General features: G+C 37.7%; 9 protein-coding genes and 1 long non-coding RNA gene across 21 annotated transcripts; 7 read left to right on the forward strand and 3 right to left on the reverse strand.

The window, feature by feature from the left end:
• Positions 1 to 830: 830 nt before the first annotated feature.
• On the forward strand, positions 831 to 7,110 carry si:dkey-19e4.5 (UBA_like_SF and PTH2 domain-containing protein). Of its 2 annotated transcripts, none has more exons than XM_046848663.1 (7): positions 831 to 1,089; positions 1,401 to 1,516; positions 2,535 to 2,606; positions 2,723 to 2,797; positions 2,887 to 2,984; positions 3,663 to 3,777; positions 5,751 to 7,110. In XM_046848663.1, exons 2-7 carry the CDS (start codon positions 1,409 to 1,411, stop codon positions 5,835 to 5,837), a joined length of 555 nt encoding a protein of 184 aa, XP_046704619.1. In that variant the 5' UTR covers positions 831 to 1,089; positions 1,401 to 1,408; the 3' UTR covers positions 5,838 to 7,110. The 2 variants fall into 2 exon arrangements, with proteins under 2 accessions (XP_046704619.1, XP_046704620.1); XM_046848664.1 differs by lacking the exon at positions 831 to 1,089 and adding an exon at positions 1,105 to 1,300.
• Positions 7,111 to 9,409: 2,299 nt separating this feature from the next.
• On the forward strand, positions 9,410 to 34,654 carry setd5 (SET domain containing 5). Of its 4 annotated transcripts, none has more exons than XM_046848658.1 (26): positions 9,410 to 9,834; positions 20,925 to 21,185; positions 21,491 to 21,593; positions 22,026 to 22,297; positions 22,618 to 22,676; positions 22,802 to 22,989; positions 23,097 to 23,135; positions 23,283 to 23,528; positions 23,612 to 23,760; positions 23,996 to 24,113; positions 24,248 to 24,357; positions 24,487 to 24,736; positions 24,964 to 25,008; positions 25,588 to 25,806; positions 25,890 to 26,234; positions 26,554 to 26,799; positions 26,949 to 27,060; positions 27,157 to 27,416; positions 28,926 to 28,982; positions 29,142 to 29,621; positions 30,233 to 30,325; positions 31,386 to 31,660; positions 31,744 to 31,889; positions 31,998 to 32,095; positions 32,230 to 32,858; positions 32,905 to 34,654. In XM_046848658.1, the coding sequence occupies exons 2-25, from the start codon at positions 21,115 to 21,117 to the stop codon at positions 32,803 to 32,805; spliced, it is 4,557 nt and encodes a 1,518-aa protein (XP_046704614.1). In that variant the 5' UTR covers positions 9,410 to 9,834; positions 20,925 to 21,114; the 3' UTR covers positions 32,806 to 32,858; positions 32,905 to 34,654. The 4 variants fall into 4 exon arrangements, with proteins under 4 accessions (XP_046704614.1, XP_046704615.1, XP_046704617.1 ...); XM_046848659.1 differs by having other exon boundaries at positions 22,056 to 22,297; XM_046848661.1 differs by lacking the exon at positions 30,233 to 30,325.
• Positions 34,655 to 42,166: 7,512 nt separating this feature from the next.
• On the reverse strand, positions 42,167 to 72,600 carry lhfpl4a (LHFPL tetraspan subfamily member 4a). Of its 3 annotated transcripts, none has more exons than XR_006928311.1 (5): positions 71,387 to 72,600; positions 54,921 to 55,157; positions 52,005 to 52,021; positions 47,848 to 47,954; positions 42,167 to 45,619 (listed from the first exon to the last, which is right to left on the reverse strand). XR_006928311.1 is itself a non-coding variant. In XM_046871396.1 (5 exons), exons 2-5 carry the CDS (start codon positions 71,790 to 71,792, stop codon positions 47,901 to 47,903), a joined length of 714 nt encoding a protein of 237 aa, XP_046727352.1. In that variant the 5' UTR covers positions 71,793 to 72,195; positions 72,335 to 72,600; the 3' UTR covers positions 46,792 to 47,900. The 3 variants fall into 3 exon arrangements, 2 of the variants coding, with proteins under 2 accessions (XP_046727352.1, XP_046727485.1); XM_046871396.1 differs by lacking the exon at positions 42,167 to 45,619 and having other exon boundaries at positions 46,792 to 47,954; positions 71,387 to 72,195; positions 72,335 to 72,600; XM_046871529.1 differs by lacking the exons at positions 42,167 to 45,619; positions 52,005 to 52,021 and having other exon boundaries at positions 46,792 to 47,954.
• A 2,967-nt stretch (positions 72,601 to 75,567) lies between these two features.
• On the forward strand, positions 75,568 to 92,445 carry mtmr14 (myotubularin related protein 14). Of its 2 annotated transcripts, XM_046871181.1 has the most exons (19): positions 75,568 to 75,951; positions 76,948 to 77,096; positions 80,310 to 80,418; positions 80,631 to 80,706; positions 81,147 to 81,207; positions 82,171 to 82,293; positions 82,587 to 82,660; positions 82,745 to 82,815; positions 83,320 to 83,394; positions 84,683 to 84,749; positions 84,902 to 84,987; positions 85,224 to 85,300; positions 86,577 to 86,613; positions 86,734 to 86,804; positions 87,621 to 87,673; positions 87,877 to 87,991; positions 88,121 to 88,297; positions 89,315 to 89,473; positions 90,203 to 92,445. In XM_046871181.1, exons 1-19 carry the CDS (start codon positions 75,832 to 75,834, stop codon positions 90,381 to 90,383), a joined length of 1,881 nt encoding a protein of 626 aa, XP_046727137.1. In that variant the 5' UTR covers positions 75,568 to 75,831; the 3' UTR covers positions 90,384 to 92,445. The 2 variants fall into 2 exon arrangements, with proteins under 2 accessions (XP_046727137.1, XP_046727223.1); XM_046871267.1 differs by lacking the exon at positions 89,315 to 89,473.
• A 518-nt stretch (positions 92,446 to 92,963) lies between these two features.
• Positions 92,964 to 181,122, forward strand: LOC124391659 (copine-9-like). Of its 5 annotated transcripts, XM_046858369.1 has the most exons (21): positions 92,964 to 93,370; positions 100,478 to 100,518; positions 117,600 to 117,646; positions 124,245 to 124,348; positions 130,993 to 131,032; positions 131,259 to 131,261; positions 132,898 to 132,974; positions 162,593 to 162,656; positions 166,066 to 166,169; positions 166,296 to 166,400; positions 167,985 to 168,026; positions 169,164 to 169,239; positions 169,498 to 169,551; positions 169,669 to 169,730; positions 172,706 to 172,752; positions 173,323 to 173,504; positions 175,604 to 175,731; positions 176,491 to 176,593; positions 176,924 to 176,981; positions 178,677 to 178,750; positions 180,438 to 181,122. In XM_046858369.1, exons 1-21 carry the CDS (start codon positions 93,294 to 93,296, stop codon positions 180,627 to 180,629), a joined length of 1,680 nt encoding a protein of 559 aa, XP_046714325.1. In that variant the 5' UTR covers positions 92,964 to 93,293; the 3' UTR covers positions 180,630 to 181,122. The 5 variants fall into 5 exon arrangements, with proteins under 5 accessions (XP_046714325.1, XP_046714342.1, XP_046714333.1 ...); XM_046858386.1 differs by lacking the exon at positions 169,498 to 169,551; XM_046858377.1 differs by lacking the exon at positions 167,985 to 168,026.
• Positions 181,123 to 181,269: 147 nt separating this feature from the next.
• Positions 181,270 to 183,914, reverse strand: LOC124391702. The gene is made up of 2 exons (XR_006927024.1): positions 181,879 to 183,914; positions 181,270 to 181,783 (listed from the first exon to the last, which is right to left on the reverse strand). It is a non-coding gene; the product is annotated as an uncharacterized LOC124391702 (long non-coding RNA).
• Positions 183,915 to 186,814: 2,900 nt separating this feature from the next.
• si:dkey-156n14.3 (zinc finger protein ZXDC) lies at positions 186,815 to 194,002 on the forward strand. The gene is made up of 9 exons (XM_046858356.1): positions 186,815 to 188,779; positions 189,012 to 189,164; positions 189,277 to 189,355; positions 189,884 to 190,014; positions 190,646 to 190,816; positions 191,076 to 191,908; positions 192,252 to 192,512; positions 192,600 to 192,701; positions 193,008 to 194,002. The coding sequence occupies exons 1-9, from the start codon at positions 186,931 to 186,933 to the stop codon at positions 193,092 to 193,094; spliced, it is 3,666 nt and encodes a 1,221-aa protein (XP_046714312.1). The 5' UTR covers positions 186,815 to 186,930; the 3' UTR covers positions 193,095 to 194,002.
• cfap100 (cilia and flagella associated protein 100) lies at positions 193,259 to 202,553 on the reverse strand. Its single transcript, XM_046858444.1, is given in 16 exon segments — positions 193,259 to 194,297; positions 194,406 to 194,499; positions 194,600 to 194,802; positions 195,161 to 195,293; positions 195,399 to 195,553; positions 196,444 to 196,477; positions 196,572 to 196,680; positions 197,223 to 197,241; positions 197,244 to 197,427; positions 198,005 to 198,085; positions 198,509 to 198,672; positions 198,771 to 198,838; positions 198,975 to 199,167; positions 200,873 to 200,976; positions 201,298 to 201,345; positions 202,408 to 202,553. Coding segments are annotated over 15 exon segments (1,683 nt in total). The 5' UTR covers positions 201,326 to 201,345; positions 202,408 to 202,553; the 3' UTR covers positions 193,259 to 194,183.
• A 7,055-nt stretch (positions 202,554 to 209,608) lies between these two features.
• On the forward strand, positions 209,609 to 217,417 carry LOC124391680 (Krueppel-like factor 15). Its single transcript, XM_046858419.1, has 3 exons — positions 209,609 to 209,773; positions 211,093 to 212,594; positions 216,367 to 217,417. Exons 2-3 carry the CDS (start codon positions 211,270 to 211,272, stop codon positions 216,533 to 216,535), a joined length of 1,494 nt encoding a protein of 497 aa, XP_046714375.1. The 5' UTR covers positions 209,609 to 209,773; positions 211,093 to 211,269; the 3' UTR covers positions 216,536 to 217,417.
• A 46,532-nt stretch (positions 217,418 to 263,949) lies between these two features.
• Positions 263,950 to 277,387, forward strand: aldh1l1 (aldehyde dehydrogenase 1 family, member L1). The gene is made up of 23 exons (XM_046855735.1): positions 263,950 to 264,066; positions 266,151 to 266,296; positions 267,087 to 267,321; positions 267,452 to 267,617; positions 267,972 to 268,073; positions 268,536 to 268,625; positions 268,839 to 268,976; positions 270,321 to 270,443; positions 270,825 to 270,916; positions 271,044 to 271,191; positions 271,313 to 271,432; positions 271,873 to 272,000; positions 272,156 to 272,306; positions 272,832 to 272,902; positions 273,022 to 273,127; positions 273,243 to 273,330; positions 274,232 to 274,325; positions 274,499 to 274,598; positions 274,725 to 274,823; positions 274,985 to 275,150; positions 276,388 to 276,493; positions 276,576 to 276,775; positions 276,886 to 277,387. Exons 2-23 carry the CDS (start codon positions 266,170 to 266,172, stop codon positions 276,939 to 276,941), a joined length of 2,706 nt encoding a protein of 901 aa, XP_046711691.1. The 5' UTR covers positions 263,950 to 264,066; positions 266,151 to 266,169; the 3' UTR covers positions 276,942 to 277,387.
• The last annotated feature ends 4,905 nt before the right edge of the window (positions 277,388 to 282,292 follow it).

The raw sequence follows: 282,292 nt of genomic DNA on the forward strand, positions 1-282,292 counted from the left end.
ATATTTGTTGTTAGATTTTATTTAGAAAGAAGCATGCAACTATCATATATTATTGGGCTCATCGTCTTTAGTGGTTTGTTCATAATTTGTCTACTGCAGTTAATTTATAAAAATGTGCTGAAAAAAATGCACCAAAATGCATTTCTAACAGCTTAAGGTCTATACTTTATACAACAAATATGGTTCAATTAAAAATGTTTATTTTGGAAACTGTGAAGTCTCAAAAGCACTTTAGTAATCAGTCAGATTTTCTGACTGATTACTAGAATTAACAAAGGATAATTTCGCTTGTTAGTGTATTTAAATATATATATTTTTTAAGGATCTGTACTTTATCAAAATATTTTAATTTGGACAAACCGTGGCTTCACTACATTTGAACGTGTTATCATACCGTCTACACCACAACTATAACCCAAGAGATCTCGCGAGAGTTTGATGGACGACGCGTTCTCGTACTGTGGACTTGTAACAGAAGGAGACTCCTGAAAGAGTTTGACGTAAAAGGGAATGGAGCACCAAACTGCATACATTATTCAAACCTAGTTTTTTACAGATCAGTAATTTTGAGTGATATTAACTCCATTCAGAAGCTCGAGTAAAAATATTAAAGAAGTGCTCAGACTGCAGTAACATTTATGCACTTACTTAAGTACAGGATTGATGGATTTCATTCACAAATGCTGGTTAATAAAATCTCTGAAGTGAAAAAAGCAACATCACTGTATATATATTTTTTTAATAATGTGTATTTAAGTTTAATTTTATAACTACATTTGTAAAAAATAAAAACAGTTAAAGGTTAAAGGAAAAAAAGCCTCGACTCTGACCCGGAAGTGATACTGACGCGCAAAAGTATGGCGTCTTTGGCAATACGCATTTGCGCACGGACCTAGCGTTGCTAGCAGAGTAAAATATTCATTCAAACTCTAAAGGATACTTAGACTAGTGTGTGCCACTGTGTGTTTTTGGAACGAGTAAATAATAAGCAGGAATAGTCGAATTAATAGGCGCAGTCCGGCAGTGAAGCGCGTGACGGTGCTGATTTTTGCTGAGAGTTGAGTGGGAGCGCGTGCGCTGCAGCGGCAGGTATGTAACTGAGGTTAGCGAACCGGGAAAAGAGACGAGTCTGCGCTCGTGCTCGTTCATGTGCAGCTCTTCAAGCGCTGAACTGTCTCGCGTGCAACATGCGTGTGTTGGGAAAATGATGAGAGAGAGACGTGGACAGTGTTTGCTGACGCTAAACAAGCGATTGACTGATTGATTAAGTGATTGATTGATTTGTGGTTGTACCAATCAGGTCCTCTTTCTAGTATTTGACTCTCATACTTTTACCCGTGATGCATGCCAGCCCACCAGACCAGCCCTTTAACTCCTAACCGTGTGTTTTGTCCACATAGGTGAAGTGATGGAGTCATCCGAGCAATGTCCTCAAGACTCAGCCCATCAGGAGGTGAACCCAGTGTTCCTCCAGCAGCTCAGGGAACTGGATATCCCCGAGGAGGCAGCCAGACAGGTCTGCATCAACCACTTGTCTGCCAATTCTTCACTACTGCAATAACTGTGGACTCTTTTAAAACTAGACAGCTTCCACAGCTGCTTAGAGTCTACACCGATCAGGCATAACTTTATGACCACCTGCCTAATATTGTGTTGGTCACACTTTTGCTAGCAAAACAGTCCTGATCCATCGTGCATTAACAGCATTAACCTCTTCAGTAACTTGAGCTACAGTAACTCGTCTGTTGGCTCGGACCACACGGGCCGGCCTTTGTTTCACCCGGGCATCGGCCCATTTTTCCTGCTTCGAAAATGTCAACTTTGAGGACAAATTATTCCCTTGCATCTCAAAATATCCCACCCGTTAACAGGTGCTGTTATGAAGAGATAATCAGCGTTATTCACTTCACTAGTCATAATGTTGTTATGGCAATGTTATGCCTGGTCGGTGTACATTTATTTATAATCAGATTATCTTCAGCTAGGATTGTGGTGAATCAGTATCCCATTTTGGGGACACACCCTGGAAGAGATACGAAACCATTTACAGAGCACCTTGCACACACACACACACACACACACACACACACACACACACACACACACACACAGTCATAAACGTAGGTGAAATATTACACAGGCCATCTAAACCTCCCCATTTCTGGAAGGGCACCCTGTAGAAACTTGGACACAGAGTATGTAGAGAAAATGCATATACAGTTAGTTACCTGAGCTCAGTATCAAACCAGGGATCTTGAATCTGTGAAAGTGCAATCAAAACGTTTAAATTCAGACAGAATTATAAAATAATTCAACTTAAAGCATGGGTGTGTCTTTTTTAAATTCTAGTACTATACAGTTTATAGTCAATGGCACATGCATTTTATATGTTATCCTCATATTATATTTGTACAAAATGAGAGTCCACATTTTGATACAAGAAAATACTGAATCTCTACTGCACTCTATATTTTTCATTGTTTAGTTCTTTTTTCATCGGACTCGTATTAGTGTATGATATCTGATTATTTCAGGCACTCCTACACACAAGGAATGTGTCGGCTGAGGAGGCGGCAATGTACTACTTCAACAAACTGGAAAATGAGGTTGATGATTACACACCTACAGTTCCATTTTAAAATAAAGCATGTAATAATGTAATAATGTAATAATTGCCTTGTGTTGCTGTTTCTGAGTCCCTTTGTATTGTCAATTGTCTCAGGAAGAAGGCGATGAAGATACGATGTTCAAGATGGTCTTTGTCGTGAACATGGAGCTGAACATGGGAGTGGGGAAGGTATATAACTATTAAAATGTTTGTCCAAACTGCTTAATGTACTGTGCAAAGTCAGATGAAGTCCTGAGATTTTTAGTGCACCCCTCTAGGTGGCGGCACAGGTGGGCCATGCAGCTGTGGCTCTGTTCCAGGCCATGCAGGAGAAGAATACTTGGAGAGAGATGGCCTGGAAATGGGACCATGCAGGGTGAGGCAGCATCAATCGATCTTTAGTAACTCTTGAAAGCCTGACAAACCACTTGTTAAAAATAGAAATAGAATGCTACCTGATCAGTCTTTCTGTTTTTATTAGTTAACTTGAAGACTTGAAGGAATTTTGGCCTTGTGTAAAGCTCAGGACAGTTTGAAATAACCATAATCATTGAACAGGAAGGATTTTCTTATTTGAAATAGTCATAAGATTTGTATACATCGTTTCCATCCTCCTATGAAAAGATGATTGAATGCTCTGTCGGAATGATGCAATATGCCATTCCTGGAATTAAAGATACTTAAATTATTCAGGTGAAACAAACAGAACTAATTATACCCTCGATCAAATAAAATTATCATTATTATGAATTATAACCAGTAAGATACAGAAGTTATCAAAACCAGAGAAAAGCAGACTTTGAGGGGTAATATAGAAAAGAGCCACAGTTCAAATAGGAGAAGGTCTTCATAAGACTACTACAATCCTAATAATATGTTGGCACAAGGCTGTAAATTTGGTAAAAGCTCCATACTAATCAAAATGCAGAACACCATTTTCACTATGAAGCATGGTGGTGGAAGTATCATCAATGTCATGGATAAAGAACACTATAATGTAGAATTTCACTTAGATTATCTATTTTATTCGTCCCTTGTGTTTTTATGCATTCAGATCTAAGAAGATTGTGCTACAGGGCACAAACACTGCACATCTCTTGGAGTTGCAGGCTCTCGCCATGAGTCTGAGCCTTCCTACAAAACTGATACAGGATGCCGGACTCACACAGGTAGAAACAATTTATCAGTGACCTATGGAAACAAAAATGTTGCACAGATGTGAGAAACAATGCTGAAGACACTGCTGTGCTGTATATTTTTCTTTCCCTTTGTTCTTGAATTAAAATGGCACCAATATTTTTTATTAGGACCACTATACTACTACTATTGCATATACATTACAACACAGATGAATTCATTTTGTTATGACATGATATAGCACCACTGGAGCAGGGAGGGGTTAAGGCCTTGAAACCCCAAAAACCTCTGCTCCACCCATGCTGGGTAAGGAATCTCTTTCCTCTGAAAACAGCCTCAATCCGTCGATTTCAATAAGATGCTGAAAACATTTTTTAGACATTCTGGTCCATGTTGTACATGACTGCATCATGCATTTGAAGTTAAAGTTAGATATTTCAGGTACACTTTCTTGCTATAGATATTTTATTCTACCACGCATATTACCATGCCAGAAGTATCCATTAGAAGTTGGCAAATGGTGACCATAAAGGGATGCACAGGGTCGGCAACAATAAATAATCCATGGCATTGAAGTAGTGAGTTATTTGTATTAACATATACAAAGTGTGTCAATAAAACACTCCCCACACCATTACACCACCTCTACCAGCCTGAACAGTTGACACAGTTGTTGACTCTCAGGAGTGTTAAAATTAATTGAGTGGCATGGAAATGGTTTGCTTCCTACCTGGATTGTCAGTTATGGCAGGTCACATGGAGGGAGTCGACTTCTACTCCGAAAAGTCTCTCTACTGGTGTCCCACAAGGCTCAGTACTTGGTCCTCTCCCTTTCCCCCTTTATACTCGCTCTCTTGGCAAAGTCCTATTCTCACCTGGGGTTTTCTTACCACTGCTCTGCTGATGACACTCAACTCATCAACTCCTTCCCTCCCTTAGATACCACAGCTTTTGTTTAGATCATAGATGAGTGCTCATCAGCTGAAACTCAATTCCAGCTAAACTGAACTTCTGGTCATTCCAGGTGATTCATTTCCAGGTCAGGATCTTAGAATATCTTAACACGACTCTCTGATCTCCCCTTCGGCCACTGCTTGCAAGCCCAGGGTAACCGAGGACAATCAACTGTGCTTCTCTTTACATGTTGCTAATCTGGCATGATCTTGTCTGTTTTGACTTTACAACATCAGAAGGATTCGACCATTTTTATCCACACAGGTTGCTTAGGTGCCTGTTCAGTCTGTCATTTCGAGACTGGACTACACCCTAGTGCTGCGCTCCCTCCACTGGCTTCTGGCTTATGAAGTAGCAGGCAAATGGACCAGCACCCTTTTACCTCAAAGCTTTCATCACTCCTCGCTCTGCACCATGCTGCCTCAGATGTTCTAGCACTGTTTGACTTGTCCCACCATCTCTCAGAGTAAGAGGTAGGTATTACATCAAAACGTTTTGTTTTGGCACCGAGGTGATAGAACGAACTTCCCCGAGATGTCCAGCTGAGTCACTGGCTATCTTTAAACGATTGGTGAAGACCTACCTTTTCCTGGAACAATTGAACTATCACTTATTTTCCCTGTTTGTCTTTATGTAAACAAAGTGTGCTATAATTCCACTAAAGAAAGTTCAGGCTGATGGTATCCTGAGTGTTTATTTATTTATTTTTTATTGATTGACACTTCAAAGCACTTTTGTACGTCGCTTCGGATAACGGCGTCTGTTAAATGCCGTAATCCAGCATCAGCGACCATGTCACAATGAAAATCACTGAGTCCTGTATCTGCTTGTTTTCCAGTGTTGCACTGCTGCCTCAAAATTGCCTGGTTAGATAATTGCATGAATGAGTAGGTGTATATGTGTTCCATATAAAGTGCTTGGTGAGTGTACATTTAACCCAATAATGATAAATGATTGAGTTGTTCAGCTGATGTGAAAAAACTGCATAATCACATTACTTTTTCAAGTCATTTAAGCATTATGTTTTAACCTCCAGTCTCCTGGTTTTTAGGTGGAGCCGGGTTCTAGCACTGTGCTGGGCATCATGGGAGAGGAAGAAATGGTCAATAATGTCACAGGCAGCCTGAAACTGCTTTGAGCATTGAAGAGAAGATGGAGTGGAACTACAGATGTGTATGGTGTCACTGTGTGTCCACAGGGGGGCGGAACAGTCCCACAGCAGCAAGGCTTGCTGCACAAAAAAAACCCACAGCATAATCTATGGCATTCACATACTTCTACTGTCACCCTTAAACACACACACACACACACACACACACACACACACACACACACACACACACAATAACAGTAATATTATCTGAAGTAGGAGGAGGGCTGCGCATGTGGGTGGTTGGCTGGATGTGTCAGTTCTGGTTGACTTAACGTTTTCAGTGTATATGCATTTATTCTCGGTTACGTAAGGGTCTTTTGATTTTATAAAAGAATGTGTGAAGCCACATAGAACATATCAGTAATTGATCAAATGGGTAGATGATGCCAACTTGTGTCCTGTTACATATAAAAAAATAAATATAGCCCTCAAGTTAGAATAGTGTTTTGGTGATTGTTGGACCAATTTAGTCATTGTAAAAGATTCAAATGAATCGTTAACACTACATGTAAAGCATCATCTCCAAATGTAAGTTTACCTGTAAACTCCTGAGTTTACTGATGACCTACAAAGGCACTTCCTTTGTTTGTGAGTTGTGCTGTTTGTCTAGAATTTTTATGTAAGTGAGACGATGGCCCCTTCCTACCGAGCCTTGTTACGTAGGCATATCACAAACTCATTACTAATAAAGAAGGTGGTGGGGAGAGAAAATGCAAAATCCCAAAGCCATACATTTATTGTTGAGTGCCATTGTTAACCATTTCTGTCACTTTTTGACTGTTATTTATTTATTTTTTTATGCATCTGCTTGTAGTCTACTATATGTCAGTTCTAGAACTAAAGCTGTAATTGCTATTTGCAATAATATAGGCATGCTATGTGTCTCAATTAAAATGTCACTGTAGTGTTACAGGATCAGAGCTTTGCACTAAGTCTGACAAATTAATTTCATATAAAACCCCCTGAAAATGAATAGTGTCCTGAATGTTTAATGTTACTTAAGATTTAGACCATAAGCCTAGACCATGTCGGTTTCACCCCAATACATTTAAAGCTGAAGTAATTGAATTTGTATTGACATATAGGTCAATAATAATCACAAGATATGATCGATTATTGGTGCTGGTTTTTTTTCCTCATGGATTTTGAATCATGCATAGGTTTCAAATAAATGATTTAGAGGGAAAAGTGCATATTTGGTTAGAGTTTGATTTGTGCCCTGTATCTGACTAATTCTAATACATCATCTCTGTTCTCAGTGTGTTCTCCGTGTCTATTTTTACACCACGTAAAAAAACTTGGCCACTAAAATGTAATTAAATGGCGGCCCTTGCAACATCATCTCACAACGTGACAGTCGCCATTACTGTAAGCGTATATAACTTACAGGCCGCCATTTTTTTTAAATACGCGCCTCGGTTTATCGGGGGTCAGTAAAAAGTCTCCCTCGATATGAAGAAATGCGACAGAATGTACAATGTACTGTGTTGCGAAATGTGTTGTCACGTAACATCTCGTGAGGAAACAATCGCGTTCATTATTAATTTTTTCCCCCTCCTTTCACACTTCCGGTGACTTAGCGTTCTGTCGGCCAGCTGTCACGTGACCTGAATTTGAGCACTGTGGAGCGGCGGTACAATAGGAGCATTGTATCGGGCGAGTCTCGGTCTGGGAAACGAGCGAACAGTCACGTGCTCGACCTGGTATTGGAGAGGGGAGGGGGGGTTGTGACCTGAGCGGGGACGAGGCGCCCTTTTGTGCTGACGTGGAAGTCTGTGATTGGTCAGATCGCTTCTTAAACTCATAACAACTCCCAGCTCAGGATACACGTCCTCCTGTGTCATGGAAAAACCAAATTCGCCAGGCTTTTATAATGATCGACTGGGTTTATCTATATGTGAAAACGAAATCGTTTCCCTTTATAACGCGTCTGTATTTGTATAGAGATGTGAGCATCCAGCCGTGAAGCTGCTTTTATGGCGGGCCTGGTGGAGCTCGGAGGTTACGTGCAGCTCTGCTCAGCCAACATGGCGGTTACTCCGGTCACGAGCTCTTCCTTTAAGGTGCGGTTCTACACCGCTTTCAATAAAGGAGTTCAACAGGAGCCAGCATTACCTGGCATTTTTTTTTCACAAGACGTTTTTCACAGCACAAATAAATAGGCGCTGTACTTTTTTTTTTTTTTTTTTTGAGAAATCCCCCCTGCTGGCAAAAAGCCCCGTATTGACCCTTGAATGACGTCACATGTTTAATATCCTTAATATAGTTAATCCCACATGATTACAGGATTACTGAGTAGAAATTCCCATCAAATTTAACAATTTATTATAAATCATCACCCGGTTTAGATTATGCAGAAGTTAAATGGATCTTTTCCACTTAAGTGTAAAATCATTCTTAATTCACATTTTTTGGGGGGATTCATGTAAGTAAAACGAGCCTGAATCATCAGATCAGATTGAGTACAGTACACGTCCTTCCTGCCTCGGTGTACCCGCATTTCTTCAGAAGTCACTGCAACAACTGACGTGAACGAAACTCTCGCAGCCAATCAATGCGCGCCTCTCGCACCACGTGACCCGAGACAGGAATACCAGTCCAATCGCATATTCTCCTGCGTCTCATTCATAGTGACAATTCACAGCCGTGTCTCGCTCCGAATCAAACACGTTCTCATGGTTGAAATATTGTGCAGGTTATACCGGTCGAGTGGGTTATTTCTTCACAATGGGCGCGCACACAAAAAAACCCAGACACGGATTAGAATCTGAAACTTTAATATATCCAAAAATGGTGTATGAATTCGAATCGATTTCTTTTTTGAAAGAACCAAAACCTGCTGCGTCTGAACGGAAAAGTTGTTGCCCTTGTATGAAGTGAACACAGGCAGTAAATGTATAGACAAGTCGATATCTATGTCCAATCCTATGCCAGGTCCAATAAAGACCGACACTTTATGTTCCATTCATAGCGGGGTTAAGGTGGGGCTGACCCTACCTCTAATGTCGTAGTCCCTGGTATGGGGGCCCCGGAGACCCCGTGCTATGGACAAACAGCTGCTATATGGCTAACCCAAGCTGAGGGTTATTCCCTTTAGCGCTGAATAGGCTTAGATTACAAAGAATACAAGAAAAAAGTATAATCCCTTAATGAAAGCAATTGCAAATTCCGCGTCGTGTGTAAATGTGATAACGTGACCACTGTTCCCATAATATCCTCAATTTTAACTTCTCTCGAGTATCCGTTTAAAGCTACCGAGTCTTTTCTCGTCGTCTGCGTTATATTCACTCCGTCCACCCTCTCACCGAGCGGTGCAGAAGCTGACTACGCTTTCCACCCCTCCCAAAAGCGAAGTCCTGCCCCGTCCTGATCAGCGAACACGTTTCACATCCCTCGTCCAATCACATTTTTGCGTTTGCTCGGTCAAAGAGATTGACAGCATTTCAGACCAATAGGATTTCAGCGGGCTGCACTCGGGCGCTGGGCACGCCCCGTTGTTGAGCCCCTGCTCGAGGCGCGCGGAAACCCCGTGTTATGGTTGTGTGTCAGTTTCGCTGGCAGCCGCGGTCGATGCCGGTGAGGAGGGGGATGGGCGCCACTGCAAATGTTCAGGACCTGAGCTAGAATCACAGCCTTGTAACACACAGAGCTGTACCTACCCCAAATAAATATCGACTATCATTATTATTAAACAACATTATAAATGGATGCAACCAGCCGGGATTCAAAATAACACTTGAAGGAAGTGCTATGACCCAATCAGAAAAGGGTATGAAACTTTCACTCAGTGCGTGAGGGACAGTGAGAAGTTTGGAAGGGACCCCGGGAGAGGGAGCTGCCTCTCGGCTTAAGGCTCGCAGGAAAAGCCGAGGTCATAAGAAGAGGCCTCGCAGTCTGATGCGTTTTGATGTTGGAATATTTATATACAGCCAGTTACCTCAATAGGATATTTAATCCGAACTGAGCTGGAATGAAGGACTGGGTAAGTGTACATGTTTTATTATGGGCATTTTACAGATATTAGCATGTTATGGATGACTAAAGGCAAAAGTTGCAGCATAACTTGGCAGCTCTCTAGCTAGCTATGCTAGCTTTCTATCTTACCTCACTGCGTGTGTGTGTATGTGTGTGTGTTAAAGATTTATAGAGTCTTCTGAGATGTTTGAGATGAACATTGACAATTTGTGGAATATCAGTGCAAACGTTTTTTTTTCAAAATAGACCCAATGTTTCAGGTCTCTCCAAGTTAGCCACTTAGCTAGTAGGCTAGTAAATTGTTGGTTACAGTCATATATTCACAATATTACGACCAGTTCCTCGTGCTGCGAGACCTGCATTTTTTCCACAGGAGCTGGCGATGTAAACATTTGCTGTTTGTAGTAATTATGCTCTTATTAGCCATTTTTTTGGATCGACACACCATGTTTACAACACCAGGCTCACTTGATGAACGGTGAAGTGTGTGTGTGTGTTATTACGGCGATATTGATCATTAAACGTGTATTTTTTTAATGATCCAGTAAAGTAGCTAGCTGTGAGACTGGGCAGTTTGGCTAGGTTAGCTGGATGGAGAATGCTGGCTCATTCTTTGCTCGAAGGACTCATGTGGATCAGCGTTGTAACACTTAATTTGGGCTGTGTTTTTTATTTTTATTTTTTGTTTTTTACCCCGTTTTTCGCCGCACCGTGGGCTTTGTAAAACGACAACCCTGAGCATATGGGTTGAGATTCTGGGTCATAGTTGATCCTCCACTGGTGTTTCCTCCTGATCATGGTTCATGTTCAAGGAGTTTGTAAGGCTGGTGAGATATTAACCTGAGCGTCCAGGTCAGGAGAAATACAGTACACACAACTGTATTTCCACTTGGGAGTCTTGGTGATGGGTTGAAACGTGTGGAGAAAAAGGTATTTCATGAAGCATGTGTGCGTTTTCCCCAAAGTGCTGCCTTATTTTGTTTTTATCACTCTTTTTAATATATATATATATATATATATATATATATATATATATATAGATAGATAGATAGATAGATAGATAGATATATTTCTGCCCCAAATTTGTGTTATCTCTTTTTAGGTTTTATTCGAACACTCATTTGTGGACATTTCGTTGTATTTGTTGCATAATCGTTTCCGGAAGTATTGATCATGTCGCCTTGGTGCTCGTGCCAGTGCTGGATCCGTGCACTCCTAACCCGTTTTCAGGTTGGCCTTTCTCAAGTTTTGGTGCTAGTTAAAGAGACTCGTAGGTTTTTTTTTTTCGGTGTGTTATGGTGAACTTTCTCTCTCTCTCTCTCTCTCTCGCCAACTCTTTGAAGGGTGACTTGCTTTTCTCAACCCCCCCCTTCCACCTCCCCCGTGAACCAACCCCCCAAGCTGTTCGGCGGCCATGAGAAATGGGTGGTATTTCTGAGGGGAGCTCGCGTTTCCTTTTTTAGCCTCCATTTTTATTTCAACAACAAGTGAGTCGAAGCGACAGGAGAGAGAGAGAGAGAGAGAGAGAGGAGGAGGAGGAGGAGGAGGGGGTCTGGCTGCAATGGCTGGCTAACGATTTGCTGCCGCTCTTTCCGTCCAGCGGGGAATTTCCCGTTTAATTATTACTTACATCCACATTTTTTTTTTTTCGCGAGTTTCAGGGAGAAAAAAATTAATAAATCGCCTTTCTGCTATTTGAAACGAATCCGTCGACCAAACACCGTGTTTTGTCTGAGAAAATCCTCGATCTAAACATTGGTATTAGTGTATTAAAAACATCACGTCGGGTTTTTCTTTTCCACTGGTGTAAAAACACACATACAGTATGTTAGCAGGAATCTCGCAGATAATAAATACACCCTCTAGATGGGTGAGTGGTTTCATGCCAGCCTGGCTACTAGCTACTTTATTAGCTCATTATCAGGACCCCTGCTTTCCTTGACCGTGAACAAAAAGGTGTCCAGAACAGTGCCTGAAATATATATTTTTTTGTTACTGTTACACAACCAAAATAACATGTCTCCCGAGCCCTGCAAACATCTGCACACCGCCATTGTAGTTAGACAGCACTTGAGAAGGGAGGATATTAGGGCATTAGACACTGGTCAAATACAGGAGCGAGGGTTTCCCATTTTCCTCTAACGCCTTGTTGGCAAATACAGTTGCGTTAAATTGGGAAGTGGTTCCACAATACGCTTGAGCGTGCCCCAAACAGCAGCAAGAGCTGAACAGTGTGTCATAGTAGAGTTAGCGTAAGTAGTGATATGAAGTGTAAATGGAAAATGTATACCGTAGTAGTGTCCACTGGTTATAACTGCTGTATGCTAACAGCCAGACTGTCTATTATTCAGTTTTGTGTGTGTGAGAGAGAGAGCGCATTCTAGACCATGCATTGTCTGAATACGTTTCTCTGTTATTTTAGTCTCTGTGCCTTTCTGGCCACCTTTAACTATGTGTAATTTGAGCTCCAAGCCACACTCACATACCTTATCTCAGTCAACCACAATGCTTTGTGAAGTTTCAAAAGATTAAGCAGTCGGAGCAAAAGCACAAACACGCTCACCACTAAGCAAATCAAGGCTCACCATTAAACTCGACTGTCTAAAAGAGCCCATTTTTTTTGTTGGTGTTTCTCACAAAATTTGTGTCTAGATTTGATTATTATTATTATTATTTTAAATGAACTCCCACACCCTGTCTATACAATTCTATAATAAACCCAGATGGGTCAATTTAACATGCATGTATTTTACACTAGCTCTGCTACTTTATTAAACAAATAGTTCAAACTACCAAGGTCATTCGGCTTTCAGGATAATGACCTCTTGTCGAAAGGGTATTTGGAGGCAGGTGTTCCCGTCAATAAAGGTTACAAACTTTTTTTTCCCAAAACGATTCACTTGGTAAGTTTTAATCATTTACACAGTACTTGGGTTATGATGGCAAACCAAAAGTGAAACATTTTTTAAAGTTTTTCAAAGGAAAAGGCTTTTGAATATTAACCATAGCTTAGATTTCTCTGAGTTTGTGTATCTGTTGTTGCCCCAAAAGTGGGCCTCATTTTTTTTTCCCCCTCTCTGCACTGAAACATGATGATCTGAAGGAATGTTCAGTGAGAGCAGACAGTTTTCAGTTCTTTCACATTCTCACTCCTATTCCCTTGTTCTCTCACTCGTTTCTGTTGCTTCTGCACACGTTTGTTTGCGTGCTTGAGCTGCTTCCTGTTATTTCTGTGAGACATTTCATTGCTATAATATAGACCAAAAGCTCATGAAATAGTAATATTGTACAGGATAAAAGAAGAAACATTTATTCAGTTTGATTGTTCACTACCTTTCAACTAACACTACTCGTGAATAATTTGAATGCTTAGTTGTCATTATGTTCAAAATAACACTGTTTCAATCCACATAAAACCGATCTTTTGAGGATGAATCTATAAATATGTTGTGAATGTGGGAAAACTTGCTCCAAATAAATGCACAACTGATCGTCATGTTATTCCAGATCGCAAAATGCACTGCACGACTCTTATCTGCATTAGGTATCTTGTGTTTGGCTCATGTTTGACTGCCTTGTGTAATATACAAGTGATGTGCATGAATGAATTTTTGTATGTTCATGTTGTGGAAAGAATTGTAGGAAATAATGTAAGGTCATGGGTTTGACATACAACGTAATTTTGTACCGTTTTTACCATTTCATTGTGAAGCTTCTGGGATGCAAAGAGAAAACGCTAAACATAAAACCAGCGTTTTCTTAGCTACCCCTATCAGTCTGTACTCAGCCTGTGTTTGAAACAAGGGCCACTTAAACACAGGATTTCTGCTCAGAGGATGGGGTGAGGGCTGGTTGTTTAGAGAGGAAAAGAGATGAGGGAAATCATAAGTAGATCCTTGATAACAGGATCCACAGAGCCCCTTTACTAATTATTTACACTTAAGCCTCTTATCATTTAAAAAAGAGCAGGACATGAAAGACTGTTTTCCAGTCTAATTGGGATGATTTGAGGCCAAATTAATTTTTTTTATATAAACAAACAAACAAAAAAAACAACAGGCTGTGTAAAGAAAAGGGTGAGTCAGATTCGTCATATGGTAGAGCATGTTTTTTTTATCGTCTTCATAAGCTTATATATGTTCAATACATTTTTTGGTTGTGGAGCTCAATAGCGAAATCTGAACATGTTTACAGCTGTGCCGTGCAGTACAATCGGGTTAAAACTTGGATGTGTGACGCCTGCCGCTCTGCTTTTCAGGATTGGAGCAGTTTCCGATTTTCTCAGCCAATCATAAGAGCCATGTCCTTAGATTGGACTCTGTGTGCACACATATGTTTCTGCTTTAAGGTTGGTGGGGGTGGTGTTTTCATGGCTGTGCTCCGCTGTGCAGTGAAGAGCGAACATATTTGAGAGGGTGGGAAAAGAAAATCATTGGACAGTTTGCATCCCTCATCCTCTTATTTGCCTTGGGTGCAGTCTAATGAACAGTAGGCTGAAATGGAAAATTCTGCCATCGTGGCTTAACAATTATCACAGAAGAAAAAAACAGTCACTTTATGTTTCTTTTATATTTTTCGATACTCTGTTTTGATTTCGCTGAAATAATGTTTGTTTTCCTAATTGTTTTGATATTCTTTTATTTCTTTGATTATAGTGAGCCAAGAGCCAAGCAGACAGTTCTTTTATTAGAGTAAATAGCCAGTCATTGTGCAAAACGTATTGACTTAAAGGGTGTTGTCATCACATGGAATGCGAACATGTTGAAAATCTTTTTAATTGTGTGCAGCTTAACTAATCTGTGAATGGTATTGAGCAAATGCCAGTGAGAGAACAATTTTATTACTCAATCGCAGTTGTGCTATTTAAGGTAATATGGACTTGTGTGTGTGTGTGTGTGTGTGTGTGTGTGTGTATAAAGGGGTTTAGGAAGGAGACTTGCTCATTGTTTCAATATTCTGTATCTTATAATAGCAATATGTTAGGAAAAATCTTACAATCATACAGTCTCTATGCTGACCAGAGTGTTGAAATCGTATTACCTTTGCCTGTTTTATTACTTTCTACTGTGTCAAACACGGAAACATTATTCATTGTTCCCCGAGGCAAAATGGCTGCCCAGATAGCAAGAAGCTTGTTTGTGTTTGAACAAGTCGGTGATGTGGAAAGACTGATGTCATCATTTGTGCTCAGGTGACTGTTTTGTGTTCGAACCGAGGAGGTTTGTAATTCTTAAGTTACTAATTGGTTTGAGAGAATGGGCAAAATGTTTGTCTTGTAGCTAGGGCCACTGAAAGGGGTCCAGAACAGTATTTCCCTTCTGGTTGTTTTTGTATTGTAGGGAAAAATAAACCTTAGCGTGGCGGACATTATATGGGTGCTGCGTGTTGACTGCCATGCAAGCAGCACCCCAGTGAACCGAATCTAATAGCATTAAAAAGAGTTAAATCACATTAGCGTGTTTTGTCTCTGGGGCAGGTGATCTCATTTAGTCATAAAAGTAACGTTAGTAACTCTATATGAACGTGCAGAAATCGAGCAGTGATGTAACAGACAATGTGCGTGTGCAGGAATTGAGTTTTTCTTGTTCCAAGAACCATAAGGACAGAGAAGGAGAGTGCAGACAGGGTAGGATGTTACAGTGGAATTTGGGGTAGGGGGTAGGGCTTGTCTGGTTTAGTGTGTGGGTTGTCTTGTTTCCATCCCCTTTCTGTGCAGGGAGAGATGATGTCATCCGTGTGTGTGTGTGTTAGGCTAGATATTAGAGCTAGGTTGTGCACTGTGTTTTTTTTTATTAGGGAATTTGATGTTTTAATGGTGCAGCTTGCCTGTATTACTGTAGTGTACTGCTGTCATTATTTATAGTGTTTCTCACTCTCCCATGTCTTTACTTGGCCAACATAAGGGGGGAAATATGTTATTATTTTGATAATGGCCCCACTTTTTTTTCCAAAAATGCCCATTTTCAAATTAGCAAATACCAGCAATTGCATTTGTACACATTTTGAGACATGGTTCAAATGTAATTACAAAATGGGTTTTTGGATTTTTGCTGTTAAGAGGAAAGTTCAAAAGCAAACCCCCACATTTAATGTCCAAACTAATACGTTCACATCCTTACACTAAAACTAAAACATTGTTGTCAACTCCATGTCAGTCCAAGCTGAGGGTCAAACATGTATGGAAAAATGCTTGGTAATTTAATTAGGAAGGGCAAGGACAACTTATATATGGAGATGTAAGAGCGAGAATAAAACAGAGAAAACATGACTATGACTACTTCCCCTACTACCCTACTATTGTAATGGTAGTGGTTCAGAGATTAAAGCTCTCGGCTACCGATTAGAACGTCGTGGGTTCAAGCCTGCTGCATTGTGGGGTGCTTAAGCATGAACCCCAACCCTCTTTTCTTTCAGGAGGTTGCATACAGGCTGTTCATTAGTTTATTTTTATTAACTCCTTTATTCTTGTAACTGTCCCAGTGGATCTGGAGCCTATCCTTCAGCACGCAAGGTGAGAGAGAGTTGGGATGGATGAGAATTGCCAGTTTAAAAGACAACCTATCCGCATTTATTAAAACTTCAAACAAAAAGCATGAAGATTTAGAAAGAGACGTTTCTGGTTGTCCCATGAATGCTGTTATGCTACAGTTTAGTAAACGAGTTTGTTCTAAATGTTCAGTTCAAAATATAAGTGAAACCTGACTACCATGAAAACCAGGTAATGGTTCACAGCCGGGGAAACGATGTTTAATGGGTTCTGGCTCAACAACAGGTTTACCAGGTTTAAATGAACACATTTATTAAGCACGTGTTCTATTTAAGCCTATACACCCTTGATGTATATGCAGCATGTGTTGCGGCTTCCAAAATGTGACCTTTACAACAGATGGGTGCAGTGTGTTGGATGCGAACATTGTCTGTTTTTTATCCTTGGATCGGAATGACACCAATCCAAATCTAATCCTGTTTACTTTGGAGCAAATGCTTATTAAACAGCAACAAGGAAGAACAAAAAAATGTCAGTTTTTGCATTAAAAGAGGAATTAGAACATTGATGCAGTGTGATATAAAGTTAAAAAGAAAGACCTGACTGGGGAAAACTGGGGACAACAATGAGCACTATGTTCTGTGAGTAAATATATTGGTGTTGGGAGAAACTAACATGTATAAATCTCTCTCTCTCTCTCTCTCTCTCTCTCTCTCTCTCTCTCTCTCTCTCTCTCTCTCTCTCTCTCTCTCTCTCTCTATATATATATATATATATATATATATATATATATATATATATATATATATATATATATATATATATATATATATATATAATCAATCTTGCTCTGTCATAAACAGGAGTTTATATTTGATATGGAACGAAACTTGTCACACATGTAGTTTTTGGATCAGGATGCTGATTTTAAACTGAAGCTGCTGCATGGTTTTTGACCAGTAAAAATATTTTCATCCAATCTTTCATGTAGTTTGCTGGTAATAAAAGCATGTGCAAAAATTGTAGCATTATTTACTTTTTGTCAAGTAGCAAATGTGAGCAGTGGTTGAACGAGGTGGAAATAGTTCCCTTTTTAATTGTATTTTTGTAAGAGCCCCAGTGTGGGGTCGATGATAATTTCCAGGTTTTAGACAACAAACAGGGGTTTAATAATGACCCCATTGGTTTTAATGGAATGAGACAAGTATAGGTTTCCTGCAAGTCTGTTTTGGATCAGTTTAATTGTTAAAGTTCATATGAAAAAGTTGTAACCTGTTTGTAAATATTTAACATTTAATTGTTGCAGGTTTTGGAGAAGTCTTTCATGTTACTTCTGGTTTTGCTTTATTTAAAAATTGGATGCAAGTACACAGAAAAAAACTCTCCAGGAAAAGTAATAGATTTTCCACGATTCTGCTTAGCCCTGTTTTATGTCCGCTTTGTCTTGCTGAAATTTGTCCAATGTAGGGACTTGAGACAGTTTTTAATCCTAATATGGTTACTTGTATTTAACTGTGTGCCAAAAATGCTGTTAATATCAGACACAAAATCTGCATATAATAGGGCGTAACTAAAAACATACAATGGCATCCACAAGCCCAGTGCAAACGTGTGTCCACTGAACCAAAAACCTTAGCAACCCATTTACTAGACTGTATTGCATGATTTAAGTGTATCGTAAAAAGGTAGCTGTTTTGAAACATAGGCATTGTCTCATTCCCAAAATGGCCTCTTGAGGTGTGTGTGTGTGTGTGTGTGTGTGTGTGTGTGTGTGTGTGTGTGTGTGTGTGTGTGTGTGTGTGTGTGTGTGTGTGTGTGTGTGTGTGTGTGTGTGTGTGTGTGTGTGTGTGTGTGTGCGTGTTAGGCAGGGGCTGACAGTAATCTGAAACTGGCTTTCAGGAGAGACTCTGTGTGAAACATGAAAATGAGATAGACATTAAGGCAGACAGAAGAGGTCGTTACATGGTTGTTACTTTTATACTCATTTGTATTTTGTCATTCAGCAATGCTTCATTTAGTTTCTTCAAATCTTGACGAGAACAATTTCTCCTCGTGAAGAAACAAAAAACACGTAGCCATTGTCTTTACATTCACATGATCTCACATTCTGTCTCTAAATAGATATTTAGAATTGCATGATGGGTAACTGGAGCTGGGGTAAGTGTGGCAGATTTCAAATCATTTAGCTGTTTCAAATTTGTTTTGCAGATTTTGTTTTTATAGGTATTGCTTATTCAGCATGTTTTCACAATGAGCTGTTGAGAAAGATTTTAATTCTTTGAACATTTTACGTTTTATATATAATATAATTTTAAACATGGAAACAATTCTTCTTCATTTGAATGTTAAGAGGAAGGAGCCTTCCTAAATATGTTTATCTCACTAAGATGTATGGAATAGCTTAGCAAATAAGTATTTTATTCATCTGTGTCGGTGCATCAGTTGAAATGGCAAACGTGTTTAAAAATCCACACCAGTAGCTGACATGCATCAGAAGTAGTCTAGCAGGAAATCATAAGAATATGGAGTGTTACTTTAAGTGAAAAATGTCACCCCAGGAACCCAGATAGGAATATTTGACTTCATTTTTAATCATTTGTTATAACTATCCTACTGTGCAACAAGGATTATATTTGGAAATTATGAACTTTTTTTTGGCCAGTAGTAAACAAAGGCTTTTCTTTTCCTCCAGAATTGAAAATGACGTATTCAGTTTTTACTGAAGAAACTATTTATAGTTTGTTTTACAAGATCCGACCTGTAAATCCAAGCTCAGGCTTGAGCAGTCACTGTAATGACAACTTGTTAGTGGTACTATTTGAACAGTTAAATGGTAGACTAAAAGACAAGTAGGGATGATCTTATTGGCTTCTATTTGAGGTTGTGTTCACTTCACACAGGCCTTGTCTACCGTATCTATGGACCGTTAGCAACTGTATCTATGGGGACATGTTTCTGAACACCATTCATGTGGCTGCTAAGATGTTTCCTGATTAGAGGTGAAAAATGTCTTCATCAAGTACAAACTTAAAGAGAGTTTGGGGCTGTAACTTTTGCATGAGTAATTGTTCCCTGAAGTTTATGGGTTATTGGTTTGAGTATAATGAGGTCATCATGCAGTGATTTTTGATTCTTTTTTTTTTTTATTGAGATAACAGATTCCTGATGTCATTTCACTGTTCTTATTAGCTTAAGCTCATTTTTTTTTATTTTTGTATATTGTATTGGCACTGTAGGAAATGTGTTCTTCAAAAGTTGTAAAAGTGATCTAGCACAAATTGTGACGACAGAGTTTTGACTGCTTGGACAATTCATGAATCCTGAATCCTACTCATTAAGATTTGGAGCATGTTGAAGTTTAAACCTCACTTTGACCAACAACCGTTCAAATGCATCATTCATGTATTGCCCCCTTCTGTATAGAAGAGATACTGCACCATTGTTTTTGCCCCTGTGTGTACATGTGTATTGTACCTGAATAACTGTGTGCATCTGTTTAGTTATGGTATTTGGTTTGTATTTCACATTAAACAATTGGCATTTTAATTGTTAGCTTTTATACTTACTTGTTTGTTTGTTTTCTGCGTTTTTTTCCACGTCAGTGTGTTCAGCATTTCATAAGTTACAAGGATACTGGATGTTTACATTTCTGTAGATTTAATTCTCAAATCCTCTACCCTGTTTGCTATCTGTCTCTTGACAGTTATTTAGTATTCCCTTTGTTTATGGGATCAGAATCACTTGTTTGAGGTGCCACTGTGAGCAAATGTGAGCAAATGTGTCTCGTGATCTGATCGTGTAAACAGAAGTCATATGTAATCAAGTACAAGCACCATATTTTAAAAGTGTGACAATCCAGGTTAAAATCTTTCTTGTATGGAGTCTTGTTACTTAAACATATGACTTAATTGAAGGCTATCCTCTAAATAATAACATGCATGTGGGAAGCTATTTAATTTAAGGCTGCAACAATTGATCAGCAACATTTAGACGATTCAGCAATAAAAATAGTTGGCAAAGAATTTCATTATTGATAAGTTATACAGTGTGATCAATGCCACATCATTTTACAAAAGATTGAGAATGCTTGATAACCGAGAAGGTGGATGAACCCTTGTTAACATTAGGTTTTGAATTAAAGAATAGAAACATATTCATTCACTCGGTGCCAAAGTGATTGAGAGAAGAATCACATGAGCTGAGGTTTGTATATAGTGACTTTAATGAATTAATTCACATTGAGGTTGATTGGAGTCAATCCCCAATAAGAAATAAATATGCTGCAGTAAAGCAGGCATTAAAAAAACAAGACACAAAGAAAAAAAATGAAATTAATACAGGTCAGGCTGCCTAAAACTGGGCAGCTGCATCTGAGACCATCTCTCATTACTCAAGACCACTGGTCTCACACACAGAAAAAGTGTTTGATAAAGTGTGTAGAACCAAAAAGAAAATGTACAAATGGTGACCTTTTATTAGTTTGTTACATTAGTTACATTATTGCCATGATGGTTGATCAATATTTATCAAACGATCTCTCAGTTGCCACCCCAATTTATTAGGGATATAGAACTACACTTGTAACTCAGACTGTGTTACTCATTCTCTAGGTCTCCTGATGTGTGTCAGGTGCTGTGAGTGGCATTGCAGCACGCCACCTCAGGAGTGGACTGTCTCTGCCATCCGGATTTCGTGATTCCCTCTTCCCTCCCCCCTCCTCTCCTTTCCCCCTGTCCCTCCATCCCTATTCCCCCCCCCTTCCCCCTTTCCCCCCTCCCTTGCGGCGCTGTGCTTGAAGTCATGAGCATAGCAATCGCACTGGGAGTCACCACACCTGAGACACCTTACACAGACATGGCCGCCGGATCAGAGTGAGTACTGCATCTGTTTTTGCAATCTTTTAAAAGACTTTAGCTGATTAGCAATTAGAAATTCAAATATATATCTACTTTGTTGCTAATAATGTGTATGGTTATGCAGAAACAGCAAACCATTATTGTTTGAAATAGAGTGGAAAGCCTCTTGCATGTTTATGTGCCATTGCCACCTAGTGGTCAGCTTTGCAAAGGTTTCCCAATTTTGTTGCTGATTTCAGCGTTTTATATTTTACTGTTCTTTATTAAACACCCCCCTTCCTGTTCTTCATTCTCCCTCTGTTCTTTATTCTCCCTCTCAGTCCTGAGTCAGTGGAAGCGAGTCCTGCAGTGAATGAGAAGACCTACTCAAACCACAGCTGTGGGAGTGCACAGAATCATGGATACCGGGGCCTGCCCTATGCTGTGAGTCGCTTCACTTGCATGGCATGTGTATAAGTGATAGTGAAGCAATAAGTAGATGTGTATTATGTGTAATCCAGCTTATAGTGTGTGCTATCCTTTAGCTTGTATTAAAAAAATATACAGACTGTTGTGTTTTCACGCTGATTGCAATTGTGTTTTCTGAAGCACTGTTTTATGATCCATTCAATAATTATAAGGCAATAAGCTCATTTTAATTACTTTTGAAACTCTGGAAATACTGCATAGTTTTTCCAGCCATGCTTATATACCATACTGCAACTACTAAATCTTGCATGATTTTTGAATGCCACCTTTTATTTTTCATTCCCACCTTCTTGCTTCCCCTTCTTCCTTCTTCTGTGTCTCTCTCTCTCTCTCTCTCTCTCTCTCTCTCTCTCTTTCTCTCTGATACCTGAACACCATTGTTTGAAGATGCAACAGTCTTCCATTGTGTGTTGTCAGGATCATAACTATGGAGCGCCACCCCCTCCTACCCCTCCTGCCTCCCCACTCTCCCAGACCATCATTCCCCGCCTGGAGCTCAATGGCGCTCTTGGCCGTCCCCGATCCCGTTTCCACACCAACGACCCTGACAACTCGGCCGACAGCGACAGCTCGTCGGAGGAAGAGGGTGCCGTGCCATCAGGCTGGTGCCAGTGCCGCCTGACGTCAGATCGCTACCTCATAAAATGCGAGAGCTGCAGGTAAGAGCAGTGAAGTGGTGATAATTGTCACCAAAAATATATGTAACAACCTGAGAAAACTCACCACATGAAATATAAAAATGGAAGATGAGGGCTTATATTGAATTTTATTGTTTGAAATGAGTGGACAAAAGCAATTTAGGTAAAAACCGAATTGTTTTTTGTTGTTTGCTATAACTCAAGTAAAGTGACACGCAACTAAGTTTATTCAGATAGCCATATATATTTGTTAACCATTATGGTGCACCAATTGGTGCAACTATTGCAATGCAGCTGTAGGCCTTACTAGTGTGTAGGTCTTACTAGTGTGTTGTGTACAGGGGTCTGGACAGGAGGAAAGGACTGGATGGCCAGCGCCGGAAAACAGACAATGTGTCAGGTGGGTAATGAGATGCACACACTTGCACAAGAAGTTGAAGTGTGGCAGTGTCAATATTTTGCAACTTTACTCTTCTAATGGTATGTTCAGTATGTGATTGTATGTGGAAATATTTGTCTTTATAGTAGGAGAAAGCAGTGCTACAGAGAGTGGAGATGAGGAGGTCTCAGCTGCTACAGTGTCATACACAGCCACTCAGCACACACCCACCAGCATCACCCTCACTGTTAACAGAGTCAAACGCAGCAAAGCCAAGAAGAGGAAGAAGAGCACGGAGAAAACACGAGCCGCCCCTAAAGCCAAGAAAGTCAAGGTATATACAAGCACATATGCATTACTGCTAACATTGGTGGGATTATCCAGTATTCTAAACCATATGTTATATGCTTACATTGATCTAAACTATGTATTATTCTACAGGCCTTTAGAGAAGGCTCTAGAAAATCCTTAAGGATGAAGGTGAGAACTTCATTCGGTAGTGTTTACCTGCTAACACATGCAAATGGCGCAATGTTTTTAAATTTTTTTAATTTGTAAATATTCTATCCAAAATGATTTGTAGAATGAAACATAAGTTTGCCATTTCTGTTTTTCCTCTTTAAATAGAACTCCACCAGTGAAGCGAGCGTGTTGGATGAGAACACGGCTGAAGGCTGGGAGACGCGTATTCGTCAGTGGACAGATCAGTATGAAGAGGCTCAGACCAATCAGTACAGTGCTGATGTTCAAACACTTCTCCAGCTCCATCACTCTGCCACCAAGAGCTCTCCAAACCCAGCAACCCTCGCTATGGACACCATCAACCGCACAGAGCTGGCCTGCAACAACACTGTGTTGAGCTCTCAGATGCAGGTACAGTCATTTTCATGGAGTAAAAAACAGATTTGCATGCACTAAACTAGTTTTAACAACCTAACATACATTTATATGTGTAGTTACAGCTGGGTCGTGTAACACGAGTGCAGAAACACAGGAAAATCCTGCGAGCAGCACGGGACCTGGAGCCTGACACACTCATCATTGAGTACAGAGGCAAAGTCATGCTCAAACAACAGTTTGAGGTCAATGGGCACTTCTTTAAAAAGTGAGTGAACTAAAATTTCAATGATAACCATATGCGTAATTGTTTCACTTGTAGGCATCGATGAAAATGATCACTTTTACTTAAACACTAATGTCTGTTTTTAAATGTTAAATGGTTTTTTTTAGCCTTTTAAATGGTTTACCATGTACAATTTAATAATGAGTTATATTTTTATTATAATTGACCTGGCTATTTTTTAAACAATTTAATGGCTGTGTGTTTGTGTGCATTTTAGGCCCTACCCTTTTGTCCTGTTCTACTCTAAGTTTAATGAGGTAGAAATGTGTGTAGACGCACGGACATTTGGCAATGATGCTCGCTTCATCCGGAGATCCTGTACACCCAATGCTGAGGTGAGTACATAGTTAAGGGGTGACATGCTAGACAGGTTTACTGATATAGAATGTTTTTAAAATATTATTTCTAGAAATATATAACTTGCTTAATAAAATTTTTCCTGACTAATTACTTTCTTATACACATTCAGGTGCGTCATATGATTGCAGAGGGGATGATTCACCTGTGTATTTACGCAGTTACTCAAATCTCCAAAGATTCCGAGGTCACAATTGGCTTTGATTACGAATTTAACAGCTGGTCAGTATGGAAAGTTTACAATATCCATTTCTTAAAATTTTTGCTATAGGTTGTATTTGGAATTTTGAAGTATTAAATTTAAGATAGACGGACACATTTGTATTAATACTTTCGTATCTCTTTTGCTAGTAACTACAAGGTGGACTGCGCATGCCATAAAGGCAATCAGAACTGTCCTGTGCAGAAGCATAATCAAAACCCATCTGAGGCGCTTCTACCCCCACCGCAGAACCCACTTCCTTCTCTGCCCGGGGCTGAGACTCGCAGAAGGCGGGCACGGCGAAAAGAGTTAGAGGGAAGTGGGGTAGTTGGGAGCGTGTCTGATGATAGCAATCAGCTCCTGGACGAACACGGGGACCATGGAACCAGTGAAGCAGAGGTAGGTGTCATGCTGATGTGATGAGATATAGACGTTTATCTTTCAGACCCTGATAACTTTAATAGCAATGTTTGCTTTTGGATTAAACTAATTCTATTGCTGCACAGACGAATATTTGATTTTGTTTGTGTAAAAAGTGATTTAAAAAAAATATATTGCCTTAATTGTCAGAAAGTGTCAACGAGTATATTGTATACTTTTTGAGATGATTTTCTTCGACTCTACAGGAGGGTCTGATAGACGGTGTGAAGCAAGAGGAGGGCCAAGATGAGGTAGATGAAACAGGAACACCCATTCCTAATAGTAGACGGGTAATGAGGCCAAAAAAGACTATGTAGGACACATTTTACCATGGGGAAACAAAAAAGAATTCTTACTAAAATTAATATAAAAAAATTGATACAATTTAAATCGAATTGTTAAAATCTTCATATCTTTTTATGGCCTAATTACCTTTTCCAGTATTTTTTGTTAATGTTCCTCCCCAAAAATCATCCAGAATACAATTTTCAGCAGCCTAGTGGATAAACAGCATTGCCACCTCACTCTGGTGCCGTCATGACTTTCGTGAATTTTGGAGTATCTGCATTCCTCCTGCCCTTTCAAATTATGTTGATTGGTGGATGAATGGATTTAACTAAATAGCCCCAATGTGTGAATGATGCCATTCAGGGCGTTTAGTCTTATTTCCTTCCTTCAGTAAATGTAATTTCTTTGTTTACTATATTAAGTACATTGCTTATTAAATTTGGCCAATTTAGTCTTGAATAGAAGAGGACTTTTGTTTTTGTTTTGTGTGTAGCTAATGTTTCTATGATTTAAATTATTTACCTGTCCAACCTCTACTGCAGTCTCGAGAAGACCGGAAATCAGAGGCCAACATGCATGTGTTTGAGAATTTGGAAAGGCGGAGGAAGCGTGTTTCTCAGTGTACAGAACGTACCGGGCTTGATGACCTCAAACAGGAAGGTCTGGGGCCTGAGGAAGGTGGAGCCTCCTCTCCCACTAACCCAGGTCAAAATGCAGGGTTGATTGGAGGAGTTAGCACACGTCGCACATCTTTTGCAACAGTGAGTTTATGCTCTTTTGCTATCTCTTCTGTTTTGCCCAATTTTATTTACTCATCGTTTTTCTCTTAATTTTTTTCTTTAAGGACCCAGTTGCAACGGCTGAGTCAGAAAAGCAAACTTCTGCAAATCTTGCTGCTCCGAAACCTCCCCCAGCACGTCCCAAACCACGGCCCAAAAGTCGCATTTCTCGCAATCGGGCGAGCTCTGCCCAGCGGGCACGCCGCCAGAGGCAGGCTCTTCTAGCACAACAGGCAGCAGAGGCCGGATCAGCAGGTGGGGAAGAGGGAGGCACCGCAGCTGGTACAGGTGAGCTGGGGCCTGGGGACGGAGCTCTGGGAATTGGACAGCTTCAGGATGGAGAAAGCTATGGAGTCTCATCCACAGCACTAAGCAGTAAGGCAGGCCTGAGATGTCCCAAAACAAAAAAGGTGTGGATTAAATTTTTAAGAACTATTTAAACTGTTCTGATTCTGGTCACTTCAAATGTCTTCAAAATTATAACCTATGAAATTAGACAACAGTTCACATTCGATCTCCATGCTCCATGCAAATTATGATATTAATTACTTATAATTAAATGACTTATAATACAGCTTGTTATGCACAAAGAAATTGTCACTGTTAAATAATCATAATGGTTGCTTTTTTTTTTTTTTTTAAAGTTATGAATCCTTTTATTTTTTAGTTTATTGATCTGTGTAATAATAATATGCTCTGTCCCCCCCCCTCCGCCCCACCCCTTTTCAGTATCTGGTGACGGAATGGCTAAATGACAAAGCCCCAGATCGTGTTGAGGAGCCGACAGAGCGGCCCCTGCGCATTACCACAGACCCCACTGTGCTGGCTACTACACTCAACATGCTGCCAGGCCTCTCACACTCATCCCTCATTTGTACCAACCCCAAACACTACATTCGCTTCGGCTCCCCATTCAACCCAGAGAGACGTCGCCGACCTCTTGTCGTTGATCCCGCTTACGGCTCCTGCAAGAAAGTTAGTGAGATTTTAGACAGAGGTTTCAGAAATCATAGTGTTTGCAAAATAATCTAAGCCTTTGGTGTATTGTTTCGTAGTTGAAAATGAATAGTATCCAACTGTCTTCTGCTACTGACTATAGAGTACTTTTTACTTCCATTTTGTAGAGGTGGATAAAGCAGGCACAGGATGAGAGCATGTCGTCCCTTTCCATGGAGGATGGAACAGAGTCCAACTCTTCACACCAAAGCAACAGCAGCAGCACCACCTCCAGATCTGGTAATTAAAACCAAAAAAACAAAGAGGTTTTGTTCATTAGATATTTTAAGAATCATATTGTGTCCAGTTTTACTGACTTCACTTTTCTTCTCTCAGAGTTACTGGCACCTTTTAAAAAGAGGAAGTCGAAGTATGCACCAGAAATGGTGCAACCCTCTGATCATTTGCTTCGACCTTTATCCCCCATCACACCTCCACTGCCATCTGAGCCCCCTGTGAGCTTGCTGCACCCTCTCCTCACTTCCTGCTCGCTGTATTTAGGAGCTGAGGAAGAGAGACAGAATGGTGGTGTGCCACCATACTCCCCACTCCCATCTCTTCCTGCCAGCCGGTGCAATACACCTCTACAGTTTGAGGTAAGAACACAAGAACATCTTTTCACAGGTATTTTCTGTTTCAGTTTGTGTGTTCAAAATTGAGTGAGTATGGCACAACACAGTTTTCACTTAATGTACTGTGTATATGTGTAAAATAAAAAAAATAAATAAAAAAATAAAAAAATTATATATATACACACACACACACCCACACACACACCCCTATATTGGAATATAAGTACAGTATGTGCTTTTTGAGCATCACATTCCACATTTAGTCCTAATTTGCTCTTATAATTCTTTCCACTCTTCTGGAAAGATTGTGAAGATTTGTGTTAATTCAGACACAGGGGTGTTGGTAATATCAGATACTGATGTACTGTAGGTGAGGTGAGGAGGCCTGGGGTGCAGTCAGCATTCACATTCATCCCAAAGGTGTTGTCATGCTAGAACAGGTTTGGGTCTACTGGTTCAAGTGAAGGGAAAATTTCATGCTACTACATCCAAAGTTTCCAAAGTACAAGTTTCCAAAGTTTGGGATAATTTCAAACTGAAACATCAAGAAAACACTGTACAGTTCGGTTACCTTTTTCAAAGTAATTTGAAGTGGCCGTATAGAGCAGGGAGTGGAGCAAGTTTTTAAAGGCGATAAATACACAGATATAGTGTGTGGAAAATTCCAAGCAGCTTTTCAAGAAAAACTACATTGCAATACTGTGCAAGATTTAATAAATAAACATATGAGTGAAAATAAAATAATGAGTTTCATTAAATTATTTTCCCATACCCTGCTCTACGCGCTCACTGCAGAGGGACTTTTTGAACGCACTATTTGTATTTTGATATAATGTGACAATTAAATGCACTAAATGGGTTTCGTTTTCACAGATATTCTCGTATTTTTCTTCAGCAATAATTATAATAATCATTAATAATTTTCTAAAAAGAGACAACAAATTACATGTTTCATTTTAAGAGGCCTGTTTTATTTTTCTCACTCTTATTTAGTATTGCTCTTTAATAAAGAAAAAGTACTTTGTATCCGATTGCTCGATTAATCGATGTAATAATCATTAGAATACTCAATTACTAAAATAATCGATAGCAGCAGCCCTACACACATATATATATATATATATATATATATATATATATATATATATATATATATATATATATATATAAAATGTGTGTTTTATGTATAATATTATATATACAATATATATAATGCAATATAATATATACAATACTACACACATTCATTTTATATATATATATATATATATATATAAATATATATATATATAAATATATATATACATTGACTAAGGTTTTCTTTTCTTCCCTTTCTCATACAAAGTTGTGTTGTCTTTTGTGATCATATATTCTATACAAAATTAGTAGCTAGTGATTTGGTTAATTAAAGACTGTACTGTTCTTTGTTAGAAAATCTGTTCTTGCTATGATCTCTGTGGTGTTAAGTAACTGTATTTTTTGTGACTGTAGCAGTAGAATGGAATAAATAATCAACTGTGCTCATCTCTATAGAATATCTCATCTCCTGAGGCATCTCCTGTACACAGACCAGAGTCTCTTTCTCCAGAGGTACGACAGACATTTGAGCCGTGTGTGTGTGTGTGTGTGTGTGTGTGTGTGTGTGTGTGTGTGTGTGTGTGTGTGTATGTATGTATGTATGGGTGTTGAATAGACCAAGTGAGTGACTCCTTTGTGTTCTTGTTTGACAACCTCTGTAACTCTCTCCAGCCCTGTTTGCGACCAGACTTTGATACACCACGGATCACCACCTTTCCTGAACTTTCCGTGACATCAGCTCTTGGCAGTCCAGCTCCCCCATCTGACGACTTTCCCCTGACTGGAGCAGAATCTCTGTCTGGCTCTGGAGATGGTGTGTGTCTCACACCAGCCCCTGTATCTAATGCCAGTGACTCCTCATTGGGCTCACGCCCAAATGAGGCACAGGTTCGAGAGCAGGTCTTTAGGACAGAGTTCAACCTCATCTACACCTGCTCTCCTCTCAATGCCAACCTGACCACTGGTCCTGTGACTGACAGAAGGCATTCCCAGTCAGAAGGCAGCTTTTCTCCTGCTGAATCCTACTTCAGTTCTGTGAGTGGCCAGGGCTTAATGACCGAGCCGGGGTCTGGTTCCTTTTCACCCTACCCTGAGCCTCAGTTTGGGAGTGGTACACCACCTCATACCAGCAACCCACCACAGAAGAAGAAGGCAAGTCATCCTAATTCCAATTGTCTTTTATGTAAAATTGTTTTTGATTATTTAACATATGAATTACATACAAATTTAAACGACACTGCATATGTCACCCTCTACTGAGTATTGAAGTACATTTAACAAGACTTATTTGTACTGGCTTTTTGCTACTCCACTGCTGCTGATCTCATTAAATTATGAAATTTGCAGTCTAAGACAATTTACTTGATATTAACATCAATAAAGAGCATTGAACGATTGCACATTGTACTGTCAGTTCAGAACCTTGCTGAATCCTGGCACAGATTGGCACAGATCATATTCCATATTAGTGACAGTGGAACTATTTAGGAAGAAGAAACCACAAATAAAGTTCTTCTTCATCTGAAGACAAATGAAATAAGTCATTTGTACTGACTAAGCTTAAAAAGACCAAAGCCTAGACAGATATTTCTTTGACACTGCATCAATCACAAAGTGATGTCTTGTCTCTGTGTGTGAGCACCAAATCAGGACACTTTTTCTCTCTTTCTCTCTCCCTGTTCCCATCATATCTTCTCTCGTTCCATTACATGTTCCTCAAAAACTATTGCAAAGTCTTTTCTTCTTCACTTTTTTCAAGGCAGAGGGCCATGGGAAGTGGCGTTAGTCAGCTGCCAGGCTTGCCTAGTTACCAGGCACTAACTGTAAGGCGTGAATTCAAGCCAGGGCAGAATATGGTGAATATTAAATACATGGCCTCCATCTAGAAGTGTGCATGTGGATATTGTTTGCATAAGCATACAGTACACCTTACCTGTACTGCCCAAAACCCGTTTAACACGCATAAAGCCATTACATATTGTTTCTTTTACAAACATAGCAACATGTGCATCATTTGTGTTAAAAATGTACTTGTGCACTCTAAGTTTTTATTCTAATTTTTATGATTTTTCTTTTTAATGTTTATTTTTGGTGATGCACTGAAATAAAAAAATAAAAACCGTGGCCTTACTGAAGTTCAGGACCGAAATGTATCATTTTCATTTATGTTGTATTTGCATAAAAACATTTTTGTAATGTTGCATAGATACATTTTATTGTTTGTTTATTTGTTTTTTCTCTATGGCACATATTTAAATAAAGCACAAAGGAACACGCAATACACAACTATTTTATTCACACCAATAAAACAAATGTACATGTCATTAGAGGTTTTGTCAGTTGCTAATGCAAATCTTTGTGCTGCTTATTGGATGTTGTTGGAAAATGAAATTTAAAATGCATTTTTAAACCTGTTCTTGCTTCAGTGGACTCTTGAAATGGTATAAAAAAAATGATGTAAATGGTTGTATTTTCACACATTTTGTTAATGATCATGAAAAATAGACATTTAACAGAAATTCAAATTTGTCTTAGAACATTTCGGTGCATCCCTACTGAGTATATGTTGATCATATATGCTGAGAATGTTCATAAATTTTGCCATTGTGCTTGTGTGAAACTAAACAAACAGGAGAAATGTTGCGTCCTGTGACATCCATTAAAAAAAAAAAAAGATTGTAAGCAGATTATTGTTGAATATAACAAAGTGCTGGTTAATACTGCATGTTCTACCATTCTCATTCTCATTTTCATCGAGTCTGTGGATGGTGCCATTGTTACATCCAGGATATTTTGGTCATTTATTGTGCATGTGCGTGTGTGACATGCAGTCCTCTGACTCAGATGTGGATGTTTATATAAAACTTGGTAACTTTTTTTATATTGTATTTATAATCAATAATTTTTATTTCTTAGGTATCTTTGCTGGAATATCGAAAAAGAAAACAGGGTACACGGGAACCTGAGCCCGTGTGCTCTGCTGGCGGCACCATTGGTACCCCTGTGCGCACTGGCTTGCTGTGCCAAACTGCTGAATCCCCCGTTGGGCCGCGCTCACTGCTGCAGCCACCCGCCTCCCCACACAGCTCCTTTTCTTCTCCAGCCCATCAGCCATTCCCACAAATAGAGGAGGTCAGTCCTCCTGATCTCAGCACCACCATAGGGAATCATTCACAGACACCGAGCCATTGGTAAGAATATCTGTACATTTACGACTCAAAATGTATATTTGTACTGTGAATAAAGATAAGTTGATGCAATGTTTGTGTTTTAGGATGGTGCCAACATCAGTGGAGAGATTAAGGGAAGGGCAAGGAGTTCTAGAGCGTGTTCTGAGGGGCAATATAAAGATGGACCGGATCCTTCAAAAGCCCGAAGGTGGACCTAATGAGCACGGTAGTAACCGAGATAAAGATATAGGTATAGAACCAAATCTTATTTTTTATTGCCTACAAATCTTGTTTATTGTGTGGATGTGCAGTTTTGTGTACATGTTAAATAGTTGTAATTGTGTGTTTGCACGGACAGATGGAATGGAAGAGGATAGATATGCTCTCCAGAGCTCAACTTTGGCTTCCCCAATGAGAAGTCCTCAAAGTTACAGCCCATCTGTACACCAACACCAGGTAGAACTGTTATTGGATGTTTTTACTTTGTACAGTTTCAGTACAGCATATACAATTTTTTGTTGTGTGTTATAAATGTTTACTTTCTATGTGCATGTGTTTTGGCCTTTTCTAAAATCTTTGGCATTGCCTAGGTGCAGCCCCATTTGGCAGAGTCTGATCTACATCTGGAAAACTCCACCTATCACCAGCAAAGTGGCTCTTCTCCTTTTCACCCCTCCTTCAGTTCCTCTCCTTCACCATCCTCTTCATCAGTAGTTCAGGGCTACCATCCTTCCCGACTGGGGACACCTGCTTCTCTAGCCCAAGATGTGCTCTCCTCCGGACCCCCTTCAGTGGACTCCAGGCATACAGGGGGCACTTTACACCATCCTAGTAGAACAGGAGGGATGGAACTGTCGCATCTCTACCCAGACAGCCATCTTAAAGCCAGCCTGTTAAACAACAGTCTTTCAGGGTCTATGAGTGTGTCCTCCAGAGGCCAGGGCCACTCGGACAGCTGCACTGCCATTAGCAGCCAGGCCTCTCACGCGTTCAGAACAACCCAGTCACCCACAGTGCGAAACCTAAAAGCAGGCAGCCCCAGTCCCTCAGTGCTGCAGGCCAGCAGGCTTCTCTCAGCCAGTGGAGCACAGCACTACCCACAGCGGCATTTACAGCAGCCCCCTATGCAGGGTTCAGGTGTTCGGACACATTCTGGGACCTACTAGAACTTTTTGTGTGTTTGTATTTGAGAGCATGTATGAGTGTGTGTGTGTGTGTGTGTGTGTGTGTGTGTGTGTGTGTGTGTGTGTGTGTGTGTGTGTGTGTGTGTGTGTGTGTGTGTGTGTTACCCTCCTCAACTAAACCTGTGGATAAGTACTGGGTTAGGGGAGGGTACTTGATGTACAGACATCAGAGGAGTATGGACTCAGCCTCTTGTAATGATCGCCTCTTACTTTCTTTATCTTTATTGTTTTTCTTTTTTTCTTTCACCAAAAATCCTGCATTTCTGCATTCTCTAAGTAGTCTGTCGTGGGTTTCATTATAAACCTGCAAGTCATTGAAAGTAATATAACCAGTAATGGGGGGGAGAGCAAGAGTTAAATCATATGTAACTTCAAATTTAACACTCGTGCTTAATTTACATTAGTAGGTAAAAAATTGAATCATACACCTATGCTGAAATAGATCAGTGCTGATACTCTGCAGCCAGGTTGAAATTGTTAGACCAGTTGGGACATTTGGTGCTCTTTTAATTCATTTTGCTCACTTGTTAAAATCAAGTCACTCTGCTATATCATTCACTGACAGCTGAATTTCTTCAAGCAAAAAGAGTTTCTTATATACCCATGTGAACGAATCTAGGTAAAATTCAATCACTTAGTCTCGCTTCTTCCTTATCATTCCATTTAGTCTGTCATCTGTCACTAGGTTTTTAGCTCCATCCCTTGGCATCCATTTTTCTTTTGTATAGACTCATTCTGTAATACTTGACAAACACAGATCTTATGGTGCTGCAGTTAGCTCAGTCTTTGTGTGAACTGACTTTAGGGTTGTCTGAAACCCAGTAACATGTCCATTAACAGTTTGTTCTAATGTATAGCTGTCATATGGGACTGGTTTTATTTTCATTTTTAAAACTGGGTTCTAGTAAATGTTGCTTTGGTTACTAGAAATGCACGGGACTATTTTGAAAAAGAAAAGAAAAAAAGTAAGCTGCAGAAATATTGTTTTTACTCCGTTATAGGATTTATTCCCCTCACAGTTGTTGAATCCTGCAGGATTTTTTTTATTTTCATATTGTTGAGAATTTATTTTTCTCTCCCTTTGACCAATCCTTGCATTCCATACACCACTCAAGGAAGGAGAAAGGGAGGTGTGGCTGGATGGTTTGATTAGGGCAAAAAAGACAAATAATGAAAAGTGGAAAAGATAGCTGCTGGGGTCTCATAAGTATTTTACATGCAAAGTGCTGCTTTCAGATGTCTTTTTTTTTTTTTTTTATACAGAATGCTGTACTTCTTTTGTCTGTCTGATATTCACAATTGGTGAGGTCACCCAGTTGTGCCATGATGACAGATTGGAACTGAATTTCAAAACAAATGCAATGGATGCCACTGTTGTATCTTGGGAACTGTAGTTTTTGTCTTGGATGTCTGTTGGGTGGACTCAAGATGGACTAAATCTACAGTGACCGAGAAATCAACTGAAACAACTTTTTGTTGGTTTGTTTTTTTCCCCCCTCCTCCCTCAGTTAAAGGACCTTGCAGGAGATGGGGTAATGAACAGGTTCATTTGATCAGCCTTTGAGATACATTTTGACCTTTGGCATTTTCTGCCAGAGTTCTTTCTCCCCATTTAGGAAAAGACTCAAGGGTACTCACTGATTAACATGAATGTTTTGTCTTTTCACAGAAGACTTCAAAAGAAAAAAAGATTTTATGACCAGAAATGACCAGCACCTTAATTACAAAGGAAAAAAAGTTAACAAGCAAGAAAACATTTATGTATGATCATGTGTACTTGCATAAATTGTGTTATATACTGTTCCAAGAAAATATAGTACACTAAATTTGCCGCATGATATTTTTTTTCTTTTGGGTTGGATTAACAGGTGAAAGTGTGGACGTTCCATCAAAAACTGCACATGTTTCAAACCTTTTATTTTTGACACAAGTTTGGACCCATCCCACTCCTTTAAAAGACAATAAGCAGAAGATATGTAATGTCTTTTGATAATAAAATAGTCATGACAATGTATTTCGTAAATGGCTGTAGTATTAAAATGGAACCTAATATGTCTACAGTGACGTAGTGAAGATCATCAGGGAGCTGAAACTACAAAAGATGGCTAGTGAAGGCTGTACAAATGTTAACTGATGTCTTCGTCTGATCCTGTTTCATTTTTTGATCGTTCCAATGACTTTTATTGAAGATTTCACCTGCGTAATTATCCTTTGTTCATTCGATTAGTTCACAGGAAGTCAGCTTAGTCATATTTTAATGAAAACTTTACACACAATGGTTAATGACTCAGTGTTTAAAATACTACATGAAAGTCTTCTAATTGAATTAACCCATTCTGCTACTAATTTCATTAAGACGCTGTATGTAATGAAGAAAATGTTATAGTACAATATGCTTCTTACACAACTGTCACACCTGAATGTAGATCACTAGGGAAAATGCAAATTAGCTCTACTGCTATTTTCCACACTGTATGAGTGGAGGCAGAGCTGAATCCAGCTGTAGGCCTGGCACTCTAGGGCTGAGTTTTTGCGATACACCACACGGTGCCACACGTCGACACTTCCTTGGCCAAGAGGTTGGTTTTGTGGGATTGGCAAAGATGGATGGAAAAGACTTTGTTACTTGATTGTCCTGATGATACATATTCAGTACACACTGTTTTGCAGCACAAGTGCCTAATGTTCAAGGCTTCAACTCTTAATGAATTTTATCTTCTTTACTTCAGCCCAGCCGTTCCTGCATTTAAATTTGTTTAATTTTTGGACAATATTTAAGATCTGACCATTCACAAGATTTTATGAAATGTTGATATGAAACTTTCATGAGAGACTTTTTAATTCTTTTCACTCATAATGCCGTTTGAATCGGTGCCACCAGTGTGAATTTGCTTCTGCTTTATTTTGACTTGGAGTAATGCAGCACAGCTGTCACACCTGTACAAACCAGAACAAGTTCCAAAGCTTCAGTGTGTATGTTCATACCACAATCAGCACCACAATGCTGCCAATCATGTTTCTACACCATGTCCACCTGTGAAGATCAGAACCTCTTATTTTCATGCTCAAAAAAAAAACTTCAACAGAACCACTAAGCAAATACAGAATCTCACAAAAGTGAGTAAACTCCTCACATTTCAGCAACCATTTATTATATGTTCTCAAGGGACAATATTATAAAAATGAAAATTGGATATATTTTAGATATCGTTTTGGTACTCCTCCCCAGTGTGTCACTACACATGCTGAAGACTCATAAGACCACAGGACATGGTTTCAGTAATTCATGCTCTTGGACAGGTTGTCTGATTGTGGGATTTCTTGTAAGCAAAAAAAAAAAAGAAGAGGCTTCCTTCAGGGACGATGGCCATGCAAATTGACTTGTACATTTTCTAAATATCTATATACTGTACATAGTTTAGTTTAATAATGTTGCATAGTTCAAGCTAGCTAGTTTGATAGGAGTAGCCTGATTTGACTACCAATCTCACAGTCGAATCTTCACAGAAGTGTTATGAAATTAGGATTATGCCATTTTTTGGTGATATGGGGTGCTGAATGTCTGATTTCATATATAACTAACAGTTTTCTGCCTCTCCCAATAGGTTAATATACAGCCCATTATGATAATGTTGTAATCATAATCCCCCCACAATGAATGAAGTCTCACCAACTTCAAGCAGCTTGCCTCTATGAATGCACAAACCTGGTTGGACACATCCAAAAAATACACCTCACCAAACAAAACACCTCAAAACAACCTCTAGTATTTGCGGCATGATTGGAAACATCTTTGAAAATCTTTTAACGCTGAGAGATATACGTGAAATTTTTCAGATTTCTAGACTAAGAATGCCACTGAGGAACCCTGAAATGATTGCCAGGTTCATAAACCAATCAGAGAAGACTTTTGTGACAGTGCATTATGTGACAATGCTAGACGTAGTCACTGGAAGATGGCAATTTGAGTCCATGTAGAAAATCTAAAAATCTGTAGCAATATTCAAATAGTCTGTAGTATTTAAGTGATAATTATTGGTATTAAAGGGCCCAAAGCAAACATTCCTCACACCACCTCTACCACCTCCACCAGCCTGATCTGTTGACAAAAAGCATCATAGATTCATGCTGTAGATGCCAAATATTGGTCTTCAGCAGAAATGGAGCCTTGTCAGACCAGGCTATGCTTTTCCAAGTTTTAAACTGTCCTGTACTGTTTAACCTGTACCTCCTGCAGCTTTTCCTTTCTTGACTGGCAGTAACAGTATCTACTGTGGTCCTCTGTTGTTCTTACCCATCTGCCTCAAGGATCAACAAATTGTGTATTCTGAGATGCTTTTCTGCTCAACACAAATAAACAGTGGCTAGCTGACTAGTGGCTAGGTTACTGTCGTCTTCCCTAAACGTGAACGTTATCAATATGATTTCCGTGCACTGCTGCCACAAAACTGTCTGGTTCTATAATCGTATGTGTAAGTAGGAGTATTGATGTTCCTAGTAATGTGGTCGGTGAGGGCATATCAAGTAGTATGAAGCTTGACCACTAGAGTGTGCTGTTGCCTCAGCCTGTTTGCCTAAATCTCAGCAATAACAATAAATAATATATCAGCAATGTGTCTTTGCTGGACACTGCAATAAGGTGAATAAAGCAAGGTGGAAACACAGACCTTGGATAGGACATTAGACACTCATTCCAACTATGTGCAATACTGATCTACTAATAGCTAATTTACCTACTATAATTTACCTACTAGTATAAACTAGTAACACAAGCTAGATTTACATGCAGTGGTGATCTGAACTGAACTGAACCGAAGTGTCTTCCTCCTTCCTAGTTTCATCAGCCTGTTTTGCATATGACAGTTTGTGTAGCGTGATCATGCTCATTGTGTCCTGTTAAGAATATCTTACCTGTGTAACGGTACATGGCAGCCTGTGTTCCCCTGGTGTTCCACATGAAACTAATATTCATGCAGACAATCTACACCAGCACATGTATAGTGGCCAGACTCTTCCCAGTTTTCATCCTGATCTTTTCCCACAAGTTTGATTCAAAGATATACCAATACCGAGCTTTGTGGAGAGAGTTAAGCCAGCTTCCCTGTATGTGACTGAAGCTAGAGATGGACCAGGCAGCAGGTGAGAAGCACTGCCACCAGGAATGAGTTAAAAAAAAAAGCCTAAAGTTGAAGCTGTGAACAGCTTTCTCTGAAAGTCCAGATGGTGAGTGTGGGATCTGTCACTGTCGGCACTTTCTCTGTGCCACTCTAGATGGGGGTTTTTATAAGCTCAGACACAGCTGGAAAAAGAAAGCTGGATATGTCTGTGAAAACATCTCTGCTTTCTTCCATCTTTTATCTTCTTTCCCACACTCCTCCTCTGCATTTCTTTCAGTTCTCATGCCTGCCTCCAGTATCCTACCTTACCATCCTCTGTTACCTCTCTCTGTGTTTGCTTCTGCCTTACCATGGTTCGGCTTCTGTGGTCTGACCACGTCTTTTGGCTGACTGAAAAGTTCCATTAAATGTTTAAACATTTTCCTCCCATTTTCACAGTGATCATACGCAAAAGCCATCTGGTGGAATATAGTGATGGAATCAGATTGGAAATGGCATGCCGGGAATGTTCTGGGATGGCATTCAGTTTGTTTGATGTTCATTTGACGATTTGGGTGGTTTTCTTCTGATCAACCACATCAAAGCACATAGCACCCAAGAAAACCTGAAAGCTTTATTAACATGGCGGTCCAGAAGAGAGTGATTTCGAGATGGGACAGCCTCTAATCAGATGTTTTCTCTCTCTGCTGGAATCCTCAATGTGGCAACATGTTCATGCCAGAGGAACTAAATTGGTTTACATAAACTGGGTTTTATATCTGTTGATATGAACAAAGCTAATATAGAGTAGATCTATGCTTTAGTGACCCTGTGAGGTGTAACGCTATCTCTTTAAGGTCTGCACTGTATGCAGATCATTTCTGATTATGTGTAACACTGGATACACATTTTATGGCCAAGTATATGCCTCTCACAATACACTAGATAAGTTGTTAATTCAAAAAAAACTGCACATGTGGAGTTTAGTACAAGTTCTTACTGAGAAGGGGCTAGTTATGTGTCACACAAAAGAAACATTTAAATAATAAAAAAAAAGAAACAGTCTAGTAAACGTAGACTAGCAATAACAATGTACAGTTAATTACTAGTTCATTATGTGCATTTACCTTGTAGCATTTTGTCAGATTATGTAGTTTGTACATTTATAGTGAATATTATATTTGGGTGGCGGCTCATTCTTAGTACAGCAGAAGGCAGCAAAGGAAAAAATACCTTTTGGGCTTTATTGTGTCTTTAATCTTCAGAGTTTAAAGTTCTGTATTATAGTATTATGTATGTAGTTTATATCATTTTCAGGTTATTCCATCTAACCAGCAGAGAGACAGCAGTGTTGCTTTGGGAAGGATGTATTCAGTACAGCCCTAATATTGCTTGATTATTCTAAACTGCTGTTGGAAGAATGTCAGTCGTTATAAAATCTTATTAGAGGTAATCCTGTGAGGTCTTTCCACTGATAGTGAGAGTAGAGAAAATTAAACAATTATTTTTTACCACAGAGCTACAGATGGCAGTGTAGGTGTATTGTGTGTATATATATATATATATATGTATATGTATATGTATATATATATATATATATATATATATATATATATATATATATATATATATATATATATATATGTGTGTATGTATATATGTATATACATATATACACACACACACACACACACACACACTTATTTCATCATCCCACTGGTCTGCTACATAATCCACCACGTGATCAACACACAACCGTTTATTACTTCAACCCGGGTTCCTGTTCCAAATAAAAAGCTTTGATATTTAACCTGCAGGTGAGCTGCTGGCTTCAGTCCACTCTTTTTCCTCAGTACTTTACCTGAGCAAGGTTTCAGTGCCAGGTGCCTGTGGGGTGGCATTCATAGTGAAAGTGAGGCTTTCCACAGCTTGTTTCTCAGCTGGCAGCACCAAAGATTCCTATTTAATGCCTGCTGGCTATTTGGCACATGCCCTGGTGCTTCCCAGTCTGTATTGGTTGGCTATTACCTCCACCCTTCTTTTTCGTTGGCTCTCCAGTTCTGCTTTCTATGCTTCATCTCCATCCCTACATTTTGCTGGAGCCGTTAACCAGCACTTCAGGAAGTAGCTCTCCACAGATGAGTGCAAGACTGGCCATCTGTTCATCTCTCTATCTCGCTCATACACACACACACACACCCTTTCTCTGTGTTCAATTTGTCCTGTTCCTCTCATGTGCCTTTTTCTCCCCTCTTCCATTTAAAAGGTTTTATTTGTTCATTTCATACTAGGTGCAGGTAGACTGAAAAAATAAATTCTGTAAAGCATCTGAAAGTAGTAGTAGTGGTGCTTGTAGGTTTGTACTACATTTTGTCAATATTCATAATAGCTGTATTACTCTATTACCAAGGACCACTAGTTTAAGCTATATAGAGTGAAAATAAATTATAATGCAAGGGCTAAATTGGGTCAAATAGGAAACAGCTGCAAAACAATCTAAACACCTTATCTTTTCTAATCTCTAATAACCTTTTTTAATAGTCAAGTCAAAGAATTGTTACGACCCCTTTTTGCATCCACATACATTAATCATATGACTTAATTTACAATAGGTATTTTTAAGTGGTATTATAGCCGAACTATTCAATCCTCTACATGAACAATAGCTTTAAATAATTAAAAGGCAATACATATTAACATCCTGTCCTACCCGCTTATAAATAGCTTGATGTCCTCAGTCTCCAGTTTGATGTTCTTGCTGTCATCTTGAAACATTCTGCTTTTAACAAGTTCTGACTTGTTTCGTGTTGCAATGCTTCGCAGAGACTTATGTCTATATAACACTGATCAACCCTGGAAAAGACAGGAAAAGGCAACTTTCAAAGCAATCGGATTAAGAGGATGGGAAAACGGTGCCGGATTGGACAACTTCAGGATACATTGCAAAGAGCTTCTCAATTATTATACCTTCCAGTCTGGGCATCCTCGACACACTCACACACACAAAGCCCAATCTCATCTGACATATCGTGCTGCACGCAGCCCCCAGCCATCTTTTTCTGCTGCTCTGCTACAGCTAAAAATAGCACATAAACACACACACACACACACACACACACACACACACACACACACAAACAAACACACAAACCCCCCTATTCTCACTGGGGTGAGTAGATGCACACAACGAGCCAAGACATGTTTCCGGAAGACTGTGCCTGGCATTGACTTGCTTTTACAAGAAGTTAAACTCAATTCTGGTGTGTCAGTGGATTGCAGCCTTGAACTCTGCCAAATATTAAGCAGGCAGATTTGCCTGATTCGGAAACTGCTATAAAAGGCAATCTGATATAGCTTGTTATTGAGAAGCAGGATGAATGATATAAATGGCTTTGTGCATCAAGCAGATTGTACAGTCTTCTCCAGCCCTTCTCTGCTTAAGAGAATATCTCAGTTAAGTTGTATTTTTGAATCTGATTGGTCAAACATGTGTTGGGTCAATATTTTTTAACTAGTGCCAGCTGTAACATAATGGCACCTTTATATTAATGCACTTCCTCTGATGTGGTAACATTCCTATAATAGCAAAGTATACACAGTCTGGTAAGGCAGGCTCTTCAAATGTAAAAGATTTCATTTCATAATGTAGGTGTAAGAATAGATGGCTTTATAGCTTCCTGGCACATGACAAGTTGAATTGATGAAGCAGTATAAAATTCATGAGAGAAAAACAAAAAATTCTGTGAGAGAATGATTATTAATAGCTGTTATAGCCAAGTAATACAATCAACAAACTTTTGCCCAAACAATAAACATCAAACTCTAGATGAATTAAAGTGTGTTTTGTTCCTCTGCAATAATTGAATAATCATTCCCCAACTGTTGTTATGTAAGAGCAATAAAACATATTCAGAAAATATCATTTGTACCAAAATTATTAATTAAGGTTGAAAATGGAAATGGAAATTGGAAAAGTGTACAGAGGGTTTGGGTTTATCTTGTTTTTCTTTTGTCAGAGTGTGTGTGTGTGTGTGTGTGTGTGTGTGAGAAAGAGGAAGAAAGAAAGAGAGAGAGAGAGAGAGAGAGAAAGAATGAGAGATTATACAGACTAAGCCATATCTCTCATTAGCTGATCAATGACGGATCCTGTGACATTTCCCACAATGCCCACCTCACATAAGCAGAGGAGTCTGACCTTGCAGAGCAAAAATTGAAGAAAAAGAGTTCTGACAGTTGCAAAAAGAATTTGATGTTTTAATTATCAAACATCCAAAACAGTGTAAAACACATTAGTTTGAATAATTACTACTTCTTGTTTGTCGTGCACACTTTCAGTGAGTCATGAAATCTGTCACTGTTTCATGGTTAATTAGAAAATGTAGTTAGTTACTGGTTAATCAGCTTCTCAAATTAAATATAGCTCTTAGCATTTCAACATATTCAGTTTTCACAGCAAAATAAACCTCCAACTCCGATTCAATTAATTTATTTCAGGTTTTTTTCTTTTAAAACAACACCAACAATGTATAAGTGGCGGTGACAATGTCAACCATTTTGCACTCCCCCTGTGATAACCTTGCAGTAACATTCACATAACATTTTTCATTTTATGAAGAGACATCGCAGCATCCCAGACAATATCCGATTAAAAACAACATTTACAACTAGAACAAAAAATATATAAAAAAGAAAGGCATTCAACACTTGCACAGGGGGAAATAAAATCCATACTTGGAAAAAGAAATCAGTCCTATCTGTCCACAGCTATTTGCTCAGTTTGGTTTGGCACATTTATTTCCAAGTAAAAGATTGTAGAGAAAGATACAAAATTATAAAAGAGCGAAAGAAAATGTAAAATGACAACAATTAATAGCAGATTAATAACTTTCCCATGATGAGTCGGTGGTGTTCTCCAATTTTGTACATAATGGTGAATTGCATGAAAGCATGTTTTTTTATCGGATACTGATAATGTGATCGTTATTGAGAGAGAGCAGCTGCAGTACTTCAGGGCTATGGTTAAGATGTGAAAACAAAAATGCATCACATCCTCAATCTTTCGTTTCAAATGACATATCTAACTCAATATTTGAGTCCTCATAGTTACACAGATGCAGAATTAATTGTCAGAAGAAGAAAAACTTCGGTGAATTATGGAAAAAACAACATTGTGTGTATAAACAGATTCAAAGCTCAGAAACCAGATTTTTAGTTATGAATAAGTAAAGAAATGCAGTTTTTCTTTATTATTTAGTCATATTTTCTCAAATCAGCTATTATCATTGTTCACTGATAAAAAAATAATAATTGTTTACTGCATGCTATTGGAAAAGCAATGTTCTGAGCATTGTAAATACTTTAATAATTTGAACTAGGTTTTAAAAATTAATGAACAATTCTTGTTTGCAGACCCCAAATGTTTTTGAAGCAGCACAGTCTGCAGCATAGTCTGCAGAATGAACAAAAAATAAGTTTCTATTTACCCTTTTACAGTGAATGGATGGAGTAAAGCTTTCTAAAAAGGTTTTCACAGGGCCCACAGATTTGTTTCTAGAGCTGAGTATGTGTGCCCCATTCCTTTACACAGGGTTATAATTCTCAAGTCATGCTATTATATTTACTTTTCTTGCTCTTATTTAATAATAGAATGGTCGGTGTCAGACACAATATGGCATACATACTTCAGTTTAAAGTATGACCTTTCACCTTGTGAAATTAAAATAACCCAAGTGTATTTTTGTATCCAATCTTTTCCTTTCCAAACCAGACAACATTCACTCCCACTACAGTAAAAAAAAACTCCTGAGGACAGTAAGCTGTTTTTCAGCGGTTCTCAGATCACATTGCGCGAGACCCCCTGTTCTGCAGTCTAGTGTTTTTACTGCTCCAATATGCCTGATTCAGCTACCTTAAAGCCAGGCACCACAGGCAAAAATGGTGGTTTTACTTTCAAAGAAAAGAAAAATGATACCTTTATAATAGATTCATTTTAAATTGTTTATAGCTGTGAAGCTTAAAAAAAAACCTCCAAATGAATCAGTTTGCTTAAAAAAGTAGTCTAATATATTGTCTCATTTGCATATTCGAAAACACTTTGTTAAGTAAATAAAAAGTAAAAAAAAAAAAAAAAAAGAGTAAATAAATAGCCTATTGGTCTGAGGTGTTTGGGCTTAATGGGTTTAATCAGGTAAGTGGAACACTTTAAACTATGCAGTTCAGGGATTTCCCAGGACTTTAGAATTATTTATGACCCCCAAATGCTTGGGAAAAAAAAGAAAAGATTTTTTACTTAAAAGGCATAAAATAAAACATGATCAAAACCACTACGTATGTTTGTTCATATATTATCAAGGAAACACACAGTTGCATTTATAAGTCTTCATGGATGATGAGAGAGCATGGACGTGTGAGGAAAAGGGAGAAGATGGACATGTAAGGACTTTGTGGCACTTAGCCATGTCTACAAGGGGATCATTGCTTCTGTTTCGCAGGCTTCAGTAAGAAAAAGTTCTGCTTGGACTGTACCACTCCCTTCTTTCCTTCCCATTCACAGATTGCATTCCCATCCCCTTCATCCCCTCTTCCTCCATAGTCAAGGGGCTGTGGGGCGTCTGATGCAGGTGTGATAGAAGGGAACGCTGATTGAGAAGGGGACAGGGATAAAGCACCATACGGAGGAATTCACATGTCACTCTTCAGCTTCATGTATCTTGAACGTGTCCAATCACAAAGCTGCACAGTGCTATCCAAACCCTCCCTCCAGTTTAGTGCAGTGTGTTTGTGTGTGTGTGTGTGTGTGTGTGTGTGTGTGTGTGTTGTCCTTTGAATGACCCAGGAAATGATTCCCAGCATCAGTGTAACACTTTCTTGTAAAGCGCAAGGAAAGTCTCTGTACAAGAAATTTTCTGCCCAGGGAGCACAAAAGGTGTTATATGTGCAAAGGTTTGTTTTGTGGGGAGGAGAAACAAGAAAATTACAGCTTTTTTAAAAACCAACACTGACCAGAGAACAAAAATGTAACCTTTAATGGCATTGTAAACACGTTTTGAATATAAACATCTACACTGTGCATTTAATTGCACAATTAGCCTCAGTAATTTAGATATCAGCACACAGCCCCATATAGGATCGCTACAATTGACAGGCCAGATTCAATACCGCAATGTCAGAAGCTTTATATCTGCTGTGTGTATATTTGCCATGCTTAATTAAGAATCTCAAAGCTTAGTCATGTTCTGGCAGTTCCGAAACCTAACGTCCAACACCACATCGGCCATACATATTTAACCACTGAAATTGCTCTTTCACACACATCACTGCATAGCTGTGCCCAAACCTGGCATTACATTGTTTTTTTCCTTCTTATGTTGAACAAAGTGACTTCAAACTTCAAGAATCTTTTCAAAGATTTACAGAAGTGAAACCCACAATTGCCTGAACTTAGACTCATGCAGAGCTTTGTATCTTTCAGTGATAAAAAAAGGTTAATTTACCTGGGGCTGATTGTAGCACATGATTTCTTCATTTGCAGAAGAGCACAAAATGTTTCTTAGCTGATGTGAGCTTCAAAGCTAACACTGATATAAATCTTCAGCTCACTTGTGTCGCTGTCAAAGACAAGCCTCATATGTAGACCCATCATGGTCAGCTATGTTGCAATGTTGTGCTGTAAGTTCTCACTGATGCTCAACTTGTTGGGTCTGAAAAATGGTGAAATACAACTTATCAGTGCTCCACTTTGTCGGGCCTGAGTAGAATGCAGCATGCAGGGCTTTTTGTCAAGACAAAATGTATGAAACAAACACACAAACAGAAATGAAATACAGTGCATCTAGAAAGCATTCACAGTGCTTCACTTTTTCCACATTTTGTTATGTTACAGCCTTATTCCAAAATGGATTACATTTATTATTTTCCTCAAAATTCTAAAAACATTACCCCATAATGACAACGTGAAAGAAGTTTGTTTGAAATCGTTGGAAAATGCATAAAAAATGTAATAAAATAAAACAATCACATGTACATAAGTATTCACAGCATTTGCTCAATACTTTTTCGAGTATGATGCTACAATTTTTTTGCACACCTATTTTGGCCAGTTTTTCCTATTCTTTTTTGCAGAACCTCTAAAGCTCAATCAGTTTGGAAGAAAGTGTCGGTGCACAGCAATTTTCATATCGCTCCAGAAATGTTAATGCTGGGCCACTCAAGGACATTCACACAGTCATCCCATAGTCACTCTATTGTTACCGTGGCTCTGTGCTTAGGGTCTTTATCCTGTTGGAAGATGAACCGTTACCCCTATCTGAGACCCCCCTGGGGGTTTCCATCGGGTTCTTAGTTACCTCCTTGACTAGGCCCTTCTCCCCCAAACGCTCAGTTTGGCACAGCGGCCCACTCTAGAAAGAGTCCTGGTGGTTCCAAACTTCTTCCCCCTACAGATGATGCCCATTCGGACCTTAAATGCTGCAGAAATTTTTCTGTACATTCACCCAGATATGTGCCTCGATACAATCATGTCTCTGAGGTTTACAGTCAATTCCATGGCTTGGTTTGTGCTCTGACATGCACTGTTACCCGTGGGACCTTATATAGACAGGTGTGTACCTTTCCAAATCATGTCCAATCAACTGAATTTACCACAAGTGGACTAAAATTATGTTATAGAAACATCTCAAGGATGATCGGTGAAAACAGGATGCACCTGAGCCTAATTTTGAGTGTAATGGCAAAGGCTGTGAATACTTATGAACCTGTGATTGTTTTATTTATTTATTTATTTGTTTATTTTAAATAAATTTACAAATAATGTCAAACAAACTTCTTTCACATTGTCATTATGAGGTATTGTTTTAAAAATTTTGAGGAAAATAATAAATTTTATCCATTTTGGAATAATGCTGTAACATAAAATGTGGAAAGAGTGAAGCACTGTGAATACTTTCTAGATGCACTGTATGTAACAGGAGTATAACAAACTGGATTAAGTAACTAGGAGTCAAATTATTATAACTCGAATGTGAAAATTGTTATTGTGTTTGTTATTGTGTTGTCCCTGCTGTTTTACAGAGGACAATTAAAGAAAAAGAAATGCTAAAGAAAGGTGAACAAGATTAAAACCAGTGATTATTTTTGAAAGGAAAGTTCCATGCCAAAATAAATGTGTAACCTTTCAATATTATATAGCCTGCTCATGGTTGGTAGCAATAAACTCTGAGAACAGGCAGTTCCCATCGCATTAACAGATAAATAAATGGTGAGAAATTTCATAAGTCCACTCCCTGTTGGAGTGAGAATATAGTTTGGGTCAATAAATGTATGTTGGTACCCTGTCTCCATAGAAATCTATTATTTACAAATGAACTACTTCTTTTCTCATACTAATCTCTGGTTGCTGACCATGTGTACAAAGACGGGAGTTCAAAATTTTCCAGGAAAAAAGTCGGTCTTCAAAATTACATCTTGTGCTATACAAAATGTTGCCCCTATTTTCTTTTATTAGATTTTTGGCTTGATGTTTTGATTAATCTGTGTCTTTAGTAGCACCCAAGCACTTATACATATGCATTAATTCATTATTAGAATGTATAGTTTTTTAAAGCTAGAAATAATTGCTTTTTCCCATTTTAGATAAAATATGTAAATTTGAACATAATACTGCTGTTGCAAGCATAATTATCACTGTAACATTGTAATCATAGTAGTAATATAGAATAGTAATACTGTGTAATGTTCATCACTTTCCCAGAGTTGTTGAATTTGTAAAGCTGATTTTTTTTTTTGGATTGATTTTTGTCTTGATTTTGAATTCCTTTTCAACAGGTGTATGTATTTAGAATAGGTTCTCTTGTTGAAGTGTGCTCCAGGCCAGTCCTATATTACAAAGAGCTGATCTTGCAGGTTCCTAACTGAGGTCAGAGACGCAGACCTGAGAGGACAAGGATAGAAGGAGACGGGGATGAAGAAGGAAGAGAAGTCTCTTTAATGGAACCGCTGGACTCCAAAACGAGGATCCTTTGAGTCACGGATCTCAATCTGTAAATAAAAACAGAAGAGACAGTGTGAGGCAAACTCCAGGAAGTAAGACCATATGGACCAAGATAGGCTTGTTGGGTCTGAGCAGTGTAAAGAGTCTACAGTGCAACAGAGGGAAAGAACATTAGGATGTTGTGCTGGTTTACATTTATGGAGTAGAGCTAGGGTGAGAGCAGAGTTGAAAAAGGGAAAAAGAAAGCAAGATTTAGCTAATTTAGGACAACAAGACATCCTCACACCAACTGACCTGCATAATTGTGTACAACAGTTTTGACTTGCCCTTACGCATGTTTATGTCTATGGCAAAAAATATCTCAAACAAAACTAAATGTAGAAGCTTCTCTTTGTCATCTAATCCTCTTTATCTAAATACTTAGAAGGTGTGTGTGAAAATGTATGTGCAAACGTAGAGTCAGTCTCTCCTCAAACATCTTTACTGAAAGAAGTGCTTGCAGTCATATGTTTTTATCTCTCAGTCCAACCTCAATCACTAACTAGTATCCACATACTTAGGAATATACAGTACATCAGCTCATATTAATTTGTTCCAAATTCAACAGCCCACCGGTTCTTACTGTCAGTTATTCTCCTCTCTCTCTCTCTCTCTCTCTCTCTCTCTCTCTCTCTCTCTCTCTCCCACACACACACCTTATCAACTCACAACCACAAATGCAAAGGCTTGGGTCTCCTCTTGATATTCAATCTCTTTCTTCCTCCCTCTTAAGTCAGTAAAAGTGATACTGAGATATGTCTGAGGAGTGTCATTTCTGTGGGCTGTAGTGCTGTCTACCACCATTTCAGGTAAATGCTTTTAAGCTAATACCAAATTTCTCTCTCTCTCTCTCTCTCTCTCTCTCTCTCTCTCTCTCTCTCTCGAACACAGTTCTTCCATTTATTGTCCATTACACCTTACACATGTCCCGAACCTCTCACCCAGCTAATACAATCCCCCTCTGTCTTAAGAGGAGACTTTGAGCATAGAAATATACCTTATCTTATCCCTCATTGTGATTATATATTTCAGTGGGCAGTAATACATAAAGACTCTATTGTTTCACATCAACAAAAAGAACGTTAAATAAAGGCCTTGTACAAGCTTTATACAATCCTAGCTGATGATGAAAATTGTGAGTATTTCCAGTATGACAGATTGCTTTTTGTCCTGAATCATCCTTCTCTCAAACGATACAACACACTATCAGATAATATTCGCAAACTGTGCTCACAACTCTTGAAAATTTTGGATGCTGCAGAGATTCTTCTGAACAAACATTGCTTTAAACCAAAACAAACATGCCAGACTCAGCTCGGGTGTCAGTGAGTGTTTTTCAAACAGTATATCAAATTCAGGCTTTCACTGTCAGTTAAGTCAGTACGTATCCCCCCGACACTACAGGAGGTTAAGTCGTACAAACTAAACAGGTTTAACCTTTGAATTTTAAATTGGTGCAGCAACAACTAGACTGGGGACAGTTAAGATTGGATTTTACACACCTGACATCATTGGATATTCAGTGTAAAATGAATAGTGATATCTAGTTTGTGACTTTTTGTTGTGTTTCATGTATGGTTCTACAGTCTTCCAGCATGGAATGCTGTATCCCTGTCTCCCCATGTTTGTCTCTTATGATCTAATGTCAAGACTTTCCATTTATAGTGTTGCTTTACTTAAATAGACATTTGAAAAGAAATGCTTTGAAACAGAGGTTGTATGTGTATTTGAAGTCCACAGGAACCAAGAAAATGTATGTTTAATTTTACTTTCTAAAGAGCAGAGGCCTGACAGAGCTTTATTGTTTATCTTGTTTACTAGATTTAGAAGCACTGCCCAGTTTTAATGAATACTGTTTTCACCACAACAAAATCAATCTGAGGAGGTTATAATGGCCTGCAGTAACACATAGGAAGATTACATAAACAAATAATCTGTCATAACACCATTATTGACCTACTTATGACGCCTGATGACACAAAGCTTGATGTCCCACTTGGCCCGGGCAATCCACTGCACCGGCAGACAATAAACAACCAAAGCATTTGCTCATATAAAGAAAAAAAGGTGAATGAGAAAGAGAAACATACGGTGGAACACTGTGATACCACCTGGTCCCTTTTTCATCTCCCCTCCCCTGCTCTGTGTGCTTATGGAGGCTTTGGGCGAGATGCCCAGGCTCAGCTTCTCTGCCTTGCACGCAATCATTAACATTTGGCCTGTGATGGACAGTCTAAATATTTTAATTACCCCAGTCTGGCTAAGGATTGGAGAGTGATGACTATTCCTACTTGGGATTCATTAAAGACATTTAGCTAATATTCACTCGGTCCATGGTGCAAATATCGGTGTCACTTCCTACTAAAGTTCTACAAAAAGCACTCTGTGCTCTCTAATGTTTCAGTTTTCTGAAATATTTAATGAGAGGCTCACCTATTTTGAAGAGTAATGGATTGAAAACTGTAAGCCCATAAAACCATATCAAGTGACCTTATGATCCTTATAGTGAGATTATTGCTTTTACTATAAATGTACTCTCTGTAAACTGTAGTGTTAACTCTATATTGTAAAGAAAAAACTTGTAACTTTTCTTGTGGAAAACACTTCCATATTTCTTCATTTTAATAATTTTGGAAAATGTTTCCAAACTGAAATAGTGTGCTAGCTAAGAGAAAGGCATATGTGCCTAAGCTTTATTTCACAGTCTTACAAATAAAAACCTGGGTTCAAAATAATGATTACTTAATGCTCTTTGTATCAGCCAATTCTGAAATGCAAATAATGCAAAAGGTCTTCCATTTTTCATGATTTTAAATGAAAATTAAACGTATATTTCGGGAATGGTCAACTCCTTACAATTAAGCAAAACTAATAACTAAGTGTGCATCCAGCTGGTGTCCTATGAGACGTGAAAACGTTACTATGAAAAAAAAAAAGATCATAGAAAAAAACGACAGCCACCAGCAATAAACCATAGGGAGAAACATGTTTTTGGCTAAAGCAGATTCAAGCTGCATGCTAGGACTGCATGCATATATCCAGAGAAGGGGAATATGGGTGATAAATTGATTAATTGGTTTTGATATTTTGTCTTACACCAGCCATTCGGTGTGTAGAGGTCAGGTGCAGTGGCTGCTGCGGAGAAAAGAGCACTATAAATCATACTAGTAAGACATGTATTCTAGACTAGATTTGTAACACTTTGCATGCTCTGCACGATGGAAACGTAGGTGTAGATCTTAAGATTCAGTTTCTCTTTTCATGAAAAAATAATGTTCTCTTGGTTTACTAGCTCGCTAGCCTAAACTGGTAAATTGGGTCAGCAAATATGTATTACATTAGAGAGGACCAGCAGATCGCTCTATCCTACTAGGACTGCTCACTATTTTTTGTCATTTCTTTTCAATAAATCATTTTGCAAGTTTGAATTTTTTTTTTTTTTATGACTACAACGCTAACAATCAGACATTTCTTCTGGCTCATGTACGCACCAGCAAAGCTTTTAAGCATGCCTTGTTCATGCAGCCTGTTTTCTGGTGATTAATCCAAATGTCATTTGTTCTATGCATTTACAGTATGTATTTGTTATCTAATTAAGCTACATATCTCCCCTTTTATTTCTCTGCTTTAAAGGTGAAAAGGTAAACACATGCTGATCTGCTTGGAACTTGACTGAATCTCTTCTCTGACCTGACATCTCAAGGTCTTCATATTTTCCAGGCATGTGCCACTCGAGGCTTCTGTAACAGTTCTCTGCTGCTTGTTTTTCTTGAACATGGTCCCTCTATTGTTTTAGCTTTGAATGCCATGCATCTGCCCTTCTGTAACCCTGAATCTCTATGGGTTGACTGAGTTATCTGGGTAAAAATCTCGATTTGTAAAATCACTGAGGATTTAGGTTTGGGAGCACTAACACACAAGCAGGGGTGAGCAATCTAAGCACTAACCCAGAGCATATATAATGCCAGGATACTACAGCACCACAACACTGAGATTTGGAGCACAATCACTGCATACAGCAACACAAGCACGGAAGCCACAGCAATGGAAAGACTTACCCTTGATACTGCAAAGTCTGTAAAGATAGAATAGAAATGGTTTGTTTAGTTTGGGCTGGTGTGCATCAAGGATACATCTGCACACTGTTGCCAAAATGAGTTGGTAAAGACTAAACAAACAAATCTTGCAAGGTAGTTCATTTGTTTCGTTTGTCTTCTACCATGCTAAAGTAAAGAAAAAAGGGCAATGTGTGCAGTGTAGCCTGTCACTACCATTCATAAATCACATGGAGTATGTCCAAGTAGTAGGAGTCTGCCTCCTATTGCCCAGTTACAATAGGATTTACAGTGCCAGTGGCATGCCATCCAAAGCCCTGGCTGCTATTGTAAATCAGCAGGATGTTTGAAGAGTAGGAGACCAAAGCCATTCACAACCTCCTTTTACATTCCGAAACATGGAAATCTGTCGAACACTAAGCAACACTTAAATAATGCACTCACAGCTGCAGTTTTAATTTGTATGCTTAAACATGATTTCTGAACAAGAAATAGTAAAGCCAACGTGTGCTGTGTGGTGGACAGCGAAGTGCCTTTTTGACATATATAATATGCAGTGAATAATTTATCTCCTGTGCTGTGCTGAACTTGTTGTCCAGGTTCACGCTAGGATTACTTAGAGATGTGAGTCACGTTCTGCAGTGGTAGGATTCCCTCCAGGTTCCCAAAAAATATATTGCATGATGTGCGCTCCTGTTCACTAACGCTATAGGCACATGACACGACTTAGCATGATGAAGGAGAAGAGTTTGGGGGGGCGATAATTTGTGCTCGGGGAGAAGGATTGCTCAATTCTGAATTTTGAAAAGGGAGTAAATGGTGAGCAGAGTGGATTAAAGCCAGAGAGAAGAAATAGAAACTAGGGGGTGCTTGGCAACCTGCCATGCGTTTTTTTTTATTGATGCTGCAAAGCAGATTCCCTGACTACCACAGATGCTAAGCACAAACACACATGTACACACACACACACACACACACAAAACTACCCCCTCTTCAATTCCCTCCACCTTTGGCGCTCCACCCCTCTTAAAAAAACCCTCATACCAAATTGAATTATCAGCTTGAGTGGGGTGTGATAATAATGTGTGTGTGTGTGTGTGTGTGTGTGTGTGTGTGTTTGTGTGTGTGTGAGTGTGTGTGTGAGTGTGTGTGTGAGTGAGAGAGAGAGAGAGAGAGAGAGAGAGAGAGAGAGAGAGAGAAAGAAAGAGAGAGAGAAAGACACAGCTGCAGAGTGCCCAGTCGCTGGGGAGAGAGCAGCAGCCCTTCTTATCCTGCCGGAATCAGACATGTAACCATGGCAACTTCCTCAATAGAATCAGGAGGCTATGAAGGTGGTTATTTTTTTCCCTCTCTTTTCCCCTTCCTTTATTTCTTTCTTTCTTTGTTTTTTTCTTTGAACAAAATTCTTGCTTAGCGCCCCCACTCATTCTTCTTTTCCCGTTCATGCACGTACTTTCAAGCTGCATTATTTTCTATCCAAGTTCTAATGATTCTTATCATAAATGATTTGCGAGAGTTACAGCGAACAGCGAACGCAAACCCCATTCCTTCCTCCATTGTGTGATTTGTTAGCATGACATAAAAGAGAATCTCGCAAGATAATGAAATCTGCTTGTCGCACAATAGCAGTATGGATCAGTCTACCACAGTGTTCTGGCTTAAGAGGGAAAGATGAAATATTTATGAACATGTGCCCTCTCATATGCTTTCATGAGGCAGTTCAGCTCCACCCCATACCCCCAACCTACTTCCAAACATCAGTCGGCAGAGAGGAGTAAACAAAATAAAATGGAGGCGGGAGGGAACAAGCTCCACCATCTCACCAATACCCATGTTAATGCAGCAGTCATTTTGTTTAAAACAGGGGTTTCCCTTCTCTGTTATACTTGCTGAAAAATTTAAGTGAAATTAGCTTTCTAGTTTCTGGTGGACTGCAATGGCAAGGTAAAGGAATGTCTTTTTTCTAATGGTTTCTAATTTTGTTGATGGTAATCAGTGCCTTACTGAAAGGTAGTATTTGATGGTATCTTGAAATGAAAACCTACAGGAATCTGTTGAAAAACCAAGACAATTATCATTACATGATGGAAACCAAATTTTCCTAACAAATTGTGCCTTTTATTTATTTTTTCTTTTGGCAAGATCTTAGAACCAGGTAAATGTATTATAATATTATATTATGCATATTATATATGCAGTAAACCAACTTGATAACAAGAGATTTACAGATCCCCTGCTAGTTTGATCAGCAAACATTTTGCCTTATTTTGCACAATGTGTAATATATCTTTTTATAGGTTATAGAATAACCCATAATGCAGGTTTTGTTATATTTAGAGTAAACAAATGTCCACTCACTCAACTGATTACAAGAGCAGCACAAATCTTGCCTGCTGTTTCTTAGACATCTTATTTGTTTTTGTCAGACTTGTCACTTGTAAAGTTTGTTGGCATGTGTGTTGAAACCCAGTGGACATCAGGCTTATTTATTGATCTGTTAATGTTCAGGTGGGGTGCTTTCTGTGTTTGATCTCTTTCCCCAATGTGGATTTTGGAAAACAAAAGCATGGTCTGTATTGTGAAATGGCTCTCAAAGATGTTAAGCATAATAAAATCGGAAGGTCGGGAGTTCAAGCCCCGGTATCGCCAAGCTGCCACTCTTGGGCCCTTGAGCAAGGCCCTTAACCCAATTTGCTTCAGGGGTGCCGTATCATGGCAGACCCTGCGCTCTAAACCCAGCTTTTAAACAAGCTGGGATATGCTAAGAATGAATTTCACTGTGCTGTAATGTATATGTTACAAATTAAGGCTATTCTATTCTATACTAAATTTTATATTGTCACTTTTCTCAGGTATTTTGATGTCTATTGATTTTTTCCCCCACTGTCTTCTCTGTGGTTATGGAATCAGAACACTCACCTTTATTGTCAGCCTTGACTTCATCTTGAAGGAAGTCGCTTTGGCGATTCCCGAGGACGAAGGCAAGGAAAGAGAGGATGAGTGCATCCAGGATGCCGATGATGGCTAGGATGTAGGCCCAGCGCACTGAGCAGTTCCCCAGCGTGTATTTTCCTGTCTCCTCACCACACAAGTCCTGAACCACCTCTGCATCCCAGCCAGCCGGGAATATTATACATCCGAACACCAGACACACAGCTACAGAGAGGAAAAGAGGCGTGTTATTAAGACCAGGTAAAAAGTTGTAACTGAAAGGGTGGATGAAAATACTAAATAATGTTGTATTAGTACTGAATTCCTAAAAGCTGAAATACTTATGTTCCTGGGTCCAAAAGAAGCCTGGTGCTTGGATTTACTTTACTGAGCAGCAATATGGTCAATTATCACATTTCTTTTTCAGTACATTTGAAAAATAGAAGGTTTCAAGGTTAGGAGGTAACAAAATCAAATAATGTGATAGCATGTGATATTTTCCTTTTTTCACTGCCTACATAAGAGTACAAGATCAGAGTTGTATTATTGCTCTCAGCACTACTCAATGTCATGGAGAACAAAGTGTGGGGTAAAGAAATGACACCTCAGCAGCGCTGACTCTAAAGCAGGAAGTCTTTCAGCCTGCAGCAATGAGTAATGACTCCTCCCATACACACACACACACACACACACACACACACACACACACACACACACACACAAATATCCACATCAGCAGAACAGCTTCTTTCAGCAGTGCTGCATGTGCATCATTCCATTTTAGAGAATTCTTTAGTCCATCTGCACACATATAAAATGGTTCTTGATGTTTGTGAATGTATTGCTGCTCACTATCACAATTACAAAATCAAAGAAACACCACTGCTTTTGAACATCAGATACTTAAGAATCTTTTAACTAAGAATCATTGTAATAAATTATGAGGGTATTACAACTAGGTTATAGTTGTATTACCCTGTATAGTTTAGAAAGCCCATTGCTGATGAGCTGTCTCCGGGCTAGGGTAATTATCCTAGGAACACCAGTTAAATGGTAGAATTACCAGTCTAGGATACCAGTCTATGGCACACTCCTTTTACACACTCATCCAGGCACACACTAATGACAATATAATACGGAATGCCAATCCTTCTACAGGCAGTGAAAGGATCCTGGAGAAAATTCACATGAACATTAAAAGGGGATATTCAACTCAATGACCTGATTTTTTTCTGATTTTCACCAGCTCCCAGGATCTTTGTGTTTATAAAGCTACACACTATGCCACCACAAAGTGAATATGCATCATATAAAAATAGAAATAAAAATGTTTCCAGTCTTCAAAACTCCTGAGATTGGGTGAGCCTGTGCCCGCTGTATTCTCAAATTTGTGTTTCTGTCTATCAGGACTTCTCCTGTTGTACTCCATGCGCCTTAATTTTCTCATATGTTTTGTACTCATATGTTTTATCAATCAGTGTGGCTGATTTAAATTCTTCTTTGACCTTTTGCAACTATATGGTTCTGTGTAATCTGCAGTTTGTAGTAAATCCCAGAAGATGCTTTTCTGCCCACCACGGTTATAAAGAGCGGTTATTTGAGTTACCATTGCCTTTCTGTCTGCTTAAAACAGTCTGGCCCTTCTACTCTGACCTCTCTCATCAACACAGCATTTCTAACCACAGACCTGCTGCACACTGGACTGGTGTTTTGCATCATTCTGTTCAAAGTCTAGAGGCTGCTGTAAATTATTAGCTTCTAAAATTCTCAAACCAGCCATTTTGTCACGACCACCATGACATTGTCAAAATCACTGTGATCACATTTTCCATACTCTTTTATTTGATGTGAACATTAACACATTAAATCGTTAACATTACAAAGGCGCGTGACCTTTATCTGCTTATGTGTATGAATTCTTGCGTGAATGAGAATGAGTATGTGTCCTTATTAAGATGAATATATAGACACACATTTACATGAGCATTCACACCTGGGGCAATCCAGTCAGTTCTATATTGCACCAGCACAAGGTTTTAGGAGGTGTGAAGAAACCCACACAGACTTATGGAGAACATGTGAGACTCCAGTCAGACAATAAGCCAAACTCAGTATCAAACCCAGAGGGAACCCTGGAGCAGAAACACTACCCACAGTACCACTGGACCAATTTGAAACATAAGAGGATTTAAATGTTCCTGCATTGTACTCACCGTGCTTGTCTGACAATGATTAAATGATTCACGTCTGTTGTTTAAAAATGTGTTCTTTCATAAGATTGTGGACAATTTATGCATACACACGCAGTTTATACGTACACACAGGCTCAATTATAATCCTTGTGAAGTAAAATTACCTTCACACTCCACAATCACGTGAAAATAAACCTGTCTACATGATTTATATATTTTGCATTAAAGGAGTATGCAGTGGAATGTTCAGAATGAGGATGTTAATTATTTCCTAAATGTCTCAGAGCTGTATCAACTACAAAATACAGATGAAGAAGTGCAGCAGACTGATAAAATGAGAGCCAGAAGGCAGACAAACCAAACTGGCTATTGTTGAAGCAGATTTACTTTTTTTTTTTTTTTTTTTTGCAATTGAGCACAATGCAATTTAACACTACTTTCAATAGCTAATCGGATTTTCTGCAGCTTCTTTGATGAATATTATCAGCCTTTGTAAGGGATTTGTAAAGAAAGATGCATAAAATATGTAGTTCTACTTGTAGCTTGGATAAAACAAGAAAAATACAACAGCTATCTTGACATCGTGGACGTCACAGCGCCTATTACAATTACTGAGGAAAAATAAGATCTAGTTAAGTTTTCGTTAAAAAAAAGATCCATGTTTATACAAAATGTTTCATCATACTGCTTTGCTTGTCTGCCAACCATGGGATGGAAACTATTCTCTGATATTTAAGATTTACTTGGAGTCCATATACTCTGAGCAAGTTATTCAGCAATACATAGATTGTTTTCCTGTTGATCGGCAGTTTGATTAAAGTGTTTGTGTAAGTTTTCTCTGTATTCTCTGGTTTTCTCTCCATACTCTCAAAAAAACATGATGGTAGGAGTTTCATGTATAACAATTTGCCCCTATGTGTGAATTTGTGTGAATTTGTGTGTGTGTGTGTGTGTGTGTGTGTGTGTGTGTGCGTGTGTGTGTGTGTGTTTTTGTGTTGTGCATTTTGCCCTAAAATAGACTGGCATCAGGGTATATTCATACCTTGTGAACATCATTCACTCGATAAAAAGGTTACTGAATATAAATGGATAAATGAATGAATGGCGCTAGAGTGCAGGCTGTCGGTTTTAGTTAGAGGGTATTATGTTCATATTGAACAGACCATATAAGGATTCTGGACCCTTTTATCTATTGTGATACAATTTTAGGAGATCTTTTTTTTTCACACTGAAGAAAACGAATATAAAATTGATCTTCCACTGAAAGTATGCTTAGCCTAGTGATACTGTAACATAGAGTTGAATCCAACAAATGAAACGGCCGGTGGCTCTCATTAACCACACATTGCCACTTTACTATGCATTTTAGAGCTTGCTAAATTGTATATGAAAAGTGGGGAGAGTGTTAATGATATGTGTATATGAAGCATACATCAAAAATCTTCCCAGGACTTACTAAACAAAGTCAGTTCATTTAATTAATCTGTCCAATTTCTTGTGGCTCACTGAACTCACTACACTATGTACTGCCAGTGATTCCCGCATGGTTTACTTAAAATAGATGCAAATGTGCTCAATGATGAGATTCTCTTTTTACCTGCATGGTCTGTGTTTAATTTCAGAACCAGTGTGCTTAGGTTTGGAAATTGGTTTTACTAGTCGAATATGAATGGAGTCTACTAGATTAGTAGTCTATTTTACTGGGTGTTGTATTGTCTTCTCTCTCTCTCTCTCTCTCTCTCTCTCGCTCTCTCTCTCTTTTTCTCTGGGCTATAACAGCCTGATCCTACGGTATAGCTATCTGTTTGAACAGAGTGAGGGTGCTTTCAAAGGCCCACAGAGACTGTTTCTGCCAGTGCCAAAAGCACAGTCCCAGGGAAATCACTCGATAGATGAGTCTCCTCTCATGCTGATGGCAGTGGAAAAGAAAAGCCAATAGCAATGAACTGCTTGTTCAGTGTGTATGAGTGTGTGGTAAAATGAATAATTCAAATTGTAATTTATTGCTGTGTGATTTTTTTTGCTCCTGGATTTTACTGCATGTGCAAACACAGATAGTTTTGCCTGCCATGGTGCAGAAAGAAATACCCAGTGAAGTGTCCTCTGTTTTTTTATCTTTTTTATTTATAATCACACATACAAAAACACACATGCATACACACAATATGCTTTATCATCAGCAAAATCAAAATGATAGAAAAAAGAAAAAGGAAAACTGCTCTTCTCTGCTTTGAACAAACTTTTCCAGCTCTCAAAGCTTTTTTTAAAATAAGGTATTTATTTCATAAATATTTCTCTGACATTCTTTGTGTTTAGTTTAGTTGTAGCAATTTAAGATTTAACTCATTAATAATTGCACTTAACTCTTGAACACTTAAAGCATGGCTCCTTTTGGGCTCTAAATATCTAGCAGCCATGTCTATAAGCCTCATCCAAACTTTTATATGAATATAACTGTATGTGTTCTAATATATTTTACATTAATGTGTATAACAAAACAGATTAATATAAATTTCATTAGCAAAACTGCTGAAACTTTTTAGCTCTTCTGCACACTGATAGAATGCATATTAAAATAGGGAGTAAAGTAGAGAGAGGAAACAGAGAAAACCACAGGGACTCATGAGTATTTATAAGGAATGTATTCACACAATTTTGATCCTGTGTGCTGTGTGTTTAAATCTTAGGTGATATTAATGTAAGGTAGTGTGTGTGTGTGTGTGTGTGTGTGTGTGTGTGTGTGTGTGTGTGTTCAACCTTCTGATTCTCTTTAGGCTTGTCTTTTGGCCTTAGGTTGAATTGCAGTGCTGAACTGATCCTGTTATTACTCTTTGAAGTCGTCATACATTTCTTCTCAATCTCCTTCCCCACAACCCCCTCGCTACATGCTCACACATTTACTCAGCTTCTGCGTCTCTCATCTATCCGTAATGCTCATTCTTTTACTTTGTTTTGTGCACCACAACAAACTCTATCCCTTAAATGTGTACCATTTGTACCATGTGTACTTTTGCTCGCTCACATATTATGCGAGTATACATTAGTGTAAAAAATTTACCATACATAATTAACCACAGATCGATAATTGAACTTTAATACAAACTAAAATGTCACCTCTATATAAAAATGGTCTAATTCCCTCTTTCTGTCTCTCTCAGTCATTTTCTTATTCCATCTCTTGCATAATGGTAATTCCTGTCTGTGGGGTGACAATGCTCTTATGTCACGATAAGCAGCTCGATCACACACACACACACACACACACACACACACACACACACACACACACACACACACACACTATTTGCTTGACACAGATATAATCTTGCTGTATTGTGTTAAGTGCATTAGGGTGGTTATGAATTTGCCTTTTTTGACTGGTGTCTGCAACAAATGTCACAAATCCAAATATGAGTAATAAGTCAGACAACTGTTGAAAGAATGTCAATGAATATGCTTAAATGAGATGTATAAGTGTGCATGTCTGTTTACTCTGTTTAAATAATATTAATAGTATGGTCTTGGAGCTTTGTCATTTAAACAGATACACAGCATGACGGAGTCATATCCTATTTGATATCTGCATTTCGATGTAACAAACATCCAATCTTAATACATTCCTACTGCTGGTGGGAATGTATGCCAGTGTACTGGCACTTCAGGCTTAATTTGTACCATTAATTCATAAAAATCAAAATGAAAAAACCTAATGGGGTTCAAGAGAGCTGTATTGGGCATCAGAGGCATGTATGAATAGAAAAAAATAGAATTAATGTAATATCTCAATATATCAATTAATATATAATATATGAATAATTTGGGTTTTCGTATACATTGGGATTATATAGGAAAAAGTATTCAAAAACCTACTGCTAACAATCTTAATACAGACTTGTATGAGAGAAACATCATAAACGTATACTTTATTGTAACCACCCAGGAATGCAAGTACACACAGTACACCAGTGTGGAGAGTTATTGATTTTCCTTCCCTGTCTTAAACCACCATCGAGTCCAGGAACGTTAATGTGTTGCAGTTCCGGGAGTGTTAATTAGCACCTTGATTGGTCAGAGTGGGAAATACAAGAAACAAGATCAGGTACTTAATACTGCTTTATTTCCTCACTGCCACATATCACTGTATCTAATAACCACACACGCTCACAAATACACACTTGTCATGCTTTACTTTTTTTTGTTAATTCTTTTCATTGTTAATTTTTGGGTGTACATGTAAAATTGTTATTTTTTTTGTGTGTGCGTATGTGTAGAAAGGAGATGGTGGGTGCAATTATAGATAAATGTCTCCACAAATAATAGAGCATGATGCAGATTTGTGGCTGCTGGTGAACACTGCTCCTGTACAGCCAGTGTGTGTGTGTGTGTGTTCATGTGTGTACAACTGCACGTGTGCGGATGGTGTGGCAAAAATGAATTCCGCAGTGAAGTGTGAAGGATCAGTCAATACAGCCAACTAGCTCTGAAAATCACGCAATCTTGTGCAAAGCGTGTGCGTGCATGTGTACACACACATCACATAAATCTCATGATATACAGGGTTGTGCAAAGATACACTAAAATATATCTTATAATAAAACACCAAATACCTTAACATACCTGAACTATAAAATACAGCAGCCACACCATGTATCAAAATAAACTACTGTATTTTTGTATAAAAATAAATAAATAAAATAAAATACTTTTACAAGGGAGCATGTATTTTTCTTCGCAAACCTTCCATCAATTGGCTTATTTGATCTCCTTCACCATTACACTGACTCAGTTGATTAAGTTAACAATGTTTGATAGCAACAGCTTTTCTCTGGCCGAGTCATGTAATAAATCTGACATATGCAACCAGTTAAAAATCAATATTCACATACATTTTCCTGTGATCTTCCAGATTAAGGTTGTTTTAAAGTAACCAGCAGTTTAATGTTTAGCAGTTTGCGAATGACTCATAATTGTGCTAATTTAGTTACTTGGTGTTTGGTAAAGAAGGGCTACTTTGTATCAGCAACACTGACTCACTGACAAACAAGTCATTCATAAGAAGACAACTGATGGCACCTGTATTCATAGCAACTAGTTTCTAACTAATTAATCTTTTGATTATTAATCATTAATATAATGTTTCAGGCAGTCATTCATGCCATGGTATGCAAAATCATAAACCTCTTAAACAGCTACTTTAATTAGGATACAATATTCGGCAATCAAATACATATTTATCAAACCTATTTAAAAGCTGGCAGCCTGCATGTTTCTTACCGTCACCACCATCTTCCATATAGAGCTGCTTTGATCTCAACAAGTCTGGGCAAACTATTGAGTAGGCACCAATCAGAGGCTGCATTTTTATGAGGTCATCATGTAGACTTCTTACACAGTATTATACAGTTTTTAAAACTACATATATACTGTATACTATTTTTCAATTTTAATTGTTTTTTTTCTGTAATAGATGCTATGTAGCGATTTGACATACTGGGATGACATAATTCATATGTAAACCAGTGACAATATGTTGAAATACATGTATCATAAATGTATTTCAAATACATTTATCATAAATGTATTTTAATACATGTATAATAAATACTGCCCAGTTATCCCTGATGACATGATATGTAATATATGTAAACCAGTGACAATGTCAAATCGCTAAATAGGATTTATTACAGAAAAAAATACATTTTAACTATTTTGCAAAATTAAAATTGTAAAATAGTGTGTGTGTGTATATATATATATATATATATATATATATATATATATATATATATATATATATATATATATGACATGCAATAAAGCAGAAATGAAGCAGAAGTGTTGGTGATTATGTTTCCGGGTTGCAGTTCTTTTGTGTGGATAACCTGCATCTGGACAAGGACACAAGCAGCAGTGGCAATAAATGCAAGCATAAGATTGAAGGACAACGAATGCTTCTGCTGCCAGACCCCTTTTGTGTGTACACACAGCACTAAATTTTGGTGTTTTAAAAAAGTATATCATTATGCAATACAGTAATCCACAATTTATCGTGCTTTATCGCTGTTACGTTTCAACACCGCAATAAACAGACGCCACCCCAAAAATGCTATTTTATGTATACAGTACAGTACTGTATTAATATTTTACTTCATTTTATAATTAATACTTATATTTTTATTAATACATTTACGATTCGAACCACGGTAAAGCGGGGGATTACTGCATATAGAAATTGTTCAAAAAGGAATTAATTCGTTAATTAGTTCATTTTTAATTAATGTTGAAAAACAATGTATAAAAAAAATACCTTCAATTATAAGATTGCACCAATGAAGTGATACTAACATTATTCATCTGGATGTACCTTTCTTGTTGCTGTTTGGTCTATACTGTACATGCAGCATGCTTCCCAGTGCCCCACAGAAATCACTGAAATCCCTTCTAGAAAAACATGAAATATGGGCTTATTCCTATTCTTGCGCATCTTGTTTGAACTCTTCTGTTTGCAGTGTGATTAATGTCACACTGACACATAAACCAAGAGACATCAACGCAATTTGCAATAAAATTGTAAAACTTGGGTTTTTAAACTTTTTTTTAATTTGTTAAGCAATATTTGCTAGGTCCTGGTATCTCCTGGTGCCTTCTAGGCTTCAATTCAGTACAGGGAATAAACAAATGAATACCATCCATTACTGCTAAAAATCAATACCTCCATGTTGTACACTGATTGACAATTTGATGCCTCAGAGACATGATCCATTATCTCGGTTGCAAGCATCCGCTAAGGAGACAAAGTCTGTTGCCCTCCTCGTTACAGAAATGCAAGGCAATCGCATTTTCTATGGAAGAAGGCGAGGTGATTAAAAATCTATAAGAGGCTGTTATGACTTAGGGCCAGCTGGAAACAAGCCGGGGAGAATTCTGTAAGCAGTGTTGCATGAACATGTGCACACACACACACACACACACACACACACACACACACACACACACACACACACACACACACACACACGCAAACACACTCTAGCTCTGAGTCATCCTATGAGACTACACTTATGTAGAATTTAGTTGAACCTAAAAGCTGAGTTTGACTGTGCACATGAAAGTAGCTGCTAATGTTTGATTGTGTGTGCTTTTGTGCACATGGCAGTCAGTGTGAATGTGTGTAAGTGCATTTATGCGTTAGAATATATAAAAAAAAATTAACTGCACTCAGAATTCATGCTAACATACGAGCTAAAATAGACACCATTAAATGTATCATGAGAAACAGGCAAACTGTAAGACTGGAATATGTAGCACATAATTGTGTGTGTGTTTGTGTATATTAAAATCTCACTGTTTCTGAGTCTAAGCAAAAGAACCTGGTTAAGCTGTGGGTAGCAGTAACACATAGCAGTAAATAGCAAATACTATGCTCAAAACCTGTTTTATACAATAAAGGAGGACAGTTTTAGCTTTTGCATTAGCAAACAAATACATGATCTGCAGCCTTGAATGTAAAATAATGAACAAATTAAGCAGAAAGAATTGAAAATGAACAGCAACTGAACAGATAGGTGTATAGAGGCATTAATATTTGCCATCATGTGCACATGTTCACATGAACTGCAGCTTAAATATATTTAATGGACAAAATCATTTACAATTTATGTCGTGTATATGTCTTTTGTGTGTGTGTGTGTGTGTGTGTGTGTGTGTGTGTGTGTGTGTGTGTGTGTATGCGTGTTTGAAGCTTTGTATCCAACTGGAATCCTAAAACAGGTCTCATCAATATGCAGAGTCAATACTCTAGTTGAGGGAAGCTGGTCTAATTCATACGTCCTTTGTGGTGTGCCTATTCAATGCATGCTTGGGCATTTAAAGAGTAGCTGATTTTGTTAAATAAGTTTTTGCAGCTTTGGAGTATCAGGCTTTTGGTACACATTTTGAATTTTACAGTGTAAGCCACTGTAGGGGCAAACAGTTCTGAGCTTTTCCTAATGAACACAGTGAAAAAAATCCACTTAAAAAAATATAATTCTTGTTTGCTTAAATAACCAAGCTCAGTGTTATTCACAGATTAGTTTAACTTTCATATAGTAAACTGGTTTGATATCCATGTGTGTTTAAAAAAACTAAAGCCTGAAAGACTGAAGATTTCTTTCTTTTTGCAGTTTCATCGCTTTTTTGTTTGTAATTTTTTCATGTTCCCAACTACTAACTTGCGCTCCCTTATTACAAGACAGCCATAAAATAGGAAAGGTAAAGAGTAAAATGTGCTTGTACTGTTGCAGTGGAGCTGTACTTAAGCAAGCCTCACCATTTCTTTTCCACATACATGTGCTCAGACATCTACAACTGGTTAGTATCAGTGGAGAAAGAGCATGCTGTAAACCCCCACCAGAGAGCGCGGCCAATGGATTGGCATGGTGTTGTTGGGATTTAAACTAAGAGCTTTTTTGTTGCTCCACTGATGAGCATCCTCTCATTTCTTGAATTATTGTTTCCATGATCATTTATTCTGCTTCTCTTTATTGCTTCATTTTAGCTTCTGCCTGTGAGGAGCAGAGGAAAGAATGCAAGGAAAGAACTTGCCACCAACAGAAATTTGATGAGGATGGATTTACCACTGAGTTTGATGAAATGTGAGGGTAACAGAATAAGAAGAGTGAGAAGAGGGGTGTGAGGGGTGAGAAGTGCAGTTGCAGTTTAGTATCAGAGAACTGATCAAACTATCAACACCACCAAAGCCAAACGCATTAAATCTACATCCAATCCCATTGCACACACTCCCACTCTCAGTACCCCTCCTCCGGCTGCATGAATGCTATTCATTTTAACTGCAAGACCTCTATGACACTGTTCAGATGCATTCAACGGTCTGTCATATGTACGCGGCTCTGTAGTCAGGCTTTCAGTTGGCAGGGTTTGTTCTATCTTTCTCATCCCTGTGAGATCCCTGCAGTGTGGAGCTCATCTGCTGCTGATACTATCTTTGCATGCAGCAGTGTGGAATTGGTTGAAGCTTACCGTCTGAAGGAACCAGGAGGATTATGGGTATGAAAGCTGGAAGATCTAAGTTAAGGGAAGAATCTCCACAGGACCTTCAATTAAGCTAAACTAATTCTAGAACCAATTTCAAAGAAGCAATCAAAAATAAATGAGTGTAATTTTCACTTGTACACTGGCTAATGATGCTGTTGATTCCTGTTCTATTTTTTTCATTGATTGTAAACTGATTAATTTACTCCCTTTAGCTCTCACAATCATCCAATCAAATAGTACAAGCCTCAGAGGAGGAGTCTTTAGGAGAATCAGGCTGCTGCTATCGTACCCTTGTGATAAATGTTTCAGTAAAAAGCTTTTGCAGTGTCCACCTTTCCTTCTGATTTTTAATCTCCAACTTACATTTGCAGCTCTTTATGCCTACAACTAACAATAATCTAGCTTTACACCTTCAATACAAGTGATTTTACGTTCTCTTTGAATTAACATTTAGCATTTGACATCTAACATTAGCACATAAGCATAAGCACATGATTTATTCAAAAACAGTTAAAAAATAAATACAAATGACTTAAAATTTTCTATCACTAATCAGTACTCTCTATATTCATTTGTTCAGAATTTCAGCACTTTGAAAGCTTAGAATTATACACTTATTAAATACCAAAAAATGCACATTCTGAGAATTATGTCATATAATTAATGATCTGTTACTTTTTCAGAACCAAACTGTACTACAACAACACTATCCCTGGTCTAGACAACTGTACACACACAGTACACACCATCCAACATTCAGTATGGGGAAAAACCTTTTTGGACACTTGACCATTTAAATCAGTATATGCAAAACTTATATGCACTTTTGACTCCTGACTGTCTTATTTGTGGTTTTATTTGAAGTGTTATTTCAATCGCTTATATGGTCAATGGATTTCTTCGTGGTATTTTTTTTTATCAGGGAAGGAAAAGGATCTTGGACTTAGCATCTGGTCGCTTTCAAAACCAGCTATGAAACTTTTTAGAGAAAGTGTCAGTGATGCAGTTTTTTCTTCCTCAGCCAGCAAATCTATCTCATCTGTGTTGAGATCAGGGCTTATAGCTGATCACTGTACACAGGGGTGTTACGCTCCATTTTTTTTTTTTAGTGAATCCCTCAGCCTGAATCCCAACCCACCCCTTCACTCCCTAAACAACACACACACACACACACACACACACACACACACACACACACACACACACACACACACACACACACACAATTCTTCTCAAATATATACATTCAACCCTCTAAAATGTATTATATTCTGTCTCTAGGAATACAAAATATTATTTTTTACATGTGACAAAGTTTTTACATTACTAATTGAAATCAATTAAATCTTTCTATAAGTGAAAAAAATGTAGCTGCGTGACTTGTGTTCAACCTGCCCAAGTTCTCCCACACCACCCCAATGCTGCGCTCCCTACTTTGGCTTTCGGTTGTTGCATGTATCAGATTCAAAACACTGATGCTTGCCTACAAAGCCAAAAATTAATCAGCAACTTTTAACCTCAGAGACCTCATCACTCAACTGGTGCCTCAAACCATAACGGGCAATGACAATAAAGTTTAATCTAAAAAAAATCATATTTGTAATGTTCATATATTTGAAAATATCAAATTTGTTTATCTGGCTTGAAGTGGATATGTTTATGTTCTTAAGAATGAAGGAAATCATTAGATTTTGTACTCTGCATCTTATACTGTAATGTATGTACATATGACAAATAAATGCTTCATTAATTCTTTCCTTCATTAATTTATTCTCAGTATCTGTTTTGTCCTGCTCAGTGTTGAGGTGGATACAGCCTGAAGAAAGGCAAAAAGGCCAAAATGGGATGCCAGTGTATCACAGGGCACCATGCACACATCCATGTACACATTCATTTACCCAAAAGGGAACTTTGGATTTACCAATCTTTTTACCACCATGGTTTTGGCACATGGGAGAAAAAGCACTGTGGAGGAAAAGCACATCACAACCCATGTTACTAAATAGGTTTTTGTAATTTTTTGTCATGTACCCTACTCTTTTGTAATCTCTGAAGCTGAATGAGAATGAGAGAGTGGGAGCAAACAAAGACAATTAAGTGGTTGTGGGAACACAGAATCACAAAAGTAGGCAAAGAATAAGCTAAAATTGCACATAACTGCTTTGAAGCCCCTTAAGGCACACATACCAACCCCCTGATATTAGCAGCACAAATGTTAACAGAATGTCATGTCTTTTATATTCAGGCCTTTTAAAAGTGAACGATTTTGCATAAATGACAATGTCTCTGTCACAAAGAAACAAACATGAGCACAGATGAGCAACGCATGAGTACTTAAAGTAGCAGGACAAGCAAACTGAACTGGGGTTACTAATGGGAAGGAAAACAACACACACACACACACACACACACACACACCTGCACAAATACAACCATGCCCATTGCCTAAAACACATCACCTTTCCTATCAGTTGTACACCATGAACATCATTTTGGAGAATGTGGATGGTAATGGAATTATGAGAAAGAAATAAGGAGAGAATGTTAGTTATACTATATATGGAAGAGAAAGAGAGAAAGAGAGAGAGAGAACGAGAGAGAGAGATGTTGTGATCCATTTAAAGGCCATGTTAATGGTCTCATTTCATAAACATCTCATTTTAAATAAACAATGACCTTTCTGAAGGGAAAAAGGCATTAGGGGACAAAGCATAAAGGTCATGTCGGAATGAAAGTGCAAGAGGAATTTGACCTGAAATGAGAAGAAGCAACAATCACACTATTTCATGACTCTGAATTTGCAGGTTTTTACTGCTGGTCTATTTGTACAAGGGTATGTAGACTACGAACTCTGAAATTCTTTAATTGCAAAATAGAACTGTACTACTCCCTCCATCCTGCACTGGATTTTAATCCATGTTGCCTTCTGAAGGACCAAAGTGTTATCAGGTATCAGGTAATGCATTTTGCACACTCAAAAATATTCGCACCCTAACACTTCTCTCAGGAAAATTGTTGCAATAGCAAATGTTTTGGTATTCACATGCTTGTTTTTGTTTGCACTGCAACAATACACACACAAAAAAAAAAAAAACAGAAGTTGAACTTAATAATATTGTTTACAGAACTCAAAAATTCACTGGGCAAAATTATTGGCACCATGTCAAAATAGTAAGAAATAATTGCTTTTTAAGCAAGTGATGCTCCTGTATTTTGTATTTTGACACACCTGTGGCAAGTAACATGTGTGGGCAATATAGCAATCACAATTGCAACCAGTTAAAATGGAGAAAAGTTGACTCAACCTTTGTGTTGTGTGTCAGACTGAGCATGGAAAAAGGAAAGAAGTGTAAAGAGTTGTCTGTGGATTTAAGTGAAAAAATTGTGGAAAAACATGGACAATCTCAAGGCTACAAGTCCTTCTCCAGAGATCCTAATGTTCCTGTGTCCATCATCATCAAGAGGTTTACAGCCCATGGCACTGTAGCTAACCTCCCTGCATGTGGACAGAAGAGCAAAATTAATAAAAAATTACAATGAAGGATTGTTTGAATGGTGGATAAAGAACCCAGATTAACTTCTAAACAAACTCAAGCTGATCTGCAGACACAGGATGCAACAGTGTCAGCTCCATCTATCCATCACCGTCTGAATGAAAAGAGACCTTATGGTGGGAGGACAATCCCATAATTTTGCCAAAACCTATGTGACAAAACCACAATCCTTCTGGGAGAATGTAGTGTGGACAGATGAGACAAAAGTAAAGCTTTTTGGTAAAGGACATCATGGCACTGTTTACAGAAAAATAAATGAGGCCTTCAAAGAAAAGAACACAGCCCCTACAATCAAACATGGTGGAGGTTTAAAAATGTTTTGGGGTTGCTTTGCCACTAGAGGTCCTGGGTCTTCCAGTAGGACAATGACCCAAACACACTTTAAAAAGCACTCAAAAATGGTTAAAAACATAGAGCTGGAGAGTCCTGATCTGAATCCCAAAATACAGGAGAGGTCTCAAAACAGCAGTTGGGAGAAGGCTTCCTTCAAATCTGAATGACCTGGAGCAGTTTGCAAAAGAAGAGTGATTCAAAATTTCAGTAGAGAGGTGTAAGAAACTAATTTATGCTTATAGGAAGAGATTGATTTCAGTTATTTTTACCAAAGGGGGTGCTACCTAATAATTAATTTGAGGGCGGCAATAATTTTGTCCAGTGAATTTTGTAGGTTCTGTGTGGAATTGTATCAGATTTTACTTTTCTTGTCTGTTTTTTTGCGTGTTCCACTGCAAACAACAAAACCAAATAAATAAACATGTGAGTACCAAAACATTTGCAACTGCAACAATTCTGAGAGAAGGGTTGCATTTTCTGACAGAATTACAAGGGTGCCGATATTTTTGGCCATGAGTGTATGTGTGTGTGCATTCATGTGTATTGAGGAGCTGTTCTTTTCTCTAACATTTGAAGCCATCAGAGAAAGTTTTATATACTGTTCTGTATAGTAGCACATTGCATCACTAACAGATTAAAGTAAATTATCTTAAAGAACTAATTAATTCCCACTGTTTTGCCATTAGCTGAAGGTGTGCAGAAGTTATTAGGAATTATTAGCACACGCTTCAACACATTTAACGTTCTGGCATTTAGTGTGTATGTACGTGTGATATGATGCACCTGGCTATAATTGCTGTAAGGTTTAACTAGCAAAAAAAAAAAACAAAAAAAAAAAAAAAAAAATAAAATTTTATATATATATATATATATATATATATATATATATATATATATATATATATATAACAACTAACCTTTAATCATTATGTGTAAATCCCCAAGAATAACAAGCACGCAGTAATAGAGTTGCTATATTACATATTAACATACAGCTCCTGTTCATTCATTATGGTATGCATAAATCAGCCTGTTGATGCAGTACTGCATGCATAAATTCTTTCAGTACTCAGCAGGCAAGGTTGATTTGCTGCATGGACAACAAATGACGATTTTAACAAGACAACACAACCATGGGGTTTATAAATGAATGTATCTAAGGTGCAGGATTTACATAAGATCAAATGTGGAAGAACAGGCCATTTACGAAATGATTAAACAAACCGTAGACACTTTTCACTCCAACAAGCATCAGATTGCAACCTAATCCACGCCAAGACATCGCTATATATACACATATAGATAAAGAAAAGCCTGTAAAGAAACAGAAAAGAGAACTCACCGCAGAGCAGCTGCATCCAGGCGCACGTCTTGTACACGGTGGCGGTGTTGCAGAAGAAGAAAAGCGCCATGCAGGCGATGCAGCTCAGGATAAGCACCATGGAGAGCAGCACGAAGAAAAAGGCGGCCTTGAAGGCGCCTGATGGCATGAAGCTTAAGTCGGAGAACGTGCCCCGGCAGCTGAGCTCGCGGTTCGAGCTTCCCTCCCCCATGCAGTAGTGGAAGAGGCCGAAGTAGCCAGCGTACGGCGTGTTCACGCTGTCGCCTATCCAGTAAGGCTGGAGAAACACCACCACGTTAATGATGGCGAAACAGATGGTAAAGATGGCCCACAGCACGCCGATGGCCCGCGAGTTTCGCATGTAGTTGTCGTGATAGATCTTGGAGGCTTCTTGCGAGGGCAGCATGATTTAATGTTTCTTGGTTTCTCTTTTTCTCGCTCCCTCTCTCCCTCTCTTTCTCTCTCTCTCTCTCTCTCTTACGCTCTCTTCTTTTACCACTCTGGATTTCCCACCTTTGATACGATCTCCCCAACGTCTATATCTCCCCCTATCTGCCCTGCTGGGTTCCCTCAAAAATGCGTATCCGGGGGCCGAAGACAAAACGACAAACCAGACAAGATCAGAATTACAGTCCAACTCCGATTCATCAACGTTGCTTTCTTGTATTTGTCCTACATCACACCCGATCGTCAGATTATTATGGGGAGTGTGATTCGATGCCCGGTAATGTGGGAAAATGAACAAAAAATGAAGTATATCCCAGTCCAATTCCTTTCTTCCTCCGCCGCGTTCCGTGCAAAAGAAGCAGCTAAAACGAAAGAAATCACATAGCAGAAAAAAAAAGAAAAAACAAGAAAAGAAAAGAAAAAGAGGACCTCAGTTATGAAGAACGACAAGCCGCTTGTATTTAGTCGGCGATCAGAGCAGTCGGTGTGCTGATGCTGTACCTGTATCCGCTTTGGCTCCCATTAGATCTGACGCTTCGCAAGATGCGGTGATTGAAAGCTGGCCGCAGACTTACACAGCATGGCAGCGCGCGCGCCAGGCGTCGCTCATTCTCACTCACACCAGATACCGACCTACAAACCGAAGGTGACGCCTGCGCGCGCGAGATATAACGACTCGAGAGGGCGACGAATGGCGCGATGTACACACAGAGGATGCCAGAAATCCGCTTTGGCGATGCTTTCCTCTTTCTCCTCCTCCTCCTCCTCCTCCACACACACACACACACACACACACACACACACACACACACACACACACACCGCTATTTCCCCGTTTTCCGTTGCCTCCTCCTACTCTTTCGACTGTGTCTCTCCACTGCGCGCTCACAGTCTCCGGGACGGCGCGCGCACTCTCGCGTTATCATATTGCAGAAACAAACGGTTGTTTTAGACGCTTCACATGAACAACTAGTTCATGTGCCTTTACTCTATTTAGATGACTCATTGCTTTTATTTGTGCGACTTTTCGAGTTATATGGGATTTCTTTCCAATCTGTTTTCACAAAAGTACAAAATTGTATAGAATATTTCTGCAGAATTACATTTCCCCCTTCCCTTGAACTAGGAAAAGCAAGCCTTCTGGAGCATGACAATGCACCTGCACACTATGCAAGTTCCATGAAGATATGGTTTATATGAGTTGGACTGAAAGATCTTGAGATCTTGGCCTGCTATAGTGCTCAAACTTCAATCCTGCTGAACACCTTTGAGAAGAATTGGACAGCACCCCAGGCCTCCTCACACCACCTACATCAGTACCCGACTTTACCCTTTAAGTGAGGACTAAAAGTGGAATGGATGTTCAAAAAGCAAATACGAATCTAATGATTGGGTGTCCACAAATTTTCCTCCATAGAGTGTATAGGTTTTTATATGCAATGCATTTATTGCAAATTGTGCTTTTAAAATCTGGCTTTCATTGCTGATGAATATTTGCTAAATATGTCAGTTAATTTGTGCTACAGTCGAACCATAAACATGTTACAATCTCACTTTCATAAGCTTGCTTAGACAGGCAGTGTCAAATGATACATTTTTCATGCATGTATGTATCCAGGCATGTAGCATGCTACAGTGACTGCCACATACACCATCAATGTACATATTAGGGCTTTTCACTTTGTGACTGTCTCTGTATTGCCTGAAGTCAAGTTTTAGGAACTGTGCAGTATACTGAAATTAGACATTGAAGATGTGCACACCACTGCCCCTTTTCATGGAAAAGCCCTGTCCCTCCATTAAACTGGAATTCATTTCCATCTTATCAAAAAGCAGGAGTGTAGCAATTTAGCTACTGTAGCAAGCACACCGATGAAAATATATTGAAGCAGTCCACTTAAAAATAGGCTATAAGCTGAAGTATAGGCTTTGGAGTCCATTTTTAAACATAGGAGAATGTAGATAAATCCAAGTTCGACCCCAGTACTTATGTTAGTGGAGTCTATTTGTAAAGGTAGAGTAGGAGAACCACTCACACAGGAAGATAATGAGACTCTTGGCAGTTCTTGTAGCTCATAGTTTTCAAAGCTTTTATGCAAATACCTTTAATGTTCACATGGTGTTCTATGTACAGAGGTCTGAAAGTGCACACCACTTAAAAGAGCTTTATATGATGTAGCCAATTTTTACTGAAAAACTATTTTAGACTCTTGGCTTTGCTGTGAGTTGAATCCTGTCTGGATAATTTTTTTAAATGTATGAGTTTATCTGCTGGATACAATGACCATACCATACTAGATCACTATCAATTTTACATTGTTACTGTATTTGTAGCAACTAGTTCCAGAGTGACGGTTCATCAACACTCCACAACACTCCTTCATTTACCTTTGTCACTTCTTCTCATTGCTTTCCTGCCAGCACCAAACTCCAAGGGTTGTCTTGAAGAAGACTTAATTTTATTGGACCACATCAATACTAGGACAATGAATCACACTTAGTATAAATAACTCAAGGGGCAGTGAAATCCCATTTTATACAATCAGTTCTTGGGTTCTCGCAGGAACTTATTATTGCAGCAGGGCTAATGGCTGCCTCTCATGGTACTTTTGTATTGCAGTTTTATCGACAGAAACAGGCCCAAATATCTTTTACATACATATGTGAAATACTTATACTATGTGAAATACTAATATGTGAAATACTTATAACCATACCCAGGCTATCGAAGGCAATGACATGCAAATATGAGTCTTAATATCTCAGTCTATTGGTGATTTTTATACAAATAGTCATGGCACATGCTTATTCTCTTTTTAGATCAGTTTGAATGGGATTGAGCAAGCCGAGGTGAGGCAGATCTTTCTGCACCTCATTGTGCCTTGTCTGGAATTACAGCCGAACTCTGTCAAATGTTGATTTTGACAAAATAATATTGGCTGAAATTTTAGAACTTCACATTTTATTGCATTTCTTATATATATATATATATATATATATATATATATATATATATATATATATATATATATATATATATATATAAAACAGGTGAGGCATTGCCCCATCACTGCCTCACCTGCCTCTCCTGATTTTCCTGACTGCAGGTCTCTGATATATACCAATTATTCAGTGCAGGAGTTTTGTATTTGTCTCTGTACGATTAATGCATTTGTATTTTGTTTAAATATCAACCTCATTGTTGTATGAATATAACCTGTGCTGGGCCAAGGCGTTGATAATCCGAGAGAAAGCGTGACGTGTGATTGGCCGTATGACGTAAAATATGAGGAAGTGCCGATCACGTGAGCGCCTCGGTTTCCTGTTTACTACTCACTGCCGTTGCATGACTGGATCTCGGATTGCACTGCTGAACAGCCGGACTTTTAACTGCAGGAGGTCAGAGTTACTTTCCTGTGGGATATTTGACCACAGTGACTATTCTGCCACGGAAAAACTAATGTGAATCGCTTGGCAGCATTGAGTTTCTAATTAGAAAATGAAGACGTGACATTGAAGAACGTGAGTAGGCCGGGAGTCCTCAGGATTTCCTAAGCGTGGCGTGGGTTATTCTCCCGGGTTTGAGGTGTGGGAATGTTCACGTGGAGAAAACATGAGTCGAGCTGAAGCGTCGTGCTCAAGCAAAGCCGCTGTACAAAGCCGCCGTCTAAACGAACATATTTGACAGTTTGCTAGCTTTGTGTGTGTGTGTGTGTGTGTGTGTGTGTGTGTGTGTGGGGGCTATCGGTCGCTGTCACTGAGAGTCTCTAGTTAACTAGCTCGCTCGGCTAGTTAACGGACCAGTAGTGTAGAGGAGGGTTCAGCTCGCCGGTACACTGAACTCTCGACGTCTCCCCGGCTCCGGCCCCCTAAAGCGGGCGGTGAGGAAGAAGCTGGCCGGGAAGGGATGGCCTGGAGGCGGCTCCCGGTCTCACGGAGCGGCGCTGTTTGAGGGTGGTCGAGTTCGCATCGAGCACGAGGCGACGGGCCGCGGCGCGATGATGGCCACCGGCAGCATGAGCGCTTTTGGGGCGACGGCGCGGAAGAGCGAGGACATAGCGGATCTGATCGACCTGTTTTCCAAGACTCAGTACAGAGCGAAGGAGGTTACCCCACAGGTAAGAACAAGGGTGTGCAAAAGCATCTGTACAGTCTGCATATCATTTACACACTTAATCTCAAGCAGAAGTCAAATCAACCTTGATTTATTTACAGAGAACCTTTAAAACGTCCAAACCCAAATTGCTTTCCAAATCAACCAGAGCACATGGACGAGTAAGGGATAAACATATACTATCACTGACACCAGATAGCTTAATCCAGAACATGATGATAGTCTATAGATAACACTTGCTATGGCATTTACACTCGTAACGACAAGTGTAAAAATATACACTGTCTGTAGATGACCCACTTAATACAAGCATCAAGATATATGCAGTCTAACACCCAATATACTATTTACACATTTGGTACCATCAGTCACAAGTGACACACATGACACGAGTCAACATTTCTCCTAGGGAAGAAAAGTGATGGTAATCATGTGGCCACTTTCATCACTGGCAAGGACATTAGGGTTTTACCATACACATCCACATAGTTCATTGAAAGTTTTGTTTGCACAAGCTTTAGTGTTTTACTAAGGAAATATCACACTGGGGCATCTCGTGATTTTTAGCTGGCAGTGGAAGCTCAGTGCTTAAGGCTCTGGGTTACTGAATGTCATAGGCTCTTGGGCCCTTGAGCAAGGCCCTTACCTCTCTGTGCTCCAGGAGCGCTGTATCATGGTAGACCCTGCGCTCTGACCTCATCTTCCGAGCAAGCTGGGATATACAAAGAAAAAACTTCACTGTGCTGTAATGTATATGTGACAAATAAAGGCTATTTTTATTCTTCTATCAATGTAAAAAACAATCCCACAAAAGTACATAAAACCGAGCTGATTTCAGGATGATCTCACACAAACAATACATTCTTCTTTACTACATATTCCTTCCTAAAACAAATATCATTTCTGTAGCTCTTAGATCTCAGTTTGTGTACTGTGTGCACATTTCCTACACTACAATGCCCAGAGTGTGTGCCGTGTTTAATCCTTGTGGTGTTCACAGGTGGAGAGAATAGAGAAGCGATGCTTGGAACTGTTCGGCCGTGATTACAAGTACAGTGTGATTCAGAACAGCAATGGCGAGGTGTGTGGTCACTACCCTAATCACATCGTTTACCTGGAGTATGAATGCAGTGAGCCCAATAAAGAAAGGTAAGAAAGCCTCAGACACTTAGATTATGTTGTGTATGTTGTTTATGTAATGAATGACACAAAAAATTTTTTTTTAATGTTTTTAAAATGTACTTTAGTTTGGTATTTTTTTGAAAGACATTATTGTATTTAGGAGTTCTTCTGATTTGGTTAATTGTGGTTGGTCATGGAAAATGTCGAGTGTGAATATAAGGTGCTTTAGTGCAGCAGTACCATAAATTTGCATGAACTGATATGTTGGCTGCAGTTTGTTGGCCTTTTTTGCAAATTGAACATTTCAAGCTGACAGCCAAGAATGTCTTATAGGTTCTTTCCAGTTTCTGTACTCTGGGGAATCCAGGGATGTCTGGCTTGCCATTTTTGGAAACACATTTCCAAATTTATAAACATGTACACTACCAGTCAAAAGGTCACTTTCTTCTTTTAGCGTTTTTTTTAAATTATTTTCATCACTGTACAACACTGAAGACATCCAAACTATTTAACAACATGTATAGAATTAAGTCGTGCAAAGTAGTCACGTTTCAATGACAGCTTGGAAACTCTTGGAATAGTTGTCTGTTTATAGGTTTGAATTTTCAAAAGTTAATTTGTGAGATTTTTCTTGTCATCTGAATGTGCTTTAGACCACTAGTTGTCTTGTGCAGAGTAAGGGTGGGTATAGAATCAATTCCATATTATCACAAGAAACACTCAGTTAAGTAATAAGAAAATATATTGTCAGTTATTACTTTAAGAAATGAAGGTCAGTCAATAAAAAACAAACTATCAAGAACTTTAAATGTATTCTCAAGTGCAGTCGCCAAAACCAATCAAATACTTTGATGAAACAGGTTCTCATGAGAACCGTCCCATGGAAAAAAGACCCACCTCTGCTGCAGAGGACACGTTTATTAGAATAAACACTCTCAGAAATAACCAATATACAATTCAAGTGGCAGACATGTATCTAATATCCACTGTTCAGAGGAGACTGCGTGAGTCAGGTTTTAAATTTCGACAAAGAAACCATTACTTTGGATAAACAGCAAGCAGAAAAATATCCTTGGGGCCAAGAAATACCAGGAATTGACATTTAGAGCAGAAACTGTCTATTTTGATCAGTCTAAATTTGAGGATTTTGGTTCTAACCACTATGTCTTTGTTTGACATAAAGAGGCTGTACGAATGGTTCCTGAATGTGTGGTGCCCAATGTGAAGCAAGGAGGAGTTATGGTGGTGTGGGGGTGCTTTGCTGATGATGATGTTGGTGACTTAGTCAAATATTGAGGGCATATTTAACCAGCATTGTTTCCACAGCCCTTTGCGGCGACGTGCCACCCCATCTGGATTTGTACTTAGTGGAACATCATTTGTATTTAAACAAGATGGTGACCCCAAACCTCTAGGTTACGCTAGAGCTATTTGTTCAAGAAGGCGCATGATTGAGTGCTACATCAGATGATCTTGCCTCCAAAATCTAAATCCAAATGAGATTCGTTTTGTGATCAGTTAAAAGAAAGAGTGTCAGAAAAGCAAGTACTCAACTTTGGGAAGATTGTTGGAAAACCATTATAGGTGACTAAGTGAGAGAATGTCAAGAGTGTGCAAAACTGTTATTAAAGCAAAATGGGGCTACTATGAAGAATCTAAAATATTAAACATATTCTGGGTTATTTAACATGGTTTTGTTCACTATTTATATTCCATATTTGTCATCATTTTATTGCCTTTAGTATTAATATACAATGTTAAAAAAACTACGAAAAAAAACATTGAATAAAAAGGTGTGTCCAAACCTCTGACTGGTCCTGTATATACATTAAATTATGCTAAACTTAGACCAAATTTGCCAAGAATATTCCGTAGACACTTTCACAACCTTTTACCGGACAGTTCTATGTGCTGCTATCAACAATCTAACCAGATAAACAAGTAAAATAATAATATTACTTATAATAAGGAGAAGGAAAGGTAGAATAAGAATAGACTCACTACACACCTTTAATAATAACAGAAAGTATTTCTAGGGTTGGGCGTGTTGGGATTTGTCACTTTCTCGTTCTCTCCTGGTGTTCTTTGTCTGACAAACTGTGTTGTATTCTCAGCATGGATTAATAAATAAAACATTTTTTTTTAACGGGATAGAATGTGCTTGGGTGCTTGTCAGTATGGCTAGGCACAGAGCCAAAATGCTACCTGTTTGAAGGAAACTTTGCTTCAGAATGATAGTGCCTTATTACTCTGTAATGTATACTTGCAGCATTACGTTGCTGTCATGTCATCCGTACTGTTGCTGCTTAGGAAAATAAAAAAACGCTCTTCGTGTATTGTCAGTGCTTGTGGGTTACTGTTTGTACTTGTACTTGTACAAAGATTATATGTTAAATGATATTGTTGTGTGCTTTTCTTTTATATGCACATTTCTAGAGGTAAAAAAAAATATATATATATATATATATATATATATATATATATATATATATATATATATAATTATTTATTCTGTAATGTTTTTCCTTCAGTGATTTTCTCCTTAGTTAAAATCAATAGTAGAAATCACTATTTAACATTTCTTGATTTCTTGCTCATTTAAACATAATGTAACTAAAGTAATAAATCATCATGTAATAAATAAAAACTTTAAGAGTTTTATGTCTAACTATATTTATATGATTTATATGATTCAGATCAATAAAGTAATGTTTATGTTTGTTAGCTACTTAATATTAGATATATAACACTATATATTATAGAATATTATCCAGCAAAAGTATGCTGCGAAAATGAACTGCATGGATTGTTTTGTGTTCCGGGGTATAGCACAATTAAATATTGCTGATTGGAATTTTATTTTTAAGAATCTGTTAACCATTAACATCCATAATAGAGGAAGGATTTATCATGTTTATAAATCATCATCATAAAGACTGTAAAGACTGGGGAATAAGTCTAGAATTATTATTTTATATAAGATTATAACTTTGTTTTTCTTTCTAAGAACATTTGAGGCATACTAAAAAGGTTGCCGACTGTTGACCTCCCTGTTGTTTGCTTGGCTTGGCTGCTGTCCAGGTGTTGCTTGTGCACATGGTCAGCGGGGTCAATCTAAGTGCACTGTAGATACTTTTCAAGTTCATTTCTCTTTATCATGTTTGTTTGTTTTGGGGTTTTTTGGATGAAAGGGTTTCATTCAACTAATGACTCTAACAAAATGCTTTCTCCTCTCTCTAGTTTTGAGAGTACAGTACAGATCAACAAGTTGCAGGATCTGGTGAACCGCAGTAAGATGGCAAGATGTAGAGGAAGATTCGTCTGTCCGGTTATCCTCTACAATGGCAAGGTACAACTACATGTTCCTGAAAGGAAATGTTTTAAAAAGAAAATGTTAGAAAATAACTATTTATTATAAACATGCTTAATTTACACTGGCTGAGCACACACACACACACACACACACACACACACACACACACACACACACACACACACACGTTGTCTTTTTGTATATCATTTATCTGTTGAGTGCAAATCTATATTTGTGCTCTGTTGTAGCATGTGTGCCGGTCATCCACTCTGGCAGGCTGGGGGGAATTGTATGGACGCACTGGTTACAATTACATCTTCTCAGGTACAGTATCGCTACACAAGTCTTCTCTCTGTGAGACCTCTGCAGTATGATCCATTTCATTTCTCACATCTTCCAGCTGCCTACTCTGTGCATTTCATCTAGTGCAAGAAACCCGACAAGACGCTGACTCTTCCTTTCCTTATCATAAAGTAATTACATGAGGAAAAAATCCAAAATGAAAATCTTAATCCAAATCTTTTCTAGTGGTCTGGTTTTATTGGGGTAATATGAGGTGTAGGTGGCAGTTAAAAGCAGTATGAAAATGAATCAGTCATTGAGAGATTTAAAGTTGAATTGTCTAAATATATCCATTATGTTAACAGTGCTTGAACATCACATGATGCACTGCTCTGTGAACAGCACTGTGTTAGGGAACTGAAACTGGTACTCACAAAGTCACAAGATTGAGATTTTGTGCTTCTTTTTTTTTCTTCCCACAGGGGGCTCTGATGACACATGGGCAGAATCTGAAGAAGTCCCAGAAGATGATTCCGCTGTCCGGTAGGAACACTAAACACACATTTCTTTTGATTGTACAGAAACGTTCAGTTCCTCGTTTTATTCACATCTGCCTTCACCTAAAGGGACCTATTTTTTATGTATATTTTTTATGAAGTTATACTTTTAACATGTAAAAACTTTAGACTTTAAATTTAGGGCGGTTAAACTGCATGTTTAACTGACTTTGCAATGAAACTACATATTGGGGATAGCTTGAATGTATTTATTTATTTGTTAAATAAACTAATTCTAAGTTTCTCTTTAATTCCTTCAGCTGCCATTTCCCAAGCACTCGCCCATCAGGCCAGAGCTCTCAACATGTGCTTACACGGGCTAATGTGCTTACGCTGATGCATGTAAATGCTGCCAGCCTCCTTGTAATGCTTTTGTTGTCACAGGGCAGTGTCACATTCAGAGTAAAGCGTATAAGATTTCTCAACAGACTGCAATTTGCCTGCAAATTCTGTGACTGATTCATTCAATGTCATCGTTGATAATCTCACATTTTTGAAAGGCATTGAAATTTTATAAATTTAATGTTTCTTAAATTTATTTATAAACTTCTCGAAGAGAAATTACCACAATTTTTAAATAATAAGTTAAATGTTAATGAAAGTTTTTCTTAGCTCATCATCATAATCATTTTGATTAGCTCTCGTACAATAGTGTGCAGGAACATTGTTTTATATACTGGTGCGAAAAATATATATATAAAAAAAGCTACCGAATATATATTTTGGATATCACATGCATATTATTGATATTAAGTATCAGAAGAAGGATACTGTTCTTTCTTGTTATCAGATGCACGACATGGCCTTTTCCCTTTGGACTTGTTTTCTGATTTGGCTTTTTTTTTGGTTTTCAGATATTTGATTTCCATTTAACTCTTTGTCCTTCTGTGTAAGTTTTTTTTATTATTACTATTTATTTATTGCCTTCATGTTTTATGCCTATGTGCAGAAATGGTGATTCACAGCTGTTTGATAAAGTGAGGGGTTCAGATATTAAGCTGCTGAAGTATCTGTCTGTGCGCTACATCTGTGACCTCATGGTGGAGAATAAGAAGGTCAAGTTTGGCCTCAAGTGAGTACAGTTCTAAGTGGATTCTCATGACCGCACATTGTCTCACACACACACACACACACACACACACACACACACACACACACACACACGACTCACTGACTTCAAATTGGAAGTTGTATATGTCTGAGTGGCTGTTTCATTCACAATCACCTTTGTTTTATCTCTACGAGAACATATGTAATGAATCTTAAGGGGAATATATATATATATATATATATATATATATATATATATATATATATATATATATATATATATATATATATATATATATATTTTTATGTCTTTAGTGTCACCTCCTCTGAGAAGGTAGACAAGGCGCAGCGGTATGCAGACTTTACCTTGCTCTCCGTGCCTTACCCAGGTACACGCCCTCTCTGTCTCCACATAAAGTTCTAACACGTGGTGTCGAGTAGAAACCATGTCAGATTTTGTGTTTTGATTTTAGGGTGTGAGTTCTTTAAGGACTACAAAGACAGAGACTACACAGCAGAGGGACTGGTTTTTAACTGGAATCAGGTACAGCCAGTCACGTTCCTTCAGTTTATTTAATTTATTGAAGTGGTCCCTAATCTGTTTGTATCATTGACCCATTTCATGGGGTGGGGGTTGGTGGGGTGGTGTCAGTGCAATAAAGAGCATCTAATTTTACTATTATAATATGTATAATAATACTATAATAATTATTAATTTAATTACATGTTTAATAAAAATTCAATGAACCAATGGGAGCTTATTTATTGATGCATTGGAAAAGAAATGGGACTGAAACAAGTGTAGGAAATTGGCATAGAAGAAGAAAAAAAAAATTCCTTGCAGACTGCAAAAGTCAATAACAAATAATTTTTTTTCTTCATTATTTTTATTCTTGCTCTGTGGCACGGTACCCAGCATTAGGCAACAAACTAACACAACACTAAGCAAGTCATTTTGTGTAAAGAATAACAGAAGTACAGACCACTTTTATAGTTTATGTATTGGGTTAGCAAATATGTTCATTGCCAGTATTTATTTTGCCCCCAGGACTTTGTGGATGCTCCCTTGACAATCCCTGCATGCTTCACAAAGAACCTGAACATTGACTGGAGTGAATATCAGGTGAACACACACATGCAAATGCGAAGGTTTTTCTGCACAATTCATTAAGTGCCACAATCCTATTGCATTCAAGCCTGTTTTCTCTGCAACACATCGACAACCTCTCCTCTCCTCTCCTCCTCCTCTCCTCTCCTCTCCTCCTCTCCTCTCCTCCTCCCTCCCTCCTCCCTCCCTCTCCTCCTCCCTCCTCCCTCCCTCTCCCTCCCTCCCTCCCCAAGCCCCATTTTCTTTTAAAAATCGTATTGCCCTCTGCTGGAAGATTATGAAATGACAATCACTAATTGATATCTGTGTTATTGCCACTTAGTTTAATGCTTCTGCAGAGAACCTTTGATTGCTGCAAGAAATGCTGCTTCTTCCCACATTTTACACATTAAATTTATCATTAAAGCTTAACAACAGAGCCAAACAAAAAGCCAGTGGGACACTTCCAGGACAGGAATTTATGCATTTCAAAAACTATGAATGACCCTTTTTTTTTTTTTTTTTTTTTTTTACATTTTTATTATATTTAAATTGTCTCACATGGGTAGTAGGTCTTAGACGATTTAGGGCCGTGCTAATTACCCTAACCTGACCTGTTTAGATTAGACTCTGAACCACCAAGGTGGACTTGGTTTAAAATTAAAAAGCAAAGAAATATTCATTCTCTAATACATTCTATTAACAAGACAGGAATAAAAAGCTTCACAAATGTATGCAGTTTGAACATGATGGTGCAGCTTCCAGTTGTATTTTCGATGGCATCGATTATGCCATGCTCTGACAGTCTATTCCAAGATTGAAGCTTTTATAGGAGGCAACTAATAATGGTTGAATCTGTTTATTTGTTCAACACTCAAGCACATTAATATAGGTGGCAAAAGGTATATGAAAATTAAGTGTGGCAGAGGTATTTTTGGAATTAAATTTGGCTTAATGGTACAGTGTACATGTTTCAGCGAATTAGCTACTGTTTAAATCATTTAAAACAGTTATGTAGCTTTATGTTGTTGTATGTAGCACCAGGGTTCTGGAGGAACGTTGTCTCATTTCACTGTGTACTGCGTCAACTATATAGGGTTGAAATGACAATAAAAGCTTCTTGACTTGAAAACTTAGTTGGTGAAAGTAGGCAATTTAGGGTGTACTTTGCAGTTTAGGGAGCAGCCTGGATTTCCCACTGAATGTGTTGCTTGGCTTTGAATTTGCATTTCTTCATATCCTCATTAATGGGGGAGAAGTGTATTGCATATACGAAGTATTCCATTTATTCACTTGCTGATGCCTGCCCTTCTGTTTCTCTCAGTCATGGGACCTGGTGCAACAGACGCAGAATTATCTGAAGCTGCTTCTGCACATTATCAACAGTGATGGTATTTACATAGAAACATTCACTATATCTTAAGCTATTTTACAGATAACTATCTGTTATGTGTACGTTTGTTCCGTGTGCAGAGAATACACTGTTTATCAAACGATAGTTTCACTAGAGAGGATTGTCACGTTAACTGTGTGTGTGTTGCAGATGAAAGTGGCTTATTGGTGCACTGTATATCAGGGTGGGACAGAACTCCACTCTTTGTGTCACTCCTCAGACTCTCACTGTGGGCTGTGAGTATTTATTTGTATAAATTCTTCTGTTCCTATCTTTGTGTCTCTCTCTCTCTCTCTCTCTCTCTCTCTCTCATTTTGACATGCTACTCTCTTTTCTGTGTGTAGTACGTGTATTTATTTTTCACTATGTCCCTATTTTATTTATTGTCTGTAGACATATTATTTGTTAGTTTTCAAATCAGTTTGTCAGTTTAAAATGCTAAGAAAATGTGATGGTGTTTAAAATGGCATAGGATGGTGCTGTTCATGCAAGCCTGGAACCAGCTGAGATACTATATCTGACCATCGCTTATGACTGGTTCCTCTTTGGGTAAGAGCTGCATTTTTGCTTCCTCATTTGCAAAATGTGGTGCTGATAAATGCAAGTGAAAATTAGTTGAGCTGAGTTTACAGTATTGGTAGGGAAACGGTGCATTCTTCGTGAACTGACATTTCATATACTGTAGCATTCATATTATGTGCTATCTACTTATTTGTTTGTTTATTCATTGATTAGTTGCAGTGAGTCATTACCAAGTTTAAAGTAGGCAAAAAAATCAATAGTCTTCAGACTCCAAGAACAGCAGAAATATAAAATAGTATTTTTTTTGATCACTGAGAAGTAATGAAGTAAATTTATTTTACCTTGATTATACCTTGACAAATTTGCTTTCAAAAAATAACAAGGCCATATGCAGATGGATCCTAACAAAAAAGCAAACACTGATGGAATTCTTTTAATGGTTTCTGTTACTGCTTTCATGCAGTTAGTGAAATCTGGTGATATACCATTATCTTCTAAGTTATATCTTTTTCTTTGTGACATTTAAACTTATTAAAACATAACCACTGATAGAGGGCCAGATAAAGAACAAATTCTTAATACAGTGCATCTGGAAAGTATTTACAGCACTTCACGTTTTCTACATTTTAATGGATTAAATTAATTAATTTCTTGAAAATTCTACTAGCAATACCCCATAATGACAACGTGAAAGAAGTTTCCCCAGATATGTGCCTCAATACGATCATGTCTCGGAGGTAACAGACAATTCCTTGAACTTTTTGGCTTGTTTTGTGCTCTGACATGCACTATTAACTGTGGGACATTCTATAGACAGGTGTTTACCTTTCCAAAACATGTCCAATCAACTAAATTTACCACAGGTGAACGCCACTTATGTTGTATCTCAAGGATGATCAGTGGAAACAGGATGCACCTGAGCTCAATTTTGAGTGTCATTACAAAGGCTGTAAAAACTTATGTGCATGTCATTGTTTTCGTTTTTTTATTTGTAATAAATTAGCATATATTTTAAGAATTTCTTTCACGTTGTCATTATGAGGTTATTGTCTGTCGAATTTTGAAGAAAATTAATTTAATTCATTTTGGAATAAGGCTCTAACTTAATGTGGAAAAAGTGAAGCGCTGTTAATACTTTCCAGATGCACTGTATACTAGTGGGAGTTGCACCCTTTCCCATGTGTACTGGTAGTTATATATTATCCCATATTGTATATACATCTATGTTACCAAAAATACCCCACTTTTTTTTTTAAACACCAGTTGATTGTTGTATTTTATTTTTTGTTGAATTTCACTGCAGTCACATGCTGCCTGATCGTCTCTCTAAAGGGGAGGAAGTAAGTCTGAACATCACTATAAACTACCATCATTTCTATTTTTTTATTCTTAATTTTAGAACATTCTGTTACTCAGAGATTTGATTCACAGTTTTTTATTTTTGTTTGTTTTTCTGGCAGATTTTCTTTTTTTGCTTCAATTTTTTGAAGCACATTGTGTCTGAGAATTTCTCAGTCATTAGGAAGCCGAGGTGAGTTTTTAACCCAGTGGTATGTTTTGCTTTTTAACAATTATATTTAATATCTTGACAATTATTATATGAGAAAATCATATTTTAATCTTAAATTTGTACAGTCAAATGCTAATTTAGGTGGCATGTGTGGAAATTAGGTCCTTTAATCAGGATGGAATCTGGACTCACCTATACTTATAAATAATATTAAATCTGACTTATTTCTGTTCATGAATAAAAAGCTATAAAAAGTGCTCACACAATTACCTGCAGGTGTGGTTAGAAAATAATTAAAAAAAATTACTCAATTATGGATTTAAACAGTTTAATAAAAATAAAGGGACATACTGTCCATTTTCATTCCTTTTCTAAATGAAATGGCAGAAAGTGCTTCTTTATTCATAGTTAACTTGGGGGGGGAAATCATTTAAAAAAATTAGCTTTTCTGAAATCTACTTCCCCCTCTCCATATACGTCTGTCCTCAGTTTTTTTTTTTTTTTTTTTTATCTTGGACTGCCCTGAATGTTTTTTTTCTTGTTGACTTTTTAGTAGTAGCGCAACAGCTGCATCAATTATAGAGCTGTTTATGTAACTGAGGTGTAAACTGGTATGGATGGATGTGTCCATCTGTTGCTGCATCATTCTGCACATTCAAATCTGTGCTTTTCCCCCTGTATCACTTAGGCTTAGTGTGTTTTTGTTTTAGTGACTTTGAGTACAGCTTTCTTTTATTTCCCCATATACTCCTTTCACTTGCTTTATGATTATTTGAGTTTTTGAGTTTCATATTTCATCACATTTTTTTCTTCATACACATCATCTTTTTTTTATAGGAGGAAAAACTCTCAGTTCGCTGATTTCACAGTGGATGACCTTTGCCAGCTACGTACGTCTAATTCCTTATTTAAGCCACTCACTACAGAGGGTTTTTACCCGAAAATTTCCTTTCATTTTTATTAAAAAAAGAAAGTCTTGGATCAAATTCTTGCTAGCATAGCGCATTGCGGAAAACTGTAGAAATTGCTTCAATTATTTGTTTTAAGTGGAATTACAAACCTTTAAACAAAATCCCTTCTTTGTTTCTCTCAGAGACCAGAGACAGAGGTAGTATGACCAGTTTGAGTAGCGATTTCTCATTAATCACTGAGGATACAGCTGCTCCCTCCAGTCTTTCTGCTGAGCCTGTGGACCTGATCTCTAGCGGGTATTAATACTTTTTATTTTTGTTTGCTTTCAGAATAGCCCGCTATGTCGACACCCCAGTTAATATGTTTTGAACGACCAAGGCCTCTACCAGTTTTGAATAATATTTATTTGTGTTTGCCTTTCACAGTAGGAAAGCTATGACCTCGTCTCCTCAGACCGTTCTTTGGAATCGCTCGGTCCCATTTGAGGAGCGACTACCTCATCCACTTGCAGAGGGCAGGACTTCCAGCTCTTCATCCTCCAACCAATCAGAGCATGGATTTATGCGTGCAGGCAGCAGCCCATTGGCTGTGCCAGAGAGGAGGTAAATTAATATGCCTGGATATGATGGTTGTCTTTTTTTTTTTTTTTTTAATGTATATTATCTGATAGATTTTGTATCAATTTGACAAATGTATGCAGCGGTGTGTTTGTTTTGACACTGTCCAATGGCTGCATCTAGTAAAATGCAGAGTGTATTGTTTGATGTTTATTAGTTTTTAAGCTTCGAAGTGACTAAGCGTTTTCCATGTCTGAGTACGAGGAAAATTGTTTAGACCTGGTACGAGCTTGGATCCCCTGGATGGTGGTGTGGTCTGCTTTGGCAACTTTCACCTATCACTGTTAGGACATCTTTTTGCCAGCAGAGGCCTCCACAACCTTAGGGGTTTGTGCAGGTGCACAACTGTAGTTTTTAATACATTTTTGTGGTCCATTCATCGTTGAGTAACCAAATAACCTGGTCAGATGATGGGTCGGCAAAGTGATTCTGGGGCAGTATGCTAGTTATTAAGGTGGTTTTGACCTGGAACTAAACACAGTTCAAGCTAAAATGTTCTATTGTTCAATACACATGTTGCTTATGGTGGTGCAGCTGGGAGCTTTCCTCACATCTTTGTTCAGTTAGGGGTACTGGGTACTCGGGTACCCATGTTCGCCTTACGTTTTTGCCTTGACTTATACATTAATTTTTTTCCTAATATATATATATATTTATAAAAAAAAAAATTCCAACAGTAAGATACATATGGATTTCTCTAAATAATAGACTTCTGACAACTTCTGGCTAAAATTTGGAGCCCTTTCACTCTTCTCATCGCCCTGCTAGTGCTCCAACCCTCATTTCCACCCCAGCATCCTTTCAACCTTTTTTTTTTTCTTATTTCCCCCTTCCTTATCTTTGTAATTATGGTTTTCTGCTCCATCTTTGATCCATCTGCTGCAGTTTAGCCCTTATCTCGCTCTCTTTCTTGTTTTGATGTTCCTTGGCAATCATGTGAGAGACTTAATTGCAAGTGAGGCCTTTTCTCTGTGTTTCTGTGCCTTTCTTTCTTTTTCTAAGGTCCATGGTGGAGTATGCTCGTTCGGGGTCTTCTATATCTACAGAGTATGGTAGCTGGCAGATTGTCTCAGGCTGTGGAAGCATCCATGATGCAGCTTCTCTCCCTTTGGAGTCACTCCGTCCCTTCAGCTTCCAAGATGAGGGGCCCAGCGGCCGCATGTGAGTCTCACATGCTTCCTCTGTCCTACCTCACCCTTCTTCTGTTGACCATTCCCTTTTTTTTTTTTCCTCCATTCTTTTACTTTCCTCCTTCTTATGGCCTAGCGATTCAGGGCTGAACGAGTGAGAGGGCTGCTGCAAAAACTGTCTTGCGTGTACAAGCTTTCATTTACAGTATGGGTGGTTTGATTCTTTCCAGGTGGAAAAAACGTGTTTTCATGTGCTCATGTTTTTGGGATTTCTAATGTATGAGCAGTGCATAAAGTAATATATCAAAGACATATATACATTTTTTAAATAATTAGCCTGTAGAATGAGGTAATGTAGAGAGCTCAAAGTGGAACGAGAAGACATGAACGAGCAGTTTCTCTCTCCATCTCTTGCTTATTTCTCTTGTTTTTTTTCCCTTTGAGCTACACTTTCCGCTCAGTCAGCCAGGCAAATTGAATGTGTCTCTTTAACAGGGCATGTAGTGTGTGTGCAAAGAACATCCATCCCTCTCTCCTCATGGTAGAATGCAGGGAGGACCGGGATGCACAAGAGATGCTTCCAGTTATTTGTTCATTACAAAATGCAATTTAACCACATTACCAGCTCTGTAATAAAACTCTCTTGATGGAAACAAGATTATAATGGCAAAGCAAACACTGCAGTTGGTTTCTCCCTTTAATTCACTTTAAAATTATGCTGCATCTCTCAATTTTTTGTTCCCTCCCCCTCTTTCTGTAGGTGTACATTTGTATCTGAGAGGCAGGCTCGACTGGAGGCAGTAAGAGAGTTGTTCCTGGGGGCTTACAGCTCCACGGTGGGGCTGAAGTCCTCTTTTCCAAGTCCATCCGGAGCCATCTCTGGTCTGCTGGAGCAGTTTGCCCGTGGTGTTGGCCTCCGAGGCACCAATACCATTGTCTGAACTCAGCTCCCACTTTTCATTCTGTCCTGTTTTCCTCAGTTATTTCTGACTATCCGTCTCGTGCTTTGGTAGCAGTGAATCACCAAGAGAATGTTTCCTGCTTCTGCTGGTCTCATTAGTCTGACAATTTATATCATTTTTATCTCTGAGCCCTCCATTTGATGTGATTCATCATCCCATGATCCAGGAACAAGTAGTCCATATTTATAATAATCTCTCTCTGAAATCAGTGTTCAAAAATCCCCATGCACCACGTTGCTCCTGTGCGTCATTACATGCAATTTCAAAATCAAAACTCAACTCATCTCATCTGCTACTTCTGTTTTATTGTTCGTTGCCCTCTGTTTCCCTTCACTATGTTCACACCATTCCATCATTACTTCAACGTGCCAAACTTAAATGCCGGGGTTACCTTTTATTTCTGTGTTGCTTTTAATAGTTTTTACATGCCGAATTTGACTGTTGAGGCACCTTTGGTAAATTTTTACTTTCTTTTCTTTTTTGTCTTTATTCTTTTTTTTTTATATGTTTATTGTAGTTTCCGCTTTTTATGTATGTTACATTTACATGGCATGATGATTGAGAGCCTGAGCATGAACATAACGAAGGGAAAAAGGGTTCTTTTAGCTCTTCCTATTGCTGTAGCTATATTGTTGCTACAAGAATATGTAGTGATGAACAAATTGTTTCAATATAGTTTCTATGTTGACCTCAAAAGCTTTACAGTTTTGGGGGCTACGAACCTATAAACATATTTTGTAAAATGAGTTTGAATTGATTTGTTCATGATTTTTGTCTTAAGATTTTTTTTAAACACGACCACAAAGCATTATAATATGAAGTGTAAATAACAAGTAAAAACTGCAGCATGTTTGAATCTGGGGAGAGTGTGAAAGAGGGATGATAATTTTCTTCTGAATTGGAAGGGTTTGTAGTTAATTCAACAGTGTATTTATGACACAGTTTGTCGCGATTGTTATTGTGAAGTGATTCTCTTACTCCTGGCTCTGCAATGCTTGTGTGCTGTTATACATCTGTGAAATATCGAAACAGCAGCCCCACGATGTACAATATAATGTCATTAGTTTTAGCTGCTCCAGGTCTTTGTTGTTGTTTTTTTTCATTGTTTTTTTTTTTTTTTAATAACTAATTGAATGATTTTGGTTTGGCCAGTGATGCTCAGATATTTGGCGGTGATTGGTTGCATGTTGAATATGAAATCAAGGCAGCACTTGAAATTTAACACTTGGGATTTTATGTTTTCAATGCCAAATGGTTTTGATGGCCTTTTTATTTTACCTCAGGACCACCACATGTTGTGCCTTCCTTTCTGCTATTATTGGGCTACATTTTAGGTGATTTCTACCTAGAATTGCGGTGTGTACCTTTACAAAATTTTAAACATGTTCATTTTTATTAATTTAAAGTCTTCAGTCTTGCTCCATTTGAATCTATTTGTCTCGGGACAGGCAGGATGCAAATCTGGACATGGTTTTGTTTTTTTAAGACTTATACTGCACCTCCACCTCTCCATGTTACTCAGTAACTAAATGGCAGAACTTTGTAATGATCAATGTGAAAGCTTTAGAGTGTCTCCGGTCACTCTGATTATTATGGATCTCTTTTTGCCTATAATGTTGCTCCAGATAAGTGAGTCCACACAAACATTTGTCACACTCAAAATAAATACCTGCCATTAAAACCACTATAGCAAATTTCAACAGCAATAGCAGTTAAGCACCTTGCATGACACGTTTTTCCCATTGCTTCGTTTATTTCGAAAGTATTTTCAGAATTCAGTTTTCACCAAGTTTAACCATTGGGTTATTTTTTTCACATTTGCATATTTACCTTTTATTGACCATCTTTTCCTTTAACTACAATTGAATGCAATTTTCTTTCACCCTCATTCTGTTCTGTTTATAGAGAGTGGTGCACTCTTTGTCTCTTTGTACAGTGTTGTTTTTGTTTGTTTTTATTTTCCTTAATATCTCATTATGGTGGCTGAGGAGATATGGGACAGATGCTCTTCCAGTGCAAATAAATGAAGAAATTAAAACTATGTTTGTCTGTTTTAATTCCGCTTTGTGAGCCACAATATTGTCTAATTAGATTTTTCCCACTAACATTATATATTGTATTACTTGGAAGATATTGAACAAAGATTTTTAGCTTAGCCCTTTGATTACATAGCTGGTTGAAATCAACAATGTAAGTGGTCCAGACAAGTGTGTCATTTTCTTTTTCAGAAATACAGCTGATCAAAAAATATATATTATAGTAAAAGAGCCAAAACTATCACATTTATTGACACAGAGACAAAGAGACAAGTTTAATGTCAATGACTGCAAAAAAAGTTAAATATAACTGTCTCTTTTGAAGCATCTTTTATTGGAAGGAATGTGAGAGGCGCACATGCTATCAAGACCTCACACACGTAACTTTGAGTGTCAAACGTTGAACTTTTTTTAGGTTCTGTCTCCACCTGCTGGCTGACCAAAAGAACAGCAGCAGTTACATCCTTTAAAAAACCTTAACCATAGGCGTACGATATGATAACTCTTTTGTAAGTCTGTTGATTTGTATGTGGGAGTTTCTAATGCTTTAATAAAGGCGCGCTGCATTTCACCTGAGTGAGTGTATTCTCGCTGTTCAGTGTGCGCCCTGAGTGAGTGTCTGCTTTGTTCCTCAGCCAGAGGAGACACATGGACGCTGTGGTGCGGGGCGGCGCGTCACTCAGGTAGCGCGTTCTTACACCCCGCGTTCCCCAGTCAAGTCGCAGTCCTGCCTGCATCACCGCCGCGTTCCCCTTCGTTACACTGAAACAGACCTATACACAGTGTCGGATGGAAAATTGAAAACTTTGGGATTTTGTTTTTGCAAATATCTTGAACATTCCCGAGTGTCACGATGGCCTCTATTGGGGACTTCGACCCGCTCCATTCTACGGTACCGGCAACTAAGATTGAAGTTACAGTCTCGTGCAGGTGAGTCCGCGCGTACACTGTGTTACAGGCAGCAGGACGATGGGCTCTACTTTAATGCGCTCTAACAGAGACATCGATCTATTGCATTTTGCCCCATCATTAATGAACTTAGTGAACTGAATGCGAATTTGCTCATGAACAGATTAATCTGGTTTGTCTGTGGGGATTATTGTATATTTATTGTGTACAGATGCTTGTGAAAGAGATGGTGTTTGTGTTGCAAGATTCGCCTTGGTGTAGGTGTATATGGGGGTGCGCCTGCTGTCCACGCCACGCGCTCACTCTATTCACACACACACACACACGTGTGTATGTGTTCAACACATTTATATTCCCCTAACAATTAACCATTGTGATAATTTCCTTTTTGGCTGTGAAGAACTTTTTGTTGTTGTTGTTGTTGCTAGATTTCAATGCATCTGGAAGGTTCTTCAAGTCAGTCCTTTCAGAACTGACCTAATACCATTCTTTATAGCTGTGGTGAGATCCTCAAGAATACACTTTTGTACCTTTACAAGAGAAAAGTATCATATATTCCTGAATACCGTGTATTGCCTGTCATGCACAGGCAATGAAAGTCCAATTACAGTATGTAATTTTCATGGTATACTATATATCTATGCTCCCAGGTGAAGGACCTAGAGAATGCTTCAAAGCTTAGAGAAGGCTGCATAAAGCATGCAAGCGCACACACACACACACACACACACACACACACACACACACACAGACACACACACATTTCCCTCCCATGAATGATTGGATTCAGCTAAGGCTGCTTGACAACAGGGCATCAGGTGTGTGTTTGTGTGCTTGGGTGTGCACGTGTGGCCGCCTGCCTATAGTGGAAAGTAATGTCCTCCTGTATGTTTTTTTTTTTTTTAACGTTTAAATCCACAGCGTCTCAGCCCTTTTTATTGTAAACACTGTACTAATACTGGTTAGAAGGACTCCTTTTCCTCTTAAAACAGCCTCAATTATTCATGGCAAGAATTCCAGGTGATATTAGAAGCAAACCTTTAAGATTCTGGTGCACGTTGGTCATGCAATTCATGCAGATTGTTCAGGTGTAATCTTATTCTGTGAATCTCACATTGTACAGTACCTCATCCCATAGGTGTTCTATTGGATTTGGAGCCGGGTGACTAGGAAGACCACTGAAGAACCGTGAACTCAGTGTCAGGTTCATGAAATGAGATTGAGAAGACTTTTGCTTTGTGATATAGTGCATTATCATGCTCAAATTAGCCATTAGAAGAAGAGAAATTGTGTTCATGAGGGGATGCATTTTCAAAATTCTGTGTTTCTCAGTCGAAATGGAGATTTATTCGATTTTTTCCAGTCTTCAACCATGAAACTGTTCCTACCACAGCCTTTACTTTTGTTACTGACTTGCTTTTGTAGTCAGTTCACCTCAAGGTTCAATGTGTTGTGCATTCTGCTTTTGCAGATGCTTTTCTGCTCAACTCAATTGTACAGAGTGAGTTACTGTAACCAGTTTGGCCATTCTCCACTGACCTCTACCTTACCAACAAGCCATTTTTCCATCTGCAGAACTGACGTTCAGTGGATGTTTTTTCTTTCTTGCACTATTCTGGGTAAACTCTACAGACTGTTGTGGGTAAAAATCCCAGGAGATCAGCAGTTATATAAAAACTCAAACCAGCCCGTCTGGCACCAGCAATCATGCTATGGGCAAAATCACTGACATCACATTTTTTCCATTCTTACATGAGTATTATTTGAAACTGCTGGCCCGTGTCTGACTGATTTTATGCATTTCACTGCTACTGCACAATTGGCTGATTAAATAATTGCATGAATGAGTTGGTGTACAGGTGTTCCTTTTAAAGTGCTCAGTGAGGGCACACATAAAGTAGTGCCAAAGCACAGTTACAGATTTCATCATGTCTCATGGGTATGGTAGGATTTTTCAAACATGTTTATCTATACAGACACACACACACATGCCTTAAAATCAGAAATGTATCCACTTTTAGCCAGTGGCAGGTTGTTGCACACCACTGTCAGATTTTTCATTCTGGGCAGATATCTATGTATTATTTTTTTCCATTTTCCCTGTGGAGTCTGCTTATGTTTCCTTGTTTTCAGGACAGATGTCATCCATCAGGTCCAGACAGATTTCCTATCTGTCATTCACCCTCAGAGGGATTAAGTTCCATTTCATTCAAGTTTGATGTGTGTATTATAAGAATAAGGAGTCTTGTTCATTTATATGCACATCAGCTCTTTGCAGGACATCTATCTAGTTCTTCTTTCACATTTTTATTACCATGTCAGATACTGCCCTTGTGTGATGTGAAAGTGAAGCAGCAAGAAATTGTATGAAACATCAAATGCCTAAGCCTTACAATAAATCAAAAAGCACAATGTCACAGTATCTCTAAAACTGAAAGGGTACATTAAAGGGATTCAGTTGTATCTGACTTTTTTCACTGTCTGCAGTCATTAAAATTGAACTTGTCTCTCCGTTGTGTCTCTCAATGAAAAAGTGTCTAGTTCTTTGCTGAATTTATTTTATTTTTATTATTTAATGTGAAAAAAAGAATGCATTTTTTTTATCATCTGGATATCTCAACATAAATCACAAAAACACTTGTCGGGTCTATGTATATTTTTTTATTTCCACCGGCTGTGTAATCAGAATGTGCACTAACCCCAGTGTCTGCGCAACAGATGGATCTTGGTCTCACGCATATGTTGCACAATTAAAATGAAATCAGACTATTTTGAGAGAGAGAAGGATGAGTGGATATTAGTCATTCTTTAAACAACTGTTAACAAGAACAACTTTAGGAAAATCCTTTGGCCTGGCATTGGCAGAACAAAGAGTACAATTTCAAAGATGGTCATGAATGTAACCAGAGGGGAAAGTCCATTGCATTGGAGAAGAAACAGTCTTTATTTGTCACATTAAGCACTGTAAAAGTTTTTTCTTTACACAGCCCAGTTGTTGTCTAATACAGGCTTCTAGTTGATTAACTATAATAATAATAATAATAATAATTTGTTACATTTATATAGCGCTTTTCTGCAGCACTCAAAGCGCTTTACATATGAAAGGGGGGATTCTCCTCAACCACCACCAATGTGCAGCATCCACCTGGATGATGCGACGGCAGCCATATTGCGCCAGAACGCCCACCACACACCAGCATATTAGTGGAGAGGAGATAGAGTGATGTAGCCAATTAATATGAGGGGATGATTAGTAGGCCAGCAGGCAAGTTTTTGGCCAGGATACCGGGGCACACCCCTACTCGTTTTCGAAAGACATCCTGGGATTTTTTAATGACCACAGAGAGTCAGGACCTCGGTTTAACGTCTCATCCGAAGGACGGTGCTTTTTTTTTTTTTTTTTAAACAGTATAGTGTCCCCGTCACTATACTGGGGTGTTGGGACCCACACAGACCACAGGGTGAGCACCCCCTGCTGGTCTCACTAACACCTCTACCAGCAGCAACCTGTTTTTTCCCAGGTGGGCTCCCATCCAAGTACTGGCCAGGCTCAAACCTGCTTAGCTTCAGTGGGCAAGCTGTCTTGGGCTACAGGGTGATATGGCTGCTGGTAAGACTATCTTAGGTCTTGTTTGTCGCATCTTCCTCTTTATGATGCGCCAAATGTTTTCTATGGGTGAAAGATCTGGACTGCAGGCTGGCCATTTCAGTACCCGGATCCTTCTTCTACACAGCCATGATGTTGTAATTGATACAGTATGTGGTCTGGCATTGTCTTGTTGGAAAATGCAAGGTCTTCCCTGAAAGAGATGAAGTCTGGATGGGAGCATATGTTGTTCTAGAACTTGGATATACCTTCCAGCATTGATGGTGTTTTTCCAGATGTGTAAGCTGCACATGCCACACGCACTCATGCAACCCCATACCATCAGAGATGCAGGCTTCTGAACTGAGCGCTGATAACAACTTGGGTTGTCCTTATCCTCTTTAGTCCGGATGACATGGCGTCCCAGTTTTCCAAAAAAAAAATTAAAATTTTGATTCGTCTGACCACAGAAAAGTTTTCCACTTTGCCACAGTCCATTTTAAATGAGCCTTGGCCCAGAGAAAACGCCTGCGCTTCTGGATCATGTGTAGATATGGCTTCTTTTTTGACCTATAGAGTTTTAGCCGGCAACGGCGAATGGCACGGTGGATTGTGTTCACCGACAATGTTTCCTGGAAGTATTCCTGAGCCCATCTTGTGATTTCCATTACTGTAGCATTCCTGTATGTGATGCAGTGCTGTCTAAGGGCCCGAAGATCATGGGCACCAGTATGGTTTTCTAGCCTTGACCCTTACGCACAGAGATTGGTCCAGATTCTCTGAATCTTTGGATGATATTATGCACTGTAGATGATGATAACTCCAAACTCTTTGCAATTTTTTTCAGAGAAACTCCTTTCTGATATTGCTCCACTATTTTTTGCCGCAGCATTGGGGAAATGCCACTCTGAGAGGCTCTTTTTATACCCAATCATGTTGCCAATTGACCTCATAAGTTGCAAATTGGTCCTCCAGCTGTTCCTTATATGTACATTTAACTTTTCCGGCCTCTTATTGCTACCTGTCCCAACTTTTTTGGAATGTGTAGCTCTCATGAAATCCAAAATGAGCCAATATTTAGCATGACATTTCAAAATGTCCCACTTTCTACATTTGATATGTTATCTATATTCTATTGTGAATAAAAAATAAGTTTGAGATTTGTAAATTATTGCATTCCTTTTTTATTTACAATTTGTACAGTTTCCCAACATTTTTGAAATCGGGTTTGTAAAAGTGTCACTTATTAATCTTATTAATTATATACATTAACACATTAGTAATATTTTGTTTTCAAATGGCCCAGTCTGTATTCTATGACATTATAAACAAATTAATTATTATCTATGTGTTTTAAATGTGATAGATGTGACACATATTTACTGTTTCAGTTGCTAGAGTATCATATATGTGTATCCTGTTTTTAATGCAGAGTGTCAGACCTTCATATACATGCACCATTATGATTCTGTATTTCACCCAGACACACTATTGCTTATCATTGTTTACTGATTAACATGGTAAATGGTTTCTTTTAGCTTTAATAAGCTGTAAAATCAGCTATGAGGTGAGGGGAAAGCTGGTTACGCTGAATATGCATGGGGCTTGGCTGCTGTGCCTCGGTTTTTTCATCCTAAAGCTCTATCCTTGTTTAAAGGAAATTACCTACAGGGATAGAACAACTCAAGACGTGTATATGTGGATGTTAAATAAAGATAAATTTAGATGATTGGGCTGTTGCCTAATCTTTGGGTTTGTCCTCCTTAAAAATAAAAGGTTGCATGATTCATTTATTTTTTTCCTCATGAAGCTACAAAAAATAAGGCATAGTCTTGGAATACAAAAAAATCTACAGACCCAGAAGGACAAGCATTTCTATACCACTTTACAATGTTTATGGTGCAAACAGAGACATTTCCACAGCATGTGGGATTCCTTAGTGGAGTTTGCTGAAATGTACCTCACAGGACATTGGAAGCAATGGATTCTTAATTGTTTGGCCTAAGTGCCAATCTTTAGACATAACCCAGCCTGGTGGAAACCTGTGCAGTGAGATATCGCACCGGGAATTCTCTCCGTACTGTGAGGCATGATGGTGGCAGAATCATGCAGGATTTTTTCAGTTTTTTTAGCAGCAGAAAGTTCAACAGAGTATTGATTGACATATTGTAATAAACCTGCTCTGTAATCCTCAGGATCTCAAGATTGGAGTAACGATTAATGCTACAAAAAGATAATCACCCAAAACATTCAGCAAAAGTTTCAAGACAAAACTGTGAATGTTGATTATAAATTGTCCCATTTAGTGTCTAAACTGGAACCAAACTGAACATCCAAGGAACTTATCAACCCAGAGATGCTTACAGAAATCTAGCAGAGATTAATGGAAAAAGACCCCAAAATTAAAGTGTTCCAACTTGGCATCATATCCAAGAAGACTGAAAGTCCCTAATCACCGCTAAGGTGGATTAGAGAGTCTAATATTTATTTATATATTTATATATGTATTTGTCTATTGATTTATTTCAACCTTGTCACAAATTGTTACTGGATTCACTGAGACCTTGAAAAGGATAAAGTGAAAAGAGAGTATATACACAGTACAAAATGTTATTATTATATAACAACTCATACTGACCTGGGAAGTCAACATGTTCTCATAATTGCACAAGAAACCTTAATTTACTGCTAGCATAAGATTCCATACCAGAGGTGGCAAATGTACACACATCCTTCACATATGTAGAAGTGCAGATACTCATGTTTTAAAAGACTCTGGTGAAAGTTGAAGTACTGACTACAATTTTGGGCACTGACATATACTTAAGTAAAAACTTGCCATTACTAATACCTGTTTTAGTGTAATGCTGGTACTGTAACTGGACCTCACATCATATTAATATGTTCTCAGTCATGTTTACATCGCTGACTCCCTCTGTCTCATCCACGTTAGCCATATTTCTTGTTGCCCTCTGGCTTTCTTATTGTTAGCTTTGTAAATTAGCCTACATCTGTGGTGTGTGAGAGCCAGGAAATGATACACCAGTGGTAAATTGAAAAAGCCGCACAATGAAAGCAGTGCGGAATGGGAGGAAAAACTATTGACATTTCACCAAATAGATTAAAACTGAAGTAACAAGTCTGGTTTGAAAATGTAAGTAGAAGGTACAGATATTTGTCTGAAAAATTTAATGAGTGAAAGTAAAAAATTGTCCGAAAAATAAATAACGAAGTAAAGTACTGATACAAGAAAAATCTACTTAAGTACAGTAGATTGTACTTTGTTACTTCCCACCTCTGTTCCATACCCACAATCACTGAACATAAATTTCCTTTTTGAAACTGAATTTGTTTCCTTTAAAATGTTCACACTGACAGTAAAGCTGCAGTGTTTTTACTGTTTGATTCAATTTTTTTCACTATTAGATTGTTTGTGAAAAGGTTATTTTAACGCATGAATGCATTAATAAAGCAGTGTCTAATGAAATGGTTTTAATTATTACATTGTGTAATATATATTTATTTCTTGTTCATTTGTGCAGGAGTCTACTGGACATGGACACTTTTTCGAAATCAGATCCTGGTAAGTGGATTATTTTGATCATTTCGTATGCAAGAAATTCTTCAAGGAAACTAAAGCACTCAGACCACTCATACAAGCACAGCTCATCATTAAGCGTTAATGCAGTTTTTGTTGTTCTGTGGTTGTGGCTTTTGGTTAAATGCCAAAGAAATGTCCTCCCTCTGTCAGGACAGCTAATTAGTAAGCATTTCTGCACAGCGTTATTGATATGTCTTTTTATTAGTGCTCAATACCAGCATCTCTCCGCATCCTGGCCAAGTTTATGTTTTGCTTTTACATTTAGGTAGGATAAATGTTCTGGAGGTATTCATGTAATGACCTGAAATTCACATTTCACATAGTAAAAAAAAAAACAATATACATGAGGATCTGACCCACTTGAGGACATACCAGATACGTGTTAGGTAATGACTAATGCACCTATGCCCTTGGAAAGGGGTAATAAGAAACCTTGGGAAGGTACTTGGTAATGCTGCTCTGGTATTTGGGATTTAGCTGCTGTACAGTTTGTGCATGATAATGCAGTTTTCACACTCACAGACATGTACATTTAAACTTGTATCTGACATATTAACATGTGATTTTTTGTGGAATTCAGAATGTTATGTTGAGGGCAATACATTGGTGTTGTGGACAACAATACTGCTTCACAGCTCTGTCTCGAGTACAGGTTACTCTGTGTGTCTAAATCTGTCCAGGTTTCTCCCATTGCCAAGTAATATAATATTAGTAATAATAATGACATATAAAAAAATAATATATTAATTAATAATAATCTGGGGAATATCACAATAACCTGGTTGTCCAGTTGTTTTTAAGAATGGGGGTATGCAACTTTTTACCATCGATGTTCAAACTCATGTTCGAGAGTAATTATTATGCACCAGTCATCAATGAAGTGATTCTGATTAACTAAAAAAAAAATGTATTCAGATTAATTCAAGATTGACTTGACTTCATTTTTCTTTCATCCTACTGCTGAAGTCATAGTTTTCAAAGACGTTATAAAGCCTGCATGAGATCTCCTTTTTGAAAGTTATCGATCGATAGAGGGATACAAAAGATTTTCCAAATGAGATATAAATGTTCCATGTAACACAGTGAAGGCCATCATCAGCAAGAGGAGAAAATGGGGCACAGGAGATTCCTTCACACTTTAGTAGCTGGGGCTTCAGTGTTTCAACAAAGTATCAGTTAAGGGATATGTGGATATTTGCAACCAGTTTATTTGATTTATTTGTCTAAAATTCTGAATATTGTTAGTTGCTTAATCACATTCAAATCAAAAAGATGTGATTTATCTAGGTTTCCTTTTTTACAACACAGAAACCTGCTGTTTTAATTGTGGGGTGTGTAAACTTTTTATTTCCATTGAAACGCCTGTTTAAATTGAAAAGGGCTTATTGTTAACTTTCATAATGAGCAGTATTACTAAATCATCTGAATTGTTTTCTGTACCTCAAGTTTGTAATTACTAGAGGTAGCCAAAATGTACATTTCAATAAATTATGTAAACTGTCTGTGCTTCTGTCTGTCCTTGAAGGAAGAATGAGGTTGAATGAAATTGAGGCTTATCAGCTGAATTATTAACTGATGAATAGGGATTGTGTAAATGCAGTTTCTGATATTTTTTTAATCACCTGGTGAAAGTGAAGTATTTTCCCCCAACAAGTCCAAACCCTGTCTTATCCGAAAGTTAATGTGCTAATAAGGTCTAAAATTGGAATATGGTGTAAAACATGTATGGCTTCATCGAACACCAAGTAGTATTTTAATGATGGTACTAAGAATAATGTCTCTACCAGGATAATGTGATCCTAGTTTTAAAACATGATTTTTCAGACTTAACAGATTTAGATATATTAACTGTTTGATATGAACCCGTAGACCTGTTTTTTAGTGTGCGGGTTTGCCTTGTTGTCAGAGGACCGCTGCTTATATGTGTAAGAAGCTGCCGTGTTTTCATAATGAAGAATTATAGAGTCATTTTTAGAGCTTTAGCTCTGTGTGGCCTGAGCCCAAAGCTGGCAAAGTGGATATGTGTGTGTGCTTGCTGTGTGTTATTACATTATGCTGAGAAGCATGGGTGCCCAGGGACTCTTGGCTTCTCCACCAATACAAAAGTAATTAAAGATTTCTCCACTTGGGCTGATAGGAGCCCAATTAGTCTTGCTCTTTCATCAGAGTTTCTGTGTGAACAGACTGTCTCCCTGAAAAACCTTTCTCAACGACAGCCTCCCACTCCTCCTTAATCATTATTAATGCTAATGCAATTATGGTTTTCTCTTTTCACTAAGTCATTTTTGTGTCTTTGACAAAAAATGATTACTTAATTTCAGAAAATTTTTATATTTAGATTTCTCCTGTCAGATCAAGTGTTATTCTATAATCTATTATGGAATATTTTGGTTGTGAATCATAGTTCCTCTTTTGATAATACTGTATTGTATTAAGATATAAAAGAATCGTGATTTTTTTTTGTGCTTTTTGCTGAAAACAAAACTTTATGTAATTTAAAAAGAAAGATACACTATATTAAGATATAGCTGTAGTAAATCGTTGGCATTGAACTGGGTACTGAGAAATTACCTCTATGTAAATATTCTTTCAGTTTTTTTTGTCATTTACTTGCAAATCAATTTTTTCTCTGATATGAATAGATTGCACCTCAGTCTTCCCTTCCCCATTTTTTTTTTTGCTTTAAAAAAAATCAAACAAACAAACAAAAAAGAAAAACCCTGTTTTGATTTGTTTAGTATGATTTTAATCCGTCTGACAAGTTTTTTTTAATGCGGCTTATTTATCACAATGGATACAAATGGATTTATTCATAAATTGTTTGTAGGAACATTTGCACAAGATATTTGCTTTAATGGAACTTCCTTTTGTTGTTTGAAAGTCATTTAATATTTTTAACACTGTAAGCTTTGCCCTTTATTTATTTTTTGTAGACGTTTCAAAAAATTCTGTAATAAGTGTTTCATTTGGTTTGGCTTCTTTAATGAGCTTTAATAAACCCAATTTAAAACAGAAAATGTATCCAAACCCATTTCTAAACCTGATTATATCAATATTAAACTCATAAACACATAATGAACCATATATTTATTTATGGTTATACAGTTCTGTGTTTGCAGCTCAGTGTTGAATGTTGCTTGTTTTGGCCATCTCCTGAATTTTCATTTATTTATGAATGACCCAAATATCTTCAATGTTCCAAAAATGTCAAGTTTATTTTAATAAGAATATTCTGACTGGAATAATCATTTCTGAATACTGTATACTTACAGTTAACACAGTATTAATTCTCTTGATTTTAATTCTCTTATCATATAAGAGAATCACTATACGATTTATAGACATTTTTATCCTTGAATTTATTAACAATTTGAGTAACGTATACTGTACAGCTGCATCTCATAATCTTGTGGGTTGCACCACACTCTGTTTATGTCCATTTAGTGACTTTATCAACTCAATAACTTTATATTTGATAATTATGTACAGTAATTCTTTACAGAAATCAACTGATAAATATTTCAGAGAAAAAATAAATGGCGTATACACATTGCCTTATCACATTAATATGCTTAAAGAAACCTGTAGACTTATTTCTTTGGCATCTATCATTGCACATCTCTATTTTAATAAGGCTGTAAACACAAATATGCACACACCAGAGATGGCAAAAGTACACATCTTTCACTCAACTAGAAGTACAAATACTTATATTTTAAAAGACCAGTTAAAGTTGGATTACTGACTACACTTTTTCAAGTAAAGTAAAAAACTTTGAACTCTGACATGTACTTAAGTAAAAAGTAGCCATTATTCCTATCTGTTTTAGTGTCACACTGGTAACTGGACCTCACATCATATTAATACAAAATAATTAACAACTTAATTATCTAATTAATGTATCCAGGCTGAACAACCACCATGTAGAACACAAGCAGAGTAAAGATAATGATGATCAGTAATGTCTCTGTTCTCAGTCATGTTTACATCACTGACTCCCTCTGTCTCATCCACATTAACCCCATACTTTGTGTTGCCTTCTGCTACACTTGTTGTTCACTTGAAAAAGCAACGCAATGACAAGAAATAGGTTGATGAACTGAAAATGGCACAGTAAGAAGGAAAACTATTGATCATTTTTGATCAGAGAGAGAGAAAGAGAGAGAGAGAGTATATAAATAGGATGAGATTAGCCCCTAGTTGGTATTAATTAGCAATCTTAAACTCACCTGTTTTTGTATTTAACACCTGATTCTGATAAATACAAGCGTCTTGATGACATCCCTGAAACCCCCCACACCACAAACACATAATTTAAATATTTTCAGATACATGAAATTTTGTAAAATCCATAATTTAACTTGGACATAATTAATAAATGAATTTCATTTTTGAAGCACTGTGCGCAATTTACACATACACACACACACACACACACACACACACACACACACACACACACACACACACATACATGCACACAGATTAGATTAGTGAATCTGCAGGGTTATGAATGTAACGTGTATGAGTGTGTGTGTGTGTGTGTATATCAGTGTGTGTTTGTGAGCATATGTGGGAGGAGGTAATGATCGGCCAAAGAGGATGTCCTGCACTTCAAACCATGATCACACTGAGTGTAAAGGAGAAACCATGTGAGTGTGCTTCTCTTTCATCTCTCACTGCCCTGTCTGCCTCTCTTTTCTCTTTCCATCCCTTCTTCCGGTATGAGACACACACTATGAAAAAGTGAGAATGTGTGTCTATAAAAAGGAGAAGACACACAATACTGAGAAATCTCAACTAGTACTTGCACATTTTACTTGTTTTTTAGATGCATTCGGTCGTTTGGGGCTCACTAGGGCACAGGAGAACAGTTTGCAATTTCCTTTTCTAATTCATGCACTCACAGCAAAAGAACATGTTTGACAATAAGTACTTATGACTTTAATAAGGGTGGGTGTATCAGTTTTGAGCAGTATAAAAAATAATGATCATGTGTGGCTATTATTCCAATTTTGTATTAAATAAGTATATTTCACAGTTACTTTTGATACATTGCCAAACTCTGACTATATCTCAGGTTCAGGTTTCCTCTAGGTGTGAGAGTCAGTATTGCTGTACCAGATGGTGGATGAGGAGGATATTTTGGATAGTTACAGAATAGAACTACATCAACAGTCACGTCTTTATTCTCTACTTTTATACTTCTTACTTTATACCTCATTTGTCTAAGGCAGTAGAGAAAGAGATTTGGGTTTTCTCAGTTATATAAGTGGTTTTTCACATGTCCCTTGAGCAAGCTGCATATCTGTGGAAAAAAATTTAATAAATCTTTATTGATCAAATACTAGCACATTTCACTAATTTAATATATTCATCCATGTGACTCTGGGATATGGGAGTTGATTCAAGATTTTCCTGCCCCTACAACTATAAAGAAGATTCTATGAAGTGCAGTACACAAACAAACTGCTTTTCATTTGTATCAGGCCACAGTGTAACTCCACTTGGACTCCATTGCCCACAGCTTACAGCTACTAATTGAGTACACCTGCTTCCAGTAACTCACACCTACACTCACAGTTTAAAAGAGACTCCAGTTCATTCAAACCTTTGTGAAGTATACGCTCTGTTGCCTTCATGGCTCTGTCTATACAAAGATAAACCTTAATCTATCCAGTGCTCTTTACATTACAATCCCACAATGTGCCACAATGGAAGCAAAATATTTATCAAAATGCACTCTTTAATGAAAACATTTACTTGTGTGTTGTGTTATGAAAATATTTTGTTGATTTTGTGTTTAAAATGAGTATTTTTTTTTAAATGGATTTTAATTATATAATTATTTCAAACAGTATATGTAGTGATATTGCACTACTATTGCACTTTCAGTACATTAGAAAAATACTGAAGCATCTTTACTTGAAATAGTTATCTGTTATTATTGTTTAGTTTTGAATCATATATTTAAACAAATATACTTCCAAAAGCATATTATATAATTCTAGCTTATTATATCAGTAATGCAACTGTCCATATTATAGTTTTCTTTAATGGAGGCGCAGTAGCTCAGTGGTTACTGCTCTGGATTACTGATTGGAAGGTCAGGGGTTCAAACCCAGGTATTGCTAAGCTGCCACACTTTGGTCCCTTGATTCTGTGCTCCAAGGGTGCTGACACACTGACCATATCTTCCTAACATCATTGGGATATGTGAAGAAAGAATTTCTTTCTTTTTTAGATGTAGGCAGTGCTGTTAGTCTTACTGTGTAATGCAATCAAAATGCTTCCATGGAAACGTCTTTTCCACATCTGAGCTGCTCGTTACCGTGAATAGTCAGACGTATATTAGACAGTCTTCTGTGTATATGAGGGATGCGACAGACAGGGACCATTCCATTACCGCTTGTAGTAATTGTACTGAATGCAGCCAGTGAATTTAGGGAGGCAATCAGTTACCTGGATAAGTGGAAGCTCGTAAGCATTATACTCCGTAATGAACCACAGACCCAGCAGGTGCAATAACATTAATGCAGGAATACTCACAATATTTGTAAGGGCACATTTGTAGTGCGTTACTTTATTAACAATTATTTAAAGGGACGCTCTAAAATCGAATGCACAGTACATAATTGTAGTAATTAGAAGGTATAGCAAGAGTTCCTTACACAGGTAGGCAAGAAAAAACAATTAATTTTAATGGTTTTACAACCTTTGTCTGGTTAAGACAAAAATGACTCATTTGGTTGCTGAAAGGGTCAGCTCCTATTAGTGAGCTGAACCAAATGAACTGAATGACTGAAAAACTGTAATTCCCTTCACTAGTCATGTTCATTTGTCTGAGCCAGTAGACTATACTATACTGGGTCATCTCAATTATGTTAACAGTGTTTAGGTCCCACTTAAAGCTGCAGATAAAGTTAGCCAAAAATATGAATGAATCTGTGTTGTGTATTGGTAAGTTGCTAATTCTGTTGGGGTCTTGATTCTGGGTTTTTGAGTGTTGAGGATGAGTTTGTTGTCATTACACCATGCGGTAGGCCAGGCCACTTCCTGATGGTAGGATGACTCGTCATTGATTGGGATGAATCATAAAGGTATCATGAGGACTATTTAAAAGGAAATCTGTTTTTTAAGCAAAAGAACAGAAGCAGGCGTAAACTCAGCACAGAGTGTGCCTGCACTGAGTAATAAGACTTGAGCACTTACATTTTGCACTTTCACAACCTGTTTGTTCATGGCTCAAATATACAAATATTGGGCAATGAAATTATAGGTTAACCTTCAAAAACAGCTGCCAGGGCTGTACTAATCACTGAGCTGAAATCCACAAAGAGTACGCAGGTGTAGTTGTTGGGAGATTCCAGATGTTGGAGAATATGTGCCAGATTGACAGTGTCTGCAGTGGATCTGTTGGATCAGTACCCAAAATGAAAACATTGGGCTCTAATACTAATACTTATATTATAAGGGCAACTTTAAGCACAATAAGGAACTATGTAATGCACAAGTCATGTCAAACTGGTTAAAAATGACAATGAGATTACCGTATGTTCAGGACTATAAGCCGCTACATTTTTCCCACGCTTTGAACCCCGCGGCTTAAACAATGAAGCGGCTAATTTATGGATTTTTCCTGGGTTTTTCCCGGTTTCACAAGATTCAAGCCAAGAAACTGAGCCCCATAACATTAGTCAATTAAATTGCAGAACGTGTTCAGGTGAACCAATGAAGTTCTTTATAATAAATCACGCTCCCACTGAATCGGGCCGCATCACATCATAAATATGGATGAGGTTCCTCTGACGTTTGACCTGCCGCTCACTCGGACTGGCAACAGGAAATGCGAATCATTCCTCACGATGAATACAACCGGGCATGAAAAGACGCACTTCACCTGTGTTCTGAGCTGCATGGCATCGGGAGAAAAGATTCACCGATGGTGATTTTTAAACGCACGGCGATGCCAAAAGAAAAACTCTTGAGAGAAATTGTTGTGAAAGGAAGGAGGAAGACAGTGAACAATGACTTTCTTGGTAGGCTACGGTTTAGATACAAGCCGTGTAACAGGCACTGTCTTTCATTAAAGCCTGTGTAAAATTCTTTAGTTTCAATGTAGGCACCTGCGGCTTATAGACAGGCGCGGTTTATGTATGTTCAAAATAAAAATCTTTGTCAAATTCAGTGGGTGCGGCTTCTATTTGGTTGCGCTTAATAGTCCAAAAATTACGGTAGTGTATCATCATGATTTTCCCTGTCACTAGATCCCTGTCACTAGATCTAAATCCATATATAGATGTGCAATAATTATACATTTCCAACATGTCTACATGCACCAGGATGTTTTCAACATCTTGTATAAGTGGTGCCTTGAAAAGCCTGTTTTAGAGCAAAGGGATGCCCACCAAGTATTACTAATAGAATATATAACATATAGTTCTGTTCAAAGATTTTAGGCAGGTGTGTAGATATGCTATAAATTAAGAATGCGTTTAAAAATATATATTTGAATTGTTTGTTTTTTATCAATTCACAAAATGATAAGTGAAGGAATAGAAGAAAAATCTATATCAAATCAATATTTTGTTTGACTACCCTTTGGCTTCAAACCAGCATCAATTCCTAATTTATACACTTTATAAACTTCTACAAAGTTAATGATTTTGTAGGATCAAAATCATGTGTATGATTGACCAATTAAACCAAGCGGGCTCTAATGCTCATCAATTACATATATAGATTAAAAAGCAGTCATTAACTGAAACAGAAACAGATGTATAGGAGGTTTAAAATTGGTTGAGGAACAACCAAACTCTGCTACTACGGTGAGGTTGTGGAGGACAGTTTCATGTTACAGGTCATACACCATGGCCAAACTAAACACAGCAACAATACACAATACACAATACACAATACTGCATTAGCAATGTCTCTCAAGGGTTAAATATTTTAAGGCTTTAAGAAATACTGTTCAATCTTGTTTGAAGAAGCACAAAAAATCGGGCAATGTTGAGGACTGTGTACACAGTGGACGGCCAAGGAAACTTGCAGCAAATTAAATACACATCATGCTTAGTTCCTTTTGACATCAGATGTCCAGCAGTTCCATCAGCAAAGAACCCCAGGTGGGACCCAGGTCTACCCATCTGCTGATTAGAGAAGTCTGGCCAGTAGTTGTATTCATAGAAGAATTGAGGCCAAAAAGCCATAACTCTAACATAGAAACAAGGCTAAGGGACTTAACTTTACAAGAAAACATAGGAACTGGGATGCAGAAAAAGGTGCTTGGGACTCATGAATCGTAAATGAAAATATTTGGCTGTAGCAGGAGACAGTTTGTTCGCTAAGTATCTGCAAGCAACAGTGAAGCATAGTTTTTTGTTTTTATTTTTAAGTTTGGGGCTGCGTTTCTGCAAATGGAGATGGAGATTTGGTCAGGATTTTTTAGTGTCCTCAATGCTGAGAAAAACAGGCAGATAATTATCCATGCCATACCATCATGGAGGCAAAGGCATCATACAGCCAATGTCATTAAAACTATCTTCAGTGTTGAGAAGAACAGAGAATCCTGGAGGTTATAAAGTTGTCTGATATAATATTTATGCCATATCACCCACTTCTAAATATTGGTATATTGTGAAGGTCAATATTTGTGCTGTTACTGGCAACTCTGCAAATCTCACTGGACAGGCTGTACTCTTTTCTTTTTGCTATATCCCTCCTTTCCACCCATTATTCATCTCTGTATTTATTAATTTACAATGGACCTGCTTATGATTTCTTTTGAAGAGATGGAGGGGAGTAGTGGGAGACTGAGTTATGGCGTTCACACTTGGTTGGGCCCCGCGGTGCCAGGCATTATGCTGAATGGGTTATTTGCAGTCTCAGACCCAGCTTTGATGTAGCATTGTGGTGATGAAAAAATGCACACACACAGAGCAGAAGGATATAAGATTAATGCAAAGGAAAATACTTTTTCAATGAATAATAAAAAAATATGTTTATAGGGCATATAATATTTTTATAAATCTTTTATAATAAACTGTGGTCTATGTATATCAGTATGCATGTCTAATTTGGTAATACTATTATACATTCCAGTGGCGGGCCATGCATTTGGTACCTGGGCTTTCAGTGGGGACTTACCCGACTTAATCCACCCCTTAAGACCACCACTATCACGTCGCAATTAAAGAAATCATCAATACTATACAAAAACGCATTATAACAACGCGTGGCATTACAGAGAGAGAGGAATTTCACATGTGAAAGGTGAATACCATTTTACTAAAGCATGAAACCCTGTTAAGACAACTCGAAACCTCTACACTACCACCACAACTGTGCACCTACATCATCTGGAGCAGTTCAAAATTAATATTTGTCTAATAACATGACGAAAACATTATAAATATAAATAAAATACAACCTACTCACCAGAGATGCAGACTCATAATTTGCACCGCTCCTCAGAGGCTGTAATCCAGTGGTACCGCTCGTATTCACTGGTCTGAAAGTGGTGAACAAACCCTTTCCCGGGCTGAGACAAACTAGCTAGCTTCGGGGTTGGGTGACCTTCTCACAATGTGTAGCTTTTCTTGAAAATTTATTTTTTAAGTATGTCTGAGACCAAATCAATTTCTCTTCCTCTGTAGGTGTAAAAAATGTCATCTCGGATGTATTCATGTGTGCAGCGCGCTACACACGTGTTTTGTCAGTCGAACTTGGTTGTAACGGTTTCCCTCTGACCAACCAATCAGAGGATGGAAAAATGCTGACGCTAGCTAGCTGGCCCTGTGAGGCGAATATAAAATCTAATTGGTTAAAGAAACAGAGCTTTTTTTTTTTTTTTGGTAAAAAGTGAGCAGAACAGCCTTTGAAGGCCCTGGGCAGATTAGATTGACATGGCAGCACATAAAGGCTGAAATCTGATTGGACAAAAAATCTAACATCCACATACACGTACTGGAAGCAGTGCAGCCAAGAGAAATGCTACGAAATGAAGAGAATAAACTGTTGGGAATAAATTAATACAATTTTATGGAACAAATTATATAATTTATTCTGTTAGTGAAGTCAGTGCTTCTGAAGGCTTTGCTGGCCCTGATCGCACACCACTGATACTCACTGTTAGCACACAAATTATAAAAATGTAAGTAAAATGAAATAAGATAAACATACAATATTGTACACTATTTCAAGTGCACTTGAAAGTATGTAAAAAAAAAAAAAAGTGAGTTAGTGCATGTCACCTATATTTATATATTATATTTAAGGTGGTGCAGCAGGAATCATTGACACCTCACAGCTCCAGCATCCCCAGATATTAAGCTCAGGTTACTGTTGTGGAGGAAAGTAAAGTGGGCCTACTCTGGGTTCTTCAGTTTCCTTTTTTAATCCATAATATGGGGTAGGAGAATTGACTGTGCTAAATTGCCTGTTGGTCTGTTTTCTGAAGCATGTCCTGTTATAGACTATATATTATTACACTTAAAAGTATACCAATTATTTTTGACACCTACGTTTTTTAAAGTGTACTTTGATACTAGCATTGCAGTATACTTTTATGCTTGCATTCTCCAACCTACTTGGCAGTTCTCAGCAAGAATACGACTAATAAAGACTAAAAGGGTAAAGTGTACCTCCTCAGAGACAACACAACCAGCCAACTGCATCTTTTTCCAAACCTCTGTTCATCCACTGCTGCAAAAATGAGCTTGGAGACACTTGCAATTGACTGGTATGGCTGTGATTGACAGGAAAGAGAGTAAAGTGTGCTATCCCTTCTATCCATGGAGCTTTTGGCCTTCCATTAATAAATATGATTTCAAGACAATAGTAAAATGTGCCAAATCAAACATGCGGATGGCCTGCTGTGGCGACCTCTAATGGGAGAAGCCGAAAGAAAGTAGTGTAAATACTTTTCTGTTGCTCCACTCAGGAGCCAAATATGGTAGCATTTAAAAAGTAAACTTGGCATAGTATTCTTTAGGTGCACTTAGAGATTTTCTTTTTAAATAAGCGGGGGAAATGTAGTGGACAAAAATCTAAGCTAAACACAGCATCGGCTCTCCTTACCCAGCATTTTCCCTGCTAATGTCCGGTCACTAGTCAACAAAATGGATGAACTGCGATAATGCATCACCAACAACAAGAAGATTTTGGATGCTAAAATCATTATTTTCACAGAAACATGGTTGAACAGCGGCGTTCCAAGCATTATTAAGTTCTCTGCGCAGTCAGGACTACAGAGGATTCCGGTAAGACCAGAGGTGGAGGTCTGTGCATTTATATAAACAAAATTTGTTGCACAAACTCTGTTTGGCACTGCTCACCTAACCTGGAAATTGGTAAAGTGTAGACCCTTCATCTGCCCAGAAAATTTACATAGGCTATAGTTAATGTTGTAGACATTCCACAAAATGCTAATGCCAAGCTTGCAATGAAAAACTACATGCAGCAATTAGCAGACAACAGATAACATATCCAGATGCTGCTTTTGTTTTTGTGGGTGACTTTAACCATGCCAAATTAAAGACACCCTTTCCAAGATTCCATCACCATGTTTCCTGGAACACCAGAGGAAAAAAAACTCTGGACCAGGTTTACACAAACATACCTGATGCCTACAAGCTACCCCCTCCCCCACATGGGACGGTTGATCTCCCCCAAGTATTCACCACTCATCGAAAGGTTGAAACCTACAGTGAAGATGATAAAATTGTGGCCATTGGAAGCAGACTCTGTACTTCAGGACCGGTTTTGACATACTGACTGGAACAGGTTTGCCACTCAGGTGACCTGTGGACATTTGAAAACTATGCTTCCTCCATATAGGATTATACAAACACCAGACTTGAAGCTATGCTTCTGCCATATTGGTCTATGTAAACACCACGATAGACAATGTTACCACACAGACACAGGTCACTTAGTACTCGAATCAGAAGCCCTGGATAAACAGAGAAGTATGCCTCTTACTGAAGGCCCGCAACACTGCCTTCAGATCTGGTGATGCACAAATGCAGCCAGGGCTAGGTGAGGCATTAAGATGGCCAGGCACTGCTACAAGTTAAGGATTGAGGAACATTTCTCCAACTGGAACACCCAGCGTATGTGACAGGGTATCCTGGCCATTCGTGACTGCAAGCCCATCAACCCCTCCCCCATCCACGATATCTCCATTCTTAATGAGCTAAATAACTTCTATGCTCACTTTAAAAGGGATAACCAGGAGTCAGCAACCAAAGCCGAGCTCCCTGTGGACCACCAGCCTCTTACACTCTCCCCAGGCGATGTCAGCCTGGTGCTGAGCAGGATCAATACACAGAAAACTGCAGGGCCTGACGGCATTCCTCGACAACATGTCCTCGAAGCATGTGCTAAAGAGCTGGTGGGGGTTCTAACGGATTTATTTAACCTGTCCCTAGCCCAAGCTATTGTGCCCACCTGCTTTTAGATCACTTCCATCATGCTAGTGCCAAAACACTACACCACAATATGCCTTAATTATTACCACCCAGTAGCACTCACCCGCCTCATTACCAAGTGCTTTGAGCAGGTGATCCTGGCACATCCCAATGTCTGTCTTCCCTCCACCCTAGACCCACACCAATTTGCCTAAAGCAAAAACAGAAGCAGAGATTCCATAGCACTGCACTCTGACCTCTTTCACCTGGACAATCAACACATGTATGGCAGAATGCTGTTCCTTGACTTTAGTTCAGCGTTCAACACTGTCATTCCCTCCAAGTCAGTCACCAAACTTGGAGACCTGGGCATTAGCACATCACTCTGCAACTGGCTACTTGACTTTCTGACCAACAGGCCCCAGTAGGTTTGGGCAGACCACCACTGCTCTTCCACCCTCATTCTTAGCACTGGAGTACCACAAGGCTTTGTGCTGAGTCCCTTTCTCTACTCCCTCTTCACCCACGATTACAATCCTGCATATGGTTCTAACATCATTATCAAGTTTGCAGATGGCACCACAGTAATATGACTCATCAAGAACAACGATAATTGTTAATCGATATTGTTCTCTCACAGAACAACCTCCATGAACCAAACCAGTCTGGGTTCAAAGCGGCACATTTCACAGAGACGGCCCTTTTGGCTGTTTCTGAGAAACTGCATGCTGCTCGATCAGCCAAGCTGTCATCTGTACTTATCTTCCTGGACCTTTCAGCAGCATTTGACACAGTCAACCACAAGACTCTCCTGGAAGGATGCTCATACCAGTAACATAAAGGGGATCCACATCTGCCATGTGCAGACTCACCACTGGTGTCCTACAAGGCTCGGTACTTGGTCCTCTCCTTTTCTCCCTCTATACCCACTCCATTGGTGAAGTCATATCCTCACATGGGTTTTCTTACCACTGCTATGCAGATGACACTCAACTCATCTTTTCCTTCCCTCTATCAGATACCACAGCTTCCGCTCGGATCTTGGCATGCTTGACAGACATATCTTCATGGATGAGTGCTCATCAACTAAAACTCAACCCCAGCAAAACAGAACTGCTGGTCATCCCAGCTGATTTATCTTCAGGTCAAGATCTCTGAATATCTCTTCATGACTCTCTGCTCTCCCCTTCAGCCACTGCTCGTAACCTTGGGGTAACTATGGACAGTCAACTGTCTTTCTCACATTTTGCTAATGTGGCTCGTTCCTGTCAATTTCTTCTCTACAACATTTTAAGGATTCAACCATTTCTGTCCACACAGGCTGTGCTTGTTCAGTCTTTTGTAATTTCAAGACTGGACTACTGCCACTCTTTGCTGTCAGGTCTTCCTCTGAACGCTATTCATCCACTGCAAATTATCCAAAACGTAGCTGCACGACTTGTGTTCAATCTGCCCAAATTCTCCCACACCACCCCACTGCTGCGCTCCCTTCACTGGCTTCCAGTAGCTGTACGTATCAGATTCAAAACACGGATGCTTGCCTACAAGGCCAAAAAATGGACCAGCACCATCTTACCTCAGAGACCTCATCACACCTCGCACTGCACAACGCTGTCTAAGATCCTCCAGCACTGCTTGACTGGTCCCGCCTTCTCTCAGAATGTGAGGTAAGTATACTTCAAGGCTCTTCTCTGTTCTGGCACCGAGGTGGTGGAATGAACTTCTACTAGTTCGTACAGCAGAGTCCCTGGCTATCTTCAAGCAACGGTTGAAGACCTACCTCTTCCTGAACACTTAAAATAGCACTTTCCAAGTTTGCTTTGTAGAATTCAAGAGTTATATTTATATTAAGTTTGTAATCTAGCATACCAATGTAGATTTATTCATTGCTAGAGACTCAAAGCACTTTTGTACGTCGCTCTGGACAAGGGCGTCTGCTAAATGCCGCAAATTTAAAGGATAAGTCAGCCTACAGAGAGGAGCTGAACCACCTGTCAGCATGGTGCACTAATAACAAACTGCTGCTCAACACCAAGAAAGCCAACACATCAATGGAGGAGTGGTAGACATCTAAGAGGACCTCTCCTTGACAAAAAACAGCTTTAGTCAAGAAGGCTCACCAGCGCCTCTGCTTCCTGAGGGCTCTAAAAAGGACCACTGCAGAGAAAAAAATGCATTGTGGGAACTTCACTCCCAAAGACTGTTGACACTTACAGGAAACGCTGTCTCAGGAAAGCATACAACATCACTAAAGACTTATCTCATCCTGCCCATAGAATGTTTGACCTCCCGCCCTCTGGAAGGTGCTACAGGAGCCTCAGGACCAAAACAAGCAGCTTTTCCTCTACAGCTGTTTCCATGCTGAATTGTGCACCCCAGTAGCATCACCTACCATCCACCCCTCACTACCACACCCCCATCCCAGACACTCATACTGAATACTATACACCGCATCACCTAACTATATGTTGCACTGTTAATGATACACTGTATACAAACTGTAAAACCCAAGATTGCAATTTAATAACTGTTGAATCTGTTGCTTACACTGTATATAATAGCCTTCTTTTACATTTGTGGTATTTAGCAGACGCCTTTGTCCAGAGTGATGTACAAAAGTGCTTTGAGTCTCTAGCAGTGAATAAATCTGCACTGGTACGCTAGATTACAAACTTAAGATAAATCAGACTGCAACTCTTGATTTTTACAAAGTAAACTTGGAATCAATTGAGTAAATAGATATACAAAGTCACACTTCTTTTGCACTCCAAATAATTTTGCACATTTATATACCTTCTCCTAAACAATGTATACGATATCTCCTTCATTGTATGTAATCCCCTCACTGTGTACTGTTTATTTATCTTCATATTGTTCATTTCATATTGTGCATTCATCAAGTCAAGTCAAGTCAGGTTTATTTGTATAGCGCTTTTCACAACAGACATTGTCTCAAAGCAGCTTTACACAAATCAACAGTTAAGGTGAATGGTGTGAATTTGTCCCTGATGAGCAAGCCGTGGCGAATGTGGCAAGGAAAAACTCCCTTAGATGTTATGAGGAAGAAACCTTGAGAGGAACCAGACTCAAAAGGGGAACCCATCCTCATTTTGGGTGACATCAAGAGTTTGATCATAAATCTTTCATCTGTGTTTATTTATGTGTATCATATATCATAGTCTTACCAACCTGTACATATGTAAATATTTTACACCGCAACCAATGCACTTCTGGTTAGATGCTAACTTTATTTTGTTGCCTTGTATCTAATCTAATCTAATCTAATCTAATCTAATCTAATCTGATTGAGTTATACAAAATGACATAACTTGGGTAAACTTTATACCAGTTATGATAATGATACAACTGGCCAGTTGTGCAAATTCTCTGTCTGTTATTACAAAAAACATTGTTATTACAAAAAACATTAACCAATGAGTTTGTGTGTAATATTTTACTGTGCTTTACTTTTTTGTTACTTGGTGCTTTACTCCTTAATTGTCTCACTTGTATGTAGGTGGAAAGAGTTTGAAAAGGTCAGATAGAAAATATTTGACTGCATTTAATTTGCAGTGACATTTCATTTCACATTGGCTTTTGAGCTCTTTAATCTCATGTTCTCACTCCCTGTCTTTTTTTTATCCTTCACAGTTGTCGTGTTGTACATACAAGGCATAGGGACAAAAGAATGGAGAGAGGTAAGTCTGACTCATTCATTTTTCTCAAGGTCATTTTACTTTAAACCTGTCAGAAATGTTACATCCTGTGTCTCTGGAAAAGAATGTATCAGGAGAAAAGTTCAAGTTCTTAATGGACAGAGGAAATGCTTTATGTTGGATTGAAAAATGTGAGTTTTTTCCATCAACCCATCTATGCTTTTTGGAGAATCGAAGAGGCTCCTTTTGATTGGAGATGCTATTTTTCTTCTAATCAGCCTCTATGTCACATTCGCACACACGTCAGGGTTCTTGCGTTTAATTTGCACTTTGTACAATAATCAAAGACTCTCTGTGGAGGAGCCTGCAGGGAATCAGTCAGTCTCAGTGAGTCTCAGTTACTACATCAGTATACAAGACCTCACTCTCATCAATATACTAATTGATTGAAGAGCCCTTCTACAACTGTCTATTTAAAGGCACAAACCTTCCAACTTGGTAGTGACTATGTTTTAAAGAACCTGTTCCATTCCACCAGGATCAGGCAAATTACAACAAAGTTAACATCAGGTTTTCATAATTGAGCTATATGGCTTACAAAAAATACACCATTGTTTCAACCTAATCTTTATCTATTGCATCTGTAGCATATCTGAACAGGGACCATGAACTGGTATTTTTTGTGTCAGTTAGAAAAGAAAACTTGCTTGATGGAAATTTACATATAATAATATTCCAACAATTGTTAGTTCATTAAATCAATGTTTCTTGTCAAAGATGTTAGTTAGGCACCACGTTAGCTTTTAAGTAAATAATTTGTGGTTGTGTGTTAACAACATACGCTTTGCATTTTCTTAGTCTATGCTTGATCACTCATGGATACCACAAAACCTTTCATATTGTACATTACAGTTGATGAATTAAAAAAGTGCTGGAGTATTGATTTAATTGTCTTACACTGTTGACATGAGAAGCACTAACTAGGAAGCTTTTCGTTGTATCCCTTCCTTGCTTTTTGCCGACTTCCTGGAAGAAATGGGGGAAAACACCATGAATAGACAGAAAATGCAATTACCAAATGAGACAACCCACCTTTTTACATGATCTGACACATGACAACATGACACTGAATAAAAAAAAAATTCTTATAATAAATCACATGTTTATCATTTACATTTTAAAGCATTTAATATTAATTGGTTTTATTGCAAGGATTTCATGTTATGATTTTATATTTTTGGTTACTGTAATTTGTTTATTAGGATAGGTGGAACATTTACACTGATTAGCCATAACTTTACCACTGGCAGATTATTTGAATAACATTGATGATCTTGGTGCTTCTTATCAAAGTCTCCTGTTAAGGGGTGGGAAATGTTAGGCAGCAAGTGAACAGTTAGTCCTTGAGTAGAATTAGGCAAGCAAAGGACCTGAGTGATTCAGACAAGAGCCAAATTGTGATGGCTAGGTCAGACCATCTCCAAAATGTTATGCAGTAGTAAGGACAATCAGAACCAGGGTCACTAAGTCCCTAAGGCTCATTGAGGCATGGAGCATGAAGGCAAACAAATCTAACTTGAGATTGTAGCACACATTGCTCACAAAGGTAATCCTGGACAAATGCAGACATCACTGCTTGCCAAAAGAGGCTCCAAAATAAGTATTTTCCGCGAACTGTACCATGGAGAAATGAAAAAAGTGGCCTGATGAATAATGTTTCCTTTTACGATACCAATTCCAAAAATGTTTGTACAATACAATAAAAACAGAATGCAATGAATCACAAATTTTGTAAACCCATTTTATTATATTCACAATAGGACATAGAAAACATACAAAATGTTTGAACTGCATACTGTACCATTTTAAGAAAAGAAAAAGGTAATTTTGAAATTGACTCTCCAAAACTCTCCAAAAAGTTGGAAGAAAGGCAACAAAAGGCTGAAAAAGTAAGTGAAACAAACAAGGAAAAGATAAAAGAACATTTTGCAACTAATTAGGTTATTTTGCAACAGGTCAGTAACATGATCGGGTATAAAAAGACCATTTTAGAATGTGTAAAGAATGTACAGGTTCACTAATTTGTGAAAAGATGCATCTACAAATGTTCCTCAACATAAAATTGCAAAGACTTTAAATATATTAGATTAGAATTAGATTAGATTAAACTTTATTGTCATTGTGCAAGGTGCATGTACAGTGCAATAAAATGCAGATCATTTCATATCATTATCTACAGTACATAATATCAATAAAAGATTCACAGAATCTGGGGAAATCTCTGTGTGCAATATTGGGTGTCCATGATCTTCAGACCTTCAGATGGCACTGCATTAAACACTCTTCGTCTTGTCTGGGTCAAAGATCGTGAAATGGTCTGTGGTAATGTGGAAAACAGTTCTGTTGTCCTTGGAATCAAAATTTAACTTAATAAATAATCAACCATGTGTGCAGCGTCCTCCGGACAAAAGAGGAGAGGGATCTTCTGGCTTGTTATTAGCACTCAGTTCAAAAGGCTGCATCTATGATGGTATGGGGTTGCTTTAGTCTTGATGGAATGAGCCATTTGCCCATCTGGAAAGGCACCATCAATGCTGAAAGATATATCCAGGTTTTAGAGCAGCATATGCTTCCACATCCTGACATATTTTTTAAGCAAGGCCTTGCATATTTCAGCAGGACAATGCTAAACCGCATACTGCATCTGTGACAACAGCATGGCTTCATAGCAGTTTGTCTTTCACCAACTTAAAATATTTGCTGCATCTTAAAATGAAAAATACGCCAAAGACTGTTAGACTGTGGTAAACATCGGCCTATCCCAACTTTTTAAGATGTGTTGCTCCCATCAATTTCCAAATTTAATATATTTTCTATGTTCTGTTGTGCATAAAATATAGGTTGATGAGATTTGCAAATCATTGCAACCTGTTTTTATTTAAATTTTACACAGCATCCCAGCTTTTTTGGAATTGGGGCTGTTCATCATTGGGATGGTTTGTACATGGCTTACCTTGGAAAAAAAAGGCACCAATATGCATAATGAGAAGAAGGCGAGTCGTTGTGCATTTTGCTGCTCTGGGCAATGTTCTGCTGGACAACACACATACACCACCTACCTGAGCATTGCTGCAGACCAAGTACATCCCTTCATGGCAAAATGATTCGCTAAAATCAGTGGTGAGGACCTGAAAACATTGGTCAGGAATGGTTTGAGGAAAACCACAAAGAGGTGTTGACTTTGCCTGAAACTTTTCCAGATCTCAATCCTATCAAACATCTGTGTGATGTGCTAGACAATCAAGTCCGATCCACTGAAACCCAAACTCACAACTAATGGGACTAAGAATCTGGGTATATCGGTAGGAGAATGCTGAGAATGGAAACGCCAGGAAGGAGGAAAAGAGGAAGGCCAAGGAGGAGGTTTATGGATGTGGTGAGGGAAGACATGGAGGAAGTTGTTTTGAAAGAGGCAGATGTCGAGGACAGAGTAGTGTGAAGACGGATGATCTGCTCTGACGACCCCTAACAGCAGCAGCCGAAAGAAGAAGTTAAAACATGTTTATACCTAACATCCACAAGATTTATTTTGGAAGAGACTTATTGAATGAAATTAGAGCTTGGCTTTGCTGCTAGATCAGAAAACTGCCAGTTGTCTCCTACACTGTGGATGCCAAAAAGAAGAACAGCTTGGACTGTCCCATATGTTTCTGTTACATGTTTTCTCAAAGTCCACAAGCCCTTAGGGCATGATGAGATATATACTGTGTGCGTGTGTGTGTGTGTGTGTGTGTGTGTGTATTTCTGTGTAGATTTAAAGGGTGCCTGGGCAGTTTTATTTAAGATACATACAAATTTATTTTACACACACACCCCCCTATTTTAGGTTACTACAATCAGATTTTTCCATTTAACCATTTTTGTAAAAACACTAAAACTTCAATCATTGTAGTTTTGGGCTGTTAACCAGATCCTTTTTTTTTTTTTAGGTCTACTATGATATGGAAGAAGGGTTGTAGAAATATTCAGAAAGTACCCTCACAGCTCAGAGAGATTGCATAAAATGTTCAAGAGCCTGGTAAAAAAAAAATTTTAGGCATGAATATAAAAAGCTTTTAATGTTAATTCCCAGTTGAAGTGTCTCGCTGCAGGCTCTTGAAGGCTTGTATCCAAAGTCCCATATGTCTGTTATTGACTGAGACACACCTGATACCTGACCACATTTTTATTTAAAGGCTGAGGGTTATAATAGTGACTTAGTAATATTACGTTCAGTGAATAATCATCCTTCAACAAATTGACAATTAAGAGCCATAACTGAGTTGGTATTTCCTATTTGTTAAACATATAGAGAATAATTCAGTCCTTTGTATTTAGTTGACTTCTTTTAGATAAAGTACAAGAAATTTTGTTTTAATAAGGCCATCAGTGTGTAAACAAAATGCATATGAGGTCATGGGCAAAGCAATAAAATAAAATTAATGGAAAATTTGTATAAAATACTTTGGTGGTCACTGGAGATTACACTGGGCCAAACAGCAACTGAGTTATAAACAGCATTTTTTACAAAATTAAAAATTTGTAATCCTTGTAAATTACACTTATGTCTGCAAAAACCAAGTGGCGCTTATTAACAGAAAAATATGAATTTCTTTCCTTTTTACAAATGTTCCCAATTTGTTTACTTTAGAGACGTGTATAAAGAGCTGATTTGGAAAATCATTTTTACAAGTGCATTCAATGTGTTTATACACTTAATCACCTTCACTTATTCCCTCTTGAATGCTGTACGCAATCAGATGATTATGTTTCTTTGAGACAGGCATAAATTTGCTTTTAGTTCTCTCTCTCTTTGCTTTTGACTATCGTGTATGCCACACACACACACACACACACACACACACACACACACACACACACACACACAAAACAAACAGCACACAAATGGGCAAGGCTAGGATTTATTTATGATGATGCGAAGAAGGTTACAAACCCATTAAGAGGGTGGCATGTGTGATTCATGTGGGGTGTGTTCATACATAGCAAACACATAATTAATATATATTAACCATCTAATCAAGTTTCTCGCTTAAATTGCAGTTAACTGGATTAAATGAAACCAGTAGCCAGCAGAAAACATTTTGTTTTCAATAATACTTAAGATAGTTAAGAACTGAGCCAAAGGGTCAAATTTGTTACAGTGGTGAATATTGTGACATTATTCAGCTTATTATATTTACTATATAATTGAGTCTATTTGATCAGTCACTTGCATTTGACAGGTTTCGACCAAAATCTAGTTTTTCTGTTGGTGTGAATTTCAGAAATGAACATTTTATCATAGAACACCTTATTATTAAACCAAACGAGTTAACAATAAAACACCTCATACAAAAAAAGTGCTTTGTGATGAATCCATAAAACTCTCACACACATCACTTCACATGTCATTTCCTGTAACGTTGACTTGTTTTTGCACATGACCTCTTCAAAAATGAAGTGAATCAACTGACCTGTGTTTTTATATGTGGATTGCATAATCTGTTCCTATAAAATTGCTGTAAAAGTAAACGTGTTAAGGAGGTTTTTGTTATACTGGTACTTGGAAGTGGCACACACATGCATGCACACATTATAATTCTTGAGTCTTTGTAACTTGAGTGTCCTCTGAATAAGACATGATGAATCAGTCAGTATTAATAGCTCTTGAGACAATGAAATACATTCAGTGGCTGCGCAGGTACCTTTAACTCTCAACGGAAGCCTCACAGTTTCTTTCCAGTGGTAACTGTCACAGAAAGGTGGCCTGCTGAGAGACCCTGCCTCTGTCTGCTAGGATTTACTCAGCGGGAGGTTTAGGAGATGATTTTTTGCAGGGGCAGGCAGACCAGAGAGGGGTGCATCGTAAGAAGGGGTTTAACAAGAAAGACTATTGTGAAAGAAAGCTTCTTCGAGAGCATTCTCTTTTTTTTTCATCGGCTGACTGTAAATCCCATTTCAGTAAAATCAATGAGAAAATGAAGAAATACAGAAGGTATACATTGTTTACCAGTCAAAAAAGATCAATGCTCATGATATCTTCTTTTTTATTATTTTTTACTTTTGCATTTGCACTTTCATATGAGCATATACAGTAGACCATTGCAAATACATTAAGAATTACAAATATGATTGTTAATAAATGTAATAATATTGTAATAGAAAATATCTTTGAAACTATTTGATATTATTAGCACATCCATTGAACTTAATAGGCCAAATATTTATTTAAATTAGCTAAAATAGAGATAAACAATAGCTTATGGCCTTATTGCAGATAGACAATATTGCCTAAATGAAAGCTGGCACTGTAATTTCCTGTTAGACCATGGTGCAAGGAATTTGACTGAGTGTTTTTGAGGCTGTCAGGGATTTAGGTGTTCCAAGGTATAGCAAACGATCGATAGCTCATCTTTGCCTCTTAAAGAGCAGGAAGCCCACTGTTTAATGGGAATCTGAGTTTAGGGGCTTAAAGTTACTATGGTGACTTAAAGTAAGATTTTGAGATGTTTGTGGGAGAATAATTCAGGATTTTTTTTACAACCTAATACGATATATCCGACTCATTATTTCTTATCCAGTTGAACTTCCTCTTTCTCAGTATGGCAGAACGGAGGTAATTGACAACACGCTGAATCCAGACTTCGTGCGGAAATTTGTTCTGGATTTCTTCTTTGAGGAGAAGCAGAATCTTCGGTTTGATGTGTAAGTACAGATTTATGTCTCTTCTGTATGATAAGTAGTTTTGTATAGCTATTTTATGTCATTGATACACATATAATCATAGTCAGTAAAAACAGTAGTTTTTAATCCAATACATTATTCTTAAAAAGACTCAGTTTGAAACATCAGATCCCGTGTCTTCTCCACTTTCTCTTTCTCTCTCTCTCTCTCTCTCTCTCTCTCTCTCTCTCTCTCTCTCTCTCTCTCTCTCTCTCTCTCTCTCTCTCTATCTATCTCTTTGTCCATCTCACCTTCTGGACACCATGGAGAGGTGATCGATGTCCTCTGTAGGGGATTGGGGGAGTGCTCAGGGTAGATCAGGTGCAGCCTGCAGCAAACCCTCACTCAGAGCATTCACATGGATCAGAACTTGACAGCCTTCCAAATTCACCAACAAACAATATCTGCATTGCTGGACAGAAAATTGCTTTACTTCTTTGATAATCATTTATTCCTCTGTGAAGCTTCTCATATGATTTTCATTTTAACGTTATCCGTCTTTATTACCACCTGCCTGTAATATACTTATACCACAATATTAATTTATTTTTAGAATTGCCTGTTTTATCTACTTCATGCAATAGCTGGATGTACAGTTCTCCTTATGTTTTACTACCCCCTCCATCCTGTTTCAGTCTCACCACCACCTTCATGTGCTTTTTCTTTTTGTAATAATCAATAGCAGCTCCAACACAGCTTTCCTCTACTCAAGGGGAAGGCACTGTTTATAGGCCATGTGGAAAGTTGTTTTTTGTAAGAGATAAAGTCTGTTTAACCCTTTTCCTGCAGTGTCCATACTTATGGACAATCAGTTTAATGTATTGTAGTATATTAATTGTACATACAATATTATATACTGTTTGCCTTTACAAATGAGGCATGTCTCCGAAATGTTTTTAAACTAGCTTTTTACACAAAAGATTAAATTAAGTATTTTCTTAATATTCTAATGACTCAAAAGAAGACTGTACCTTTTGGATGTTGAAGTGTTGGATCTGTGTTTCTACACTTTTCAAAAATTCATTTAAAATGTGTTATTTTGGTATTTATTTTATATATATATATATATATATATATATATATATATATATATATATATATATATATATATATTTTTTTAATTTTAAATATAAATAATTATCAGTTTGATAATTATTTATAGATGAAAGGGTTTCACATCATATGAACATTATTTCATTACACTATTCCATTAATCCATGAGTTTATGTGTCATAGTTTGTTTGGAAGGATGCCCACATACCTGGCCTTGTGAAGGGGTCAGCAGAGAGCTGAAGTCCCCAGCCATCTGGATGTCAATAAACAGATGGAGCATGGCATCATCTGTCTTTTTAACCATGTGTGTAGGGGGTCTTGTGTTTGTGTGAGTGCGAAGAGAGAGAGAGAGCTTTAAGGGAAGCGGGGTCTGTAAGATCTTTGTCACATTCAACATGTGCTGTTATGAAAAGCCTTTGTTTAAAGGCTCCACAGAATTTGTTTTCAACCAAATGATCTTTATTAGTGTTCTGTAGGATTCTCAGCGTTTTTGTCAGGTTGTTTCATTATAAATAATTACAACATATACTGCATTTAATACATATATTTTATTATTAAAGTTTAGTATTATTATTATATCAGTACAGTTAAACTTTGTGGTGAATTTACTGTAAATCAAGTCCTGACTAGTGGGGACTGTGGAGTCATTATGTTTGGTGAGCCCCCGTAGTGTAATGTTGATGCTAAGCTAATCCCCACTGAAAATCATTAGGGGTTGAATTATTGATAACTCATATGTTTACTGTGTCCTTCTCTAAAATGCTCTACGCTAGCATTGTCAGTCTCCTCATACTTCACATCTTTGTTGGTGAATATCATTAACATCATGTACATCTGCGCTTGTTTAATATGGATGATCCTATGTCCAGTTTACCATCTGATTCTCATACACACACTCACACACACACACACACACACACACACACACACACACACACACACACCTTTATTTTAGATTTAGTCCCTCTTTTTTGCTATAATAACCTTCATATGTTTTAGAGACAATGGCATTGAGTAAAAGACAGGAGGTGGAGCTGGAGGTAGCAGAGCTGAAGAGGCTGAGATTTTCATTGGGAGTGACGAGGATGGACAGGATTAGAAACGAGTTTATTAGAGAGACCGCACATGTAGGACGTTTTGGGGACAAAGTAAAAGAGGCCCGATTAACATGGTTGGGACATGGTTTATATCGATAGGATGCTTATAATGCTGAGGATGGAGCCACCAGGAATTAGGAAATGCCAAGGAGGAGGTTTATGAATGTGGTGAGGGAAGACATGCATGTAGTTGTATGTGTAACAGCGAGGGCCAAGAAGATATGGCTTAATTCTGACTTTTCCTCTTGCTTGAGGTTTTTTTTCTCAAAATTCTGATATTATTTCTTGCAATTACGATTTTATTTCTCACAGTTCCTTTTTTTAGCCAGTTGGGCAGCATCACCCCATCTGTAGTGCCAGAAAGCTTTACACATGAAAATAAAATAGTCTACAATCAATAGAATCACATGATATCAAACTAAGCCTCCGATCCCTGGAGAGAACTCTGTCTAACAATCAGCTCTGGAGGAGACAGAACAAGACAGATGAAGCAGAGGACCCTTGTTCATACACCAACAGCTTTAAACTTCAGGCCGACAACATGGTTACTGGTGGATGTACCAGAAATGTTGCATGTCTATGAGAAATAAAGTCAGAATTGCGAGGAAAAAGGATAAAACAATTAAAGTACAATTCCATCGATTAATTGTGTAATAAGAAGTACTTTTTAAAAAAATAAAGAGCAATACTAAATATACAAGAGAGAAAATAAGACGGGTCTCTTAAAATTTATTTTCTTTTTAGAAAAATATACATTTTTATTGCTGAAATTGCATACAAGAATATCTGTGAAATATTTAACACATTTAGTGCATTTAACTGCCAGCAAATGCAAATACTGATTAAATATTTAAATATAAAAAATATATATAAAAATCTATTTAAGATTTAAAGCACTGTACAGTGTTTTCCTTATGTTTTAGTTTAAAATGATCCCAAACTTTCTGTCATTTTCTTTGGTCGGAATCTTCTCCTCTCCCCTCTCTGTTTCCTCCATGTTCCTCAATTTCTTTATTCTGCAGCATCTTCTAAGTTACCTGTCCATCTCGGTCCAGAGTTTAGTGGGTGGGGCGTCAGTAGTAATGGTTTTTTTAAATGGACTAAACAAAGCATCAAGGCAAATAGTTTACTCGAAGGAATCATTTCGGCCCTAATACAGTCTAGCTGCTAGAGATAACGTCATGGCTTGGGCTCGCATGCTGCTTCTGGAATGGGTTTACAAATCTTTATGAATGACGGAACTCATGATGGTAGCAGCTGAGTAATTTCAGAATTCTTCAGAAACATTCTGAGTGCCAACTTACAAAGAAATGCATCCAATCTAATTTGGAGGAACTTCATTGTGCAGCAAGACAATGAGCCAGAACACACTGCCAACTCAATAAAAGACTTCATCAGAAGGAAAAAAGTGAAAGGTTTTAGACACAAAGTCAATTACCAGACCTTTACCAAGTTAATCTTTTGCTAGCCAGAAATGTTGTACATGACCTGAAGGCTCAAATGTCTTTAATGTATAGGGTGAAAAAAGCGTTCGCTTTGCCAGTCGAATATTTTCAGTGGGGACTGTATATATATATTTTTTTAAAAAGTACATGTGAAACGGCCAATCTTCAAATTTGGACTTCTGTTTGAGAATGGCTGTTGCATTGTTCACATGGCTGTGAAATTGTTAGCATTTCAGTTACACTGTTCAGGCACCCTTCCTGAATATTTTTTAAATAGAAGCTGCAGGTGCAGTTTTGTAAAAAAAAAAAAAAAAAAAAGCAGTTAGAAAAAACCCATAGACAATCCTGTGTAGGGAGCACCAAAATACCGCCAGTGTAGAAGCACAAAATACCCCCATAGAAATCCCCCCTATTTAAAATAAGGTGTTTATGCATGTGTCGGAGGGGTGGTGTGCATTTGTGCATAACTGTATGCGTGTGTTTATGTTTGTTTGAACCCATTTTTCAAGCTGTTTTGTAGTATGATAGTACCTACTTCTTCAAATATTCTTTTACTAAATGAATTATTTCGAAAGTAGTAGGTTATGTTTTTACGTTAAATGTATTTGATTCACTTTTAACATAATATATCTAAAATACCAGTTTATATTGGTAGATAAGACAGATACAAAATAATAAAATTTATTGCCTGGTGAAAACGAACAGAACTGTTGAAAAGATGAGATATTATTGCATGGCCTTTATTGTGGTTATTCTTAGCAACCTGTCTATTTCTGTAAGCATGAAAAGACACATTACAGGTATGCCATTACCAGTCACTGGATTGCTATTCACATGCATGGCTGGTGTGCTGAGATTTGCATAGATTAGTGTGTGTGGTAAAATATGCATGAAATGTATTCACATCAAGCTAATAAAGTAAAGGAAAATAGCAATAATAATGTTACTCCTGTGTTTCTGTGATTTTTTTTATTTAGGTAATTGCGCTAAGTGCTTTGTAATGTTGCACTGTATGTGATATATATATTTTTTTTCTTATAGTAATAACTGCAGTTTAAGGCCCGTAAAGTGGTGCTTAAAGATTTTTGCATCTTATTCATCATTCGTCTTTTGAACCAGAGAGAGAGAGAGAGTCTGTTGCATATTCTTGCATTTAACATGCCCTGCCATTTATCTATAAGAGACCAATAGAGCTTATTTTTTTCTTTGTGAAATATTCATATTTTATTTTAGCAAGTAGCACTTACTGCTTATGGTTCACACTGTAGTCCATAATTGAGTTTCAGTGATTAGCACCTATATTATATTATGTATCATGGTAAATTAAGAGCCATTTGATTGGCACAGATACAGATAACATTATCCATATGACATTTCACACTTTCCCTCATGTTAAATGAGGGAAAGTTTCATGTATTTTGAACGAATTCTCAATTGCTCCATCATTTATAATGAACACCATAATGAACACTCATCCCTACTGATCTCTCACTTTCAACTAGAAGTTTTTCCTCTCAGTTTCTTCCAAAGGTCATATCAAAGCAATATTTCAGTCTTCCAATCAGGCGTGTGGAGATAAGGGTGCTATCCGACAGTGTGCTGCAATAACAGGTCAGAGAGAAAGCGAGGCAGTTTCATCTTATAAAAAATATGATGCACTGACTCCATGCTGGGAGGACACCAGTTCTAATAATGGGCACTTGCACTGACAAAGCGATGAGAGACATTTAGAAAAAATGGTGTTCTTATCATTTTGATTCAAGAAATTGCATAAAGAACCATTAATATTTCCATAAATACATTTGACCAAAAAAAATCCCAATTGCAAAAGTAGCTGTAATGTAATATCTCCTGCTTTTTGTAACAGTGCTTTAAACTGGAATGGAGAAACACAATTTGTCACATGCTGTAGCTTATTTAAAGTGATTGTTCTCCCGTGTGCAACAGGACATTTTAATGGAGGCATTTTGTCAAAGTTGCAATGCTCATCTCGGCTATATTCTTTCCTCATTGTATGTAAATGTGCACCACTACATTTCTCGCAGTGAGTTTAGCGTTCCTGTGCAATAAAATCTCATTTCAGCACCGCTCGCGGGCCTGCACGCTGTGCCATAATTTCCTTTTGATACCGGCACACATCAGGAGAGCTCTCATTGGCTGAATGGAACTGTTTTTAAGCTGAAGATTGAAAAAAGGATGGGGGTGGAAAAACAGAGAAGGAAATAAAGCACCTGGATGAAAATAGACAGTGTGGCTTACGTACTATAACAGAGACAACACTTTAGTGTAGAGTTCAGTTTCTAAAATTTGTAGGGACAAAAAAGGTAAAAATGCTCTTGAATATTCATGCTTTCTCTTTGTACCATAGAGTAAATTCGTGAACCGCTACTTACACATTACACATTCAGGCCAAGTCCTTTATAATCCCTGCAGATTTTAGGAACTACTGTGTCAGTAATGTGGTGTATGTCTTAGCCATCCATCATGTCCCTTGGGGATCTGGAGCTGTCACACTACTCACTGCATCTTAGCCTAGAGGAGCTTTCACATGTCCATCAGCACACCCTGACCATAGAGACAGAAACACCGACAGAACGAAAAAGTGAATTTAAATGCAGGAAGACACCTCTGGACCAGGGGAGCCTTCTCTTTTCCTAAAACGGATTAAGGGTCTGCATGTACTTGTTCACAACAGATGAGATAAGAGAGAGCAAATACTGAGTAGGAAAAAGGCAAAAAGATATTCTATCTATCTATCTATCTATCTATCTATCTATCTATCTATCTATCTATCTATCTATCTATCTATCTATCTATCTATCTATCTATCTATCTATCTATCTATCTATCTATCTATCTATCTATCTATCTATCTATCTATCTATCTATCTATCTATCATCCAGCAAACCAGCCAGCCATTAATCCATCTTTCCATCCATTCATCAGTCCATTCACCCATACAGTATGTATATATGAACACAGTTTTTTTGTGTCTTAATGTCGACACTTTTTTTTCACATTTTGTTCCAGGTACAATGTGGACACAAGAAGTTCAAACATCTCCAAACACGTAAGCTCATTTCTTCTTGCTTTGCTATTTAGGTTTGGATCAATATCTGTCGTTTCTGACTTTAGTCAAAACAACAAGGTGTAAGCATCACTCTTTCTGACAGATGACCTGCTTCTGATTTATTTTTCTGTCCCAGATATTTATTTGACATCCTTCTCTCTTTTGATCTGCACCCATCCCTTCCCCCAACCCCCCCTCCCCCTTGCCTTTCGTTACGGATGAGCAGAAAGTAAGTAGTCCTACAAAAACAGCTACATTGGGTATATCAGATTAATCAAAGCAAAAGTACAGAAATAACATGACACTCCTGGGATTTCCATTTCTGAACATAGAGTTAATTAGCCTGAGAAATTCATTAAAGCGCTCATCTGAAATGCTGAAAACTCAGCCAAGTAAATATGAAAAGGGCTCAAATTATTAGTGTGTGGTGTATAACTGGTAAAATTAATGTTAAAATAACTTTCATGGCCTAATGTAGCTAATCCTGATACATTAGTGCCAAAACTCCTGCACTCAGTTAACTTGCACAGTGTTTATTCGTGTTCAGGTGCATTGCTATAAACACTACAGGCGTTAAGTGCAACATTAATACTTACTGCAATGTATATGTCCATGAGATGAAACGGCTCAAAGTAGTGTTACGAGATGTGATCTTCAACACACACGATACTGAAACATAGTTTCACATTTTTTCCCCCAAACATGAGCTTCTTGTACTGCTGCAATGTAATCACCAAGGTAATTAAGGTTTTGTAGTTGTTATGTACATTCATTTTAAACACAATCATATTTATTGGATATAAAACACATTAGGGAATACAGTTATGGGAAAATAATTAACAGCAAAGTGGTGTCCTGCGTCTCCACATGATGTGCCATTAAATATTACCACAATAAAGTTGATTACTTTCCAATGACAAAACATTACAGAAATATTTCAGTTCTCAACATTTTCAATGTCAACAATTATATAATGTTTAAAAATGAACTATAATGAACTGTTTTTGCGTAGTTTGGAGGACTTTATCAACATTATTAAATGAGAAACCAAAAGCCCAAATCTCATCATTATATAAAAATTCCAGATTAGTGATAATGATGTGGATGACTGAAACTCTTTACAGAGGAAAGCATATATAATTTTGTTGGAAGAATGATACATAATTTGACTGGGTGAAATACAGTAGTATAATAATATACAGCTTATCATGATGCAATTCTCTCGCTTCGACAGTCCCATCAATTACCTTTTTAGTCTCTTTTCCTGTTTTGCTTATTTGTATACAGCACTGCGCATAGCCTCAGGCACCCTAATGTTTCTAAATACAAATTTTGTTGTAGATGTCTATTTTGTGGTTTCTGCATTATTGAGTCAGTTTAAAAAACACTTTAGATTTCCCAAAATTTTCAACATAAAATCTAATGTTACAGAAATGTCAGAGAACAATGTAACATATTACATAATACACCACTTTTCAGACAAAAAATAATAATGAAATCTCTCAGGGATTATGTGCAGAAATGGAAGGCGAGTGTGACAGTCAGCGCCTCCAGAAGAACTGTGGCAGATTTTCACCAAGATATCAGAAAAACTTACTGATGTACTAATTGTACTGATGCATTTTTTTTTATAAAGCAAAGGGTTGTCAAACACAAAATGTACTTTATTTAGATTATTACTGCTTACTGCTCTTATTAGATTTTATAATAGGTAATGTTTAATTTACATTCCTGAAGGCTTTATTGGTTTACAGTGTTTCTTTACATGTACAAGGCTTTGTACTGTAAAATACCTTTGTGCAATACTGCACGCTCCATTGCTCATAAGAGCTCTATACCCAGTTAATATGTCTCTCTGGTTTTAGGATTTCCTGGGCCAGACATTTTGCACACTTGGAGAGATTATTGGATCTGCAGGCAGTCGCCTAGAGAGAACGCTATCGTGAGTCCGGTTTTTGTGATTCATTATATTCATTAACCCTGAATTATTAAGGCACATCCTTATTATTAAAATCAGAATTACTATAATTTGGTTAAGTCATTGTGGATCAGTTTTCAGTGAGTCAGTTCTTATGTTTACTTTAAAACCTGGGACCTTCGTCCCTCACAACAGTTCTTTCTTATTATTTCTCAATAAGTCTACACAAACCTATGGTGTCTAATAAGCTTCAATCCTTTAGGTATGCTATCTCATAAAAAATACTGACGCATTTAAACATGCACGTAACGTATCTGTGTTTCAAAATATGCAAAATGTTACACAGCCATAGCTGATGAGTTATTTTTCTCCCATGACTCTGGATTACTAGCAAAAATGCTTTGATTGCTTTTACCTTTTTAAAGGTTTCCATATGCACATGTCTCTGTACCAGTGTGTTAAAGCCATGTCTTTCGGATTTATTTAGCTTGGGGTTCCATATAATCTTTATGAAGTGGCTTGGAGATTAAGGTGCTAGGCAGACTAATTGTTCTTTTTGAATGCTTGATGAAAGTATTTAATATTCCTATATATCTAAATTGCCAACATTTAAGCACCTTGCTGGGCATCAACCTTCGGCTACATATCTGGGTTGGTTACTTTAGTGAAATCCCTTGTGAAAGTGCTGTTCATTTCTCTCCCATTCTCCTGATTATTTAATGTTAGTCAGCATAGGCGATATGTTCATAAATAAATAAAAATTATAAAAGTACATTTTCTGTATACTGGAGTCCAACTATCGAGATGGCATTATAAAATATCTTAATTTGTTAAAACTACATTTAATGTTTGTTCTCTTCATTTACAGGAATGTGTTATAGTATGTTATTGTAAAAAAAATATATATCTCTAATGTGAGGGTGATATTGTAATTGTTGCAAATTTATGGCCATACTGACTGTGTATGATTGAGTCAACATTTGGAACCCAGGTGACTGGATCAGATCCCAACGAGATCAACTTGTTGTCCTTTAGCTGTAGGTCACCACACCAGAGAGCAAACACCGCTGACCCTCTCTGTGCAATTAATAAGCAGCTTTCTCATTAAACATATTGAGGTTGGAATTTATTAATATTCATTCATGGGGATTTGATTTAGTCATGAACCTTTTGGAGTTTTTTTAGAAAACAATTAATAGGTATTAATAGGACTATGTTTTATAGGTTGTATTTAATATTTTGATTGCTCTGCAATTTGCTGTTTAGTATTTATCAATAATTATTTAAGTACAAATCTACTTTACGGAGTACCTACACCATCTCTCATATCTCATAATTTGCTTAATAACCACACTTTCAATGTTTGAGTACCTTAATATTTATATCTCAGTGTTCTCACATCTATGGGCTAAAAGGCTTGCTTATGTTTCTCAGTTGGCATGCTACACTAGTAGTCCAAGAAAGCAGGTCTTTTAAAAAATATGCCATATATATGTCATATATTTTCTCTATATATGGATGTGACAACTGAGAACCAACAATGCGGAGTGATTCAAAGCTAGTCTGGGTAGTGAACCAGTTGTCCAACTGCAGCTATGGTTAGGAGATTATATAACAAAATGACAAAAGAGACAGCTCTGTTTTTATCGCAGCCAACTTAAAAATTATTTTGGTTTTTTTTGTTGCAATTTCATAAGACCATTATTTACTAAATATTATTGTGTGTAATACAAGATGTATTAGTTATTTCGTTTTATTGTACAGATTGGAAAATAGGTATTTGGCTTCACCAGGCAGTATAAATGCATTATCAACCAAACAAACATAAAAACAACATTAAACTACATTAAAACAGTATAAAAATCTAATAACATTATTTACATTTTTAGTCTGCATATATGATTATATACTTTAAAATAACAAATATGAAGCACAAGGTGGATTCAGTGGAAACAGATTAATTTAATTAACCATAAAAAAAAAACTAAAAATAATTTTGTTAATGGCTGTTTGTCATGGAACCACCAGCCACGCCTCCCCCTGCACTCAACACACTCGCAGTGCCTCGCCTTCGTACTAATCACCTTCACCTGTCTCAATCTCTGGAGTCACCCTGTTTCGGATTATACCTGTTTCGTGCTTCAACCTAAGCTTCTGTCTGTGTACTATGGCAAATAAAACGTACTGATTGTATTCTGGTCTCCGACTCTTGATCCGAGCGTGACAGAAGATCGGACCCGTATCGACAACTTACCTTGATCGATTTCGGATCTCATCGTGCTTCATAACGGAAGATCAGCTATTCAACCTACGCCAAGGGTCTTCCCTGCTCATGGACTACAGCCTCTGCTTCCTCAGCCTAGCAGCCAGCAGCGGGCACCGAGAGTGAAAGCCTTCATCCAGCTGTCCATCTGCATTTCCCAGCGACTGGTGGATTGTTGGTCCTCGGAAACGGAATCTACTCCTCCACACTCCATCTTGTCTACTCCGGAGCCCGAGCCCATGCAAGTCGGATCTCAACGGCTGCCGAGAAATGAGAGAGAGTGTCGCCTTATGGCCAGAGCCTGCCTGTGTTGTGGTGAGCAAGGGCACTTCATTACCCAGTGTCCAGCCTGCCCCCCCACGCCCGACGGTGAGTACTGTCGACTTCACCGTCGAAATCATCCATCTATCTAAGCTCCCGGTCACACTAATAACCCCCACGCTCTCACTTCTGTTCTCCGCCCTGGTAGATTTCGGCTCCCCGGGCAACTTCATTTTTCAGGACTGCCTGGAACAGCTTCAGCTGCACCGTGAGAGAGGGACATGGGAACTGGCGGTTCAAACCATCCAAGGGAGACCCTTAGGCTGTAGTTGGGTGAAGTACTGTGCCCCGGTGGTCATTTTTCAGGTCGGCCTGTTTCATTGCGAGAAGATCCGGTTTCTTGTTCTGGAGAACTCTACAGCAAGCATCATACTGGGGCATCCCTGGCTGATACAACACTCCCTGAAGTTCTCATTGAACCCCTGTGACATTCTCGAGTGGAGCCACCGGTGCAGGGAGCATTGTTTACACCACCTACCCTGTGTCCGACCCTGATCCACCTAGCGGCCACACTCATGGAAATCCCTAATAACTCCCCGAGGTGGAGGTTTCCCCGGAGTAACAATCATTTGCGGACATGTTCAGTAAAAAGGCAGCGACTCGCCTACCCCCCCCACCACCCGTGGGACTGCGACATTGACCTGGTGCCAGGACCTAAGATGCCTAAGGGACGGGTGTACCCGTTGTCGGTTCCAGAACGTGCGGCTATGGAGGATTACGTCCAGCAGGCCCTCTGGCAGGGCTTCATCGCTCTGTCCTTCTCCCCGCAGCCTCCAGCATTTTCTTTGTGGAGAAGAAAGAAGGGGGACTCTGGCCCTGCATTGACTATTGCCATCTGAACACCCAAATCGCTCCACTCCCGTATCCGCTCCATCTGGTCCAAGCTGCCCTGGAGGATTTACAGGGTGCATGTATCTTTACTAAGCTGGACCTCCACAGTGCCTATAACCTGGTGTGCATCTGCCAGGAGGATGAGTGGAAGGCGGACTTCATCACCCCCTCTGGTCACAAGTATTGTGTCATGCTGTATGGCCTGTCCACTTCCCCTGCGGTGTTCCAAATCTTCATGAATTAGGTTTTCAGAATGTTTCTCCACTGGTTCATGTTTGTTTACATAGATGACATCCTCATCTTCTCCCGAGCCTCGACCGAACACCGTGGCCATGTCACCCAAGTCCTGGAGCGACTAAGGGACCATCATCTCTATCTCAATCTCGAGAAATGTGAGTTCCACCGGCCGGAGGTGCAGTTCCTGGGATATGTGATCAGTGTGAGATTCACATGAGATTCAGTGTCAACCCTCTCCTACGACATCCGGATCCCCGGCTCCCATTCATCGTGGGGGCAGATGCCTCCTAGACCAGCGCAGGGGCCGCCTTATCCCAACAGTCGGGAAACCCTCCCCAGCTCCGGTTCTGCGCCTTCTTCTTGAGGAAGCATTACGACATCGGCAACCGGGAACTCCTGGCCATCAAACTGGCAATTAAAAGAGTGGCATCACTGGCTGGAGGGGGTGGCACACCCCTTTATAGTCACCACAGACCATAAGAACTTCCAATACCTGCGAGAAGCCAATCGTTTTAACCCCCAACAAGCCAGATGGGCCCTGTTTTTCACTCGCTTCCATTACACCATCACCTACCGTCCGGGCTCTAAGAACGGCAAGGAGTTGAAGATAGAGATTCGAGCCGCGGCACAGGAAGAGCCAACCCCTGCGGGGTGCCCGGAAGGAAGGACATTCGTTTCCGGGCCATGCCGTCAGTCCCTGCTGAGATCGATCCTTGAGGCTCCAGGTTCCGGCCACCTGGGGAGGAGACAAACTCTCTTTCTGGTCCAGGCATGCTACTACTTGCCCGGGATGAGAGGGAAAGTCTCACGATTTGTCCAAGGCTGCTCTGTATGCGCCATCTCTAAGACCCCATGACACTTACCCGCAGGGAAGCTGGTCCCCCTGCCTATCCCGCAGCGGCCGTGGTCATTCCTGGGGATTGATTTCATTATGGATCTGCCCAACTCGGACGGTAACACCTGCATCCTAGTGGCTGTTTCCCCTCCGTGGCCTGCCTACAACCCTAGAGACTGCAGAGGCACTGTTCCATCACGCCTTTTGGAACTTCGGTGTCCCTGAGGAAATTGTGTCCGACCGGGAACCCCAGTTCACATCCCATGTGGGGAAGGCGCTCTTCCAGCACAGTTAACCTGTCATCTGAATATCACCCTCAGACCAACGGACAGACATAGTGGAAGATACAGGAGCGAGGACGCTACCTCAGCTTGTACTGCAATCAGGACCAAACTAGCTGGAACCGATTTCTCCCCTGGGCCGAATACGCGCAAAACTCCCTGTGCCAAGACACCACTGGCCCGACCCCGTTCCAGTGCGTGCTGGGCTTCCAGCCACCATTGTTTCCCCGGATGGACGAGCCATTCAACATTTCCCCCCTTATGAACTGGGTGACCAGGTCTGGCTGTCCACCTGTGATCTGTGCCTATGGCTACTCTGTACCCTGGACACTGTTTTTGGCAAAAATATCTGACTGAAAAGTAGTTAGTAGTAGTAGTAGTAATACATTTAAGGATGGCTGTTTTTGTCGGTTTGCACAAATGTACAGCATTTAAATTTGTAAATTTGTAGTTTTTACTAATAAGATGGTCTATTAGGTTTATCCCTTGGTATCTCAAAATCATAATAATAATATTGACACTAATATTTAGTGTCAGATCTATTTAATGCTTATTCAAACCTCATATAAAAAAATACTAAAAAAAATATTCGAATACAGAGCTGAAATGTTTTCTACATAACTGTATAATGAAAAAGCAGGCATTTTTCTATTTTGGGTTCATAATTTATTTTTGAAAAAATTTCAACACATCTTACAGTCGTTAATTGCCATTATACTGAACATGAAACTATGCATGTGTGACGTGTTTTAGCCAGGGTCAGATTTACACCAGGGGCTTAGTGCAAAAAAAAAAGAAAAGAAGTATTCCACTTTATTAGTGGACAATTACAGCTCTGATTATAACAAGAATAGTCTCTCTCACTCTCTCTCTCTCTCTCTTGCTCGCTCTTGCTCTCTCTCTCTCTCTCTCTCTCTCTCTCTCTCTCTCTCTCTCTCTGTTTCTCGCTCTCTCGCTCTCATATATTGCCTCTACTTTTCTTATACACACTCAAAAACACATGAAATACTCCACTGACTTGATGGGCATTGTTTCTATGGTAACTAAGAACTTCTCCATCTCTGGTGTAGTGTAAGTTGAGTGAATTCTTTCGTCAGGCTTTTTACAAATTCTCTTTTTCTTAACTTGTTCTTTTGTTCCCAACAATAGATCAGGGGGTTTTATAGAAAAAGGTACATAGTACAGCTGTATTAGTGTTGAGCTGTATTACTAGTGTCAGTCTCTCTCTCTCTCTCTCTCTCTCTCTCTCTCTCTCTCTCTCTCTCTCTCTCTCTCTCTCTCTCTCACACACACACACACACACACACACACACACACACACACACACACACACAAAGAGAATGATGTACTGCTGTACCTAGGTCTCTAAAGAGAATACATGATTGACCATATTAACTGTGACTGTTTAATTCCTGTTATGAATTCTCTTTCTCTCACTGTCTTTCTCTCTCTTTCCCTTTACTCTCTGTCTCTCTCTTTCTTTCTCATTTAAATTTTGGTTCAAATTCACCTTCAAATTTAAAGGTTTTATTAATGGCAAGATTGTCATGACAACAATAGCCATTTTATTATAGTTGATCCAAATTAGATCAACTTACATTCTAAAAGATCATTTAATTTATCAGAATCTACCACAGGACACAGTGCTGCTACAAGTCTGGGGTTCATTAAGTGGTCTTTTTAAGATTATGATATTTTTGGATATTTTGGATATTTTGGATTATTTATAAAAGTTACCCAGTATGTTTTGACAAGTTAATACAGGAGATATGTTGCACATATGGCTCTATAAATAAAAGCCTATTTCTCCATATTTCTACTATAAATTATTTGTGTACAAATATGGCTTTTATCAAAAATTATGTTTAGGTACATGTTTTCAATTTTTGACATGGGTTTAGTAAGCCCGTGTCAAACCATTAACAATAGACAACAAAAAAGTGAAAAAAAAAATGAACAATACACCTTCTGTAAAATATTTTTCTAGCTCATGTAATCATATTATATCACTTCACATACAGCACACACACACACACACACACAGAACAATTGATTTGATCAAAAATTCATGCTTCCTAACTCTTCTGTGTATCAGAGGTAACGTATGTATCTACGTTACTCTTTGACGAGTTCAATGCTGTCTTGTGCATAGTGTAACTGTACTTCAGCCGAACATATTTTTACATCAAATAATGTTTAGCATACAAAACATTCTAAACTATCGTTACCACATGCATGTGAGTGCTTTCTGAGCAATAATATAAGTCAGATTCAGTATTTTGTGATGTTTCAAGCACTGCATATTAATACCCATGTATAAGTATTCATCTAAAACAGGCTGAAAATGTGTAGTAGATACTGAACTGAAAATACATACAGGAATTATGAACCCTGTAAATTTATGCCAAGGAGACCAGAGAAAATGAGAAATCTAGATTTGACAGATTTGGGTCCACCCTGACCTCAGCAGCAGCAATTACAGTATTCATATTTCATTCAAACACATGCATGCATGCACACACACACACACACACACACACACACACACTGTCCAACACATCACATCCTTTTTCATTATTTAACAGGTAGCAGCCTCTGACCTACATAAAATGAAAGCTTTTTTTTAACTTTAATTTATTTTCATTTCCTCTTCCAATTTAATGACACAAAGAATCTCTTTACCTCCAAGAAGATTAGAAATTCGCAATGTTTTGCACGAGAATCCAGCTGCACCTTCTTTGACTGAAACCTAGTCCAGAAGCAGGAGGTAAAGATGATTTTTGGAGCACCTGTCTGCTTATTGAGTAGCTTTCCTTTCCAAAAGGGAAACATTATTCATGTTTTTTTTATTATTATTATTATTAATATTAATAATATTGAACTAAATTTTACTGATCTGGTTTGGAAACTTTGTGTGTCTCTTTTTTTTTTTTTTTTTATTCTCAGTCCCTTTTGCCGAATCCCATTTCCAAAGCCCAGTAGGGTTTGTTTGTGTCCTAAATGGTTTTCAACATGTTGTGTCTCATAGACGAGTCGTAAGTAATTCTAAGATGACTAATGAAATATTAACAGGCCATATGTAGCCATGTTTGATGTGCCTCTGCAGAGTTTGACTGATACTCTAGTAACTGGCACAGTGTCAGATGTTTGATGTAACTCCAAAGTCAGGAAGTGCAAGCGAATGGAAAAGACTTTACACCAGTAATGAACAGTTCCTTTTATAATAGTCTTTCTTTAATTGTTGATTAGACCACTAAATTAACCAAAGTAGTCAGAGTTTCCATTGGGTTTGAATATACTTCTATGAAATTATTTTCTATTGTCAGCTGTTGCTGAATAGTCTGAAATTAGCAGTTTGTTAATGCATTTTCTATATATTCTTGTTTTTCGATTGTGGACTTCTTTTGCTTCCTCTGTCTTATTTTCAGGATATTCCTGTGCGTTACCATGGAGAGGAGACTTTAGAGTCTTTGTGTGTTAGTATATGATTTCTTTCAGACTTGTTTGCATATGTATGTAAGAGCCTTTCCTTGCTTTTTTGCTCAGTAAGCTCAGAATAATGCACATCTATAGCACCTCCAGACTATGATGCGAAATAAAAAAGGTGTTACCTGATTTCATTACCTGAAACTTTTTGAGAGTAGTTTTTCAGATGAAAGATTATACTGTGTCTTGCATCATCAATTTTAAACTTGACTCAAAGAAATAATACAAAATGAAGCAAACTAAACACTGACTTCACATTATATGTACCTAAAATATCGCTTTTAGTACAAACATACACATTCCTGTTTTATTTTGCTCCTGTTAACGTTTACATTTGGACTCTAAATTACTGCAATCTATTCAAAGTAATTAAATCCAGACAGGAGATAATTGTAGGATTATGCTGAATGAATGAAGTTTAGTTACAACCATTATCTATAAACACTCTCGTTTAAGCTGCCACAGAGTCTTATTGATATGTATGACCCAGAGTTGCCACTAAAATTAGATATTTAGAGGTGCCACAGAACCTCTTACACACACACACGCACACACACACGCACACACACGCACACACACAGAAACACACACCACTGTGAAAATAAAAAAAAAATTTCTCTTCCATTTTTCCTCAAATTAAGCAATTGCCTGCAAGTAGCTAGTGCTCTCCTATCTAACAGCTACCATGCGAATGTGCGCTTCCTCTGAAATATCTAAAGCGACCCAACACTATCGCATCAAACTGCCACTTATGCTGCATCATAAAGGTAGTGTAATGCCCTTTAAGGAAAATGCTATCTACCCTCTTCCACATACATAAGCTCATTAATTACCACAATTGGCTTGTGTTACAGTTATAGGCAGGGAATAAGGACGGCCAGTTCAAAGCAATTCAGTAAATTGTAAATACTTATTCAAAATTTGTAGTAAATTTTTTATTAGCCTTGATTTCTACTAAGTTATTTTAATAGGTTAGCTGTGTATGTTGACCACCACTAGCACACCAAGATTGTCATGAAGTGACAAATGTCAGGATTTTGGAACCAAGAACTAAGTTTGCAAACAGCCAGCACACTTCCATGTCTTTATCACATGACCTAATAATATGTCACTGATCAAACACCTGTTTCCTCTTTTACTGTTAATGGAGACATATAAAATAGCCTTTATTTGACACATATACATTACAGCAGAGTGAAATTCTTTCTTCGCAAATCCCAGCTTGCTTGAAAGATGGGGTCTAAATGCAAGGTCAGCCATGATACAGCGCCCCTAGAGTACAGAGGGTTAAGGGCCTTGCTCATGGGCCCAAGAGAGGCAGCTTGGCCATATGGGGGCTTAAACCCCCGATCCTCCGATCAGTAATCCAGCACCTTTACCACTGAGCTACTACCTAATATATCTAGTAATACTGTACACTTTACTCTGTGTCTTGCATTTGTCTGTCCATGATTGTTATTGTTGTTCAGAATATGATTTTTTTTTGCTTATGTTCCTATACATTTTGTGGGTTGTTTTTTGTATGTATTTCTATTTGTTAATTTGCATACAAGTCATGTGTGAAAAAGGCGTGGCTTCAATAATTGATTAATGTACAATGTTTGTGTCCTCAATTCTGAAGAAAATCAACTTACATTACAGCCAGTCTTACAGGGAAAAAAAAAGATCAGAATTTTACTTGAATGCTCTGTTTGTTGCATTCTGCAACAAACATATATAAACCAAGCTATTTTTTTTACCACTATTCTATTCAAATAAGATTTATATGTAATGAAAACATATGTAGACATATGCCCATATCATGCCTAAAGTTTGTGCTTTTCACAACTTATTTTCCAGGTTTATTAAATCTATTTCTGCTCTTCTATGCAATGACAAACAGACCATACCACATTGCCAAATGTGTTTTCCAAATGTGGATTGGTTTTATTCTTGTAATTGTTTAGACAGCTGAGAATACAGAAAGTTTACAAAGAAGATAATAGCTACATTAAGTTAATTCCTTGCCACAAAATGCATGCTTGGGCCTTGGTGATAGCTCCAGTGGTTAAGGTGCTGGATTACTGATCAGAAGGTCGGGGGTTCAAGCCCCGGTATCGCCAAGCTGCCACTCTTGGGCCCTTGAGCAAGGCCTTAACCCTCCTTGCTCCAGGGGTGCTGTATCATGGCTGACCCTGCGCTCTGACCCCAGCTTCCGAGCAAGCTGGAATATGCGAAGAACAAAATTTCACTGTGCTGTAATGTATATGTGACGAATAAAGGCTATTCTATTCTAAATGTTGATACAGTATTCAGCATCAGTATATACAGGTGCTACAGATAAGTTGCATGCAAATGTGTTTTCTTTTCTTTGTAACTTGGTTAAACATTACCATGGTGCTTTTAGTGCACTGCAGTAAAGATATGTGAATGGTTCTCATTATTTCTACCCTGTATATCCGGTAAAGCTGGGTTTTTATGCTTAAATGACTAATAGAGCTGCTGTTCATCCTGATACAGTTAAGAACAATTGGATTTTCAAAATGTTTTTGTTTTTTACATGAATATTGAATTTATTAAGTAAAGCATTTCTTTTAGCACTACACTTTATTTCTTGGTACAAAGAAAGTGGCAGTCTGGATTTTTTTCCTTCACTTTGCAAGATTTGATAGAATGTTTTATGAAAAGGATTTGATTTATTTAACTATTTTATAAACCTAGTTTTTTTTCCCATCCAAGAATAAATAATAGGTGATACTTCTGAATGATTTTCTGTTAGATTTCATATGCTATCTTCTCAAGAAGCTTTTTTTCCCCCTCATTTATGACTGACTTTATACAACACTGGAGAAGATGGCCTTGAAGAGTTTATTGTGACATGCAAAGCAGTTTAAGGTTTTTTTAAAAGATCTTTTAAAAAGTATTGCACCTTTATATCATTGTGGCATGCTTTATATCGAAAATAAATTTTGACACACACTTTGCCTGTCTTACTCAAAACCTGTCTAGTTTAAAAATAGAATTTGTGCATATAACAAATAAAAAATCCAGCATTCTGAAAAAAAGCTATAGGATGTGACTGACCTGTGAGTATTTTATGTTTGTTGTACAGGGAAATTGTCTGACGTATCATACATATGCACAAGACACAGTATATAAAGATTAGTTTGACAAAAACGTTTGTATGTTTTTAAAAACCAAAAGGGTCTGGTTGTAATTTTAGTCAGGATCTGTTTTTTTAACCGAAGCATAACACTTGGTAGCATTGGGCATGTGGGAAGCAGCAGCAGTTCTATCTTTTCTCTTTCATGCTTACAGTATGTAATGGGCAGGACACAGTGTTACTCTATGTTGCAGTGCTGTGCAACTAATTATTTAAAATTCATTTAAAAAGACAACTCTTTATTTTGAATTTCTTATTGTACAAAAATTTATCTATTTTTGTTAATATGTTTTCAATTATTCCCAATAGTCTATTCTGGATATTTCATTGCGTTTGTCTGTCTACTTTTCTACCTGATCACCCTAATCAGATTTCAGCCATCACTTTACATGTTGCCAGAGTCAAAGGAGCCTGTGTGAGATCTTTAGAATCAACAGTGAGGGCACCTGTAGCATAATGTACATGCTGCTTGGAAATGTTGCTTTAACCGATCAAATTGTGAGTTTGCAGTACTGGGGCCATCTAGCAGGCATACAATAACGTTGGCATTTTATGTCTTTTGATTGTATAAAGCGAGTACACTAGTCACAAAACGTGTTTTTTCATTCCACAACGGCTGACAGAGGAGTAGATATTGATTTGGTTGCAGATATACTTACAAGACTTTTCAAATAAAAGCTGGACATTGTGAAAACAAAAGTCAGCCAAAACGTTTAAAAACAGTTGCTAATCAATATCTTGAATCATTTATTAATGAACCATTAATATTTTTTGTTGTGTTTTCTTTTAATGTAGAATTTGCACAATTTGCCCTTAATTTCAAGAAACTGCACGGAAAAAAGCAGAAAATGCGCAGAAAACACAGGGTCATTTTACGAGGTTAATATTGATGCTTCTGCTTGAGATAAAGCATGCAGACAGTGAAGATGTGGCAAGTCCTTTTTGTTAAAAAAAATAAAAAAATTAAATTATATATATACAGTACAGACCAAAAGTTTGGACACACCTTCTCATTCAAAGAGTTTTCTTTATTTTCATGACTATGAAAATTGTAGATTCACACTGAAGGCATCAAAACTATGAATTAACACGTGGAATTATATATGGAATTATATACATAACAAAAAGTGTGAAACAACTGAAAAATGTCATATTCTAGGTTCTTCAAAGTAGCCACCTTTTGCTTTGATTACTGATTTGCACACTCTTGGCATTCTCTTGATGAGCTTCAAGAGGTAGTCACCTGAAATGGTCTTCCAACAGTCTTGAAGGAGTTCCCTGAGAGATGCTTGGCACTTGTTGGCCCTTTTGCCTTCACTCTGCGGTCCAGCTCACCCCTAAACCATCTCGATTGGGTTCAGGTCCGGTGACTGTGGAGGCCAGGTCATCTGGCGCAGCACCCCATCACTCTCCTTCTTGGTCAAATAGCCCTTGATGCCTTCAGTGTGACTCTACAATTTTCATAGTCATGAAAATAAAGAAAACTCTTTGAATGAGAAGGTGTGTCCAAACTTTTGGTCTGTACTGTGTATATATATATATATATATATATATATATATATATATATATATATATATATATATATATATATATATATATAAATATATTTTAGTTATGTGAGTACAATTTATATAAATTTATATAAAAACATTTATTTAGACAGATAATAAAAATGATCTGTTTAAACTAAAGATTATGTGGCATCTGATAGACATAACGTCAAAATGATATAATGAGTCAAACCTTTGGAAAAATATTCATTTGATACATTACATTTATGGTCCTCGCTTTATTTTTAGTGTATGTTTTAGTGTATGTATTCCTATTAAAAGACATCATTTAATCGTGACTAATTAATGCACAGTGAGTTTTTGCATTTCATGCATGTCAGTAAGTCTAATAAGCCTACAAAAGGTGATAAGGGTGAAACCCAAGCATGAAGGAAATAAAAAAATATATATTTAATGCATATTAAGAACAAACAATAACCCAAACTTACCTCACTGTTTAACTTTAATATACAATATACATTTACTTTTATATTAACTTTTCTACTGACCTGTCTCATTTTATATTTCTAACTTACAGAATCAGCTATAGTATGAAGGAGGATGTGGAGATCTGTGTTATTTTATTTCTTTAACATTGAGTGGGTTGTGGAATTCAGGTATGCAATAACCCAAGTGCAATTCATACTTCCACATTCAATAGTTGTTGATACATCATAGCTACACAGGTTCTGGCACAGGAATTGGTAGTTGTTGTCAACATTTTCCGCTTATTTTTCGGTCTTGTCTTTTTTTCTATGTCACCAACAGAGAGAGTTCAGCTAGCAAAGAGAGACCTGTTTGACAGGCACATTGAGCATGAACTTCCCACTGTGAGGTGTTTGATCTTTGTCCAAATAGATAATTAGCTTGAAAAGCCTTCACTTGCCACCCACCGATGTCCTCCATTTTTGTATACACACACACACACACACACACACACACACACACACACACACACACACACACACGAGCATATACATTGGGGGGAAATGCATTTCTAAAATTTTTCTAGAAATAATTGCATACCTATTAAACAATTTATATTGTTATTAGGATAACAGTTGTCATAACATTTGATAACTAACTTGACCACTTAGAATTGAATCTAATCGGTTTAAATGAAGCAGAAATTCCAATGGGGGTGAGTACGATGAATGTTTTCCAAAAATCAATATTCACCCAGAATAATACAAAGAAAAAAACTTTTTGAGTGTTTGTTATATTATTCGGATAGTGGATTACTCACAAAATATTTTCGCCATTTTGCATAGACAGTACTAGAAATTAAGCTTTAACAAGCACACACATACTCGCACATTTGATGACAGCACCGCTGTGTATCCTGTTGTGAATTCATCATTCAGGCTGGTGCTAATTTTCTCTCTCTCTCTGCATCCCAGGTTATCAATATATTTTATGGAGAAACAAAAGTCATTAGCATGCTGCTAAATCCCAGTGTTAAATTAGTTCTATATTAAATAGGGATTTTATCTGGCATAAATGGACATTTCAAACAGCTCCCAACAGTATCTGGCACAAAACATCAATCTTCTTAATTTTCTATTTAAATAAAAACAGGTAAATATCATATTCTATTATAATATAATATAATATTCTAATGATATTATATTTAACTGCTAACAATTAATTGTAGCTCATAAACATTTGGGTAAATGTGTTAAGCATAGGGCCAATCAGTTAATGGAAAGTGAAAACTTGGTTTTGTATGTATTGCTTCTGACTTCTTGTTTGTCTTGTTATTTCTGTGGGTGTATGTTAGTTTTACAGTTTAAGTACAAAAAATGTAGTTATACGTTTATTAAATATGAATGCCTTGTATATACCCATTTTATCTGAAGCATTTGCTGTAACAGTGTAGAAGTTTGGATTCATGAAATTCAGCCTGTTTTGAGGCAAGACTTTTCAATATTCTGTTAGAAAACTGGATTATAAAAGCATTAGGCACATAAGGAAGTAATGATGGACAGATAATGTCACCTAATAGGGACACAGTTTCTGACTGTCATCCATCAGTTGAACACAGAGCCTTTGGGTAGTTTTCCGTTCTCAACATATCTTTAGAATTGGCATTGTAGTGTCATGTTAGTGTGTGTGTTTTCATGTGTGCAATGTATATGCAGAAGTGTTGCTGAGATTTTACAACACATCAGAACCACTTCTTGGGAACAGCGAAGGTCTACTGGCCAAAAATATCTATCCCAAGCAGCTCTGTGTTCAGAAGCTGACACAAATGAAGGGCCTGAGATAGTACAAACCGATCATGGAAAATGTGGGCTGTAGTGTCCAACTACACACCTACAAGGATGGACTAACTAGGAGAAGTGTGTAATAAAGTGACCAGTAAGTATACGCAGTATTTAAAACCCACTGTATGCCCACTGTGCCTGACGTAAGAGTGTACCATCCACACACATTTCGTTGTCTCTGATGTACTGAGATTGAGCCAGCAGCCAAATAATATGTGTTCATCAGAAGGTGTTTGAGAAACTGTTTATACCGAAAGATGCTAACAAGGCTGCAGGCCAAGGCCTTCGGTGTTTACATCAGGCATTCGAATGTAAAAAAAAAGTATTTTTTTTTATTTCGGGTTGTGACAGTTCTGCCTGAAATACCCGATGAAGAGGTCAGAGGAGAATATACAGCCAGTTTTTAGCTGAAAGGGAGCCTAAGGTAACACAACTAACTACTCATTTCAGCATTTCACACCCTAAACTTTGAGGAGGATTTGCTAAAACACAAGAACATATACTGCGTTCCACTATTTTTGGCCAAAAAAACTTTTTTTGAGGTTACAGAGTGAACAGACCCACCAAAACTCGAAAAAACATCTGACGAATTTTTTGACAGCATGGAACTTTGCCTTGTGTGGGGAGAGGAATGTTTTCTTGACACACAATTACCCTCTTATTACCAATCAAACGTTGTTTTAATGATCGCCCTATTAACGCATTGTTGTTGCGTCTCTTTATGAGCATCAATTTATAGCTTTAATTGATTATATCCAGCATGATAATTCACCTTATACCAAAAAAAAAAAAACAAGTCTTCTGAAACTGGTTCTATGAACATGATCTTTGCACTGCAGGAGTTTTTTTAGCATGAATGTGCGGCTGACAAATCTGCAGCAATTATGTGGTGCAGTCGTTTTAACCTGAAGCAGAATTTACACAAAGTTTTCAACACCATGCCATGAGGAATTGAGGCTGTTCTGAAGTAAGTCCTACCCACTATTAGTGTGGCATTCCTAATAAAGTGGTCTGTCAGTATATATGCTTAGTTTCTCCATTTAGCTGGGGAGGGAGATGTGGGGGAGTGAATGTGGGTTGATGGGAGAGAGACAGAGAGGGGGAAATGGTTGTGCTAAGAGGATGATGCTGTCGAGAGCTATTTTGGTTTGATGGGATAATCAGGATGGATGAGTGGGCTACTGACAAAAAACCTGCTCTCATGAGACTTGTTTCACAGACAGAAGTAGAGAAAGAGTGGCATGTGGTGAGAAGAGGAGACAGCAGAGGTCAGTAAAAAAGATGTGACAAAGAGAAGGGACATGGAGGAGAGAAAGGGTTTTAAAGGCACTAGAAAAGCTAAACAGTTCAAAACAAAAGTGATAAGAAACATGCCTGCATGTTTGGTGGCATATTTTGACTATATTTTGGAATTGGAATTTTTAACTCAGTTGTGGACAAAACATTAAAATCAATAAATATGAATATATAAATGTATATATAATATGGGCTAAACAACTTTGAACATCATCATTTGAATTCTTGCATTCTTTTAGAGGACAGAGCTCATATTAAACGGTTCAGTGACTTTCTCAACTCATCAAGATGACTGGGTGGCACTTGATAATGAACTCATAATTAATAATTAGCTTGCATGTATTCAAATTCTCTGTACAAAATAAATAGAATGACTATAAATAGAATTCCTTTATCTCAAGGTAAGAAAATGTTCCAGAATAACTAATGTTTTCATTAGAGGGCATAGTCTTTCTCTCTCTCTCTCTCTCTCTCTCTCTCTCTCTCTCTCTCTCTCTCTCTCTCTCTCTGTCTCTTTTTTCTCTCTGTGTGTCTCTGTCATAAAGAGTAAATATATTTATTTGTGTGTAAAAAAAACACAATGCTGATATTAAGTCTTTTCAATATCAATCACCGGGCAGGTTTATTTTTATTCTTTATTTAATGGTCTGTCTCAAACATGGCTTATTAACTCTGATTTAATAAAAACTGGTGATTCTCTATGGCAACAAGAGCTACCCATTATTAACTGCTGCCTGCTCACTGAAATGGTTATCTAGATTAGTTTTCCACCGCCCATACATTATACGCTATAAGGGAAAACATTTGTGAAACACCTGACTGTAAGATATGCTTTTCGAACACTTCATTCCATAATCTATAATAACCTCCAGATTTTGGATTGTGCTTGTTTAGATTTCTGTTTATTCAGCAACAGGATTGATTGTGTCAGGTATTAAAGGTGTGCAGTAGTGTTGAGGTCAGTGCTCACTCAATATCTTCCACTATACCCATGCTCACACTATCTTTATGGAGCTGGATTTGTGCACAGGGGCAGTGTCATGCACGTTTGGGTCTCCTAGATCAAGTGAAGTGAAACATGTAATGCTAGAACCAGATATCCCTGGAAAAATCTGGTGTCCTAATATAGTATTATATATAGTGTTTCAACCTACCTTATAGATGTAGTTTTTTATGTATACAGTAACTGGCTGTTGCTATGCACAGCTTGCCAGCCACCCTCTATTTCACCCATCAGTGGATATTAAATACTAGATACTAGATATTACTATTACTATGTTATTGACAGCGCAGGAGTGACATTCACAGGATGGAACATGGTAGGTGTACAAACTGACAACTCAACTTATTAAATGAGCTAGAGTTACTGCTCTCATGCAAATGCAATTTTTAGCATGAGTTGTGAGAAAGCTCTCCCAACTTCATGCTCCATTGTTTTTGAGTTAATGAATGATCCTAAAATTATTACTGGTTTAGTCAGTTGCATTGCAATTTCCTTAAAGTGAATAATTTCTAAAACATTCCCATAGCTTAAAAACAGTATTCCTAAATGCTTCTAACCTGTACATGGCCTCATAATCCATAATCCTTGGATCATCAGGTTTACAAATGTTGGAAGATGTGATGTGTTTGTGAGCTCATTCAATAATTTATTCATTCTTACATTTTTGTCAAATATTTTCCAATTTGTTTATTTCTGGTTTGTCAATACTGCATGTGTCATATCCCTTTAAATATAGTTTTTAGGTTCCTTAGGTTTCTTTATTAATGACACATCTCAGTGACTTGTGTTACACTAACATGACTAAATGTTTTCCCATCAGCACACACGAACATAACAATGTGTGTAGGCAAGTGTTTTAGTTTGTGTAGGCTACCGAATAGTAGAATGTAGAACGGCATTTTTAAGAGTTTCATGGATCCCAACTGATGAAATTTAAGGTCAAATTAAATTGCTTTATAAATATTAATTTGAATTATTTTTCTACATCAAACAACACACTGTCAGGCAGTGAACATTTGATTAATAAAGCTAACCCTGTGATGTATTAAATTCAAGGAATAATGGCTGTATTAGTCATTAAGGAGAGAAACAAACAAAAATGATATATTTTACAGTGGGGATCATTCATCATGTTAGGAGCTTTATCTGTCATGTGGTCCATGTGGAAAAATTTGGAAATGTTTATGTGTGCGCGTGTGTGTGTGTGTGTGTGTGTGTGTGTGTGAGAGAGAGAGAGAGAGAGAGATAGCATGTCTGCTCCATGTTAAGAATCTTTCATAGAGTGTCACTGATTGCGTGTTTAGGCTCAAGTGTCTGATCAAGTGCATGATTCGGCTCCTTTGCCTACAGTCCCTTGCCTCTGCTGAGCGATTCAGTTGCTACCTGGCCTGAATAAAAGATTTTGCTATATCTTGCTGATTTCACTCTGTGAGAAGCTTGAGCCTTGATAGATGATTATGCAGCTATTCCTGATGCTTGAGTGAATAAATGAGCTTCCTGAAAGAGCACTTGAATCATATTTCTGCTAACCCAGGTGCACAGGTACAGAGGCTAAGGATGCTACTGCTACTGATTCAGTTGTCAATTCTCTTAGTAAAAATGTTGCTTATTAAGAAAACCAATTTCCATGCCATTATGATAGATTGTTTATGTATTTTAGCACATTAATCGATGCAGTTTGACTGCATTTTAAATTGGTTTAAGCATATCCTCTTTCCTGTAAAAGACATGTCACAAAGTGTGTGTTAGTGTCCAGGTTTGTGTGCGCTTGGTTGTGAAAGGCTGGAAATGCTGTTGCTTGTCAGTGACTAATTGGAAGAGAAAAGGAGACACATTGCTGAAGTACTAGGTGACATTTGTCTCTCTTCCTCAGTCTTTCACGCCCTCGTTTTATTGTTCCTGTGGTATAATTGAATAAGCTTTCAGTAATGCCACTCATCCTTTTGTATTCCTTGTCACCTCACCCAGATGGATGGACAGAGAGAGTGATTTATATTGGGGAAAAAAGTAAAAGTAGGACAAGTTTTGTACTGGAACACTAAGCTGTAGTCTTCGCTTCCTGTCACAGGCTCATCAGTCTGAGAAATCAAGTCAGCATCTGACCTTAAATGTGAAATGCCTTTAGAAATGTGGCTTCCACCCACACACATAATTTTCACATGTGTAATGCTCCAGTCAAACAATATTATATCCATTTAGTGAAATAAATGCTGTTTATTTGTGATTTAAAGGTTCTTTATGGGGAATACCAAATGCCCTAAACTGAGGATTTTGCACTAAGCTAATTAATGCTATGCCTACACCTTAATCCAACTCTAACCCCAATATAACCTCAACTAATTAATTAAAAGCTGCCATTTTCTTAGCAAACCTGTTTTCTCCATGTTACCAGCTGAATATCTCTGCGATGTTGATATTTCTATAGCTTTCAGAACTGCATTAATGTAAAAAGAAAAATATATTTTCCTTTGTACACACACACACACTTCTCCTTATACTTTAATGATGCTCTGTCCTTCCTTTTGCAGATAATAGTGATGGGTCATTCATGAACCATTCGTTCATTTTAAACGAGTCTTTATTGTCACTCAGAGTGAGAGTGACTCAAAGTGACTCTTTGAGAGTAGTCTCAAAGAGTGATTTGTTCATTTTCTACTGGACATGCCAGGTTATGTACAGAAAACAGATTTGAGTAGTTTCCCTCTCAACTCTTCTAGTCTGATTCGTTCGTTTTGTCATGTGGCTCCCATGGACATTATGCTGTGCGTTACACAGTTAACAGAATTGAGAAGTTCATCTCATGAGTCCTCTGGTCTGAGTTATTCGTCCTTTTGTCACACGACTCCCATTTACACAAGGTACAAGGTGATTAAAGGAATGAAATTAACTAAATGACAAAAAAAAAAAAAAAAAAGATTTGTTTTTTATTTTGATGAACGAGATTCAAAGAATGTCAATCAAATAAAGTCATTAAAATGATCTGATCTTTCCATCTCTAATAGGTAATACGTCTCAGTTGAATCATTTCTGTTTCTGTATATATTGTGCCTTTAGACATATATATATATATGTCTCATTTATGTGGCAGCCTGATACTACAGTTGTTCAACTTGCAGAATCTTCACTCAGTACCCCATAATGACAACGTAAAAACAGAATTCTACAAATGTCTGTAACTTTTTTTTATGAATAAAACTGAAATATCACTTATACATAAGTATTTAGACCCTTTGCAACAACACTTGAAAATAAAGTCAGGTGGCTCCCATTTCTCCTGATAATTGCTGAGATGTTTCTACACCTGGATTAGAGTCCAGACATGATGGGCTGACAATGCATATCAGAGAAAAAAACAAGCCATGAGGTAAAGAAGCAGTTTGCAGAGAGAGGATTGTTACAAGCTATAGATCTGGGGAAGGCTACAAAAAAAAATCTGCTTCACTAAAGATTCCCAAGAGCATAGTGGCCCCAATAATTATGAATAATTCTGGAATGTGTGGCACAACCACACATACTCAAGAGCTGGTTACCTGCCCAAATTATCCTTAATATCCTAATAAAAACCTCTTTAACTGTGCTCAGAGCATATATACATATTGCCTTATATATGCTGCAGTTTCCATGGCACATACAACCACAGACCATTATTTAAGTATTTCAGGATCTTCAGGTTACCTTGGTAACTGCAGACTCTATGGCTATTCCTAACGTATGCTAGAGGTCAGGATCCTGCAGGAACCAGCCTGTATCTCTGTTACCCCAGTCATACGGTGTTTTTAAACCTGGTGTCTTGAGTCAGTGCAGTGATTTTAATGGCATATGCTTACAGGTCTGAAAGTTGTGCCATAACTTAAAACAATGCTTGCTTTCATTAAAAGACTAATGTTACAGTATTAGCAACTAATACTTGTTATAATAATTTCACTTGTTGAAAAACTCTTTCTCTTGTTCCATTGTGACAAATAAAAGTCTGTATGCTGGCAGCTGAATGCTGAGTTTGATTTGCAGTGTCATCCGATGGTGGCTGGTGGGTTTAAACAATATCTATGTATATTTTTCAGTGTATTTTGTTTTATCGGTTGAATCTGTTGGTTTGGAGTTGTTTAAAATTCCCAGATCAAAATTCTTTTGCAAAATCAAATGGACTTTCATTAATACAGTTCAAAAATGTTTAATTGTCTGCCAAATTGCTAAGCTGCTAACTATCAAGTAAAATTGTACTGAAGGTTTTCACTGCTAGCTAAATAGACCCAAAGTATATCAAACATAACAATATACTTAACATATGAAGAAATTGTGCATCAGGATGCAGTGTACAGAAGAACAGTACACTGTTCAATAAATGTTGAGATACTATGCTGAGATATTGGTTTCAATACAAAACCCACCACCTATACTCCCATACATATTAAAAATGCCTGCTGTTCAATGAGCATCAATCATTCCTCCCACTGAAACACAGTGTACTTAAAAATCTGGCATAGGTGCCCATAGAAGCCCAGCTTTACTTGATTTCTAAAGGAGGTTTTTGTGGAGGCTGTGCGGTCCATCGAAAATAGTCCTAAATGAACAAACAGCATGAAATTCAGTAATAAGAAAAATGTTAATAAAAAACAGAATTCTGTATGAGACTGCTCAGCCTAATTCCACTGTTTATTATTGCATCTTATACTATAGTGCAATTGAATTTTCAAATATGGTTAGAATTTGGTACACATGTTTTGATGAATTATCTATAACAGCAGCATGCCCAGGTGGCATTCAAATGGCATATTTATATAAATCCACTAGCTGTAACGCATTACTGTTTCTATAGTAACCGCTTAATTACAAGACTTGTACAGTGGACGTTCCACACAATCTAAGTGGAGTGTGGTAGGTCCAGGGCGTGGTTTAGTGGGAGTCTACAGCAGAAGCAGGCAATTAAAATGCCACACCTGTTGCTTAGGTTTCCAAGAAACACCAAGGGAAGAACAGCTTGATAATACAACACAGCCATGTTAATTGGTAACTCCCTAACTAACTCCAGCTGAGACTCGCACTAAATTACGCCCGTAAATGCCACACATTGTTTCAAAAATGTGTTGCAATTTAACAAAGGATAGTATATCATTATTGATATTTCAAAGCCTTCAGTAAAGAAGATTTTTATTTAACATTTATAGTCTCATGATTCAGTGCTTTGTATTGGTTAGTATAGCCACTATAATATAAAAATATAACATTTCCTTTATTAAATAAATGAAATAAAACTTATTGACATATAATTCATTATTTTAACCAGGATAAAAAAACTGAGATAAACTATTTTTTTTCTCACAAGAGTGACCTGGCCAAGAAGGCATCAAAATACACAGCAGCAGTGAAGACAATAAGGATTAAAAAAAAAAACATCGCAACTTCCAATATTGTTGTTGTCAGTATTATTTATGAGGGCTGTACATTTTACCAATTTGAAGTTGTAGAGAAGTTATATGTAAAACCTTTTTTTCCAGCTCAGTCCTAACACAGTAACAAGATGTCCTTTGTCCAAAGATTTATTTTTTTACTGCAATGATGGATGCAAATAAATACGTAACAAACCACATATATTATAGACACAACTATTGACAAAACATAACAATTGTGATAAAAATTTTAACTGGGATATCTTATTTTGTTTTTTAAGTTTTGCACTGGGGCATGCAAATATAATATATTAGCATAGCCAGGAATGGGTAAATGTAGCTGACAAATTGCTGTGGTATAAGAGGAATAAAACACTTCATTATGTGCTCGAAATACTTTACTGAAGTAACTGCTGAGACTTATATATTTGGTTATCAAATCATGTCGTGTTTTTTTGCTTTTGCATATTTGTGCATACTAGATTTTTAGAATTTTGCTTAAAATTTGGTTGAGTGTCATATTATATGTAACTCTAATTTGGAATGATCACAGGTCACAGAATGATCACCAAAAAAAAAAGAAGAAAGAAGTATGTCCCCTTATTTTCTCCCTAATTTAATTGTGTCCAATTCCCATCTATCAGGCAGCTCTCCCAAACGCTATCACGTGACAGTTACCAGCCAGAGACGGTAAAGCTGACTACACCATTTTACAGTAGTACATCCACTGCTTATGCAACATAAGGGGGCAGGTAACATACTTGGAGGAAAGCACTATTTTGCATGCATAAGCCTATGATTGGTTACTGATGGTGTGATTTATAGGGGATTGCTTTCTTAGGGGTTTTCGTATGGCCATCAGAATTCGAATGTGAAACTCAGGAGCCCCAAATGTTTTATACAATTTATCTTAAAATAGCTTTGAAGTAAATTTGGATGATTTTGAGAAGTCATTTAGATGCATAGAAAGGTTTGAATCAATATGTCTATTCTTTATTGTCTTGTTCAGCATGCATATGAGTGCAGGGAGGCCAAAAGATTTCAGTTTCCAGAGAGCAGCTGAATCATTGAAGTTGAAAGACACAGTTAGGACTTGCTGCAGCTGGGCTGCCATTGGTGGTACTGCAACAACAAAGGCCTTCAAACAGCAAAGCCACTGCTGGGGAGTTAAGCTATCAAACTGTGAGAGCGAGGGCTAACACAGACTACCTGCATCAAGTGCAGCCAGTCATTTGCATTTTATGGTGTTGTGATCATGTGCAAGATTGTAGGATAGCTAAATGAGCTTGGAAAAAAACCTATAGGGGTAAACAGCTTAATTGTGTGTGTGAATGAGTAGATCCCTCATTAACCATCTTATCCATTCTAACAGCATTGCTGATGGCATTTTTGTGGACTCTCAGGAAAATAACTTTTGGCATTTCTGTGTCAAAGTCAAATTTTCTGTTCTGGACTCGAGACTTTTTATTTTAATTTAATGATGTAATCCTTTTTTATGTTGGGAAAGTATCATGCAATAAGCTTTTATCAGATAATGAACCAGAGCCCAAAGCTTATTAAAACATTAAACACTAAAAAGTTATACGGTTTGTTTTTGCGGTTTCAACTTGTGAGCTACAAATTTTTTTAAGTTACTGTATATATTCTATTGTCAATGTACATTGGCCTGTTCGTGGGGTGTGCTAGCCCACTCACAGTATGACTAAGTACCTGTTTACTGAATTGAAATAGATAGGATGAGTTGAGGAGCAGCAGGTCACACTAGTGGAGTGTTAGCAATTGAGCTTGGGCAGAGTTGACTTTAGGTTCCGAGGGGGTTTAAAAGTGATCTATATATTAACATAGAAGTACACGTAATGCATCTCGAGTGATAGTGCTGTATTTGCATTTGTTAGGGGAAGATGCATGTTTTTTTTGTGTGTGTGTGTGTGTGTGTGTATGATAGAGAAAGAGAGAGAGAATAATATATATATATTTTTTTATATGTACTATATGTGTCTGTAATATAAAGTATGAGTGAGCGTGTGTGCTGTTTCTGTGTAGGTGTGTGTGTGTGTGTGTGTGTGTGTGTGTGTGTGTGTTTAGTGCTGTTGCATAAGGGATTCTATGTTTCTGATTGTATAACCTGTGTGGGGAGATGGAGTCCTTATTTTCCTCCATTTTTGTGTGCTTTTATGTATATGTGTTTGTGTACATGTAGTGTGTGTGTGTGTGTGTGTGTGTGTGTGTGTGTGTGTGTGTGTGTGTGTGTGTGTGTGTGTGATTGTTTAGCTTCTCTTTTTTTTTTTGTCACATTTGACTGTCTTTGACGGTTAGTGTCTCATGCCTCATGGTATAAAATGTGTTTACGCAAAATAATGGATGAGTGGTAGGCAGGAGAGATATGACAGGAGATTCCCTCAGAAGTAGCAGACAGTTCAGTCTTCTACAGTTATGCAGAAAATTCTGGTCACCCACAGTTACACACAGCAACATTCAGATCTCCTGCTGGTAGTCTTGAACAATTTGCCTGCAATTAGCCTGTTTCCTGCAGCAAACGTTTCTGTCAAGTTATACCAGTGAAGAGTTTTTGTTCCACTTGAAAGCTAAGCTTCATTTTAATTTTTTTTCCCTGGAGCAAGTCATTCTTCCTGCCATAATTACTGTCAAACTGTTGTTGATCCCTTTTTTAAGTGGCTTTTATTGAGTTCAAGTTTGACTAAAGACATTTTAAAGGTAAAAAAAAGTTTATGAAGAACTACATTTTAATAGGGATTCATTACTTAAATGCAGTTAAAGCAGTGTTTACTAGTATTTGAGCAAAGCAGGGAAACCCATAAAGCTTAATTATGCTAGAATTGGCAAAATGAGTTTTAACTTCACTTATAGTTCACATGCTTGTGCAGCAGAGGAAAACGGGGGGTGGGGTGGGAGTAGGGTTTGAGTGGATAATTGTGTGCGCAAGTGCGAGTGAGGCAATAACCCGGCATTGGAGCAATCAAGTCACTGATCCTCTTTCGAACCTATTTCAATTTCATTATACTGAATTGTAAAAAGTGCATCAGTACTGCAGGAGACCTTATATGGTGCTCTTTTATCTGTATTGGCAAAGTGATGCAACCTGCTGAGGCAATCCAGGCATGAGAAAAGAAATTCAGAAAACTTGGCCGGAAATGAATAGCCTGCTGGCATCATTATATGTCTAGTCTTCATTCTGTACACCTATCTTTGGCCTGTTGCTAGTGATATCCAACTCTAGTGCTCATCTTCGCTTGTTAGTAAAGTTGGGGAGTATTTCCAATCACTTTATGGTTAAAAAACTAAAACTCTGTTTAACATCCTCAAACGACTTCAAATAAAAAGAGTTTACTTCATTAGTGAACAACAGGTGAAGTCAGCATAAGGTATATATTTCTCTGTAGTGATCTATTGATGTATTTGATTTGTGAAGACAAAAGTAGCTCAGAATGACATAAATTATAACCTTTTTGCATTCCAGCTACAAAGTGGCAAAATAATTACACGGATACCTCAGTATGATGAGTGTATTATCATTTTCTCCTTAATACAGCAAACTGTCCTTAACCAAATACTTGAATTAGGTCATTACTTATTGTAAGAAATGCTGCTTTGTTCACTGCTGATGCTGTATGCTGTCCTGTTGATATGTTTTCATTTACTGAACCTGGTGTTGGGGAAACCATGCCATGAGTTAAAGGGGTGTTCTCTTTGGGTTTTCCAAAGAAATAATGAGTTACAGCCTCTGTGTAGCATTACTCACACTCCATATCAGTGTGACTAGTATTCTCAGATTGATGACGCATATGTGAACACAGCACATGAACTCAGACCCTTAAAGGGAAAATGTAGTCAGACTATGTCCAAAGAAACTTTTGGGTTGCAGTACATACACAGCTTTCTATAACAGACATCAGGTAAAATATAAATCTGTTAAATATACTTCATTACTAAATATACATGCTTTGCTGTATGTTTGCAACTTGGGAGCAACTTGGCAAATGGTCATCAACAACCTTCAAATAGGTTGTGGCTTTTAATCGATGATTGATTGCTATTAATGAGCCTAATGTGTGACAAGAATCACCACCTCCACCACTCACCACCTCTCCACCACCTAGCCCTCTGTGTGCCTCAGCAGAAATTACAATTCATCAGACCAGGCTACATAGTTTCATTCCTCAGCTGACCAGTTTTGGTGAACCTGTGCCAACAGCAGCCTTTTATTCTGGGGTGACTGAAGTTAAATCTGATGGAGTCACTCTTTGATTTAATTTGCTACAAATCACAAAGTCACCTTTTAGAACCGCTTTAACAGGAAAGAGTATTGCTCTTTTTTAAAGAATATTTCTAATAATTTTATACCTACAAGCTTCACCTGATTTTCACCATATCTGATTGTGAGACATCATGTGTCTAATTCTCAGTAATCCTTTTTGTTGGTTGAAAAATAGTTCACCAATTTCAAGTAGTTGAGAATGAAAAGCCACTGTACAAATTTTTTACCTACCAGAATCAGTACAGATCCACTTAATATCACTGTGTGGCTTGCTTTGTGACTGCACTTTGAATTACTTTATTCTGTTCATTTGTTTATATACTGTAGAAACATCTTTTGAATTAGATAAAAAATGTTTGACACTGACCATAAAAACATTAAGTAATTAAAGGATCAGTTAGAACGAAAATGAAACAACTTTCCAGTATACATACGGCCAATTTTCTTCACAGCAGTGTACATCAGAATGATGTCTATGTAATTTTAAAGTTTGCTCTTTAAAGTTTGAAAGTTTCTTCACAATATTTGCAGTGCCCAAGACTAAAGGATGTCCGAAAATTCTCCACACATTGGGGAAATTATATTGAATTGAAATTGTATTGAAATGATTCTCACAGCTGGATGAGGAACACCAACACATAACTCCAACGCAAGTTTATTATAAGTGAAAGATATGACTCTGTGTGTGTATAAAGTGAAACCAATAATGTAAAGGAGGTTTTGTAAATATATTTACATTTTGCTAATAAGGGTTAATTTCACCTATGTTAGGAAATTTTTGTAACATCCTGTGCACAACACGAGTTGATGTGAAAATTAATTGAATAGATTGATTTACACACAGCGGTGGTTTGGTGGCTCAGCAGGTTAGCGGTGCAGTCTCAAAGACTTAATGTCTCTAGTTTGATCCTGAACTACCGAATTACTGTTTCTGTGGAGTATCACATTTTGCTGAATTTGGGTTTTCTGGGTCCTCTGGCTTTTATTTGCTCCCTGAAAGATGGCTTTAACTGTGATCGTGGGTTCACAGTTCTCTGAAATGGACATAAATCTTTGTATTTCTTTTGCAGGATTTTTCTAGAATTATTTCCAGCTTGAAAGTCAACTCACTTCTTTGACATTCAATAATGTTCAGTGAATGTGACCACTGTGATTAACGGTATTTCTGCATTTTGTGTGACCTGTCAAGGCTTCTTTTCCCTGTTCATTATAAAGTACTAGCTCACGTCAGCTTGAGAGCTGGTCACAAGGCACCATTACAAAAGGCTTTTATAATAAAGGGATTTCCAATCGCCTATTTCTCTCATGTTCTCTTCACCTCCCATTTAATGAAATGACATTGGCATTGATTGCCTCATTCATCACAGGTTATATTCTGCTTTCTGAATGTGTAGAATGGTGACTTCTTTCAAATGTGCAGACTGATAATCTGCAGCGCTACTTATTACTGTTTTTCCTTTGACCCCACAAAAAACTTTTTACATTATACTTTATAAACCTGGATTGCTTCAACTATGTAAACCTCATCTTGTTTACACTTAGCACTTCCATGGCTGTTTCTAAAGTTTTGAGGTACTATGGATTTTATTCTAGGGTATTCTAGCAGCATAGGGACCCAAATGACTATTTATAACTTAAGTACTACACTGTAATAAACGTTTGTTCGGCTTTTCCCATTAGTGGTCGCCACAGTGGATCATCCGTATTCGTGAGCCGCATGTTCGATTTGCCACGTTTTTATGCTGGATGCCGTTTCTAACGCAACCCGTCCCATTTATCTGGGTTTGGGATTGCACTGGCTTGTGCAACACTAATGGCTGGGTTAGGTTCCTGACCGGGGATCGAACCCGGTCAGGGAACCAAGACTTTGTGTGCAGTCTTGCTAGATCAATGCTAGAGTTGATATTGTATGAAACAAGGAAACCCTAGACCCTTAAACACTTTCCTCCATTGTTTTCCTACCATTATTTCTTACCTTTTCCCTCTTCATTGATTTGTTCTTAGTCATAAGCAATGTGAAATAAAGTACCTTTCTTGCCATCTTTCTTTCCATCATTCAACTCATGGTACCCGAACATTGAGTGAGTTTACATTACACCCACACAACAGTAATTTCCCAGGCTGATACTGACTAAGAGGTGTTGGGTTTGTATGTAGTAGTGACGTATTGAAAGATGGGAAAGCTTCTGTGGGATGACGGTGTGGGGTAATTGTGTTTGCAACTCACACATTCACCCTTTAGACCTTTCATTCTGTCACATCAACTTTGGCTTTTTCTCTAACTGTCAGTTCTTGTCAGTTCACACACATGCACACAGATGCACACACATGCACACACACACACGCGCACATGCACACACACACACACACACATATTCACTTACGACATAACACTTTTTTGTTGTGACTGACTCTATCTCTAATGAGTTGCTGTGAGCTCTATTTCCCCCTCTTTCTTCTTTCCAGTGGAATTCCAGGGAAGAAGTGTGGCACCATCATCTTAACCGCTGAGGAACTCAGCAATTGCAGGGTCAGTTCAGCAAACACACAGTCTTTTGCAAATTGAAATATGTAAAAAATCAGAGCCTCAAATGTAGTCTAATACTATTTACATTATTTCTGTCCCATTACATTATTCTGAATCAAATTACACTGAGATTATCATTATAGCAACATGTGTTTGTCATAGAAGAAAATTAAAATAGAAGGATATAAATATAGAAATGTATTTCTTTGTATCAAATGTTTTCAATCTTAATTGGCATCAACTGTTTAATGCATGATCTCCATATTCATTCATAAATGCATGTTTTCAATCTGAATGCTTGAGCATCTCTTCATATGATAATAAATGTGGTTTAAATACATGCAGCTACCAGTACTAGCAAATGAAAGGGGACTAATATATTCATCAAATAAATGAAGAGCTAAGGGAATGGATGGCACAAAGTTTCTATTTTTTTAAACAGAATTATTTATCTCATAGTTTATATCTCTCTCTTGGGATAATTAGAAGCAGCAATTAGCAGAAGTGGAATGAGGATATTGCATGTTATTACATTCAGCAAAATCCTAAAGACCTAAATAATAAGAAGGAGAGAGAAGGAGAGGGAGAGAGAGAGAGAGAGAGAGAGAGAAAGAGAGAGAAAGAGAGACAGACCGTTGGTGCTATGCATGAGTTCAGCTATATGCATATTGCAGTTAATGGACTTTTCTACCACTTAAAAGGTCAGAAATTACTCATGAGCTTTGTAAAGCAAAGGACTAGTTGCATTAAATAGTAAGACCTTAGATAGAATTATGGTTCTGACTTCTGTGTTTGCCATGTGCTATTTGTCACAGGTGCACCCCAAGCCAAATTTGGCTTTTACTTTTTAGTAGAAAAGGACTAAATGTTCTTTGTATCACATTATAGTGCACCTTAGTAAGCAGTCAAGTGTGGCAAACTGGCACTTTTTACAACCTGCTAATGTTCGTACTTGTTTTGTCATCTTAATTTAGAAAGTGGTAGTTCTCAGTAGAACTTAAGCTCTATTTTAGTTTGTATGTAAATGGCCACCAGGTTTGAGTTTAAAAATAAAAAAGAATTAACCTAGCCTTAAATTATAACCTAATAATCACACCCTCTAGTAGCTGCAACATCTGCCTTTAATGGAAAACAAATATATGCAAATGCAATACAATGCATTAAGATAAGAGACTTTTAGAGTCATCACTTTATTTTCCCCAAAAATATTAACTCAAGAGAGATTAATAATACTGTGCAAAACCCTAAAGGTACCTATTTTTTTGTAAAAACTTTTGTTTAAAATGCTGATTTTATGACTTATTTATGTCAAACAGATGTTTTTCTAAGAAAAAAAATAAAAAATAATGCAACATATCATGAAAGACCAAAAAAACATATTTAAGTCTGTGGAGTTTTTCATAGAAGAAAAAGTTATAAAAGTCAAGCAAAAACTTCACAAAGTCTAATGATGTTTTTTTTTCCTTTTTTTTTTTTATATAAAGAAAAGTTTATTTGAATAAATATGTAGTTTTAAAGTATAGATAAAGTCTTGTTAAGTTTATTACAATTAAACATTATATGCACTTTAATACAGGAAAAAAAAATTTTTTTAACAATATTTTGGTTTGTTTTTCTTGGGGTGTAATGTAGTTTGCATTTTCAAAAAGATTTTAATTTCTGAATGAAATTCATGTTCCACGATTGACTTTATTTGCATAAAATTATGTGTTTGCAAAACTCTGAAGATTATGATGTTATATGTTATGAATATTACTATTTTCATCTATTTATTTTTATTGTTTCCAAAAAACAAAACAAAAAAAAACCGTTATAAGCCTGTATCATCCATCTCTAATAATTAATCTTAATAGTTTAAGGCCAAATTTAGGCCTAACTGGCATCTGGCATCTGGTCTTTGCCCACACTACAGGGTGTTGGAGAAGTAACTGACTACGATGACATTGGTCTTATTGCATTACTATTTAAAACATCAGGCCATTTGCTTATAAGAATAATCAAAGAACATGACTTTAAAAGGTAATTTAATGTATTTTTTTCCAAGATCAAACACTTCAGTTTTGACAGCAAAATGTTAAAACAACTCGTGTCTGCTTCTGACAAGGCTCCTATCCAAGATTCTTGTTTATTGCTTCAACCAAGGCAGCAAAAAACATTGCTAATATTATGTAACACCAGTAATCACCATCGGCAAAATTGTTTTCCTGATTACTCATCACTGCTATACCTCCTCCTTGAGGATGCAAAGTACTCTGTGTACGGTATAATTATATGAGCATTGTACTGTTAACCTTGTTGGTGTCTTTATGTAATGACATTAGTTTTAAAAATGGTTTTAAGCTTTTCTTTGTCATGTAAGAATTTACTACCAATGATCCTTTTAAACATCTGAATGGTCTTCATGATACCTACACATTGAAATAACCTTAAGAAGCTTAAAGCCAATGATAGGAAGCAAGTAATGTATTAGGAATATGAAAAAATGTGCAGCCCTCAAATATAAAAAGTTATGAAAAAATTAGGATTTTTTTTGCCTGTGATTCCAACAGGATTAATCCTTCATTACAGAATATTTGCACAAGCAGACGAGATGGTTTATTTCACAGATTTATTTCACAGCTGTGTGTGTGTGTGTGTGTCTGTGTTTGTGTTGTTGTTGAAGTCCTCTGTCCTTGAAAAAAATAAAAATCATTCTCTAAATTGTCTTCATATTTTGCATATCTTGATGTTTTGGTGGACTTGGTTTTCAGTTTTCATTTATAGTCCCACCTTCTTGGCTTGGATTTACTATAGAGGTCAACTCTTATGTAAAAACAAAAAGATTCTTTAACTTACTCATCCACCATATGGACAAAAGTATTGGGACACAACATCTGCAGCCATATGTGGTTCTTCCTGAAACTTTTAGCACAAAGTTGGAGGCACACAATTGTAAAGGATGTCTTTGGATGTGGTAGCAATAAAGTTTTCTTTCACTTGAATTATGGGACCAAACATGTTCCAGTATGACCGCTACCCTGTACCCTGTGTACATCCAAACTCTGTGAAACGGTTTACATGTATCGAAGTGAAATATTTAGAATGGCCTGCTATAGAGTTCTGATCTTAAGCCTATTGAACATATTTGGGGTGAATTAAAATGCTAACTAACAGGAATACCTGATTTTACTAATGCGCTTTTGGTGAATGAGCACAAATCTCGACAAGCATAATCTAAAATGGAACATTTTCCCAGAAGAATAGAAGTTATTGTAACAGCAAATAAGGACTAAATGTGGAATAGGAATTTTAAAAAGCATAAGTCCACAAACCTTTGTCCATATAGTATATATATATAGGTGTCTGTGTGTGGAGGCATGTTTTAATGTCTGTTGTGTGACCACAATATGACCTGTCTTTTTTGTACCTTTAGGATATTGCTACTATGCAGCTGTGTGCCAATAAACTGGACAAGAAGGACTTCTTCGGCAAGTCTGATCCTTTTTTGGTCTTCTACCGCAGCAACGAGGATGGAACGTAAGCGAAATGGCAACCGAAGCCGATATCTCCATCTTCTTTGCATTTGTTTAATTAATGTTGATTTCTTGACATGAGTATTAATTTTAGTCCTAAGTTAAGAATATTTTGCGTCTCATGCCACAGGTTCACTATTTGCCATAAGACAGAGGTAATAAAGAACACTCTGAACCCGGTGTGGCAACCTTTTACCATCCCTGTGCGTGCCCTGTGCAACGGTGACTATGACAGGTGAGCTATCTAGCTAGTTCAGCCAAACATTTATTCAGCCATGTGACTCAAGAGGTCTTTTGTGCCATGAGCTATCACACTTCACAATGCAACAGTAGCCAATACCTTCTACCTTACGATGACTCACAAACAAACCCCCTCATCAGTTGAATTTACATGATACAAAAAGCATATTGCATGTTACAAATACAACTCATGTATATGCTATAATAAAACTATATATAATATTTATCTTTTTGTATTATATATTTATAATTTACTTGTAAATGCAAATTCTTTTTTATCTTTAATGGTACTTCTACTTGCACTGCTGTATCAATTTGAATTTCCCCATACAGGGGGCATTAATAAAGGTTAATCTTATCTTATCTTATCTTATATTATCTTAACTTATCTTATCTTATCTTATCTTATCTTACTTAGCTATTAAAATAAAACAGCAATATAGTGTTGTATATATTTATATATATATATATATATATATATATATATATATATATATATATATATATATATATATATATATTATTTATTTATTTATTTATTTTTTGCTTTATAAACAGTACATACATATTTGCAATACTGTTCTACAGATTTTATAATACAGTTATTATATTATATTATTTAATAAACATTTTTGCTTGATCTTGCTAACTATTAAAGTATCATCTCCAGTTCACAGAATACTCTCAAAATCATAACTCTATCGTCAGGCAAGATCCTGTATCAGTCTATAATTGCTAGTTCAGGATTCAGAAAATCGATTCTGAGGATTGGGTTTTTCATCATACTGATTAGAGCCCAACCTGGAGTTATTTCATTTAGAGCCAAGACTTAGAACAGAGCAATATCACAATTGCACACTTAGACAGACACACATATACACATTTACTTATTTATCTGCTGACATTATTATTTAATGATGCCTACACCCAAAACTAACTTACTTTTTGTCTCTATTAGATTAGAAAGGTCTAGATTTTGTAAAACAAACGTGTATACTGTATACACAAGCACATCAAGAAAACCTCTACTGATATTCTTATGAAAATAGATGCAGCCAAGGTTATCCAACTCTCCTAGGTATCTTTGACTTGTTTGTTCTTTTCAGATGCAAAAGAAAATAATGCCAAGTAGTTCAGGCCGGCCTAGAAAGGAAACCTGCTGGCATGCACTCTCACTGGATAATGTCCACATAATGACAAAATATTGTGTATTGTGTAGGGAGGGGTGTGTTTGTTTGTGGGCCTCAGTGATTTTTTGCAATTCTCCACAGTTCTCAGTTTTACCCAGAACAAATGCGATTGAAATGTAAATAACAAACACAGAAAGCTCTAAATGTGCCACTTTGTCTGTCTGTTTACATCATTAGAGGAGGCTTTTTAACATGCTGAAAATAACTGTGTTGCACTTAGCTCTCAGTGATTGCACCCTGTCAATTCATTTCTTTTCTTTTCTTTTCTTTTCTTTTCTTTTCTTTTCTTTTCTTTTCTTTTCTTTTCTTTTCTTTTCTTTTCTTTTCTCTTCTTTTCTTTTCTTTTCCTTATATCTATACCTTCACACATATTTCTTATCTTCTTGCAGAACTGTTAAAATAGATGTGTATGACTGGGATCGTGATGGAAGGTAATTTAATCTTTTACTCTGTAGCCAGATAACACTTTACAGAGTTCCCACTATTGCCCTGACAAACTGATAATCTAAGAAAGGGCTTGATTGCTGTGATGAGCGAACATTGTACGTATGTCTTTCTAAAAAGAAGAAGGACAGGAAGTATTGGGTTATGTTGAGGTTAGACTGCTGGAAAAAAAATAACTGTGTGACATGAAAGAACGCAACACACACACACACACACACACACACACACACACACACACACACACACACACACTATTAACTCAAAAATGTTTTGTTTTTATCAATTAACAAAAAGTAAAGCATATGAACTGAAGAGAAACAAAAATAAAAAGAAATTTGGTGTGACCACCTTGCCTGCAAAACTGCATCAGTTCTTCTAGGTACAATTGCCCACAGTTATTGAAGGAACTTTGCACGTAGGTTGTTCCAAACATCTTGGAGATCTAATCACAGATCTTCTGTAGCTGTAGGCTGCCTCAAATCCTTCTGTCTCTTCATGTAATCCCAGACAGACCCAATTATGTTTAGGGTCTCTGTGTGGCCAAAACTATTATTTCCAGGGCTTCATGTTCTTTACACTGAAGAATAAATTTGGGGCTATTAGACACCTCCTTGATGGTAATTGCATGATAAGTATCTGCATGAATTTTCAGCATTTAAAACAGTATTAATTCTGACCAAATCCCATCTCCTTTTGCAAAATTGCAGCCCTGAACTTGCAAAGAACCTTCACCATGCTTCACTGCTGCCTGCAGGCACCCATTATTGTACCACTCTCCAGCCCTTTGGCAAATTATTATTTTTTTAGTTTAAACCAAATACTTCAAATTTTGACTCATTAATCCAGACCACCTGCTTCCATTTCTCTGCACACTAGTTCCTATGTTTCTGTGCATAGTTGAGTCACTTAGCCTTGTTTCCACATTAGAGGGATGGACAGTAAACAGTAAATGGGTATGCCTTGGATACTGTTTCCTCCAATTCTTTGCTGATGGCACTACACATTAATAAGATTGAGATTTTTCTTCTATAGTAAAATATTATAATTTACATGCCTTAAAAATGCAAGATTGCCATGATCCCAACATAATATAGATAATCTCTCCCTCTCACTTTCTTTTGCAGTCATGACTTTATTGGTGAGTTCACGACTAGCTACAGAGAGCTATCCCGAGGTCAGAGCCAGTTTAATGTGTATGAGGTAAGTGTGTGCAAAACACTGGCTACATGCTACACATTATAATTCTCTTTCAGCCATATTGTAAACTCAGAATCATAATGGAAGTGCCAAGAGATCACTTTCCAATTATTACTTATTAATTTCTTAACACAGATCCACAAGATTTCATAACCAACATTTTAATGTGGAATAACCTGTTTTTAAAAATTTTGAGAATGTGTCATGTAGTGATTAAATCAAGCCATTTTTTATTACATATATCTTTTCATATATTTATAGGTTTTAAATCCAAAAAAGAAAGGAAAGAAAAAAAAATATGTAAATTCTGGCACAGTAAGTATATATATATATATATATATATATATATATATGTTTAAACTTTCATTTTGGCTACATTTTCATTTTAAATGCCTGTGGCTTAATAAAATGCTTCTTTCTCTCTCTCTGAAGGTGACATTGCTTTCCTTTAAAGTTGAATCTGAGTACACATTTGTGGACTTCATCAGAGGAGGGTAAGCAGAACGCTCATACCTTCTGATTTGTTTACAGCCTGTCCCAGCTCCTGCTTTTCTTAAAATTCATAAAGTGCCACTAATATGTTTGTGCAGAAAAAATGAAAATGCTTGCACTTAAGGTTCATTTCCTGTTACCTGACAGTCTACTATATTTTTATTACACTGTTTGCACTGTTTTTTCTATTTTCTTGTTGATTTTTTTTTGTTTGTTAATGGAAGCAAAGATGAGTTTAGTTTTAGGAGTAAATACTGAAATGCAAAATAAAACCTTTGCTGATTTGATCATCTGAAAAATTTATATATCAAGAATTGCATATTTTGTGTCCTTATTAAGGTTTAATTTTCTCATAATGGACATGGTTCTGAATCTCACCAGAAGTATACGTGAAATGTACACTTTAACAAAAATGTATGATTGATTTTAAAAGGTTAAACTAAATATTTTCTCAGATAAATTATCAATGTACGGTATTTTGTATATTATAAAGACATTAAGCCATGTAACGTTTAGGCCCTGTTTTAGAAAACTAATACAGATAACATGCAACATAAAACATCTCTAGGTAGAAGTATAGACACTAAATCCAAGGAATCCAAGGTTTTAGGACTCATATGAAAGTTTGATTCTGTCAGATAGAACAGTGATACAGGCTCAAATTGCTTTAGGACCTTTAGATAAGTCAGAGATATCATTGACCAGGTATGAAATCAGAGGTTGAAAAAAAAAAGTTTTAAAATGTTTCATCATCAGCCTTCGAGAAAAAGCCGGTGACATAAAGCAGGATTCAATATTATTTTTTTATATTTATTTTTTTTAATGGCAAAGTATTTTGCTGCACTTGCTTGTGTAGGATGCCAAATCTACTCTCAAATTTTGGTAGGTGATTTCTTCCTCTAAGATACGTGATAGAAGCCAGCCACATTTGTTCAAAATGCTGCATCACAGGGAAGCTTAACACACTTGATAGAAAGCTCTATCCACCCTTTTCCACAAGCATGACCTCCCAAATGCCTGCAGTTGGCTACTGTTACTGTGAATGAAGGAAGAGTGTATGACATCTCTCCAAGAGAGCACTAAATTTGGTTCCCTGGATACCAATCACAAATTGCTGTGGCACATATAGGTTGATATAAAAAAGATATCAGTCATCTCAATAATGCATAAAAACCATGTATCAAATGTATTAAAATACAAGTATCAAAAAACAAGAAAAAAAATTATTCCCAAGCACATGTACAATATAGGACCAATACGAGAGACAATAGAATTGTGTCAGACATAGTAAAAATGCTCCAACTAGAGGCTTGGATGGACAGCATGTTACAGATAGACCAGGCGTCAGGAAGCGTAGCTAGGAGCATGGAAACTCAGTTAGTAAGAGAGGTAGGTAGTCCTATGGTCGTAAATTGTAAATCGGATGGTGAGTGAAGGGGAAGAGGGACCTTATAAAGGGGACGGGTAAATGGAGGACAGGTGTAGGTGATTAGTAGGAGGGAGAGGCTGAGCGAGAGTGTTGAGTGTTGGAGGAAGGCGTGACTGGTGGCTCTCTGACACAGCAATTATAAATGTTGATATTATTAGGTACTTTTTTTTATCAGAACTATAACATCTGACTGAACTTCTTAAATAAAATTTATTATAAATTTGGGGGGCCTATAGTTAATGCTTATTATGCTAGTTAATAATAATAATTATTATTATTATTATTACTTTATTTCAGTGAAAATAAATCAAGAGAGAACTCAATGCACACTTGACACATGGCCCAGCAGGGAGCTACAATTGATTTCTTTTCACTATGCAATGATTTTTGGGTGCAAAATAGACTGGGTATAAATTCTGCATTAGATTAATCCACACACAGGTGCTGCCACTCATTTATTACCAACTTACTTCATGTGTTTCTTTCCTAATTCCATAACCCATGTACTTACTGCCTTACCAACCTCTACTGTTGGAGCGCTACAAAAGTTACAGTCACTGAAAGAGAGTTCAACAAATATCAAATATCGAATCTGATCTGATCTGATCCAAATATTAGTCATAAAAATATTTAGCCAAACAATTAACCAACAAAATAAACAAAATAGAAATAAAACTTTTACTAGAACACTAGAACGGAGTTATTTTGTCTGAAATGATATCTGAGATTGTTTGTGAAACAAGACAGTTATGAAGAACAGTATGTTGCAGTCGATAGAGGACTTGACACATGATCTTGATAGGCATTGATGTGAGTATGACTAGATAAAAGGGATGTGGAAAAAGGAACAAGGAATTGCATTAGACAGGTGACTTAGTTGAAGCAGGTAGATGAAATAAACTCATTTTCAGAGTGGCAAAAAAACACAAACAACTGGACAAGCACACACCAGCGAGCCGTCACAGAACAAATCCTCCACGGTTCACTCAAGCGGAACGATGTATTTGTTAGTAATTAGTTATAAAGGGGCACTGAACCCTGCTACACAAAAATAGGTTCTAGTAAGTTACATCAGCAGTTCAATTCTCCAGTTTTGTCAAGTGTAAAAACCTACAGTGGCCCATGTGTGTCGGTTTTGCAAGATTTTGACTTCTGAAATTTCTTGCACTGATTTAGTACATATAATGTGCATGTGCTGATATATGATAGGATATATAATATATATGATTACATAATGTTTGTTAAACAAAATGGATTTTCACCCTTTGAATTGGAACGCTGACAGCCATCAGCGTTTGAATTTACTAACGCCCTTGTGGGTGAATTAGCACAAATCTCTACAAGCACATACCAAAATCTACTGGAACATTTTCCCAGAAGAGTCAAGGATATTAGAGCAAATGGGGACTAAATGTGGCATGGGATGTTAAAAAGTACATGAATCTTATGGTCAGATGTCCACAAACATTAGCAAACATTACAAACTTAGGTAGAAGGAATCACAAACCTGTTTTTTGTAATAATGTGTACTGTATTTGTTCACAACAGGACACAACTCAACTTCACTGTGGCCATAGATTTCACAGCATCAAATGGTAAGTAGCTATTAACACGAGGCTTCATTTTCTAATTGGAAAAATCTTTACAGCTGAAGTATTTGACAATGTTAAAATTACAAGTTCAGTCACAATTTGTATATTTAATGAATGATGAAAGTTTCTTCTGGCTGCTGAAATCTTTGCTGCACATTTAGTCAAAAAGTTTAAAGAAATACAAAATAAAATATAAAATAAAAGTAAACTGCAGGCAAGAATTGAAATACTTTATAAGCAGAAACAGGTTTGACGAACTCAACTCCTTCTATGCTTGAACATTAATATTCTCATTTCCAATTCCTCTTTTAACATCTGGAAGGTGCGAGAGTACTTCGTTGATTAAGCACTAATGAATTCATTAAGCATTAAATAGAGAAGTGAAATAAAATGTCATATTCTCACAAAACCTGGCACTGTCCCCTTTCTTTTAACCCTTTAAAAGCTTTCTAAGCAGTCCAGATATCAGCTGATTACCCGGTTCTTTAATAGTGTTTAATGGATGGATGGACCAATATCTTTGGAAAAAAACCTTTTTTAATATGTACTTAGCATTTTTTTCTGTGATCTCAGGTAACCCGGCTCAGCCAACCTCACTGCATTACATGAGTCCTTATCAGATGAACACCTACGCTATGGCATTGAAGGCAGTGGGAGAGATTATTCAGGACTATGACAGTGACAAGCTCTTCCCAGCATATGGATTTGGAGCCAAACTGCCTCCTGATGGCAAAATCTCCCATGCCTTTCCTCTGGTGAGATCAATATTATGAATCTGACTATTATGATTCCTTGGGCTCAGTCAAGTCTTCACTTTTGCTCTATAATAATTAGTTACACAAAACCCCGCCCTTGTTATTTTGAGAGTATACGAAAAGCTTTATAAAAAATAAAAACCCTTTATGTGAAATATGAAGTGATGCACAATGAGGTAACTGAGGAGTCTGCTTAAGCCCAGAGGCAAGATAGGCAGAGGAGAGGAGAGACAGAGTTGCTGAAAATGGTTTAAGAACAAACTGAAGCACAAAAGCACAGTCCACAAAACCAACCCCCCTTACCAAGGCTGAAGAGCTACATCTTTTGTAATAAAGCCAATAAAAGGCGAAAAGATGGGCTGAGGGAGACAAAACTGTTGAAATAAAGAGTTGTCCTTGAGCTCCGGATGTGCCTTGTCTCTATGCATGAGTAAAGGAACAAAGAAGGGATTAGGAGCAGAAAATTGTGAGGAAACAATAAGTAAAAAATGTAAAGGGGGTTGGGTGGGGGAAATATACATTCTAGTCTTTGAGGGCTGATAAATTAAGTCATTAATATGATGACATGATATGTTTAATTAAATAAAACTATGTATTTACAATTCAAGCTAAAGAACTTTCCCCATTAACTTTAAGCTGTAATCACTTTTCTTAAATTAAAACCCACCTTAGTGTGACAGTATTTCAAACTGTGTCATGCTAAAGCAACTTTAATTATAACAATGACATATTATGTAACAAACCATATCTTCCCTTTGTTCATGGATTTAAATTCTCGAAACACTTTTTACATTCCCTCTGTTTCCTCTTTTCTAGGTTAATGCAATAATAGGACAGAACCAAAGCATTCACACAGAATACAGAACAGAAGGACCCATGCATTGACCTTGAATTCACTCTGATCAGTGCTTTTTTACTTTCTTTTTAATATGAGTTGATTCATTTGTGTTTTTCAAGAGATGTCAGTGTACTAAGTTCATTATGATCAAATTTGATTCTGAAATTTGATGGAATGAAAAATGTTATTGAATAAGGAAATTTGAATGTCAGGATTAAAGATTCAAGATATTTATCTGACACGTACTGCCCATGTGCAAATCCTGTGCAGATCACTAAATAAAACTCTTAAGCTGAGACAAAGGTAAAACATTGAAAAAATTAGGCAGTACACAATATAATCTACAAATAACACAAACAGCAAAGACTAGTAACAACAGATTACAACAACGATAGATAGATAGATAGATAGATAGATAGATAGATAGATAGATAGATAGATAGATAGATAGATAGATAGATAGATAGATAGATAGATAGATAAGGTTTTTCAGCAATGCAGCCAAAGGAATACTCAAAATCTATCTATGAAATGTGATTCAGTTTCGTCTGAATTCAATCTCACACCCTCTTGCTCTTTGCTCGTGTAGGGTCAGGAGTTCACTTTCACCAGTGAGCAATCTAGCAGTCTAATAAACAGTCATATATGAGGTGCTTTGGTGGCTGCTGGAGGCCTGTATATACCACAATGTCATGAGGAACTCACACAACTAAAGAGCAGCTTAAAGTGATGAAATCTCTGGTCTTAGTGTTCTGTAAATCCAAACATGACTTCATTTCTACACTCTTTTCAGTGGCTTCCTGTAGCTGCCTGCAGATTTAAAACACTGATATATGTATACAAAGCCAAAAACAAACCACCACCCGCTTATCTCAGAGCACTTATCTCAACCTGCACTGCACCATGCGCTTTCTGATAGTCCAGTACTGTTGGACTGGTTTCTCAAGCTATCAGTGTACAAGGAAAGCATGCTTAAAGTCTCCTATCTGTTCTGGCACCTAGGTGGTGGAATGAACTCCTCACTATCAGTCTTCAAATGACTAAAAACCTACCCAGAACAGTAGCACTTGAAACCTTAAAATTATCTGTATGCATTTTCCTACTATATTACCTCATTAATATACTTTTTAGACTGATGTAGTCTTAGTTTGTGACAGTCATCCAGTATCAGAATGTATTTATAGTTCAAGACTTCAGAGCACTTTAATAAGTCTCTAAGGGCATCTGGAAAATAACCTAAATGTAAATGTATTTCCTTTAGAATGGTAACAGTGAGAATCCAAACTGTGTGGGGATAGAGGAAGTGCTGGAGGCTTACTTCCAAAGTCTCCGAAAAGTCCAGCTTTATGGACCAACCAACTTTGCCCCGGTCATTAACCAGGTAGCAAGGTAAGACACTGTGTGTGCGTTTGTGTGCGTGTGTGTGTGTGTGTGCGTGTGTGTGTGTGCAAGCGTGTATGCGTGTGAGTGTTAGTTTGGATGTAGGAAAAGAGAGATTTTTTGCCATTTAGGTAGATGGAGATTTTGCATTTTTGCCCTGTGGGCACACAGTGATGCTGAGCCATTCAGACACAGAACTAGTGGGACCCCTTACTGCCTGCTGTGCTGACTGTTATATCCAATATCCATATATATATATATATCAAGAAAATTCAAACTCTGTTTAAAAGCTTTTATTCTTTTAAAATCATCTTATGTAAATTTTATCCAATTTACTATTCCACACTAAATCTCATCTCATTAGGAGCTTTTTGTAGAGAATTAGTTATTAATATATTGTAAAGTTTTGGATTTTTTTAAATTGGTGAACTACAGCTAATAATTCCTCTGCTGAATAAAATATTCAGCCATGAGAAAACACAGATATGGAGATTTAAAAAAAATCTATATTTATGCATGCTGATTCGTGACTGAATATTTAGCTACATGGGAGATATTTTGAAAGGTCAAAGTGACATTTGTACATTGCTTTCTGGTCTTTAGGGCATAATAAGTGTAAAAAGGATTCTACGTACTGCAAATTATTTCTGCAGAATGTTGCATTATGCATTATGGTTTTTACAATGCTGGTAACTTTCTGTAAAATAAAATCATTTTGTCCAGTAAAGTCCTTCATACTGCTTCCTCTTCACTCTGGGTGTGTTTCAGGGCAGCTCAGGAGGTGACCGATGGCTCCCAGTATTTTGTGCTGTTGATGATCACAGACGGAGTCATTTCAGACATGGTGCAGACCAAAGAAGCCGTTGTCAATGTGAGACAATTTGAATTAAAAAAACTAAACCAGCATAATATGTAACATAAGTAAAGCTTAAATATACATAAACAGTGTATTCTAAATATATTGATATACACCAAGAAAATAAGTTACTATGAGAAAAAAATATATATGGTACTGAACTTATTATTAGATTGCTAAATATATATGTAAATATGTATTATGCGTTGTTGTAAGAGCTCTTAGTTGTGCACATGCATAAATGGCATATTCAGTTTTGTTGGTTGCCACCATGTTTTCTTTTTTAAGCATTTAAATAAAAAATGATTTCTTTGATTGCACTTGATATTGTTGTATTTTTATCAGGCTTCATCTCTACCCATGTCCATCATCATTGTGGGTGTGGGTCCGGCTGAGTTTGATGGTAAGTTTGCATTGAGTGTGTGTGATTGTAAGAGTGACAGATACCAGGTTTGCCCTTTGGTCATAACAAGATTAAGAAACTCACTTCCATATGCACTTAGATACACCATGTCATATACAGAGTCTAACATACTGCATCAGGTCTTCCTTCTAAATCCTCACAGCGAGTCTATGCTGCAAAAGTGCAGAACACGGTGCAAACTCTGAATAATAATGAATGCTATCTGTGATACACACAGACACATGCCATGAATTATTTGTTTTGAAAAGCAAACATATTGTCAAACAGAGACACAATAAAAGGATTTCAGCTTAATAATTTGTAGACTTTTACTTAAATTTTTAGTGTGTCTGTGAGACTGCTTCTTCACATAATCTCTATGTACTACATTTGCAGAGGAGATGCAAACAAAGGAAATAAAAGATACACCAAAAGATTTTGGTTAAATAAAAAAGCTGGAATTAGAATGTGAAAACTAAAACACTTTATATGAAACTTGTATAATCTAAGTCTAATGACTATTAAATAAATGTTTTGGAACAAATAAAATGTTTGCAGTGTAAATCAGCACACTGCATCTTTGCAGAAGTTGGATGAATATACAGTTAAGCCTTGCTGACACAATCCACTCAGCTCAGAGTACAAGCATTTATTTTCCACTTGGTTGTGCTTGGATGCCACAAGAACTTGCAAGGATTGCATAGTACTGTTTTCTTGTCAGAAAGTTTAATAAAACTTTATAATAACAGTGATGGAAGGACTTTCTGTCATGTCTGTTATGTCCTAACACTTATATTTTTGGACTACAGTGGCTGTAGGTTTTATTATTCACCCACAAATGTACCCACATATATTTTTATTTTTATTTTGATGGGCTCTAAAGACTAATTAGTAAGTTTCAAGTCATTATTTTTTAATTATTTTCTCAGTAGTGTGGAAAAGTGCCAAATGTTTGTCAGTGGTAAAGGTGTGATGATCAAAGTGCAGGAGAAAAAAACTTTTGGAAAGTGTCTTTAATTTCACTTTAATTTGAAACCACCTAAATCCATCCAGTGTACAAATCTTAATTGTGTTGGGAGTAGTCATGATTGCATTGTGCCCTTGGTCGTTTATCCTGCGTTGCATCATCGCTTTTGTTTCTCTGCTTCTCTTCATCTTGTCTCTGTCTCTGTGTCCTCAGCTGCCATCTGTCACCCACCACTCAAAGCCCCATAGTACCCACTGTCTCATTTACATACACACTTGGATCTCCACAATCGATACCATGATCCCTGAGGCATGCACACAAACGTACTCACAAACTCTGAGCACATTAACACACACTGTCAAACACACACTTTAAGCACACAACACACACAGCATAAGTACCCTCTCTTCCCTGGAGAAGCAGTGCTTAAGCCTGTGCCACCTCCGGAGACTGAGCTAACTGACATCTGCCTACAGCCTACACACACACACACACACACACACACACACACACACACACACACACATACCCCAACAGATGCTCCCTCTCTCTGGCAGAAAACCACACAGAATTATAGCAATCACTATCAAAAGAGTAAACAATCTCCAACATTGACAGACGGTGCTGATATTCACACCATTTCAATACACTGTTAGAATATTAAAGTATGGAAATGATTGATGGTGACAGTGTGCGAAGATCAAACCAGTGTGTCTTCTCACCGCCAGCTATGGAGGAGTTGGATGGTGATGAGGTCAGAGTGTCATCTAGAGGACGTTTTGCAGAAAGAGACATTGTTCAGGTACAGTAATTTCCACTTACTCCTTTCTGTTGTGCCAATGCTCTGTCACAACACCGAGTCATTTGGCACCGTTTAAATAAATGGCTGAAACACTAGAAAATGTTTTACACAATAATACAATAATTCAAAGTCTTTGCAGTAGAACATATATCAGGGCTGTTACATTTTTATTTGATTAAACCATTCAACGTTATATTAAGTATATAAGAATTTTGGGCTAAATGAAATGTTATAATGATAAAGTGTTTGTGTGATTAATTCAGCCTAGCAACCAATAGTGATAAAAGCTGTTCATTAGAATGTAGCAAAATCATAAAAACAGTTTATTTAACATTTTGACTTTTAAAGGGCCATGTCTTAGGCATGGGGGTTTTATTTCCCATTTTGCTGTGGTAGGTGTGCTGTTAAAGACACATTACTCTAGACATGTTTTTGAATCTTTCATTCTCCACCTTCGAGTGCAGTCTCATATCTACAGACTTCTGCTATGAATCTCCCAATCCCCAGGGGAATTTCCTTAGCCTAGATTGAATTGGAGAGAAAAGGCTGCTTGAGTGCAACAGACAGGTGTGTGCGTGTGTGTGTGTGTGTGTGTGTGTGTGTGTGTGTGTGTGTTTACTTTGTTCTACCAACATGTAAGTTTTAATAGTGATGAAGTCTAGTACTTTTATTCGGCAGAATGTAACATTTCAGTCCACTTGCTGATGCAATTTACCAAGATGTCAAATTACTTTCATACATCAGACCTTTTTGGTTAAATCTTTTAGTTCCTGTGTGGTGCTTATTGCTGCCTCTCTTAAGCTTATATGCTAGAATGGATAACCTCTACTGACTATACTGCAAAGATTGTGGATTAATGGAGTTGGCACAAGGGTTCTCTTTCTAAAATCAATTCAAAGAAGCAGCACTACATTATGACAGTTGTCGTTTGAACTCTAGTTAGAATTGTTTGTGGTGGTCAGATGAGACCAAAATAAAATGTTATGTTTATGCATGCCAATGCCATGTGTGGGTAATAAAGGAAAACTGCATGCAAAGAAAATCACCTGATACCCACTATGATATATATGGCCGGTGTAACAGGAGCTCTTGATGCCCTCATTAATTCTGATGAGTTTTCGGATTGTTGCCAGTGTCATTAGGTAATATTTTGGACATAAAAATTATTTAAACAGAAATAGTCTAAGAAACAAATATTTGTTACATATAAAATGTTTTATATTTCAGAAAAAAAAAAACAACTAAGCTAAAAAAGAAAAAAAAAAAAAAGAACATGGCGAGCATATCTGAACAAAAATAATAACGGCAGGAACAGGCAGGATTGCTCAGGATTACTTCAGGAGTGGGTGTGAGTAGGATTTAAAAAACAGCCCTATGTGCAATCGTAATTGAAATGTTCTGCAAGCTAGTTAAACTAGTTATATATTACAGTAAAAGGCTCAGTGCTCTCAGGAGAGTTTTCACCGAATATGAAATGTGTGGGTGCTGGTAAATTTGGAACCAGTGTTTTTTCCACAACATAGGAAAACATAAAATTAATATAAGATTATTTAACCTCCCCATATGATTAGGCTCATCAGATCATTTGATAGATGTTATTCATGTTATAGTTCCAGTTATTTTTTATGAGGTGTGATAATTGTGGTAAAGAATGAATATATTTTTTCCTCTGTCTTTCCTCGATCAGTTTGTTCCTTTCCGTGACTACATCGACCGCTCTGGAAACCAGATCCTGAGCATGGCTCGGCTGGCTAAAGATGTTCTAGCAGAGATCCCTGACCAGCTGTTGTCCTTCATGAAGAGCAAAGAGATTGAACCACGTCCCGCCCCCCCTTCCGCCAGCATGCCCAACAAACTCCCTGTCAACATGCGCATCTGAGCATCTGCACATTTTCCCGTCTGACAAATGTTAGCACTGATAAAGGCTTGGCAAGAAAACAACTTTGTGCAACCACATTTAAAAAAAGTCCCATTATATACAAATCTTTAATCTCTTTTTAACCTACATGTCATTTCTCATGTTAGAATATTCCACAGATTCATAGAGAGAGACAAAATGTTTTAATAAAAACTGACAGCAAAAAAAGTAAGGAGAATGAAGACAAAGCAAGAACAGAGAGTAAGTGGATGAAAGAGTCACAGTCTGGAGTGAGTGGGCAGATGAACTTCTGTTCTGTCCCAAAAAGTGATGACCCTCAACATACCTAGAACGGCAAAAAATAATTAACCATTGGCCAATCTTTATTAGTACAGTTCTTTATCAACTCAAAGTGACCAAAGAAGAACATGAACTATTAAACCATATAACCACATACACATAACCACATATTAACAACTAATAATGACATATTAAACATAGCCGTTGTGCATGTGTTCTGAATAAACTAAAAGAATATAGCCTAAATATTTCCTAAATAATACTTAATGTATTTTAGGGGAGAAGTCTTCCAAAACCACACTTTGGGAATGTAGCAAACTCACAGGAACCTTGCTGAATGAGAATGAGAGACAGGCAAGAGTTCACCAAGCAGAGCTTTATTTACTTTCATTTTCATCCCACAGTCTTTCGGGATGCCTTTCCACTTGACGTCCGCCGGCGCCCCATTTGTGGATCGGCCCGCCTTTTCCCCCGCGTCCACCTATCTTACTCACGAATCGGCACGCTTTCCATTTTTTCATGCCTTTCCCTGGCATCCGCCTGCGTTGAGTCACCGTTCAGTGACCCTTCAGCCTGTGTCTGCTTGGTGTCTTTCTCCACGAGGCTGGGGACTCGCTTCTCTTTATTGGCGTAGCCGGACTTAAACAGAGAGCACTGATTAGTCTCATCAGCTAAAGATGTTTCTTACTGTTCGTTCTGTCCGGGTCTACCCTCCACTTGCTCACCGCTGGCACATACCCCCAACGACCGACTGCGGAGTCAGTGGCAGCACTCCTCCTTGGACTGGTCCTGCTCCCTCCGTGGCGAAGTCTCCCTGGCGTCATACCCTCACCACTGGGTTTCGGCACTACTGTAACAAACTTACTGGTTCCATGCTGGAAAAAAGAGACAGAAAATAGTCAACTAAGCAGAGGTTTCCTTATTAAAATTTTTTTTTTTACTTTCCCGCTTGACGTCCGCTGGCACCCACTTGCGGATCAGCCCGCTTTTCTCCGCCGTCCGGCCATTACACTTGCGGATTGGCACAATTTCTCTTTCTAATGCATGCTTGAGTTTCCATGCAGACCGGCACGCCTTTTCCTAGCGTCTGCCCGAGTGCACTAGCCCGCCGGCACGTCTTTCTCCGGCGCCCCCCCCACGCTCAGTCACCGTTTGGCAATCCTTCCGCTCATCTCTGCTTGGTAGCGCTCTTCCTGAGGCTGGTGTCTCTCTCATCTTTATTGGCATCACTTGACTGAAACTGTCCGGCTCCGCCCTTCACTCGATCACCGCTGGCATAGGGAACCATAACAAACCTCTTCCTCCTAGATTCTCACAAAGAGAAATGTTTTGATGATTAATGATTGGATGTTGGTAATGTCTCTTGGTGAGACAAAAAAAAGAACTAAAATACAGAACTATCAGCCTTCATACACTGTCTAAATACTGTATTCCATTCTTCTTAGATTTATTTCCTTGACTTCACAGTTGCACACCTTCACACTGAAAGTCCAAATGGCACACCCAAATTTCCTTAGTCTAGACTATGTTTGGTTTTCGAGAGACTCCTACAGACTTCAAGTGACTCTATTTCTTTTTACCAAGATGTGTGTTTCTATTAACGTCATCTCTCTTGTTACACTCCCAGCGTATAATCCTCCACGACTCTCTTCATATGAATGAATTCTTTCCCGGCTTCGACCTTCCTTTCAGCCATAACCTGGGAGATTTTACCAGATGAATAATGTATTCTGGCATTAGCTCTGAAGGATCAAATCTCGCTGGTCTTTAAGAGCTTGCAGTGTCTCTGTTGGCTGTTTAGAGTTTTAAAAAAAAGCATGCAGCACAATAGAATGCACAAGGGCCGAACACAGAAGCCTGAGTCTAGATTACAAGGGCACCTTCAAACATTATTTGTTTCAATTCAAAATGTAGCCGAAGAGTGAATAAGAGTGAGATGAAGGAGAATGCGATCACAACTACCACTTGAAAATGTAGCACAGGGCCATTATGTTAATTTTAGGGGATTCAAAATATGCCTCTTCTTCTTTGCAAATGAATGCAAAATTATTCTAGTCTTTCTCAATCTCCATGTCACTGACTCCTGCTCTAGATGAATGTAAGAGTTCATGCCCCAAATCTATTGGCTGTTCTGTCTCTGGCTGCTGATGTTGCTTTGATACAAATTGATTGTTGATGCATAGATAAACTACATTCTTGGCATTTTTTAGTAAATATATAGTCCAAAGGTTTCCTGTTCTTTCCTAACAGAATTGAAACCCAATGTGGTCTTCTATTAGGTGAATTTCATCTGTTTTGAGGTATTTCCTAAAGGGTAAAATGCTCACCATGATTGTAAAAAGTGGTCTTTTGAGCTATCATAGTCTTCCTGTCAGCTTGAAAGAGTCTGGCCATTCTCCTCTGAGCTCTCTCATTAACAAGCCATGTTTGCTCTCCGAACTGGATGTTTTTATTTACCATCATGATCTAAACTTAAAATCTAACAAATTACCAATGGTACAAACCCTGTCAAAGTTCCCAACTAGTTAAAAGACAATGCTAATAGACTGTTCCAAATAAATGTATGGTCAAATTGTAATTCAAATTTCTGCAATTTCATCTTTCTCTGATTTTAGGGGAAGATTTAAACACATTAAATAGTGCTAGACAGGGTGTGTTATTTATTATCTCCCAAATTAGATTTTGCTGTATGCTGTTTTAGTTATGTTTATTTAAATACAATGCCACTGCCAAAAAATGTTAAATGTTTCATTAAACAAGAGTAAACTGTGAGGACAGCTGGGTTTTACCTTAACTGTATTTATGTGAAGAACTCTTTTAATTCATAAATTAACTAATTCTTCTATGTTACAAATGATTTTTTTAAAGAATAAACTAAGCGTGTTTCTGTTTCAGAGCAGGGGGTACTTAACTGACTTTGTAACTATTTGTAATATATTGCAGATTATGATATTGCATGGTATCAAAGGGGACCTTTACGCAAATACTTCTGTTGTTCTTACAAGTGTGTACTTATATATATATATATATATATATATATATATATATATATATATATATATATATATATATATATATATGCAATGGATATAAAAAGTTACACATCCGTTATATAATGGTTGTTTTTTTTGCTGTTAAAAATTAATTCATTTTTTTTTTTTTTACAAATTTTATTACAATATCTTGAACTTAATTGATGCTTTGTTTGAAGCACCTCTTGATTTTATCACTTTGTTTTTGGAGTTTATCAGCATGGCACATACTGACGTGCCAATATTTTCCAACTTTTTCTTGAAAAAACCTTTAGATCCATCAAATTGTAAAGGTGTCTCCTGTGCACAGCCCACTTTAGGCCGCCCCACAGTTTTTTTTTTTGTTAAATCCTCTGGTTTAGGTCATCCAAAAAAGATGACCTTTGTCTGGCTACAACATTGTTTTTTCTTAATTAAATTTATGCTTTGGGTCATTATCATGCTATTATGTTAAATTACAGTTCACCTTTAGTTTACTAGTCACCTGAAGATTTAGCACTAAATCCAACTGGTAACTATTTATTATTCCCTAGACCTTGACAAAAGCCCCTGTTCTGCCTGGAGACAATGAGAAATCTCATTGATGACAGCTGTACTATAATTACTTTTGTACATGAGATAGAATTTGATTAATTCATTCTAAAAACAGCCACATGCTAATTTATGACAGGATTTTGCACTCTACGCAAACTGGTTACTGTACCTTTTTTGTTGTTTTACTTTTTTTTTTTTCTCAAGATTTTTTGGATTGTTTTTCGCTTAATTCTATATGTTGTAATTTCACACTGAGTGAAACTTTCTGACATAATCAACCTTGGTATCACAAAACCTGACATACACTTGAGGATGTGTTGCCTTTTTATATCTATTATATAGCTAGCACACAATATTGTTTTTCTATGAGAGTTTAATTCTGTATATTTTGTCCTTGACTTTTGTTGTGTATAATACATATTCTGTGAAAATTGCATAATATGGTAGAATATGGCACAAAATGCAATGTAGCTTGCTGCAAATATATTTCTCTAAATATTTACATAATACATTTATTAATAGCTTTAGCATGCAGCTTTAGCTGATTTTCAATGATGTGTAGTTATTTTAATTTTCTATTACACATTTTGTATTTTTGCATGACTATTTAAATGTTTCTCAAGTATGCATTAAAATAGCAGTTTATTGTTTATTTTGTGCACCTTGTCTAAAAGCATAAAAAGGCATGCACAGAACAGAACTCCCCTATACAATGTTATTCAAGACCGGAGTACATAATGTTTATTTTTTTATTTTTTTGACAGTATTAACTTTTGTCAGTAAATATTAGTTTGTCTATCAGTTTCCTTGCCATGCCACATTAAACTATGCTTACTCTGAAGAAAGTTTTGTTGGACTACTGTGTGCATACATCATCATACCAGTTGCATAATTCTTGTGAGATGCCATATTTGTCCTGGGTTAGAATTTGTATTTACAAACAGAAAAACTACAAATAACCAAGGTGTAGGTACAGTATATTATGTAGTATGTTGTGTTAGTGAACACAAATCAGTCCATTCCTCTCTAGTACATTTTGTTGTAGATCAATTTAATAATCTCTAATTATAATTTGATTATAATATATTAATATCTATAAAATTCCCCCAAAATTGCATCTATTTTACATAGGTTTACAGTCTGTAACACCAGTACCTACAGTCCATTTAGTTGTTTATCTTCCAAATGTTATAACTAAATTTGGTATATTATTAGAATATGATTATACATTTACAAAGAGTCTTACATTACATTTTGCATTCAAGTGTGGTATTATTGATTAAAATGAATTAAAAGATATATATGCTTCATCACAGGCATCAAAATAGGTCCAATCCTTTTAAATGCCCATTGTCTCATTTCTCTATTCTGTTATTAGTTCCTATGATCAGTGATCTTTCTTTCTCTCTCTGCTGTTTTAGCTCTCATTCTTCTCTTCCCTCATTTTTTCTCTTATCACTTTCTCCTCTTCTTCTCTTGAGCAGCCACATTCTGAATGTGAAGAGATGGCACAGTACATTATAAAAATGGAGCCTTTCACTCAGCTGTATTCTATACTCTATAAGCGGTGTTAGAATCTCTTGATCTATGGATGACTTCTACAGCAATATAGTAAAAATGTAGTGTGTAAAATATATGGACATTTCTTTCAGCAAAAAAAAAGGACTGTCATAAAGATCGAGCTTCATACACAGCAGCACATATGCATAATTTGGAAATGTTTAATTAGCAAGTGAAATAAGTAATATCACTGTCATTGTAAGCCAGTTATGTGTAAAGGTACACTTTTATGCATAATTAGAAGTTATGAGATCAAAAAACTTTTATGAATATGATTCAAATTCCTTTTAAATAGTAGAATGTTTCTACTATTATGCTGTCAAGTTTGCTTATGCTCTCTCTCTCTCTCTCTCTCTCTCTCTCTCTCTATATATATATATATATATATATATATGAGAGTTACAATCAGTACAAATACACCGATTTGATTAATTATTATTATTAATAGTAAATGACACGCCCACTTTTCCATATATGGATTTGTGTTGGGTGGAGACACCCTGTCCAGCGCGCAAAAACAACTAGTTATCCTGCACCGCCATCTAGCGTTCGCTACCAACACGACGACCCTTATAATGGGCTGAGAAAAATTGTTTTTTGACGTGTGTATTTTAGGTGACCTGGGAATAAAGGTAAAAAGTGTAATAAATGGGTCAGTGGTATAATCAGGGCTGTATTTCCACTCAACTTCCACTTGCAACAATCGCAAAATGAATATTTTAGTTTGTCTCACACACACACACACACACACACACACACACACACACACACACACACACACACAGCCCATATCCGGACTCGGGTTGGGGCTCTGGCTCGCCATAAAGCGCGTAGTGGCTCAGCGCGGGATCGTGTAGGGCGGGCCTTTAACGCGCCGCTGCTACAGGGATACCAAGATGGAAATCCAGGGGCTTTCTAAAGCCCAAAACACTCACTACCAACATGGCGTCCCGCCTGGGACTGATATTTCGACTTCGGGAACGACAACGAGGACTGTTTCTAAACAAGCTCCACACGAAAACGAGAACAGCTTCGGATCGAAAGGCGACAACAACAACAACCGGCCTTCATCCGCTCCGCTTCGCCTGTTGGCACAAAATGGCAGCGGTGCTCGACAAAGTGTACAACAGAAACGGAGAGAAAGTATCAGTACGCTGTCAGAGGACGTTCATGCTGCTCATATGGAGCTCTGTAACCTGAAGGTGTTGAAGGAGAAAGAATACGGTGATTTAGAGCTGCCGCCGGACTTCGTGAAGGCCGAGCTGAAGTATGGAGAGGAGAATGAGGACGGCGTGCTGCAAATGGCGCTGCCACTTTTTGAGGGGGAGGAGGACGGATTCACTGCGCACTGCGAACCACGACCACAACTCCCAGATCCAGGTGTGATGAGGGACATATGTTTACCTGCAAGCGACGGCACTACGAGCTCTTCCGAAGCCAAAAACCCGAAGGAATATTACGTTGTTTTCAATAAAGTACAAGAAGATGGTGTTTATAGAGAATCCGGAAAGAAGACTGCAGCCTCCTCCAAACCCACCTACAGACCATCAGAGGTGCATCATACCCCGACCTTCTCCGAATCACAGCACAGCAATTTTACAGTCAAATCTAAATCATCTTCCACCTGCAGTGTTGAATGTTTGACAACCAGTTCTAAGCTAGTAAATGAACGCGGTCCTGCCACAGGAGGAAGGCAGGAGGGTGAGAAGCGCATTATGGAGGGTGGAAAGAGGTCTGATGAGAAAGTGTCTGCAGTGATGGTTGGTACTGATTTAGTGTCATTAGAGCATGCTTCAGGACATTTAACGGAATGTGAAACTAAAAACGACCCCCCTGAAACGCCTGCGCTTAGTACCAGCCCAGCTTTCATGCAGGACTACGTGAACTTGTCAGGCAGTGGTAACGGAGACCCTGCCAGCGACGGGCCATCAGAGACTTTCTCCGGGACCATCATGATCAACAACCAGAGCATCATCGTTACTATCGAGAACGGGGTTTTAACTCTGGCAGCCCCACCGGAGGGCTACACCTACAAGGAGGATGCAGTGATAAGTTTAAAAGAGCATTTGGGGGTGAAAGAGCACGAAGACATCGTCCTCCTGAACTATGAGGGTGGTACTAAATCTCTGGGGAAGATGGCCGAGGACGAGGGCGATGCTGTGAGCGAATCCGAAGAACTGACGCTGACCGACGACTGCTCATTATCAGAGCTAGGCGCTCTGGACAACTCGGTCAAACGAGAAGAAGGCATTGTGTGCGACTCTGATTCAACAGCTCACTCCTCAAGAGGTCCTACTGAAGATGACCTGCAGCCCACGAGCATCGTCTGTTCAACTGGCTTGGCGAAGAAAGGCATTGCGGTGTCGTACCGCTGCCCACAGCCTGGCTGCGCATGCACTTTTGACAGCCGGCAGAAGCTCAAGATGCACTTGGTGTTTCACGCTGAAGACCAGCGGCCTTTTAAATGCACAGTGGAGGGCTGTGGTTGGTCCTTCACCACTTCTTACAAGCTGAAACGGCACCTGCAGTCCCACGACAAGCTACGACCCTACGAGTGCAAGTATGAAAACTGCGGCCGCCGCTTCACCACCATTTATAATCTGAAGGCACATGCACGAGCACACGAGCAGGAGGACGCGTTTGCATGCGAACTGTGTGGAGAAAGATTCCGCAGCGCTACACGTCTCGCCAACCATCAGAGGACGCACTTCGAGCCTGAACGACCCCACAAGTGCGAGTTCCCAGGTGAGAAAGAACTGTGCCACCTTTAACATCCTGCCCCTTTTTATTACCAAGCTTTATACATATGCTCTCTTTGCCCTGTTCTTAGTGCAAGCCAACATGGTGTCACATTGTGTCCAGTTAATCATTATTGTCTATATGTATATTTGTCACATAATAAGATTTAAACTTATTGAACTTGATCTTAATTTTTAACTAAAATGCTAAAATTAATGCATTGTGTTCTACCCCTCAGGATGTGAGAAGGCCTTCATCACCTTCAGTGCCCTGTTCTCTCACAACAGGACCCACTTCAGAGAGACTAGCCAGTTCACCTGTACATACCCAGGCTGTGACAAGTGCTATGACAAGGCCTGCCGCCTTAAAATCCATCTTCGTAGTCACACAGGTACTCACTCATTGTAGACTCAAAGGTATACACTGTGGATAGTTACACGAGAAACAAATGAATGCTTTTGACCCCCAGGTTAAGTTGTCTCTGTCTTTTTACTGTTTAACAGGTGAGAGGCCTTTTGTCTGTGACTCAGAATCTTGTGGCTGGACTTTTACTAGCATGTCAAAGCTGCTGCGTCACAAAAGGTAAGAGTTTATCTTGGAAAAAAAAAAGCGCTAATCAATGTGGTTTAAGACCGTGGTCCCCAACCTTTTTTGCGGCACAGACCGGTTTAATGTCGGACAATATTTTCACGGACCGGTTTAATGTCGGGTTTTCAATGTCAATATTTTCACGGACCGGCCTTTCAGGTGTGGGGGTAAATGCAACAAAATAAAATGATACGACCGGCATAAAAACAGGTATTTTCTAAATATAATAATAAACGTGAATCCACTGTGTTGTTTTTTGTTCATTTTGTTAGCTTGGGGGTTTGAATTTAGCGGTAATGTATTATGTGTTAGCGGCCGGAGCAGCCCCTTCAAGTAGGTAGCGGATGTAAGTAAGTCATGTGACCGAGGCATCATGACATGCATCAAGAGTGAGTCTAAGACAGATGTGGTAGAGAGAACCTGGGAATTTTTTACCAAATGCCCGGCGGTTGGGGACCACTGGTTTAGGATATTCGTTTCATGTATTATATACATTTTATTATTTTTATTTTCGCTTTTCAGGAAGCATGATGATGATCGGCGATTCACCTGTCCAGAAGAAGGTTGTGGAAAGTCCTTTACTCGTGCAGAGCATTTGAAAGGCCACAGTATCACCCACCTGGGCACTAAGCCCTTTGAGTGCCCAGTTGAAGGTTGGTGTTTTGCACCTAATTGTGAGTGATATTGCATACATGATCATATTTTTTCAAATATAACTCCTGCAGGCTGTCATCTCCAAATTTCTATTAGCTCTGAAGGTCCATGGAGGATTATAAGATAGATCAAATGGAATTTAGCTTTTTAATTTACTTTCTTTTGACATGAAAACGTCTTACTGTTTGTCTAAAGCAAGGGACACACCATGCCGACAATTGGCCATCGGGCAATTTGGGGGGGTGGTGATTGGGTAGTTCTAAGTGTCGGTCGGCTTTGGTTTTTTTGGTGTGTTCTGCACTGTTGGCTCTAGCTGGATGGTGTTAGTTGTTTTTCGAAAGGCTGATTCTGCATGTCGAATCGGCGGTGGAGCTCGGAGCACATGAGAAAAAAACAGAACTGACCAAAGCAAAGGACGTAGTGAATAGAGAACACGCTGACACTTTTGGTCCTTCTTGCCACTTGTCTTTGCAACTTAAAAGACATGATTGAAAAAAGCTAGCTCTTCCGATTTCCCTCTGTGGATGCCAAATGCAGAAACCTTAACAAACACATTCATTTTGAGACCATGAGCAAATGTTAATAAATCGTGTTTGTTCATTAATTTGTGTAATGTAATCCTGTGTGTAGGATGTAATGCTAAGTTCTCAGCGAGGAGTAGCCTATACATCCATTCTAAGAAACACCGTCAGGATGGAGTGTCTCTGAGAAGCAGATGTCCTGTTGCAGGATGCACCAAGCACTTCTCATCTCGCAGTAGCCTCAAGAGTCATATGCTTAAACACCACAACCTCAGCCCAGGTATGTGCACACACATCCATCAGCAGTTTATCCTTACGCATTAGAGCCATGCTTTCTTACAGTATAGTGTATTTACAATTTCACATGGATTATATTGTAATGAAATTATATATTGTGAAGTTTAATAAATGAATTTAGAATCGTCTTGTACAACATGTACTCATAGGACATATTCAAATTCAGAAGTGGTTATATTTTCAGCTAATCATTGACAGGCTGCTATTAAAATCAATTATTTTTTTGTTTGAACCTATTCCAGATGTGTTGAGTCAATTAGAAAACACAGCCACCCTGACGCCCAGCTGTGAGCTCACTAGTGCTGCTCAGAGTGCTACAACTGCTGGCACTGTTGGAACAGAGCTTAGCAGCCTGGATCTCTCGTCACTTTTCTCTAACGTTCCCTCCGGAGCATCCACTGTACCTACAGGGCCTACCTCACAGTCAGGCCCCGCTTCCTTCACCATGGACATGGCTCTTGCAAGCAGTGGGATTCTTACTATCGATCCAGCTTCAGTAGGCTCAGCTTTGGGAGGAGCCAAACCTGTGGACCCTCTGATCTTGGCTGCAGGTGGGGATATGGGCGTGCATGTCCTGGATGCAGGGGCAGGGGGTGGAGTATTACAGCAAAATACACTGCAGTTGGACGATGTACAGACAGTAAACCCTGAGGCACTCGGAACATTAACGGCCTTGGCTATTCAGAGCACCTCTGTCGCAGAGCAGCTTCAAGCCCTGAGCTCCTCTAGCGTGTTAACTGCAGAGTCACCTTCCTCTTCTCTGACTCCACCCCTAGCTCCTTCCCTTTCTTCCTCTCTCACGTCGCCACTGTCATCGTCTCTTGCCCCATCTCTCACCTCCTCTCTTGTTCCGTCTCTTGCTTCTACTACAGTACCAGAGCTGCTGTCTTCCCAGGTAAAGACTGATATGGGGGCCAGTGAAGCAGCTGTGGGGCCATTACTAAGTGGAGTAGAGGTCCTGAGCCAGCCAGAGAACAGCAAAGCTCTTAGTCAGTTTGTTTTCTCAAGCCACAGCAGATCCTACAGCGGGCAGAAAGAGACTGAGATGCCTTCAGTTGCACCTTGTGCTTTTAGTGTAAGTATAGCGGAAAGAGGATGCAGATTTGTGTCGCCTGGTTTACACTTCTGCATCTGGAAACACTGAAGTCCACAAGGCTGACAATTAAGCAAAAATACTTAAATTCTTTCAATTGCATATATGATTCAGTACAGGAGTATAAACCAGCATACTTATCACCAGTGTATAATTCTATGAAAATCTTTAATTTTATGTGGCTGCTACTTTTTCCTCAGTAAGAGCTAAACACTAAATCTGTAATGCTTGAGGTATACATTTTGTTAATACCAATATGAACTTTAAACATGGAAGCTATAATGGTGCGTTTTATAAACATTTATTTTTATTGCACTTCCTGAAGGAGAGCACTGGTTCTGCCCGCACAGACTACAGGGCCATCCAACTGGTAAAACGGAAGAAGCAGAAAGGCCCTGCTCCGAATTCGTCACCTGCAGGTGCAACTCATCGGAAGTCTAAAGGGGTGAAGGGTTCCAATGCTGCCGGGACAATGTCTTCGGGCAGTGCTCCATTTGTAGAAGGAACTGCATCGACAACCAGTGCAGGTCTCACTATCCGAGACCCGGTCACTGGAGTACAGTATGTACAGATTCAGATACTTCAGGTGAGTCAAGCTGAGAGCATTTTGATTAGTATGACTTTGCTATTTGAATCACAGTGTGCTATTATAGTTTGCGTATGTGTTTTTCAGGATGAACCGGCTACGGATGGAGATTTGGCTTTCCAGCTCAGTTCGCAGACTTCCACATCTCATTCCCAGCTAACAGTTGACCTGCCTGTCAATATATTGCAGGTTCAGCCTCCTAACTCAGTGATTTCTTCAATAAAAATAAATAATTAGAATTAGAGCTGTACATTGGGACTGGGATGCTGTATAATTAACGTTTGGATGTTAAAACAATTTGTAAAAGAAACAGCTATATTTTGGATAATTAACTGAATGGTTAATATAGTTTTGTGATATATTTGATAAATATTCCTCCCTTTATAATATATTTATGTAGTAAACAATGGATAGTTTAATTTAATAATTTTGCATTATACAGTTCCAACAGAAAAATACTGAAATCACTGAAATGTGTATGTGTTTTTCCATCAGGAGCCTTCTGCCATGACTGAGGATGATAACAGATCTGATAACTCTCAGTTCACTGGCAGCACCATTAACCTACAGGACCTGGAATAATGAACTCGTCTAAGAGACAGCAAAAGATCCTAGTAGACATACAGACAGTTGTATTTTCCTCTTAATTCCTACCTTCACAAAAGGAATCAGGTTTCAATGTCTGCCATCAGGGTATTTGTCTATTGGTGGTTTTTTGTGTGTGTGTGTGTGTGTGTGTGTGTGTGTGTGTAGGTTTTTAATATACATCCTAATTCCACAATTCCAAGATATATATTTGTATTTGACCAGGAATAAAGTTATTTCATGTGCTTCATGTATTAGTTAAGTTTCCTTTGTAGAGAACATGAACTTTTATTGGTAAAAGATTACTTACAAGCCATTAGACTTTGATATATTCCATTTCAAATTCGATATACACTTTGAATTGGGGAACATAATCTCGTATGACAGCTGCTTGATAAATCTGATATATTAAGACTCGATATGTTTAAGCAGGATTATGTAAATGAATGAGTGAATGTGAAACAGCACAATAGGTTATCATTGCTTGTAAGATTTATTATTACAGTAACATATCCATCAAAATAACTCTTTGTCGTTAGCATTGTCTTGAGTTTCTATTCAAGTCCTGAGGAGCACAGCTTTTATTGTCATGAAAAGCTTTTTTTGTTCCAGTTGCTTTTGTTGCTTATTTTTGTATGGTTTTGTATAAAACATGAAAATGTCTTTTTATGTGTGTATGAAAGTATTACACAAGATTAAAAATGGCTCTCCTCTCCTATTTAAGATATTCTGTGAGGGGGGAGTCATAGAATCATGAGTCATTTGTAAATATTGTGTATGTATAAACTCGTAATTCAATTACTGTTTTCATAAGAACTTTTGATACATAATACACGTGCACTTATGTCTAGGCTATCTTTCTGTTAAGATCCTTGAATAATAAAGTGTTTGCTGTTGCTGATTTATATTGTATTACTATTATTATTATTATTACTATTTATCAATAATTAATATATAATGGGCAATGCACTTATGTATCTTTTCACAGAAACTAAAGATTTTGCATGGTTTGGGTTTCTGGAAAGGCACCAGGTTATAGTGATCTGCCCTGAATTGTAGAAGGGCATGCTGTTAGGAGTGATTGTTTTAAGTAAAGAAGTACAGATATTCCTCCTTTTCCTTGTCTGCAATATCGTTGTGCTCTTTGTTCTTGACTTTATGAACAGAAGGCTGGGAGCGAGGCATCAGCTTCCTACCAGACTGGAGACAGTGTGCAGGAAGGTTTAATGTTAGAAAGGTGTTTATTGTGTATTGATAGTGTTAACTAGGCTCCTTGTTAAAGTTTTTTATACGTTAACGTTATCTTACCGTTCGCTTGATCTCAGCTTGAGCTCTCTCGATGGCTTTCTTTATTCTCTCTTCCTGGTGCTGCTTCTGCAGAGTAAGCTTCTCATCACGCAACCTACAAGAACAAATAAATACTGGAATGTTGACCCTATGCAGGTGCTTATCTTAGTACAGCTGTTATGAAAGTGGAAAATTACAATAGTTATTAGTTAGACCTGAGTCTCCTCTCTTTTTCCTTGGCTCGCTCAGCCATTGCAAGACGGTCAGCAGGAATTCTCTCCACTCTCTCCAGCAGATCACCCAGTCTGCTCTCTATAGCTTTTAGCATCTGCAACGTGCTCAGGTTGGCTTCACTGTTTCCAATGCAGCTCTGGTAGACCTCCTCTACTTTTTGGCCCAGAGCGTTCAGAGTGTTCTCCTGAACAGGAAAAACGGCACAATATATGAATTGATAGAAGGGAGATGTAAAGGTGCAGGGAATCTGTTTTAAAGCAGTTTCAGTTTAACAAGTGTGTAATTTCGAAAAAACAAGTTTTACATCATGTAAACTTTTTGCACATCTAACTATTGAGAAAACATACACTGTATAATGCAAACACTGAGTGTATTAATCAAAACAAAGTGAAAAAAAAAGCAAAGAAAGTACAGAAATAAAAATACACAGACAGTGATTTCTCTAAATGAATGTAAATTCATGAGGTATTCTTTAACCTTCGATTTTAACATTTTTTGAATATTTAGAATAAATATTGGATATTAAAAATTATTTTTCTTACTTCCTCTGCTTTGGTCTTTCCAAAGTCAAAGAACCTGGTACTGAGCTCCAGTTCTGCAGTTCTCTCTTTTTCTCTTTTAAGAGTCTGTGTCATGGCATCAATCTGCTGCTTCAGATGGTTGGCTTCTTGCTCGCTGTACGCATATGATCATTTACACAGAAATTGGCGGTTTAGCAGGATCCTAATAAGGTTTCTAACACTACTTTAGTAGTCACTATGAACCATACAGCATTCTCACATGTTCTTGCGAGTCTGTTCCATGATCTGTCTGAACTTCTCCAGGTTCTCCTCAGTCTCTTGAGAGTTTTGTATCAACGTGAGGTTCTGTTCTTCTAGTTCACTGAGCAGGTCCAGCAACTGTTGAGGGTCTGTAAAGTACAGCTCTGGCTCCTCCTACAGGGAATGCAGTGAAAACCATCAGCCAGTAGGTAGGCAGCTCAGGATAAAAAAAAAAAAAGATGGACATGTCAGGTTTTTTTTTTTTAATATGAATTATTCTCACATTGATTAGTTCTGGATTAGATTTTAGAATTGTAGACCTTTAGAGGTTAGAGATGTATTAAACATTGATTACATTTGTTTAAACCATTAGACCACAGCACTTGTTTGTTTATTTTTGTTTTTTTGTGGGTTTAATAATTCCGTGGAACTACCGAATAAACAGTAGCAGTTGCTGTAATGTCTACGGTTATGTGATTTAGTTAATATGTTTTGGTTTGAATGCTTTGCCAGTGTCATGAGTAAAGCAATTTTTTCAAAACCATTTTTCAGACACAAACTAAATTTTTTCATCTGATTAACTTAAAGAGCGAGGGAATACAATTTTATAAGTGCTATAATGTAAGTGACAGGAAGTAACATGTTTGAAAGACATTCCACAAAAATAAGTAAACAGAGTATGTGATGTAACATTCGTTAATAAACTGTAATCATCTGTAAGTTGCTTTGGTGTAGAAGGAATAAACACACATCGACATACAAATAATATAAGTATCAAATGAAACAGCAGTATGTGCTTGGCGATGAGAGTGTAAAAGCTTTGCTGAATGTAGAGCCATGAAGCAAATCATTGATTATTTTCCTTCAACATGTTTTTATAGCTTTTAAAAACAGTAATGTGTTATTAAGTAAGTCTAGCATGCGACTTATAGCCATGTCGTTATATTAAATACAAATGTACAGGTTGTGAAATATTAATTCAAATATTAAAGTGTTACAGAAACAGTTCCCAAGTGTGTAATAAAAATGAATCGGCATATTGTTTGAATATAATTCACACTGACCTCATATTCTGAGCTGTCACTTCCAGATGCGGAGCTACCACAACCAAACAACATAGTCATTTGTTAAACTCATGTTCATACATCACAAGGAACATATGTGCAAATGTGCATGTGTGTACTGTACAAACTTTTTGCCGTTCTGAGGACTTGACTTCAAACTGTGTCTGGAAGGAACCCGGGCCTCACGAAGAGGAGGTAGCTCTCGTGAAACAGGGCTGCTTTTCTCTCTACCTGCATCTATGGATCAGAAAGATAGAATTAGGGTTGTTCAAATTACAGCATTTTTTGTGTGGTTATACTACAGTAAATATCTTAAAGTGAAATAATTTACACAAATGTGCCCCAAAATATATGATAAAACAATTCTTTAAAATAAAAAAAATAATAAAGGTTTGTAATAGGGTAATAAATTTGGAATTTGTGATTCTGATATCATTGTATGGCACATATAACAGGATTGAACTATGCTATATAAAATATAAATATGCAAACAAGTTATCTTTTATTACATTTATGTACTGAAATATGGACATATTTGGTGTTAATCCCAATAATAGCTGCCCTGTTTCACCTCCTTCTCAATACCCTCTGTCATAAAATGCATATTTAAATGTCATTTTTAATTGTCAGTATAGTTTTGTTTTTACATGTTTTGTCATAGTAGTGATTAATAATGATTCCCAAGTTTCAAAAGTATCATCATCACAAGATTTTGATATATTGTGGGGCATTTTGCAGGTTATCCTCAAAAAGCAAAATAGTCCATGATGAACACTTACATCTATCAGATTGACAGGTCTTTATTCCTCTGTCTCTCTCTTTGCTCTTTTCCTCATGCTCTCCTGGTTGGTTACCATGATGGGTTTGTTGCAGCTTTTCTTCTTCACTCTCTGCTTTTTCTGCCACTCTGGGGGAGAAAGCTTAAACAGAAAATCCCTGTAGAGTTTGTACTCCTGCAGTGTGTCCTCAAACTTAGAAATGTTGCTGAGTGAAAGATGGAAGAAGAGGTGTGAATAAAAACTGGGGGATCACCCAGAATGTAATTAAATACAGAATGAAAGCTGTCTAGCACACAGATAATACAAAAATATATATATTTTTACTTATTACTGTATCATTGCTAGAGTATTGGAAAGCTGCAAGAGCAAGCCATATAAGTAATGTTTTGGTGAACATGTTATAATAGCATTATACAGTATAGTTTTGGCAGACAGAATTAAACAACAACCTTAGACTTTCATTATTATGTGAGTTTTGATTAATCTAAATTGAATGTCTTCTCTGCTAACCCCCCCCCTCGCTAAAAAAAAATACAATAAAAAAAATAAAAGAAAGAAAGACAGAAAAAAAGAAAGAAAGAAAGAAAGAAAGAAAGAAAGAAAGAAAGAAAGAAAGAAAGAAAGAAAGAAAGAAAGGATGAAAGAAAAAGAAAGAAATAGTTATAACAGGAATTTTTACTTGAATTTGTAATGGTCCCTGTGAAACTCAACTGTTAGTTTAGAAGTTAACATTGAGAACCAACTCATTTGTTTTTAATCCAGAATGTTACTTGTATTCGTACCTTTTAATGGCCACCATCTTAGACGTGACCCTTTTGATCTCAGCTACTTTCTCCAGCTTTGCTTTGCTCTCCTGCTCTGCACTATATGAGATGAAATAGATCAGAATACTCATACATGAATATCATATTCACTTGTTAGTGATCTCTAAAGTAAAATGCAAATACCACCACGAAAGCAATACTCTGTCGGCTTAACTATTGTCTTATTACATGCATTTTAGAGTATGCATGTTACTAATTAAGAGATCTGCCACGAAAAGATGCTATTAAATCCAATTATTAAAAAAAAAAACATTGGAAGGCTTTCTAAGGATTTATTCACACATTCCATATTGCTATCGGTTGCTTTATTATTTTGTTAGTCATCAGTTTTTACGCTCTTTATGTTCTTTCTATTTGAAATGGACATTGGCACATTGACAGATACTTAACATCTTTTGTATGTGGTATATAAATAAAGGTAAATTGTTTTGTTAATTGTATAGTTGTGTGCTTGTGCATTACATTCTGATGGCCTCCACTGAGCTCTTGTCGTTTTCTTTTAGAAATGTGTCAAACAATACAGCATCATCCTCCAAGAACTTTTCAGCTTTAGCCAACTTTTTCTCTTCATGACTTGCCTGCTCCTCTAGTTTTGCAATCTCTTCTCTCTTTACTGTCAGAGCATACTTGAAAAGGGACAAAGACAGAAATCTAATGAAACATGCTGAACAGAATGAAAAGAGAACAGAATTTGTAAGAGGTTGGGAGTAAACACAAATTATACCTCAAGGTAGAACATCTCTCGTTTCTTGTTAATGAACTTCTGTATTCCCTCTTTTTCAATATTACGATCTATGATGAATATATTATACAGAATATCTTTGTGTGAACATAAGTAAACAATGTGGTAGTCTGGTTCAGGAAAGTGTTTCTCGAATTATAATGTATGGCATGTATGGTGTGTTTATGCTAATATAGTACATTTCACCTCTGATCATCGCCATGGATGCCGGGATCTTTCGGGAAAGCTGGATGTCAGTACGTGAATGGTTTGTGGTGCCCTCTTCATTTTCCTCAAGGTCATCTCTTACATGTTTTCTCATCTCTAGCTGTCTGGCTTTCATTCTGCCTAAGTATGTCTTCTTCTCATGGACAGGCAGACTCAGATTTCTCTGATATTCCTGCACACAATGATCACTTACTACTGTATATATGATGCAAGGTTACGTTTTAACACTCTAAGATACAAATAATCAATAAAAATATATAATAAGTATATATGTGTTTTGATATGGATGTAGTCTCTTGTAGGTTTCTAAAGAACTTCTAAAGAATTTGATTTTATAGAGTATTACTTGCTCTTTGTATAATGGAAATAATTTGTATTTGGGTTAAGCCGAGGAGTATAAATACCAAAAGAAATTATTTTTACTTATTACTGTATTATTGCTGAAGTATTGGAAAGCTGCATGTGCAAGCCATATACATACTGATTGGTAAACATGTTATAATAGCATTATACAGTATAATTTTTGCAGACAGAATTAAACAACAACCCTTAAACTTTCGTTATTATGTTACTTATGCTTGAGTTTTGAATGTCTTCTCTGCTGAAAAAAACCAAAAAACTAATGAAATAGTTATAATAGGAATTTTACTTGTTTTGTAATGGTCCTTGTGAATCTTAACTGGTAATTTTTTTGTGCCTTCTATTATAGGTAGCATGTTATGCTTAGAAGTAAACATTCAGAACCAACACATTTGTCAACTTGTACATTACATTATTGTATTATCTAATGGACACAAATAATGACCATTCAGACATTATTAAGCTTTCAAATTCTGATAAATTTATACAAATATTTTTTCTGTGTTTTGGATAATGATTCTTTTGTATAATATATACAAACACACTACATAATGAAAACCATTTGGTAATGGTTTCAATGGTTAACAGCTAATGGTTTATAATGGTATTTGCAGTGGAATCCAATTTATTATTTTCTATGCAGGGTTGATATTCTGTAATATTCTTCCCATAACATATCCTCCAGTCACTTGCATTCAAAATACACATATAATAAGGGAAAATGTTTGCATAAAAATCTTTTAATAAAATGAATGTGCTTAAATTAAAAAAAAGATTTGCACCTTGTCTGGCAATGATTGTCATGCAAGATGTAATGTATAAAAGAATGTGGTCTAAAAGAGAAATTGATATAAATTGCCAATATTTAGAGTGAGACAGTAATGTGTTGTTGTGGAAAGTACTGCAAGCAGTTTAAAATACAAAGAGTGAAAATACTATGCCAGTTTTATAGTCTTGTGTTACACATGTTCATTTTATTTCATTTACTGCCTCCTTGTCATGTACTATGTCATTAGTGAACTGCTAATAATATTTTCTGGTTTTCTTTTTATGCATGGTTAAATAAGCAGTTTAAATAAGGACCACTAAGCAGCAGCATATTAGAGCATCTCCAGGAGTGCTTCTATGCAGCCTTCTTTCAGACAGTCATACTAATGAAAAGGCAGTGACAAGATATACAGTATAACTATCAGGTTCTTATAGCTATGACATAATTTGTAAGATATAAAGTATTTTCAAGCCGTTTGACTGACAGGTCCAAAAGACATTAATATATTAAATCTGAATTAAACCATAAACATTATATTATATAACATATTATATTATACCTACTGTTATTCCAATTAATTCTTAAATATAACATGGGTTTTAGCATATGTATTTGTGGTATTTAAGCATTAAATTAACACTAAACCAACTGGATACGACTAGTTATTGTCTAAAATAAAAACAAGAACTAAATTCAACACTTTAAATCCACACTAGATATTTTCAGTGTTTTCTGTTGGGTCACCTACTAGTTTTTGCTGAGCTTTCTGTGTCATTTTAAAGTGGAAGATGACGTCATCTTCCGGCATATTAAAGGGGTTCTGTGCTGGTCTGTTCCCATCATGACCATCTTCTACGAAGAAAAATCATGTCATTATTATATATTAAACACAATAAAGATCCTTTTATTTTTATGTTAATCAAATACTTAGAAAAGAAAAAAGATCTATCACCCATGCAAGGTACAGGCCATGTTTCACTTGAATCTTTGACCAGTGTATATGTTTAGACCCAATATGCCCATTCACAAAATACAGCAAGCTACAAAATGGCTACCAATGACTTTAGTATAAACTATTGTTTGGGATAAATGAACACCCTTCCAAATCAATATAACATGTGTTTCTTAGTATACAACAATATACTGTAGGCCTCAGTGATCAAACTTACTTACCCTTTACTGAAGGTACTGCTGAAAGCATTCTGCAAGAGACAGATGTAGCTAAAATTAAATAAACATGTTAGTTTTTGCCCAAGCTCTTTACCAAAATACTTTCTTCAAACTTTGAAGTCCTTTTAAATCCTCTTCCTAAAATTTATTTTAAAATAGATCATTAACAAAAAAAATATAGCTGCTCACTCTGAACCTAGTCGAAGGTTATATGTGGATATAGATATACTCACTGATTAACTGAACATACCCTTTGTTCACAAATATAATATACGTCATATGGCACACGGAAAGTGAGTTAAATTCACACATGCTTAAAGTGGAACGACATACTAACTTTCTACAGCAAAAACATCTAAGACATTATGATATTTAATTTTATTTATTTATTTTTAGCAATTGAATACATTACTTCATTCTGAACTAAATATTGCAATTCTTCTTGAAACTTTGAGGAGTTATATATATTTTTACTGCGGACGCTTTATTACTAAATGATCAAACAGTCAATCTAAAAAAAAGGAATGACAAAGCAATAGTCTTCTTGTGAAAGAATTTCCTGCAGAAGTGTGTGTATTCACTATACACAGTGCTGTTGAATGCTTTTATATGCTTGGTCAGAAGATGTTGTTTAATTCTGTATAGCAGCAGTTTAGAAAATAATTCCAGTTGCACTGCAAATCACCAGTTTATTGTAAGGTACAGTACTATAATTTTGGAAGTAATATAACTATCTTTTAATTAAAAAGTAGACAGGCACATGCATGGTAAACATTCCATGAAAACTGGTTAAAAAACATGTTTCTAGTGGTTAATAAACATTCTGTAAGCAAAATTAAAAAGACATTGGAAATAGTATGAGACAAAGCTGTGAGTTTAAAAGACAACTGCTTCAGCACAGTGGGGCTTCTTCAGTTCCTTTGTCTTAAATGAATCAGCAGACATAAGAGTAACACAACAATTTGATAACATGGTAAGTAGTGAGGAAAACACAGAGGTTAAAAGGTTGATATACAGTTGGAGAGTATTGCTAGATGCCTACATATAACTCTGAGCCCTCAGGATGAGTGAACAATAATAATGTGAGGACAGTTCTATAGAGAACACACTTACCTTGATTTGTAATTCTGTAATGATGTTAGACCACTATTAATGAGCTTTTTTATGTATGTATAGATTAATTCCTAAAACTCTTTACTCTGAATTTTTGAAACTCTTAATTCTTCTGAATCGACTGTTTCCGCGTTTGTGTTTCGTTACCAAAGCAACCGAATAGTGTACGTTTTGTCTGGGACCAGCAGATGGCACTGTGTCCCAACACACACACACACACACACACACACACACACACACACACACACACACACACACACACACACACACACACAGCCATTCATTCAGTATTCACGGTGTAGAGGCTGAATTTCTCTTTTTTTGTGAAACATTAAGGCAATAACAGACTTCGATCTTTTAATTTATGTTTTTATTTCCATATTCAGATATTGGGTTGTATGTTAATGACATACCTTTAATAATATTTGTAGGCATATGTGGGTGTGTGCACAAACATCATTATTGTCATAGATTACAAAACCTATAACAAGTGAGGTTCTGTAGTCATATTTCTATAAAGTATTTACCACTGGCCAGAAACTGGGCTCCAAAATTGGCAAAGTATTAAGCTTTTAATAGTCTTAAGAACAAATCATTGGTCAGAAAATAAGCAAGAGCTTAACACATAACACAAGATTGTAGCTCTATTACTGCTCTATCAATCTTGGTTCCATTTATAAGCTTGTTATCAAACCCTTGATGGTGATAGGTGTGGCAGATAAACAGATAATGGCTAATCTTTTACAAAAAGAAAAATAAAACATCCCATAGATATTACTGATACACAGACGTGTTAATTCTTTGGGTGTTTATTTTGCATCAAACATTTTAATCATTATCACGATAATCTTTTGGTGTACAAAAATATTATACAAGTGAATTACCCTGTTTCAAGCTTTTTCCCCAGGCATTTCCCTGCAGTCAAATAAACGAGCAAATGGTGTTGCAGTCGCTATCAGGAGTCCATTTTTTTATTTCTTGATAATTTTCTTACCAATGCTTTGTTGTTAAGAACATTAAAATATTATTTTGCCATTTTGAGCATGGTCTATTTTTGCCCAGGAGTATACATGCAAGAAAACCTGTCGCTTATTAAAAATCAATATGCACCACCTTATACCTGCCTGTCTCTTTGTCATATTTGACTTTTAAATAGATACCCTTGGAGTGGAGATTTGATTCCTTTTTTTTTTTAAATAGAGGCTCACCTCAATGTTTACTGCAATATATAGATTTGTGCATATGCTTTTTGGGTATGACCTCAAGCACATATCCAAACATGCACAAATACAAGATGGTTTATGAGTCCTCCCCTCCCATGCAATGAGGACTGAGTGAGGATTGCTCCACTAACCATATACTGATTTAAGCAATACTGATTTAGAAAGCAGCCATTTAAAGGCACACAGTGCAAGGCCAGGGTTGACTGATGACTAAAGGCCATTGAGGACTGGGGACTGACTTTTTCCCCCAGTTGTTTTTTACTGTCTAATTTATGTTTTTAGTTATAAAGTATAAAAACATCATGAAGATATATGGTTGACAAAACATCATGTAAGTAAATAAAATGCTTTATGAGTAAAATAAAACTTGTAGATATCCCAAAACTTGACTGTACTGTATCTGTACTGTATCAATGCCAGTGGATTTCCCTATTCCCAGATCCCCACTAAAAATGTAACTTTTCAGATGCTATCTTTCGTGCAAATGTTTCAGACATTGCCAAGTTCCAGTGTATTTCTGTTGCAGAAATTACATGCAAACTGGAGTCTTGTAGGTGGTTTACTGTTATAGTCTCCTGTATATATATCTATAATAATCTAAGCAGGGAATGTGCATGATAGACATGTGCAGAAATAATGGTCATCGTAGGCAGCATTTTTATGCATTTTGGCTAGTACTCTAATGTTTAACAAAGCAACCCACAAGAGGCTTATGTTAATTGAGGTGTTTATCTCGGGCATTGTGTGGGCCGAATGACTTTGTTTACTTTACATGACTGCATAAATTAGTTTGCATTTTTCAGAGCTGATCAGTATGTGTTGATATTTCTCTCATGTAAATACTGTATACTTAATGATGCAGATTATTCAAATGCTTCCAGTAATGCTTGAAGTAACAAAGTACATTTTCAAACCAGACTTGTTACTTTAGTTTTGATATATTTGCTGATATAATCAATATTTCTTCTTCTCATTGCATGCCATTTTCAGCACATCAACCTATTTCCTGTCATTGCACGGCTTTTTCAATCAGGGCAGTCTCACCCCAAAGCGTCACATATCGACGCTGTGGATGTTGCGTCGGACGGCGTCCACATCCGACGCCGAGGGTACCCCCTTCGCGTCGCTTTTTGACGTAGAGAGACGGAACCTCCCCTCGCCTCGCTTTTCGACGCAGATGGTTGAGAGCCCGTGTGCTACACTTTTCAACGCAGATCGCTGTCCTATACACTGAATAAAGTATTATCTATCATAATAAGTGTACAGGAATAATTTTTACATTTCGAAAAATCCTGAAGATGTCCGTAGCCCTAACCCTAACCCTAACCCAAACCCTAACCCAAACCCTAACCCTAACCCGAACCCTAACCCTAACCCAAACCCTAACCGTAACCCGCAAATGGGGTTCCGTCCATCTGCGTCAAAAAGCGAAGCGAAGGGTTTCCCGTCCCTCTACGTCAAAAAGCGACGCGAAGGGGGTACCCTCGGCGTCGGATGTGGACGCCGTCCGACGCAACATCCACAGCGTCGATATGTGACGCTGTGGGGTGAGACTGTGTTGTTTCAATCTATCACTGGTGTATCATTTCCTGGCTCTTACACACCACAGATGTAGACTAGTTTATGAAGCAAACAATCAGCAAGACAGAAGGCAAAAAAGGTCGGGATAACGTGGATCAGACAGAGGGAGTCAGCGATGTAAATATGACTGAGAACAGAGACATTCCTGATCACCTGATAATCATCATCTTTTCTCTGCTTGTGTTTATATGGTGGATGTTCAGCCTGGATACATTCATTAGGTTACAATATTTTTAATTCGTTTTGCATTAACCCAAGCCACTCTTAGTGCCGGTCCCAAGCTCGGATAAATAGGGAGGGTTGCGTTAGGAAGGGCATCCAGCGTAAAAACGTGCCAAATCAAGCATGCGGATGATCTGCTGTGGCGACCCCTGATGGGAGAAGCCGAAAGAAAGGTTTTTTTTGTAGTAATATTAAATTTTGGCATATTAGGGATGTAAAAATTCAAACGCAAATTCATTTTAACAGCACTTATTTTTATCAACGTGCGATTAATGCAGCATGCATCTCTTTTTGACCATTTTTATTAAAATTATAAATAAATAAATATAAAAATAAGATGAAATTAAAACCTTCAGTGCAACATAAGTTTATTCATGACATCCTTTCTTTAATCAGATATAAAATAAATAAATAAACTCCACCGAAAAATAATTGTAATCACTAAACATTTGTTTTACTGATGCACCAAGTAACAAATCAGCACCAAAATCCCCTATGATGCGCACATTTGGCAATTAACCCTCTGGGGTCAATAAACGCGCCGACGCGTTTTGTGCCATTTTTTTCTTTATAATGCCAAAACAAACGTACTCTTTTTCATCGTACAGATAGAAGAAATACATTAATCGAATCTGTAAAGGGTCTACTTGTATTTGTAGACTCTCATAATAACAACAAAATGCTGTGCTTTTGTAAAATAAAGAAAACAGGCAGGGGGCGCTCATTGCAGTCTCTGTCATCTATTTTCACAAACAAATAAAACAATCTGAATCTCAGTGAATACGTACTTCACAGACATAATAAATATATAAAGAGAAAGCTCGAAATGTCTACTTTTAAAAAAATTGAATATTCTTTGATTATGTAATCCGTATGGAAGTTAGAAGCGGTACACTTTCTCCGGTATCACCTCGTTAACCATCCATGTGGAAACACTGCAAAAGTTCTGTTTGGTGTCTTGATGATTTACGTCATTTTAAACACCATAATTACATTTACAATGATATTTTGCCTTCATGCTCTATGCTGAGTATGGTTTCACTAATAATAATCATACATTTGCATAAAGCATCCACATTTCTCCATGCACATGTTGATTATAGTATTAAAAACATATTAATTTATGGTACATTTAGATCAGATTAAAAATGTGTGATTAATTTGTGATTAAATATTTTAATTGATTGACAGCCCTAATATTAATATGATGTGAGGTCCAGTTACCAGCCTGACAGTAGTAAAGGCTACTTTTTACTTAAGTACATGTCAGAGCCCATTTTTCTTTACTTTAACTTGAGTAAAAAAATTTAGTCAGTACTTTAACTTTTACCCGAGTATTTTAAAACATTAGTATGTCCCCAGCCACTCTCAGTGCCGGTCCCAAGCCCGGATAAATTGGGGAGGGTTGCGTTAGGAAGGGCATCCAGCGTAAAAACATGTGCCAAATCAAACGTGCGGAGGATCCGCTGTGGCAACCCCTAACGGGAGAAGCCAAAAGAAAGTTTAGTATCTGTACTTCTACTTAAGTGGAGGATGGGTGTACTTTTGCCACCTCTGGTCAGGTGTTTTCAGTCATTCAACTCCAGCCACTTGACACACTGACATGCTTTAAAATGATCATACATCATTACACTTAAATAAACAGGCTAGATGCATACATACTTGCTTAGAAAGAGTATAAATCTTTTCTAAATGAGCACTGGCTATGAAAGGTAAACTTTTTGTTTAGTTTAAGAATTGTGAAATGGAAATCATTGAATTGCTCTTTTTGTATTTGTGCCTTGTAAAACATCTTAACACATGCCTACATTTATTTTAAAGTGCCTTTGCCACTCTTTCCATGTTGAAACAGTTAAGCATTTCTACTCTCTGTGCCAGTCGCTATCATTGCTTCACTATGGTTAAAAGCATTATACAGTGGGTTTCTGTTTGAGTGTCTATGTGTAACTAGGACAAAAGGCAACATTTTAATCCTGGAGTTAGACAGTCTATAATTGCAGTGTTCGAGTAAGGGGCTTTTAGCATCTTTCTACTGTAATCCCTCCATCACAGAGTCCCACATCCCAACACAACACAGAGTAAAGCAGCATGACCTGTGCATTAGAAGGTTACAGTAGGTCACGAGTAAACTGTATTAATTGCTCATAATACAACTAACATAGATACATATATGTATCAGTAGTGTGTGACCAGCTAACAATTGACATTTTAATTAATACGGAAATTCCCTCTCATTTTAAACAAGCAAATATTGCACCCAGACAGCACAGAGTACAACAACTCTGGTCTTCCCTCCCTAATGTTCTTGTCACAGTAGTGTGTATTTATGTGTGATGTGGAGGAAGAAAAGGGGCTAAATTTAAACACCCTCCTGAATAATTATGTGGATATTCTTAAATACCATCTTTCCCAAAAATAACTTTGAGATGGGATGCCTTTACATTACTAGGAATTAAAATTTTTTTGCATGTGCATTGTTATAGCCTTAGTGAGAAGGTTGACCTGTGTTTATCCCCCAAGCATTGGTCTGGTCTCTGGGCAGCACAGTATGTGCCATATTATTATTGTAATATATCAAATATATCTAAGTCATCATTTGGGAAATTGTACAAAGTCTATTATCTGTAAAGCATTTTATTTTACAACTAAATTTAGTGAACATAAAGATTAGTTTTAATAGTAGCAGTCTTTACTGTTCCGTTACACATAAGGTCTTTAAAGTGGTGCACAGTGTGATCAGATGACACATGCAATGTTGCAATGTGTGAGACAAGCTAGTGACCCTGTGTTGACAGCAGAGACAGGTGGAGGTCAAAGACGTCAAAAGCAACCATGTGGAGGTTTTGCCATTCTGGACCAATAATATTTTAGTGAAATGAAATTTAATAGAGTAAAAGAAATGGGTACTTGTTACTCGTTTCTCAATTAAAAATTAACTGATTCTCTGGGATATACAGTAAATATGTTAAACCTAAACATTCTCAAAGTATTAACCAAAGAAATTTTAATATAAGTAAGACAGATAGTTGTTGACATCCACAACAAATACATAAGCATTTAGATGTATGATTAAGCCATACTCATTAGAGTGTGCATAGCATGCTGCTTGAGCGTAGAAAGATGTCTCTCTGGTACTCTTCAGTTTGAGGATTCAATTTGTTGAATATTGTTGAAGGCACTCAGGAGAATATTAAATTAAACAAAAACTTTAAAATGTAATGGCAAACTATGACGGAATAGGCTGGGGATATTAAACACTTTTAAAATGTATTACCCTCCTGAGTTCCTCAAATTTCTTCAACAAAACCACATATTTTGTTTTGTTCAAAAGTCTGGAACAGTTAACATTTTGCCAGTGATTGGATCCAATTGCAATAGAGAGGCAGAGGGTGAGGAAGGCAAAAAATAGAGAAAATTCAAATCTGTACTGTGTATTTGATTCCGTAGATGAACTCTTAGATTCTCTGACCACAAGACACATGTGTATTTACAGTTCTTATAACAATTGGCATTAAGTGCAGATGCCTCTTTATGTTCTCAGGGAAGCTGTTTTTCCTCCAAACAGCTGGATGTTAAGGCGCATCAAATTGCAACAATGAGAGAAAACAGAAACACATTAGTAATATAAAATATTCTACATGGAGGAGGGGTCCAAGTTTTTGTGCAACTAATCCATGAATTTTAGACATTACAAAATAGTTTATAAAATATTCGTTGTGGAGGTACCTTTGTGCTTGTGCTTATTTTGAGCTCTACCGAAAAAACGCTTTTCTGCTCATTTCTATTTTTCATAAAGCTTGCTCATTTGTCCTTTTTCCATGAAAGCTGCCAATAATCTTTGCCCATGTTACTGTAACTGTTTGCTTCAGCTGTTTTGCATTGTGGCTTTTGCACAGCCACCTTTTTGAACCGGTGCCAGTAGCATTTCCTTCGGCGTCGTTAAGATAAAGACGGGAAGGAAAACCTGGAAATTGAATTTTCCGCTGCTCCGGCGTCCACGCGCTGACATCCAAAACACAAGCAGCACTCGTGCGGTGACGCCTGGCCACCGAGCCCCGCCCCGAGTCTGCGTCTACCAATCGGATCGCGCGTACTGGACGAGCCCTCGCGCCCTGCCTCTCATTCTCGGCCCTGTAAGCGCGCTGTTCAGTCACGTGTCCCAGACATAGTACAACTACAGAGCCGAGTATCTGGCCAGTAGTGTGTAGCAACACCGCGCGCGAGGGGCTTCAAGGGCAAGTTCAGCCATACTTATACACAGTGCAAAAAAAAAAAAAAAAAAAAAGGGGAAAAAAACTGAAAGATTGTTGCCTTTATAAACGACTGCCGGAAATAAACGGGTAAGAGGCTCTACCCAATATTCCCTTTTTTGCTTCTTTGGATTATATATCTGATTTCTGCTTTCGTATGCTACAGCACGCGCGTGCTGCCTCGGACGAAAACATGTTTACGTTGAAGAGCTTGAGGTGGAGTATCGTCTCGTGAATACTGTTCACACTTCTGTGTTCGGATTTTCGAATCCTATTAAGCGCAGTATTGTTGAGTGGATCCCAATTTAAAACATCGTACGCTTGAAATCAATAATATATAAAACTTGCAATCATGAAAACTGTCACTCATGTGCATGGTATCGAATGTGTATTACATGCAACATTTAAATGCAAGCGTTTTAATATGCATGAATGCATGCATGTCCGGTGCATTTAGATTAAAATCAGTGTAAAGTGCACGCTGATAAAAATGAAAAGGTTGCATTAGCTGTTGATTAGCCTGCGTAACCTGCTACTTCTTGCGTTGGGCGCTGGTTAAAGCTAATGTGTTGCATGTAAGGTGATGCAGCCCACGCGGGTGACTGGAGCTCTATTAAAAGTGCTGCGTGCTCGCTGTTCAACGTGTTGACAGTTTGTGAGTGGCGCACAGGGGTTACTGTCGGTCACACAGCCAGGCAGAGGAAAACACACAATGGTGGCCGAGAAGAGGAATTCACTTTCAGTCAGAGTGATAATTATAGCCTCTTCTCATTTGTCCCACCTTCAAATATTTAATTAAGAAATTGCTAAATGTCTTTAGATACTACCACTAGTGATAGAACACACCACTTCAAACGCTTTATCGCTTTCTTACAATTCACAAATAATTAATTGTCGAACGTTCTATTTCAGCCACCCATGTATATTTTCCGCCATTTCTTTCGCCTTAAGAGGTTTGTTGCTATGCAAAAAAAAAAAAGTATTAATATTGTTATTTAGCAAATAAATTTTTTATGTCAACCCTGTCAGCAAGCGGGTAGTTTGAGACGTCTAATAATTCTCATAATACTATAACTAAATATATAAACGTGTGTGTATATATATATATATATATATATATGTAAATATATAGTACATCTCGAAGAGAAAACTCCACAACGCATTAATGAATCAGCTTTGCATTTGCCCGCCATCTAGCGGCAGAAACAATAAATAAGTGGCTATATTTGTTTACATGTCACATTTCCAAATGCCTGAGTAGCAAGGATATAAGATTATGGAATTGATTTTGATTTTTTGATTTCATTGATTGTTTCTACATGATCTAAACCTGAAATCAAAAGCTTTTGCATAAAAAAATAATGATGTGTTTATATTGACATCTGATCCTCTTTCCTCTCTTGGTGTAGGTGCAGCCTGGAGCTTTTGTTGTATGTGTGAATCACGATATTTCTTTCTTGCTGTGAGAAAAAACAGCATTCTCACTTTACATGGACTCACATCCATCTAGCCTGAGGAAGAGGAATTTAATCTTCACCCAAGGGGAAGCTGTTTGTAAATTTTATATCAAGGGGAAATTATAGGGAATGGTGGATCATTTATTTTCAACTGAAGAGAACTTCCTTTCTTATAGTGACATAGACTCTGCCCCCCCTGTGGTGTACCACCTATCGGATATGGTTTTAAACTTGGGGAGCTATAAGGTGATGTCCTCACCGTTCTCAGAAGATGACCTCAGTGATGCATCAAGTCTGCGTTCCTGCTCCTCCCCAGATTCCCAAGTCCTCAGCTCAAGCTATGGAAGTACATCAAGCAATGAGAGCCAGGATGGCATCCTCAACTTCCTGTTGTCCCATACTTCCCTTGGTGGTGGAGGTAGCAATAATGCAGAGGTTAACACTGTAACCTCAACTCCTCTAGGATCCATCCTTTGGAACTCGCAAAGGGACAGCATGAAAGAAGAGAAGTTTGACTTACCAATATGGTCCTCATCAAACATAGAGGAGGCACCTGCTGAACCTTTTCAGCCCACCCTGGAGGAAATTGAAGAGTTCTTAGAAGAAAACATGAATGGTTTGGTTTCCCTTAAGCATGAAGTGAACTCACACCTTGGACTGGAACTAGAGCTGGATTTAGGATTGGGGACAGGAGTGGTGGTCACGGAAGAGACCTCATCTAGGGTGCCAGAGACAAGCACCATTGGATCTCAACAACATTCAAATCAAACTTTGCCAATAGCTAAGCTTCCACCAAATTTCAAAGTTAATCAAGAGACCAAAAGCACAGAGAGTATTCCAAGTAAGCAAAACCAGAGCATGGAGGAAGATGATGCAATAAAAAAGGAGACCCAGAGCTCACATGTCTCCACTGAGAACAGCACTACAGCAAGTGACAGCAATAGTAACAATGGGATGCCTGTTATTCTTCAAATCCAACCAATTCAGATCAAACAGGAGAATCAGAGCCCAACTGGGGCTGCAACTTCTCCCTCAACAACTCAGCCCCCTACCCCAAGCACAGACATAAAAATTGCCCAACTGCTGGTGAACATCCAGGGACAGACCTTTGCACTTGTCCCTCAGTTTGTACCCTCTGCCCCCAATTCATCTTCATCATCTACCAGGCTCAATGCCACATCTAAATTTGTGCGTATAGCACCAGTGCCCATTGCAGCAAAACCTGTCGGTAGTGGAGGGGATGGTCTTGGATTGAGTGGATTTCAAGGTGGTCTCCTAGTCGGAGGAGCACAGAAGTTTCAAAAGAGTCCAGTGGCAGATCTCATCAAAATGCACAAGTGCAACTTTCCAGGCTGTGCCAAGATGTACACCAAGAGTAGCCATCTCAAAGCTCACCTGAGGAGGCATACTGGAGAGAAGCCATTTGCCTGTAATTGGCCTGGCTGTGTATGGAAGTGAGTGTGTGTTTACGTTCATAGTGTGTTCAAGTGGGGAACAGAAATAGTTCTTTCTTTCAATTTTCTTGCCAATTCTGTGTATAGTTATTGTTGGTTTTATCTTTTGCACACAGATAGTGTGAATAGTGATTTGTGTGAAGTAGGAAAGAGAACTATGATATGACACTGACAGGTCCTTCCCTATTGAGCAGGACATGCAGCATGTGGTTCCAAGTCATGTGTTTTTAAATCTTGCCAAGAATGAACTGGTATGCCTTGTGTGTAATAGATCTTTTGTCTTTGTTGTTGTTCTTATGTTTAGGGTCAGGGTGTGTTGTTGAAACAGTAATATAGTCAAGCTAAAGAGGGTTACACCCAATCCCAAGCAATAGGGCGACAATAGTGAAAATGGTTAGTTGGCCATATAACAAAATATAAACAAAAAAGCATAATTAGCAAACACATTTAAAAAAGAAAAAATATCTTTACTGAACAAGAGTTATTAAGTTACTGAAAAATGTATCCTTCTTGAGATGATAATTGGATTGGATTAAGATTATTGCAATGATAATTTAGCAAGGAACGTAAGAAATTAATATCACTACAAGAATCCTGAAACAGATATAGCAGAATTTAATACAGACTTTTTCTAATGCTTTGTAAGTATCATAAGATAATTAGAATTTTACATTTACTAAATACTGCTCAGTATACATAAATCTTTAAAAAAGGGAATAAAATCCCATCCCTACTACTGAGCATTGTAGTCAGAGGTTGTATGAGGGATGAAGTCGAACCTGTATTCTACAGACTTCTGTAGTACATAATGTATACATCTGGCTAATCTCATTGCTGATTCCAGTGCCATTAAATGGCATGGAGTGATCTGAAACAGGCCATACCTTATAAAGTTAATATATAAAATTAATGAACTGAAATATTTTTGGATAGAGGAACTAGGCTTATGCCAGTATGAAAGTTTATAAATATAATATATAAAAGTTCAAAATTCAGATACTGTTTTAAAGATTTATTATTTAAACCATTTATTTGATAGAAATTAAGCTCTCTAGAAGGTATTAATTGTTGTTTAATATGGTTCTTAATTTATGACTTAGAGACACAGACAAGCTCAGACACAGTTTGGGGAGTGTGGCAGAAACTGTCCCAAGGCTCTTCCTCTTTTACTACAAGTAGAAAGTAAGCGTTTAAGAGTGCTGGAATTTGACTGCTGGAACAATAGAAACTGCAGCATTACCTCTCTCTCTCTCTCTCTCTCTCTCTCTCTCTCTCTCTCTCTCTCTCTCTCTCTCTCTCTATTAATGCTACAGTAGCACCTTGGCTGCAAGCCAGGTCAGACAAGAACAACCATTCTCAACACTCAAACATAATTTCAACATACATCCACACTCAATCGAGGCCTGTTTGCATGTTAATATGTATCACATCACTTACTCTTAGTATTTTATGAAATTGCAAAATTAGATCTGATAAACTAACAAACTTTACAGCTGTTAGTTGTAGAGGAATGAATCGTCTTTCTCTCTGTGAGCATGTTTGTTTGAACAAGAGGAAACAAGTTGTTTTCCAGGCCACGAATTTTTAGCAACAAAAGAGGGTCTGTCCAAAGGCAAAAGGACAGGACTGAGATTAGTGAGAACCTGTATGAAATGACGGGTTGGTGTGTGTGTGTGCGTGAACGTCTGTTTGCACACGCATGCAGGTTGTTTGGTTTTTATATATTGGTAAGGTCCAAATGCCTCAACAAAAACAGAAATAACTGAAAGGGACATTTAGTCAGTTGTCATTAGGAATATTGATTATTTTTAAATGCTGCAACTTTGAAATAAAATAATTTCTCTTTGAGGTTAAGCTTAGGTGTAGACATTTAAGCTGCATTAATAATTATAATTGGAAAGATAATGAGTGTGTGTGTGTGTGTGTGTGTGTGTGTGTGTGTGTGTGTGTGTGTAAGTAAGTAAGTAAGTAAGTAAGTAAAATACACTAAGACTGTGAGAGAGCGCCTGTGAAAAGAGGACTGTTTTAGGCCAAATGTATGTGCTGAATAGTTACCATGACTGTGAGAGTGGAACGCCTCCTGATCCTTTACACACACAAACACACATGCGCGCACGCACACACACGCGCACACACACACGCCCGCTCTTACACACTCCTACCCCTACCTATGTCTCTCACAGGCATAGAAAGTGATTTCTTCTCTTGTCCACTGTGACTGTGTTAAGAGATCTGTGTGAGAGTCAAGCCCCTTTTCTGTACTGCTCTCTTGCAGGGCACTGCTTCTCCCAAGGACACACACACACACACACACACACACAGCCCATACACATTACACAAAAAGAGTGAAAGAGAGCGTAGACAAAAAGGTGTTCATCATGGAACCCCACTATGGTTATTAAAGAGAAGAACTGTTTAAACTGCTAGATGGTGAATAGATAACCTCGAATTAAAGTTTCCATCTAAGACATGTTTTTATGTGAGTCATTCTAATGTTACAATTGTACTGCTGCAAGATATGTACCGAAGTTCTGAGAAAGATTTTGTTTGTGTGTTTTGTTAATTGGCATATGGTTTTTACTGAGGCATTTATCATCGGCATAACCAAGCGCTGAGGCGGATTGTCACAGACCAGAAAAAAAGAAAAGCATGAACACACGAGTTTGTTCTTTCTAGGAATTGCCTCTACTCTCTAATGAAGCTCTCTTTCACTCACTCACTCACTCACTCTCTCTTACACACACACACACACACACACACACACACACACACACACACACACACACACACATTTCTTTAACAGCAAGCAAGCAGGCCTCTTGGCATCCACAGGAGTTCTAAAACCGGACATTCCTCTTTACTTTCGAAGAAACTTAGAAGACCACACTATAAAATCACAGCTCTCAGAAGAGCCATAACAGTTTACTGCCAGTAGATTCTGGTATCTGCTTTAGGACTAGAACTACGTTTAAGACTTGCTTTACTAAAACCCAATCCTTAATAATATGCAGAGAGAAAAAAAATCTGAGAAGTTTTTCAAAGCTCACCGAAGTTTATTTGCCTGGTTCACCATTTTAGGTTTTCAAAAGTTCTCTGGAAAGGAAACCATCCTGTTGATTGTCTTCCTCATCTACACAAACTGAAATACTGAAACTGAACAAATATCTTTCCTTTGAGATCTGCCTTCATATTAGCCTCAGCTGAGGCTTGGCCTCAAGCCCCACAGTATGATGAACTTCTGGGTATTTTGGGGCTTTTATAGGAATATCGAGAAAATTCTTCTTAATTTACAACATAGGATCATTACTCGTCCTACAAGAAATATCAGCCTTGCAGCTAGTTTCTTGTTTGTGTTCACCACAGCACTTTGCCTTAGTTCTGTATTGTGATTACATAAGAGCAAAGCAACCCAACCCTGCCATAAACCCTTAAAGTACATTGTTATCGCACACTTTGAGGCTACAGCACCTTATCAGCCTGTTTGGATTTTAGCTCTTAACACCTGGTTCCAGGCAAACACAGCTGATAAACAGAGCACCTGCTCACTTGCTGAATTTGTATGCTGATGATGAATTACTACGTCGATTAGGATACTTGATATGTGCTGCAATCATAGCAATAGCATTACACTGACATTATTTATTGTGCTGAGGATTCGCAGATGGAAAGCAGATGTTCTTTTGGGGATGATATTAGAATGCAAAATAAATCTGATGGTTTACACAGCCACTGCCTTGCCTTCATGATCAAAGTTTCTGCATGTGTGTTTCAGGTTTTCCCGATCGGATGAGCTGTCCCGTCACCGGCGGTCCCACTCTGGAGTGAAGCCATACCAGTGCTCTGTGTGTGAGAAGAAGTTTGCCCGTAGCGATCACCTGTCAAAGCACATCAAAGTCCACCGCTTCCCCAGAAACAGTCGGACGGTCCGCACTGCTGCCTGATTTCACCCCTGTTGCTCTCACTGAGCTACAAAATCACAACCCATTTGATGTGTGTCAACTGGTGAGAGGAAATTGATGGACATTTAAGAAGTACCATGTCTGAGCTTTTGCCCTTATATTTATAGTGTTTTAAGTTAAATCTCAGTGGCACAATGTATTGTCATCTTTGGTGCTACTGTACATTCTGTATGGATTACTACGAAGAGCAGAACGGCATTAATACAGACTGTGCTAACTGAGATCAGGTGAATTTGAATAAGCTACGGGAATGTGAGTGCAGAATGACAAAAGAAATGAAAAAAAAAAAAACAAGCACAGTTTCCATTGTACATGTTTAATATGTACACCTTCAATCAGTGTTGAAAATCTCATTTTTTGCTTTTAAGGCAAGCTGTTTTGTAAAAAAAAAAAAGAAAAAAAAGGAAAAAAAAGAAAACGGTGTTTGTATTTTTTTAATAATGTTGCATCTTAATGACTCTGCTGTGTTTTTTTTGCCTTAGTCAACCACACAGCTCTTATCTCAGGTCTGATTTGGGTGCTTGGGACACTGTAAATCCAGTCTCAGCATTTCATAACAATGAGGCTTAAGGTGACACAATCGAACTTTGAGAGATAACTGAAAAGTGTTAATCATTTATACTGTTTTGTTAGCACTCGTAACAATAACACTAAATGAGAGTCATTCGAAATTTGTAAGTACATGGAGCATTTGAAACAAGTGTCTTCTCTTTCTGTTTCATTATTTTATTTACTGTCACACAAAATATTCCTCCAAACTCCAGCATGCTACCGGAATACATACAGATCATTGCATTACTAATGCTGGTGCTACATACTTCTACTCCAACCAACTACCCCCCCCCTGGAACACACATACACATACAAATATGAGCATGAACATAAATCATTGTAGCTGTTACTGTCAGTGAACAAAAAGTGGTCAAGAAAAATGGGTTTTGTTACAGTGTATACTGTAACTTTGCAACGGTTACACATCAGCAGGTTTGTGTTCATTTATGTTTGTTAGGAAAGTCGGGTAAGTGATGTAGACATACCGAGGTGCTTGTGGCTGAAATAGGCAAAAGCACAGTAGTGTTGGTGCCATGTTTTATTTAGTGTTATTATAATTATTATTATTATTATTATTATTATTATTGGGGCACCTCTGGAAGTTGGAAGACTTGCTTCCTTATCTGTTTCATGTGTGTTTTCTTTTGGATCAAGGGGCCCACTGTATATATATAATGGCATTCCTTTCATTCATAGAATGAATATTATGAATACTTGTTAAAACACAGGTGTTTTTAGCCACATCCTATGAATGTATGTAAATAAACCCTGTATGATTGTAAGGGTGGGAAGGCTAATAGGCAAATCAAACAAAGGGAAATTGTTGTTTGTGCTAAATACTTTTTTGTGTAATCCTAAATGTGTACATATGTGTTTCCATACATAAGTATATATATATATATATATATATATATATATATATATATACTTTTTTGTTTTGTTTCCCCCCCTTGTACACTGAATTCATTTACAAATAAAACATTTAAATGTAGATAACTGTTGCTTTTGTTGTGGCTGTCTCTATACTCTAAAAAATGTCAAATCAATCCAGTGTCTAGCTAGATAGAGATTTTCTCAAAAATGTCTTAAAATGTAGAGACTATACTGCAACATTTGTGATATTTCCAGCTTTAGCATGCATTACTATGATATTCAATGAAGCAAAATTCTGACATCAACTATAAGAAAATGTCTGCAAAAAATAAATGTTAATTTGTAGTTTTCAACCGTGTTTAATGTTAAGCAGTCTAGTTAACGAGAATAATAAATTAATTAGTTAATAAAGAAATACATTATTAAAAAGACAGAGTTTACAATGCCCTATGGGAATTAAACAGAGATTGTACATTCATATAAGCAACAACATTCTTTATTTTTAAACATGCAGAGGTTTTAATTGACAGCCTTTAGCTTAGTTAAACATAGACAAGCTCATTTCAGATGTGGAAGATTTTTCCTAACTGTTAGAGTTAAATGACTATACATCAGAGTGTACATAACAATTCTCAGAACGTTTGTTTTGCATTAGCTCTTCCCTTCCAGTATTGGACGCAGTGCTTGCAATGTTGTGTAAAATGCTGAGTCACTGGCCATAAGGGAAGAGTCAAAGTCATACGTGAACTCACTAAACAGTGAGTTAAATGTGATTTAAGAAAAGCACAAAAAAGAACATAACTTAAAACAAAACATTTTTATAATGGACAAAACGCCATCATATAAGCAAATGTGTGTAAGCTAAAATTTGTGTTGGTATTTTCCATAACAATCCTAAATAGCCAGTAATGAACTCTTAAAGAAATCAAAATAACATCTTGCAAAATGTCACATAACAGTGAATTGTTGCAGCTTAATTAATTACAATTAGTTAATAATTACCTTGCAATAAATTACAGGGTGCACTCAGCATATTAGATCCAATTAGATATAGGAATGTGGGCTAATTTCCTCCTAAATGAGGTCCCTAGGTTTCTAACCACTGTTACATATAAACAATTACACTATTTGACCAAAAGTTTGTGAATACATGATCAATCATATGTGCTTTTTGATCAAACCACTCAAGACTTGGTCACCCATTTTTGTAGAACTCTTCTGGGAAGGCTAGATTTTGGAACATGGCTGTGTGAATTTGTCCGTTCAACCACAAGAGCATTGGTGAGTTCAGGCCGTGATGTTTGTTGAGGAGACCTGGGGTGCAGTCAGGGGTTCCAGGTCATCCCAAAGTTGTTCAGTGTAGTTAAAACCAGGACTCCATGCAAACCACTTGAGACTTTCCACAACAACCTTGACAAACCATGTCTTTGAGGACCTTGCTGTTTGCACATGGACAATGTAATGCTGAAACAGGTTTGATTTAAGATTTTGATACAACTGTGTGGCAGAAGTTAGGGGAAGAATGGTATAATGGTTAGATGTCCACATACTTCTTCCTACAAAGAGTGTATACTGTACATGGTTCTTAAGTAGTATGCAGCTGTTTTGGGGGATTCTTTTTAGACTGCATGGCCATACATTATCCATTGAAATATTCTAGATGTTTCCTAATCTACGACATTGCACTTTGCTATTTTTTACAGTGCCAAGATTTAAACATTGAACTAGGCAATATTTACCCCAAAGTCCTGATCTCGGCTCTTTATGTTTTTTGACTTGCCAGATGGACTGTTATGATATAAACACAAAACGTGTACAACTTTCATCAAAACCATCCTGAGGCTATCATTAGAAATCTGTTTGGGTTTATTAGAACAAGATGGCTGAAATTGCATAAGGCTGTCCAGAGTGGCCAGCCACCTCCCTGAAAGATTGGAAATAATTAACCGTAGAGACTATTTCAGCATCTACAAAATACCAGGAGATGCATTAGTATCATAGTCAATAGTAAGTTTTAAATTTTGCCAATGCTTCCCTGATTAAATTTTGTGGAAAACTGTGCATATGTATGATGTTTGCGTGAGTGCGCATTGCGCATTGCGTTTGCATGTGCGTGTTTGTGTATGTGTAATTAAGGCTTTATGTGTTCCAGAGTGTTAAAAGTGGCATACAGATGTTTGAAATTTCTTGAGAGGTTCTGCAGGATAATCTGATTATCAGATATTTCTTGTGTATGCTTTTCTTCTCACTTTATATCTGTGAATTATTTTGTTTGTGCATTTGCGTATTGCTGAATGTGTGCACATGTTTGAGTGTAAAAAAAGAAACCTTTATAACTTATATTCATATCTACATGATACTTGATTTGAAATAGAATAAGGCCAGCAGAAAATAATATCAGGGCAATACATTAACCACAAAATATTATCTGTAGTTCTGAACATTGTAAATAACTTTCACTGTACTCAAGTCCAGCAGACTCTTTCATTTGTTAGATATAGGAATGTGGGCTAATTTCCTCCTAAATGAGGTCCCTAGGTTTCTAGCCACTGTTACATATAAACAATTACACTATTTGACCAAAAGTTTGTGGATACATGATCAGTCATATGTGCTTTATGTTCAAACCATTCAAGATTTAGTCACCCATTTCTGTAGAACTCTTCTGGGAAGGCTAGATTTTGGAACATGGCTGTGTGAATTTGTCAAGTCCAGCAGACTCTTTCATTTGTTAAAAAAAAAATAAAATAAAAATAAAAAAAATGTTCTTGGCAGATTGTTGAATTATGTCATTCAGTATGGGCCTATAGTAACAGTATGTGTGCTGAATGAAAGGACAGAACAAATGTCTAATCTTTAGCTGACTTTTGTATTGATCCCTTCAATAACTGTATTTAGTGTTCCATTAAATACATTAATGGTATATTGAATGTAATTCCTAATTAATATTAAAAATAATAATAATGTTGTGGGATGTAGAACAAATCTTGGCTTTAGGTCCACTGTAATTAGTATCTTAGCTGACCCAAATCATTGCATTACAGAGAAAGAAGTGTGAACTGTTTCTACTAAAGAAAGAAGTTTGTTACTGATGACAGCAACATGTTTAAAACCACTTAGGCTCTTAGGCTCAATAAATTCGTTTTGATTGCTGAAAGCATTTGACTGAGTATTATCAACATCATCATTTGGCTGGACAGATGGACAGATAGAGTGTCCATGACAGATGCCTTATTTCAGAAAGGGTCTTCCCAAAATGTTTTTTTTTTAGCAAAATGTTATATCCTTCCCGGTTAATGCTAAGAAATCTTCTTTTAAAAAGATTATGTGCAGTTCAATTCTCAAGTTAATGAAGACAGAGAAAATGGAAAAGATGTGCCTCCACATTAATGCTGAAGGAAACAGTATTAGACAGTACTGATAAAAAAAAAAAAAAAAAGTAGCTGAATTCATCACTCTGTTGAGTAATAGGAAAGTGTTGCTTACGTTAGAGTTGTTACTTTATAAATCATCAACTAATTCTCTAGGTCTCTGTGTATTGTTCAGCCGGTATTGTGTTAAGAATTAGTTTGTGGTCTGTATATTTGAGCATATATGTTTGTGTGTGTATAGTTGGGGCAAGAGGAAGGGGGTTGCTCCAGCCTTGCATGAGACAAATTCCTCTTGGAGCCTGCAATCAATTAAATGCAGAAGAGTAAGTTAAAGCATATATGCAGAAAATGTACAAAAAGAATTAAATGCGTTTCGAAGCCCCAAGACTCAAAATATGGAATGTTTTATTTTGTTTTGTGTTTCTTATTATGCACTGAAGAACTAACACATGGCAAAACATTAAATCCTAAAAGATCTCCATATGTGAATGTATATGTATTCTGGGCTCAGTAGGTTGCCTGTAAGAGGTTTTTAAACATAAAGAGCAAAGAAAGTCATGCAGGGGGTAAGGGTCTATGGCATTAAAGCAACCTATACATCTCAGCTGTAAAGATAATGTGCAGATATCTGTAGACTAATAACAGACCGGACAATGGAGCTTTGTGACAACTAATAACATCATGGAGCATCAGGTTTATAAACAAGTTGCTTTAAATGATTTCCATTAAGCATATATTATTAGAATGTTACTAAATGCTGAGTATTATGTCCTCCTTCTGTTTTATTTTGAAATTCTGGAAGATACTGAAATGTACATACATGGTGCAATCTTTGTATCTTTGCCAATGAAAAAAGTTATGCCTTTTCTCAATGAACCACATGCTACTGACCCAGTCCTTATCACTGACAACCAAGTGTCTGTAAATGTTTGTGGTTAAACGCAGCAGCCAGTACTGTCCATGAACTCCATGTTCTGTCTGTTTGTAAAGGCACTAACATGCACCAGGTGACAAGGAAGCAGCAAAGCAATGACACTAGCAAAAAGCACTTTAAATGTTCCCACTATGATTCCAGAAAAATATGCTGAATGTGAATTTGCTCTGAACTGTTTCGATGTTCAGTGCTCGTTACTGCAAACCATAGCCCTTAGGACATAACTAAACGATCTCATAATTCATCCTCTTTCAATGACCTTTGCTGGCAGCTTCTTTTAATCTAAAATACTGATGGACACCTTGAGTACTGTTTGTAAATTGATGAGAAGAAAGAATCACACAAGCTTTATGTTCGCTTTGTTAAGACTTTAACAGGAAGTAGAGCAGAATTTTCATTAATTAAAAAAAAATGTAAAATGTATTCATTAATTTAACTCTAGCCATTGTCTGTACTGCTGGAAATGCTGGATAAAGAGACAGACCTCTAAAACTTCATTATTAAATTCTGTAATTTATGACAAATATAATGTTTGAATTTTTGTGCCCTTTCGTTTTTGGAAATAATGCTCATACACTGAGCATATCCTGTATGCCTTTTTTTCCATATAAACTGAGGTCTTGTATGGCTTAAAAAAATACCTGTCTGGGAGCATTGCCCGTGTGGCGTCAGAGCGGACATCATCTGTAAAACAGACTTTGGTCAGAAAGGCAACAGGTTGTTTATTAGCCAGTTACTATTAGCTTCTGTATACTTATCTAAAGATTATATGTATACACCATGCGAACTAAAACATGTTGCTAATGTTTAACAGTTTTAACAAAAACAAGAGTAGCATAAACATAAAACACTTGTACATTTTTAGTATTTTGCATTCAGTATTCCAGAGTAAACATGCTAAAAGCAACAAAGGCAAAATTAAAAAGACTGCAGTTTGGGAATTTTAATATATAAACATGCTAAAGCAAATCATGTGTAAAAGTAGGAGGAACAGAAGAGGAGGGAAAGGAAAGACTTCAAAGAAAGCTATTTTACCAGCGTCAGTGGGAATGTATTTTAAAAATGGCGTATATAGTGATAATAGTGATGACAGCAACTGTGTCAGGTCTAGAGTTGACAGGCCTGTCTCTCAACTGACAACATTAGAAAATATGAGCAACAGCACCTGCATCCTATTTTTACAGTTACCATAACAGAATTATTAGCTTTTTTCAAAATTTATGTGAGGAGCTAAATCAAATGTCTCATTAGCTCGTTTTCTTACAGCCAAAATATAGGTCCTAACTTTTTCATATTTCTGTAGAGACAGGTTTTTGTTGCCTGTTATAGTCATACATTATTGTAGGTACTGATAAAGGAGGTGAACCTTCTGATATCTGTAAGAGTATAGTGAGAAAAAGTTATCCAGAGGTACTGGGAAGCAAATTGATTCATTCTTTTAAAGTTCATGTGCCATCTTTTATATATCATGTGTGTTGTTTCTATGCTTCTAAAATAGAGGAAATGATCCACAACAAAGTATAAATATGATCCTCTAGACTACCTGCATATGTGGGAACATGTGGTATGTGTTTGTATGTATTCTTACATGCCTGTTACTCTTTCCATCATAACGGTTGATGAGGTTTAAGGGCATTTTTTTTTTCAGATTCTGCATGGCTCAAAACACATATGCTGCATAGTGGTGGAAAATACTTGAGTGGAAAATAAACCACCAACAACTTTGTGGATCAGTTTCACATGAGTGAATGTAACTCTCCTTATACCACATGCAACCATATGTCTTGATTTTTAAAGCCATTAATGCATTTATTTAGATATCAACATTTCAGTTAAAATGAATATGTAGATTTAATGAAATCAAATTACAGACTTTTGGTTGGCCATGCCATTTACAGCAGCAATATTCTTGCCAATTTTGAGACCTCAGAAACTGGAAGATTGTCCAAGCCCCAGCAGTAGTGGTTTACAGGAATGTAGTCTTTTTGCAAACATTCCTGCATTTTATGTGCATTTATCTGACATTTTTATTACTTAAAATGCTTTCAAAAGAAGGTTCTATTGGCATTGCTTCAAATTAAAAGAATTTTCCATTTATCGATTACTGAATTTTCTCAAGTGACACTGCATCATAAAACTCGGAAAATACAGTAGAATAAATAAATATTGGGGAGAAAGTAAAGGAAATATTTAAGAATTATCAAGAAGCCTGGACACTGAGATCTGAAGATGGGACAGAATCATTGTGAAGTGTGAGGACAAATGTTTTTGTTCAACACAGCCCTTATAACACACATACAGGACTGAGAAGCGAATATGGCACCAGGCACACCAAATAACCTTTTCCAGAGCACAATTATCTATTTTCCTGCTTACCTTATTAATGCTTGTTGGCAAATAGGCAGACAGTAGAGAGAGAGAAAGAGAGAGAGAGAGAGAGAGAGAGAGAGAGAGAGAGAGAGAGAGAGAGAGAGAGAGAGAGAGAGAGAGAGAGAGAGAGAGAGAGAGAGAGAGAGAGAGAGAGAGAGAGAGAGAGAGAGAGAGAGAGAGAGAGACAGTCTACAAGCTTGTGAACATTATATACACTATAGTGAACCCAGGGTCAAGGTACACTGGACGCAAAGTGAAAATGTTTCCAGGATATTAATCAAGATATTAATTGCAAAATATGCAACAAGCCCACATGCATTCACCTTCTACGGGCAATTTGGCAATCAAACAAATGGCGGTTTATATTTTTTGAATGTGGAAAAAGTTCACAAAGACAGTAAATTCATCAAACTAGGAATTCTGAAATTGTTATACTGCAACACTCCCTACTGTGCCACCATGCAATCAATGTGTAAGGTTTAAACTAACTAACAAATAATTTTGCGTAGTATTTTTCAATTTTACAATCTCCAAGAAACCTTCCTGTTATTAACAAAACAATTATATATATTATATTTATTTATAAAATATCTTACATTGAATTTAATTTAATACATTTAATAGTTTCTCTGAAAAACATGATCTGTGCAAAGGTCTGTTAAGGGAAAATGGTTACCACTAGAGACATCTTTCATTCCATTTCAAAGAAAGTACAGAGCTCTCTCTGGCACATACACATCTCCTGCCCACTACAAAATAGAAGCAGGCACACATCTGGGACAATTTTTACTGGCCAACAGAGGCAAGGTTTAAAACACAATTTGCTTTCAAATGGCAGGACCACAGGATAATCCAAAAAGTTCTAAACTTATTCAAGTCTTGCAGGGATAAGCAGAGCACAGAACATATATTAAACTGAAGAATTGGCAAAAGTTTTAAAAGTGGTCCTTAAACTCTGTGCTAATATACAGTGTTGCACAGCTAGTGTTTCAGCGTGTATAGTAAAGATTTGTCTTTGCTTTTAAAAATATTATTATTTTTATATATTATTAACGTTTTCGTCACATTCACTTTGCAATTCTATAAGACACTGGCCTTCATCCGTTGTCAGGCAGTTGGCAAAAAATCTATGTGGCACTATATTTTACTATAATAAATCAAACTCACTTAAACTAATGTTATTTTACTTTACTAACAATGGAGCAGTCAGTGTTTTACATTAATACTATGATGTCCAAACTATGAAAGAACACGTATAAAATTCTATAGTAAACAAAAAAGTGTTAAACAATCCAGAATATGTTTTAGATTGTCGAAAATAGCTAGATTTAGCTTTGATGATAGCTTGGCACACTCATGGAATTCTCTCATCAGCTTCACAAGGAAGTCACCTGGAATGGTTTTCAGTTCACAGGTGTGCCTTTTCAAGAGTTAATTTGCCTTCTTAAGGTGCTTTAGACCATCAGTTGTCTTGTGTGGAGGAAAGGGTAAGTACAGAGTCAATAGCTATATTAGTGCTACTACAACTACTGTACAAAATCCATATTATGGCAAAAAACACTCAGTTAAGAAAAGAGAAAGACAGTTCATAATTACATTAAGAAATAAAAGTCAGCTAGGGACGAGAAGATTCATATGGAAGCCAGTTTCTGCCACATAAAATTTTTTTTGCCCAATTCCAACTTTTGTTCTCGTAATTTTTATTATTTTGGGGTTTTTTTGCAATTCTAAATTTATTTGTCTTGCAATACTGACTTTATTTCTTTATGACTTTATTTTGCCTATCGGGCAGCGTCACCCTCTCTGTAGTGCCAGAAAGCTTTACTCATTGAAAATCAAAAAGACTACAATCAATAGAATCGCATGGTATCAAACTAAGCATCTGATCCCTGGAAAGAACGTCTCTAGGTTACGTATGTAACCCTAGTTCCCTGAGGAAACGAAACGCTGCGTCGAAACGCTTTGGGAATGCGCCCAAGTGTTCATGCTCTGAAATAATGTGTGTAATCAGTCAAAAATTGGATGCTGGCCGTCACTGGCGGGGTGACGTCACAACCAGAAAGTATAAAACGCATATCAACAGCTTCTGTAAGGGAGAAGGAATCGCTGCATGGACGCCGGAGGTGTGGCATAGAGACGCAGCGTCTTGTTCCCTCAGGGAACTAGGGTTACATACATAACCTAGAGATGTTCCCTTTCAGGAACTCGAGCTGCGCCAAAACACTTTGGGAACGAGTGTCCAATCACACCCGACTGACCAGTCCCTGCCAAGTGTGTGTCTGAACACAGCTAGGAGGAGGAATAAGGGGCCAGGAGTGGCACTGCGGTCTAGGTTATAGAACCGCACGAAGGTCAGCGGGGTGGATTAACCCGCAGCGTTAAATCTGTCTTGGAGGGGTCCTCCAGAGGACCAAGATTTTGAGGCAGCCACACTCTGGGTGGAGTGAGCTCTGACCATGAAGGGAGCGGGAAGACCAGAGGACTCATAAGAAGATGTGATAGCATGAACAATCCACCTGCTCAGAGTCTGCTTATTACCAGGGATGCCTCTCTTAAGAGGGCCGCAGCAGACGAGCAACTGATTGATCTTTCTCCAAGAACCCGTGCGTGCACCTGATGCGCAAACCATGGTTTGCTCGGCCACCATGAACTCTTTTCAGAACTTCTGGAAGCAGCGTGACAGGCAAAAGGTGTACAGACGCAGCCTCGGCCCCGCCTGAACAATGGCATCCAGCCCCAGCAAGGACAGTGCGACGTCTCTCGAGACGCGAACAGATCCACCTGGACTCTCCCGAATTTCTCCCAAACCTGCTCCACCACATCGGGGTGGAGCCACCATTCCCCTGGTCTTAAACTCTGCCTTGACAGGGTGTCTGCTGCCTTCGTTCAACTGGCCCAGGATGTGAACTGCTTTCAAAGAGAGGAGTTTCCCCTGGGCCCAAAGGAGGATCTGGTGTGCCAGCCTGCACAGGGGGTGCAAACGCAGACCTCCTTGATGGTTGATGTAGGAGACCACCGCAGTATTTTCCGTACGGACCAACACGTGGTGACCTCTGAGGAGTGAGAGGAAATGATTCAGTGCTAGAAGCACGGCCAGTGTCTCTAGGCAGTAAATGTGCTAGCGTAGATGGGGCCCTTTCCACAGACCTTGAGCAGAGCAACAACTCATGATCGCTCCCAACCCCGTGAGGAACGCATCTGTCGTTAGCATAAAGCGACGCCCGGGGACTCCCAGCACGGGGCCTAGAGATAGGAATCGGGGATCTCTTCATCTAAGGCACGTAGGCATCGCCGCATGAGCTTGATGTTGCGGAGGGGGTTGCCCCTCCGTGAGAACCCACGGGTCCTGAGCCACCATTGAAGGGGCCTCATGTACAGCAGGCCAAGTGGAATCACACTGGACGCAGCTGCCATAAGCCCTAGCAGTTTCTGGAACTGCTAGACAGTAAGAGGCTGCCCTTCTCTGACCTTCCTGACAGCCGTAAGGATGGCCACAAAGTTGGCAGGGGAAAGCTGCACGTGCAAAGTAGTTGAATCCCGAAAACCGCCAACTGCTCTGATTGAGCTAGGATCAACCAATCGTTGATGTAGTTAAGGATGTGGATGCGAATCCACACATTTTGTGAAGGTAAGGGGTGAAAGAGCAAAGCCAAATGGAAGAACACAGTATTGGTAAGCTTTGGCCACAAAAGCGAACCTTAGGAACTTCCTGTGAGAAGGTAGGATGGATACATGAAAGTAGGCATCCTTTAGATCTACCGTGACAAACCAGTCCTCGGATATGATTTGAAGCAAGGGTCAGCATCTTGGACCTGAGTCTCATGAGAGAGCGGTTTAGCTGATGTAGAACTAAGATAGGATGCAACCCTCCGTCCTTTTTGGGAATTATGAAGTACCGGCTGTAGAACCCGGACTCTCGTTCTGATGGAGGGACCACCTCGATGGCCGCCTTCCTCAGGAGAGTGTTTACTTCCTGTTACATGACCAGAGCCTGCTGGCTTCCCAGGGTGGGAAGAATCCCATGAAGACGGGGCAGAGGAGACCCGAAATGAATCAAGTAGCCTCGCTCTACAGTGTGCAGAACCCACTGAGACACACCTGGAAGAGCTTTCCAAGCTGCCAGAAAGTGCCTTAGGGGTATTAATCTCTCAAGACTAACCTCCGGTGTGCCTAGAGCACTCTAGGAGTGGCGAGATCTCCTGGACTACAACGATGCCGAGTGGAGACCAAGGAGAGTGCTCGCTGGAGTGCCCTGAGAGCCCGCCAAGCAGCCCCATGAGAGAGGTGTGGGACGTACTGCTGGAACACCGCCGCCTGTTCCTTACTCCTGGAAGAGTAAGTGGGGCGTCCAGCAGCACGGCCGTATCTCTTTTGGAAATTTCCGAGAGAGTGAGCCAGACATGCCTCTTTGTCAAGACAAGGGCGGCCATGGACCCCCCTAGTGGTCTCTTTAGTGGCTCTGAGGGCCAAGTCCGCCGTCTGGCAAAACTAGGGAACTGGCCGCTCGGGGCATCTCCCACATCCAGTTAATGCAGCAGTTCAGCCTGAAACGCCTCATAGAACCGGGTGTTGCGACCCGTGTCAGAGAGCGCTCGTCCAGCTTACTGGACGGAGGGAGCTGGCCAAGTAATGTAGCGTGGCTACGGTGCAGGTGACAACCCCGAAAAAGCTTACTGCTTATTATCTTCGCAATTATTATTATTATTATTATTATTATTATTATTATGTATAATTTTTTATTACGAGGAGTGAGAGCACCCCTCTCGAGGAGTGCTCTCCGGAGTGGAACGATTGCATAGAAATGCGAGCAGAATGTGCACGGCACAATGAGCGTGGCGCAATATGCGCAGATCATGCACAAAAAGTCCAGAGAATCTGCAAAGCGTGCAGAATGCACGCAGTCTGATCCCTCTGAAACACGACCTAGCTCCGCCCCCAACTCCATAGCGCCTCGAGCCAGCTCGCAAAGGGCACCCCCTTCCCTCCTCAGAGGAAAAGAGGTGGAGCTAATGCTCTCGTCGCAGGGGGAAGAAACCGCCAAAAGGCGTGCTTCTGAGCCTGGGAGCGAGTGCTGGACCAAGCAGGTGAGGATGAAGAAAGGGACAAGCCCATCTCAAAACCCTCTGCGAGGTCCATTTGTGAGCCCCAGAACTGCCACGCTGCTCTGCCTCAGCAAGAGCGGGGGTAGAACCGTGAGGAGCGCGAACTTTCTTCTCGGCGAGTGCTGCTCAGGAGCGGAGCAATGGCATTGACATGCAGCCGGCTCTCTCAAAAAGCGAATATAGTGCTCCGCTGCCAGGAATATATCGTCTTTTTTTTTCCTAACGAACAATTGACAGACAATTCAACACATACACACAGAGCGCTTCGTGAACAAACAGAAGCTGCCGCTGCCTTCAGTCGATATGCATGACGTCACCCTGCCGGTGACGGGCAGCGTCCAATTTTTGACTGAATTGGCCAAACTTTTTTTTTGTTTGTGTGTGTGTGTGTGTGTGTGTGTGTGTGTGTGTGTGTGTGTGTGTGTGTGTGTCAGAAACGAGCTTCCATCGGATTCAGGCCCAAGAAAATGACAAAGTTTTCAAAGTTTGGGATAATTTTTATACTAAAACATGAAGAAAACAACTTACAGTGTGTTCCCACTTTTTTTTTTTATAGTAATCTGTAATTTAATACTTTTATTTATTATTATTTTTATTTATATTTGTATTTGCATTTTGATGTAATATGGCAATTAAATGCACTAAATAAGTTTATTTTTTAACAGATATTTTTCTATACATTTTAGCAATAAAATGTAAATTTTTTTAAAAAAGGAAACAAGTTACTTATTTGCTTACGTGCTCTCTTATTTTCTCTTGTATATTTACTATTGCTCTTTAATAAAGGAAAAGTCCTTCTTATCCGATTACTCGATTAAATGTTGGAACAATTAGTTGGAACAACTAATTAGAATACTCGATTACTAGAATGATCGCTAGCAAAAGCTCTAGAGGAAACAGACTCTCATAAGGATAGTCTCAGGAAAGGATGACCAAGTTCTACCTCCAAGAGCTACAAAGAATACATTTATTAGAATTACCAGCTTTAGAAACCGCTGATTTACTTAAATGCATCTTGAAGTGTAAATGGCAAACAGATTTTAGCATCCACTGTTCCATGAATCTGTGCAAAGCAGAAAGAACGCTCTCAAAAGAGCACACCAACAAAATATTTCATTTTCAACACTACTTCTCTGTGCATTATTTCCAAATTGTTAAAGAAGGTAATTTGCCCTAGCTACAATATTTCACAGAAGTGAGTACACCCCTCACATTTCAGCAACTATTTTAGTACAGTAGATCTTCTCACGGGACAAGGCAATGCCTTGCCTTGCCTACTATAGAAATTAAAATTGAATATATTTTAGAGTAGTCAGTGTGTAGCTTGTATAGCAGTACAGATTAACTGCCCTCTGAAAATAACTCTACAGACAGCCATTATTTTTAAAATATCTATCTATCTATCTATCTATCTATCTATCTATCTATCTATCTATCTATCTATCTATCTATCTATCTATCTATCTATCTACCACAAAAATAACTGAGAAGAGCATTTGTGAAAACAAAGCGCTACTCATTGCAGGGTCACTTTCAGTACTAACGCTCACAAAAAATGTTTGCAAATACAAACAAATGTCTGACACAGGCTACTGCCCTCTACTGGTAAGGTCAGTTATAAAGCTGATGCAGAATGCACAACATGTGCATCTTCAGCATAGGTGTACTCTTTACAATCCCAACTATTCACAGAAGACATTAAAGGGCTTTCAGTCAGCTTTGATTGTAGTAGACGTTTTAGATCAATATGGTGTGTCACAGCCCTACATTGATGTGGTATTCATATGGCAACTTCCTGCTTTCATATGTGCACTGAGAAACACAAAACCACAATACTTCCCACTAAAATAGTAGTCCCATATTATGGATTTAAAGCTCAATTTACAAATCCCTCAAAAATAAGTGGTGTAAGATTTTAACTCACAATCCTCTGATCTGAACTCCAAACTCTTAACTACTGAGCTTCCACTTCACCACTCACAGATGAATAAAGAATCAATAATGCTACTGACTTCAGAGAAAAGAGAGATTAGTGGTGTAGTGTGGCATTCTGTAGTGCTCATTCATTTCTGGATCAGAGCAATATGAGTAGGTGAGGTGTTGTGGTGAAATGTGAAAAAAATGGTAAAGAAGGAGACACTGAGTGAAAGATAAAATTGTGGTCTGGAAACCATCCTAGTTTACTCTTCACAACAAGACAGAAAAGAATAATGGCAAATAAAATACTTTAAATATAGAGATTATGCCTGACGACACAACAAGTATTTTCAGGCAGATTAGTGTCAAACCAAGGCTTTCCTTCAAACACAAATACATACATCCTATTACCTCATCCATTTGAATGTTTGTCAGAGAAAACACTCTCGCTCAATTAAGTGATGACTTATAGGTGTAGCTGAAGTGTTCTGATAAGAGTTCCCATGTGGATGAATGCCCTTGCATATGCAGAATAAACTATGACCTGGTGGTGTTCCTGTTCCTCTGTCCTTCTCTGTATCTGTTTCTAAATATCAGATTCATTTTGGTATACATGACAGCTGTTTCCTGTTACATTATCTACTTTCAGGGCTGTTTTAAGGTGTGATTACTCACTTCCTTGTAAGATGTAAGATGACTTTAAACTCTCAAGATGTAGGGTCCAAACTTATATTCCTGTATTTCATAAGTAAATACCTCCATCAATAATTTAGCTGTAGTTCCTCACTTATTCATAACATTTATTCATTCAGCACATTCTTTATCCTATTCTGAGTTAGCATGCATCCAGGGTTTTTCAGGAACAATGGGTGAAAGACATTAATATACCTAAACACTCATATCTGTTGAACTTCTGTGCCAGTGAGTCACTTCAAGATATTAAATTACAAGCTTCCACTCTGAGTGCTTTGGACTGCAATTGATGTAAGCAGTTTTGACACAATGGATTAGGAATGTAATTGCAATAAACACTGTTGATATTTTTTACAAAATACAATTTATGTTTAAACTATCATACCTGTCCCTGAATGCTGATGTAATTCTGTAAGTGATCCAGGTGAAAGTCATGATCTATAATGTAGCGCTACGATCTAGCAAAACTAACAGAGAGATTCAGCCTTGGTCTGAAGGTAAAAACAAACAATTTGTGATTTTATGCATGATTGTGATGCAGTTTCTGTGCTATGATGGGCCTGAAAGCTGAATGAAACTCTTTAAAGATATTGTTCGAATGTAAAAAGGAACATAACTGGGCATACACAATCTGTTCTAAAACCTTAGACATAAACAGAAGATTTGAAATGGGTCTGTAATTTGACAGTTCATTTGGGTCCAAACTGTCTTAATGAGGGGCTTAATAACTGCCAACTTGAGGGGTTTAGGGACGTGCCCTTAAGATTGAGAGGAGTTATTAATATTCAGAAGAGGCTCACCAGCTGTATGTAACACTTTTTTCAGTAGTTTAGTTGGAATGGGATCTAACAGACATGTTGATTTGGCTTTAGTAATAACATCATACAGTTCTTACTGTCCTAAACATGTAAAGCAATGTGGTTGTGGAGTTTTAGGTATGACTGGATTAGGAAACGCTGTCAGAGGTTGTGTTTCTAATACTTTTATTTTTTCAGTGAAGAAGTCCTCACTACTAAACTGTGATGGAACACATTTTTCCTGACTGTTGTTGATTTAGCCACTGTACTGAAAAGGAACCTGGGATTGTTTTTGTTGTTTTCTATGAGCTTGCTCAGGTGCTTAACTCTAGCAACATTTAGCACCTGTCTATAGCTGAGCATACTATCTTTATACGCAATTCTAAATAATCCTAATTTAGTTTTTTTTCCATTTTCTTTTTCGATTACGGGCTGCTTTTTTGAAGGCATGAGTATGACTATATGACCATAGTGCAGGTGTTTTTTCTTCAACCTTTTTTAATAGGATGGAGCAACTGTGTCTAATGTGCTAGTGGGTTCCCTTTTGAGTTTGTTCCTATCAAGCATTTTTCCACATCTAATCTCAGGAAGTTTTTCTCTGCTATTGTTGCCTCTAGATTTGTTCATTAGGGTGTAAATATTGGTGTACATGTGTATGTAATTTATTGGCATAGGGATCAAAATGCATATCCTAAATCAAATTATTTCTTTAAAACTGCTTTGCATATCAATTGAAAGATTTAAGTTTAATAAATTAATAGAAACATTAAAAAAATTTAACCTAGAAATACAATGGTAGCAAGAAATGGATTGAGGTTTACTGTGTATATTGTATAAAATTCTTCTGTTCTTAGATGTCTCACAGCAACAGTTAAATATGATTTATGTACACTGCTGGAACAAATAATTGGTGACATCCAGCTTAAAAAAAAAACAGATACAGCATTTACTTTCACTTACTTTTCAGTAAAAGTGCAGTCAGCATAATTCAGTAATTTTATAAATGGATCTAGGCTTTAAATAATATTGCACACTGGTGTGGTGTCCATTAGTTTAACCTTTTAACTAGTTCTAATTTTAGAAGCTTTGCACATAGGGAGAAAAATATTACACCTATGAACTTTTTCAGACAGGCAACCTCCTGGCAATGAGAAACAGAACAAAAGACAGAGAAGAACACTGCAGATTTTACCAGCTTGGTTGTGCGACAGTAGGTATTAGATCATGACAGTAGATGAAAGAAGGCATGAAAAGCAAAGCAGGAGACAAAAGTGGGATGGGGTTGATAAGAAGGCTTAAGTGATGAGTGACAGGGATACATTTGTGGTGGCATGATTGAGCATGCAGCTGCTGCTCATCTCACATGGCAGGATGGAAGTGAGGCATTAGACCTCTCTGTGACTTAACTCGTTATGGAAATTTGCTGACTTTACCTGAAGATAATGATACTGTGCTAAGTGTGTAGTGAGGCAAAACCAGCCTTAGGAAAAGGTGTTTCACACACAAAACATGAAAATTACAAGGTTAGCTTTCCTTTTAGCGGATTTTTCAGATGTTTGGTGCATTTTCCAAGAACCCTTTTAAACTGGCCAAGTTAATCAAGAATATTACTGGATCTAGTCTGGTTCTAGCTTATTGCTTAGAAAATGTTTTTGTTATTTTAAGGCCAATTCAGGTTCAGTAAAACATTTATTTAAATTTTTTTCATAGGTTTTACAGGGGCAATGTACTAAGCTACAGTGAAAATCCTTAGTAAATCATTAAAGTCTTCTCAAGTTAAGTTCCTACTTTGGACTTTAGTGTGGGCTGTTTATCCCTGCAGGGTCATCTGGCCAACAAACTGGTCCCTAGTTACGTAGCACATGACCCTTTACAAAAAAGAATGCTTTGAAGCTTCAATGAGAGAGGACTATACACCATGCTCTGCCCCCTCCCCTTCTAGGACCCAGGTTCACTTCATATCTAGGCATAAGAAATACTGGCTTGAAGTTTTAAAATAGATGTTAACACACTGTCTTGTTAAACACAATTTCATTAAAGTCTCTCTATATCTATTGTTGTGTTTATGAAAAAAGTTATTCATCTGTTGCCAATTCAGCTTTTGTCCTGGGTCACCCTGCTTTAACCTGACAGACACCTTTACTTTGTAGTGCATTTTATGTTATGTATTCTTTACTTTATATCAAATCTTAAATAGATCTTAAATTTATTATTTACATTTGTACTACTTTTGCCAGAAAAGCCGAAATACAATTTTACATTTATTGTATTAGTTTTTTCAAACCTAATGTCCAGTGTATCAGCTAACAAGGTTAATGCTCCTGCTCAGAGGTGACATTGCAACAGTGTGCCTCATGCTTACACCACACTCACAGGTCAACGCACTCATGCTGTCTACTAATACTAACGTTTCCAGTGAGATCATGTGTCTCTCATGTTGCAGTTTATTCTTGGTGCTTTAAGACTATTCAAGTCAAAGAACTTGTTCTCAGCTCATAAAATCTTAAACAGATGCACAATATTTTGAGCAAGTCAAAGTGTAAAATTCTCCTTGTAGAAGTAAATTCTTATGAGGTCTTTTCTTTCCTTTACTGTCCTTTCCTTTCATTTGTTCACCCAGCACTTCCCAGTGTGGCACAGTGTTGTCCGTTTGTGTGCCCACATAAAAACATCATATGATCTGAAGCTGGTCTGGAATTCTGAGGCCTCATGTGGACTGGAAGTACACTGAATGAATTATATGGGACATCGTGGCACCAAGGACAACAAGGTTTCCACTTCCATGTAGATATATTTTGCATGTGTTTTTCTGTATGTATTTGTGTCAGTGTCAGTGTTTACGTAGGCATGCTTTGATATCTTGGTGGGGACCTTGAAAATGAATATTGTACAGTATGTACCTTGTAGGGAAAAGTGTTTTCTTATAAACACTGCTACTTTTACTAAAAAAAAAAAAAAAGAGGTGTGTGTGTGTGTGTGTGTGTGTGTGTGTGTGTGTGCGTGTGCGTGCATGTGTGCGTGCATGTGTGCGTGTGTATGTCAGCAGGTGACGACCTCATTTTCTGTGTTTAATGATCAGGTAACTTGTATTGACTGCTCTGTAAAATCTTTGGAGGAGCCCTAAAGGCAGCCACACTAAAACATGACCATCACAACTTTCAAGAGTGTCAGGAGAAAAAAACAGCGCTATTTGTTTGGGGCAAGCCCCCACCACTTCCACTCCCACACATGAAAGGAGTGTGGTAATTATAGTGGTTGCATAATCCCACACTACTTCCTTGTGGAAGGAAAATAAAATGGGGCTCCTTTACTAGAGAAAGTGTAAAGGAATGCTGCTAAAGAAAAACTAACAACACAAACCTATGCATAAAACTTCTTCACTGTTGGGTTATCAACACTGCAGAAAATAGTTACCATTGTCATTGTTACGCCTCCTGCCAAGTTATAAATAACAATTAAATAGTATGTAGCTTATGCGTGCACATGGATCACACGAGGATCTACTTTGAGGACATGACATTTAAATAGTACACAGCTGATCTGTGATTTTCTGAATAATGCCAGCCAGAGTTAAGTTAAGTTAAGTTAAGTTAAGTTAAGTTAAGTTAAGTTAAGTTAAGTTTAAAGTGAAGTGAAGTGAAGTGAAGTGAAGTGAAGTGAAGTGAAGTGAAGTGAAGTGAAGTGAAGTGAGGGAAGTATGGATGCATTTTGACTGCTTCATGCTGACTAAAAGCAAAATAAAATCATTTGGCAAATCGCTTTCTGAAACATTAAACACTGAAACATTGGTAATAAAGTATTGATCAATCTCTTACCACCAAACCCCCCCTTGTCTCTCTCTCTCACTCTCTCAATCTGTTTGTCTAATATATGTCAATATATTTTCAATATGCACATTTTGTTTTTCATTATAAGCTTCTCTGGGAGGCAGCCAAATGTATTCACACACGAAGAATTATTTTAGGGTTTGAACCATGTGGGTTGATTTGTCTGGTTCCCAAGAGGAAAGCTCAGTGTTATAAGCCATTACAATAAAAAAAATCTGTGCTGTTAGACCAAGCATGGTGCATATCATGAAAAGAGTATTTAAATAAGGAGGAATTGGTCATTAACTAGGCCCTGGAGAAGAAAACTGAGCATAAACAATTATTTAAAATGAGTTTGTGTGTAGCTATATGAATGTTACAAAAGGAATTTAAAGATATTCATAGTTTTGTCTACTATGGTAAGCTGGAGAAACACCTTCTAAAATTCACTAGTGAAACAGAACACAGGGAGACATCTGCAGCACCATGTACTTTAACCATATTTATTAGAATGCTTACCAAATAATTGAAGGATCCAAATTGAAAAACCCTACAAGCTCTTTTTGAAAGTGCAATCTCTATGAGGGCTTTTTTGTTCCCCATTGCCCGCAAAACAAAATATCACCGAATTGTGACATTTTTATGTTGATCCATGGGAGAAACCTAAGTGGCCACTGAGACACTGAAAGAATTGTTTTGTCAGAAAGCAATTCAGAGATTTCCCAAGGAACTGCAATGAGAAATCTCATTATTGCAGCACATAAATATGGTTAGTGTGTGTGTTTGTGCATGTGTTGCAAACATGACATATGGATTGTGCTTTTAAACAGCTCTAGAGAGAAAGCAAGAAAAAGGAGAAAAAATGATTGTGTGTGGAATGGGAACCAGCTGTTTTTCTGGAGCTACATACCAGTGTGTGCTTATAAACTTTATGTGGAACCTTTTCTCGTCAGCACAAAACAGAATTATTATGCCATGACTAAATATTGATAAAAGACCATAGGTTATCAAAAAGATATCTACACAAATTTACATGAAACAATTGTAAAAGGGCTGTATAAAAATTAAGTCTGAGAGATTAAGAACATGGTTTAGATTGTTTTATTGTGTGTGTCCACAAGGATACAAATATCTAACAGGTTTGACCTTGTGGCTCTGTGACATTTGCCTGTTCTTCGTGTGGAAAACTCAATTTATTTAAAACCATTATAAGAGCCAAAAAGCAAATCAGTGTGTGTAAATGTAAGGAAGTTAAGATGGAAAATGCATATAACTGCACCTCCCCTGATTCTCTGTAGACTGTGGTATGATAGAAACAGAGCCATGTGCATGTGCTGATGCCATGGTCAGCTGATAAAAAGGCCAGTTACAACCCAGTTAGTCATCCCTTTTTCCTCTTTTCCCCATCCTCTAAATTCTACCTCGCTTCTTTCTCTAAAAGACAAAATTGCTGACATGTGTACAGATTGCAAATTGATTCATGATATTTAACAGCTTAACTAAGCAGATTGTGTTGCTTTGGCTTGAGGCAGCATTTCCCTCTCTGGCTTATGCTCAAATCTTTAAATGATTATAAAGACAGAGAATTGCATTGTCCTGACTCTAGGTTCTCATGAGTGACTCACTCACATACAGTAGTGCAACACATTTCTTGTATGAAGTGCACATTGACTTAAGTGATAGCATTCAGTTTACTCAGAATGTGTGTTTTGATGTCCTTTCAGTAGATGTGTGTTCTCTTCTAGTTTGTGTGCACTGTGCATGTTTTATTAAGCCAGCATTTGATATTTACTTGAAGAGTAGAGAGAAGAAATAGGATACTGCTTTTGCTCGCCAATAGCAACAAAAGCTTGTAAAGCATTTCTTTTGTGCTGTTTTCAGGGAAAGCTGACTTTGTGTGTGTGTGTGTGTGTGTGTGTGTGTGTGTGTGTGTGTGTGTGTGTGTGTGTGTGTGTGTGTGTGTGTGATCAGAGTGCAACCAGGCTGAACACAACACCATATTGTACACTTTTGTATTGTGTTCATTTCTTCGGTCATTGGTCTAAGCTCTGTCTTGGCTGGAAGGAAATGTTTTTATGTAACACAGGACTGAATGGCAAATCTCCGAATGAACAACAAGGGAAATATAATATATTTGTAACACATGCAGCTGTTCCTTATTTGTATTTCATATTACTTTTATTTGTGCTCTGTTCACAATATCGAGTCAAAATAAATAAAGTATCCACTTGTCACCCATTTTCAATGCTATCCATTGAAAAGAAAGCAACCACCAAAGAAGACACTGATACTGTAATGTGCATGGTGATAGTACATGTGCATTGTTGCTGGTGTTTGAACACCATTTACATATTAGCCAGTGGATTAAACATAATAAATGGCACCTTATCAGTGTAAACTTGAATAATGGAGTGATATGGTTTTTAAATGTTTCTCAGCCATTATAAACATTACTCAGCATATTTAAAAGTTATAACAAGGCTACTACACCAGATTAATTTGTGCCACCTATATACCCATTTCCATGCCACTACTATAAATACCTAAATGACATCAGGGGTGGTGCAATAGCCTTCTATTAATTGCCAAGGTACTGGGCATCTGGAAATTAATGTATCGCAACAGGACCACAGCTCATAATTATATGCCTCAACATGGTGAGTGTACCTGACACATTGGCCATTTAGTGTGTATGAAAAATAAACAAATATTTCAGTTCCTGTATTGACAGTGTGTCAGTCACTGAGCCACAATAAAGTGTCAAGACAAACCTTGAAGTGTCGAAGACAAATCTAAAACTACTTCATCCCAGCTATGCAGCGATGATACTTTAAGCAAGACATACCTTTCAAAGCAAGCCCGAAAGCTGCTAAAAGGAATAGCTTGATGTGTTTGGGAGAGCAAAATTGAACTTAATGAATTTTCTTTTCCAGTTATATAGAACAATAGGCAGAGACAGAGCAGCTTTGTGGAAAATCCCAGTCTAGTGACAGCAGTAAAGAACCATAAAGAGCCTTAAAAGGTGTCAGACTTCAAATAAAAGAGAACCTTCTTCTGGGTGATACATGAATAGGTGATACATGAATGGTATGAGCTGGAAACTTTAAGATTGAGGTAAATATTTTCATGCTCTCTTTAGGTTCATAAAAATGTGGATTTAAGAAATCACAACATTATTTGCTTAAAAAAATTATATTCCGAATATAGGTAAGCATTGTAAATAAAAAAGTATATACAATATATAACTATAGCTAATAGTAATTTTTTTTTTTTGTGTGTGTGAGCCAGGGAAATAGTTAAAACATTACTAGCTGCTCTCAGCTGTTCAGCATGATCACGTCTGTTAGGTCTCCTGTTCTTGTTTATTTTGCTTCAGCTAATGTGTGGAAAAAGTATAGCTGAGTGTCCAAAACTGCTCTGAGCCCAAAAAACAAACTACATCCTCACCCACCTCCAAAAACCCCTTAAAAAACATTTATAAAATTGTTGCCTGTTTGTCTTTGTACTGTCACTACTTTATTTGAGTTGCACTTTATCACAGTCTTGTATATGTCTGCTTTTATTTAAATTGGAGACTGCATTTATTTAAATAGCCTCTGTCAACACAGGCTGTTTTTGTGTGTTGGGCACAAACTGAAGCACACATACGAAATTCAAACCTTCAGTGCAACACACATTTATTCACAACTTCCTTTCTTTACTCAGATATATATAAAAATTTACTTCACAGAAAAATAATTCTATGTTTAATCACTAAACATTTGTTTTACTGATGCGCTAAGTCTCAGAACAAGCACCAAAATCCGGCATGATGCACAAAATTGACAATTAAATCTGTCTTTGTGGAAACATATAAAAAAAATTCAGTTTAGTGTCCTGAAGATTTAAGTAATTTAAAACACCATAATAACTTTAAAACATTTACAAGAATAGTTTGTCTTAAATTTGTTCTTACATAGATTACAATGAGCAATTCATACAGTTTGTGAGTAATTGTATCCACAATATGTACATGTGTCTGAGAAGATGTACAGTATTTACAGTAGTTTCTCAAAGTATTCAAATCCCCTGGAATTAATCAAATTTAACTGAATAACAAATGTCAAATACATATTTCTCTTAGTTTTTATTGCATACATATTTATAATAGCATGTTTTATGGAAGGTATTCCTTTAATCAGGACACATTTGCCTTACCAATGTCCCTCATCTGTTAAATATTAAAATTGTTACTTTTTACCTCAGGTAAACTCTCACTGAAGAGACTGTTGGTTTGAAGGAAAGTATTCTACGTTAAAACAATTTTACTTGCTTGAAATAGGTTATACATTACATATTAGATGTTGGACATCCCAGTAAGCACTGTTGATCAATAGTAAAGAAAATGCAGCTGCAGTACACCACCCCAACAATTGTGCAAGTTATCCCACTTAATAAGATGAGAGAGGCCTGTAATTTTCATCATAGGGACACTTAAATTATGAGAGACAAAATGAGAAAAAAAATCCTGAAAATCACATTGTCTGATTTTTAAAGAATTTATTTGCCAATTATGGTGGAAAATAAGTATTTGGTCAATAGCAAAAGTTCATCCCAATACTTTGTTATATACCCTTTGTTGGCATTGATAGATATCAAAACATTTTCTGTAAGTCTCCACAAGGTTTTCACACACTGTTGCTGGTAGTTTGGCCCATTCCTCCATGCAGATCTCCTCTAGAGCAGTGATGTTTTGGGGCTGTCACTGGGCAGCATGGATTTTCAACTCTCTCCAAAGATTTTCTATGGGGTTAAGATCCGGAGACTGGCTAGGCCACTCCAGGACCTTGAAATGCTTCTTACAAAGCCACTCCTTCGTTGCCCGGGCGGTGTGTTTGGGAATATTGTCATGCTGAAAGACCCAGCCATGTTTCATCTTTAATGCCCTTGCTGGTGGAAGGAGGTTTTTACTCAAAATCTCATGATGAATGGCCCCATTCATTCTTTCCTTTACACGGATCAGTCCTGGTCCCTTGGCAGAAAAACTATATATATATATATATATATATATATATATATATATATATATATATATATATATATATATATATATATATGCCATATAGGAAATATATACGTATGTCGTTTAGGAAATTATCCATGAGAGAATTGAATGAAGACTGAATGAAGAATTAATATTTTGAATGAATTCCGAATATTGAATGGATTCTGAATATATTGAAGAGATTCTGAATATATTGAATAAAAATGCCTTGTTGCATATGTAACCATTGCAACAACAACACTTTGGGAATGCTTCCACGTTGTCCATGCTCTGAATCACATGCGTAATCAGTCCAATGGAAAGTGCGATGTCACAGGCGTGGAGTTAAACTGCTTCTGAAAACCTGACAAACTCCAGAGGACAAAGCCTTAGAGGCTGACCACTCTGAATCGAGTGAGCTCTGACCCCAAAAGGAGCAGGGAGACCAGAGGATTCATAGGAGGATGAAATAGCATCCAGAATCCATCTGCTAAGCGTCTGCTTGTTCAGCTGCTTCCAGTTCTTGTGGATATATATGTCCAGTGCTTGTACTGAACACAGTCGGTTGAGCTTCTACTGGTCTGGGACCTAAACGGGAGGAGGAAAGAATGCCTCGAGCATAACAGATCATGGGATGACAGAGGGTACCTTGTGAACATACCCTGATTTAGAGTAGAGAAAGGCACTGGCCATACCTGGAGTAAATTTCAGGAAAGATTGGGCCACAAAGAGGGCCTGAAGATCCGCTTATTTCTTGAGAGAGGAGATGGCCAAGAGTAAACTTAAAGGCACCTCAGTTAATGGCTTGAAAGAAGGCTCCAAGGCAGGGCCTGCAAGACAATGGCCAAGTCCCATGCAGGCACTCTAGATTGTACCAGAAGCCTCAGCCTCCAGGTATCATGGAGGAAAGGTGTCACCAACGGGTCCTTGCCCAGTGACTGCCCAGTGAGGGGGGCATGACAGGCTGCAATGGCAGACACATAAACCTCCAGGGTGGAAGGGCAAACCCCTTGGCGAACTGAGAAATTCCAGCACTGGGCCTACCGGGCAGTTAACTGGATCCAAATGATCTGCCTGGCCACCATGGGGCCACCAGGAGGAGACAGACTTCATCCCGGCAAACTCTATCCAGAACTCCAGGGAGCAGCATGAGAGGAGGAAAAACATACAGGTGCTGCACCATGGCATCCAGCCCTAGAGGGGCTGGGGGTGTAAGGAAGAAGCAGAATGTCTCTTAAGTTGCAAGCAGGTCCACCTAAGCTCTGTAAAATCTCTCCCAAATTTGCTCCACCACATCCGGGTGGAGATGCCATTCCCTGGGCTTCGGCCTTTGCCTCGAGAGGGCGTCTGCTCCCTTGTTTAAGTGGTCTGGGACATTCACTGCCCTCAAGGAAAGCAGCTTCCCTTGGCCCACAGGAGGATCTTACATGCCAGCTTGTACAGAAGGCGAGATTGCAGACCCTCTGGTGGTTGATATAAGAGACCATCGAAGTGTTGTCTGAACGGACCAACACATGGTCACCATTGAGGTCTGGAAGGAAATGTTTAAGAGCTAGAAGCTGCCACAATTGATGGGCCCTTCCCCATAGACCTTGGGCAGAGCAGGAACTCATGAGACCTGAACTGAATCGTATAGCCTTTGTCTACAGTGTGCAGGACCCATCAAAACACGTCTGCTAGATAGTCTCTTAAGGGAATCAGTCTCTCGAGTTTCACCTCTGGTATGCCTAGAGCTGGAGCAACGCCCTGAGGCAGCTCTAGGGGCCTCCGGAGAGGCAGCGACCCCTCCAAGTCCGCTATGGAGGGTGTTCACTGGGGCTGGCTGTGCCCTAAAGCACTGAAAATGGCAGGGTTACCAAACCAGCTCTCCCAGGGTGCCGGGGCAGGGCAGGCACTGTATACCAAGGTGCACAGCGCCTCTTTCTGGTGGGGTCCCCAACTAGTCCTGTATAAGGACTTTGTCTCTGCCTTTGCACCTCACGATGCCTGCAGGTGCTGGGTTGTGGTTGGGGCTGTGTCCACCGAGCAACGTGGGAGATGCCACTGTGTCGCCAAATAGGCTAGTCAGCAGTGGTGCTCGTCCAGGAGCACGGCCCAGTCCCTGTCAGAAAGATCCGACAGGGTGAGCCATAGGTGCCTTGTAGTAGACACAAGGGTGGCCATGGATCGGTCAACGGCCCTAACAGTCTCTTTAGTTGCTCTGACAGCTAAGTCTGTCGCACAGCAGAGTTCTCAGATTTCCTGACCACCCAACGTGTCTCTTACGTCTTTAATTTATTATTTTTTTTAATTTACCACTTACCATTAAGACAAACACACACAGAGCACTTTCTGAACAAACAGAAGCTAGCTGGTGGTTTTATTTAATGTGCTTTTTATAGCTTTCTGGTTGAGACCGGTGACGCTGCGCTTTCCATTGAACTGATTACACACGTGATTCAGAGCTTGGTCAACGCGAAAGCGTTCCCAGAATATTGTTGATGCAGCTCAAGTTCCTGAAGGGGAACTGAATATATTGAATGAAAACTCTGAATATATTGAATGGATTCTGAATATATTGAATGTTAACATATTTGATATAATGACTTTTTTCCTTGCACCTTGGGGTGCAGTGATGGCAATCATAAGCAAACTGTAGTTCTGAGTCAGTGTAGTAGACTGTTGACATTAACTACAATCCAAATCCATCCTCAAAGCTCCCATTCTTACTCCGGAATTTCATTGAACCACGGCGTTGAAGAGAAACTGTCCCCAGCTGCCCAGAGTGGCCTCCAATCGAAGACAACACTATCCAGAGGCAGGATGAAGTTTGAAGATCAGTGGAGGGAAGAGGGGCACAAACAGTGGTCACTGGAACCTCAGGAGCATGTTTAACTCGACCGAGAGAGAGAGAGAGAGAGAGAGAGAGAGAGAGAGAGAGAGAGAGAGAGAGAGAGAGAGAGAGAGAAGGGGGTGACAGAAAGAAAAGGATATGGATTATTATGTGTCCTTATTGTTGTATGAAAGCCTCACTATGGCAACATTACTAAAAGGGAGAATCAGAAGGTAACACAGACATGGGGGATCTCTGGGATAAGAGACGACCCACCACACCACCATCAACAAACCTGAGTGAATGTTTGAAAGTGAGGGGACGACAGCATACAAATATCCCAGTTCACCAAACACTCTGTATCCATGATCTCTCCAGATCTGCTCTTTTACCTAAGAAAAGTCTACTGATAAAAGACTTGACTTAATTAATATGTTTTCAGCCTCGATCTGAACACTAAGACTGTGTCTGAGTTCCAAACATTGTTTGGAAGGCTGTTCCATACCTGTGGGGTTTATAAGAGAAAGATCTGCCCCCTGCTGTAGTCTACATTATTTGAGGTACCAACAAATAGCCTGCACCTTTTGATCTAAGTAGGCATGGAGGATCATATTGGTACAGAAGTTCACTCAGATACTGCGGTGCGAGACCGTTAAGTGCTTTATGCGTCAGTAGTAGTATTTTATAATTAATGCGAGATTTAATTGGGAGCCAGTGTAGAAACCTGTAAAACAGGGGTGAGGTGGTCATATTTTCTAGATCTAGTGAAGACTCTTGCTGCTGCATTCTGAACTAACCGAAGCTTATTTCTGCTTAACACCCAGACAGTTAAGCATTACAGTAGTCTAATCTAGATCTAACAAAAGCATGAACTAGTTTTTCTGCATCCTGTAACGACATCATATTTCTAATTTTAGCAATATTTCTAATGTGAATATATATATATATATATATATATATATATATATATATATATATATATATATATATATATATATATATATATATATGATTATGTAGCATCTCTGGATGGTGTTTCTGTCTCAGTGTGTTAAAAACCTATATGGGTGTGGGTGTGTGTGCACATGTGTATGACATTTTCTAAATGCTTTCTGTAATTAAAGAGAACAGCAGTAGCTCAGTTTCTTTTTTTCTGGAATCTCTTGGCCTCTCTTTGGATTTAACTTTTCCATCCAATTTAGTGTTACTCTGTTTTGACTTATAGCACAAACTGCTGTTTACTCATGGACTAATCTGAAAAATAGGGCATCATTTGATATATCTAGCCATGTGGTCTAACATAAAAACAACCAGTCAGTTCTAAAAATGAATTTAACAGAGAGCTTTTAGATATATTTGCGTTGCAGGCTGTTATTTTACCACACCCGGAAAGGAGGTCTAATAACAGATCATTAGCCAAACTGAGGATTGATGCTGGATTGTTCAATAAGGCAGGATGACAGATAGTGTGTGTTAAATATTTGGATACACCTACTGTAGTCTTGACATTTTTTAGAGACACATGCATGTTCTTTTTTATATGCAAATAATGAGACAATTTAACAGTATTAAATTCATCACACTATTAACTTAATAATAGTAGGCTTTTGATGGAATACATGTAGCTATGCCATGTTCCACTTCACAAGTTTCTGTTTATATTTGGAGAACATAAGAACTAATTGTATATGTACAATATGTGTGTGTTAGATGTACATACTGTAGGTTAAATAGTGAAAGAATCACTAAATCAAGATGGAACATTCCATACTTAGTACCTTAATTTTCCGTCGGGCTGTGGCTAATTGTAAACAACTTCACCATTTTTATATTAACATTTACATTTACATTTGTGGCATTTAGCAGACGCCCTTATCCAGAGCGACGTACAAAAGTGCTTTGAGTCTCTAGCAATGAATAAATCTACACTGGTACACAAAATTACAAACGTAATATAAATATAACTCTTGAATTCTACAAGGCAAACTTTGAAAGTGCTAATTTAAGTGTTTCAGGAAGAGGTAGGTCTTCAATCGTCGCTTGAAGATAGTCAGGGACTCCGCTGTACGGACATCTAGGGGAAGTTCATTCCACCACCTCGATGCCAGAACAGAGAAGAGCCTTGAAGTTCACCGTAACAAGACAATGACCCAAAGTATATGTCCAACACTGTTAGCATTATTTAGAGAGCAAATAATTATCTATTATGTAATGGCCTGTCCAGTCACCAGACCTAAATACTATTGAACTTTAGGTCAGAAAGAAATATCCTAGTAGCAAAGAACACACAATGTTCAAGTTTTACAAGAGGCATGGCAAGAAATTTCAGCTGAATATTTAGAGAAATAAACTCTCTGGATGCCAAGAGTGTGTGAAGCTTTTATTCATGCTTCTATGAAAATAAAATTAAGCATGCATGTATCTCTTGAAAATGATTTGAAGAAATAAGTGTGTTTTGAAGCCCTTAAGTGGCACTGGAGGGCGAGAGACAGACAGACAGGCAGACAGACAGACAGACAGACAGACAGATAGATAGATAGATAGATAGAGAGAGAGAGAGAGAGAGAGAGAGAGAGAGAGAGAGAGAGAGAGAGAGAGAGAGAGAGAGAGAGAGAGAGAAGTAAATATATTCTAATACAGATGTCTAAATGCTTATTTAATCACATTTTACTTGTCGGTCTCGGCCCTCCACAGCAGTTACTCTGCTTTGCTCCATTCTGTTCTGTTCTGGTCTGGGCCTACTTTAAACAAACACCAACAAATATAAGTCTGTGATCCTGCATTAAAATCTGACTCTTGTTACTTATAAGGCAAATACACAACTCACAAACCCACGGCACAGATGGTTTCTTGTGCCAGCAGTGGGCCATTCAACATCCATCAGGTATCTGATTGTGTGTTAGTTCTGCTGGCTGATGAATGGATTCTTTAAAGGCAACTCAATGCATGCTGTTTATGTGTTTGGCTTCCCATGGAACACAGGATTCTGCATTTTTGATTGGGAAGGAAGCTGCCATGTCTGGAATCAAAAGGATGTGTGTAGTTACAACACATTTACAAGCCCAATTAAGGCCTTCTTGAAAGTATTTAACAGCAGTTCCTCGAGTTAATGAACAGGGTTAAACACTTTTCAAGAAAAAACATATGAAACATATACTGTGTGTTAATTATATGATGTGCTTTGTAGTCAAGAACAATATGAACGATAGTAGGTATGATTTACATGTGTGTGTTCTTTGAAGGGCACCTTTAAATTGTGTATAAAACTATTTTGATTGTTTCATGTTCAATTCAAAACAGGACAGTGTAGAGTAAATGTCCAGGACTAAAAATGGCCCAACAATGGTCTTATTTAAAGGCAGAATATATAAAAGATATATTAAGCTGCAGGAAGTATAACGTTGGAATTCTCTTTACTCAATACATGCAATTATCAAAAACTTGTGGAAGAATATTTCTTAATGTGGGTTCTCCACCACATGGATTAATATCACAGCTGTAAGTGTCAACACACTGCTGTCAGAGAACCACCAGCCACGCCTCTCTCCTGCAATCAGCACACTCTCTCAGCCTCTCCTGTCTGCTTCATGTAGTAAGGCAAATAAAGCGTATTGACTTTACGACCGGTTTCCGACTCTTGCTATGTGTGTGACAACTGCAAAGCTATTTTGTTCAAGATTCAAAATTAAATAATAAACTGCAGTTACACAAGCACACCCAATTAGTCAATATAACTGCATATTTGAGTTAGGATATAGGAGAACAATAGGAGAACAATTTTGCACAAAGAATAAATCAGCTGACAGCCAGGTCATTCACGAGCACTTACCTTTACATTAAAAACGAAGCTAAATCTCCATCAGTCCTGAATCATTTTCAGTCTTATTTGATATCAGACTGACTTCGGTTTGTTTACTCCATCATCACTGTGTCATCCTATTACACTCTGTCTCTTAACTGGCTGGTTGCTCAGCCTGTCACTGTGTATTCAGACTTCTTTCTGTCCTAAGGTAATGAAGACTTTTAAAATAAATGAGCAGCAATATGATTTATAGATGCAGAATTCCTATCAGTTTTTACATGATACACATGACACAGATAAGACCAAATTATACTATTACAGGATTATTGATTATTAGGTCATTATATTATACTGCTTTATTAAACTTTGTAGTTTTTGTTCCCTGACTAAACTGGGAAAAAAAAAAAAACGTTTCTTCATGCAAACCAATGTAACACAAATGCATATAAATACTATACTAACATATATAATATAATATAATATAATATAATATAATATAATATAATATAATATAATATAATATATATTTTTTTCTGCAAACTGGTGATGGAAAATGTGTTTTATATATTGCATGTATTGTATAATACATGCATTTTTAAATCAGCTAAAATTTTATTTAATCCTTTTAGAATTCTTTTACCAGTTGAATCATATGAGTATGGTCTCACTGGCTGCAGATATTGCAGGCTTTCACACATGCCAAACCCGATATCAGTATGATCTCATGGAGTAAACATGTAGACATGCACACGATAGCCAGCAGCAACAGCTTTCAGCTCATCTACTCTGGGTCAGCCTTTTTTTTCTTTTTCTTTTTTCTTTGGTCAATATTTGTCAAGGGGAACAGTACATTAAGGCTACTATCTAAGAAACGGTCAATGTTAAACAGTTAAATAAGTTTCAGTTGTCATACCAGTTGCGCTTTCTGATGTTTTGTTTTTCCATGTTTAGGGTACATGGTTCTGTCTAAAATTACACACAGTTGTAAAAATTCATCAAAAGACTTTAGTATACTTATTCAAATTTAGATTTTTTTTTTGTCCACACAAATGGAATAAGACTTTTAAGTGAAAAAGAAGAACAATTTTGAGAGTTGACAGACACCTTGCACTACTTGTAAAGAATGACCCATATCAATTTTATTTTTATATGCACAGATTAAAACAACGTTATATTGTGTTTGTAGCCAAAAGTTGGCTTAGCATAAGCATTAGTATTAATGCTAAGCCTAGTTTTCAGCTGTCATTACAATTCAACCCAGCAGGAGCATAGTACGGTTGAGATCAAAACCACTGTGAAGGCCATTCAAGTTCTTTCACACCAAGCTTTGCAAACCATGTCTTAATAGAGCAAGCTTTGTGTTTGGAGAAGAACTGCATCTGGGTGTGACGGTCAGGTTTCCACATATGTTTAGCCATATTGTGTATGTAAACTGCAGTGTATTAAAAAAAAAAAACAGTAAGAGTTAGCAAAATATAACAGATATAAATACTGTGCAATTATTGAAATGTAGTTATTATATTCAAGTTGATGAACGGGGAAAATGAGAGAGAGAGAGAGAGAGAGAGAGAGAGAGAGAGAGAGAGAGAGAGAAAGAAGGTTGGATGATGTGGAGATAGTGAAGCAGGAAGTGGATAGAATTAGTAAGTAGGAAGTGAGAGCAGCAATTAAGAAGATAAAGAGTGAAAAGTCAGTAGGACCAGATGAAGCATGGAGATGTTTAGGAGTGATGGCAATGGAATTTTTAACCAAATTGTTTAACAGGATTTTGGAAGGTGAGAGGATGCCTGAGAAATGGAGAAGGAGTTTGCTGGTAATGTTTTTCAAAAATAAAGGAGATGTGCACACCTGCAGTAACTACAGGGGAATAAAGTTGATCAGTCACACCAGAGCACTAAGGACGCATTATTTGCTTTGAGAATGTTGATAAAGAAGTATAGAGAAGGTCAGAAGGAGTTGCATTGTGTGTTTGTGGATCTAGAGTAAGCGTACTACAGGGCGCTGAGAGAGGAGTTGTGGTATTGTATGAGGAAGTGAGGTCAGGGGTCAGAAGTGGCAGAGAAGTATGTGAGTGTGGTGCAGGACATGAATGAGGACAGTGTAACAGCAGTGAAGTGTGCAGTAGGAATGACAGACTGGCTCAAGGTGGAAGTTGGATTGCATCAAGGATCAGCTCTGAGCCCTTTCCTGTTTGCAGTGGCAGAGGTGGCAAAAGTACACACATCCTTCACTTAAATAGAAGTACAGATACTCATGTTTTAAAATACTCAGGTAAGGTCAGGTTTGGGCTCTGACATGTATTTAAGTAAAAAGTAGCAATTACTCTAAAATATTTAATCACTATTAATCGCTTGATTGTCATAAGTTAACTCATGATTAATCGCAATTTAAATTACACATTTTTTAATTTACACTGTTCTAAATGTACCTTAAATTTATACTTTCCAATTTTTCAATCAACATGGGTATGGACAAATATTGATGCTTGTAATATATACAAATATTGACGCAAATGTATGTTTGTTATTCGTGAAACCAAACTCAACATAGATCATGAAGACAAAATATTCTTGTAAATGTTTTAAAGTAATTATGGTGTTTTAAATTAAGTAAATTATCAGGACACCAAACAGAACTTTTGCTATGTTTTCACACGGATGATTAAGAAGGTGATATAGAAGAAACTGTACCTCTTATAACTTTCATACGGATTACATAATCAGAGACTATTTCTATTTATATGTGTTTATCGACTTTTCGAGCTTTCTATTTGTATATTTATTATGTGTGTGAGGAAAGTGTTCACTAAAATTCAGGTTGTTTTATTTGTGTGTCTGTGAAGAGAGAAGACAGAGAGGGCAAAGGGCGTACCATGTCTGTTTGCTTTATTTTATTAAAGCACAGCGTATTGTTGTTATTATGAGTACGAAAAAAGTAGACCCTTTACAGATTCAAATGATGTATTGCTTTTGTATGTGCGATCCAAAAAGTTATTTACAGCGTTATGAGGGAAAAAATGCCACAAAACTCGTAGTTTGTCGACCTCAGAGGGTGGTGATGCGTAATGATGTGCGCATTGATGGTGATGCGTAATGATGTGCGCATTATTGCGGATTTTGGTGTTGATTTGAGACTTGCCGCATCAGTAAAACAAATCTTTATTGAATAAACATTTTTTCAGTGTTTATTTATATATATTCTATATTTGAGTAAAGAAAGGACGTTGTTAATAAAGGTGTGTTAAGATGAAGGTACTTCTACATTTTTTTCTTTATATTTTTAATAAAAACAGTCAAACAGAAATGCACGCTGCATTAATCGCGTGTTAATGAAACCAGTGCCTTTAAAATTCATTTTGACAGCCTTAATTAATATATTATTACAAAACGCATTAAAACTTTTGTTGCCTAATGAATGTATCCAGGCTGAACATCCACCATATACATTGAACACAAGCAAAGAAAAGATGATGTTGATCAGGAATGTCTCTGTTCTCACTCATGTTTACATCACTGACTCCCTCTGTCTCATTCACGTTAACCCCATACTTCTTGTTGGCTTCTGTCTTGCTCATTGTTTGCTTCATAAACTAGCCTACGTCTGTGGTGTGTGAAAGCCAGGAAATGATACACCAGTAGTAGGTTGAAAAAGTTGTGCAAAGAAATCAGTTGATGGGCTGAAAACGGCACGCATCGAAAATAAAAAATATTGACATTTCACCAAATAGATTAAACCTAAAGTACAGAGTCTGTTTCGAAAATGTAAGAAGTAGAAAGTACGGATATTTGTGTAAAGATGTAATGAGTAAAAGTTAAAGGTACTGAAAAGTACTGATTCAAGAAAAATCTACTTAAGTACAGTAACAAAGTATTTGTAGTTCTTTACTTCAATCCTGTGCAGTGGTGACGGGCAGGTTGACGAATAAGGTAAGACAGTCTCTGTGGAATATGATGTTTGCGGATGATATTGTTATTTATGGTGGGAGTAGTGAGCAGGTTGAGAAGAGTCTGAAAGTCAGTAGGATTAAGACAGAGTACATGTGTGCAAATGAGAGGGAGGGCAGTGGAGTGGTGCAGTTGCAGGGAGAAGAGGTGGTGAAGGTGGAGGAGTTCAGGTACCTGGGGTCAACAGTGCAAAGAAATGGAGAGTGTGTTAGAGAAGTAAAGAAAAGAGTGCAGGCAGGGTGGAGTGGGTGGAAAAGAGTGGCAGGAGTGATTTGTAATAGAAGGGTATCTGCACGAGTGAAAGGGAAAGTTTATAGGACTGTGGGGAGACCTGTGATGTTGTATGGTTTAGAGACGGTCAAGTCAAGTCAAGTCAAGTCAAGTCAAGTTTATTTCTATAGCGCTTTTCACAACAGACATTGTCTCAAAGCAGCTTTACAGAAATCAACAGTCAAGGTGAACGGTGTGGATTTATCCCTGATGAGCAGCCATGGCGACTGTGGCAAGGAAAAACTCAGTGGCATTGAAAGACAGTGGCATTGACTAAAAGACAGGAGGTAGAGCTATAGAGTTAGGTTTTCGTAGGTTTTCGTTGGGAGTGACGAGGATGGACAGGATTAGAAACGATTTTATTAGAGGGACAGCACATGTAGGACATTTTGGTGACAAGGGGAGGGAGGCGAGATCGAGATGGTTTGGACATGTGCAGAGGAGGGACATGGGGTATATCAGTAGGAGAATGCTGAGGATGGAGCCACCAGGAAGGAGGAAAAGAGGAAGGCCAAGGAGAAGGTTTATGGATGTGGTGAGGGAAGACATGCAGGTAGTTTGTTTAAAAGAGGCAGATGTAGAGGACAGATGGGTATGAGACAGATGATCTGCTGTGGCGACCCCTAATGGGAGCAGCTGAAAGAAGAAGAAGAAGAAGAAGAAGAAGAAGAAGAAGAAGAAGTTATTATTATATACATGTGCATTGTGCAAAAAAAGCTTTTTAATTATATTTTATAGATATTAAAAATATATATATTTTATATATATATATATATATATATATATATATATATATATATATATATATATATATATATATATATATAAATAAAAATAACATATTTAAAATGTGTTTCATTGTCAGTGTGATAGCATAAACACTAAAGTGTGCAGTGAAGTTTAGTGAGCTTTGTGCAAGAAGAAAACAAGACAAGACAAAGACACAGACTAGGACTTTCTACACATATTGACAACAGAGCCTTTATATTTACTGAGAAATTATTACCCCATGAAAATGTTAAAGCAGCACTGGCCACTGTGGGCTTGTCACAGATCATACATTAACACTAAAACCACTTGTGCTGAAGCCAAGAATCAGAAAAAGGCTGTGTTTATATGGTTTTGCTCAGTTGCAAAACCAGTGCCATGTATGTGCCTGTCTGTACAAACCTGAGTGAGACTAAATAAACAGAAACAAGTTAGTTCTTTACAAACCATTTCAGTGAATTCTTTGAATACTCCTTTCTTTTTTAAAATTGCCTGGCCCAATAGGGAAGTAAAAGGACTACGTTATGAAAAAAAAAATGACAGTGTAAGAAATGATAGTGTCTTTTTAATTGATTTGTTTAAGCTTATCTAACTACCATCTAGCTGTTTTGAACCGCTGTTTTGAAAAGCAGAAAAGCAGACATCACACTTTTCTAACTCTCTTCCTGTTTTTTCACACACACACACACACACACACACACACACACACACACACACACACACACACACACACACACACACACACACACACACAGAGAGAGAGAGAGAGAGACAGATTCCAGATTGCTTCCTCTTGGGGTCGGATGTAAATCTTGCCTGTGGGTCTTAAACAGGCCAACAGGACTAAATTGAACACAAATGTTAAGCTCCGCTTCTAGATTCATAAAATGCTTCCCAAGAAAGTGAGTTATTAAGAGAGAATGTAAATAAAAGAGATAGAGAGAGATATTGTGTCACAGAACGGGTATGATGTGGTTAGTGTCAGTGATTGCTTCTATTTTGGTCCTTATATTTTGGTATCTGTATGTGTTATGCATAATACTGTACGTCAATTTGCTATAGTGTATGTGTGCCGGTTTGTGCATGTGTGTGTGTGTGTGTGTGTGTGTGTGTGTGTGTGTGTGTGTGTGTGTGTGTGTGTGTGTTTGTGTGTAAAATATAAAACATATAAATCAAATCTCAGTTCATTTTTGATGTCCATTTCTGAGCTTCTTGGGAAGCTGATTCTTGATTTTAATTTAAAAAAAAGAAAAAACAGAAAAAAAAAACGTTTTGACATTACATTAACATTATATTCATTGTATTCTAGATGTAACACTGTGCTTTATTTAGATTTACTTAAGTTGTATTCTTGAGGTAGTTTATTAGATAAATAACCAAAAAACCCTATTGTTTGAAAAGGAATAGGAATTCAAATCTTTGCTTGCATTAAGGCTGAACAATATCCGATTTTTTTACTATGGTGGATCTCTACAGGCAGTAATGCATACTTTAATTACTATCTTGGACCATGCTACTGCTTGTGGCATCAGATTTCTCATGTCACAACCTCACATGTGTGACACAGGTGTCTTCATTTCTAATGAAAACTGCAACTGAACAAAAACAGGATAAACTGGCTAAACTACCACTAAATGCATGCACCTGTTAGAAAAGTAAGCCTATAATGTCTGATAGCACTTTTCTCTTTTCATTAAGAAATATCAGAAAAAGAAAGACAGACAGACACACAAAAAGAATCTGCGTTAACTGCATTAACATTTCTTTCTTCTTTTCTCCCCATTCTTCAGAAACACAGAAGAAAATTATACCCTTCTACACCATATAGACAAATGAAACACGTCAGCAAATACAATTTAAATGCTTTTTAAACACAAAAAAATCACAATAAAACACAAACATAAACACAAAAAAAAAAAAAAAAAAATTTAGAAAAAAAAAGATAATTTCAAACATAAATAGTGTATACATGCAAACGTAAGGCATTTCCAAATGCTTCTTTTAAATGTATTGTATGATATCACAGTTGAATTGTACAGTTGTGTGTGTGTGTGTGTGTGTGTGTGTGTGTGTGTGTGTGTGTGTGTGTGTGTGTGTGAGTATAAGAGAGAGAGAGAGAGAGAGAGAGAGAGAGATGCATGTGTCTCTGGAGCAAATGAGGCTCATATGTTAAGGATTTAGGAACCGTGTTACGCTTGTTGCTAAGCAAAGAAATTCAGCTAGTGAATCGACACCAGCAGAACGTGAGCCAGGATATTGCTCTTCGTTCAAAATATGAGAGGGAGCCATTGAGCTATCTAGAGAGAGAAAGAGAGAGAGAGAGAGAGAGAGAGAGAGAGAGAGAGACAGACAGACAGACAGACAGACAGACAGACAGACAGAAACAAAAAAGAGACAGATAGATTCAGTGTTCTCTGGAATGTATATGTATGTGTTTGGCGAGCTTGCTGTTTTGACCACACTCCAGACCTGCTATAAAAAGCTGCATCCCTCATTCCATCATGTCAATTACATCCCTCATCTCGTCTCTACACTAGAGAGAAAGGATCCATGCACATCAAATTTAGTACCTGAGATTTATTATCATGCTTTTTTTTACCTGAATAGTTTTGTTTAAATAAAGTGTAAATAAAGTTTCCAGTCATTTATAATTGACACAATGTGGTTAAGTTTATATTTAAAAACTTTGATTGCAATACTACTCTGTGCGTGTGTGTGTGTGTGTGTGTGTGTGTGTGTGTGTGTGTGTGTGTGTGTGTGTGTTCACAGCTGAAATATGTCCTCAAATGCACACTAAGGTTATTAGAAAAGCCAAAATGGTTACATCAGCTGATCTGGCTTTTTAAAGAGTAACCATCCTGGGTTTTGTTCCTTACACTCTGACCCACATACAGTCTTTTCCCTGCAGCACAACCAGTATTTGGCAACCTGAGTGACTCAGCAATGTGTGCAGTTTTGAGCGATTGCCTGCCATCTTCAATATAACCACTTTTATTGAATTCGTTTTGCTTTATCACATTGATTGAAAGCAAACAAACAAAATTACAAAAGTTTTTATTCATCGTTTGGAAAGCTGGCAGTATACTGTACACATGGAAGTTGTGTTTTTGCACAATCCAAGATTTGAAGCACTGTAAAAGATTGTGTTACACCATGGCTGATGTTCCGCTCATGTTAGTGATGGGTGTGGAATGGATCCCTGATACAAAAGCTGCAGCTGTTGGCATGATTGAAGATAATTAATACAATTTCCTTCACTTTGAGGAGAAGTGGAACTAATTAAAAAGACTAGATGTTGTTATATTATCTGTGATATATATATTTATAGCTTGTGAAAATGTGGGCTGGTGGCAGTGAGGGCAGAGAAGTTTGCTTATGAATCATGGGGAACACATCCTCATTCAGCATGAACACACCAATTTTGCAGACACTGTGGCCTTTGCAGTTACAAGTGAATGCAAAGATATAAGATATATAAAGCTTTCTTTTTTCCTAAAATGTTTATGCAATGAAATGCTTTATTATCCAGATTTATTTGCTAAAACAGAAGAATCAGGGACAACACCAAAAGCAAGTTTTCATAACCCAGATATTGCAATAAATTGTGAATGTAAATGAATGCAAATATCAACGAGAATATAGGGAACAGCTGTGTCTTGGTTGCACGTGTGTTTGAAAGTTGAAATGTAACACACCAGGATGATATGTGACATGACAGAACAGCTTCATTACAGGCGAAAGGGGATAAGAGAACCTATAAATATAGCACTGACATCTGTGTGTGATCAGATTAATGTTCACATAGGGCATTCAAAGCAGAGCTGAGTTTTACACCTTTTGCAGAGATATATAAAAAATTTATTTTATCTTGTCAAATTGTCAAACAACAATTACTACTGTAAATACGATACACCTGTAGCATGTTATTTATTTATTTTTAGTTGTAAAGACATAACACATCAACATGTTTACACTTCTTAAGTGATAATTTGTGTATGTAGCACCGGGGATGCTGCTAAATCCAAAACCACACACTGTACAATGCCGATTTAGTGTTCAAATACTTTGCTGCCTCTGTTTTGACTTTGCTATTTAGCACACTAATATGCAGTTTTTGGACATAGTCAGACAAAATAATAACCATGAAAGAATTTAAGGTAAAGAAAACTTTTATAGCCTGTCTGTGGGCAGAGGTGGACAGACATTGAACAGAAGACTCTTAATACATGTAGTGTGCTTGGCCCCCTCAGGGTATAATTAACACTTGTTAAGGGTGGGGTCTCAAGATGTCCTTGCAGCTTCCCAGGATTATGCTTTATATTTTTCGTATTTATTCAAACAAACATCTATGTGTAGACTGAATTTTACTGTGTTCAGCTCATCTTAATCTTGGCAATAAACTCTTAAAGTGGACAGAGAACTGGCCTATTCAGTTTGTTGTGAAACACAGTTTTAATGTCATAATGGGTTTCAAACACTACCTTTAGACAGCTAGAATGAGAAAAGTACAAAAAAGAGTGATTAACCAATTATATGTAATGTGTAAAAAATGTGGTGTCTTAAAGAAGACAATGCAGTAAATTTTCTAAATTCTTCAGCCTCAGGCTAATTAATTATTTCACACCAAATAATAGAGGTTTTTTGTAATAAAAGTATTAATTAGACACTGCACATTTAGAGCTGAAGTGTGTATTAATTTGTGGTAGGCCATTAATAAGGTCATAAACCTTTAGACACAACACAAGATCTTCTGGACAATTACTAATGCAACTAACTATTTTTAGACCTGAAATTTAACCATAATGATTAGAAAAAATAAACAATTTTCCTCAGATAAATTTTGCCCTGAACTCATTGTATTTCTATACATATGGAAAAATGTAGTCCCCACCAGGATACAGAAACATGCCCACACAAATAAACATACACATACAAGAACACTCAGGGCAGAATGAGGCAGAATAAACTGGTTCCAAACTGCCCGTTGTGGCTAAACTTGTGGTGGAGTAACGATGGGTTTTATTTCAGTCTGTAGACCGAGGCATTCAGAAAAGTACAGACATTATGGTGAACACACTCAGAGGTGTGGACTGTGTGTGTGCGTGTGCGTGTGTGTGTGTGTGTGTGTGTGTGTGTGTGTGTGTGTGTGAGATAGAGAGAGAAAGAGAGAGAGAGAGAGAGAGAGAGAGAGAGAGAGAGAGACTGTCCTGCTTTGGTCTTCCAAACTTTGTAAGATTGTGACCATCGAGCATGAGATCTGCTGTATAATACTGCACATATTAATATATTTTCTTTTGTTTGAATTTAGACTTCACTGATATTCTCTCTCATCAGTCTTTTCCTTTTCCCTGTAATTGATGTCAACCCTCTTACATAAGCCAGTTTTTTTGGTTTTGCTTCCAGGCTCTGATCTCAAATCATTCCTAATGACTGTGGGTATTATTTTTATACCAGTAAAGACATCAGGCTGCAGCGCTGCCCCTGCCAACAGTGGGCCCTGTATCGGGTGATGCCTCACCGGCACCAACCAGTCATTGGAAGGCACGGAGAGGAATCAAGTGTCAGAATGGAAACGTGCACTAAAGTTTTATTTCCCCTGTGCTCTATTTTGGGATTTTCAAACAGGACTTGTTTTGTTTATTAATGTTTTTAGGAATTTATGGAGAAAGTGACTTAGCAATTTTATTATATTCACTTGTGTATAATAGGAAGGTGTGTGTGTGTGTGTGTGTGTGTGTGTGTGTGTGTGTGTGTGTGTGTGTGTGTGTGTGTGTGTGTGTGTGTGTGTGTGTGTGTGTGTGTATTAAAGTAAAACCTTTTTTAGCCAAGTGAAACCTGTGTGTTTCCTGGCATCACAGCAGAATCTCAGTCCTTCATTGTTGAGTTCTGGTTCAGAGGGCAGAGGGTTGGAGCACAATTGGTTGCTGATCAGATGTATCAGATTGAAGCTATCAATCTGTGGTTAGTTTAAACCAGATGTAGAAAGGCTAATAGTTATGAATGAGAGTCTAGTGTTTATGCACTTATTTAGAATTTAAATTGCATTTTTTTTTTTTTTGTTTAATTAGCAAATAACGTGTAATGTTCTGCATGTGCATGAAATCCTGCAATACTGACTCACTTCTTACTGTATGTCAATGTACATTTAATAAATGTATTTGGCTTTCTTCACCTTTTGCAACATGTTATGTAAAACATTAATTATAAATGTGAATTAGGTATTACACTGGCTTCACTGTTCTCACATTTGGAGTATCGTGGGAGGAGTGTGACTGAATTAGTGTTTGTATACCAGTAGCACCGACATGTGGTCAGAAAGAGTAATGCATATTTTTTCCCCATGCAGCTTATTCACTGGTGTTAAACTAATAGAAAAACATCATTATGGATGTTCTCTCCTGCCCTGTTCAAGTCTGTAATTATGCATTATACAACCCATTACACTTATTTAATTTATTTCTTAACCATTTTCTCAACCAGTATTACCTCTGAGGGATGAAGCTTTTTATATTTTGCTTCTTAGTTAGCATTACTAAATCCCATGAAACCTAATGAAAAATAAGTGTTATAGCAAGACTGTTTATAAATTTAGGAAACCAGTGCACAGACACTGATCTTTTTTATTTATTATTTATTGAAATAAGAAGTTACATATTTCAAGGTTTGCAAAACTGCTGAATTCTGGTATGTATTTAGTGAGATAATAAAGATGCTGTGTGTCTCCAAACAATTTGCCCAATTAATGAGGCCAGCTTTTGCAATATGATATGCCTCATGGTTAATCTTTTTCTAGTCAATGAGTGGTGTAGATGTAGGGCAAAGTCCTTTAGAAATGTTTGATCTGTAATGTCAAGGTCAATTAAATTTTTCCCCACAAGGAACATGATTTCTGCAATATAAGTTACTGAATACTATGCATTAAAAAGGGTTGTGTTGCAATGAAGTGCCTTTATTCCTATATTTTGAAGACTTTTTATTTATGTTGTTTATTTCACTTATTTTGACATACAGAGATGTAATTTATATATTTATGCTTTGAGTAGGAGACAATCAATTAAATAATGACAGAAAATACAAAAAGTGGGAAAAGGATATAAGATTCATTTCTCCTTTTTTACTTAAATGTGGGTATACCTTGCAACAAGACAGCAATAATAATGAAAAATACAAAATATAGCAGAATTTTACTGATATGTCCAAAGAAATGGCCAACCTATCTGGAAGCATGAGAAAGTCAGATAAAACAGGCATTGTAAAGGTTACAATTAGTCAGATATTTTTAATTTTTTTATTTTCTTCAATTTGTCACAGGTTTAAAATAGTGCTATCTAGATATGGCATGAGTAATCTTGTTTTGTTCTTTATTATGTTGTTCTTATAGTGCCAGTGACATTGCATCATGAAAGGCAAAAAATAAGATTAATTAAAAATTCGAAACATTTTCATTAGTTATTTGATATATACTGCTTGCTATATATATATATATATATATATATATATATATATATATATATATATATATATATATATATTATTCCGCCCACTCTAGACCACATCTTCTCACTCTCCTTTTGTCCAACACACTTATACCAAGTAGTCAGAATTATTGAATCTAGGTTTAAGTTTTTTAAAGGTAGAAAATAGAAGTTTACTGATGACCACATGGAAAAGTACTGGCCTATAGTCTGTTTAAGGTCATTGGAAAAGAAAAACAAAACAAAATGAGATGTTTGGGTATATCCTTATTATATTTCTCATTATATTGGTAGAAACAGAGCAGAGCATGACCTTTGGGCAATTAGCACTGTCTTTCTCCCAAAACATTAACTGCATTATCTCTGATCCTATTTTTTTTTTTTATGATGGCAGTAATGCCAGTACTATCATGCAGGTCACCCTGGTGCACTGAAACAGAGAGCTGTGTTGAGCAACTCAGTTTAATTTTCTTCTAATATTAGCCAATATCAGAATTTGTTCTGCATTTTCTCCTCTGTTATCAGCAGAGCAAAGCAAATCTTGCAGTGTCTTTACATGTCTGACTTGAGCAATTCAGCAAGTTACCGCAGGTCACTCAAACAATGACCCAGGAGTCACTTAAAAACAGAAAAACACCATATTGAAAATGCTATTTTTTAATAAAAATTAAACCAAGTAAAGAATGGAGGGTACTGTTAAAGAAAATAAATCAATGATGGTTTGGGATGATGTACCACTCAAAGATTATCAAAACTTTCTTCCTCTGAAAGTATAGCAAGTTCACAATTATATCAACATATTTTTACTTAATTAAATATGGCATATGACTTTTTATAGTTCCATTAATATTGTGAAACGTCCAGGAAACAATTCATTTCCTTCTATTGTTTACTTTAAACATTACACTATTACACCATTTTTTTTTAGCTTGTCTTATTACTGAATATCTGCTTCTATAGAATTACTAACATACTAGAATAAGAATATTAACACACCTGTGAATTGAATTACAGCTGGAACTTTAACAGAGTAAATCACATACAATTCAACAGTGGTGTACGCGCCAACATAGTTTTATCATTGCTGACATACCGTCTAACAAAAGCACAACAGTAAAACTCTAGAAGTGTCAAGAATTATGCAAGAGCACAACAATAGAAAAAAGGAGATATATTCAGCTCCTAGTTACAGTGTTCCCTGGAATTCGCGGAGGTTGTGTTCTAAGACCCCTCGCAAATTCTGAAAATTTTGGATACACCCCCCCGCAGCCCAAATGGTACCTTAGTGAATTTATCCAGACATTGTGTCACTTTATAAACGTAATAGTGAACAGTATTTGACCAAATACATAGTTTAAAATGTCATTCCTATCGTTCCTGAACATTCGGACCTGCTGCGGATTCCCGCAAATTTTAAGATAATTTGCAACTTGCTGTTAGTTGGGTTCCAACCTGTGAATTTTCCGAACCACAAATTATCAGGGGTTGACTATAAATTCCACAAGGAATAGCTTATTTGTTGTAATTAGATTACATAGGTTGTATGTATTACAAGTGAAGTATTTCCTTCTGAAATAGGAACTGCTTGACTGATTTTTATAACTGACAGTGTCTTGACTGTCATACACCAATTCCCTGGCAAATCTAAACAGACCTGACAGAAGCTTACCAGACTAGATAAATAAAAAAAGAAAAAGAGATTAACGAAAGCCTTTAACTTACCCATACAGATTAAAGTGCATAGAGTATAATGGTGTTTATTTGTCTGAAGAATCCCGCATCGAGGGTAGGCATACAGTCAAAATAATACAGACAAACCATGTTTTTCAGCTAATGAGCTACTTCTGCAGCCACTTTAGAGCAAGGTTCATTTCCCATTCTAGAGAGCATTTAGGTAGACTGAGGTTTTGCTAGATTAGAATAATGAAATCATGTATAACATTGTGTTTTGTTGAAAGTGATTAATTATATAAAATGAAAACAAAAATATCTCCAAAAATATTTAATTGAAATCATATTAGTTTTCATAAAACTATAGGACAGCTACAAAAAGCTCTGAAACACCAATGCTGGTTTCGGGGCCAATTTGAGTTTTCAAAGTCTGCTAGACAAAAATTTCAAAAGTACAATAGTAACACAGAAATATTTTTTCTTCAGGGAGAATAGCTATTAACTGGTCCAACAACCCTTCTAAAGGACTGTGCTTGGTCTGACCAGCTATAAACTACCAAGACACAGGTCGAGCAGGTCAGGCTAGTAGACTATCTATTCTAGCTGGTAAGTTCTTTTTTCCATCCATCTTTCATATTATTTGACTACATTTAAATTTATTTCAAATAAAAAATACAATATAGCAGTAGCAGTGGTCTACAGGCTGGGTCCAACTAGGACAGATTATTCAGTAGCGATGTCTATTTGATTAATTAACAAATTAGACTAAAATAAGATAATCTAGTAGAAATTGACATTGACATGGATGCCTGCTGCATTGACAAGACTAGTCTTCCATACTAATTGGTATGCCTCAAATATTATTAAAATATGAGCATGTTTGGATCAAGTCTATTCAAATCTTATATTTGGCCACATGTAGCTGGTCTTTTTTGTGTGCACAAACAAGGATTTCCAACTGATAAACTGATGAACTCAAATCATAGAAAATGAGCCTGCATGTACAGTTTTGTGCTACAGAAAGTGTAGTTGAGAAATTTGACCTTGCTTTGACCTCGACCCTGTTTGGATCACGTAAACCCAAAAACATAATCGATGTTTGGAACACCTAGCGGTAAAAGCATGAAAACACAAACCAGACGACGTCTAAAGTCAGTGCGGGTTTGTAAGACGTGTCTCTTCGCTCTTCTTCTGATTGGCCGCGGAGAGATTTACACGAATCTGATTGGTTGTTTCGGCTGTCTGGCCAGATGCAGAAATAAATTTCAGCCACTCCCATTGGGTCGCTTGTCTCTGTCTTGACACGCGAGGAGGGTCTTCAAGACTTGCAAAGGTATTCACTTTTTTCTTAAATTCAACGCGATGTTTTGCATATAACCCTGTTAGATTCATTAAATACATGCAACCCAGAGCATGTTGTGCTAAATGCATTGTGGGTAACATCCGTTAAGGGTTTGCAGGACTCAATGCAAAGCGACTTTAAAGTATACCGGGATTTTGACAGGTTTTCAAAAGCGAAACATTCAGCTAACGATAATAAGCAAACACAACGAATGTTGTGACTTTTCTTCAAACTGAAGTTAAAGTGCGAGATTGAGCTCCGTGCACATGCAGGGCAGGGCAATGGCAGACTTACACCGAAAATAACTCAAGAACTCATTTGGCATTGATGGGGTGCTAATGGAAGCTATCCAGCTTTCACATTAGAAAGTTTCAGTGAAACAAAGCAGAGAGCTATAAAGAAGTACATTTATTCAACAGTCCCTTTATACATTGATTTGCAATAAATAAAGTGTGTGTGTGTGTGTGTGTGTGTGTGTGTGTGTGTGTGTGTATGTATGTATTTATTTATGTATGTATGTATGTATATGTGTATGTATGTATGTGTGTGTGTGTGTGTGTGTGTGTGTATGTATGTATATATAATGTGTATGTATGTATGTATATGTGTGTGTTCTTGAACTAAGAAATGTATTATATAATTGACATTGACTACAGATTATAAGTATGCTTAGATATCTGTCAGCAACAACCCACTTCTCCCAATTTTTTTTTTTTTGTTGCTTATCCTAAAAGACAGTGTTTGCAGGAAAGAATTCATTGTTTATTGACAAGTCAGGATACATAGAAAGCAACATGAATCAAACGAGTTTAAATCCAGTATTTGATCAATAAAAGAGAAAATCTGGTTATGATATGAGGACAGGTAATGATGTTCAGTTTACAGTTTTTGAAATACTACTCTTCCTGTGTTGCACATTTCACCACGTTTGAGGCACAATTATGTACTTTTCCCCCTGTCCATGTCTCCCATTCCTCATATTTCACTGACAGACATTTCTTGTGGAGCTTGTGTCTATATCATGGCCTGTCTTAGTCTTTTTATCCTTTATAAACTTATCTGCTATAGGTCATAATGCTATAGGAAATCTTCCATTCAGCCTATTTTCCCAAATTTGTTAAAGACGCTAGCAGTTACACATGTACTATATTTTTTTTATGTGTTCTTCAACAGAGGAGAGAAATAAAGAGTTTGTCACTTGTTTCTAAAACATACAATGCATTTATCAAAATGATTTCCTGTCTTTGTGGGGGTTTTTTTGTCTCTCTGTTTCAATCTTTTAATTGGTTGTGGATTTTTAGGTTAATTGTTTTAATTTTGTATCTGGTTTCTGACAGTGAGAGATCTAAACCTAAATTTGCCTCCAGATATCTGTGAAGCTGCTCTGTTTTTAGCCACATGGACTAAAATATTTATATTTGGGTTATCAGCAGTAGTAAAATTTGTGTATTCAAAATAAGGAATATTTGTATAATAAAAAGTAAAAACAAGTCCATATTTGAATGCTTAAGATCAAAAGTTCTACTTTCTGTTCCTTAATGATAGCCATATTGAGGAAATCTTTGAATTAAATGACCCCTGTGTCACCTGATGTGGGACAGGAAGCTCTGAATAAAAGCATATCTTTTATAAATAGACGTTTTTGGTGTTTTGTTTTTTTAAGCGAGAAAATTATTCATCGTGGATTTTCATTGTGAAAAGACAACTTGTTTATATATTTAAATATGGTTTATAGTTATTACACTTCGATTAAAAAACAAAAGGTTACTGAGGTTCATGTGCAATTTTTTTTTTTTATTACTACAGCATTGTGGGTAAGCCGACAGAACAAGTATATACTGTATACATAGCTCCAGCTCCCCTTTGAATGATTCTGCAGAAATACTGTATAAATTAATGTTGCTCAACCCAAAAAGGTCCTGTCTGGACTCAAACAGCACCTCTGTGTCAGCTGTGTTATGCAAAATGTGACAGTAAAGTGCAAAAAAGACTGTGCTTCAGAGCGCACAGCTCCATGTCAGTGGTTGGGGTGCATACATATCCTGTTATGTCTTGATTCTGCATCTTTTATTTAGGGTTCAGTTTGAGTTCAAGATGAAGATTGCTGTGATTGGCCAGAGCCTTTTTGGACAAGAAGTGTACAAAGAACTAAGGAAGGAGGGTCATACTATTGTTGGAGTGTTTACAATACCTGACAAAGATGGCAAGGCTGACCCTCTAGGTGAGATATTTTCTTTTCTTTTTTTTTCTTTTCAATTGGTGTGTGCAGGACTTTAAGAACTTTGCATTTACATCTCCTGCCCTCAACACAGTTTAGCTAATCAAGCAGGTAATAATTAAGCTTTAAGGAGCTAAATCGGGTGTGCTGGAAGTAGGAATGATTTTTAAAAGCAGGAAAAGCAGGCTACAGAAGCAGAATTATAAAAAGAAAATTTTTATAACCAAAAACCTTCCCTGAAATCCAATTCTACAGATAGATTAACATGTGTACTGGGATCAAATATGTTTTAAAGCAATTCCTCGCATTCCAGTCGCATGAAAAATATGGCATGTCTTATTTGGAACTGACTTTTTTTGCCTTCACCACAATATTTTGAAGTAAAGATGTTCTTTGATATCAGTGTACCTTCTGTATAATGACAATCAACTAACATTTGATAATGTTTCTCTCTGAGAGAAGGTTTGCAGATGTCTTCTAACATAGAGGCTGCTCATTGTAATGCATGCAGCAAAATGTTAGTTTAGTCTATTATCAGTGTAAATGGAAAAAAAATGGATAGCAGTTAGGAATCAATGTGACTTCTCAGTGAAATAAGAGTTTCCTCTCAGATGTACCACTACCATTCTAACAATCAGATTTGAGTATTTTTTTTAATTGTATTCTTGTTGCTGATGTTTTTAGAAAGTTCTTAAGCTGATTTGTATAGAAATCTGTTAGTGAACCTTTTTATTAAAATAAACTTTTCAACCTCTTATATGAACTAAAATGGCCTGAATGTGGACTACCTCAGGTGCTGAAGCAGAGAAAGATGGCGTAGCAGTGTTTAAGTTTCCACGCTGGCGGGTGAAAGGCAAAGCCATTGAAGAGGTGGTGGCACAGTATAAGGCTGTAGGAGCTGAACTCAACGTGTTGCCCTTCTGCTCTCAATTTATTCCAATGGAGGTGATTGACCACCCAAAGCATGGCTCCATCATCTACCACCCCTCCCTGCTGCCCCGCCACAGAGGTGCTTCTGCAATTAACTGGTCAGTCTGTGTGCGTGTGTGAGATTAGTTAAAATGCTCAGTGCAGTAAATGTTATGCTCTCTGCTTATTGCACATATACAGTATAAACCGTTTTTGACAATATCCAAAAGCCATTGTTGTCATTTTTAGGACTCTCATCCATGGCGACAAAAAGGGTGGCTTTACAGTGTTTTGGGCCGATGATGGACTGGATACTGGGCCAATCCTTTTACAGAAAGAGTGTGATGTAGAGCCTGATGACACCGTGAATACCATCTATAAGCGCTTTCTGTTTCCTGAGGGAGTTAAAGGGACGGTGAGAATCTGTGCTGGAATTTACTGCAACCATATTTTAGATTATAAATAAAGTATGTGTGGGTGAAAAAATTGTCTTAATGATACTTAAAAAGTTTCCTTTTAAAATACACAGTATCACAGAATATGATTGTGAACAGTTAACAACACTGACTACTTAATGTATAAGCTAATCAATATTTTACTGTGCTCAGCCTTACCTCTGACTCTTGATATGTCATAATAGAATGTGCCCTTAAGTTCTGTCTATAGATAATACTCTGATTATACATTTTTCTTCTTGCAGGTCTTTTTGTATGTGCTAATGAGACCTTACTGTGATTTTGAGATTGTCATGTGTCTTTGTGTGTTTAAGGTGGAAGCAATAAAGTTAATTGCTGAAGGTAAAGCTCCTAGAATTAAACAGCCAGAAGAAGGAGCTACATATGAGTGCATTCAGAAAAAGGACAATGCAAAGGTGAGCAATCATAAGTATGCTTGCTGTCAATTATGGTATATAGCACATGTATAGTATGTACAAATCAATACTTAAGCTAATTTAACAGTCCTTATGTTGAACGTGTACAGTGGTACACTGGGACTCGCAGGGGTTACGTTCTAAGACGCTCCGCGAGTTCCGAAAGTTCGCGGCCCCTCTGGTACCTTAGTGTATATATATCTAGACATAATTATCACTTTAATACAATAAAGTGTTTTAAACATTTTTATGAAATATGTTAGTGAATACATAGTTTTAAATGTTATTCCTAACGTTCCTGAACATTTGGTCCGGCTGCGGATTTCTGCGAATTTTAAGATAATCCGCAACTTGCTGTTAGTTAGGTTCCAAATGAGAACCCGCAAATTTTCTGAGCCGCGAGTTCCGAACAGTGAAATATCGGGGGTTGACTGTACTGTGTGTTGGTACATGTTCGTCTAGATTGATTGGAATCAGCCTGCAGAAGCGATCCATAACTGGATCAGAGGAAATGATAAAGTTCCTGGAGCCTGGGCAGAGGTTGATGGAAAGGTTTGTCAGATCACACAAACATTTTATGCTTTTATTGCGCAACACTTAGAACATCAGAAGCTCCTTTGAGCATGGCTTTGTGAATCCTATTATATAAACACATGACTTGTACACTAGCCAAAAATCAAATATTTGCATTCTGCTAAAAAAAAAAAAAAAATGCTGAGTAACGCTTTGCTAGCAGGACTGTCCTTGCTCTCTTCCCTCTCTCAGAATGTGACGTTCTATGGTTCAACATTAGTGGATAATGGTTCCACGGCTGCAGGACAACCTTTGGAAATCCCCGGAGCGAGTCAGCCGGGTCTGGTCTGCAAGAATGGCTTGATTCTGTTTGGCAACGATGGCAAGGCGGTGAGAGCACACAGTCTAATGCTAGTAAAATTTAAGGTAGAATAGTCTACTCTGAATAAATACAAATTGGACCTCTTTACATTTTAACATATTAATCTTCGAATGACTTTTTAAACATGGTAATGTGTGCACATGGAACTGTTTTAGAAATAAAAAATTAGCATGTTTCAGTTACCGTATTTTTCGGACTATAAGCCGCTACTTTTTTCCTACGCTTTGAACCCCGCGGCTTAAACAACGAAGCGACTAATTTATGAATTTTTCGACATAACATTAGACCAATGAAATTTCCGAACGGAAACGAAAAAACGCACTTCACCTGTGTTCTGAGCTGCATGGCTTCGGTAGAAAAGCTTTCACCGGGTGATTTTTAAACGCACGACAATGCCAAAAGATAAACTCCCGAGAGAAATTGTTGTGAAAGGAAGAAGGAAGACAGTGAACAATAACTTTCTTGGTTGGCTACTGTTTAGATACAATCCGTTGTAGCGCGTTGAGTCTGGGTGAAGGGAGAGCTCGCTAACTCCAGTTGCAACAGAAATCATATAAGCACAGACAGGTTTCCAAAACTCGTGCTTTTATATTTTTCTTGGCAACAGCGTTAAGGGTTAGTCAAAGAAACTTAGAAATCAGCATCAGAAAATAATAAGGACATAATCCTCAGTCTCACATGCACACACATGCAGTAATACTGGAAAAATGCAGTGGCAGGCTATTCCCAAAATACCGCTATGCTCCTAAAGGAAGCGCAACATATTTCACCCGTTACACCATGTGTAACGTGTCTTTCGTTTAAGCCTGTGTGAAGTTCATTAGTGTAGACTTAAATAAGCCGCACCCGTCTATATGTTAAAAATAAATATTTGTAAAATTCAGTGGGTGCGTCTTATATATGGGTGTGCTTTATAGTCCAGAAATTACGGTACATAAATATCCCAGGCTTTAAATGGAACCCAAGTTAGAAAAGTACAGCATGTTCATTTTCCTGAACACAGTTATCCTAGCACATCAGTGATTTTAATTAAAGCTCCTCTCAGCTCATCTTGGCCATATTAGATGTACTAACTGAAGCACTACATGAGCTGTGACTTTGTTCCTGCTTTGGGATTAAAAGGCTCTTTGTTTTTAGCTTACAAAATCGCCAGGAAGGGAGAAAATAACAAAGAAATTAATAGTGGATGTAGGTTTAAAACAGGAGACAAGTGGAAAGTAGGAATAAATAAAGTAGGAACTGAATAAGAGTGTGAGAGGCAGTATACATGATGTAGATAAACATATAGGTTACCTAGTTTTGTGAACAGTACACAGTATGTATATAGATGTGTGTATTTGTGCATTTTATAGCTGTTGGTGAAGAACCTGCAATTTGATGGGAAGATGATTGCTGCTGCTCAGTATTTTAAGGCTGCATCTAGCACTGCAGTGGAGCTCACAGAGGAGGAGAAGAGCTTTGCTGAGCAGATGAGGGTGAGACACTGGTTATTATTCAGATGTTTATTCTGCAGTCACTGAATTAGAGGCCTCAAGTTTCATTGTGAACTAAATGACCGAGATCTCATTCTGATAAGCCAATTAAACTGATTTTTCTACAGTATGTAATAACATTAGCTTCATTTTAATGACTCAGTTTATGGAATAAAAAGCACATGAAATAAAAAGTGAAAAGTCATACTGTGTTATCTGTCCCTTTAATCAAAATAGAAATATAATAGAAGCATGATATCTTGCCAGATAGATAAAATATATCATTAATCAACATGGGCTTGCAACACAGAAGTGATGTAAGAGTGCCTTGCAGAGTGTCACGTAGCTGTGTGTGTGTGTGTTTTCATGTTCATCCTCATCCAGGTGGTTTGGAAGAGCATTTTAACTAATGTTGAGGCGATTCATGACTCCACAGACTTCTTTAAATCTGGTGCTGCCTCTATGGATGTTGTCAGGTGAAGCAATTTTGGGGTTTGTTGAGGGGCAGAACATAATCTCTCACACAAATAATCGTTGATGTCTAGTTTCTATATCTGTATTAATGCTTTTCCTATCGGTATTTCTCTGTTTTTCCTCCTGCAGATTGGTGGAGGAGGTGAAGTTAAGGGCGAATCAGCTACAGCTACAGAACGAGGATGTCTACATGGCCACAACCTTTCAGGAGTTTATTCAGATGTGTGTGAGAAAGTTGAGAGGAGAGGATGCTGAAGAAGAACTAACTGTAGACTATGTAAGGGTTTAACATTCCTCTAGAGCTAAAATGTTTCACATTGATTCTTGCCATTTCATGCAAAATGCCCATGAAAGCTGCACTTAAAAAAAAAAAAAATGACTGCATCATTATGTTACAGGTGGAGATGAATATCAACAACATGACTATTCAAATGCCTCACCAGCTCTTTATAAATGGAGAGTTTGTAAATGCTGAAGGAGGAAAAACCTACAAGACCATTAACCCAACAACTGCTCAGGTAGAATATAAAGATGTTCTATTCTATTGAAGATGAACTATTTTATTGTTCTCAGAGCTGTTATTAAAGATGGGGGGGCCCGTTACATAGTCGTCACACAAAGGCTATAAATAAGACCTCTTTAAAAGTGCTCTATTGTCATTAATTTGGTCATTATAGATAATGCTCAACATTCATGTCTTGCTTTGTTTTTTCTTTTTCTTTTTTTTTTTTAATAAGTGACCTTTCAGCCACCATTGAGGTATTTAAATTAATATGATTTGGCTATAAATTAGGCTTCTTACTCTTCTGTGCACCCATTTAACACATCATTTACTTTGTCATTCTTTGAATCATCCACCGCCTCGTTTTTCCACACATTTTTTAGCACATATTTAATAACCATGCTCTCTTTACCTTTCTCTTTTTCTCTGTCTCCCTCCTGCTTTTATTCTCTGTAGCCGATCTGCGATGTATCTTTAGCTCAGATCCCAGATGTAGAGAAAGCTGTGGCAGCCGCTAAAGAGGCATTTGAGAATGGCGAGTGGGGTAAAATGAACCCCAGAGACAGGGGCAGACTCCTCTACAAGTGAGAGAATACACAATTAAAATAGAGTTCCTCACTTGATATAAAATTTTATTCCATGTGATATGGATGCTGATCTGAGCAATTATTTTGCCAGAGGAACATTTGTTTAACGTTATTTGTGTTACAGAATATGCCTATGTGTTGTTTTACTTTAGATTGGCAGATCTGATGGAGCAGCATCAGGAGGAGTTGGCCACAATTGAGTCTATAGACTCAGGAGCTGTTTACACACTGGCACTTAAAACCCATGTTGGAATGTCCATTCAGACATTCAGATACTTTGCCGGCTGGTGTGACAAGATCCAGGTGCGTGTGTGTGTTTTCCATTTAAATATTTATTTGGATTTACTAAAATACTGCAGGCCATGTTTTGGCTATGTTTAAGAAATATGTATGGGTTGATCCCTACAAAATATGACATTCATAGTAATTTGTCTGCAATGAAGTATCAGTGTATAATGTCTAATCTTTAGAAATGGTATTTTCTTTAAGCTGGCTATAATAAATACCAGGTTTATATTAATGAGCTTTTCTCAAGTGGCAAAGCTAATAGTTAACGTGAATAGCTATTTATAGACATTATTTATGGCTATGCTGACATGATAAAGAACTCCACTTTAACACCACCACATTGTTCATTGCTTTTATATAACATAACTACCTGTTGTAGTATATACAGAATTTGATCATGTATGCCTGTTGGCATTAGGCTGGTCTCTCTTCCAGCAGGTGGATGTATTTTCTGTTTACTTTCTTTGTTTTTCTTGTGCAAAGTTATTAGCTTGGAATAACATGTTACTTTGTGTTACCGTTTTGTATAACTTCCTATAGGGTTGCACTATTCCAATAAATCAAGCTCGGCCCAATCGCAACCTCACCTTTACTAAGAAAGAGCCAATCGGGTATAGCCTCAAACTCACATTTCTAAATACATGCTAATATTTGCACTTGATTTAAAACATTGTGAAAACATTTAGTAAGCGCTTTAGCAATGAGATCGCTACATTGTGTGTGTGTTTAGAGTATGTGGCATTGTAATTCCATGGAACTATCCTCTTATGATGCTGGCCTGGAAAACTGCAGCTTGTCTGGCAGCTGGAAACACTGTGGTACTGAAACCAGCGCAGGTAAGAATCTGTGACGATGACCTTTAAATCATACCGATTTGAAGTATTTATTTTTTTCACAACAATATGGTAAAATCGTGTCTTGTTTATCTTATATGCGTGTGTTGAACTCTAGGTGACCCCGCTGACTGCTGTGAAGTTTGCAGAATTGTCCGCAAGGGCTGGCTTCCCTAAAGGAGTTATCAACATCCTGCCTGGATCAGGTACACTTACAGCAGTCCTAGTTAGGAGTAAAGAAAACATTAATTTAAAGAGCTCATGCAAGGAAACACAGCAAAGTGTTTCAAATAAATCTACACCACAGAAATTATTTAAAAATAACTAAATCCTTTAATATCTTTTGTCACTGGTTTAATGACCTTAAGATTTCAAAAAGACATACCTCATATAATACTAAACCAACCTCAATGCTGCTTCTGCCCTCAGGAATTTACAGCCTTAGGCAAAGACATTTGACTGAGCAAAAGGTCTTTATGAGGATCTTTATATCATGATAAACTTTCATAAAATGACTGGTATCCTGATTTAATCCACAGTTCATAATTATATTATATAATTAGACTTTGAACACTATCTGGTGATGAGATATGAATATATAATGGTGGACAAACATTCATTGCAGTCAAGTAACCTTCTATGCACATTTGTGCCCCCACCTCTCCCCACCCACAAACTCACCGCACATGTTACGGTCATTTTTTTTTTTTTTTTTTTGTCAACACACATAGATTTTGCATGCAACTGCAAGCTTTGTTTGTTTTTGCTACAGTACCACTGAGCAGTTCTCATGCTTTTTTTTTTTTAAGTTTAGTGTGTATTCAGTATAGTAATATTCATAATTCTTAAGAAGGGTCTATTGTAACCCTAAATTTTGAGATCCACAATTTTTAATTCAGTCAAAGAAATACATGATTGAAGATCAGAATTTCTTAAGATCATATACAAGAATTGAAAAGATTGTTGAGAGATTCGAATTTCATATTTGTTGGTTTGGGATTACGTGTCCCTGTGATACTGTGTATACTGTATGTTTTAATGCCTTTCCAAAATTGTTAATCATAAAGATTATGATTATGTCAGTCAACATGAACATGCATGTTTCAGGCTCTCTGGTTGGTCAGCGTTTGTCAGACCACCATGACGTGCGCAAACTGGGCTTTACTGGTTCCACTGAGATTGGCAAACAGATCATGAAGAGGTCAGTGAACTCTGACTCTCGGCTACAAACAACATGTCACATGCTGAGCTTATGATTTGGTGGTTGTTTAGAGTGTGTGTGTGTGTGTGTGTGTGTGTGTGTGTGTGTGTGTGTGTGTGTGTGTGTGTGTGTGTGTGTGTGTGTGTGTGTGTGTGTGTGTGTGTGTCTTATAGCTGTGCGATCAGTAATGTGAAGAAGGTCTCTCTGGAGCTGGGGGGTAAATCCCCTCTGATTATTTTCAGTGACTGTGACCTGGACAAAGCAGTCAGAATGGTCAGAGTGCCTTGATGCTTACTTGATTTTATAAAATATTTCAGAATTATGAAAATGTTTATAATTAATTGTTATGTGGTGAAGTTAAAAATGAAATTAACAGCCAATGTCTCTTGGCCTGTACAGGGGATGAGTTCAGTGTTCTTTAACAAGGGGGAGAACTGCATCGCTGCAGGTAGACTGTTTATAGAAGAATCCCTGCATGATACATTTGTCCAAAGAGTGGTAAGACATAATGAACAGTTTTCCCTTTATATACAACACATATTAAACAGCGCATATAGTACTATCTAGTGCTGAATTATTGATAACCTTGGTAAAAAATGCTTAAAGGTAATCCTATTCTAAGCTTCAATTGAACAAGGCAGAGTATTGTATGTTTGTAGGTTGAAGAGGTGAAGAAGATAAAGATTGGTGACCCTCTGGACCGATCCACTGATCATGGCCCCCAGAACCACAAAGCTCATTTAGACAAACTTGTGGAATACTGTGAGAGGGGAGTCAAAGAGGGAGCCACACTTGTGTGTGGTGGGAAACAAGTCAACCAGCCAGGTGAGGATTGTGTTTGACTTTGTGTGGCTTTGACTCATACAAATCACAGCTAAGTATATTAGTAGGTTAGTGGTACATTAAAATTTTCTATTCATTCCAAATGTAGCGGACATATCTGCATTGGGGGATTTTGGATATGTAAATTACATTTTGATGTTTAACCATCTTTGTTAAATGTTTAACTTGAAATTTGTGTACTGCACTAATAATATAGTGCGCTGTAAACATAACAGACACAGAATAAGAACATTTGTGGAACACCGGTTGGTAAGGTTGTGGAAAAAAATCTTGAGAAACAGGCAGAACATGAACTGAGCTCTTATTCAAATACATTGCTTGTAGCACGCTTCAAAAAACATTCAACAAAGCTTAACAGCTTAGCAGAAACAAAAAAAACATCTTTCACTGTTTGTGTGCACTGTGTGATCCACCATCTCAGCCACTATATCAGTGGTTATGGCTGTTTCTGAAAGCAATATAATACACTGTTTGTAATAAGACATAGATGAGAATCATTAAACAATATCTAACGGTTCGCCTTCTGTATCTCTGTCTACAGCTGACTTAACAACCATGTCCCCACTGCCACAAACAAATTTTTATTTGGCTTCTTTCCTTTGGCTGATTTACTGTAATAGACATTAATGATCTAATATCCCACAGGCAAGCCACAGTCATGTCCAATTGGGGAGGTGGTAGCTCAGTGGTTCTGGTTTACTGATCAGAAGGTCAGGGTCATTGAGCAAGGCCCTTTACCTTCTGTACTCCAGGGGCACAGTAACATACTTGACCCTGCGCTCTGACCCCAGATTCTTACATTGCTGGTGTATTTAAAGAAATAATTTCCCTGTGGGATAAATAAGGTATTCTAAAAAAGATTTTAAATCCAGCATCGAATCCTAAGTCATGTACCTACTAATTTATGACTGCTCTTAAACTTCACTTTGATCTGGAAAGCATATACACAGTGGGGCCATGTGTTTCATTAGTCATTTCAGTATAGCTGGCAATCCGAAATTAGTCTTAAGGAGACAGTCATACGTTTCTACCGCATTGTCAACCAAGGAAAATCTGCCTATAGCCATTGTAAAATCCATGCCTTTTCTGGTCACACTTTCTAGTCATTTTATGGCCAAGCCTCAGGTTTATTCAGGTCACACAGATGTCAGATCATGCTGTTTTCAAAATTGATGTTGAAAACTACTTGGTGTTTGAATCTTTTGATCATTTCCCTCAGGTTTTTTCTTTGAGCCCACTGTGTTTACTGATGTACAGGATCACATGTATATTGCCATTGAGGAGTCTTTCGGCCCAGTCATGATCATCTCAAAATTTAAGGATGGGTAAGTATTAAACACAAGCTACCACCATGTAACATGATCTGTAATAAAGTATATTCTCTCGTTCTCGTTCTCTCTTTCTCAGTGATGTAGATGGGGTGCTCCAGAGGGCCAACAATACAGAATATGGCTTAGCATCAGGAGTGTTTACAAGGGACATCAGTAAGGCTCTGTATGTAAGCGAGAAGCTTCAAGCTGGAACCGTGTTTGTCAATACCTACAACAAGACAGATGTGGCAGCTCCATTTGGTGGCTTTAAGCAGTCTGGATTTGGCAAAGATTTGGGTAAGTTTAAAGTCGTGTTTTGTTTTTTTGTTTGTTTTTTGTGTGTGTGTTTGTCGGCATGTTTGTATTTGCCCTTCTTACATCTTTCTTCCATGTTTTTTCCCCAACAGGTCAAGAGGCTCTCAATGAATATTTGAAGACAAAAGCTGTGACAATTGAGTACTAATTTGTCTAGATTTGTAAGCATCATTAAATTGTAAAAGTGAACTTAAATATTTCTGACAACAAAAAAGGGAACTTGACTGTTTTTTACTGAGCATCTAGTTTTGGTGAAAAAGCTTAAAAGAATATTATACCTATGTTTTAACTCAGACTTTATATAGTTTTCACAATATACAGTTCTAGTTAAATATATTTAACAATATACTTTGAATATAATTTTTCTTTATTTTTAACTCATGTTAATATTGATTCAGACATGATTTCATTTTTTCAAACCATATTCCCATATGAATTGTTAACACTGGATAAAAAGGACATTCACATTTTTATATTGCAAGAATTAAGAATGTTCAATAGATTTTATAGTGTATAATTGCCATTGTCATTTGTAAATGCACTGATGTATGTCAGCCATAGGATACAAATAAAATCTAATATTTTCTCACTCAATCGCATGTATGGTGATTTTATGATAAGATACTGTTGTAATTGTTGTTATTATTAGTACAAAGTGACATTTTTACTGTCTTATACTTACCGTATTTTCCGGACTATAAGCCGCTATTTTTTTCCCACGGTTCCAACCCCGCGACTTAAACAACGAAGCGGCTTATTTATGGGTTTTTCCTGAGTTTTCCTGAACTTCAAGCCAAAAAACTGAACCCCATAATATTAGACCAATGAAATTGCGAAGGGTTCAGGTGAACCAATTAAAACTCTTTATATTAAATCAGATGCGCTCCCACTGAATCGTCCCGCACCACATCATAAATATGGATGAGGTTCCTCTGATGTTTGACCTGCCGCTCACTCAGACTACTCACGCTGAAAACAACTGGGCATGAAAAAACGCACTTCACCTGTGTTCTGAGCTGCACAGCATCGGGAGAAAAGCTTCCACCAGTGGTGTTTTTTAAACGCACAACGATGACAAAAGATAAAATCTCAAGAGAAATAGTTGTGAAAGGAAGGAGGAAGACAGTGAACAATGACTTTCTTGGTAGGCTACTGTTTAGATACAAGTCGTTGTAACGCGTTGAGTATGGGTGAAGGGAGAGCTCGCTAACTCCAGTTGCAACAGAAATCATATAAGCACAGACAGGTTTCCAAAACTCGTGCTTTTTTATTTTTCTTGGCAACAGCGTTACGGGTTAGTCAAAGAAACTTGCATCAGAAAATAATAAGGACATAATCCTCAGTCTTGCACACATGCAGTAATACCGGAAAAATGCGGCGGCAGGCTATTCCCAAAATGCCGCTCTGCTCCTAAAGGAGCCACAACATATTTCACCCGTTACACTGTGTAACAGACACTGTCTTTCGGTAAAGCCTGTGTGAAGTTCATTAGTTTCAATGTAGACACCTGCGGCTTATAGACAGGTGTGGCTTATTTATGTTCAAAATAAAAATCTTTGTCAAATTCAGTGGGTGCGTCTTATACAGTTGTGTTCAAAATTATTCAACCCCCAATGCTGTAAATGGTTTTAGGGAATTTAGTGTACATTTGTAATTGTATTCAGAATGAAATCCTACAAGGACTTCTTAAAGAACCATATGCAACTAAAATGACATCAATTAGTTTTGTAATACAGTAGTAAATGTTTCTTTTGTGAATTCTTCATTGACATAATTATTCAACCCCTTAAAGACTACCACTCTGAAGAACAGAGGTTCAATGAAGTGTTTTCAATCAGGTATTGAAAACACCTGTGGATATCAGGGAGCAGCAATAAAGCCTAATAAGCACCAATTAGGCAGCTTTAAAATGACTGTGATACTCAGCTCCTTCTAGACATTTACTGGAGTGGTTACAAACATGGTGAGGTCAAGAGAATGGTCCAGGAAGACAAGAGAACAGGTGATTACTCTTCACAGGAAGGGCAATGGCTATAAGAAGATTGCAAAGATGTTAAACATACCAAGAGACACCATAGGAAGCATCATTCGCAAATTCAAGGCAAAGGGCACTGTTGAAACGCTACCTGGTCGTGGCAGAAAGAAGATGCTGACTTGACTGCTGTGCGCTACCTGAAGCGTGAGTGGAAAAAGTCCTGTGTGACTGCTGAGGAACTGAGAAAAGATTTGTCAGATGTGGGTACTGAAGTTTCTGCTCAGACAATACGGCGCACCCTGCGTAATGAAGGCCTCCATGCCAGAACTCCCAGGCGCACCCCCTTGCTGTCCCCAAAGAATAAGAAGAGTCGACTGCAGTATGCCAAAAGTCATGTGGACAAACCACAGAAGTTTTGGGATAGTGTTCTGTGGACTGATGAAACAAAATTAGAACTGTTTGGGCCCATGGATCAACGCTATGTTTGGAGGAGGAAGAACAAGGCCTATGAAGAAAAGAACACCTTGCCTACTGTGAAGCATGGCGGGGGGTCAATCATGCTTTGGGGCTGTTTTGCTTCTGCAGGTACTGGGAAGCTTCAGCGTGTGCAAGGTACCATGAATTCTCTTCAGTACCAGGAGATATTGGATGACAATGTGATGCAGTCCGTCACAAACCTGAGGCTTGGAAGACGTTGGACCTTTCAACAGGACAATGATCCCAAGCATACCTCCAAGTCCACTAGAGCATGGTTGCAGATTAAAGGCTGGAACATTTTGAAGTGGCCATCGCAGTCACCAGACTTAAATCCGATTGAGAACCTCTGGTGGGACTTAAAGAAAGCAGTTGCAGTGCGCAAGCCTAAGAATGTGACTGAACTGGAGGCTTTTGCCCATGATGAATGGGCGAAGATACCCGTAGATCGCTGCAAGACACTTGTGTCAAGCTATGCTTCACGTTTAAAAGCTGTTATAACTGTAAAAGGATGTTGTACTAAGTACTAAGATTGAATGTCACTTGGGGGTTGAATAATTATGTCAATGAAGAATTCACAAAAGAAACATTTACTACTGTATTACAAAACTAATTGATGTCATTTTAGTTGCATATTTTTCTTTAAGAAGTCCTTGTAGGATTTCATTCTGAATACAATTACAAATGTACACTAAATTCCCTAAAACCATTTACAGCATTGGGGGTTGAATAATTTTGAACACAACTGTATATGTGCGCTTAATAGTCCTGGAAATTACGGTAATCAGCTGTTTCCTTGAATCATATTTTGTCACACTCCTGAGCCTAACAAATTAATAAATGTAAATGTACTACAAGAGGAAAAAAACTGCAATGTGTGCATTTTTACACTTCATAAAAACAAGCAGAATTGGATATAACTTTTTGAATACAATTAGAATTTGGATAAAAAAAAAAAAACTTAATACTTATGAAGTTTTCTTTCTTGCAATTTTTATTCTTAAGTTGCTTTTAGGTAATGATGTTATGCTTCTCTAATGTAGGGCAATATTCTAAAAAAAACTTGTTTCTTTTTTTGATAATGATTACCTTAATATTAATATCTGGTGAACCCTCTTATTTAGAATGTGCAGGTCACAGGAAGTCCCAGATTTTTATTGGTCTTCAAAATAATATTATTTTGGAAAATTGGCAATAATTTTTCCTACTGCATTTGATAGAATGACAATAGTTTGTTTATTAACTTTATTAAAAGATAAATGTTCGAGAAAAAAAAGGATGTATAGTTAGTTTAGTTTAAGTGTGTGTAACTGTAAATTAATATTACTGATGTTATCTTTTTATTAATTTTTCTTCGTAATGTCCATAAGCTCTGATATATACATTGTGCCAAAAGGATTGTTGGCCAGTGAGTTTGAAAAAGGACGGGTCACTGCAAAGCTCTTCCCAGTGGATCACAAGGCTGCTGTCCAGTTCACACAGGCAAAGGGTGTTTTAGTGTCCAAACTGGATTTGGATTCTGGGATTACTAAAGAAGACACAGTGGGAGAAAAAGCTGAGCATTTATCTAATCTATATGATCAAATTCTCTACATGGTTGTAAACTTTAGAAGAATCTTGGAAGAATGGTATCTGTCTACCTGAAATCTACGACAACCTGAATTTAATATACAGTTGGTTGAGGCTTTGAAGCATTTGAAATAAGTGGATGTGAAAAATGTGTTGATGTCAAGGTGGGCCAAATGCCGGCAGAGTCCTCTTTAATCATTTTTCAGCAGGTGCTGATTCCTTTCTGGCTTGCTGGACTAGGAACAGTAACTGCTGGAATGGTGCTGGATGAAATACAGGTTAGTGCTTATATTGTATATGTGCTCAAGTTCTATCTATCTGTCTATCTGTCTTTCTTTCTTTCTTTCTTTCTTTCTTTCTTTCTTTCTTTCTTTCTTACTTACTTACAAATGCTTAGTTTAACTATGTAAAAACAACACACAAGCATGTAAATGTTGTTCTACAGCACTAGGTGTCACGGTCACCCTGACATGTGGCCCAGTCTACTGTGACCCTATTGTCAGATTTTTTTTTGTGTGTGTGTGGATCAACAGCCAAATAACATACAATTTACTTCTATTACAGCTTGTTCATTTGTTTAGCATGCAAAATACAGAGAACCCATCTAACACTGATATGTTAGACAAGCATCTAATAGACCATTTTCATTCACAGTTACAATGTACATCACGATTAACATGTAATAGTCCCCTCTGTAGCATTTTTAGTATACAACTTGAAAGACACAATTATATAGTTGGTCTGACCAGTTAACAAAACACAGGCAAGGCGGATCAGGATAAATACAACAGCATTTCTGGTACCACCACCAACTGCTCTTTTTTCTAAAATAACTTTAAGCCAATTAAGATATCTTCAACACCCAGTTTTAACCAGCTTGGTCCAATCTCTGCACCAAGACTTTTCAGTGTATAAGATAAGAACCTGGGTGTAAACATTGTACAAATAAGCAGCAGATGTCGAATTAAATGAATGTGCAATCATTGTCAACAGTGGAAACATTGTACACAGAATTAAATTGAACAGGTAGAGTAAAGAATGAATATGAATAGAATTAAAATAGCAGTCCTTATATATGAATAGTGGACTATGGTTCAATAAGTTTATCTTAAGACAAAATAATGTTCCAGCACAGAGATGAGCTGTTAGTTCAAATAACGTCCGGCACCATTTGTTTTTACAGCAGAGCAGATGTGTATTCTGCTAAAGGAACTACAGTTATGTTCAAAATTATTCAACCCCCAATGCTGTAAATGGTTTTAGGGAATTTAGTGTACATTTGTAATTGTATTCAGAATGAAATCCTACAAGGACTTCTTAAAGAACCATATGCAACTAAAATGACATCAATTAGTTTTGTAATACAGTAGTAAATGTTTCTTTTGTGAATTCTTCATTGACATAATTATTCAACCCCTTAAAGACTACCACTCTGAAGAACAGAGGTTCAATGAAGTGTTTTCAATCAGGTATTAAAAACA

This window comes from Silurus meridionalis, chromosome 1 (assembly GCF_014805685.1).
Source record: "Silurus meridionalis isolate SWU-2019-XX chromosome 1, ASM1480568v1, whole genome shotgun sequence".
Lineage (NCBI taxonomy): Eukaryota > Metazoa > Chordata > Actinopteri > Siluriformes > Siluridae > Silurus > Silurus meridionalis.

What these genes read in the sequence shown, in the direction of transcription:
- si:dkey-19e4.5 (XM_046848663.1), top strand. Translation starts at nt 1,409, where the DNA reads ATGGAGTCATCCGAGCAATGTCCTCAAGACTCAGCCCATCAGGAGGTG. An exon ending in CCGAGGAGGCAGCCAGACAG is followed by an intron (nt 1,517 to 2,534) that starts GTCTGCATCAAC and finishes TGATTATTTCAG; the next exon opens with GCACTCCTACACACAAGGAA. An exon ending in TGGAAATGGGACCATGCAGG is followed by an intron (nt 2,985 to 3,662) that starts GTGAGGCAGCAT and finishes TTATGCATTCAG; the next exon opens with ATCTAAGAAGATTGTGCTAC.
- setd5 (XM_046848658.1), top strand. Translation starts at nt 21,115, where the DNA reads ATGAGCATAGCAATCGCACTGGGAGTCACCACACCTGAGACACCTTAC. An exon ending in CTTACGGCTCCTGCAAGAAA is followed by an intron (nt 26,800 to 26,948) that starts GTTAGTGAGATT and finishes TCCATTTTGTAG; the next exon opens with AGGTGGATAAAGCAGGCACA. An exon ending in TCAAGCCAGGGCAGAATATG is followed by an intron (nt 30,326 to 31,385) that starts GTGAATATTAAA and finishes TTTATTTCTTAG; the next exon opens with GTATCTTTGCTGGAATATCG.
- lhfpl4a (XM_046871396.1), bottom strand. Translation starts at nt 71,792, where the DNA reads ATGCTGCCCTCGCAAGAAGCCTCCAAGATCTATCACGACAACTACATG. An exon ending in CTGGATGCAGCTGCTCTGCG is followed by an intron (nt 55,158 to 71,386) that starts GTGAGTTCTCTT and finishes TCCTCTCTGTAG; the next exon opens with CTGTGTGTCTGGTGTTCGGA.
- mtmr14 (XM_046871181.1), top strand. Translation starts at nt 75,832, where the DNA reads ATGATGGCCACCGGCAGCATGAGCGCTTTTGGGGCGACGGCGCGGAAG. An exon ending in GGATGACCTTTGCCAGCTAC is followed by an intron (nt 87,674 to 87,876) that starts GTACGTCTAATT and finishes TGTTTCTCTCAG; the next exon opens with AGACCAGAGACAGAGGTAGT. An exon ending in GTGGACCTGATCTCTAGCGG is followed by an intron (nt 87,992 to 88,120) that starts GTATTAATACTT and finishes TGCCTTTCACAG; the next exon opens with TAGGAAAGCTATGACCTCGT.
- LOC124391659 (XM_046858369.1), top strand. Translation starts at nt 93,294, where the DNA reads ATGGCCTCTATTGGGGACTTCGACCCGCTCCATTCTACGGTACCGGCA. An exon ending in GTGGACTTCATCAGAGGAGG is followed by an intron (nt 169,731 to 172,705) that starts GTAAGCAGAACG and finishes TGTTCACAACAG; the next exon opens with GACACAACTCAACTTCACTG. An exon ending in AGATTTCACAGCATCAAATG is followed by an intron (nt 172,753 to 173,322) that starts GTAAGTAGCTAT and finishes CTGTGATCTCAG; the next exon opens with GTAACCCGGCTCAGCCAACC.
- si:dkey-156n14.3 (XM_046858356.1), top strand. Translation starts at nt 186,931, where the DNA reads ATGGAAATCCAGGGGCTTTCTAAAGCCCAAAACACTCACTACCAACAT. An exon ending in CCACAAGTGCGAGTTCCCAG is followed by an intron (nt 188,780 to 189,011) that starts GTGAGAAAGAAC and finishes TCTACCCCTCAG; the next exon opens with GATGTGAGAAGGCCTTCATC. An exon ending in CTTTGAGTGCCCAGTTGAAG is followed by an intron (nt 190,015 to 190,645) that starts GTTGGTGTTTTG and finishes TCCTGTGTGTAG; the next exon opens with GATGTAATGCTAAGTTCTCA.
- LOC124391680 (XM_046858419.1), top strand. Translation starts at nt 211,270, where the DNA reads ATGGTGGATCATTTATTTTCAACTGAAGAGAACTTCCTTTCTTATAGT. An exon ending in TGGCCTGGCTGTGTATGGAA is followed by an intron (nt 212,595 to 216,366) that starts GTGAGTGTGTGT and finishes TGTGTGTTTCAG; the next exon opens with GTTTTCCCGATCGGATGAGC.
- aldh1l1 (XM_046855735.1), top strand. Translation starts at nt 266,170, where the DNA reads ATGAAGATTGCTGTGATTGGCCAGAGCCTTTTTGGACAAGAAGTGTAC. An exon ending in TTGGCAACGATGGCAAGGCG is followed by an intron (nt 268,977 to 270,320) that starts GTGAGAGCACAC and finishes TGCATTTTATAG; the next exon opens with CTGTTGGTGAAGAACCTGCA. An exon ending in CAACATCCTGCCTGGATCAG is followed by an intron (nt 273,331 to 274,231) that starts GTACACTTACAG and finishes TGCATGTTTCAG; the next exon opens with GCTCTCTGGTTGGTCAGCGT.